The 243,218-nt window shown below is 39.6% G+C and overlaps 4 protein-coding genes and 1 long non-coding RNA gene across 9 annotated transcripts; 2 read left to right on the top strand and 3 right to left on the bottom strand.

Moving 5' to 3' along the window:
* The first annotated feature begins 6,331 nt into the window (after positions 1 to 6,331).
* On the top strand, positions 6,332 to 16,993 carry LOC124285960. 4 transcript variants are annotated; one of them, XM_046722256.1, is made up of 10 exons: positions 6,332 to 6,487; positions 8,282 to 8,476; positions 9,329 to 9,468; positions 9,893 to 10,016; positions 11,742 to 11,891; positions 12,297 to 12,500; positions 14,198 to 14,332; positions 14,653 to 14,850; positions 15,479 to 15,548; positions 16,106 to 16,993. In XM_046722256.1, exons 1-10 carry the CDS (start codon positions 6,352 to 6,354, stop codon positions 16,917 to 16,919), a joined length of 2,166 nt encoding a protein of 721 aa, XP_046578212.1. In that variant the 5' UTR covers positions 6,332 to 6,351; the 3' UTR covers positions 16,920 to 16,993. The 4 variants fall into 4 exon arrangements, with proteins under 4 accessions (XP_046578212.1, XP_046578214.1, XP_046578213.1 ...); XM_046722258.1 differs by having other exon boundaries at positions 12,315 to 12,515; positions 14,201 to 14,332; XM_046722257.1 differs by having other exon boundaries at positions 11,760 to 11,891; positions 12,297 to 12,515; positions 14,201 to 14,332.
* A 30,518-nt stretch (positions 16,994 to 47,511) lies between these two features.
* LOC124285959 (transcription initiation factor IIA subunit 1-like) lies at positions 47,512 to 68,641 on the top strand. 2 transcript variants are annotated; one of them, XM_046722253.1, is made up of 10 exons: positions 47,512 to 47,639; positions 50,678 to 50,779; positions 51,920 to 52,019; positions 54,353 to 54,432; positions 56,674 to 56,700; positions 59,631 to 59,727; positions 63,355 to 63,539; positions 64,241 to 64,375; positions 65,581 to 65,670; positions 66,239 to 68,641. In XM_046722253.1, the coding sequence occupies exons 1-10, from the start codon at positions 47,619 to 47,621 to the stop codon at positions 66,344 to 66,346; spliced, it is 945 nt and encodes a 314-aa protein (XP_046578209.1). In that variant the 5' UTR covers positions 47,512 to 47,618; the 3' UTR covers positions 66,347 to 68,641. The 2 variants fall into 2 exon arrangements, with proteins under 2 accessions (XP_046578209.1, XP_046578210.1); XM_046722254.1 differs by lacking the exon at positions 56,674 to 56,700.
* A 10,806-nt stretch (positions 68,642 to 79,447) lies between these two features.
* LOC124285972 (thyrotropin receptor-like) lies at positions 79,448 to 83,977 on the bottom strand. Its single transcript, XM_046722278.1, is given in 3 exon segments — positions 79,448 to 81,446; positions 81,449 to 82,254; positions 83,909 to 83,977. Coding segments are annotated over 2 exon segments (2,187 nt in total). The 5' UTR covers positions 82,134 to 82,254; positions 83,909 to 83,977; the 3' UTR covers positions 79,448 to 79,944.
* Positions 83,978 to 84,282: 305 nt separating this feature from the next.
* LOC124285957 lies at positions 84,283 to 94,827 on the bottom strand. Its single transcript, XR_006900920.1, has 4 exons — positions 94,756 to 94,827; positions 92,612 to 92,701; positions 86,255 to 86,323; positions 84,283 to 84,351 (listed from the first exon to the last, which is right to left on the bottom strand). It is a non-coding gene; the product is annotated as an uncharacterized LOC124285957 (long non-coding RNA).
* Positions 94,828 to 95,497: 670 nt separating this feature from the next.
* Positions 95,498 to 187,195, bottom strand: LOC124285945 (slit homolog 2 protein-like). The gene is made up of 3 exons (XM_046722234.1): positions 186,942 to 187,195; positions 117,075 to 117,146; positions 95,498 to 95,576 (listed from the first exon to the last, which is right to left on the bottom strand). Exons 1-3 carry the CDS (start codon positions 187,094 to 187,096, stop codon positions 95,498 to 95,500), a joined length of 306 nt encoding a protein of 101 aa, XP_046578190.1. The 5' UTR covers positions 187,097 to 187,195.
* Positions 187,196 to 243,218: the final 56,023 nt, after the last annotated feature.

Below are 243,218 nucleotides of genomic sequence, written 5' to 3' on the forward strand. Positions count from 1 at the left end.
GTGACCACACGCCTGCTGTCGAACGCGCTTTGGTGTTAACGTTCATTTCGACTTTGGTACACACGCAGTTAGAGAACGAATCGTGATTCGTCACCGATCCACACTCGCCACCAGTTCCCTAGCGTTCATGCCTGAACGGCGTTGCTCCATCGAATACGTTGTCGTCGATGCAAACATCCCAATACAGGGACAAAGGCCCACCTACTGAAGCCATTCCTGATTGTTTGGCCCAATACCTCAGTGAAACCAGGCACACGTCCTGCAGTCTCTCGGTTCCATTGGCTTGTCGATGGCGCAGAGGAAAGATCCGTTATGTTGCAGGAGCGATGATTCTTGGCCTACCACATCTCAGGTTGGTTGGTTGATGTTTAACGCCGCTGTCAGCAATGTTCCCGACATTTATATTCAACAATATATGGCGGTGGTCTGTAAATAAATTGAGACTGGACCAGACAATCCAGTGATCAACAGCATGAACATTAGTCTACACAATTAGGATACAATGACATATGTCAACCAGGTCACCAAGCCTGACCACTCGATCCCGTTAATCGCTCTTACGACAAGCATGTGTTACTGAAGACCAATTCTAACCCGAATCTCCAAGGGTTCCCACTTCTGGTGAGATTGTTGCGAGTATACCTGTTCCTATGTGTGTCTCGACATTTCAAAACAAACAACACATGTAATCCAAAATGTTGACGCCTTGTAGTCATTTTCACTGCACATACCAACTCTTGGGGTTTTATCAGAAAATATCAGGACTTGCAAGTCCAGTAAGATTTTTCATTGCCATGACATTTTCGCGCAAGAAATTGCTACTACAGATACAAAAAGTTTGAGAATAGTCCAGTTGTACGGAATGTTTTTGAGATAAAGAAACAAATATTTTCAGTATTTTCTATACCTTTCTTTGTAAAAGCGTTTTATGTTTTTAAATTTTTATTCAGCCATGTTTGTAGCACCAGGGGTTGAATGCTATCATAAAAACACATTAGCCTGATTTAGACAGCAGGTCCCGTTACCGGATGAACACTACCTACATTAACAATACATTAAATATACTTTACTTCCTTGTTGCTGAGTCCCTCACGAAGCAACGACAGTCTCTTTAATACACAGGAGACCAGTTAAATCAGTGACTGATATCGTAGGTCTGCCGATACATTTATAGAATGTGCCAGTATGTAAGCAGTAGACTTGTACTTATTTGACTGGATAACATTGGATCATGTTGGTAAGGGTGAGTAAGTAGGATGTCAACAAGAGAAATGTGCCTCACACACTGAACTCATGTGGGGAATCGAAGGCGGGTCGTCAACGTGACGAGCTAACGCTTTAGCCCCAAGACGAACCACACCTCCAACACACTGACACAGCAAATGTTAAATAGAAAGTTTAAAAAAATAATCAAAATACTCTCGAAAGTACATGTAAAGAGAATTCTTCATTTATTATAATCATTTCTGCATATCAAATTCTCTTGGTCGGTTTTCGGAAGGAATCGATATTGATTTTTGTATGCATCCATACATGGTGTTCATTACACAAAGTGACATGCTACGAGGATCCATTGTGTAACCAGGCCCCTTTGTCTTTAGCACTTCAACTGCACTCTCCAGCTACTGTAACAGTAAGTTACTCAACCCTGCCGTGTCAGTTTCACTTCCTTGTTAGGGTCAACGTGTAGTCACAATCAGTACCCCCGACTCAAGGTAGTAATTAGCCAAAAGTGTCCTCGGTAAATTGTCAAAGTTTTCAACTCCTAAGAACTAAGGGATGAAATGAGACTCAACAGTAAAGTTTTAAGCTACAAACATTAATTTCACACATTCACTGATATCCTAACAGGGAGTGTGTAATGTAATGGAACACCATGAAAATCAGTAATTTCATGAAATCCTTGAAATTTTAGGGAATACATGAAATTTCCTTGGGGTCACAGGGATTTCATGAAATCACTGACTCTTTTAGGATTACGTGAAATCCCTGGTTTCACTACATTCCCTGTAACATATATATGCTCCTTCATCCTTATGCTGTTCATCACTTGGTTGATAACGGTGTTAGGACCTACACCAAAACGTCGCTCTCACAGCAATAAAGCAGTTGTTCATCCATATATTGTTATCCTTCCTAAAAGGTGAACACAGTCATCTCATGACATTCAGGAGTTTGAGGAGGATCAGTAAAACTTCCTCGGCAAGCTCGTCTGTTCACGAGAGGGTTGTATTCACGCTGGTATGTACGACAACATAGGTACAGAAAGAGACATTAAGGCATAACGTTGCATGTAAAGAAAGCTATAAGAACCGACTCGAACAGTCACATTAGTAGTCCTTTCATGTGTTTGGAGGACGGGCAATACGATGTCGTAAATGCAAGACAAACTGAGACCACACATGGAGATTATTATTATTATTATTATAGGATATTTATATAGCGCACATATCCCACGCACTAGTGCATGCTCATGGCGCTGGTATTTTTTCCCTCGATCATTGGATGTCAATCTCAACGGCACATCGCATTATCAATCTCAACTCCTGGGAAGTATACAACTCTTGCAGCCACTAGGCACACCGAGTTATTGTGGCTTTCTCATCTCCTGGTTAGGATTATACCAACATACCAGAAAATATTTGTTTACGATTAAAATATATCTTGTTGACTTCGACTTAGATCTTGATTGTAATGTTGCACATGTTAAATGAAGACAAGACGGAAGGAAACATTTAAAAGTATTCTAAAGGGACTTAGTGTATGCAGTGAAATGTTAAAATATTGAAAACCTAACCTAACCTCAAATATTATGCCATACAGCCAGTAATAATTCTGATAATATTATTCATTTACACGGGTTTCCAGAAAACAAATAGAAATTGTTTAGCTCTGTTTTTTTCTTTTACATTAGTAAATAAATCATATGAGCTTATTGTTTTGTCAGGAGGCATTTCATTTTCAAACAGCACAATGTATATTACCACTTCATGGTGTTACATGCGATTCATTTTGAGGCGACTTTCAAGTCCTAGGGATACAGTCCTGGCAATGTTTGTTTGTTTGTTGTTTAAAATCAGCAATATTCCAGTTACATGACGGCGGTCTGTAAATAATCGGGTCTGGACCAGACCACCCAGTGATCCACATAATATGATGATCGATCTACGCAATTGGGATACGATGACATGTGTTAACCAAGGCAGCGAGCCTGACTAGCCGATCCCGTTAGTCGCCTCTTATGACAAGCATGGGTTACTGAAGACCAATTCTATCCCGGATCTTCAACGTAACTTAACATACACATCTTTTATTACTTATACACATGTTAAGTACTTTCTACTATGGCACATTGCATACTGACGTTCATGCAAGCACTGAACCAAATGAAATATATTTTGTGCGGCTAGATGTTGATAATATAATCTTCTTTCTGGACAGAATTGTGTCGATTGTCTTTACACAATAGTGAGTGAGTGAGTTTAGTTTTACGCCGCACTCAGCAATATTCCAGCTATATGGCGGCGGTATGTAAATAATCGAGTCTGGACCAGACAATCCAGTGATCAACAGCATGAGGATCGATCTGCGCGATTGGGAACCGATGACATAATGTCAACCAAGTCAGTGAGCCTGACCACCCGATCCCGTTAGTCGCCTCTTACGACAAGCAAAGTCGCCTTTTGTGGCAAGCATGGGTTGCTGAAGACCTATTCTAGCCCGGATCTTCACGGGTCCTTTACACAATGGGTGGGGACAAGTGTGGTACTGGGTTCACTAGGTGAAAATCATTGACTGATCATCATATATGGACAGTAACGTTGTTACACAGAAGGACGTTTACACACGGCGACGTCTACACAGGGAACGTTTCCAGAGAGGGACGTTTACACAGAGGAACGTGTACACACAGAGGGACGTTTACACACAGAGGGACATTTGCATAGAGGAACGTTTACACAGGGGCGTTTACATTCAGATTGACGTTTGCACAGATGGACATTTACACACAGGGCCGTTTACACACAGAGGGACGGTTGCACAGAGGGACGTTTTCACAGAGGGACGTTTACACACAGAAGACGTTTCCACACAGAGCATCGTTTCCACAGAGGATCGTTTACATAAGGAACATTTACACATGGACGTTTACAGAAGGAACGTTTACACAGATGGACGTTTGCAGACAGGGACGTTTGCACACAGGGACACATACAGGGACGTTTACATACAGAGGACGTTTAAACACAGAGGACGTTTACACAAGGAACGTTTACACACAGAGGAACGTTTGCACAGAGGAACGTTTACGCATAGAGGATCGTTTGTTTACATAAGGAACGTTTACACACAGGGACGTTTGCAGACAGGGACGTTTGCAACGTTTACGAACGACAGGGGCGTTTACAGACAGGGACGTTTGCAGACAGAGATGTTTGCACAGAGGTATAAGATCGAGAAGTGTCATTGTTCCTGGTATATGTCACAGGAAAAGAAACTGCCGAGGCGATGATATACTGTGAGGTTAAAGGATCACTTCGTAATCACCATACAAATAAAGCGCCACTTTGATGAGACCAGTGTTTTAATATATTTGTATATAGCAAGTAATATAAGCGAGTTGGAAGCTATTTGCGAATTTTTATACTAAACAACAACGCAAAAAAATGTTTTGCTTGTGGGTGTGCTCGAAATCAGATTTTCGTGAATGTCCATAAATATTTTACAATGAAAGGATACAACGCCTGACTGAGTACTAGGTTTTGTTAACACTCTACCTTGAACACTCACATAGAAGGTCACACGCACTAATGAGAATGTTTGCACAACGATAACGACAAAACCCCACCACCACACCCTCATATGGAACATGAACCACCTCACTACTATTTGATATCAGGAAAAGGATATCATGTGTGTTTTAAAACAAAGGGAAGTATATTAAGTGGTGGAAGCAAACACCTCACATCATCCAGACTGACTGAATTCACCCAGACTAGATTCATACAGTTTACACATCGGGTTTATGGTTCAAATCTAAATGAACCCAATAAAAAGCACACACACACTGTCAGTCAATCCTTAAATTATGTCGTCAGATTCAGAGGATTTCTATTGTTTATGGAAAGGATGTTGTCGCTTTTCCGAAGAGAACATATACAAGTGATACAAATCCTATAAAGGGGCTGAATGAAATTCAGAAACAGAACCATATAAACTGAGATTACATATATTTTTATTTAGCAATATTAAATATACTCAAAAGATACTTTTGATACTTAAGTTGCTTTTAAAATACATAAAATGCACACTACACAACTGTTGTGGGGTATGTTAGACGTCTTATAAATTTACATTTACAAATGGTACAATGCCCGAGTTTAATGATACATTTTCACAATTCTCTTCCCTTTTTCCCCATTGGAAACCATTTCATTGGTTATACCCTGGCGTTGACGATTTGTGGTTAATGTACATCCTTGCTATCTATACATTCAGCCCTTTATCCCATATCTGCATTGTATATCCTGGCTGGAGATAAAAAGCTTGCTGGTGTTGAAAAGCGGAAGCCGACATGAGGCCTACTGTCACTCCAGTGTGTAATGCCATTATATTGACTTTGGGGCATTTTTAATTTGTGAACATAGTTAATTATACAATACAAGTGTTAATTGCAAACAATTTCTTCAGAGTCTGTTTCACGCTGCCTTCTTATCTTGTTTTCTTGGTTACCTTACTATTTCAATTTATAAGATACTGTAAAACTTTTCAAAGCTGGTACATGCTTGAAACCGTTGATAGGCATCGATGTAGGCATTGCTTAAGCAGTTGCCTTCTATGACCAATGGAATCGTTTTCAGTGCACTGATTACTCCCTATTGACGATTTATCTTTATGTCAAAATATATCTGTACGTTCAACATGTTGTTATTTTTCTTTATAATCACATCTACAGCTGGCATATAATATACGTTTAAGGCCTATAGCTACGTATAGAATCTGAACCAAATTATTGTATGACTTTGGACATCGACCAGTAACATATGAATCAAAATTGCTGAGTATATCAACTGCTTAGGTTGATGAGAATTGATTTAATGAACGTTGCCTATGAACCTGGTTTGGGGAAGAGAGATTTATGGGCTTAGTACATGGTGAATGTGGTTAATCGGACCCAATGCGAGAAAACAGAAGGAAAAAGTACATCAGGAAAAAACTTAAACATTCTTATCATGTGACAGAAAGACTGAAAGTGGATACGACTGGTTCTCTGACGTGCTGCTTTTGTTTATACGAGGTTGACAATACAGTGTATACAGGCTATGTTATGTACACACACAACCTCTCGTAATGTACTCCATTTACCTGCATGCTTCATGTGAATTTAACTTCCTGGCTGGTATAAACATGGCGTGCTGTACACACTGGGTGAGAGAGACGTCGATCGTGTTGTTTGTAGTTTGTTCTCTGCAGTCCGGATACACCAGTAAGTAACATGCTACATATTAATGTAATATTTGTGATATATCATTCGATAACCTACAGAAGTGACGCATTCATGATAATGTTCAGAGGTATGCTTGCCTCGTTGGGATTGTTTTGACATGACCGTTGAAAATCACGTTTTACACAACTTAATATCAGTTTTCGTGTCGCGCAAGACTATCTGTCTTTATTCCTCACAAAAATATAATTCCAATTAGATAATTATAATCCTGATGACCTAATGTGACAAATGTTTGAAAAATAAGCCGTGACATTTCAGTTGCATGGGTTAATGATAAATTCGGCATTCACCAAATCGAATTGTAACAAACTCATAACACAAAATTGATTCATTTTATGTTATTGCCTTAGACACTAGTTAAACAGAACCTATTTAACACAAGGAATGTATCATATTTCGTTTTCAAATGATATACTTTATATAGTACGTGGGGGCGATCTCAACTTCTTCATATTGGCCAAACCTTAAATGTACAACTTCTTTGAGTGGCATTTAGAATATGGTGTGATGAACACAGGGCATACTACTATGGAGTTACATCTTCAAGAAACTTGCTTGATAACAGTGGTGTTAACATCAACACCGAAACGTCGCATATATTGTAATAAGGAAGCTGTATATCCATAGAACTATCCACCTTGTTAAATGTACACAAATACCAGCAGTTCTCTTTTGTACAAAGATATAATCTGAGATATTATCTGTGATGGTTTAAATGGAGCTAAATAGCAGTTATATGTACCAACAAATACTAATCTTCTCCGGAGAATGCTAAAGTAAAAGTCAACTTCCGAGACCAAACAGCCCTAGGATATCTGCAGAAAACCATTCCAAATTATGTTGATGGGTCACTGAAAGTCTCTGTCTACACCAGATGTTCACGAAAGGGAAAGCATACAATTCTGTGCCAGCACTCTCACGCGTGTCAGTCAGTAATACACCATGAACAGGTCACAGGATATGGTAGTCTATTTCCTTTTAATGACTAAAAGTGGTATCATCACTTCTTTGTGGTGATTCATAAACACATTCTCTGTCATCGTATCGCATGGTAACAATCACTGGATTGTCTGGTCAGACTAGATTTGTTTACAAACAACATCATACAGCTGTTATACTGCTGAAACATATATATGCTCCTGATATAGTCACAATTGTACAATGGACTCTGCTTCCAGCAGAGATGACTTATGAATGTGGAAAGGGTTTTTGTCGTTTCTATCTACTATAACATTCCAAAATAGACGTTCTGTACATAGAGAACGTCTACAGGATCTAGCGTTTGAAGTCTGAATTAAACCATTTTGGTGCTATAAGCTACAATTATTGCTCAAAAGTGAATTGATCGAGGTTTCAATATTCAATACCTAAGCAAAGCTTTCCTCAAAGACGTTTATAACAAACATCTGGAGGACGTTTCCAAATTCGATGCATCAATGACCAAAATGATGTCCGATGCCGTAGTTTGACGAGTACAATAGGTTCCCTACATCTGGTGAACACTTGCCTTTGCATTTTGATCTAAATGCGTTCCTCCCAGAATATGGTACGCGAATCCTATGAACACCTTTCATCATTATTATTCTTTAGTGATAATGCACCTATGCTCACGATGTAGTCACAATTACAGTCATCTTTACTTTGGGTTGTGTGTTCTTTTCACATTCAGTCTCCTTATGAGTTATGGTTCTGAATTACGTCTGCTGTGTACATAAGTCTAAGACTGTACTTCATGATAGCTATGTAACAAACATAGTTTACATTACTTTGCAGCCACTCGTGAAAAGCATATCTACTTTAACAACAGCCAACTGAACTGGTGGGAAGCACGGGCCAACTGCCAGGCCAATGAAGGCGACCTGTTTGTTCCAGTGACAGAGCCCGAACCTTCCCGTATGCCCGGGACACGAAACCGGTACACATACTATTGGCTGGGGGCTATGAGGTATTCAACATGGACATGGACAGGTGAATGATACTGATGGCTAATCCGTCTATGATAGATCACATCTTGAGTGTATATCAATCGTATACAGTATCAATTGATGCACATGTTTAGTCAGTGTTTAAACATCCTCTCCGGTTTGGTGCCATTGTCATATGCAAATTACACAAGAACGATTTTAAGGGGTTTCCTTTATTTTCCTGGATCAATCAATCAATCAATCAAGTTTATTTCGTAACAAGGCCTTAGGCCCGCATTATGGCCAATACAAATAAGCATGTGTAATTATAAGATAGTGGCATTTGACAATCAGGTTTATGTGTATAAAAGAACGCAATGACAATGCTTCCTTAATGTAGAAAAGAACAATTTGTTAGTGTTGAAAACTTTGTACAGGAGGATAATGTACATTACATTCAAATAGGAAATGAAATTCATTTTTTTCTACAAAATTATCATTACAAATATTACATAGTCTTTGGTGCCTCGGAACTCCATCAAATCTACCGGTATTTTTATATATTGGAAGTGCACCGATTCGTAACATTGTTATTCGACGCCTCGCATCTTTAGATTTCAATAAGAGTTAAATATGGCTCAATGCAAAATACACTTTTGATACACGGGAATAGACATCAAAAAGCGATGAACATTTGTGCATTTCTGAAAATATGAATTGCTTCCTGACAATCACCAACTCTTACATGAAAATCTGGATCAAGTGTTTTAAGGAAGCACTAGACAGAGTTAATGACGTTAGAATCTAGGGGTAATTCATTTTAAGGGATGAATATGGAATTCCGGGAAACCATATCAACAATATCTGTTAAATTTCTAAGAGTTTATTCTATTATTATTGTTTGTGATTATTGTAGACGATGGCAATCCGTTGTACATAAACTCCGGGCTCAGTACCCTTCCTGCTGATCTAGAGAACGTCAGGACCTTTCCCGACAACTCCGTCAACAGATGTCACCGTTACTGTGGAAGCGATACTCATACACTGGGCTTGAGTGTAAGATTTATGTCAAAGATTGTGTTAATGTTATTCTTGATTCGAAAACTGTTCACAACTTTACTGAACCATAAGGCGGAAGTATTATTTCAGATTTCATTCACAGACATTGTATTCCGGCACTGTAACGCTAACTTACGGCAAACATTCGAAGTATGATGCATTCTGACACCTTACACCAGTTTTATTTTCTCAATGATGTTTGTTCAACATCAATACGGCTTGAGTGTAAGATTTTTTAAAAGCATATCCACATATGCCATTGTAAAAATTGATGTAAAGGCAGATTATTTACTTATTTTCGTGACTTTTAGTTAAAACACCATGACTTACATACAGTTTTAGAAGACAAGCGATGCAATACAGACATCGTACACTGCTGTTCGAAACTTGTTCAGCTTGTTCAATGTGTAATTGTTTGTAGAGAGACAGGTGTTTTTGTCTTCGTGACGACTATAAAGCTTCAGGTAACACATCAGGAGAACCGTGTCCAGGCAACCCAGACGAAGTGTGCGGGTACGCCGACCGATTGTCGGTATATAAATGTCGTATGTATTTCTGTTTTAATGTATTCAATCTTGTTAAATGATACGTATAATCTCATGAAATCAATTTTAGGGCAAGCATATTTTCTGTACGTTTCGTGTAATTTCATTAAGGTTATCACTAAAATTCATTTACGCCCAAGGTGTCATTTGTTTAAGGCTTTCTAAGGCAGATTCTTGGAGATATGTTTGATCACTGATCAAAATGATGTCCGATACAATTCCAAATAATACTCATGCCAATAATGGTTGTCACCCTCCTCCTCCCCACCCCAACCCCCACACCCCTCTCCAATTAAAAAATGGAAGGGTGACAACCGTATTGGCATGAGCATATTTCCTTAAACCATTTTATCCTGTGCTGATAATAATTGTGATAATCGTACAACGATATAATGTATGTTATACGTTCTGCAACAATGTTTCACCTGTTATACATTGCACCTGTAGGGTCAGTGAGGGGCATGAGGTGAGGTTAGGAGAAATTGGGTTTTACGTGTGCTTGAGAATATTTCGCTCATATGACGAGAGGGTCACGAGAAGATTGGTACTGTGTGTGCGATGATCATGCCCTGGATACTCTCTGTTAAGATCCGGTTAGAATCAGCAACCCATGCTTGTCGTAAGACGCGACCTACGGGTTCGTGTAGTCAGCCTCGCTGACTTGGTTGACACATTTGATCGGTTCCCAACTGCGCAGAGTTATGCTCATGCTGTTGATCACTGGATTGTATGGTCCAGACTCGATTATTTACAGACCGCCGCCATATAGCTGGAATATTGCTGAGTGCGGCGTAAAACTAAACTCACTCACTCTGTTATCCCCAGTTGGATTACTGTTGGGGAGAGGTGAATATTACCGCTATCATCTTCATTGCTATAATCACTGCTCTTGTATTATATTACCTCTGAATGTGTACTGCTTCACTGTTTTGTACTGCCATGGCAGTAAATTTGTATTGATGTGTGGGGCGGTGGGGTAGTCTAGTGGATTAAAGCGTTGGCTCGTCACGCCGAAGACCCGGATTCGAATCCCACATGGGTACAATGAGTGAAGCCCATTTCTCAGTGTGTGATATTGCTGGAATATTGCTAAAAGCGGCATAAAACCAAACTCAGTCAGTCAGTCAGTATTGATGTGTACATTTTGTGGTAACTTAATTCATTTTAGGGTGCAATTATTAATTACAGCAACATGTATTTGTTGTTTGTTCGTTTCAAACCAGATCTTTTCGACCATTCATTCCAGATTTACTTTCTAGTTTCAACTTGGGAATCAACATGTAACATAATTTGAAATCACTGATTGCCTAAAAATACCCCTATGAGTTACAGCAAGTAATCATCGACCAAAGTAGCAGTCTGGTTCAACTTTCTGTTACGGGTTGATTCCCAAGTTGAAACTAATGCTGTAGTTAATCTGAACTCCGTGTGAAACCAACCAACAACAAAGAAATGTGATGTAACAACATATTTCAAAGCTCTGTAAACGTATTACAGTGGCAGCACAAAATAGACGGACAAAACAAATTCAGAGAGCAGTGATTACAACAAAAAGAGACAGTGATGGTAGTGTTCACCTCTCCCCAAAAGTAATCCAACTTGCAAAATATGACTAAGCAGAGTATACAGGATGTAGTGATCATCACACTGGTCTTTTAGTAACTTGAGTTATGAGGCAAAAGCCAGTGAATATCATTGCTACATAGCTTACGTCTATTATTTCAGCTTTTGAAGACTCCACAGACTTTGTGTTCACACCGACAGGAAATGGACAATGTGGTTATGCAATAAAGAATAACGGCAAGTTTACCATTTCATTGGATGATGGGGACAGTTGTAAGACAACAGATAGAAGATATGCATGTTATGCAAAAGGTGAGTAAAGTTTAACTTAATTCAAAATACTTGAAACTGGCAATTTCAACAAAATGTAGGCCTATTCTCTACATGCACATGCTCTCACCATAAAAATAAGGTGATATTTGTCCAAGAGAACGTGGTCATTCTCAAATACACCTGCACAAAATCCCGTTCCCTTGGATACCGCCTTCCATGTCAGGTGGGCAGAGCGTCTGCCCTAAAACCGGAAGCTTTATTCTCTGCTGCGTCAAACCAAAATTCCTTAAAAGATAGTGTTTGTTGTTATCTTATCTTTCGTTTGGGTATGAAGGGGATACAAGAAGGACAGTAATATGCATCTGAGTGGGATAACCATGCTGAACTGAAATGTAGTTTCCGATTCACATTGTTATGATGTACATTGTTGAAGTGATATTTTAGGGATAACACGTGGATCAGATTACACCTGCAAAAATGGTGTGTGTGCTTCCACATATCGGCGGAAACGAACATGGACGGAAGCAAATGACACGTACGATTTGGTGAAACTTGAAAGTTCCATTGTGAAAGATCTACAGAAGACGATGCACGATGACTCGGAATATTGGATCGGTCTTGTTTATAGACCTACTATGAAGTGGATCATTGATGTACCATTTGGTGAATATTTATCGGTTGTTACAGATTCTTTATGTCAGTAGCTACTATTGTGCAAGTCAAAACATTGAATACACAACAGTCTCGTTTCCTGTTTAATGGGTCCCGCCCTATTGCGCAATTTAGTACAATAACCAGTCCAGAAGTTTGAGACCAATTCATTTAACTGGATACATAATTATTATTCAGTATTATTAGATACATCTAAGCACTTGTATATTGCAACACTACGGTCGTTCTAATCCTTGCAAACACGTCGTGGAGCGTGCTCTGTCGTACAGCGAGTTCTGACAAACAGAAACCTGGAAAATCGTGGAAATCTTAAAACGAGGCTCTCCCGCTAGAAATGTTTGGCGGTTGATATTATATCAATTACATTGTGCGTTACAGAACTACACTGAATAAGCGCAAAAAACACATAACAGGTGTAACCAGTGAGTCAGATGCTTTGTGAATAATTTTACGACCTCATCAAAGAGGGGCAGTCTATGACGTCTTAGTTAAGGTCATGCTGCCTACACCGCGCCATAAAATATAGAAATACGATGTTATTAAAGTTTAAAATTAAAATTCATTTGTAAAGACCATTTTCTTATGAAACAAGGAATTGGAATTCAGTGTAACCATAGTTGTTTTTTATGTCTATTTTCACTTTCACACGAGAAAATTTGGATCGGCTGAAAAGTAGGTCATTGTCTGAATAGGTTAATGAGACTCATGTTTCGGTTTGGAGGGAAAATGGAACAATAATAATAGGCAATACGAATTTTTTATGTCTGTTGCTGTCAACCTCGTGGTCTGTCCCAGCTACTTGCTGCTAGTTGAAAACGACCACGTGTAAAGGAAGCTACAGTGACATTGTAATCTAGTTTGGTGTAAACATTACTTGCAGACTTACATTCTTTGTTAAATGTCATTATTGGTATTACGGACGAAAGTTGAAATATGCTAATGTTCCAACTTTAAATAGCCGTTGGTAGTAGAGACCGTCTAATTACTCCAGTGAAAAGCTTATTTTCAAACAGCACAAGGTGGTGTTGGGGGGTCATCATCAGAACATTTAAGGAAGAATCTGGTTTCTGACTTTACAGTGAATTGTAATTTGTATCATGTCAGTTGAGAGGCTATTTGTGTACTGTGAACGCTCATCCCAAAGTCTTCTGTTATCTTGGACTGGCAAACGTTCGTTTAGAAGAATAGATAATCAGTTACACATACATATTTAAATCAGATATGTTTCTATGCTAAACCACGTCAGCATATGATAAAATTATGAAACTAAAATATCAGGCTGTGTTCGTTTTAATAATTTTAACATACCAACTCTCTAAGTGGCCCTTTATCGTCTCTTCTGTCTGAAATACATCGCTTTAGAGAATTTCAGACGCGAACAGTGCACGGCATTTTGCAATGTTAATGATGTAACTTTGTATTCCTGTGCTTTCGAAAGAAGAGTAGAAAATCGCGAATTCGAGACTGAGGTATGCTTTGAGGATTCTTTTAATTATCATAATAAAGTTCCATCGTAACAGATCTAGAGTAAACGATACTAAGATCTTAAGGCAGAATGTGACATTAGCACGCCTCAGTTAAGTATCCGTCGTTATCAATGTTATAACGTGTAAAGATGCATGTTTGGTGTCGTGAACTAAACACTATGTTTTTTGAATTATTGTTTCCATTTCCAGAACAGGAAGCAAGTGAATATGATGAGTACTCTTCATCAGAGCCCCAGTGCCTTGTAGTGTATTTCACAATATGGTACCAACAATTGTCATGGAAGCCATGTTCGTTTCTATACGCGTCCATATGTGAAGTAGGTGAGTATGTGTTACAAAAGAAAGCGATGTACACATGATGGAATCACAAACACCATGTGTGTGATGTTTTTTCTTCCTTTTTTATACTATAAGGAAATATCCGCTGTATTGGAGACATTGGTTCATTTAGGAAATAAGAGTAAACATTGTGTGGGATGATTCAGAGGTCAAATATAGCACAATATCTTTAATAAGTAACAACGGGAAATGACCCATGGACAAGCTTAAACTAATATATAGGGCTTAGATCATGTCAAGTCGTCAATTACATGTAAAGTAATATCATCACACAATTTTGGACTGATCTCTCATCAATCTAGTTGTACCCAAAACGTCAACAACAACCATGACACCACAACACTCATCATCACCAGCTGCAGCAACAACAGCATCGGAAACACCAACATACCAACCACCAGGAAATGTTCCTACATCCGAAAGCTACATGTCTACCTCTACCAATAACCCGGAAGTAGGACCGACTGAACCAGTCACAGCTTCAAACGGAACACAGACGGGTAGGTATTATTCCCTTTATACCCTGGTAGAAGTGATCAACATGTGGTTTTAGTCGATTTCATATGGCCATTATGAGTTTTACTATTATACTTATTTTCTCCAAGAAACTCTGAGAGTATTAGTATTACTTTCAAGGGCACGTGTAGCCCAGTCGTCTAGGGTGCAGCAATTCGGTGTGAAGAGTTGCGTCCCTTTGGACACGGCGGAAACCAATGGTGGTGGGTTCAAATCTAAATTCGCCACGAATACATTTCTAGGTTTGTCACCAAAATGGTTAATGTCTGAGACCTTCGAGCTTTTCCCCTCACAATACCATGCCGTGATATGAAACCTGCATCAATTCGGGCTTCCCGCCTTACAATCAGGCGGCGCCGTGATGTGACTAGAATAACCGTTCAATCCAACTCACTCACTATAACTAAACAAGTGACCATGCAATTTTCCAGTATACACGTACGCAGATCTTAACACTAACTTTGAAAACGTGGAAATTAGCCACGGTAGAATATTTCCATTGTTACTTAACATTCAATGTAGGATACCAGACAAACACGTAAGCTGCTTTGTGCAATAGCGTTAATAGGAGACGCCATATGATTTTGATGCACCATTCTTCCTTTTCTCCAGGTGTGTTCATAGGTCTAGGATGCGTTGTGCTTATGCTCGTCGGCATCATTGTAGTACTCCTGTTGATGAGGTGAGATATATCCAGTGTACTCAGAACAGTTGCTATGATACAAGTACTTACTATGCAAACTGTCTATAAGGTTTTGTGTCCATGTGTTTCTATATTATGCTTTGTGACTGTTGTCATAGTGCCTCATGCTTTGTTAGAAGCATAATGTGACATCCGTCTAACTGACAATGGTTTGCCAAGTTCTATTCAAATTTAATAACATCTGTTTACATCTGAAATGTTATGCAGGGCACAGATGAGTTTGAGGCACCGGAGTCACACAATGCTTTGAGAATATTTGCGTCTTAAGGCTAGCTTGAAACCTATGCTGGCTTTTTATCGGCTGTCCCGCTAATGACAACGCTATATACTTGCCCCTAGATATCAAACTCACTCGCTCCCTCAGAAAGAAACTTGACGTCTTGTATGATCTGGCTGATCCAGCAAATGCTTCTTACATTCTGCGAATGTGGCATTTTGGTATAGACGTATACATGCATTAATCAAGCAACATGTGTATATAGCAACTGATTAAGTCGTATTATAATGTTTACAGCATGCTATATTTTGTGTTTCAGACAAAATAAACTCTGTTTTAAGAGGAAAGACAAGGAACAGTCGATGCACTTTAACACGGCCACACAAAACACCACATATGATGTGGAGGTACCTACACAATCAAATACCTCTGCATACACTGACATCACACTAGCAGATATGACTGACGTCAAGCCAATGTCTTCCGCCGTTCCTATGGCAACAGTACGACCTAGAGTTCAAAACTACGACAATACCTTTCCATCTGATGGGGATGAGAATGATTACAATGTCCTATCACCGCCTGGAAAACATCATGCTCCAGTGACAGCCGGGAATCCGATCCACAACCTACCAGGGCCTGTCAGAGGGGACTACGACACAGCACAGGCGTGTGGCCAAGGGACTGGGTCTACTGGGCTGAACAACTCGGGATCGTCTGCTGCGAGGAGAAGTCCAAAGGCCCCTCAGGGAGACGATGACGTTGTCGGACAGCACGACCCTGGAGGAGCTGCTGAGGTGTATGACCATTTGAGGGATGGCGAGGGGGGTCATGCCACCCCACAGCAGGGAAAGACTCCAAAACAAGTGGATGACTCGTACAGTCACATTGGGAGGACCAACAAGGGATTTGATGACAACGCTTATGACGTTGCCAGTGCGAGGCAGACGGAGGACAGACGTGATGACACCTACAACCACACCGACTCTGTTGATGACAACCCAGGAGACACCAATGACTACTACAACACAAGGTCTCTCTTCAGAGACAACAACGAGAGCCTTGGTCGACAAGATGACATACCGGACAACACTGATGTTTACAGTGTTGCAAAGAGAATTTCCGATGCATGACTGTAATTATGACGTTATTCATAGTTCCTCAGTTTCGTAATGTTTGATTTGAAATTGAGTTTCATGTTTTAGTTTTAACAGTCAACATTTATTCATCAGGACTAAAAGTACAGTTGATCTTATATGGTTCCATGTCCGCTATATGTGGTAAACGTTCAACACATGCCGGAAACGGTTGAAGTGATTAATCAGAAATTCCATTTATAGGCTTACAGCGTAATAAGATTTGTTTTTTTCATTGCTTTAATACTAGAGTAAAAAACTGTTCTGAGAAAAATTGCAACACGGGATACAGTTCATGTATGAATGAAATCATGTTTATGATGTTATGTTTATCTATATCTTATTATTAATTTTAAATTGGGACCATACGTGTAGTGGACATTTTAACAAGCTTGAAATATGTTTGTTTATACATCTTATAGGAGATGTTTAGGTATCATCATGTCATTAACAGGGGCGGTGGGGTAGCCTAATGGTTTATGCGTCGGCTCGTCACGCCGAAGACCCGGGTTCGATTCCCTACATGGGCACAATGTGTTAAGCCCATTTCTGGTGTCCCCCCGCCGTGATATTGCTGGAAAATTGCTAAAAGCGGCGTAAAACTAAACTCAGTCAGTCAGTCATGTCATTAACCTAGCACTCTGTTGGAATAGCTGCTTTTACATCTTTGAAATGTGAAAATATATCAAACATGACCTTATGTGTTGCAGTCGTTAGGAATATCGCATGGATTAATTGCTGGAATGTATCGGATGACTAATAATGCCTCCGCCATCTTTATAATGCTCCTTTATAATGTTTATTTTTGTATTTTGTTCACTTTAAAACGTTTATAAATGTTTCCATTAGTGTACGATTGATACATCACTCTATAAGTATTCACATTTATCCTTTCTTTTATTTCTTTTATGGTAAGCACAGTGTCATTCATTGATATATAATATATTACTGCTTTGCTCTAGTATGTATTGTTGTACAGCCGTACATTCATAACTGGAAACTTCATCTTCTTCAGTACTTACTCTAGTACTTCCAGTGATATGTAGAAGTACTTGAATAAGTACTGAAGTAATATATACTCTTCAGAAAAAGAAACTTGACACTGACTTTCAAAATGTAATATAAAAACCTTGTTTGGAAAAAGGACATAAATCATAACTCAACCCTCGTTTTAGGATCCAAGCACACATTGTTGAAAATATCAATTGTGTCGCACAGCCAGTTACACGTACACAATAGAGTTAATGTCACAAGGGTACAGCAAATGTCAGTATCGGTTGTGAACACCACGTGCATGAATTAACGCTTGACACCGGCGACCAATAGATGCAATGAAGTTATCAATCAAGGAATGTGATCAAGGAATGTTCTGCCATTCATGCTGAAGTGCTGCAAGAAGCTCCGGAAGTGTTTGGGGTGGTGGATTACTTCTGCGCACACGTCGATCCAACACATCCCACAGATGCTCAATCGGGACCAAATCTGGTGACCGGGCTGGCCACGGTAATGTCTGGATGTTGTTCTGCTGTAGAAAGTCATGACAAACACGTGCAATATGCGGCCGAGCGTTGTCGTGCTCACCGTGAACGTTGACGTGAGGAAGAACGCAAGGCTGTAGGATTAGGTCTGTGTCCTTCCACCATGATGGATTCCGGCCCATACCATGACATTCCCGCCGCCAAATGGAACAACCTGCTGGACACAGTTGGGGGCGTAACGTTCACCCCGACGTTTGTAGACAATTGCGCGTCCATCACCACGTGCGAGTTGAAAACGTGACTCATCAGTGAACAGTACATTTCTCCACCTTGCACGTGCCCATCTGTTGACACCATTGCAGACGGTCTGCCAGATGACGTCAGGTCAATACATGGCGTTTAACTGGTCTCCGTGCAAAATGTCCGGCCTCCCTCAATCTGTTTGATCTGCAATTCTGCGTAGCCCAGGGATCTGCGTAGTTGTAGACGTCGCTGTCGTAGTGCTGTCTCGTAGGTGGCGCAGCCTGATGTATCGATCTTGTGCTGCAGTTGTCACTCTTGGTCTCCCTGACCTTGGTCTGTCGTCAACGCTGTTGGTATGGTTGTACCGGGTCCACAATGCAGAGATTGTCTGTCGGGATACGCGAAAGTGCCTGGCCACATCTTGCTGAGTTGTTCCAGCTTCCAAACTGCGAATGTTGTTACGTTGAGTTGTATTCAGTCTTGGCAATCTGTAATTGTGTCTACTACCGTTGTAAGGTCTGTATGAACACCCGTTGATGTGGCGTTTGATACTCCGTTAGCACGGATTCCTGCATGCATAAATTCAGGATCTTGTGCTGCACGCTTCTTATAGCCGGATGCGTTTGGTTGAATTGGTAAAATGGTTCCCCAAACTCTACGTTTCTGTGGTTTGGGCGTGTTTCTGTGAATTTTGGAAACATCAGCCTTATCTTTGCTTAATACAATTCCCTTTTTATTTAATGCTTATAGATATTATGAGGAAAGAGTTTTCATACCTATGTCAAGTTTCTTTTTTTGAAGAAAAAAGGCATTCTGTTTATATTTATCTATGTGATATATATATATATATATATATATATATATATATATATATATATATATATATATATATATATATATATATATATGTATACACACACACATACATACACATAGATAGATAGATAGATAGATAGATAGATAGATAGATAGATATAATTGATCTTACCTTCATGTAAAATACTTTAATTTCATTGGTCAATGACGCCAAACCGCCAAAATCACCGCCAAGAAGCTGTATCCCTTACAATCGTATGACGTACTTCATAATATGACGCTTGCAGTGCCCGGAGTTCGAAAACCGTACGATTAGCTGTTGTTAAGTTCACTATGTAGATATGTATTTCACCGACTTTCACTGCTTTATTTAAACTATTTTATACGTTGAATCGTTTGCACACTCAACTTGAACAGAATTAACCATTTTCATAGCATTTAAATTTTCTAAGCTTGTCAGAATATGTTTCACTGATTTTAAAATCCAATCGAGAGGCAGACGCCATTTCGCTTTACATGTCATATAGTCGGTAGCGATCTTCCCCAAAAAATTAAAAAGATTTGTTTGTACATTTTACATGGCGGTAAGATAAATACGTTGTTTGCTTCTCCCTCGGGTAATACGGCCTACCGGCTCGAGTGATACTGCTACAAAGAGACGTACTTAGGCCCCATTACCCTCAAGAGAAGCATACACCTCATAAATATATACTCGAGTAATTTATATAAGGAAGTATATATTTATACATAAAAAGTACCCGAATAAACACTGAAGTATTACTAAATTGGTGTGTAAATCGGAAATTGCTATAACCACCTTATTATCTTATCATTGTCAATTACATGTACTTCTAAAACGAGTATGGATCAGCCGTCACTGCGTTTATTCTACAGCCAGCCCGCAGTGGCATGTTACATTTTGGGAGTGGGTTGCGTGCCCAATAACAGGCCACAATAACCTGGAGATGTATATGTAATAAGTGTACAGAACTGTTAGGGGACTATGTAAAATAATTAGTAATTGTTTCTGTTTCAGGTTTGTTAAACCACAAACCGTTCGTACCCTCCTGTTTGTATTTTGTTGATGTATCAAACTGAACGAGATAACTCTCAATAGTTTATTCTTTTAGATTTATATATAAGTATGCATGTTAATCACGAATGCTTAATAAAACATATGTCACCATGTAATACATATTCATGTCATATATTTCTTCCCGCATCTTTCAGATTCGCAACATCGCCTACGTAGGCCTAGCTGTGTTGTCACGTGACAGCCCACCCGGCTCTCATGATAATACTGAATACTGAAGTGTGTTGACGTTGTGTCCCGGCCAAAACACCAACACTGTTCGTGAATACAAAGTCAGATTGACTCATGCATAACATGTAGAACCAAACATACTTGATGCAACACGTTGTATTTACCCACCTTTGTTTACTGGCCTAGTTTTAGGGGAATCTCACTTCCTTGTTGGCAATAACTCGTGTATGGAGTTACTTGGTGTACTCAGTGGTATGTCTGTGTACAACAGTAGATCTTGTGTCGTAAATGACAAGGCATGACAATCGAATTGTGCCGAGATGATCTAATAATGCTTGTGTTATATGATTGATCTACAAAATGGGATTTGGAATGCAGGCAATCCCAATGAAACTGTAATCTGTAATTTCAGATGTTTTAGTCCAAACTGATCTCACTAAACTGGGAACCTTTTTGTAGTTACAATTCTCTTGGGTTTAGATATGCGTGCCAGATTTGTCTCCCTTGTCCGTACAAAACTTTTAGCAATATTCCAGCAATAACATGGCGGGGAACACTAGAAATGGGCTTCACACTTTGTATATATACCTTGATGGCAGTTTTTAGCGTTACAGCCCCTGTTAACACAGGGTAATATTGTTCTGCCAGTCTCTAGGGAGGTTACATCTTTTGATGAACGTTGATTGGCTGTTTCAGAAAATATAAACAGCCAATCAACCCATATAGATATGGGGATTTCACACTTAGTGGGATTCCTTATAGAGAATGCTGTTTTCATTTTAGCGTTTTTTAGATCAAAAACTGATATGGTAATAAAAACAATAACCAACTCGTGACGGGGAATGACAGATTATCTTTCCCTCGTTAAAATAATTATGCAATTCTCTAAATATGTTCATTGATGACATTCAAATAGCAATGATCCCATGTGTTCGTAAAATACATGCAAAAGCAAGTCAATTATCCACCTAAACAACAACAAAACAGGGAAACTTATAGTAGACGTCAACACAGTGGTCCTGGTCGAATGCCTTATTTAATCACTCGATTTTTAGAAGATAGAAAATTTATATTTATCTGAAATATAGGATCAGGAAATGTAAATGCCACAGGGCAGTATTGTATGAGTGACAGTTTTCAGCATTAAATGCAACAGCCTTGCCAAAGTATTGGATGAAAATGTCGATGTTCCATTGTTTGTTGATGATTTCAGTGTATCATGCCGTGGTGCAAATACGAATACCATTGAGAGACAATTATATATTTAACAATATACATAAATGGTTCGAAAACGGTTTTAAGTTTTCCAAACCAAAACCTGCTGTATTCATTTTTGTAACAAACTACATGAAGATCCAGAACTGATTTTGAATAATACTCCACTACAAGTTGTCACAGAAGCGAAGTTTGGGGGATTTACCCTTATATACAAAATATCGTTTATACCTCATATTAAAAACCTTAAAGCTACATGTTTGAAAGCACTGGATATCGTGAAGGTGGTATCAAATGCCAAATGGGATGAAGATAAAGAAACACCTCTTCATATCTACAGAACTTTGATCAGTTCAAAACGTATGGTTGCTTCATTTACGGTTCAGCTCGCAAATCGTATCTACGAGAACTTGACACCATTCACCATCAGGGACTTCGGTTGTGTCTTGGAGCATTTGGGACCTCACCAACTGACTGACTGTATGTCGAGACAAATGAACTCTGTCTTAGTTTAAGACGAGTACAACTGGCACTACAATATACCACCAAACTTCGCTTCAATACATCCAGCATTTAGCAGCATATGCCATCCTCCATGTCAGCATTTATATGACAAAACAAACTAACCCAATTCCACCATTGGGCATTCGCATGCAGCCTCATATAACAAATGCCCATTGGAATCTTTCTGCTATTGCTAAATATAAAATATCCGCAATGCCACCATTGAAGTCTATTCAACCTGAGATCAATTTAGACTTGACAAAGCTAAAGACGTCTGAAACTAATCAACTGTATTACCGACAGGCACTTCATGAACTCAAGGATCAATACCCCTGTCATATCAGTATTTACACTGATGGATCAAGAGATGATGATTAGGTATCATCTGTAGGTGCTACTCATAATTACACCATGCCCTTACAACGGAGACCGAAACTGTTGATCTTCCTGATGAGTAAACGTCAAATCAGACAGTTGGAAGTACAGTGAACAGACAACTAGTAATATAAAATATTGCACCAAGTATTGTATAAATTCCTCGCAAAGAAATATAACACAACAAAACACAAGGTTATTGGAATTGTTGACACAACTATGATGGTGACATAATTCGGCTCGGTCACTTATAGTTTAGAAATGCTGCATGTCATAGCACACAGATTGTATAATAAAATAATGTGTAACAGGATGACTCATTCTCGACTGATTGTTGGCAGCGTTGTCAATTCACCGTTGTCCTATAGGATGATGTTAATGATAACATGACAATATCTGTATATCACCTCAACCATTTTATCAGTTTCGGGTTGTCATGGTGATCAAGACAATCAAGGTCTTTCAAATTCCGTAAGATCTTTCTTGTCTCCTTCAGGAAGATGAAAGTCTTTTACCACTGTTTCCTCCTCGAAATTGAAAATTGAACTGAGGGTGTCCAAACTGTCCCCACTTTGTTCACAGAAAGAAAACAGGGTACAGATTTTGCACATGTAGGCGTTTAAGAATCCGGGTATCTTCTGCCATTTTATTTCTTTCGTGAAGAGGTAGGATGGCTCGCACCGGCGGTTGACGACGTTGTAGCGGTAGTAGGTGAGGTGAGGCCGCACTTGCAGAACTCGAGGTGATCGTTTGCAATCTGAGGAGGAAATGCAAGGATATGCTGCAAGTGAAAAGGTTATTTCAGGATAGGATAGAGCACCAAGACCTGATGACAAATCGCTGACATGATTATACCAGCTATTTCAACGACTAGGCACCAGGAGCTGAGTGCGCGAACCTATTTGAACCACGGCCTACAAGTATGTGTTTACTAATTCCCTAATATGTGATCAGTGGGTTCAGGAAAACAAACACCTATCGTCTTTAATGTCATCAGGAAATGATGCATGGACACATTGTTGAATCATACATGAAAAGCAGATGCACAAGCTATTTATGTCAGCTGACATAAATAGCTTGTGCATCTGCTTGTGCATCTGCTTGACTCGAGGCCGACCTAATTTTTATTAAACATGTTTCGAGGTATATAAGACCTTTGGTCCAAGCCCTTGACGAGGTCTTACAGTTATTTCTCCCGAAATGTGCGTATGTGATTTCATTTGGATCTTTGCTTTTGACAAAAAAGCATGCACATTGCTAAGATGTGAGGCTAAAACAAAATCTGAGTGACAGCGTGACAGAGTAAACATAAATGTACGTGACACTGTGACATACAATGTTTACGGTCGACCTTTTCAAAAGATGGCTGAAACTGACTGCCCTAACGACGGCACCCAAGGAACACTTTAGGCCAGCATCATACGAACGGCGACCATCGTTTCCAGGCGTCAGACGCAAGCGGTTGTGTTGAGATTTGCCTGAACATTGTCCTATACTTCTTTATACATATTACATGTGCCCTACTTCATTTCTGTTCCCGCTGTACTTACATCAACATTTTGGTTTGGTTAGATGGGCGAAGAGAGAGAAGTCAGGGTTTAATAATATGGTTTTACCGTGTCATTGTGACCAGCTGGAGAAACATGGCGTTCTTATACATATACATGTAGTATATATCACAATTATGTCCTTCCCATGTTTATATATAGCTGTTAGCAAGAGATAATGCCCCGCGTTCGCACAGAGATGAGTGTATATCTTGCCCAAGGCATCCATGCAAAGTCGCCTCATTCAAGCCCCTTATAATAATATACTATTGAAACAGTACCTTCCAAAAAGAGACAGTTCTACGTATATTAAACACGGTGTCACGCCTACCTAGTGCTGGCTTCAATTGATTTGTGGAGTGGAAGATGTATGAGAATACACTCTTACTACATAAGAAGAGCAAGATTTATGGATGTCAACTTCTTTACTGTGAACAACACGACGTTTCGGAGTGTATGCTTGCTCCTTCGTCAGGTGAGTGATAAATACCATACACTCCGAAACGTCGTGTTATTGAAAATAACAAGTTGACAATGATCCATGAATCTTGCTTTCTTATGCATTCCACTTCTAAATGCCCTTCAAAGACTCACTCGTACTACAGTTCGGTGTAGAGATGCCCATAGTTCGACTAAAAGTGACTGGTAACCTGTTATATTGGGCTTGCCATCGTACATATGCATGTCAACCATGCTACAAATGCCAGCTTGCTGCACCATCGACAACAGCAATGAGTCGAGAGTTAATATGTATATTATACATCGTACTGATGACACTAGCTGATCGCAAAGGACAGCACATTGTAGCGCGTTTTAACCTCATGATTTTGACCATCACATAGCATGGCAACACAACACAACCATGTAATCATAATTTCAAACAATTTGGTCATAATGTCTTACATTATCATCATATGCCAAAGAGTGAGTGGGTGAGTTTGGGTTTACGTCGCTTTTAGCAATATTCCAACAATATCACGGCGGGGGGACACCAGAAATGGGTTTCACACATTGTACATGTGGGGAATCGAACCCGGGTTTTCGGCGTGACGAGCGAACGCTTTACCATATGGCAAAGAATATCAAAGGGGAATGAATAATGCCAGTCTCTTTACAATTCGAGTGAGTTTAGTTTTACGCCGCACTCAGCAATATTCCAGCTACATTGCGGCGGTCTGTAAATAATCGAGTCTGGACCAGACAATCCAGTGATCAACAGCATGAATATCAATCTGCGCAATTTGGAACCGATGACATGTGTCAACCAAGTCAGTGAGCCTGACCACCCAATCCCGTTAGTCGCCTTTTACGACAAGCATGGGTTACTGAAAATTAATATTCTCACCCGGACCTTCACGGGTCTCTTTACAATTCGAACTGTGTGTCCATTTTACAAATGACACATATGTATACCGAAAGCTAAATGTGAATGGCACAAAGAAATTTAACACGCTGAGAGGTCAGAAAATGATTTCAGTTTTAAACATAAATCTAGACGCTTTTGGTATTTGGTATAATGTATGAAGATTAAGTCAATACGACACAGACATACAATTAGCTCCATATATACAAACAAACTAAAATTACGACAGTTCACCTGGTGGGATGTTGACTTTGCCTGTAGGACAACAAGCATAGAGTTTCTCCTTCTCGCCCTCTATTCTCTTGCATCGTTTTCCTGCCGGACAGAACGAGTCCTGGAACAATACAAGGTCATATAGTAATGCAGGCTTAAATGAATGCATTTAACACAGTTATAGCTAACAGTTGTGTAATTAAACAAATTGTGGTACTGTTGCGATCGTTATGAGTGAGTGAGTGAGTGTAGTTTTACACCGCTTTAAGCAATATTCCAGCAATATAACTACGGGGGCCTAAGAAATGGGCTTCACACACTGTACCCATGTGGGGAATCGAACCCGGTTCTTTGGCATGACGAGCGAACGCTTTCACCACTGGGCTATCCCCATCGCCTGCGATGGTTATGGCTTGTGGTACTACTGTATGAAGCATAACAGTAGACGTGAAGGGCTGGCAGTGGACGCGAAGTAAATTTGTAGAGATACGGAAGGCAAGATAATGTAAAACTCCATATGGGGTAGATACCGTGTCCGGATGTAGGTGACTTACCATGCACGGTATGCTTACTCGACAGAAGCATACATCAGTTCTGACTGGACCTCGGCCGCACAGGTATCGACAGATGGCTTCCTTCTGGGCTTTCGGGGATCCAACTTCTCGAAGCATATCTGAGGATGGACGGCAGAAAGGTTGATACATTCGTTACTTGTGTCTTGTTTGACAAACAACAGTACAACAGAATCTGATGACTTATTCTCAAGCTCACATCGAGCCTTGTTTATGTATTTATTTATTTCAAACCGACCTAGTTGCAGGGATCTGTAAGGTGTGAGTCGACAGTGTTATGCATTTATAGAAGTCTAGTCGTTTTCTTACCCCTTGAAAAGAAGTTTGACGAAAGTAACCCATAGTTAAGCCGACCTTCTTCTGCAAACTGTTCTTTTTCTATCTACGGTAGAATACGTTATGTTATTTTGAAAAAGCTGACGGTAATGTTCACTTCGCTTGAAGATATCTTATATACTCTGTCTGAGAACAGAAGTAACGGAGATGTATTTTCAAAGGATTGTTATTTTAGTCAGCTACGTCCGGATTACAAAGCATTATTCTCAAGTTCTAGTCGGGGCTGTTATTTTCGTCCGTAATCCGTAATTGAGAGAGTCCCGATTATAAGCAAGCTTTAATAATAACTTAAGAACAATTTTACCGGGACTCAGCGAGTAGTCCGGATTTGACAGATTCCACTGTAACAATCTAGTCTTAACAACATCTTGTCACTGACAATATGAGCAACATCGTCATCGGGGTGAGGAGGCGTGCATGAAACAAGTCATCGAAACTCTTACGACAACCATAAGTCCTTTGAAGGGCATTTAGAATTGGAATGCATAAGAAAAGCAAGATTTTTAGATGTCAACTTCTTTATTGAGAATAACACGACGTGTCGGAGTGTATGCTACCTCCAGATGAATGAGGAAGCATGCACTCCGAAACGTCGTGTTATTCACAATAAAGAAGTTGACATCTAAAAATCTTGCCTTTCTTAACCATAAGTCCTGATGAGCTATTCCAAGCAGAAATCCATACTGCGTGACCTGTGCTTCATGAAACACTGTATGGACTGAATTCAGTCTTTACTGACTTCTTGTCAACCGTCCGTTTATACCAGAAGCGTTCACTCTACAAGACTCTGTTTCATATCACGTTTCACCCCCTTGGATGAACTTTAAAGGATCATCGTACGCTCTGCTTCTAATATTATACGCTTGAAACATTGATCGTTCGTGTAAACCAAATATTTGTTTTTGTAACACACTCACTGAGACTATCTAAATTGGGTGTCTACATACTTTGGCCTCTGTTTATGACGTAATGAGAAATTCCTTTGTAATCAGATATCGCGTTCAGATGCAACACCCTAGTTTTGGCAATTTGTCTGTGTTTACCAATATTGGCGTTGGCACGGGGAGCGTGTTTGCAATGTTTTTGTCTGGTTGTGAACATTAAGACATTGAAGAAATTATAACTAACGTGTAACATTTCTTTGACATGATTAGTATCAAGTTAATCGCATACATGTCTGTACCTTCATCTATCTTCAATATACCGTGAACGTCCGAATCACATCCGACCAACGTTACCAGCACGAGGACGCCCGCGAGGTACACCATGGCGTCCATCTGAAACATTGTCAACACATCAGTTACTTGACTTAAACTAATACATGGAAAACATAATTGACAGTAGTTGTTGTTGTTGTTGGTGGTAGTAGTAGTAGTAGTAGTAGTAGTAGTAGTAGTAGTAGTAGTAGTAGTAGTAGTAGTAGTACCTCCATATGTCTCTACTGTTGTATGCCTCACTATTTCAACTGCACATTCGCAAGCGTATTTTTGTTCAGACGTTGTTATTTCAACGTTAAGAGTTGTACAATTTCATATCCCAATATTAAATTATGTTGCCCTTAAAATTATCCACTTTCTTTGGTAAAACTGTCAATGTTGGGCCTATGAATAGAGAAATATTTACAAATATGACTAATCTCGTTCTTGTAAGATTTCAGAACTGCTCGTACCACCTTTCCATCCCCTTGGACAGATAGATCCATTTCTTGAACTCCATCAAACAACCTCAGTCCCACGACATAGATTCTAATCTAAGCGTTACGCTTCAGTGACCACGGTTACGGTTACTGGGTTAACAAGAACATAACCTATATATAATAGAATGGTCCTGTGTCAGATATACTGCTTTGTAGAACACGGTCTCATTACTTAATCACTCTATGTCGCTGAACAGGTTCATAAGATTTTAAACAGATTTCTCTTCATCTGAGGAACGTCAGTCTTAGACATAGTTATGATAATGAGTGACAGTGGAAGGGTAATACGATTCTAGACACTTGTCAGATACATACATTAATGGTCACAAAACGATCTATGCCCTGCGGTTCAGCAATCCTTCTCTGACAACACCGCTGATGTCAAATCTCAAAGCTGTGTAATTGACATCTTTATATATATTAAAACATTTGCGAAAGTAACTTCTAGAGAACTTTACAGGTATGTACATTGTGCATATGCGGGTTACTAACATGATGTGTCGTCATAAAAGTTGTCTTTTATGATTCATTTGTCACTAAACCTGATAAATATAAGCGTCTAAACCCTGTCCATATTCATATCAAATAAATGTGCTCAATATCGTTTGTTTGCGTTATATAATTAAATGGGCGGCGGGGTAGTCCAGTGGTTAAAGCGTTAGCTCGTCACGCCGAAGACCCGGGTTCATTCCCCACATAGATACGATGTGTGAAGCCCATTTCCGGTGTCCCCGCCGTGATATTGCTGAAATATATCTAAAGCGGCGTAAAACCATACTCACTCAATATATATTTAAAAGCATGGAGAATCGGTCATACAAAATGCTAGTGTGTGAAATAGAAAACCTTTCTCACAGGGTTAAACATTTGAATCAAATTAGATGAAAACAAAAACGAAAACAGATGATAATGTTCAATCTTGAAACTCACTCCTGTAATAGAAGAATAGGGCTGCCTCTATGCGTGACAGGATGGCTAATATGTGTTAGGTCTGTCAGCATGAGCCCGTGGTGTTGGGCGTCACTACAGGTAACGCCACTGCTCTGTGTCCCCTAAAGCTAACACGCTAAAACTGGCCCAGTTTAATGAAATAAGTACATGCTATGTAGCCGAGACTGGGATATAGGAAAACGAGGCAAGTGACTTTCAAATTTTACTCTCAAAAAATGAGTACCCGGTAGGAAAAGGTGGTAAAGAGACTGTAAATCTCAAGAGGAACCATCGACATTCGAGTGCATGGCTTCTGAATTGAGCGTCGCTTTGTAAATTTAAGATTACTACTACTACTACTACGACTACTACTACTACTACTACTACTACTACTACTGCTGCTGCTGCTGCTACTAGTAGTACTAGTATTATTATTATTACTACTACTACTACTACTACTACTGATACTACTGTTGCTATTATTGCTGATTCTACTATAACTTTGAAAGGTTATAGAAGATCCGGGTTAGAATTGATCTTTAGTAACCCATGCTTGCCGTAAGAGGCGACTAAAGGGATCGGGTGGTCAGGCTCGCTGACTTGGTTGACACGTCGTATCCCATTTACGTAGATCGATACTAATGCTTCACTGGGTTTTCTGGTCCAGACTCGATTATTTACAGACCATATAACTGGACTATTGCTGGGTGCGGTGTAAATTTAAACTCACACACCAACTTGAAAGATATAGTCTGACTACGTCAGGGTCCACTGTACGACCTAGAGGCATGTGTCTCACTATCAAATAGTTATGATATCAGGTAGGGCTGCGCAATATAACCGGTTCAGACATAAAAACGATACGTATTGCAATACGCTGATCGAAAACCGGTTTTTTGACTTGCATTCGGAAAACTTCGTCACACTCGGAAATCTTCGGATATGTCCTTGTTTTATTTGTGCCAAATATATTATTCATATTTTTATTTTATCATGATTAAAAGTTGTTATTAAAGCTTAATCAAGCCTAGTAATTTTGTTGTGTTTTTGCTCTATAAATAATAAATTACCTCGATTATAAGTAGTTTTTTGTTTCAAAGTACTTCATGCAATATATTGCAATACATATCGCAATACATGCTTTCGCATCGCAATATATCGCAATATGAAAATTCTCTGCAATACCCACCCCTAATGTCAGGTGTTCACTAACAGGTGAACGTATCCTGATCCACCATATGCAAATAGATATATAGTGCAAGTTAGAACATGGACATGATTTTGGCCAATTGTGTCTACCACAAACGCTTTACTGAGGCTTTGTGTGCTGTTTGCCTGATCAAGCTAGTTTAGTGCAGGAGTTGTATACGGCTGATATCTTCGTAGAAAGAGCGTGCTTGAATACACTTTAAACGTTCTGAAATATAGAAACCGAATGCTGGATCTGGGGGGAAATGTCTAGTTTTGGGGGTCTTGAAGTCTTCCCGCTTGTCAAATATGAGAGTATACTTTAGACATGAGCAAACGGTTCGGTTTGCGTTTTTAATAATGTGATAGTTCTATTGATTAAATCCCCATATGAAGCGGGCAAGTGGCTGCGTGATGACAGTGTCAGGATTTCTAGTTAATGGTTGCTGGCACTAACAGAGTTTCTCAAGACCCTTTGTTTTACCCTCATTACACGGAATAGTTACACGCCCTGATGTTTCCTATAAACACTCTAATGTAAGTCTCGCAAATAGGTTGTGTCACAGTTTGTAAAGATACCACAGAAAGCTTTTATCGCTTGGTTCTCTCACAAACATCTGGCGTATGCAGCATACTTATATTGTACCTTTGTGTAAAGAACAAAGTCATTGCAACGAGTAAATTTAGTTTTACGCCGCTTTAGCAATATTCCAACAATATCACAACAGAGGATACCAGAAATAGGCTTCACACATTGAACCCATGTGGGGAATCGAACCCGGGTGGTCGGCGTGACGAGCCAACGTTTCAACCACTAGGCTACTCCACCGCCCCACAAGTGATTACAGAAATCCAGAAACGTCCATAGCACTAATTCTATCTGCCCACCAATCATGTGTCTGCTTCAGATGCCATTGACCAACCATCGATGAGTATGGTTTAACTTATTTCCCATGATCTAACTCACAGCCCGCAGTAGCGCAACAATCATGTGTCTGCTTCCGGTGCCACTGACCTATCATCGATGAGTATGGTTTAACTTATTTCCCATGATCTAACTCACAGCCCGCAGTAGCCCAACAATCATGTGTCTGCTTCCGATGCCATTGACCTATCATCGATGAGCATGGTTTAACTTATTTCCCATGATCTAACCCGTGATAAAAACCAGTGTAAATGTTGAAGTTTATTGTATTTTAGACCTCCGGCCCACATACAGAGTATACAATATACAGTAACTAATATATACAATATTTTTCAGTGGATTATTTCTTAAGCTTGTTGCATGTTTTAAATATAATAACAGGTGTAAAATGCGGGTATCTTTTCTACAAGTCATAAAAGAAGAGAATGCAACATCTGGTGGTTTACTTTGGCACTATTTAGTGTATACAGAATTCTTAGCTTATTAAGAGTATGACATGTAGAAACAAAGTGGATTTCATTCTCTGTACCTCTTTCACATAACATACAAATCCTTTCATATTTATCAATCCCTAGTTTTCTACCTTTATGGATCATTTATCCTGACAAACCCAATCTAACAACTAAATCACGTACCTTTCCAGACGTTAACAGCTAGTATGAAAAGGTATTTTTCGGTTTCTAGAAGACTTTTAAACGATCTGTACGATTCAAATCGTGTCCATTCGTTTAAATCCGAATGCCAATTTTGAAAATATATTTATTGCGCGTTCCCTGAATTCGTTTACAAATATACGAACATTTCCAACTGTCTGGGCCAACCAGACAATGCCATCACCGTATGAGAATAAAAGGTTCCGAACGTATGAAGCCCATGTTACCAAGCATGTGTCCTCTTCAGATGCCATTGACCAATCATCGGTGAGCATGGTTTAACTTATTTCCCATGATATAACCCGTGATACACCAGTGTAAATATTGACTTACATCATTAAGTAGGGCAAAGTGGTTGTTTGGATTGACAAAGCATGAGCTTATTCTACAGCAGCCAACGTGCCGCGAAGAGAGGATTCACCCTTCATCCTACTGATCCATCAATGTCAGTTTGTTAAAACAAAGCATTCATTAAACTTTCACTTGGAATACGTGGCTCATCATCGAATGTCAGTCCGTGGATTTATCAAAAAACAAAAACATGAGAGCACGCGCCAGCTTCGTATAGGTTAAAAGCTAAATTTGCTACTTTGGCGAAAGCAACGATTCGCAACCACGATCTTAGGCTTCTCTAATCCTAAAGGGAAGCTGCAGCTCCGACCCGATTCTCCATATACAACTTTAGAATACAGGCACTGTATTGACATTTTATGCTACCAACATGTCCCGTTGAGTACGTAAATGTGCCCGTTGCTTAAGAGAATGCTGCAAACAAACTTTTAAGACTACTCCTTCAGTAGGCTTTGGATTATATCTAGACTGATAATCATTTTCAAATATGTTTTTATTATTTACTCAAAAGTTAAACAGTCTAACAAAACCACTGAGCCAGTTATATCGAATCGTTTTTCAAAAATGCGTTGGGTGGCTAATCTGTTTTTAACAGCATTGGTTTGCCTCTATGTCTCGTCATAAGCCAATTTCAATTGAGCTCATTGAATTCGAACCAAGTCGCAAACTGGCCACCTGCGGAGCGAGTCACTATTCGCCATTTGAAAAAAGAGACAGCACCTGAAATCCCTGAAATTCCTATTCAAGTTAATTAGTATTTCCTTGACTCAAGCAGATCATGCAAGAAATGTTTTTTGAATGCTCTGATTCCGACTTAGTTCTCTAGCCATTCTTTGTGTCAGTGAAAGATTGGTTTAACGCCGCTTTCAACAGGATTTGTGTTGTTTGACAGCTCCTCAGCTATGGGTTAAAAACTCTAACTGGTGCGGGCTTGCGAAGATTGCTACGTTGGGCAAAGCCACGATTCGGAAACACGATCTTGGGTTTCTGGAATCCTAAAGGGAAGCTGCACCTCAGACCCAATTCCCCATCTATAGGGATTCATTTTATTACTTTTTCTGTCCCGTTTATGTTGTGCATTCCGAATATGATGAACAAAGAGCGTAAAAGAGCGTGACATTTCTGTCCTTCAAGCATCCAACCCGCAGGTATTGCATGCAGCTCCAGTCTTTGGTGTCCACATTTCACTATATCTAAGGAGACATCGAGCTTGTTCACTCTGCAGATTTTTCTCAGAGTACCATGCCACTGAAAAGTTGTTTGACCAAGGTTACAACATTCAAGGCCTCAGTAACTTTCCAAAATGTTTATGATAGCCATGTTGAAGATATTTCCAAAAATGATGTCCGATGCCATTCCCTATTTGTTCCTTTTTTCAGATGAACTATTGATTTTCTTTGGCATTGAAGTGCAAGATACGTTCACCTTGTTGTGATCTTCTGGTATGATCTTTTTTGGATAAATTCATGTCCTTGATGTAATCTTAATATTTTTCGATATTTTCTGAACAGGGAAAGGGTTCTATTAGCTGCATGAAACATTCTCCATAGCAGATGACCATCCAACGTATGTATGACCTTGGAATTACACACAAAATATCCCCATGCTTTGTAGGATGGAGCCATCACAGGAAGATGACCACATAATGGACTAGTACCACGTATGAATGACATTATTATGAATTACATAATATGCCATTAATTTGTTACATGAAGCAAGCATTTAAAGCAAGCTTTCACCTTACAAATAATGCAGCTGTTAATTCGGAAATGGACACCCACCTTTGCAGCTATCGTTGTGGACATTCTCCCTCGATGGACTGACATGGATACTCTGCGATAGATTGACAGTTACCGTCGAGAAATATCTAATAAAGAATCACGCATTGACTATCTGACGCCTACCATATGACATGTATTAATGTATCACCAAAACAAATGCTTTGGGTGATCTCGTTAGAAAAATCACAGTGCATCAATCACCCAGCTCACTGATTTATAGCGGAGAGAAATACATGCGATAGTTATGGGATTCTTATGTTAATGGACCGGAACACATTGTCATTTACACATTTTTGTATGACAGCGTGAGACACAAAGTAGAGTATCTGCGCTTGTTTGCAATACAAGGGATTATCGTGCTTCAAGATTAGTGGGTAAAGTCACCGTAAAGAGAAACTGTACGGCATTTTAGTATATATATACTCCTCACAAAAAGTTAAGCAACAAGTATTTTTTTCCACATATTTTCTTCATGGGTATATGAAGTTATTACTTGGCATATAAGCCATGCAGGAGAACCCTTTACGATTGATGAACTTAAAGCATTTCCCATATTGTTTTTCTGATAACATTGTGAGCACCGCCTGAACGCAACCACCCTCAAAACTCACATGCAAAATGCATGGAAAACATGTGCTATACACGTCGCACATGCGTTCTGATTGCGTTAAAACTGCCAGCAACGACAAATTGTTGACAGTAACATTTGAGAAATGGCTAGGCGTCACTTGACACCAATTGAAGTTGCTCAAATTGTTGGAATGGTGCAGGGGGGGGTCAGACCCAGAGTGCTGTTGCCAACCATTTCAATGTTCATCGAAGCGTCATCTCCAGAGCGATCACTCGTCACCAACAGACCGGATTGATGACTGAGAGACCACGCTCAGGTCGTCCAAGGGTGACAACTCCCAGAGAGGACCGATACTTGGCCACCCTAGCCCGGCGGAACAGGTTCACCACAGCCAGATCTCTCCACAATGACCTCCAGAGAGTTGCTGGGAACAGAATCTCCACACAGACAGTGAGGAACAGACTCCATGCTGAAGGTCTCAGGTCCCGAAGACCAGTGCAACGTATCCCACTGCCTGCACACCATCGTCAACAGAGACTGAATTGGGCTAACCAACGACGTAACTGGAGAGTCAATCGCTGGCGTAATGTTCTCTTCACAGATGAGTCAAGATTCTGTCTGGACTTCAATGATGGTAGGGCTCGTGTGTGGAGAAACCGTAACGAACGATACGCCAACTGTACGATTGCTGAACATGATCAGTATGGAGGTGGGAGTTTGATGATCTGGGCAGGAATCCAAGTTGGACGACGAACTGATCTTGTGGTCATCAGACGAGGTACCATGACAGGTGTGAGGTACCGAGACGAAATTGTCACACCTGTGATCATTCCGTGGGCTCAGCAAGCAGGTCCTAACTTCATCTTCATGGATGACAATGCCCGTCCACATCGAGCAAGAGTTGTCACTGATGTTCTTCAGACCAACAACATCACCCATATGGACTGGCCTGCAAGGTCTCCTGACCTGAATCCTATTGAACATGCTTGGGACATCCTCGGAAGGCGTGTGTACGGCCTCCACGTTCGTCCTCAGACTCTGGATCAGCTTGAACAGGCATTGCGGAGAGAATGGCAGAACATTCCACAACAGACTCTAGACAGACTCATCTGGTCAATGCCTAGACGTCTTGAAGCGTGTATTCAGGTCAATGGTGGCCATACACGTTATTAAACTTTGGATCAGTGCTCAAAACTGACAGTAAAAGTGTTTTCAGACATTTTCATACCCTGATGCAACACATTTTGCACGGCTTTTCAGTGACACTGTTTTTGATGATTTGCAAGTCAGTTATTGTTCAATGAATTTTGATTTCTTTGTTGGAAAAGTGTGTGGATATGCTTTATCTTTGTTATGTTTGATTCAGTTGTAATGATCATGAGTAAAGGCATATGTACTGACCAAAAATACACTTGTTGCTTAATTTTTGTGAGGAGTATATATATGATATCAGCAGTATTTCAGCCCTCAGTTGTGAGAATTGCTTTTTCACGAGAGCTGAGGGGAGGAAACATTCGGAAACTGTGCATGTCACTCAGGCCGCCATAAAGAGTGAGTGAGTTTACTTTTACGCCGCATGTAATACTATTCCATCAAAAGACTGGGAAAGAAACTGGCACAATCAATCAGAACCATTTTAGCACTGGCTATTAGAATGCAATTTCTTAATAATCCTGGCAATCACATTCCAAAATATTATATCCAGCTGAAATCCTACCTCTACCATTTTCTGAGGTGAAATGTACACAATAAGCATTCTTCAGAATGACTATTTCATATTTCCGCCACGAGTCAGAGAATTCTATCCCTTTCATCTCCAGACAAGCAGCAAACATAAATAATATCAGTGTTTGTGCTTGGGCGCAAGCCTTTGACGTCATATTAAGTAGCATGGTCGCAGTCATGGCGATAGCTGTTCTCACTCATTCCTGACATTATTGAGATGGAAGTAGAAATTAATGTGAGACCCAGAAACAGTAATTGCGCAGTACATGTACCCAGGGTAAGATTTGTAGTACACTGGACACAGTGACTTACCTGTACTCTTGGGGGGACACGACGTCACAACGTTCATCAATATCTGTTGTCTCCTAGATGATGTATATGTTACCAGTGTGAGGCTTATAGTACACATCACTGGACACAGTGACTTACCTGTACTGGTGGTTGGGTCCCATACTGCCTACAGTTCCAAACTGCCTACATCCAAAACTGACCAAAAAATATTGCAGGCAGCGTGGGAAATGATTTTTTTGCCCCGTAGAATAATGGATCAGCCCAATTATCAATGAAGCAGGGATGTGTCGTGTGGGGTAAGGTAGTAGTAGTTATTTGCTTTATTTAATGTCGCACGCACAACTAAGGTATTTCGGCGACGGGGTAGTACACTTATTAAGAAATGAGGGGAACAAAAAATAGAAATTTTGAAAGAGTAGTGTTACTACCCAAAAAAAGAATTCCCTCAACAACTGAATATTAAGGGAAATTTGAATCGAATTAAAAGGTAAAAAGAAATATGAAATAGGTAGAGAGTATTAGAGATTTTGAATTTAATATAGATGTGGTGTAGTAAATGGTTATTGTTATTGTATTTTTAACCAACCCATGTTTAAAAACATATTTATTAAGTGAATAATGATAAATATAAAAAGGTAAAAAATGAACTTGATAAAAAGAGAGAACTGATTTAAAAGTTAAAAGTACATATATACATATTTATAACAATTTTTAAAATGGTAAAAAGGTGCTATCAGATAGCACATTGTTTTGGTACTATCACATAGCACATTGTTTTGTTGCTAGATTGTTTGGTATAATATTGTATGAATGAGATATGTAGTGAGTGGTTTAATTAATTTGGAATTTGTTAGAATGTGCTTGAAATCAGAAGAGTACTACTGGTTTTAGTATCTACATATCCCAAAGAAGCGTTAAGCAATCCTATAATCTCCCGGGCAAACTCCACTATCTTCACAGCAGAACTCGCAGCCATAGTTCAGGCCTTCCAACAACATCTGACCAAACAAACACTACCATCTGCATTTTACGGATTCCTTAAGCTCCATACAGGCTCTCATAAATCACTCTACAACGAAAGACCATAAGATCTAATATATAACATATACAGGAGAATACTATACCACCAAAACAAAATATTCAAATACATTTTATCTGGGTCCCGTCACATATCAGAGTCCATGGCAACGAAATGGACATCCTTGTCAGTTGTGCGTAATTGTGAAACCAGTAAAACCAGTAAAAGACTGTAAAACTTTTTCATGATATATAAATAATCTCGCCCGAGTTTCTTTTGATATCAAATATATCACCACGAGTTGATAAAGTAACAAATATCCGAGGCTTACCGAGGATATTGTTACTTTCATCAACGAAATTCACTCATCAAAATTCACTCTTCATTAGTTTTCAATGAAAAATGTACATCTCTGAACACAGTACTGCCATTAGATTTGCAGTGCAGCAATACCATTACATTGTGACGTCAACAAGTTCATGACGTCATAGCATTGTCAGGGCATTGTACAAAATCTACTGTCAAAACGATATCTCCTAGGAGATATCGTCTGATCTCACACAAGCGATATCTACTGTGGAACACAGTTTTGGATGATAAATCCATGTCTCCATGTAAAGACGGAGAATTCTCAGAATGAATAAACCAACCAACACTTGTCATTTTTTAAACTTCTGTAGGCAGAGTGGGAAGACACCATGGAACAGGTCAGTTCATTAACCAAGTAACTGGTCAAGTTCATTTTAGCAGGGGTAGAACATGTCAGATCGGTGTATTCACTTCCTGATCACTGGACCCTATCATGTTGTTTCAACCTGTAGGCAGTTTGGAACTGTAGGCAGTATGAGAATACACCGTACTGGTAAGGTGACACGACGTCACAACGTTCATCAATATCTGTTGTCTCCTAGATGATGTATATGTTACCAGTGTAAGGCATGTAAACCCTTCTAAGAAATAAACGCATAGGCCAAAGAAAGGGAAATGTATCAAACGCATTTAAGTGTACTTTAGTCGATTAAGCTTGAACATCCATGAAGGAAATTCGACACACGGATGAACATATGCATTGTTGTCATTGTCTGCATTAATTCAGTTCACTCACTGTACATGTGTGAACACAAGAGGGCGTTCATGTCAGTACCTAGTAACAACACCTCTTGCCGGCCGTCACTGCTCGATACTGCCTTGGAAGGAATTGCAAAAGTCGTCGGATATTTGCTTGGGGAATTCTTAGCCATTCCTCTTGCAAAGCGTTGGCAAGTTCTGCAAGTGTCTGAGGACGATGGTGACGTTTGCGGACGCGTCGATCAATGTCGCCCTATAGATGCTCGATCGGGTTCAGATCAGGCGATATGGAAGGCAAGGGAAGGACACTGACGTTTGCATTGGCGAGATAGGCACCTGTTACACGAGCAATGTGGGGTCGAGAGTTGCAGCAGTTTCCTCGGGCGGTTGAAGAGTTGGAGGAGGTGAAGTCGCGGGGTTTGGTCGGCGTAGCGATTTGCTGTAAGATTTTCTTGAACCACTCCTAGCTCTGATCTACCCGTGTAGAACAAGTACCCCCACACCATGACGCTACCTACACCATATCTGTCCACCTGTCGATCGTTCGTGTGGACGTCGATAGACACGTTGTCTCCCATCCGGCCGTTGCAAGAGGAAACGCGATTCATCGCTGAACCAAACGCGTCGCGAGTTCTCCAGGTTCCATGCCTGCACCCTGTTGCACCATTAGACACGTCGTTGTCGGTGTAGTCGTGTCAGTCGTGTCAATACCACGACATGATTAACGGGATTCAAACATAGGAATTGTCTAAATGACGATTGCTGTCAAACTTTATCAAAATGAATCGCTCAAAACGCCTGTTCGTTTCTCTGTTTTTAAAGAGTGTAGTACACATCACTCGACACAGTGACTTACCTGTACTCTTGAGGTGACACAACGTCATCAATATCTGTTATCTCCCACTTGATTTTGGGGACCAGCCATTATGAAACACGTAATTGAGCCCAACAGTTTGAGACATGGCATGCTTCCGATAGACTATCTAGAAGCTAGTGACACGTACGCTTAATCTATGGCGAAACAATACTGGGTTTCTAATTCTGAATTGCTTTTATGCCTATATGTTTGTATGCTTTGTTTGTTGTTTATCACCACTTTGATCTATATTCCAGTTATATGGCGGCAGTCTCTAAATATTCGGCACTGGACCAGCCAATCAAGAGATTGACATCATGAACATCGATCAACGCAATTGGGATACGATGACATTCATCAACCAAGACAGCAAGTCTGGCCACGCGATCCCGTTACGACAAGCATGGGTCACTAACAATCAATTCTAGATTAAAGATGTTAGGGTTCATAACTTTTACCATGCCGGTGCCCGTGCCTTGCCACCTGTTGTTTATTTGTTCGTTCGTTGTTTAACGCCGCAGTTACCCGGTATATGCTGGCGGACTGGACCAGATAATCCAGTGATCAATATCATGAACATCGATCTACGCTATTAGGATACGATGACATGGTGTCAACCAAGTCAGTGAGCTTGACCACCCGATCCCGTTAGTTAAATCTGTAAACGCTCAGTTTCTGAAGGAAAGGCTCCCTAAATGATCGCAGCTTCGCTGGCATTAGTCAGCATGTCTGAAAGGTGAATCAGAAACAGTGGTCGGAGTTGCTGCGGGTAACTGATTCTTAAATGATTGTCTGCGGGAAACAGTCATGTGTTGTTCAGTGACAGCAGAAAGACGTAGTCATTTCCGGCACGCTAACTTTGAGGGCGATCAAATGTATGCTCCGAAACTGACACTGGCGTTCGGTTAACCTCGTGAGATCACCTGCACTATTCCATCGAGCTGAGATTTATGTATGCCCTTTAGGGTGCGTGGAGGCTCAGCGCGTGTTAATTTCAAAAGGACAGAAAGGCCTGATCAGACATACAGAGCCCAGGGCATATTACATGGGCAATAAATGATTATGTACATTAATATATTTTCATTTGGATATAATCATCTTAGCATTTGTCTTAAAGAAATGGTAGTATGAGTACAGTTGAAATATTGCTTAAATAAAACCGCAACCATGGCAAATTATTACAATAACAAAAAGTAAGAAGTCCCTTGATTTAATACCCTTACACATTTTGTTGTAGTCTGCCATTCAGACCAAGAAACAAATATATCCACCCTTGCAATAATAAAGAATGTCTCTTGGCTCCTTTTTATTATATATTATTTAGTTAATTTAAGACCTATTATGTTCATTTCAGAGAGAATTTTGTTTATAACTAACCTGCTACTTTGTTCGATGAATTATTGCCAGGGTAGATTCGATGAACTTTATGTGACGGTTTAATTACCAGACAGACTTATATTTTGTCGTCACATGGTACCCTCGTGGATACAAGAGCAGTGAGTGAGTGAGTTTAGTTTTACGCCGCTCTCAGCAATATTCCAGCTATATGGATAATCGAGTCTGGATCAGACAATCCAGTGATCAACAGCATGAGCATCGATCTACCCAATTGGGAACCGATGACATGTGTCAACCAAGTCAGCGAGTCTGATCACCCGATCCCGTTAGTCGTCTCTTCCGACAAGCATGGGTTACTGAAGATCAATTGTAACCCGGATCTTCACGGGTAGAGCAGTGAACGAATTAAATAGGTTTATTCAAACAGTACAATATCCAGTCTAGGCCAGCCTGGAGTGTATGTTGATATTGTCACCCTTTTCCTTAGTCCTTGTGGTGTGATAATGTATCGGAAAAAGAAAGTACACATTTAGAAAATTGCACTTGACTAAATCATTCAAAACATTAGGACGCTGAAAACCTGAATGAGTGAGTGATGCACCCATGTGGAGAATCGAAATCAGGCCTTCGGCGAACGCTTCAACCACTAGACTACCCAACCGCTTCCTGCAAACTTGAAGTCCGAAACAGATTTATAATATCCGTATGAAATACACCATCAAGAATAGCACCATCTTTTTATTCCATCTTCTCCAGCTTCAGACATGGGTGCATACTTTCCACAGGGGTTCAAATCACTGTTTGGACAAAAAAAATACATATATAAAAATCTAGATTTTTGCAAACGTATGTTGTTTTTATATGTTATGAGTAACTTATATTTCAAATTTGAACGAAATCGGGGGTTTTAGGTGGGCCAGGTTATGTGGATGCGTGAGCCTCATCGTCGACACCCTCATCGACGTCTTCTTGCCGTTGTTGAGTCATCTCAATGTCACGTCCACGAGCATCATCGTCGACACCACTCATCGACGTCTTCTTGCCGTTGTTGAGTCATCTCAATGTCACGTCCACGAGCATCATCGTCGACACCCTCATCGACGTCTTCTTGCCGTTGTTGAGTCATCTCAATGTCACGTCCACGAGCATCATCGTCGACACCCTCGTCGACGTCTTCTTGCCGTTGTTGAGTCATCTCAATGTCACGTCCACGAGCATCATCGTCGACACCCTCATCTACGTCTTCTTGCCGTTGTTGAGTCATCTCAATGTCACGTCCACGAGCATCATCGTCGACACCCTCATCGACGTCTTCTTGCCGTTGTTGAGTCATCTCAATGTCACGTCCACGAGCATCATCGTCGACACCCTCGTCGACGTCTTCTTGCCGTTGTTGAGTCATCTCAATGTCACGTCCACGAGCATCATCGTCGACACCCTCATCGACGTCTTCTTGCCGTTGTTGAGTCATCTCAATGTCACGTCCACGAGCATCATCGTCGACACCCTCGTCGACGTCTTCTTGCCGTTGTTGAGTCATCTCAATGTCACTTCCACTTCCGGGAGATGCCCACCACGGGGGCAGGCTATCCTTCCTCTTTAGGACTTAATATCATACCTACACCCGCTCTTGCAATGGACAGCACAATCTGGACAAAAACCCACTTGATAAAAGTTTGACACTTCTGAATATTAAATTCACTGCACTAATAATGTTAACAATGTTGAAGTAATATAATCCGAAAAGGATACTTGATAAAAATTAAACACAAACTTAGTGTTAAATTATTTTTGCAATTATCTTCCATAATTTAAAGCTGTGCTTAGTGTTTTTACAACATTTCCGTTTTACTGTTTTCAACTTTCACAGTTTACTTCGTATGTTAATTATTTTTGCTTTTACATGTACTTACCCTCTATTTCGCCTGTCATTGACGTCATCATCATCATCATCATTGACGCCATCTCGGGCAAGATGATCAGGGAAGAAAAGTAAACATTTAATAATTATGCAGCTAATTCATTAAAATTATTTACAATTAAATATACTATGGATTCTTATTTCGGTTACTTTCACGTTGATATACCATTTCCTCATCAGTATCATTATCTATAGGAACTTTAACACATTGTTTATCTGAATTACTATTTCGTTTTCTGGTGTGTGACGTTATAGTTTTAATTTCATCCATTTTCTAAAGTAAATAACGCTGCTGGTGTGAACGTCAACATTATCAGTACTATAAGAAGAAGTGACATTACTAGACGTAATAGCAGTAGGTATAGGGCGGGTATCTGTAGCAGAGATGACAGTTGTAGTGATTGCATTCGTAGAAAGAAAAAAACTGTAGCAGGAGTAGTTGTTGTAACAGAGCAAGGAATCATATTAGGCAAGTACGATGGTGTCCTATGACCGGGGATAGCAATGTACGTAGCGCCGTGAGCAAGCAATGTGCCTGATATGAGCGCCATATAAGCTGACTATTACTATTACTATTAAGGAGGGTACTTGCGGAAGTACTAACTGCAACAAAAGTGAAAGTTCTGCTAGCAGTTGTAGTAGGTACTGTGGTAGTTGTGGTAGCAGTAGTACTAGTTGTGGTTGCAGGAGTAGTTGTGGTAGCAGGGGTAGTATTAGAAGAAGAATTATTAATAGTGGAAGAATTGGTAATTCTTACAGGTGTTGACAATGGAGTTGTGTGAATGAAATTTGAACAGAAATGAATGAAAGTGAAAAGAAAAACTAAAATATTTTAAAAAAAGAATAACTATAAAGAAAACTAGTAAAATATTTAAGACAGAAACAAAGACGAAAAGTAAACTTCAACATGAAACAAACGAGTGAAGTGGTGACGTATTTAGTAGAAGAAGCGAACGTAAAATATCACTGACCCCCAATGCCTGTATGGTTAAATAAGGGAGAATAGAAGCCGTAGATTATCCCTGTTTCAGCGAAGAAAACAAATCTGCATCAATGACAGTATGATCCTCTCGCCCACGGATCACAATTAGGACGACTGTGGGATTAGGTTGACCATGAACGTGTGTAAGAGTTTCCCCACCGTTGGGTAAACATGTCAACACAGAGTTCGAACACTTACTGAGGTCAGCGCTCACGAGCCCACAAAAAAGAACACAATACCAACGTTGATCATTGTTCTAGAAAAATACTCGCTCTCTCTTTATTTCTATTTAGATCATAAAGATATATTGATTGATCTTTCGATTTTAGCCAATCAAAATAGAACACACTCACGTAAAACTACGCACGTAATAGGAAAACCAAGTTCTATGGATAATCAACTTCGTTGTTGCAATGAGTGCGACGTTTCGGTGTAGGTACTAACGCCGTTATCAAGCAAGCATCACCGGTTGGTTCAAAGTGGTAAAATATAGTACATAGGTTTTACAAAACACATACACGCACGTGAGCACACACACACGCGCGCGCGCGCACACACACACACCTCTGCCGAAAATTTGGACTTGTAGTAGAGACTCGAGAGTACAGCAAGTTGTATAATTACTGTTGTGTTAAGAAAATACAACCATGAAAATAATGATTGAAAGAAAACAACTATAATTCCTATTCTACGAATCGATCATCATTTGAATATGAACATATGTAACATTTCATGAAGAGTGAAGTGCGATCAATGAGGCATGTAGGATTGTTAGCCATTCACTGCATTATTTTGGTTTGTTCCCGGGATGCCGGCATGTTACGGTTACTTAGGTGGAGGACGACCCCCGGCATTCAACTGCATTACGATTATTTCGATGACGTTCTGCTCCTGTCTCAGTAAGTCGACGAACTTGAACAGGTTGGGGAGACTTGCAGCACGCTTGTTGAAACTGGAGTGCCAGCCTTCCACGTGGTTAGTTAGGAGCAGGGGCGGATACAGCTTTTGAGAAAGGAGGGCTGCACACTATTGAGAAAGTTGGGGTGGACACTTCATTTTCACGAGAGTTTCAATGGTCATTAAATAAACTTTCAGGACAAAAGGGGGGTGGGGGGCGCATCTATGAGGAGATGCCCCCCATAATCCCCCATTGTCTTCCAATTAGCATGCTTCACTGCTTTGCCTACCATTCCGAGAAGACGCCATTGTTTTAGCTACCTTTGGCATTGTATGTAGGGCTTATGGATATGGGATGTGGGCTTTGGGCTTTTGTTTTATCTAATTACTGCATTGTTTTACCTAGTTTGCCATTGTCTGCACTGACGGATGAACTTTTATACCATGATTGTCGTAAGGGGCGACTAACGGGATCGGGAGGTCAGGCTCGCTGACTTGGTTGACACATGTCATCGGTTCCCAATTGTGTAGATCGATGCTCATGCCGTTGATCAATGGATTGTGTAGTCCAGACCGCCGCCACATAGCTGGAAACAACAACCGAGGTAAATGCTAGCGATTTGGCCCTTCACTCCGAGTGTGTGGGTTCGAATCCCGGATTGGTACTTTACTGAGATAGTTAAATCCGAAATATAACACGTAATATAGCCAAAAGGCATATTCAAAGAATAATATTTGAAGAATAACATGTGACTTCGGGTATCTGATGCATGTTCCAATCATGCCACCAAAGGCCCACCATTACTCTTTAAAACAGAAAGTGTCGAACCCTGCGGAAGGACCATTAACTTCCATGTCATGTTACAGTATATACAATACACAAAGCACGTAGTTCGTAACATGGGAAATAACAGCTTCTGTATATCTATTCTACCATGACTTCAGTAAATACTGGATTGCGATTGGTCAATTAAAGTCATTCAGAGGTATATAATTACGTTATATACCTCTGATTTTCCAACACAGTATGTATCTTTTTTAAAATCCCAATAAAGCGGTTATGGTAGAACGGAGATACACATACTGTGTTGGAAAATCAGAGGTATATAACAAGATTATATACCTCTGAATGCGCGTTCGGTTTTAAATCAAATTTAGAGCTATTATAATTTCGTTATATACCTCTGGTTTTCCAGCAAAGTATGTTTATCTCCTAACTATAAATATGTACAACTAACAATTTGTCGTGGTTAGTGAGGCTGAAGGGGTCGTTGTCGGCACGGGTACTACAGATATGTACCCCAGGTTCGTTTCTGTATACGTAATAAGAATACAGAAACGTACCCTGGGACGATTCCATTCCCATTGTCATACTGTTGTATTAGATACATTTGATTATATACATATGTAAGTAATGGGGGCGGTGGGGTAGCCTAATAGTTAAAGCGTTGGCTCGTCACGCCGAAGACCCGGGTTCGAATCCCCACATGGGCACAATGTGTTAAGCCCATTTCTGGTGTCCCCCGCCGTGATGTTGCTGGAATATTGCTAAAAGCGGCGTAAAACCAAACTCAGTCAGTCATTCAGGGTAAGTAAAGAGAAAGCACAGCGATGGATATGAATATCACTCAGAATCAGTTGAACGGGAACAACTACATACGGTTTCCGTTTTGGATTGCGGAATATGGACTCGTCCGCCTTTTAGGGTACCGGCTACGTTTCTGTACTTTAACTTTGTTTAGGGTACATATCTGTATACAGAAACGTACCTAGGGTACGTATCTGTAGTACCCGTGCCGACAACGACCCCTTCAACGTTAGTGAGGTTGTGTGCTACTTATTTTAATTAATTTAAGATGAAGTCAAAAAGAGTTGGTAAGATTCTCTTATCTGTTTCTTATGCCTGATCAGCTCAAGTTGATAACAGAATGAAACAGTGATGTAACAAGCAAGTTCCGTCATGAGAAAGTGTTATGACGTCACAATGCCGTAACAGATTGAAGTCACCCAATCAAACAGCTCCACGGAAATTATATCGATTATGATGAAGTCGGTTATTCCCTTATCTTAACAAATACTAGTATACAATCAATAACAACATTTTGTAACACCACGTGTTTTGAAAAAAACCCACGGAACATGACAGTCGTTCCATAAAATCAGTGATTCGGACAATTATTTGTGTAATAATCATCCAACCTCTCGTTTTATAGTCTTTGCGCTTTAAATTACCGCAAAAGTCGCTAAAATCCATATTTAAATATGATTTTTCTTTCACGCCAATGTTTGATATTGCGATCAATGTTGTAATACTCAAACAACGCGGTCAGGCTTTACCACGTGGGTGTCACATGTCTTTGTTTACTTCTCGCGTTGTCTCATATCATCTCGCGTGATTTGAGCATTGCCTCGACATAATATCATTTTGAGCAATTGCTAGACCCCCCTCTAGAGACAGTGGGTTTATTATCGAGTATAAAAGTGAGGCTGTGGCAGATTTCGCTGGCTTCCTCGGAGCCCACTTGCCTCTCAAATCTGTGCTGTTAGAAACATTTATCCAATATTTTCTTTCATACAGCATGGCTACATCGAGTTCAGTGGTGAGTTTAGTTGTTGGGGGAGGTAATATATTTTATTTGTTTGCAATTGAATGTACAGATGAAATTTTCCTATCTGAAAGCACGAGAGAGCTGGATTTCCCGGGACGGCTCAAGATGTCGGGCGAACATGACCCAAGTATTCGGAAAATATGTTTCATTCAATTCAACCGTACTAATGAAATATAGTCAAACCCACGTATGCTTGTTTCACAGTATTTAATGGAGACCGCGGTGATACGTTTGATTTAGAAAACAGATTTTGATACCGCAATAAATCGGTGTCGCAAGGCCATAAAAGCCAAAATGACTGATTTCTGAAACATGGTTTGACTAAGTTAGTATTCACGAAGTGTATGTTTAAACACCGTTCAGGCAGTACAGTGATTTGTTTGGGTAGGTAGTATACTCTATAGCTTTGATATTCCTGGCTGATACCAAGTAGAGCAAGTCGTGTCTATATTCACGTGCGACAGGTGCACGAACCTGGCCAATCGTAGTCAACAATACTGCACTACAGCTGATCATATCACAAAGGAAATATGGTTTTTAAAACCATTGAGGTTGAGTTGGTCACAAGCTGTTTTGTGTTTTAAAAAAACCCAAATAACAACTGGGTACCAATTGTCTATTTACCAATAAAGATAATCAAATAAACAAAGCCAACAGAACATGTGCATTTAAATTCTCATTTGTTTTGTTTTTGAAAAAAAAGCTTTGGAAGGGCTAGCTGTAGCCACATTTGTTCGAGGCGAGTATAAATCTTGAGCGACTAGTTTTTTTCCTGAATCAAGTTATTTTGATATGTTTACATAAAGCACTAGAAATGTGCCGTGGACAGTGTGAGTTTGAGCAATGGTGTCGCTCGCTGTTTTACTCCCCATTTTATTAATGACAGTATGTGAATTTGTAAATCTTCTAATCTTCGTTCCTTTGATGGTTGTTCTCTAAACACTGAACAAGAAACCTCCCTTTCCAAATCTAATGAACATTTCACTAGTATGTAACATCATGTCCCCAGGCATTGTGATATGGCGGAAATATTGCAGATGTACAGTTAAATATTAACTCACTCACTCATGTCACTGGCTATATTGATGAAAACTCTTCATTAAAAAAAAATAAGTAGCTGTTGAACTAGATCATATTGGAAGAAAAACAAACATTCTGTGTGAGGTCAGTAACATGTGAAATGGTGTTGTGGCACGTTCTTGAAAGGGAGCATGGCCTCGTATCAGCCTCTAAAGATAAAGTCAGAATGGCCCCACAACAAAAAATCAAAATGACAAAGGTCACTTTTTTGTGAGAATTATTAATTACAGTATATATAGGGGCGGTGGGGTAGCCTTTATACTCGTCACTCCAAACCAGTGTTCAATTCCCCAAATGGGTACAATGTGTGAAGCCCATTCTTGGTGTCCCATACTGTGTTATTGTTGGAATATTGCTAAAAGCGGCGTAAAATTAAACTCATTCACACAACGTGAAGACTTCCTGTGTAAAGCAGAACAGATGTCCGCTAAGTTCCACACTGAGTACTGGCTCAAGGTCCATCAAATGAGATTCCCCACATGGGTACAACGTTTGAAGCCCATTTCTGGTGTCTCCCATCGTGATATTGCTGGAATATTGCTAAAAGTGGTGTAAAACCATACTCACTCACTCCATTAAATGAACATGGGGGTGATAATGAATCATGTTGTAGTCAAAGGGAGATCCATCAAGCAGTCACATATCTGTAGTCCTGATGGGCTTAACTCTTGGGATATTACAGAGTGCAAATTCTAATTTATCTAGTTTGCTCAGCACAAAATAAAATTTATTAAATATATACTGGATAAAAACATGTTTCATTTTATTCAAAAGACCTCCACATGGGTACAATATGTGAAACCCAATTCTGGTGTCCTCCACCGTGATATTGTTGGAATGATGCTAAAAGCAGCATTAAACCCTAATCACTCACTCACTCCCTCAAGAATGTCAGAACATCGGTGATATATTCTTTGTAGGATGTGTGTTTGATCATTATTGCACTCGGACTGATTTGTGGCTGGTAGGACAAAAACAAGACCCACATGCAAAAAGAATCGTGACTGAGGATCAAAGAAACTCCCATTCAAAATATTTGGTGAACTAATGTCCACCTGGAAAGATTTCTGCCCATGACGCCCATTTTTTTATCATTTTATGCCTAAGAATAGATGGGTTTTTTATGAAAAGCCTAACCCAAACCCAAACCCTAAACCCTCAAAATAATAAAGAGAATACATTTCAAGCAGGGGTTACAGGTGGAACTCCTACCCTCAACCCTATCTGCATGTGCACAGATACGTGGGGTGGGTGGGTGTTATTCATTTTCCATTATATTTACGGATCAAAAACAGTCATGAAAACTTGTTTCTTTTTGTATTTGCACAGTCAAAATTACATCATCAAATGGAATGTGTAAACCTTTTTGCTTTTCTGTGTATGACTACCGATGAACATAATTGATTGTGACAAATATGACGATCTGTTGCAGTACAATCAAACTCGGAGGTTGAATGTTTGTTGAAAGCCAATAGTGATCTTCTGTTCAATATTCGACTCTTGTCCCATTCATCATGATTGCACGGGACCAGCCATAAATTTATGTGACTTTTATTAGGTTAAATTTTGAATGATGGGTACAGATATGGAAACTACTACAAACTGAGCAGGGCATGCAACAATTCCTTGTCATAATATTTTGACTGTAGTATATATTGGTAAATGGTGTTACTGACACCAACTGTACATGCAAATCTAATCTGCATGTTAAGAGTTATTATACTGTATGGTCATGCGCCATCAGTTCACAGTCATATATAAAGGGGAGATTATCACTGTTTCCATCAATTTTTATAGGAAACCTAACTTGTGAATGAATTTTAGTGTAATTTTTAGGTTAAACAATACAAATAATGATGAAATGTTAGACCCAGTGCCCTGGAACATATACATTTACAAAACATAAACTGGTACATCGGTAGTCCTAACCCCTGCTGTTTTTATTGCAGAGCCAGCTCTATAAAACTGTAGTAGAAGATGTAATCACCAATGTAAAGGAAGCCTTCCTCGACGAGGGAGTAGATGAACAGGTGCTCACAGAGTTAAGACAGGTGAGTCTCCGTTCCACACAGCTGTGTATAAAGTACCTGTAATTATGGGTCATTTCATAGATTGGGGGTGGGGTAGCCTAGTTGTTATAGCGTGGTGGTTAGATCTGGGTTCGATTCTCCACATGGGTTCAATGTGTGGAGTCCATTTCTTGTGTCCTCTGCTGTGATATTGCTGGAATATTGCTAAAAGCAGCATAAAACTAAACTCACTTGTGGATTAGTTGGTCAAAGTCTAGGGATGCCTCGATACATCGATGCATCAATAGTTTTTCTAAGACGATATAATTATCCATACATTCAAAACTGTATCGATATTTAGTTTTGAAAGTTATCGGTTTAAATATGTTTATGTATCGTTTACATTTTGCAATTGTATCATGTTTTTTGATGTTGTGAGAGTTATAAATGATTATTTTTCATGCACAAAGATGGGAAATTAGAACTTTTTAATCTGTGAGAATAAATAATGTTGATCTTTTCATGGACAATTATAAAATATGAAATATTAATGTTCAAAATGTAACTAAATTTACGCAATAAAGCTGCGAAAATAGGTATCATAATACATATTGAATCGTGACATGGGTATCGTGATACGTATCAATTCATGAAACTTACATATTATGACATCCCTATCAAAGTCAGATTTGGTTGATTGCTCGTAATCTTGCCTGGACAATGTACATTGTAGGTCGTTGCTCATGTCAATTTCTGTAGCAGTATCGGGGCGGTGGGGTAGCCTAGTGGTTAAGGCGTTGCTCGTCATGCCGAAGACCTGGTTCGATTCCCCACATGGGTACAATGTGTTAAGCCCATTTCTGTTGTTCCCCGCCGTAATATTGCTGGAATATTGCTAAAAGCGGCATAAAAACAAACTCAATCGCTCACTGTAGAAGTATTGTTTATCTGCAGACATTGTGTAGCTGGAAGTGCAGTGTGGTAGGCTTGAGGTTAAAGCTTATCAGTTACATTTCTGATGTAAAACTATACCCAGTCGTACAGCTGAAATATATTGTGGACCGTGACATTGAAAAACAAGAATCACAAAGATGTTTTTAAATTGACAATAAAAAAGCTGATTTCCTGTGAACCAAGATAAACCAACCCTTTAAAACTTTCTCTGATCCTGTTCTGCTACAGCTATGGGACACCAAGTTGACATCCTCCAAGGCTCTAGATGCACAGACTGCAGACCAAGACATGCTTCCAAAAATATATGTACCACATCAGCAGCCACAAGGTAAGCAAAGTATAATGGAACAGGGGGCAGTATGCCAAACTGTTGTAAAGATTGGTTCTTCAGAAAAAAAAAAGTTCAGTTCTTCTGAAAAATGGTGGGGGACTTGGTTAGCTAATGCTCAGCAATTTGATCATCAATTGAATTCCTGATACCAAGGTTCCCCAGTTTGCTGGAACCATATCATGGGTTTCATTAAAGCAGTATATGTCCCACAATGACATCAAGTTGATGTGCCATGATATGACCAAATTACTACTCAACCTAAGATTGTCCACAGAAATAGTTGTGAAATTTATTTAGATACTGGAATTGTCTTCTTTTTCTTTATGTTGACATAAGCATATACTATTAAATCAGCATGATCAGGCACTTAATCGCCAGCAGTTAAAAGCCATGCCATTTTATACTTGTCAGAGGGGTACACAAAGTACGTAAACCTAGACTACTCGTATTAAGACTTGTCATTTCAGTGGAGGCGACGGCACCGGCCCTCGCATATTTGCGAGGATTAAAGATTTTTAAATATATGTAAAAATTTGAGATGACCTCTGACTCGAAATGCTTCACAGTACAATACATCATGACAAGACCAGACACTCCGATGCACCCCACCCGACGTCTGTGCTCGATCACTACACTACCATCGCATGCAATCGATTAATACTTAATGTAAACATAATCATGGATGATTGGCCTATCAAGCACCACTCATGACACCTGCCAATTCTTTTTGTTATTTCTGCAAGTCGATTGAAACGCAATTTTGACTTTCAACTCAACAATCTTGACACAAATGGATGACGATATGTCCGCACTAAACGGGGTGTGTGGTCGAAGCAAGCCCTCTGGTTGGTTGATGCTTGTTAAGGAGACATTTAAAATTAATGCTTTCTTTTGAGAAGCCATTGCTGGAAAAACAGCTCTTAATTTCCAAGTCAAGCAGTAATTGAAAGAAGAACTCCCGCAAATTTATGTAGAAAGTGCAGATTTACAAGCGTTGACCATCCAGAGGGTTTGCTTCGACCACACCCCTGTAGTATGCGGACAGTTCATCATCCATTTGTGTCAAGATCGTTTAGTTGGGAGTCAAAATCGTGTTTCAATGGACTTTAACAAAGAATTTGTATGTTTAGCTCAAAAGCGGACCGATGAATTGCAATCTAACTCAAAACTAATAAACATATAATACTCAATGAAAGCTGATCATTTCAAAATATCAGACCACTTTGTGTCAAGATTATGTCCTAAAATTAAAAAGTTGTTTGACAAACTATCATTAAAATATTGATACAGTTCACTATTTGTTTCGAGGAGGAGTGCAGAGAAAGGACAGCCAGGTGTTAGAAACAATGCACAAGTGCCGACAAAGTTATTGACATTAACCTGTGCTGCTGTCTCCATCCTTTCTCGCACACCGGAGTTGGTCTGCACTCCTCCCTCGTAACATTATGATTTAATGATAGTTTGTTAAACAACTTTTTATTTTTAGGACATAAATTCTGCAAACACCTCTAGAGTTGGTCTGACATTTTTCATTATGATCGTATTTTATGTTTATGAGTTTTTTAGAGATCCTTTAATAAACAGACTAGGTGTCATGAGAGGTGTTCGATAGACCAATCATCCATGATTATGTTTACATTAAGTATTAATCGATTGCATGTGATGGTAGCGTAGCCATCGACAAACAGTTGGGTGGGGTGCTTCGAAGTGTCCGGCCTTGTCATGATGTATTGTACTGTGAAGCATTTCGAGTTAGGGGTCATCTCGAATTTTTATATATATTTTTTTAATCTTTGATCCTCGCAAAGACACAAGGGCCTGTGGGCCACAATGGCTCAGATCGCTGACTTTGCAGTGTGTTGGTGATAATGTGCCTGACTCTGAAAGTGTGAGTTTGAATCTCACATGGGACTCAGCCTAAAAAAGGATTAGAATCTGTTCTTTACTGAGAAAGGTTAATGCCAAATATAATTTATCATCGAAAACTGGCTCCCACAGTAGATATCGCTTGTGTGAGATCAAGCGATATCTACATTGTAGATATCGCAACAAGTGAGCTGTCATAATGCTACTACATCATCAGTTAATAGCCTCACAATGCTTTGACATCACAAAGAACACAGCTGACAATGCTATTACATCACAAAGCTGATAACATCACAATGCTATGATGTCATAAAGCTGATGTCACAATGCTATGGCCTCACTGACTGTAGCTATGGTAACTGTATATGTATATTTCAGTAATGTTGACTGTAGCTATGGTAACTGTCCATGTATATTTCAGTAATGGTGACTGTAGCTATGGTAAGTGTCCATGTATATTTCAGTAATGGTGACTGGCACGACGGCGGTGCCACAGGCCATCCCGGTCCCTATCCAGATAGCAGCAGGAACAGGACAGGACATGGTGAGTTGGCGTTAACTTCTTCCTAGTCCAGCTCAGAGAGACCACTCATGTAATGTCTATTTACACTGTAACCCTTGTAGATTTGTGAAATATGACAGGTTTCTTGTGGTCGCTTCACTTTGCCATACAGGTGTCCGGTGCCGATATTAACAAATATGCTGGTATTATATCTGCAATATAACTGATAACATAATCGGTCGTAGATAAACTGGAAGAAAAGAAATACAGGGTTCCATGTTATTGGTTATTAGATAACTACACACACTGGTCAATTTTGAAAAATAAATTGAACCCAGCACAAAAGGTTCCTGTTATCCAGTATTTAGTATCCTGATTGATTGATTATAGTACCTGTGGTATTACGGGTCATGTGACATGTTCCACGCCTAGAAATCATTTTGTATGTGCTGTCTGGTTGAACATGCCTCAGACTGATGAAGTGTATGATTGTGTTAAACAGCTGCTTGCTTGTCGTCCAGCTTTGTCTGTTCCATACCCATTCTGTCTAGCTTTAATACATTTGTGCTTGTTGTGTATTCTGTGCTCATGCAATATCCTGCTATTGAATAATAAAATATACCCCTTTCAGCTAATACAATATACAGCCAAGTTGGAAATCCATTGGTGGCTATATATTGCTACATGTTGTGGATGATATGAATATCACAACAAGACCAATCACACTATTGATGCTTACTGCTGGGACCTCACTGTACCAGTACATTTACTCTCTTACATCAATATGTTTCTTTAGTTACGACAGTTTAGTTCAGATATAAATGTATACTACCCAAAAGAGGTTAAACAACACCTAACTGTAGTTACTGTCATGGCCATGACCATAACTTAAGTCATATGAAGAGTTTTGATGTTCTTTTACTCTTTTGAGTAGTATACTGTAAAATAATGGACCCAGTTGTTGATGTTCTGTAATTTGCTGTGCAGAGTTGCCTCCCATTGAGCATTTCAAAAGTCAATGATTGTGAGTTTGAATCCTTTTTAGGTTTGAGAGCATCATGTCTGTGCCTTTGCCATAATGTTATTTTATGTGCTTTTCTTAGTTGAGCTTATTAGCCCTAACATAATTGTAATGGATGAAGGCTTCATGTTGTGGCTGTGATCAGTCTCATATGGACAAGTGTTTCACACAATCAGAACATCATATATCAAGAAGCATGGATGTTCTACTTCTGAAGCCCATGGTTTAACACTTTGTATACACCAAGTGCATGACACACAGGATTCCATTAAGGATCAGAGGCCGTAGCCCAATAGCGACTGGCTAGATATTCAGGCCAGTGTGATAATTACAGTTTTAGTTTGTAAACATGCCAAATATCTTTACTAACTTGGCCTGTAAAAGTGTTAAAGGTTGTATTACTTAGTTTCACATTATAAACATTGAATTAAATGTTAAGAATTAACAAAATATGTCTTTAAAAATCACTGAAAACATGCTTTTCATATTTCTCTTATGTTTCTGTTTGCCTGTCACAGGCATCATGTTTAATGGTGAGATGAAGTGGAAGTGAGTTAAAAGTCACTTACATAGACATTACCTAGTTATACAGAGATGCCAACCTCTACGATTTTATCGTAGTCACTACGAATTTTAGCCTCAAACTACTCCAATATGATTGCACTAGAAATTCTACGAAATTTGAAGAAAATTCATTAGAGTTCGGATATGTAGACAAAAACATATATTTTTGTCGATTAAATAAATTTTCACAAAAAATAGACAAGAAGAAATGTAATACTGATAATGTGGAAATCTGCTGTTGGAGGTATGTGAAATCTGCTGTTGGAGGTGTGTGAAATTAAAGCTTCGCTCTTCGTTAGTCTCGTTTTCTTTTTCAGAATCCATCATGATTTAGTATTTAGTTGACTACTACTTTTATGGTCAAACTACAAATTTTGATCCTTGAAACTACTATTTGCAACACTTTGGGGTTGGCATCTCTGGTTATAATGCCCCTTGAACTTATGAATTACTTCTCAGCCTGATGGATCAGTGTGCAATCAGAATATTGTATCCTCCTCATCCTGGGGAGTATAAACCCAACTTGTCTGGGAGGTCCTTGGTAATTGCATTCACTGCCTTTTACCGGGTGCCTTTCATTTTAGTTGAACAAAGTATTGAACAAAGTAACTTTGAGACGCTACATTTAAAGCCTAGTACCATGCTGGTGTGTTACCATAGGATTGATAAAGATGCATTCAGCCTTTGTTATGTTGCAGCTAAAGAGAATTTCGATTAGACCCCAAGTGAGTTTCAGTTTGACCTGCTCCCCTTTCTTCAACTGCACAGAACTCTCCACTAATCAGTGCACCAGGCTGATCAAAGAAACTTATGAAAATATAATGTGAACATGAAAAGCATCCTCTTCTTTTGAATGAACTGCATGTGGTCAGGGTATATTTCATCTTTAGAGCTGATGAGGTACCGACAAACTGATAGAGAGGGGTTGGTGCCCAAGAGAAAATAATATTCTCTGGATCGCAAGGGGAAAATGTTCAGATTCCCTAATACTCCTTCAGAGTATGCTGATAGATATTTCCCACACAACACCACCCCATGCACTCCAGGAACTTTAAAGGGACCAGTCATTGTATCAAATTGTCAACTTTGACTTTTCCCCCACATTTTGTAAGTTTGGTAGCCATCTTGGATTTAGCCTCGTTCTGAGTTTTAGCTACCAAACCGACATGGCCATCATACCTTTTTGATATGTGGAGTCCATAACCACTTACAAAAAAATAAGTGTTTGATCACTAAGAGTGGTACTGAAGAAATTGTCTGGCCCATGGCTTAGTAAATGAATTGACTGCCCTTAAGATTGTGTGATAGTGGGATCGTTTTGTTCTTAGTTGTTAGCTTGGATATATTTATTTTGAAGATATCTTGACCGCCCTGCGTACCCTGGAGATGATTACATCCATGCACTGGATTTCCCAATACCAGCAGTTCATGATTCTGAGAATGATGCTTTTGGTTCTTTAGAATTTTGTATTCATATGTTTCTTGTAGAGGCTGACTTCTTTCTTTTTCTTTCACTCTCCCAAACCATTAATGAATTTGAGGGCCAGTAGTATTTAACAATGTTTTGAGTTTACATTAATAAATATTGTATGAGCTAACCGTTCACACTGAAAACACTGTCATCTTTGACAGATGTACTGATGATTCATGCATGGTTTTGTCTAACATGTGGTCTTACAGCTATCTTTCATTTTCTTTACACTCCGACTGCTTTGCAACCAGATAGCCGAAATATCTGCCACTATGAGGCTATGGACGTTTTTTCCGTAATCAATATACAGGGTTTTACGCGATACAGAAATGTAAGTCAAGTATGCACAAATGTTTAAATGGACACCGAAAACAATGTATTGCATCCTGGGAGACAAGAAAAATAGAGGTCCTGTAATCAAAGAAATTAAAGCTACACCATTTAGAGGGTCCTCATATTTCAAGCAAGGATTCTTGAAATTAGTGATTGGAAGTCCTCGGAAGCCCTAGTTAGGTAGGTTATGGTGGAACCTGAATATACAGAGATAAGGAAATGATAACTTGTTGAACTGTGTGCAAAGAATTTTACAAATACATGGCAGGTGAGGTCCAGAGCCTCCAAACTATACTACTTTGTCCTGTGTAATATTTTGGTGTCTGTACTCTTCTCAGTAGATCTAACTTCAGAAATGGAAATGGTACTTTTCCTTTTGCCTGACGCACTTTGCTTTAATTTAAAGTTGTTATCCTGAAGACCTTTCAGCTTGAATGTTAGCATAGTCCTTTGGATCTATCTGGATGTGAAAGCAGAACAGCATTCATTTTTGTGTGTATCTGTGGTCATCCATTAAAACTGGTGAACAGAGACTGAATTTTAGATGTTTGCAAGACTATACACTTGCACCTGAATCTGACTATTAAGATGCACCATTGGATATTGACTTTAAATCATTTTCTTCAATTTCAGTTTGTGTCCACATGAATTAGTCTGGTGGTGGGTTAGCTAAAGGTTAAATCGTTCACTTGTCACATCAATGATGGGGTTTGATTCCCCACATGGGTACAATGGGTGGAGCCTTTTTCTGGTGTCCCCCACCCTGTTATTGCTGAAATATTGCTAAAACTGGCATAAATCTGAACTCACACACCTGTGAAGGTCTTGGTTAGAATGTACCTTCAGTAACCCATGCTTGTCGTAAGAGGTGACTAACGGGATCAGGTGGTCAGGCTCGCTGGCTTGGTTGACACATGTCATCGGTGCGGCGTAAAACTCAACTCACTCACTCGCTCACTGTGTGCCTGTAGATTGTGTTACCATTGTATTTGTGTGACTGTAGTTGGCTTTGTGTGAGCATTGCGTCCCTGTGTTGTCGTAGAATGTGTTATTATTGAGTCCTAGTGTAACCTTGGTAACAGTAGTTGTTGGCACCAGGTCCCTGTTATATAGTAGATTGTGACTCTGTTCCATTCCACAGTACAGTCAAATCCCGATGAGTCGAATGCCGGTGTCTCGAATATTATGCATAACTCGAAGTACCTGTCGGTCCCGACCATTCCCTGTTATAGTTGTCATCATTTGAATACTGGTTACACGAATTTGTCTCATAAATACACACGATGACTCGAGAAGGAAATTTGGTCCCATGAGATTCAAACAACAGCAATCTTGTATACATAAGCCAAAGTCAGTCAATGAGAAGTTGATTGGTGTAGCAAACTGATCCAATTAACAAACCAGCGTGGCTCACACCTTTCCAAAATTGACGGGTGAGTGCAAGAGGCAGATTGTGCTAATCAGACTGGAACTGATAAGGTGCCCCTATTAGTGATAGGGAAATCATTAGGTAAACAAATGCTTAGGTGGAGGAATTAGGACTGGATGATCTTTTTTCTACCCTCATAGACATACCTATGTCTCGAATACATCGAAAAGTCGAATGTATTACTTGGTCCCCAGCGATTCGACTCATCGGGATTGGACTGTACTTTATATTCAATCTTTATGGATCAGCAGTTAGTATTCATTCCCAGTGTCTTTGTAATTTGTGTTGCCAACATCTAACCCTGACTTGTGTTATAGATCTTCTTTACAGCATCTTCGTTGTTCAAGGTCAAGGTAGCCGTGATGTGATACACTGTGAGCGGTACTACCAGTGGCTAATCCAACTTCATGTTGTGTTCCCAGGGTGCAGCAGCTACAGCTACCATGGCTCTGCCGCAGGGTCTGTTCCATCACCAACTAGCAGCTCTCAACTCAGCTGGAAACACCATCCTACATACAGGTAAACAGCTCAACAACACTGTGCAGAGCTCAGAAACTTCTTTGAACCAGGGCTGGTAATGAACTGTTGAACAGAGTTATGCAGTTGGCAAGAAAACTATGGTTTGTTATTCCCCGCACTCACACTGGTTGTGCAGACAGTTTATTTCATGGTTAGAATTGGTCATCAGCAACCCATGCTTGTCGTAAGAGGTGACGTGAGGTGAAATGGGGTTTTACGTCGTACTTGAGAATATTTCGCTCATATGACGACGTGCATGCGTGTGGATGTGTATGTGCGGCTGCTTGTACTAGTCCAGACTTAAGCTGGTTTTATAGTGCTAGCCCACTGAGATACCATGCCGCAGTGAAGCATGAATACCCCACTCAGACACATTATACTGACTCCGAGCCGACCAAGTCCTTGTTGTACCCATTAATGCCGAGCGTCAGGCAGGGACCAACAAGTACCATATTTTAACGTCTTGTGGTATGACGCGGTCGGGATCGAACCCGCGACCTTCCGCTCTCTGGGCGGACGCTCTAACCACTACACCACGGAACTCATGCTTGCCAACTAATGGGATCGGATTGTCAGACTCACTGATTTTGTTGACTTGATATTGTATCCCAATTAGATTGAGGCTCATGCTCTTCATCACTGGATTGTCAGGTCCAGACACGATTATTTAGACCATAATATCGCTGGAATATTGCTGAGAGCAACGTTAAACAATAAACAAAGTTTTTCATGGTTACATTCATTCTGTGAATAAGGTGATGTGGAGTAACCTAGTGGTTAAACAATAAACCGGGTTTGATTACCCCATGGGCACAATGTGTGAAGCCCATTTCTGGTGTTCCCTGCCGTGATGTTGCTGGAATATTGCTAAAAGCGGCGTAAAACCAAACTCAGTCAGTCAATCTGTGAATAAGGTGAGACTCTGGTATTGGGGTATTTGCAACATTAGCCCATATCACCACATCTACTTGTTTGGCAGGGTCTTGTGCAGTGATGACTTGTGGGAGCGGTGGGGTAGCCTAATGGCTCGTCACGCCAAAGACCTAGGTTCGAATCCCCACATGGGCACAAAGTGTGAAGCCCATTTCTGGTGTCCCCCGCCGTGATGTTGCTGAAATATTGCTAAAAGCGGCGTAAAACCAAAACTCAGTCAGTCAGTCAGTGATGACTTGTGACATGTCAGATGGGAGCATTTCACCAATTCATATGATTAGACTTTTCTCATATTCTCAAACAGACTTGCTTATTTGGCTTATTCGTGCCGAGAAGACTATGGGCGATTATTTTGTGATATATATTTAAAATATATGCTGCCATGACTATGACAACGAGGATCTAATTTTTGAATTGTTTGTGAAAATATTACTGTTATAACTTGGGCATGTTTAGGAAAGATGTCTGCCCGTACCCCACGTTTTTTTATTATCATTCTATGCCTAAGAATAAGTTTTTTAATAAAATGCCTATCCCTAACCCTAACACTAACCCAAAATCTAACCTAAACCCAAACCCCTTGAAATAATCCTAATGAATAGAATACATTTCAAGCAGGGGTTACAGGCGGAACTCTTGCCCATGTTTATTTTTTATTATTATTTTTTTATTCCACTTTTTTTTTTGTACAGCAAATCATATATGTCATAATATGTCATTTAACATATGTTTCATTGAAAACAAACTGCTAATGGCAACTGGACCAATGTCATATATCGAGAAACAAAGTTTCATTGAAAAGGGTATTTGAATAGAATGGTTCAAGCAAAATGCTTATGGCAACTGGACCAATGTCATATATCAAGAAACAAAGTTTCATCGAAAAGGGTAATTGAATAGAATGGTTCAAACAAACAGCTTATGGCAACTGGACCAAAATTTAACAAATTTGTTGTAATGACAGTTTGAGTAAGCTATTGCTTTTGTAATGTTATTGTAATTTGTTAACTCCCTCTCGATCGAAGCAAAGGAAAGTTTTCCTCGTTTGAGATAAACTTTGAAAATTGGGTTATTTATTACGAGACAGATTACGTTTAACGGGTCATTTCATTTTGAAGGTAAAGCCCAACAGAGTTGTTTCTTTAGTAAACTGTATATTGATTTCCGCCTTGCTGTTTATCCAGTTTGGACTTCAATCCAGACTGAGTTCACAATTTCACAATTCCATAAAACATGACTAATATCTGCTATGAACTTATCAGAAGTTGTACAAACAGGACAGTTTAAGTATCCAATCTTAAATAAATATTTTCCAACTGGAAGGATTCGGTTAATAATTCTTTATTGAAACCACCGTAATTGAACACTATCAATTGATCGAAAACGAATTTCATTAATATTCCTCCATTCCATATCTGTATATTGTTTTTCTATATCTTCCTCCCATTGTTGATTGGCTGAAGTCTTCTGAAACTTGGATCCTAATAAAACATTATATTTGAATTAACAACAAAATGTATACTTTAATATGTATTTTGCAAATGGCGACCGGGCAGGATTATCACTTCTTGTTTGTGGATTTATTGCGTGTAAATAGGTACGTACGAAACTTAATAATGACTAAGGGCAAAATATTTTTTGAAATAACAACAAAATGTATACTTTTATATGTATTTTATTTATCATGTATAAGAAAGTGGCTGTAATCGTCGTAAACATCCACTGCTGTACCGCTAACCTGTAAGATCGTCCTGCCCGGGCACTGACGACCTGAAAAATACTTTCAAGAAATTATATCTCATAGATAAGACGACCCCCTTCTAGAGACTGCTTTTTTTTCCCCTCAAAATTCGGCTTATCTACGGTAATATACGGTAGTAATATTTTGAGCCCTTTTGGCTATTCAGGAGCAAACGAATATTAAATGGTAACACTGGTGCTGTTAATGGGTCAGTATCATCAGAATCAAGCTCATTTAAATATTCATTCAAGACATTTTTTACCCTGTAAAAAGTTAAATAATTACAGGAGATATTGTACTTATTTTTTAAATAGAGGTATGAAAGAATTTGGCAATCCTGATCTATCAAATCGTTGATATATTTTACTCCGGCTTCATCCCATTGTTTAATAAATATACATATTTTATCAATCTTAACATTATCATTATACCATATAAACTGTGAGTATGCATCCTTTTGTGTTTTCTAATGTTTGTTCAGGAATAGAGCCCAGGATGATAAAACATATCCCCAGAAGGGATTTCTTATGTTGTTAATGATATTATCTCTTATATAGATTGCATCCATTTCTAAAATATTACTAGAAACTAACGGGATCAGGTGGTCAGGCTTGCTGACTTGGTTGACACATGTCATCGGTTCCCAATTGCGCAGATTGATGTTCATGCTGTTGATCACTACAATGCCTGGTCCAGACTCAATTATTTACAGACCGCTGCCATATAGCTGGAATATTGCTGAGTGCAGCGTAAAACTAAACTAACTCACTGTGGTGTCCCCCTGCTGTGATATTGCAGGAATATTGCTAAAGACAGCGTAAAAGTTATATATCGCATACACTGTATTACTGTCCAGAAATTACCACACAAATGTATTCAAGTATATCGATTAACAAGCATTACAGAACTTCATGATAATTTCACTATGTGGCACGTTTCGTGTTGTATCCTAGGTAACGGGCAGTACATCCAGGTGTTATCGCAGCATCTCCAGCAGGCTCCTCAAGCCACAGCCATCACCACGATCCCCCATCAAACCATAATTCAGAGTGGGCAAATGCAAGGCCAGGTCCCAGGAATGACCAACATACAGAATGTTCAGATTGCGCCAGGACAGCAGATACGAGCACAGAATCCAGTAAGTTGTCATCGCTACTGCTTGTGTACAGGTTCGTCTTGCCTATTTCAAGACTACTTAACATATCCAATGTATGACCATGGGACGGTAGGTGCCAGAAACATAAGAGAAGTGGTAAAAAAGAACTGTAATTTTTGTAACAACCAGTTAGGGACAGTGGGGTGGTTAAAGCGTTCGCTCGTCCCGCTGAAGACCCGGGTTCGATTCCCCACGTAGGTACAATGTGTGAAGACCATTTCTGGTGTTCTCCGCCCGGATATTGCTTGAATATTGCTAAAAGCGGCGTAAAACTTAACTCACTCACTCACTGTAACAGCCAGTTAACTACCTGTGTTTCCTTAATCAGCAGATGTTCATATGTTTTATGGTCACCATTGTCAATAATTTTATTTTCAGTGACCAAATTGATTCCCTCTTTATATTTACCTAATATTCTGACTATCAAAAGTATTTTCTAAACTCAATTACCCATCAGGGAGAAAACGCGTGAACAGCTGATTATAATGTTGTCTGTCTTTTCGCAGCAAGTGCACATATTCTTCCTCTCTATGTATGAAATATTGTCTGGCATTCAGTCCGTGAATACCATTGAACTTGGTCAAGCCTTGTGATGATTTATTATAGTGGAGCAGACTTCATGATGATGTGGCTGTGTCTAGAAGTAGAACCAAGACATTATGCCAAATACATGTGTATTTCAGAATGGCCAGGGGATGGTTCAACTGGACGGTGCTGGTGACACAAGTTCGTCTGAAGATGATGAATACAACGATGATGACGACAATGATGACAATGATGATGAAAACAATGAAGAGGAAGAGCAGGGGGAGGAAGAGGTATGTTGTCACTCGACCATCAGGTAGTTAAGGAAGTGCTTCTATCTTTTCTTTGACCTAGCTGCATGACCTACTTATTTCATATCAGAGTTGCATCCCTTGGGCACCTACTTGATATCAGAGTTGCATCCCTTGGGCACCTACTTACTTGATATCAGAGTTGCATCCCTTGTGCACCTACTTACTTGATATCAGAGTTGCATCCCTTGGGCACATACTTACTTGATATAAGAGTTGCATCCCTTGGGCACATACTTACTTGATATCAGACAAGTGCGTAGCAAGCCTATTTTTTCGTGTAACCCGATAGGTTGCAAGCTTTAAATGTAGATAGTATTGAGGGCTTGCCCAACCTTTTAGCAAAAATCATGTGTAAGCCCGGACTTTTTTCTATAACGTTAGCTACGCCCCTGTCAGAGTTGCATCCCTTGGGCACACCAAATATCTGTAATAGTGAGTTGGAATCTTCATTTGTTTGGATTATGTTACTAGGTTTATCAGCTTGATACCAATCTCTTTGATGTCTCCAAAGTTGTAAATATTTGACAGCTGCATCACTTCTGGCTTACCTCCCTTGAGCATACCAGGATCCTTTGATAGTAAATTATCACACAGATTTCACCGTTTCATTGTTTATCAAAGAGATAACTATAATTTTAGAATATTTACTGAACACATAAGACCTGAAACATTGTTGAGGTTTCTCACACATCAAGCTTTTCAAGCTCATTGCAATGATGTGACTAAACTGTTGTTCAAAGCAGTGTTAAAACATACTTATTGCTCCCCAACTCACTTTCCATGTCTTGGCCATATACCTGGCTTGGCATGAGACCTGACAGCTTTTGTTGTGTTGTTGATGTTTCTGTCCAACTGCGACCGCCTCCGTGGTGTAGTGGTTAGAGCGTCCGCCCGGAGAGCGGAAGGTAGCTGGTTCGATCCCTGACCGCGTCATACCAAAAGACGTTAAAATATGGTACGGCATTAATGAGGACTCGAGTCAGTATAATGTGTCTGAGTGGGGTATTCATGCTTCGATGCGGCATGGTATCTCAGGGGGCTAGCACTATAAAACCAGCTTAAGTCTGGGCTAGTACAAGCAGCCGCACATACACATACACACGCATACACGTCATATGAGCGAAATATTCTCAAGCACGACATTAAACCCAATTTCACCTCACCTCACCTCTGTCCAACTGCAGGAACCATTGAACTCTGAAGATGACGTGAGTGAGCAGGACCCAGACGAGTTGTTTGATACAGACAATGTGGTTGTCTGTCAGTATGACAAGGTAAGTCAGCATAAAAATGCTATTTTAGTAAGGCCAGGGGCCATGGGGTAGCCTAGTGGTTAAAGTGTTCGCTCGTCACGCCGAAAGCCCAGGTTCGATTCTCCACATGGGTACAGTGTGTGAAGCCCATTTCTGGTGTCCCCTGCCATGATGTTGCTGGAATATTGCTAAAAGCATTATAGAACCTGTTGAGTCGCCTCTTACGACAAGCATGGGTTGCTGAAGACAAATTCTAACCCTGATCTTCACAGGTTATTGGTCATTGAAATATCCCTATGACATATCTATATATTTTTTCCAGATATTACCGATTGAGCATACATGGGGTAGACACCTGTTGAATCCTGTAATGAATCAGGGCGGTGGGATAGCCTAGTGGTTTGAGTGGTCGCTTGTCATGCCAAAGACTCGGGTTCGATTCCCCACATGGGTACAATGTGTGAAACCCATTTCTGGTGTCCCCTGCTGGAATTGCTGGAATATTGCTAAAGGGGTGGAAAACTAACTCACTCACTCACTATATTGAATCCTTCTGCCGTTTAGTTTCCATATTTCTTGTCTGTTCCAGATAAACCGCAACAAAAACAAGTGGAAGTTTCATTTAAAGGATGGCATAATGAATCTCAATGGTCGTGACTTTGTGTTCCAAAAGGCAACAGGTGATGCTGAGTGGTAGTGAGAGCCTGTGATTCCTCATCTGTACAGTGACTGTATATACAGTGTACATATCATAACCCTCACTCAGATTGGAAGTCAGTGGCTGGTGGGAGGTTGTCCGGATCTGCAATATTTCTACATGTGTTTTTGGGCCTTAAATGACACCGTGAGCTGATGTATTGACTTTACGGGACCTCATTCATTGAGTTCTGTCCCCCAGTGCTATGATCACAGCACAGATTTGATGTGATGTTACAATTAATGATTGAAGAAATATTCCGTTTGTAATGATTTTATGCCTTGATACAAACACTGATATTTTTGTACGGTGGAGTCGCCATGAGACCATGTTGGTGGTTCATTACAGGATGATGTACATACATACCGATGTTCCTGTAATTTAACTTCATGCTTAATGACATAATGATAAAACATACCTGTATCGGTGACCATGACATTGAGGTCCCAGGGTCAAGTAGGTCCCCAGTACACCAAGGTTGGTACCATTTGGGAAGAGTTGTTCCAAGAGTAGGACCCTGGAGATCCATGTCCGTGTCGTCCATGCACAGATTAGGTTCCCAAGGAATCCTCCTTTCATAGGATCCTGGGAAAGTGGAAGCCCCAGTAGACCAAGCTTTAGTACCATTTGGGGAAAGTAGGACTGGATTACTGTGTACTTGTCCATGAGCAGAATAGGTCCCTAGGGTAAAGCCTGGGGTAACTCAGTGAGAGTCAAATTGCTGTGTTGATGGTTGTGTGTCATCCAAGCTTCACAGTGTGGATGAGTGCCCTTGCAATTGACCACTGATTGCTCTGGGACAAAGTCTGTTATTTTATTTTATTTTACGATGAGTATGTATATATTTCAGAAAAAGGCTTTATGTTTTGAAGGTTTTTGAAGTAGCCAAAGGCTAAATTCAATGCATTTGATCAATTATTTTTAAAGATTGTCTTTTTCTTTTTCTTTTTTGGTAGTGTCAGCATATGTTTTTCTAATCCTTAAACTTGAATTGGCAGTGCAAATTAGTATTGATTTAAGAAAGAATAGGAAATGTTGCCTAATATGCAGTCATCAATATAGTTTTGGAAGTGTGGCATTACACATCACTCTCTCACTCTGATATGTGTTCCTTCAGTCAGATTCAAGCCTTTCACTGTACTTCTATTCTTTCAATGGGCAGACTCCATGCATGAAATCCATATTCATTTTCGGCATGTTTCCTGGTAGCTGATCTGGTGTTGTCACGATAAAAAACTAGTCCATATTATTTCCACATGGCCTGGATATCCATACTGGTGTTGTATGTTCAGCCATATGTTTGTGTGCATCGCAATGACATGTATAGTAATGACAGCATTGAACATGACTAATGTTGGTTGTCAATATCTGCAAACCTCCCTTCCATTGTACAGTAGGGACGGTGGGGTAGCCTAGTGGTTAAAGTGTTGGCTCGTCACGGCGAAGACCCGGGTTCGAATCCCCACATGGGTACAATGTGTGAAGCCCATTTCTGGTGTCCCCCGCCGTGATGTTGCTGGAATATTGCTAAAAGCAGCGTAAAACCAAACTCAGTCAGACAGTCCATTGTACAGTAGTCACATGGTAGGTCCATTGATCATGGGTCAGAATCATTCTTAGTGTGTGAGCATGGTTATTAAATCAAATTATCTGTTACATCAGAAAGGGGTTTACGGTATGACTGAACATTTGAAACCGTTATGGTTTAAATCAAAATGGTAAATGATGGGTTTGTTTGTACATAGTAAAGGTTGGGGAATGTATATTGTATTGATTTTATTTAATGAAAAGTGTCGGGAGATGAGCGTTGTCATGATCCCTTTCAGTTTGTTGTTGAATGCGTCCCTGAAGTTGTTGCACCTCGTGCAGTTTCAGGAGAGATTGTCCAAAGATGGCCATTTGTATAAAAGTTACGTGAATGTTTATGATCTGTTCGATCGCGATGAATGTATGTTGTCTATACTATGTAAATCATTCAAAATATTGCTTCTATTGTAAAGGTTCAGTGCGGTAGCCTAGTTGTTAAAGTGTTGGCTTCTCACGCTGAAGACCCAGGTTTGATTCCCCACATGGGTACAATGTGTGAAGCCCATTTCTGGTGTTACTCACTATTATTGTAAAGGCTTGTACATTAGGTATAACATCCAGATGCAGACAGTATTGTTTCTGTCAATGTTCCAAACAGGGATTGACAAGTTATTTGCATAAAAATACTACATTCTGTGAGAAGACCCTTTTTACTAGTCTCAAGCGAACTGACTATCGACCTTGCTGGTGATTAAAATTTTATCTGTTCATCTCTTCATTTTTTTAGAATCCTTGTTTTGGTTCCAAAACTGACCTTCACAAACTTGTTACTAGCTTGTTTGATGGGGAGAAACAGTCTAGTGACTTGTCACCTATCTGCTTAGGCATAATTCTTAGGTGCAGCATGTATGGTTTACTTGCTCCAGAACTGAACTCAAGCTGATCAGCATAGTTGTTGTTGCTATGTTGGAGGGAAAGGGCAGTCTGTGATGACTTGTCACTAGCACAAACATCATCCTATGATTGCAGCATGAATAGTTTACTTGCTCCAGAACTGAACTCAACGTGATCAAATGGATTGAGTTGAAGATGTTGGTTGCTTTATGATTTGCAGACCTCAACCCCTTTCAATAGGCAACCCGTAATCTATACCATCCGTGGAAAATGGCTGTTGTTTGAGCATCACAGCATTCTCTCGTAGTGATGTGGAGATCTAGGTTCTAATACGATCCTTTCATTGCAACAGCAAAACTGTAAGATCTTGTGACCTACATTACTTTGGATTATGCCAATATGCATGATATTACTGAGTCAGCACTAACCAGTCAGTCACAACATGACAGCAATGGCCTGCAGGAAGGGAATGGATGTGTAAGTCAGCCTATTGGGCACTGAAACAATTACTGGAAATTTGACAAGTTGTGAAAAAAGACTTTGCTGGGATACAGTGACAAAAAGTGGTCAGGAATGAAGCTTAGTTATGGCTTGTATTTTAGAAAACAGTGGAGGTCATCAGGCGTTATGGTTGTTTCTTGGTTTATCAGCACTGTCTCCATGCCAGTGAGTTTCAGTGTATGAAGACCTGCATTAATTTCGGTTTGTCAGGTCCAAGTTACTACTGAGTAGGTCTGCAGGTGTTGAAAAGCTTGTCATCTTTCATGTAGAGCCTGTTCCAAACCAACGCTACAACTTTGTTAAACACTTCCTATTATGGAAATTATGATTTTTTCAGAATATGATCATTGTGATGAACGGGGCCCAGAATGCTACATATGTTAGGTTCACACAGGTATTTTCATTAGAGAGGGGTGACCTAGCAGTTAAAGTGTTCGCTTGTTATGTTGAAGACTTGGGTACAATGTGTGAAGCCCATTAATGGTGTTCCCCAGCCTATAATATTGCTAAAAGTGGAGTAAAAGTGTTCTCGCTGACTCTCAATAGAAGTGTAGGTGTACATTGTCATCTGATGTAAATATTCATGATGTACATTACAGTCTGAACTTTTGTATGCATGCATGGCTCAGGCAATGTATATCACATGATATTCTTTGCTCTTGTAAATGTCTTCATTGCATTCATATTCTCAGATGTTTTTCGTCAGGGCGATGGTTTGTGTTTCTGCCTTTTGAATACCCACTTGATACTTTCCGGGTCATGACAAGCGTGTTCTCTTGGATGGCGATGTTGACGTTCATAGTTTCATTGAGGATGAGGAAGTGTAGGCTGCTTTTGCTTGATTCATCAACACACTTAACTCGTTAACATGAGTCAACTCGTATTGCTCTTTGTGACATAGTTTGGTAATATTTTTCTGTGAAGTCAAGGTACAATGTGTGAAGCCAATTTTGGTGTCCCCAGTCGTGATGTTGCTGGAATATTGCTAAAAGCGGCATAAAACAGTATTCACTCACTCACCCTGTGAAGTCAGTCCTTATTGACCAGGGTAACCTGCATAGTTCACCACAGACAAAGCTTGGCTCCAGTTTTCTACAGTAGTGCCTGAGACTTTACAAGTTTGACAATCAGAAATCATTTTATAAACCTGTCATTAACCTTCTGATAAACAAAGATATATTCAGTCAAAATATGAACAACTTGATGTTTCTTTTGGATGTGTGTTAGATTTTCAGGATCTCAAGTTAACTGTGTTGAATGTATGCCAGGCAGGGATTCATCCGTGGGTTAAGTCCATCTCACCCACAGGTCAGTCCATGCTAATGGGATGGTAGAAACTTATCAGGATGTTGAAAACAAAAGTTACTCCTCTTTTGGTCTAAGATTGGCATCTCCACGTCCGATCATACAAGATACTGCTGTGGAAATTTGTGAAAACATTGTGATTTTTAATTAGGAGGAATGAAGTTTTCTGAGTGGATGGATGTTTCATCTGAGATAGTAGGGGAAGTAATCCTGACTTACCTCCCTTGCATGTCTGTATGCAAGGGTTTTGCATCTGACATGATCCTAGTTGACAATGGGTGACTACAGAAAACCTATACCATATAGTATGCCATATGGTATTCCTTCCTTTTTATGACTGTGCAGTGTCTCTTTTCCCCAATGAGAGCAATTGATAACAAACCCTATTCATTATAAGCATTTATAGTTAAAGTGAATGTTTTTTATGCAGGGTTTTGTTACTGACACATTGGTCACACATACCTTGACAAAAGGGAAAAACCCTAGGAAGGCATAATATCAAAAACCAGAATGTATGACACATGGTAAAGGAATGTCTTCAGATCTAAGAAGTGGGTGTTTTTATGGGTATGCTCTTATCTTGAAATAAGAGCCCTTTCATAATAATGCAAGTTTTTCCTTTTTCTTGTTTCGTAAGTATATTTGAAGCTTATGCAATTACTTCCATATCCGGTTCATCAAATGTTTCTGCTGGCAAAAGAAATGTCAATGGAGGCAAGAAATGTAACATAATATGTGACTTGGTAATGTCTGCCTTGGGGACATTGTGTTTGTATAGGTTTCAAGGTCATACTTGCTATAAGATGCAACATTCGATTATTTACAGCTCGGTCATATAGCATGAAGATTGCTGAATGGTATTGACATGAAATATTCTGTTGAAAACTTAGACAGCTGGGAGTCATTGCACAGCTGATCTTGGCAGAAAGTTAGTTATTATACCCTGACTTGGAGTCCACAACAGTTCATAGTCCATCTTGATGTATTTTAATATTGCTGATAACATTCAGCTACAATGTAGTATGATATTATTGACTATTTGCCATGTGTTGTGTAACAATGCTTACTACAGGCTATGTTAACAACTGATACTGCCCACTTCAATGTTACACACTGATAACATTGTCATATTGTCCACTACAAACAGCACTGCAGGAGCTGTTAAGTGCCTGCATCAGTGATATAGATGTATAATGTGTACATTACTATTACTATCTACATGCTGCTCTGATGTAATGTGAAATAAATGACTGTATACCATGGTGAGGCAGTGTAATATTACTGACTTCAGCATTACTCACTATCACGTTCATTGGACTAGTCTTTTAGTTGCAAACTGGACACTCTCTTTGTTGCCTTAGGAGCTATGAAGGGTATATACCATTGCGATAATGGTAAGTTAAAGCAATTGTTTCCATGGATTGTGTCTTTGTCATACAACAACTAAAAACTGCCTATCAAACAACTGAACTTGTCTTAGCAACCTGAGATTTCCTTTGACAGTCATTTTTGACATGGCTATGGTTAAACAGCGATTGCAAGGGAAGTAGATTATTACTCGCCCATGAAAGATACTGCAGTGTAATATTTTACGGCAATATTACACTAGTGTAATACAGCTAGACATATGAGGTCATAATGGTTTACAGTTATTAAATCTCAATGCTAATACCTCTATCACAGTGGTATTAGACCTTGCTTGACACATGAAAGGCTGTGGGTCATCACACTGTAGGCAGTTTCTATCAATTTATGTTGGAGAGTAATAAACAGGGCCCGTTTCACAAAGCTATTGTAGTGCTACTACTGGTACCTCCTATACTGTAACAGAGACTTATGACGGTCTAAGTGCTATGATAGCTTTGTGAAAAGGGCCCAGAATACTAACCTCGCTTGCTGAAATACCATTTGTATTTAACTGGTGAAAGATTTCATATCAAAGGAGCGAAATACCAAATAATTAACTTCGTTTAATAAAATGGTATTACACCTGTAGTATCCTCTATGTATGACAGGTGTGGCAGTGTATAAAACAAGTTAAGGAACACCAGATACTTTCATATGTATGTTGTTCATCTGTCATGCCATGGCCGAACAATTACAGTAATATGAAACAATCAGGTGTTCCTAGACTATGTTGAGTAGTATCTTATGGAAATATTTCTGGAAATATGTCCAGATAAAGTAAAATTGCTGTTACCTCAAAGAAGATAATTGAAATAATAATTTTGACAGATTTTGTCTGGTTCGAATGGTTTTTAGAATAGTCCACATTAGTCCAGGTTATTTATCTGAGCATGTGTCTCAGTTTATTTCTAAGTCATTCATTATCATTTTGTCTATATCATCAATACACTTCATTTAATACCTCCCTGAAGAACCCAAACTGGATGTTGTAAAGTATTTATATGAAATTAAATATGATTTATAAGAACTGTTTCCTGTTCTGTTTTTGAAGCCTGATGTTTTTTCGAATGATGCTCATATATTGATTCAAACTAGCCCGCAATTCAGATATCAAGGGGCGGTGTGGTAGCCTAGTGGTTAAAGCGTTGGCTCGTCACGCAGAAGACCCGGGTTCGAATCCCCACATGGGTACATTTTGTGAAGCCTATTTGTGGTGTCCCCCGCCGTGATGTTGCTGGGGTATTGCTAAAAGCAGCGTAAAACCAAACTCACTCAGTCAGATATCAGAGTTGGACCTCCCGATACCAGGGACAAATGAACATTGATTTAATGAAGATGGGTGTCATAAAGTCCCGTATAGAGGGATTATGTTATTTGAGTGTCTCGTGGCCTAGTTGGGGCTTTGGCCAAAAATGTGTGTTTATGCGGAACTATGGTCTGCAAAAACGTGTCTGATACTGAGTATAATTATCTCTGGGTTGTCTGGTCCAGACACATTTATTCATACAGGCCAAGTGATATGATTTGAACAGTAGTGAGAGTGAGTTCAGTTTACGCCGCACTCGGCAATATTCTATATAGCGGCGGTCTGTCACCAGACAATCCAGTGATCAACAGCATGCGCATCGAACCACGCAACTGGGAAACGATAACGTGTCAACCAAGTCAGGTAGCCTGACCACCCGATCCCGTTAGTCGCCTCTTACGACAAGAATGGATTACTGAAGATCAATTCTAACCCGGATCTTCAGGGTTCCGCCCCTTACGACAAGCATGGGTTACTGAAGAACAAATCTAAACCGGATATTCACGGGTCCGCCCCTTACGACAAGCATGGGTTACAGAAGACCAATTCTAACCCGGATCTTCACGGGTTGGAACAGTAGTGAGTGCCGGGAACTGTCATGACAACAATGCCCGGTGTGCGGAATGTGATACGGACACTCGGATTAAAATATATACTTTATTCAGAGATTCAAATACAGTGTAGCAGAACATGACATCTAGAGCATGAACCTAAGTACTCCGAAAAAGGTAACATCAATGGATTAAGATACGCCATTAAAGACGACGGAGACAAAACATTCATCTCAAGCTTACTTTTCTCAATTCTATCTTGGTTCAAGTTTTAAATCTTCGTTCCGCGCTGCTTAACCAGTTTCAACTCATAGTGTAAGCCTTTCTTGTGGCAAATACGAACTCATTTGTACTGTAATAAATCACACTGGTGATTTGAAGGCATTCGTCTCTCTTGCGGGGCGGTGGGGTAGCCCAGGGGTTAAAGAGTTGGCTCGTCACGCCGAAGGCCCGTGTTTGATTACCCCACATGGGCACAATGTGTGGAGCCCATTCCTGGTGTCGTGCTAGAATATTGCTACAAACGGCGTAAAACCCAATTTACCCACTCGTCTCTCGGGCAATAATTATTGTGATTTTGTATACAGACGTTCCTGCAACATCATACACAGGATCATGATATACTTACATTATACCTCACTCAGGCTATATCTCCTATAAGGCCATGGTATAAATGGTCACAAGCAAACAAAGAATTTTCCGTTTTGACTGCTGTAGTTGAACTTAGTTGAACATGAATTTCTTACAGTTAATAAGATATTCAAGTTAGTCACAATGTGATACTGTCAAATTATTGTGACACTAGGTGCGGGGTTTGCATCCCAATTATTACGGCTTCTTTGCAATTCATTCGATTCTGTCCCCAAGCAAATGTCAAAATTGAACAATCATATTAAATGTGAAATAACGTTAGCATAGAAAAAATACTTAGTGCCATAGACTGCTGCTCACATTCTGAAATTTTCAGATCCACAAGAAGTACTTTCTCTAATGTATGGACCCTGGCATCTGAGAATTGCTGCTGACAACCAGATTCGTTATGTCTTTCCTTGTTATAGATCTGACAGTTACCTTCGACCGAGTCGATAGGGGCGGTGAGGTAGCCTAGTGGTTAAAGCGTTCGCTCGTCACGCCGAAGGCCCGGGTTCGATTCCCCACATGGGTACAACTTGTGAAGCCCATTTCTGGTGTCCTCCGCCGTGACATTGCTGGAATATTGCTAAAAACGGCGTAAAACCATACTCAATCAGCCAGCCAGTCAATCGAGTCGATAATTTACTGTTTGACAAATTGTACATCAGAACAAAATGAAGAAACGAATATATTCTACAAGTTCTCAACACAAAAAAACATTCAGCATGGAACGTCATCTTAAGATGGAGAAAATATGATGGCCCCATTTTGCGAAAAACTAATCATATTACACCAAGACATATAATGCAATATCGAGCTGCAATACTTATTTCTCATATATAACAAAATAGTCAATCCAAATGCAGCAATGGTACATCATATAACTTGACCCGAGAAGGTCATGTTAGAACAGGCCTTCGGCAATACATAGAACTGTTGTAAATGGTGGCTAAAGAGATCAGTGTTTGTGGTAGCTGGCTTAGCTGGTGCATGCTCCGTGGATAAATGATCGTGATGTTAATGTCCGGTCCAGACTCGATTATTTACAGACTACCGTCATATAATTTGAATATTACTGGCTACGGCGCTACCTGTTCTTCAAGTTGAACCTTTAGACCATGTCCCATTTTCTACATTGTAATAACAAGCCGACGAATCAACTGACCAGAGAATATCCATGTAAAGGTCTATCACCTTTGGAAAAACAGTCTCTGAGGAAATCTAAAAACCAGGCCAGTTCTTGTGCAAGTACTTAAACGTCCGAAAGTGCATGACGATCAATGGTCCTTGCAAAACCGAAAAGCTCTATTGAAAGTATCCATCATGTAAAGTTTCAATTATCCTGGTAATTTACTTTGAAATTCCAAGAAGAATAGATTGAAAGGTCTATCAATTATTTTAAAAAAAAAAAAGTAACTTAAAGTAACGAAACCTAGCTCTTATGCGATGGTGTTTTCTTAAATAGTAATGTGTTCATACGTTTGGAACATGTTTTGTTAAAGCCAAAGATGAATGCTAACTTGATAACCTTAACATGCTGATAATGCTTAGAGGTATTATGTTTCACACTGTTTCGGCCATGCAACCATGAACTATAGATTAAATTTCAAAACTGAAGGCCTGTTTCACCTCTCCACTATTCCAGCTGATTGCACGTATAGTTTCTGAATAACTAAACTATCGACTTCATACGGTCGCTGCGTCAAGCTGTGTGAAAAGTCACATTATGTATTGCACGGAGTTCTGATTAACTGCGCTTAGGGGCATACCAGCATCGGGTGTGTCCTTGTCACTGGGGCGGATCTGAAACTAAAGTTGTCCAGATGAACACCGACCTGTTTTAACAACCGGCCATCGTGTTCTTTATGAGCACAAACCTTCGCAGGGTATGTCCTTCAGTGATACTCCCACAACTGTTAACGTCATCCATACACATTACAATTGTGATAATGTCCCGTATCTGGGCAACACTAACAGTTATTAAAGTTTTAAAGGGTTTTGAACAACTTATAAGGTGGGGGAACATTGATCGGTTTCCCATCCCGGCGTTTTGGAAACCCATATCTTCGCCTGACTTTGCCCGTCTACTATAACTGGCTAACGACATTTCTATGATGTATCGATCTCATTTATGGTTGGTTCAGAAAGATGTTTCGTAGTTTCACGAAGCTATTGTTCCTGCTGTGATACAGATTTGTAGATCTGTATGTGGTCAAGATGTAAACATTGCAATAAAAAGAGAAACACGTTAATAAAAATACAATCTTGACGATGCAGTGCTGTAGGCGGAACGTATCGCCGTTTAAACCACATGAAAATGAGCTTTAAAACAGCAAACTTCAATGATGTGTCTGCGTTCAAACAACAATTCTAACATGCCATTCTTTATTCACAAGATTAATAAAACCTTACTTTATTTTACTGTAATACCGTGGCTTTAGTGTTATCAAATAGCAAATCATACTGATAAAGTTACCATCCAAGCAACAACACAATGATAATGGCGTCATCGCGCTTTGTAATAGTAATGTAAAAAATAAAGTGTGAACAAATAATCACTCAGTTATAAAATATGATAGTAACGTTAATTTGGCAATGTTTTTTCTTGATTGGTTGAATGAAGCGTGTTTTACCATTTGCCTTAATGCTAATATTTTTGTCATTAAAGAACGTACCGTACAAATAAAACATTATTACACGAAGTTCAATACCTCGGGATAGAAGCTGCACCTCCCAGCTCATAAAACAGCTAAGCAACTACAGCAGTCGTGTCTACTCCATAAACATGGCCATGACGTACAAACTATATCAGCACAATGCATTTGTAAAACGGAATGTCGAACCAACACTATGATGAAAATATTGAACATAAAATCCACAAAACATCATCAGATATTATCACAGAAATGTTGTAAATTTTTAGTCGAATAAGGTGGGGTGATAGCCCACTGGTTAAAGCATTTGCTCATCACGCCAAAGGCCCGGGTTCGCTCACTACAAATATTGTGTGTAGTCCATTTCCGGTGTGCCCCGCCGCGATGTTGCGGGCTGCTGATGAAAGCGGCTTAAAACTAGCCACTCACTCACCCTTTCGAGTCCTTAAATGAGCATCACAATGTAAAGGACTCTTCAATAACACTCATTAACGATGATAACAATTAAACAATACCAATGCCACGGATGGATGGCGACATGGGAATGTAACACTGTATGAATGCATGAATATACAATAAGCTAATAAATATCTTCAGTCAGGGAATAACTATGTCAGTGGAATATGTCATTGCCAACAGCTGTCAGTCTCAAAATGTGGATGTTTGATTATTTTGAGTTCAATGTGCAGTAATCACGGTTTTAACTCACCCCAAAATCTAACAAAATACCTTTACCGATCTAATCTAATTACAATACCACGATGCTTATCTTGACTCAAATTATTTACGTGATTAACAGGTGCTTGATTTGTCACCTCCATGTGATCGACCCTGGACTGCCTTTTGCTTGAATCTGTGTCATTGTCAGAGTAGGATTCATCCAATTCATGCCAACTCATGAATGTACAGAAGAAAATACACTTCGAGGGACGCGTCGGGGACGTCTGGAATAGCCAATGGACCGGGCCAAAATTCCAATGAAGGTCGGTTACATGCTTAATCTGGTACTTCTTGGCGCACAAAAACGAACAGAGCCAGCTACCGATTGTAGCTCAGATTAAGATTCATCCCCTGAAAGGTAACGGTACTGTGCGTCCTACTGGATTTAGGTAATTTCGTTGTCAGTAATATCCCACGTGGCCCACGTGAATGTATAGGGGCAGCAAGACTATTTATTACCTGGATAAACAGGCCCACCGACATTTAACTGAGACATATAGAAAGAAAAGTAGAAACTGAAAAACTGTCTACTCCGCCCAACACACACACACACACACACACACACACACCTCATCCATTTACCGCCTGGACTACCAGCTTAATGGAAATAGACGGTAAGAACGTTCTCGACATGCCATTCCAGAAGACCTTCAAGCTATACTTTTTTATTGAATAATTTACCTTAGCGACCATTTACATACTTTAAGAGATCACTTTTTTGCAACATATTTATATTTCGACAAAACGTCAAGTGATTTTGGAAAAAATAAGCCAATCAAGGAATTAAAAAGTGCCAAATGTTAACTTCATAAAAAGCAACGTGTAATGAACCAATGACCTTGCAGTCTTTTTGAGAATATCATTTTTTGTCTTGTCGACACAGTCATGTATTTTTGCAGATAATGGAGTTAAATGGTATACGATATGGCCTGTTGTCAGCCAGTGTTTCGTGATAAATCCAAATTCATCATGATTCAGACACACCAATATTGACTTTGCGTACGTAGTATACTCAGTGACGTCCATCCGTAATTAATCTTTGCTACAAGACGACAATGCTCCCCTCGCGGGAATCCATCGCAATAAATTTAGGAGGTTAAAGTGGATCTCTTGTTTCATATAAAATACGCGCGTAATGATATTCGCTGGTAACGTCATGCTGCTGCACGTGCGCTTCGTTCAGTGGTTTCACTACTACAAATGAAATATATATCAACTGACATCAAAATGCTGCCAGCGCTGACAATTCATTTCGAAGACGGCTAGAAATAGCAAAAGAGACTTTCTTTTCTCAGAAGATGAAACAAATGTGGTATTTTAGAAATTGATATATACATCCTACAGCGTCTATGCGTTTTTTTCTAAAAGTGATTATTGTCGAGGTATCTATATTACGCAAACAAAATAGGGTGGTATACTATTCTTCACATGGAACGCGATCGTACTACTTTATTATACGAAGAAGCATAGAACTCGGGATGCTTGGTTCTAACGTTACGTTTCATTTTCATGCCAAGTAGTTAAGGATACGTGCATGTTAAAAGAAGACTGTTATTTCAGATTAATACTATTTGGGAACCAGCAAGCTTAAAATAACGAGAAATTATTTTCAAATTGACTTTTAATCTGGAGAATTGAGTTCTTAAATCATATTCACAACTGAAGAAGAATGGTTTTGTTTTCACAAAGTACATATGTATTACTGTAATGTAATACTGACATGAAGTCTTGACACCCATGTAGAAGTAGGGGAGTTCCAAGCACTACTCTAAACCTACAATAATATGGTCGAACACTACCAGAAGGGTAATGTAATGTTTCCTCACAAAATGAAAAATATTTTCATGAGGTTTGTTTGAAAAGCAGTCTGTGAACGGTACCTGACCGAAAACAAATCGGAAAAAAGCAATCACTTTACCGCATTTGAAGTTAAGGACAATTAGATTTATCTTTGGTGTCTGTCCAAAGATATAATTGCAACATAAATCTGAACTCGACATCACTTGACTAGAGCATTTACCATGCCGTTACTGAGTGTGACGTAAAACGACTTCTACGACATCTAACACCCAAGCTGCTCAGTGAAGGGCGGGAGACCGATCACAACAATGACTGTCTTAGGTCAGCTTCTGTCTGATCCTCATCACTCACATATTCGTCCTCTTCAACGTGGGGACTATGTTCTAGCTTATTGCTCCGCCGACAGTTTTCAGAGTTTTGTCTATTGTAGAGAGAGTTCTGGTCAGCTTCGACTTTTTGCCAGATTAATTTATTCTTATCTTCTAAACTTGAAGGTCGTTTCTCACTACAATACAATTTGATAGCTTCTCCATCGGAACTATCTTGTCGGGCGTAAGACGAATCACTCAGGAAAGATGTCTCTGTATTACTACTCAAATTTGTGTCCAGACTTGACTGTTTGTCACATGACATTCTACCACTGCGACGTCTGGCGTCGCGTTGATTGGCCGGATAAAGAATTACATATTCGCTTGCGCTTCTGACACGTTTTTCTCCTTGATCATCATCATCTACGAATTCAGTGTACACTTCTGGAACGTCCATGTTGAAATCCTGGACTTCAAAATCGTCAAGAATTTGGGTTGTCTCGGGAACGGTGCTGAGTTTCCTCTCTTTAGTCTTATCTCCAGGCGAAAGTAACACTGGAGAACTGTAATTATTGGGACTCACCCCTCCAGACGAGATAGGAGACACCTTGGGCGTAATCACAGGTGTTGTAACAGGCGTACTCTGCGGCGTGGCTTTGGGCGTACTTCCGTTTAGAGACATCTTCGATCCTTTGTGACTCTGTGTTAGATGAGACAACATTGACATGCTGGAAGGATGTTGGACGTTATGAAGGACCAGACCGTTATTCTTCGACTGAGACATAGACCTGCTCATATAAGTACCTTTGTATCTGTTAGCACGTTCAGTACATATGCCGTACCTGGCCAACAGAATGAACACATCTTTTCTGAATTGTTTGGTTAGAATTACATACAAGAACGGATTAGCACAAGAATTGAGAGGGTAGAAGAACACGAGTAATATTTTTGAATTAGTAATGTCAATCAGGGGAAATCCCGCTCCCGCAGTTAATCCAAAGAAGGCTATTGGTGCCCAACAAGCGAAATTTGTAAACACAAGCAAGGACATCCTCTTGGCAATCGTAGCGTCATTGCTTCGCGCTGCAGAGTCACTGTCTTTAACCTTGAAGTACATGCTGACGTAACACCCACAAATAACAATAAAGGCCGTTCCATTGAGAAGCAGGATGGAGAAGATGTAGCCCTTGTCCAGAACTCCTTCCACCTGCATTGGGAGGCAAATACTGACGGTGCCGTAGCTGCTGACGCCTATGAGAGGAAGGGAAGCCATTATGACAGCATACAGCCACCCGCATACCATCAGGCAGGACGCTTGTCTTAGTCGTAGTCTCTTTGTGAGGTGGATGGCATAGCTGATGGCGTACCATCTCTCCATAGTGATCACCATTAGGACGAACACCGACAACTCGCTTGAAAACACGGTGAGGAATCCTGCCACTTGACATCCCCCGTCGTTCTGCCAGTACACCGCGTGGTTGAAGTACTCCCCAAAGAGTGCGCGTCTATCGAGGCAAGGAGGAGGAGGTAGAGCCCCATGATGAAGTCAGCAAATGATAAGTTACACATGAGGAACTTCGGGACGGTCATCTTGCTCCTGCCAGTAATTATCACTATTATCACAATGACATTCCCGCACAGCGTTGCTAAGAGAACAAACCAAACAAACACTCGCAACCATTCATATCCCATGACATCTTCGCACGGGTTCAGGGCATTAGGCTGGGGTGTACATAAAACCTTCCTGTAATTGATGGACACATTCCCACACTGGACCTCTTTGAGAATAGTTTCATTTTCAGGGAGAGTCACATTAACATAATATCCTATTTTTATAGGCATGGTTTTCTTCGTAGTTCTTGACGCTGCCGTTGACCCTTCAGGCAACCTAAAAGACCCGAAACCGGAATCATCGGGTATATCGTCACTAATGTCCTCTATACTTCCCCAAAAGCCATCACTTGTCGCGTATCTTTTGCTTCTCATAGCTGCTCCGGGTTCGTGCGGGATCTGAGAAGAGGAACTGGGTGGCCAGGCTGGAGTTGAGGAAGGTGTCATGGAACATTCCTTCTTGAGTTTCTCCTGGAACTCCTTTACTCTCCTCCACAGCTCCGGATCCTGCTTCTCTGGGTGCTGGAAGGCACAGCAGTGATGGGCGTAGTACAGTCTGGCCACCTTCATACTGGAAAATGTAAGAACTGGAGGAAACGCCTTCAGTGTGGGCGTGTCCTCCACGTTGATCTCCTCGATGTTCTCTAGCCCCTCCGTCGGCAGGTTGGTAATACTCGTTTTTGAAAGGTTCCTGTAAATATGAGGTTGTCATAGTTATTACATTTTCAGGTGTCAGATACAGATGTTTGTAACTGTACCTTGTGTTTCTAGATTATCTTTTACTAATTTCATGCCCGCCGCAAAATAGCTGGAATATTGCTGAGTGCGGCGTAAAACTCAACTCACTCACTCACTCGCTCACTAATTTTATGCAAATAACTAAAGGCAGTCTCATTGAAATGAGGTTTATTTCTGGGGACATTCCATTCCAGGTAACATCATTACGACCTTTCGTAGACTTTGACCGACCGAATATCGACTTAGATTCTAAAACCTGAATAAAATAACATTCTTGAAGGTCTGGCAGACAGCCGAAAATGAATGACAGTACTTCCGGGTGGGAAAAGTCTCTTCCGTTTCGAGTGTTGATCCCACTGACGCTAGAGAGACTATCATTTTAACTGAATCAGTCATACAGCCCGTAAATACCGTTCGGAATACGTCGCCGACCATTTCGAGTTTGCGTAATTACAGAATACACCCCGTGTGTCATTTGCTTGCTCTGCGACGCTCTGATCGATCCAATGAAAGATCGTTTTGATGTCTTCAGTCATTTGTCTAGGGTCTCGAGAAGAGATTCTATTGAGATTCAACTAAACACAACATGTGTAAAATAGCACATTTTAAGTAGCTCGAAGGTCTGAATTTTTTCTATTATTTCAGATATCTACTTTTTAAACATTTGAAAATAAGGAACAATTATTTATATATCTAAATAAATCGGGATAATCTAAATAAGACAGTTATTCCTTGTCGTTGACATACTGACGCTCCAGTTAGACAACAGTTAGATGGCCATATTTTGAAACTCAGAACTGTAAGCCGCATGTTTCACATCATCTGGGGTTTTTTTTAAAGAAAAGATCAGTACAAGCCCTAATGAGTTGTGGTTCTTTTTCAACAAGCGAGTTTTATTCTTCTTTCTTGTGTTTCAAAAAAACTACTTTTACGAAGAACGATTGCCATTTCACGTGAGTGACTGTAGTTTAGTATGATAAATATTCTTATATTTTTAGCCTTGTTTTAAGTGAATAATTACAATTGACAAACACTTCTGACATTTTCTAAAAGAAAATGATCTACACCAGACATAAAACAATCACTGAATTGTTCTTCTATGGAACCTTTGCGACCTGGGTATCGTCAATCTGAGAAAACGTCCACTGTGTCTTCTATATTTTAAATTCATTCTCACTTTGCCCTTTAAATAAGGATTCTTGTATACATTCCAGTGTTTGAGACGAAGATGTGTGATTATACATCTTGCATGAACCACTTTACAAACGTCAAATTTTTGTTATCAGATATACATTCACACATGTGAACCCCCACCCCCCCCGAAATTAATAGTTTAGAACTGATTATATAAAGCAGTTGATATCAAATGTCAGCTGCTATGACTCACAAACCTTTTGTACGACGGAAGTTGCGTTGGAGAATAATGTTTTCTGTTAGTAGGTTGTCTCTGTACCCCGTTGAAGAGGATGCAGGCTACAGACCGAGTCCTTTATGACTGCGTGGTATAACAGCATCGACCCACTTAGTTCGAAATATGGACAATTTAGTAAGAACTTGAATGAGAAATATGTGTTTATGCACGTTGTATTATTATAGAAAATACTTACACTGAGACCAGGTCTCTGATGCCAATGAAAGCTTTCTCCCCAAGGAATGACAAGTGCGGATTGTTTGTAAACTCCCTATAAAGCAATAAAGAAAAATACAAAATATATAACAAAATTTGGATATTTACCATTAAAACCTTAAGAACACACACACACGCACGCACGCACGCACGCAAGCACGCAAGCACGCACGCACACACACACACACTGAATGTTTTGTTTTACGTTTTCCATTTAAACGTTATGAACGTCTTGCTATGCTGCTGTATATTCCCTCAGCTATGGGTGATATAGATTTTTTCATGGTATCATGACAGTAGTACACAAGGGACTCTATGTCCAAATATTAACTTATACCACCCCTAGGGGACTTACAGTTTTGCTATCTGAGCTCCAGAAAAGCATTATCTTCAACTGTTTCAAGCTCGTTGTTTTCAAGTCGACTGAAAAGAATGAAGAGTGGTATTAATATGCTAAATATAATCATGACAATCGTGACAACGTCTTGCGCAAGAACGTGTGTGTTTGCAGAGAGAGCTATAGGCCATTGTGATATGTAGATGGACCTGTAATGCAGGATTTGCTCCCCTTTTCAGACACCCGGTGTCGTGACTATATGGGGCGGTGGGGTAACCTAGTGGTTGAGGCGTGGGTTAGATTCCCCACTTTATGTGAACCCCCTTTCTGTTGTCCTCTGCCGTGATATTGCTTTAATATTGCTAAAAACGCGTAAAACCATACTCACTCACTCACGTGACTATATGAATTGATTAATTCATTTGTCATCATTAATTATATTTCACTCTTACGTCCAATGGAAACTACCATGTCGGTTAATCGAGACTGATTAATTTCTGGCGTTGGCGTTGTGTATTGATTCGATACCAAATATCCGTGAACATAAGGTATCTTAAGTTGAAGTAATATGCTAAAATGAATAACTGAAAAGCATCTAGAGCAGTGACTTATTCTTGTTTGTCCTAAAGAGTTTGCTTCACTCCTGATTTGATAAAGGTCATATCATGCAGCATATCGAGGAATCACGTTGGATCTGAGATGAACATCACTGTATTGATGCAAGTTTAGGAACAACTGTGTGTGCCGCAGCTTCATTGGTTCAAATAATGTTGTTATATGGGATTCAAAGGACAACCGTCCGATGACAACACCGAGACTTTGCATGTAATTTGCATGTGCTTGTCAACAGAACTGCCGTGGATGACACACGTTAGAACTGCAGGTGTCTTTAACTGATTAAGTTTCGGCGCCTGGAGATCGGAAGTTGAGCAATTTGTGATTAGCTTTCATATTGCTTGTCCAAGAAATACTCGGTTGGGTCGATAGCTGATTGGATGAAACATTTGTTGTGTTGAGCATCAATACTTTTCTTGTTTGGTATTTTATCCCAAATTTAAATAACATAATTTAGTGTTCAGTTCTTTGCCTACAATGAGGTCATGAAGGAAGCATCTATTCAAACACATCATAGTATTCCAGAATGGCATGTTATATTTCTTACGGCTGGGCATGTGCGTTTAGACCGCTTTTCACACGATTCCAGTTTTTGTCACTCCGCGTTAACGTAATGTGAGAAGGAAGGGTATTTGGACGTTTACTAATTTTGCGAAAGCAACGAGCATGGTGTGAAAATACCTGTAGAAATAATCGGGACCAATCTGGTTTTCAAATCCAACAACAGGTTTCAAGCATGCAGTACTGGACATCGGGTTTGTGTGAATACAGAGCGATTTTGGAACACTTTGATAACGTTTCGTTTTGATAATATGGATATATGCTTATCTCAAAAAGCAAGACCTGCCGGGAAAACAGTTTTAAGTCCATAGAATGTCATTAGGTATAGCCTAAAAAGAAATATACGTAATAATATATAAAATCACAAACCTGTATACAATTATTCAGGTAAATCTTATAAATATTGTCCGAAATAGGCACATATGTACGATATAAGCAGGGAGTGCGTGAGTGAGGTGAGTGTAAGGCCTCTTCGAACAGTATTTCATTTTTTTCACGACGTCCCAGCTTAATGGGCGACAAAAGGCCCGAGGTGGTGCAGATCTCAGACGCTCCTCACTTTGTGAAACACACGGTGTGGTGCTAACAAACCTCGAAACATAACGGGGACGAACCGAGATTCGAACCCCCGTTCATAGGTGTCTGGCGCGCAGAGCAAGTTACGCAAATTGCGCCTGCACAGTCCCTCAGACGGATCACCCGTGGCCTAGTAGGGAACAAAAGATTTTTTAACATGTTGCCATGTAGCCTGTAGACCAGACCATGTAGCCTATAGACATATATCACTGCCACAGAGAAGATAAACATACTTACAGAACGTACGACTTGACGTTGGAAAAGCTGCGTGTTGGTATTGACTTTATTCTGTTGGTTGATAGATCTCTGAAACAGAACAAGATATAGTATCACTAGACCTATGTGTCTTTATAACAGACTTGTCTGTCAGAGAGACCACCCATCATTAATGTTAACCTTTTCAACAGCTCCATCGTGATTCCATGCAACTACATACGAGATAGCGTCGATGTCCAAAAGGATATTGTGCCATACGTTCCTATCGTAGCGCTGCGACTGTCGTCCTTCCTATACTGCCCAGGGCCTAGATTTTCGAAGCTCTCTTAGCGCTAAGATAGTCGTAAGTTAATGTTAATGTATTGCACTTACGACTATCTTAGCGCTAAGAGACCCTTCGAAAATCTAGGCCCTGTAACATAGACTTACGACAGTCGTAGCGCTACGATAGCTCTGTGAAACGGGGTCCTGAATTTTTCCAGGTGAACAGTTGTCTAGCCTTTGCATATGTTTATGATGGGTGTCAGGGGTGGGGCCGAACAGACACCTTTTCGCGAACATGAAAACATGCTCTATCATCGTATCTCATTGTGTCAATCACTGGAGTGTCTGGTCCAAACTCGATTGTTTACTGTCCGCGTCGTACAGCTGTAATACTGCTGAATACGGAGTAAAAAAACACATACTAATGATGTAGTAAGAACTGTACAATCAATTTACCATATAATAATAACATTAGACATGTTTTTCTTTCTTTTCTTGTTGCCTGTTTTCTTTACTGGACTGCAGTTTTGTAGACTAGGGGCATGCCAAGTGTTCATATCGAATGCCAGAGCGTGACCATAATCAGAATAGCAACATTCCAACAACATCAGGGGCGCACGCGTGGGAAATGGGGAATCGAACGCGGGCATTACTCGTGACGAGCCAACGCTCTAACCTCTAAGCTGCTCCACCTTACCCATAATCATTATGCTATACTTATGTTTAACTTTTCATGAAATAAACACTTTAGTGAGTTTCTTTTAACTGAATCGAGTGTCAGCATCGAAGCCAACCCACAAATAGACTTACTTGCGCATTGGCACGTGGTAAGAGGGTGTGTCTCTTCTGCAAATGGTTATTTAAGTGTTGTTTCTTGCCTGTATACATAGTTACAAGTTTTCGTGCTACACTAGGCATTAGTCAAACAACTGGATTGATCAACAACTTTGTCGACGTCATCATAGATTAAATCAATACTTCTTTCGAGGTTGCAATGGGAATGGGATGCTGTTTCGTGTTTCGGGGAGAAGCAGTCGGGACGAAACAGGTGTCGCGTGTACATTGAACTCTGCCCACACTTGCATCTTACTGCACTGAAGTGAGTGAGTGAGTTTAGTTTTACGTCCCACTCAGCAATATTCCAGCTATATGGCGGTCTGTAAATAATCGAGTCTGGACCAGACAATCCAGTGATCAACAGCATGAGCATCGATGTGCTCAATTGGGAACCGATGACATGTGTCAACCAAGTCAGCGAGCCTGACCACCCGATCCCGTTAGTCGCCTCGACAAGCATAGTCGCCTTTTGTGGCAAGCATGGGTTGCTGAAGACCTACTGCACTGAGTCTACTGCACTGAAGCCACCTGTAGGTTATCACATCCCGGAGCAGCGATACACAGATTGCTTATGTTCAAAACTATAAGTAAAGAGCGTTCTCATGCGATCACATCGCAGAAAATCAATACCGATTTAAGCAGTAAAAAGAGCAAGACGCTAATGTCAAACCATTTCGGAACAAAAATATTTTAAAGTGTCACGTATGAAACTGCTTTAGTTACTTTATGGCATATATGGGCCACCTAAGATGTTAATTAAAAAGGGAAACGAATCAGTGTGACAATCAGAAGTATAACATTTGCGTCACTGTCGTCTGAATGTTTTTTATAACACACAGCCTTGATCTGAACGGGATATATGAACTGTTATCGTTCCACGGTGTGAAGTGCGTTTATCCTGTCGTATATCCTGGTAAATATGTTAACAATGGATACAGACATAAATAATTGAATGGGATTTCATGGGGATTATCTTCCCCAGCCAAGCTTTTGTACGGTACGTTGTAATGACTTCTCCGGGATCACTGTGAAGTGATAACTTCCTGTTTCTAAATTAATACGCACAACGCATTCAAACTCAAGTCTGGGAGTGATACTTTGCGAAACAAGTCAGAGGCTGTCATTAACTTTGCGTAGTTTACTGCAGATTTTCATAAAAAATATTGATAAACAAGACACGATAAGGCCCTTGATGAGCACACTCGCTTCCATTTAGATCGGTGAACATATATGTATGATATCGTTATTACCTTTTGAGACCAACTAGACGTTTAATTGTGGTATATTGACTTCCGATTTAAGTATGTTTTTAGGGATAAACTAGACTCTCTCGAATCTACCATTTATGTGACACTTATCTCTGAACGGATAGCACACTGACGCAAATGAAGATCAAGTGGTCACGAAATGTGATCTGCTTGACACTGTGTATTGGTCTTCGAAGGAAGACCATCTGTTTTATTTGAAATGTGATCCGGATGACACAATATTCTCCTTAGAAAGAGGACCGTCTGCTTTATTTAAAGCGTGATCTGGTTGACACTGTATTCTCCTTAGAAGGAGGACCGTCTGTTATATTTAAAGCGTGATCTGGTTGACACTGTATTCTCCTTAGAAGGCGAACCATTTGTTTTATTTAAATTGTGATCTGGTTGACACTGTATTGTTTATTGAAGGTGGACCATCTTTCTTATTTAAAGCGTGATCTGGTTGACACTGTATTGTTCTTCGAAGGCGGACCATCTTTCTTATTTAAAGCGTGATCTGGTTGACACTGTATTGCTCTTCGAAGGCGGACCATCGTTCTTATTTAAAGCGTGATCTGGTTGACACTGTATTCTCCTTAGAAGGCGGACTATTTGTTTTAATTAAAGTGTGATCCGGTTGACACTGTATTGTTTATTGAAGGTGGACCATCTTTCTTATTTAAAGCGTGATCCGGTTGACACTGTATTGTTCTTCGAAGGTGGACCATCTTTCTTATTTAAAGCGTGATCTGGTTGACACTGTATTGTTCTTCGAAGGCGGACCATCTTTCTTATTTAAAGCGTGATCTGGTTGACACTGTATTCTCCTTAGAAGGCGGACTATTTGTTTTATTTAAAGTGTGATCTGGTTGACACTGTATTGTTTATTGAAGGTGGACCATCTTTCTTATTTAAAGCGTGATCCGGTTGACACTGTATTGTTCTTCGAAGGTGGACCATCTTTCTTATTTAAAGCGTGATCTGGTTAACACTGTATTGTTCTTCGAAGGCAGACGATCTTTCTTATTTAAAGCGTGATCTGGTTGACACTGTATTGCTCTTCGAAGGCGGACAATCTTCCCTGTTTAAAGTGTGATCTGGTTGACACTGTATTGCTCTTCGAAGGCGGACCATCTTCCTTATTTAAAGCGTGATCTGGTTGACACTGTATCGTTTTTCGAAGGCCGACCATCTTCCCTATTTAAAGCGTGATCTGGTTGACACTGTATCGTTCTTCGAAGGCGGACCATCTTTCTTATTGAAAGCGTGATCTGGTTGACACTGTATTGTTCTTCGAAGGCGGACCATCTTCCTTATTTAAAGCGTGATCTGGTTGACATTGTATTGTTCTTCGAAGGCGGACCATCTGTTTTATTTAACTGCCAAGGCACTGTTCATATCCAGCATCAGTAAAAGTAAATTCAAAGGCGTAGTCCTTGGTTACCGACACAGGCGTTTGAGGCAGTTGCAAGACCTCATATCAGTGATTCATATCCCGCCTTGAAGATTCTGAAAGACTTGGCTTGACTTTCAATGAGTCATCGCTGCTTTCAACGTTAATTTGCCTTCACTGCCCTGTGGAATCTGTTTCTGTGGATATATGACACTGGTTGTACTCTGGCGTTGACGATTAATATTTAAAGGAAAGGAGAAAGTTCCATGGGATGCTTGACTTCCTCCATGTTTACGGTTTATCCTTTCAATCGAAAAATGGACAGTCATAGGAAGTGAGTGAGTGAGTTTGGTTTTACGCCGCTTTTAGCAATATTTGAGCACTATCACGGCGGAGGACACCAGAAATGGGCTTCACACATTGTACCCATGTGGGGAATCGAACCAAGGTCATCGGCGTGACGAGCTAACGCTTTAACCACTATGCTACCCCACCACCCCCAGTCACAGGAAGACGGACCGTACTCCGAGCTAAACTATGGGCGTTTTCTACTTAAACAACATTAAACTGAGACTACAGTTCTCGACCTAAATCGCCCACCTCTGTACAACGAAGTTAAGGTTTTATATTATGTCCTAAAATACTAATCTAAACCTCCCTCGGAGAGCGGAAGGTCGCGGGTTCGATCCCCGACCGCGTCATACCAAAAGACGTTAAAATATGGTACTTGTTTGTCCCTGCCTGGCGCTCGGCATTAATGGGTACAACAAGGACTGGTCGGCTCGGAGTCAGTATAATGTGTCTGAGTGGGGTATTCATGCTTCACTGCGGCATGGTATCTCAGTGGGCTAGCATTATAAAACCAGCTTAAGTCTGGGCTAGTACAGGCAGCGCACATACACATACACACGCATGCACGTCGACAGCAAATATTCTCAAGCACGATGTAAAACCCAATTTCACCTCACCTCACCTCACCTCTAAACCTCCCTCTCAAAATGACAGTCAGATATGAATGAAGTTTGCTATTTTTTCAGTAAAAGTGTTGCCTCTGTCACGCTCCATAAATGTCTTTTGTTACAAGTAAAGAAATTCCTTTTGGAGTTAAATTGGTGCACCGTTCTATCCCAGCCTCAAATTGATTTGCTCATATCCTTGATTTCAATACGATCACGCGTCATGAGTACATATCTTGGCAGTGTAAATTCATAAACAACCAAAGTGACTGTCATTTGTGAATTTGCTGTCTTTCTACCCATCGCGCCTCGACATATCTTATCTGGATTGTAACGTAATAGATTTGGGTGTCAACGGTTGTCTAACAGTATTTCAAAGAAAGTTCACATGTGTCAGCAAATGACTTTGTGTGAAGGGACTTTGTGGAGAACTGTTTTCCTTTTCACCTATAAAGTCTTGACAATGCAGTCAGCCTCAAAAGAAGTGCTCCGTGGGGACTGAGGGCTGTATTAATGCAAAGCAGCCTGTGATTTGCGCGAGGGGCGATTTATATGGATCGGGTCGACTAATATGGACCGGGTGGTCAGACTTTGGGACTTGCTGATTACGTATCATTGTACTCCAACCACGTGGGACTTTGCTCACTCGATAATTTACTGGTGGCTATGACAAAGCTGAGAAAAAGTAAAGAATAGGATGTTCAACCATATTCACTCCCAAATTACTTGAACACAACTGTATCATGACCATGGGGCCTTGTGCTTTCCCTCTAACGTTCTTGCGATGCGGGATTGAAAATCTCCTTTCCCCCATTGTCGTTCGAAGTGTACTGAATTTTACCAATGTCACTATGAACACGGAAATAGCACGGTAATTCTTACCTATTTGCGGAGTAGATGGTAGTTTACCTCTGATTAAGTAACACCTGTACATTTAAAACGGTGCTTTTTGATATCACATTTTGGTAAATTAAGACACAGATGATTACAAATGGTCCAGAATTACCATGAACGAAATTGGCATCATTGGTTCGCCATTGTCGTATAACGCATACGTCACTGATTCCACTCTCTTTGACAGGCGCATTTACTGTGCTTTATCTGCAACCAGGATGTAATTGGCACGAACGGGCTATAAACATCGGAAACAGCGAAAATGATAGAAAACGTCATTTGCCCAATATGTCACGCGTCTTTGATGTCTCTGAAGCCAGACACTTACATCAGGTATATAACAAACGTAATGATCGCTGACTGGACTGGACGTAAAGTAATTATTTGTCCCCTAAATAATCCTACTTACTGGCATCCTCTATAACCAGACTGTGCCAGATAACATTACCGCGATATTTATACCATCTAGACACTATATGTCTTCAGAAGACCAGGATGACATGTTTATTGCTTTGTCCAAAAAGAGGTACTTTTGAGAACTTTCATCGCAAGAATGTCAATGTTCGGCCATAGTTAACTTGGATGTTTAATACAAAAGAATGTGTAATTATTACTGGTGTTATATGTAATATGTAATATGTTGACGTTTCCTACATGTTACAGTTGTATTATTGGTGAGTATAGTTTGACGGTGCCTTTAGGACGGTGCAAGATGAAAGACACTAAAAATGGTTTACCATGTTTTGCCCATGATTTGATTCGAACAGAATCCCGAATCCATACTTACATCTCATACATTGTTCCGTTGGAATCTTTGGAACTTGTGTTGAATCTGGAAAAGTCAGGAACTTCCTGCAAGCCGCTTTTCATTATTTTACTGAAATATAAAAAAGACGTATTCTGTGACATTATCTTACAATATAAATGGATACACCTGCAAGAAACAGAACTGCCACATGTACACCAGAGAGGGCGAGAACAGCAATACATAAGAATTGTTCAAAGGGAACGATAGTTATTTCGGTTTTTCTAGTTTTCATCACGGGATAAGGAACACGTTAACCACAAATGAAAACTCTAATGTATCATCACGGTGCTTAATTCAACGTAAATAGATTAAGTAACTTCTTATTTTAAGAACGGACGAACTCCGAGGAGAAATTGCTGTAGTTAATCTCTGAAAGTCGATTCTTCAAAGAGATATTTATGATCTATCACATAAAACTGCCAGCTCCATAAAAACTCCAATGACTGAGGAGATCGGTATGTGGTGTTAAGTGAATAAACCAACTCATCTAGCCCACAACAAGGTAAAAGTCGACATGTGATACAGTCCACAGTCTACTGACAAACGGGAAAGCCTCATCCAAAACACGTGTACCGTAATTACCATGTGAGAAGATCACGCCAATATGCAAATGTTGTCACTTGTGTTTGTTTGGTGGTTGTTTAACAGCGCCGCACTCTGCAATGTTCCAGCTATATGGCGGCGGTCTGTATATATTCGAATCTGGACCAGACTATCCAGTGATCAACAGCATGCGCATCGATCTACGCAATTGGGAGTGAGTGAGTTTAGTTTTACGCCGCACTCAGCAATATTCCAGCTACATGAAGGCGGTCTGTAAATAATCTGTAATGTAAATAACCACCCGTTCCCATTAGTCGCCTCTTACGACAAGCATGGGTTACTGAAGATAAATTCTAACCCAGATCTTCACGATACCCAGCAGGAATTACGTCATTACTTTAACTACCGCTGGTTATACGCAATACTAGCCAATATGAAAAGATTCTCAGCAATGATATAGCTTGAGACAATGGTTCATGATCATTACACTAAGTATGGTAGGAAGTACGTGTCGCACAGTTTGACAACCCTAATTTCAACTTCCTGGAAATCGTCTCCTATAGTCTCCGTTGATAATACCACCACAGCAAATTGAAACAAACAAACATATAGTTTGTCATGTTTATAATTTGAGATTCAGACCAATTTCTTTCAAATAACTTACGCTAAGATGTCCGTTCACACGGGAAAGCGGATCTTTCAGAATTACTGCTTGATAGTGTGAATTCCTTGCAAATTGCTAAATTCCCACCGGTAAGCATAATATGATTGATGGTAAACTTTACTTCACCTGGGACACACTTACGAGGCTCGACCTCCTTTTTTCAAGGTGATATTAGCGAGGCACCCAGCTGTGGCCAACACGACAAGTGACCTCGTCATGTCATGACTGACAACCCAAGTAGGCATGAGCAAATGTTGGTTTCAGTTCACGAAGTTCAATACTTCCTGTCTGGTGCCCCACCGTTTTTCTAATATACCAGGAATGACGTGTGATGACTGGTTTGAAAGCAATGTACTGGATTAGCTGTTGACACATCGTTCTGTCAAGAGCTACTTTAGCTGGAGCATCGGCTTTTGTGTTACATGCTATGCCTACTTGATTTGGTAAACAGCAAAAGAGAATGTCGCACTGGCGAGTAGAAAATACTGTTGTAAAATTGTTCATTGTACATTGTCGAGGATTATTGGAATTCGGTATCTTTGACTTGAAACAGATGAGCTACAACCTGAAGAAATCATTATATTATTTTATATAACATTATTCTCTTTTGGTAAGTATATCCCAACGCGTGTAACATTACGAAATACATGTACAAACAATAGGTTCGAAATATAGTCTGAATTATATAGATATAAAAGATACACAAGTGATTCTCGCGATGTTCCGAATGCATGAGACAGCGTCTCACGCTTTCTTATATGTAAGGTGAGTTTATCCTGTTTACCTGAATGAACCTTTGTTAAAAATCAAGATCGAGTACTGAATGGGCGCATTTTTTACACTACTGACACACATTTTAAAATGTCCTCCACATATAAATATGGAGGAAAATGCAAATAATCAAGGTTATACTCACAGAGTGTTTAATTCTTTGAAAGCCCCAAGGACGCCTTTGTTGATTCTGTGTAATTTTTCACAGTCGATTATCCATCTAAAATATACAACATATTTCAAGCTTTAAGTGTGGCTGGTGATGCATAAACATTACAGTCCGTTTGATACAAAATGATACCGATGAATTGCAATCTAACACAAAAACAAATAGACGTACAATAATCAAACCAACGCAGAGTGCAATAAAAACAACAGACCAACTCTAGAAAAAAATTGCATAAGCTTTGTCACAAAAATAAAACAGTTGTTTAAGAAACTGTCATCATTTATTTGTGCGTTTTCCAAGTTTGGTACAAGGGCGCATTAGCAACTAAAGGAACAGCGCGAAAAATTCAACTTAAACACCTTAAATGTTACATGTTTAACCATGTGTAGTTTCCCACCTCATACGAATGGCCTTGTGGTATGAGTGGACTGCTCGCTGGTTCAAATCTTAGGTAGCACCGATTATGATACGTTGATTGGCTGCCCCATGTAGCGTGGTAATGAGTTTCATAGCGAATTTAATTTCGAATTATGAATTGCTCATGTTGCAACGTTCCTAGATAACCTAGGCGCGATGGGGTAGCCTAGTGGTTAAAGCATTCGTTCGTCACGCGGAAGACCCGGGTTCGATTCCCTACATGGGTGCAATGTGTGAAGTCCATTTCTAGTGCCCCCTCACTCACTCATTACAAGTGATTATTTTCATCAAAGGAATGTACTCACAATATTCTCAATTCCGACATTCCTTTGAAAGCTCCTGGTGTAATCGTCTCCAACTCAGTGAAGTTCCGTATATGGCTGCAATTAAAAGAGACAGTTTGGTTTCAAGACATTAAACAGTGCCAAAAGGATCCTAACATTCACGATCCATAAAGAAAACAGTATCGAAGCAACTCAATACTCAGTAATGTTAAAATATAAATAGATGAAAGCGGCTCGTAAACGCACCTGGACATAATACGACATACAATTATTTAACCTGAAACTAGATACCAGAATAATATTATGCTTTCAGTTATGGCGACATTTTTTACGTGAAAACCTTCCAAACATTCAGTTGGTTGTTGTCAAAGATAAAGAATTATTGCATCCTCGGTGGATATAGGTTATATATGCTCGGTGTCGCTATGTATAACAGGCTATTAATGAACATTCTCTAAACACTAGGCTACCCCAGCGCCCTACAGAAGAATGTGTTGTGGCCTGACTGTAGCAGGAACACTGTGGTAACAGTTTAAAGGAATGGAGCCTGGTCAATCTGTAAGTGAGTGAGTTTAGTTTTACGCCGCACTCAGCAATATTCCAGCTACATGGCGGCGGTCTGTAAATAATCAAGTAAATCAAAACATTGATTACACAACAGTCTCGTTTCCTGCTGACTGGGTTCCATCCCTTAGTACCACAAGCATTGTCACTAAGGTGACATAATACCCCGCCGCAAATTATCAAATCAAACTTATAAAGTAATGAAAGTTTAAGTTAAATGTCAACAAAAACATGACCAACCTCTCTTGATATCTTGCTCTTTAGGTGTTCAAACACACACATATTTTCAAGACTGACTTTGACCTTGATATAAATGTCATAGTGTATGAAATATGCAAAAATAGTACTAAAGAAATTGCTTATTGAAAAACATTTAAGGGAAGTCTTGAAAGTCTGAAGAAAATCCAGTGAACCGTTTTTGAAATATCTTGCTGACAATTCAGGTTAACATGCTGAAATCTTCAAAGTGTCGCTGTGACCTTGAAAATTAAATGAAGGTCACCAAAATCAACTGGGCCCCGCGCCTTCCCTAGATAAAGCTTGGTGTTGAATATGAAGAAAATCCAGTGAATGGTTCTTGAGGTATCTCGCTGACAAGCATAACATGCAGGTTAATATGCTGAAATCTTCAAAGTGTCTCTGTGACCTTGAAAATTAAGTGAAGGTCACCCAAATCAACTGGGCCCCGCGCCTTCCCTAGATAAAGCTTGGTGTTGAATATGAAGAAAATCCAATTAACGGTTCTTGAGATAGCTTAACATGCAGGTTTACATGCTGAAGTGTCGCCATGACCTTGAAAATTATGTGAAGGTCACCAAAATCGACTGGGCTATGCGCCTTCCCTAGATAAACCTTTTTTTTTTATTGAATATGAAGAAAATCCAGTGAACCGTTAGAGATAGCTTAACAAGCAGGTAAAACGTGAAAGTCCCCATGTGACCTTGAAATGAAGGTCAAGGTCACCAAACCTGACTTGGACCTTTCTTATACTGTGATGAAGCTAGGTACCAAATATGAAAAGAATCTAGAGAACAGTTCTTAAGATATTCCAATTCGTACGGACGGACGTACGTACGGATGTACGGACGGACGGAGCCTAATACTATATCCCCCGCTTCGCGCTAAACGCGCGGTGGGGGATAATAACCACTCCAGAATTTTGAGACCAACTCATTCAACTGGATATATAAATATTAATCAGTATTATTTGATACATTTAATCACTTGTATTTTGCAACACTACGTTCCTTCTAACCCTACAAAGACGTCGTGCAGCGTGCTCTGTCGTACAGCGTGCTCTGACAAAAGGAAATATGAAAATCGTGGAAATCTCAAAACGAGCCTCGGCCGCTAGAAAGGTTTGGCGGTCTGGTACGGACTTAATATTATATCAATCACATTGTGCGTTACAAACAATACACTGAATAAGCACAAAGAACACATAACAGGTGTAACCAGTGAGCCAGATGAATTGTGAATCATTTTACGACCTCATCAAACAGAGACAGTCTGTGATGTCTTAATTAAGGTCATGGTGCCTAATCCTCGTCATAAAATATAGAAATACGATTTTTTTTCACTTTCACACGAGAAAATTCGGATCGGCTGAAAAGTAGGTCTTTGTCTGAATTGGTTCATGAGTCTCAAGTTTCTGTTTGCTGAACCAGACAATCCAGTGATCAACAGCATGAGCATCGATCTACGCAATTGGGATACGATGACATGTGTCAACCAAGCCAGCGAGCCTGACCACCGGATCCCATTAGTCGCCTCGCAATCAATTCTAACCCGGATCATCACGGGTCTGGGGATTGCGTTGTGGACATGAAGTGGGGATTGTCTAGTGTCCGGAATATTGCAGAATGTGATATTGTTGTGGTCAAAATATTAGAGTTGCATTAGTCAATAGGGTTGAAATAGGAGTCAATGTAAGGAAACTTCGGTTATAACGAACTTAAACGGACCACTAAGTTTATTTCGTTGTAACCGTATACTTCGTTATAAGCATTTCGACTAAAATATATAACAAGTGTCTGCGGCCACAGTTCATTACATCCATCAGTTCGTTGAAAGCGTGTTCGTTATAAACCGAGTTTACCGTACCTTGAATGTTACACAGCTCATAGGGGCGTGTCACGCTTAGAAACAGCGTTAGAAAGACAGATAGCTATATAGACCCTACCCTAGTACTTTTATATAGTACTAGGGTAGGGTCTATATACCTATATGTCTTTCTAACGCTGTTTCTAAGCGTGACACGCCCCTGTGACACAGCTACTGAGCACATTTCCATTCCTCAGATTTCTCATTCTGTTGGTCGATATTTCTAACATGACAAGAAGACAAACTTTGCTGTTTGCTACATTAGGTATAGGAAGAATGTAAAGCTGAAAACATACCATAAATGGCATAGTATGCAAGGGAACATTACGAACGCTACTGAAACTAATGGATCTAATTTTAGCCACAGACGCTGATGAACATGTTACATCTGCCGATCTGTGTGTCACCTTGCTGCAGACAGAGAATCTTTCTGATGAGTAGAGAGCTAAGTCAAACTGCCCAGGCTCAGACAACTTGCATTACATTGCATGGCGACCTGGCATTTCTAAATAATTAAAAACAACCATTAGTGATAATTATAACCTTCAAACGTAATAGGAGAATAAGGCAACCAGGGATAACATTGTTTTAGTTAATTATCTTCTTTTTCAAAATATCTTTTCGAAATATTTAACCTTAGATTAAATGTCAGAGGTCGTTTTGTTGTCTGAAGTAAGTGGGCATGAGATACTGATTTATATTCTATTTACCATTAGGATAACCTGATCTTGTGTAATCACTTTCAGATAGTTGCACGTTTTTTTTGGGCCATTTTCAGTACTGTTTGGTCTAATCCATTGTGCATGACGTCACAAACAGACTACATTATTATCTGAACAATAAGCCTCCTTCCGTAGAGTTTATCTGAAGTGTCAACATTACAGACATGTATTTTTTTAATATTCTAGCGTGATATATAGAAAACCGTGTTGAAGCTCGGATATTACGAAATAACACCATTCATTCTCTCTGTAGCCCGTAAGTCCTCGAAGCTGGCTCTTCCCTAAATCTACAATGCGACGAGACGCGTTGAAGTAACCTCACGTTCGATATTATTGCGTGTATATTCAATCACAACGTCATGCTCATTTGTATAAGAGTGACAAATGGGAAAGCATGACGGGTCGTAGACGTTGGAATGGTCGTTACGACGACGTATGCGTTTAAATTGTGAATGCTAGATCATTTCACACATTATTCCATGTGATGTCAAAATATTCAAATAAGTCAATACGAAAGATTCATTTTCTATCACTTTTTACTTATCATATTAAAAAGACTCATAACACAATTGAATGGGTTTTTAAACATAAATATTGAATCCATTCGTATCGCCTTCATTCCACAAACGGTCCCTATGGTATAAAGCTTTAGCATCATCAATTAGGTGGACAAACAAATATATTTTCGGAATTGGACTAGTCATGAGCGACATTTTGAAACTTTCTGTCTTCTCTGAACAGTCGCGTGCAAATACTTAGATAAATGAAAGCCTGGGGGCATTCCAGCTGCTATGGATTGTTTAAACCCTTGATGACGATTGTTAAACAGCTAGCAACCAGTGGATATCAAACAGTCGGAAATTAACTGACATAATGCCTGAACATTAAGACATTAATAAGAATTATCTAAAGGAAAATCATTAGCATTAATAATTGCTTCTGGATGTAAAGACGAGAAATGTGAGGGCATTGTTTACGCACGTTTGGATTGCCCTTTATAAACGAGGGCATATTGGATTTTATTAATGCCAGGCACACACTAATAAAATGTCATTATTCAATCTGTCAGGACGAATATTAGTATTTATTAATATGTAACCACAGATAGACTTCATGGAAGTGAATTACGATATTAAAACACCCACACGACTGTGATTGATCAGTCCCTGAAACATGCATGCATACTTTCAGCGTCATCGCCCTAAGTTACAGAGCAAAATATGACTGCAACCCAAAGAATTCATTCTTAGAGTGTTTAGTTTAAGAGCGCATTACAACCCTCATTATAAAAAATGTAATGGAAAATAAGATCACACAACTAATCAATAAATAATCTGGTGGATGTGTACACACCCGCTATTAAAAAGCGAATAGTCTATTTATATTGAAAAGTTTTGTATTTACTTATTGGTACACTTCTCATTTGAAGGCCTGTGTAATACATATTTCCGTACCTTCCTTGTCCATACTCCATTATAGTCATCAATCGTTATTCCCGTGCGGTGTCCCTGCTCAGGCTTAAACATTCTAACGGAGCATCAATTTCATTTATTGACATAAATGTGTCAACCCCGAGGCAAAATGTTGTTTTTAAATATTTAATCATTCCCCCGAGCTTCCAAAGAAAATTGCTTTCGAAAGCAATTTCAAGTCAACGATACCTTCGACACTGAGTTATAACTACCTCGATGCTGTGTGGTAAGTTGCCTTCGTGTTTTGTAATGTATCATTCCTTCAATGAGTAACGTGTTCAGCTAAATCGAGGCTGTCAGTAACGGCTTTCATGTTGTATACTACAGGACGACAACAACCTCGTTCCATTTTATCGTTCTCTTTCCATGTCATTTTTTCCTTTGTGCTCTGATGTCCACATAGGTCGTTCAGCTTAAATAATGGAGTTTGTGAGTGAGTGAGTGAGTGAGTGAGTGAGTTTAGTTTACGCCGCACTCAGCAATATTCCAGCTATATGGCGGCGGTCTGTAAATAAACGAGTCTGGACCAGACAATCCAATAATCAACAGCATGAGCACCGATCCAAGCAGTTGGGATACGATGACACGTGTCAACCAAGTCAGCGAGCATGCCCACCCGATCCCGTTAGTCGCCTCTTGCGACAAGCATGGGTTACTGAAGATCAATATTCTAACCCGGACCTTCACGGGTAATGGAGTTTGCATAAGAAATAGCGATATATGGGTGTGTTGATTTGCTTAAGATAGGGATATTTAATATATATCTACAGAGTGTCTTTAAACACAAGGGCAACTCCTACCAGGACAATTGAGTGAGTGAGTGAGTTTGGTTTTACGCCGCTTTTAGCAATATTCCAGCAATATCACGGCGGGGGACACCAGAAATGGGCTTAACACATTGTACCCATGTGGGGAATCGAACCCGGGTCTTCGGCGTGACGAGCGAACGCCTTAACCACTAGGCTACCCCGTCGCCCCACCAGGACAATTGAACCATGAAGATCCGCTTTAACAGATTTGACTTTCAGCAACGTATGCTTGTTGTAAGAGGCGACTCTCGGGATCGGGTGGTCAGGCTCGCGGACTTGGTTGACACATGTCATCGTATCCCAAATGCGTTGATCGATGCTCTTGTTCTTGATCACAGAAACGCCTGGTTTAGACTCGATCATCTACAGACCGCCGTCATATAGCTGGAATTCTGCTTTAAACAACAAACAAAACCAACATACCTTGGTCAATTGCCAACCTGAATAATTAGCACCCATTAACTGTCTCTATAGAAACTGGTTATTATCAACCTAGACGCAAATATCGATACCATCTTTCTATTCATAGTTTCTTATGTACTTGAAAACAAGAGAAATTCACTACAATATTATTATCCGGAAAATGATGTATATTCAATTATTATGACCCTCTTTATTAAGAGTTATATGATATATCCTTCGTGTCTGACGTGGTTAATGTGCAATATGATTGCCGTTTTTCATCGCTGTTTCACCTTTTATGACTGGTTATTCCCTGGCGGTTACGATTTATAGTTACTTTAACTGGGTCCACGTTTCAGCTGGTGGGTAGAAATCCTCAAATCCCCAGTTTTATCATAAACTGAGAAGCATACATCAATTACTGACTGACTGACTGAGTTTAGTTTTACGCCGCTTTTAGCAATATTCCAGCAATATCACGGCGGGGGACACCAGAAATGGGCTTAACACATTGTGCCCATGTGGGGAATCGAACCCGGGTCTTCGGCGTGACGAGCCAACGCTTTAACCACTAGGCTACCCCACCGCCCCATACATCAATTACACTAACACAGCTACAAAAGAGTGAGTGAGTTTAGTTTTACGCCGCACTCAGCAATATTCAAGCGGCGGTCTGTAAAGCAAAAATGAAGTTTCTCTACTTTTTTAAAAAGAGTATATATGACGGATAAAGTAATTGGATAAGGACAAACATTTATGGATGAACAACTTCTTCATTCAGGTGATGCGACGTATCGTTATATATATATACAGTATATAATTAACAAATTATGATTAGAAGTAATTCTAGATGTAATCCCTTGTCATTTCATTGTTACTGAACTTCTCAATTATCTCCTTGTTGTTTTTCTTAATTATATACTGTATACATATATAACCCTGTGTTCGACCTGATTCATACCTGCTTGACAACGATACAAGAATCTGTATCGAAACGTGACATCACCTGTATAAAGAAGTTGTTCATCCAGAAAAATATGTCCTTATCTGACTCTCCAACTTCTTAAAATGACACACAAAGAAGACAAGTAATTGCTATATTTTTTTAACGAACCCCCAAAGTCTTGAAGATGTTATCACAATAAAACCACTTGCACACAAGGGAGACACGTTTGACAGGTACGTATGCTAAGTCTAAATGTCAGATAAAGAACTCTCCGTAATCATGTCATTGAACATTGTCTGGGGGGCTATTACCTACCGTTAGATGTGCGATCCGTTACCAACTTCGCAATACACAGACCGGCAATCGTTCACTGATCTACCGACTATTCAGACATAATAGATCGTTATACGAGCCATACTGTGTTTTGTGGTAACACATCGAGTCCAGATTTTGACGAAATTCCGAAGAGAGCTCCCAAACCGAGAGACGCTGTCGACTTTCTAAAGTGTAATAACCCAAATTCAAAACGTCTCATTGTCTTGGCGATCCATAGAACGTGTTGGCCAAAATGGTAATGGGGAATATAGGCATGGATTATTTAATATCAGTGATCAGATCACCCGTGAAGATTCGGGTTAGAATTGTTCTTCAGCAACCCATGCTTGTCGTAAAAGGCGATTAACGGAATCGGATGGTCAGGCTCACTGACTTGGTCGACACCTGTCATCGTATCCCAGTTGCGTAGATTCGTGCTCGTGCTGTTGATCACTGGATTGTCGGGTCCAAGCTCTATTATTTACAGACCGCCAACAGTGTCTGTTCGTTGCCTTGCGTTGCTCTCAGTAATATTCCTGCCCTACTACGGTAGGTGGTAAAAATTAATCACACAATCCAGTGAGCAGTACCATAGGCATGAGTACGGTACCACGCTGTCAACCAAGTCAGTCAACAAGCTCCCGCCCACCCGATCCATAAGTGAGTGAGTGAGTGAGTTTTTAGCAATATTCCAGCAATATCACGCCGGGGGACACCAGAAATGGGCTTCACACATTTTGCCCATGTGGGGAATCGAATCGGGGTTTTCGGCGTGACGAGCCAACGCTTTAACCACTAAGCTACCCTACCGCCCCTGATCTATAAGTGCCACTGCATCAAGAGATGAAAACTCTCTATAAAGATCGGATTAAGGGATAACATCGCTCGCGCGTCATTTTGAGACGTAAAGTGTCACAGTTAAAGTAGAGTCCTTTGAATGTCGGGCATGGCATTTCTGGAATTAACTGGCCAGACCTTTGATGGTGAGCCTTGACTAAAACGCCCATCTATATGCATACTGAGACTAACTGATTACAGAGCACCTGCAGCCTCAAGACATCTGCTTGGAATTGGGGTGCCATATCAAAATCATCGCGTAATCACTCATTGATCATGATTATTCAATAAGTTGGTTATCTCTACTGCTAATGACTTCTCTGGGTGTACTTGTTTTCCGCAACTCAAAACCATTTGACCTCATGTTGTCATAAGAGTGAGTGAGTTTTTTTACACTGCTTTTAGCAATATTCCAGCAATATTATATAACAAGAGTATATACCTCTGAATGACTTTAATTAACCAATCACAATCCAGTATTTACTGAAGTCATGGTAGAATTCCTGTTACTCTCTGGTATAGTCTAGTTCTTCACGATCGGACTAACACCTGGTACTCAACATCCATGAATGTGATTACACAATACATGTACACGTAAATAAATTGGTATAAGCGGTGAACATTTGAAAACCAAAATAATATCAATTCTTGATTTTACAATCCGACCAGGAGGTAGGTGAGGGTGTTTTAAGAACTAATTGGGTCAGTCGCTTGACCTATTCAGTGTATTTGCTGCCACCACTCAATTATTCCCTAAATACGCATCATTAAGAAGTTTGTTCACGAATAAGCCGATTATTGCATAAAGGTCAATGTGCTACTTAATGTAGAGTTTTCTCTCTACGCTTTGAGATAAAGGACGTATCTAACAGCGATCTTTAACCATCAACTCAAAAGAAATCAGTTTAGTATAAATAGTTACACCAAGGCCGAAGGATCGCTTGTCAAGAGAGTTACCTCCTGGGAAATGGGCTTGATACGAGAAATCTGAATGATTAGTTTAAAAGTATGTGCATTCTTTTGATGTAGTTTCAAGATAAAACGATTAGCGTGCGCCCCGTTCAGTCTTCCTGAACAAGAGCACCTCCTCAAGTCAATCTCATTTTAAATCGATGACTTGTAATACAGAATAGAAGGCCTTTGAAACTGTAATAAACCAAGAAGATTAATCAGGGCCTTTGGATGCCACATTCAAATGCTAAAATGCCATTAGAGATTTGTTTTAGAAGGACTGCAACATAAATTCAGTGATTTATGTTAGCACTGAATGTAATAATTTTCTAATCAAAGCCACGTATTGCTAATCAGTTGACTATTTTGTCCACAATACTAGAAAATATACCGAAGGTATGAAACATGAAGTATACGTGTAACAGCGACATGATTTATTAATTGGGATGTGCAGAAATAACTTCATAACGAAAATGACATTTCTTTGTTCATTTTAATCAATATGGTAATGGTGTCGTGTGTTATTAGATGCGTATTTACTTATGAAACTTAATTTTATCATGTAAGTTTAATTGTCGGAAGAACACTTGAGTGAGTGAGTGAGTTTAGTTTTACGCCGCTTGTTGCAATATTCCAGCAATATCACGGCGGAGGACACCAGAAATGGGCCTCACACAGTGTACCCATGTGGTGAACCGAACCCGGGTCTTCGGCGTGACGAACGAACGCTTTAATCGCTAGACTACCCCACTGCGCCTGGAAGAACACATGGATTCTGAAATTATTTGTCCGAAAGGGAATTTCGTAGCAGAGGCAATAAACTGTTCCTTTCCAAGGAAAGAAATCCATTCCGGTTTGACTTCTAATTTAAAATGAGAAAATAGGGCTCAGTCTGGACAATTAAACCAGCGAAACGACCTCTCAGTCACACTCGTGTATAATACGAAGGCTCCTTGATCAAGCCGAGACATAACCGAATCGTGATACTTCTTCAAATACGATTCGAACAAAAGAACCAACGACAGATCCTTGATAAGGCATTAAAGTGCCATGTTTGAGATGTTTAACTGAAGCAATATCACTTATATGCTAAGTTGGAACGACATTAATAGCTGAATGTGAAATCGCTTGAACTACTTTTTAAGACAGTCATTTCGAATTACCAAAAGAAATGCGCGTATTTGAAAATAAAACTAATTCATTCCGGATAACATTTTTATCAGAATATTTTTGTTACAACTGTCGGATTTCTCGAGATTTGAGAAAATACTTTCGCGCTAATGTTAAAAAACAACCGACAAAAATTGCAACTTTTCATGAGTGCGAAGATCTGGCACTGGACTGGTATGCCATTGGGAAAGGTTTTCTTAAATATACTCTCCTCAGAACAAACTACTGATATGACAGTTGCCATTGCTAATCTGTTGTCCAGGTATCGATTAGATAAACTGTTATCCTCAAGACTGTCTAAATACATGTATAATACTGCGGTTCGGACAGCCTTGGTGGTTCTCTTGGGACTGGAGACAGTTGAATTCCTTGGGCCTTGTGACAAGGAGAGACGCGAGTGGAGTTGTTCAAAGTGAGCGCATCGTGACCTTGACAATACACGAAGCCACTGATCATCCCATCTTCAGGTTAGGCTTAATTGTCTACGTGATGCCAACGTCTTCGTCAATGACGTCCTTGGTCCAACACGTGCTCAGATAAGCTGAGACCATACAATCACTCGAGATCCTGCAGGACTACAGGATATTTTGTTCGCTGACGTTTTTCAGAATTGCTCTACTGACTATTACACCTTAGCACGTTCAAAGTTAAAACAGGGTGTTATAAAGAATAGCTTCGGCGTTAGATATGGAGCAGGATGGATTGCCTGTGTTGGTTCATTAATCTGAGGGATATGTGATGCTTTACAACGATGGAATAAGACCAGACACTGGGTAAATTGGTAGCAGGAGTAATTATTTTGCAATTCGCTGTATCCCCAACGTGGACCCAGGCTGGGTGAACTGCCGGTAGAGTTAATGTACTAAATCTTAAAAGTGGTTAAAAGGTGAAAGGGGTAGTTGGTCTGATGAGAAGAGACGTTTTAACGGGAAATATTAAACTAATGGGACGAGTGGGCGAACTGGGCTTAAGGCCGTTAAGCTCAATATAATTCAGTTATAACAATGCGTATCACCTTTTACACGTGAGTAAAGCTGAAAATGTTCGGGTGGTATTGTACGCGACAAGGGACATCTGGGTTTCGAACCCACGAACAAGGGATTTGCAGTGCATTAGGTCACTGGGGCAACTAGTGCCCTGTTATGATAGAAAGAATTTTACTGAGACCCGTCTTTAATTCATGTGTGTATGGTGCTTTGTATGAAAGGGTTCAAAAGATTTACCTTGAAAAATACGTCAGTTAGGTAGATTTTCAGAGATCCATTCACGTACTATTCACAGCTATTTTAACCTTTACACATAAAGGAATTCGTTTCTGAGGAAAGTGAAGACTGGGTATTCTTTTACACAGACGTTCTTAGTTTAATTAAAGTGGGTCGGTGTTTCTGCTGGGCGACTGAAGTGTCCGCGATTCATCATAAGGTACCTTTCACGATTTATGGCTAGGGGGTATTGATGTGGATGTTTATGGAGAAGCATGTACAAGGCGAAATGACACTACCCCCACCCCAAATTAATGAACAAAGTAAGTGACCCACCCTCCTTGTCATGTACAAAATCAATGAAGACAATGAACTAGCCATAAATTATGAACGGTCCCTAAGCTCAGAAGCAGGTTCATTTCTCTGTGCTGAGTCAGCTACGAAAGGAATGCTTGGTGGTCCGAGACATATATAATTACTGACCCCTACTGTGTTTTAACACAAATGTGTTTTCAAAACGTTTTTCTATACTTATAACCATCTGAATCTCTGCACTACTACACAGCAGTCGTAATTCAAAATTATCCAACTGGATTTTCCGGGGTTTTTGACTTACATAATCCGTGGAATTTTTCATAATGTCGCATATTTAATCAGAAATACAAAATATTCTAATTCATTTATATCTTTGCCGTGTAGAAGTAATTGGATGAATCAGTGATTACCGATGATAGGGGATTGGAATCCGGTTTGTGTGCACATACATGAAGATTAACCCAGCAATGGGTGAGTATGGTTTTACACTTTTAGCAATATTTCAGTAATATGACGGTGTGGGATATCTGCAATGGACGTAACGCACTGTACCCATTTGGGTAATCGAACCAGAGTATTCAGCGTGACGAGCACTCGTTGTGAAGCTACTCCATCGCCCCACGTCCTTAGCAACCTTTGCCGGATGTAAAAGGATAGGTTGGTCACGGGCACGGTCGGTTCCTTACAATATTGATCACTGGCTTGTCTGGTCCATCGATTATTCACGGGGAACATTTACAGTGCGGAGAGACACAACAAACTATTCATAAACTAGAAGGTAACATGCATGCAAAACGCTGGGTTTGCATTTTTGGATATTTACTGAGATAGGTGTGGCCCGGTTCAGTATAAGCGACAAAACCCTTTAAGTCATGAATATAAGCGACCAAATAGGTTCCACATTGGGATGAAATCTCTACCCAAAGCACTGTAGGGTAAGCACCACCTTATAGTGAGGAAACCAGGGCCTAGATTTTCGAAGCTCTCTTAGCGCTAAGATAGTCGTAAGTGCCATGCATTAACTTACGACTATCTCAGCGCTAAGAGAGCTTAACAAAACTGGTCCCAGGGACTAGATTTTCGAAGCTCTCTTAGCGCTAAGATAGTCGTAAGTTAATGTTAATGTATGGCACTTACGACTATCTTAGCGCTAAGGGAGCTTCGAAAATCTAGGCCCAGGTGTTTTAGGTCAGCGTAGCCCGTCCCACCGGTGGCATCAGTCACCAACACATGCAAAGCCAAGTCACCATAGTTTCCACACGAAGGCCTTACAATGGACCCACGAATGACACATTCTGTTCTGGTTCTTGTATGTGTACAGGGCAGGACAAGGTAAGGACGCTCTACAGCGTCAACGACAGACCAGGACAGGTGTATCTAGGCTCACACACTGGGGTATATGAGCGTGACGGACAAGGAGCTCAGACAGATATAAGACCTGTACACCGTAAACCGTTAACCCCGAGGTTATGGCCGAACCTTACATTCAGTGCCTCCAGGATTGATCGTAGTGTGATGCACATTATGGATACGATCCTTCTGCAAATAGTCACTTTCTGTTGAAAAGGCTAATGGACGTGTGATAGTGGACAGACTTGCGACTGAGCAACACAAGTAGGTTGATTTGGAGGAGTTGTCTCACCACCAGACCATAGTGTTTCGACTACTTGTCGGCAAGGGATGTTCCAACTTTGTCATGCTCAATAGAACACTGATTAGTGATCAATTGGACGTCCCTATGGCCCAGCGGTGGAGTTCATCGACAGGTGCATTACTGAAAGAATGGTGTTGTAACCTTTATGCCAGACATGCGAAATGTCACCATCAGACAGCGAGTGTCTGTGTGATCTGTCTGCAATGTGGGACGGTGGGGTAGCCCGGTGGTTAAAGCGTCCGCCGGTCACGGTGAAGACCCGGGTTCCATTCCCCACATGGGTACAATGTGTGAAGCCTGTTGTGATATTGCTGGAATATTGCTATAAGCGGCGTAAACCCATACTCACTCACTCACTGTGTGCGATGTCCTCTCGATAACGATGCAGAAACACATTTCAATTTCAAATCAAATATAGTTTTTCAATTCAAGTATGATATATAACATAAATGTGAACTTGCAGACGAATCATCTGTTGTAAAGATCAGCTTCTCTACGTCAGTATTTGTGAGTGAGTGCATATTGCCTAATGCAGCGTCAGCAATTTTGAAGCCAGACAATTTGCAGTGTGACAGATACACGGCCAGACCAGACTCCTTCGAGGAGTGAGACAGTGGGAGAAAGGCAAGACGCCACTGTCCCCATTCTGGCTATATCTCAGCGACCAGTTTGGAGTAGCCAAACAACGGTCCAAGTCGTCGCGACACGATGACACACAATCTTGTAAGTGAAGGACGATCCTTTTCGTCGCCCCTTACAAGCGTAGAGAACTCTATGCTAAATCTCCACAGTAATCTCCACGGGACAACGAAGAGGACTGACTTTCCCTATTACACATGTACAGACCCTGGACTCTAATGTATGGTTAAACTGTAGTGACGGAACCTTTCGTTCTACTTATGAGCAGCATTTCACTTTTCCATGAGATCGTAGGTTCGATTCCTGATTCGCCCCGATCGTGTTTTTTTATAGGTTCGTAAAACCTATACCGTGGATTGTGAACCAAAGTGATGACTATCTGAGACCTGCATGATTTCAGGCTTCCTCTTTCCGTAAATTGGCATGCTGTGAAATAACTGGAATACTTTTAAAGAGATGGGAAAATCTATCTCATTCACTCCTCCGTGAAGTGACGCGATGAGTAGCAATGCGAACATTTGCTCACATTCAGCAAACATTCCCACGTGTAAAGATATACCCAAGTACTTTCTGCTTATTTTATTTGAACAATTTCAGCTTTAGAATGTTCTTCGTATATTTAATCTCTAAGTTTTGTAGTTACCAAAAACATAAACGCAACAGAACATCGTCTAAGGTCGACGTTTCACAAAAGATTTTGTGTTTAACTGGAATCTGAAATCACCATGTGTTGCTTCACATTAAATGAATATGTTGAGCTTCCAGAACGTTAATATTATTCAAAGATTTCTTATGGTTATGGAAATGACTTACCTTCTTAGATGATACGTACACAAAGTAAAATAAATACTTTCATAAAAATGTTAATTTCGTTCCGGAAATGAATGCCAAACTGTTTCTTGAGAAACACTAACCTTTATTAAAAAATAACATTCGCTATCGGGAGAAAAAACAACAAATAGATCCGCTCTATTCTGTCGTGTTTCGGTTTTGTGTTAGCCGAATTTCCGACGATTGTGACAACACCATTACAGACAGGATACGATACCACAAGTTGCCTTAAAAATAATTGAAACAGTGCCAACCTAATTGAATGATACTGGTGCTCAGTTAATTTCGTCTTTTTTATCATTCTGTTTGCTGAGGATCACCACAGATAATGCGTCAAATAGGGTGGCATCTTGTGAAACTACCAAAGATCATATTGGTTGAAGACACGTTTAATGAACAATAATCCCGTTGTCATGTGCCCCACAAAGCCCACGGACAGCGCGCAACCAATGATCAGATCACCCGTCACAATGAGAATATCGGACCATGAAATTCAAACGTTATACAACATGTATTTCCAAAAACATACTCATTGCCAAAACGAAACGCAGCTCTACCGATCGGTAAGAGGCGACTAACGGGATTTGGTGGTCAGGCTCGCTGACTTGGTTGACACATGTCATCGTATCCCAAATGCGTAGATCGATGCTCATGATGTTGATCACTGGATTGTCTGGTCTTGACTCGATTATTTACAGACCGCCGCCATATAGCTGGAATATTGCTGAGTGCGGCGTAAAATTAAACTCACTCATCCACCCCTAATCATGATTGAGACCCCTCCAAAGTGGTCATATTCGCTACTTTTGAATCCTGAAACATTTCTCCTTGCCTACGCTCCACTCGAGCACAACGATATGTGACATTCAGACAGTATGAGTAAAAAAGTACTGGAGCCAAGTCCTGGCCTGTCTAATTTTCGTTACCTTTAACCCAATTCCAAACATCGGGTCAGTGGGATGCAACTGCATGCCCTCCGTGACAGGAGACCAGCCTAACTGTGACAATTACGCACTGACTGAGAATAAACGTTAACACCACTAGCGGTCCGCAGGTTATTTCTGAGTGTGGTTGCATAGATTAAGTGATGAATATTGCTGCAAACAGTCGAAACCTGTCTTCTCGCTGCGTGGTGGAACGCTGTCGACCACCTGCACCTAATCCACACGACTGGTATCGATTCCAGTCCCTGTTGATCACACGTTGGCTGAACAAAAGACGTTTGCAATGTGATGATGTGTTGATTCAAGCATTATTATGCATCTACCTAATACTTCGGTTATCTAGCGACGTCTTTGTCGCTGATGAGGCATAAGTGCAATCACTTGTTGTCATACTCAGAAGCAAACGTTGTTGTGCTCTACAGATGATACTGATATGCATCGATTCTACCAGGATACATCCAAACACACGTTTTCAGGCACGTCGCCCCCATGACTACATGCATCTATCCATTTGTCATGAGACCGAGGTCCTATAGATGTTACCCATTCACTGTGTACCGTTAAGGTTAAGTCTTTGATTCTTTGCAAAGTGTATATTTGAGCATTTTTTCCAACAACCGCTGACTACTGATAACAAAGTGTCAGGCTCAGTGATGAATAGCTGCTAGATATGTCTGATCTTTTAGTTTTCTTCCGCCAAGAAAAATGCGGCACTTTCTGAAACGTTCCTCGTGTGATTATGTTCCATCAAATATTTTTATGATACATAAAGAAATAACTCAAATTGGTAGGTGTCAATTAAAACATGGGACAAAACCCTTCCACTTTCACAAATATATCGCCATTAAAAACAGAATCGACTGTGCTATTCCAAACATGGTATGAACATATGTTAATGAATCAACAAGTGATGATAGGTGGTCCCGAAAAATGCAGCGAATCCATCTCCACCGGCGTGGACGGTAACAAACACATGCAAGTCAGTTATTATCATGAAAAAAAAAACCCGAGTTCATGGTGTTAAGCTTAGTCGATCTACCGGAAGTTTAGTTTTGCTTTTGTCAATCCGAACGGACATTTCGATTCATTTCGTAAAGAGTGAGTGAGTGAGTGAGTTCGGTTTTACGCCGCTTTTAGCAATGTTCCAGCAATATCACGGCGGGGGACACCGGAAATGGGCTTCACAGAATGTATCCATGTGGGGACTCAAACCCGGGTCTTCGGCGTGACGAGCTTTAACCACTAGGCTATCCCACAGCAAATTAGTGCGTAAGGAAGGAAGACCAGGAAGCAGAGGAGCACAGATAGTGTCCTTAAAGATCCCTACGACTGGCCTATAGTTTATACACGGTAAGTTTGTTAATGTTACCAATGAAAATGTCTTTTCATGTGTTTCTTCGTAAACTGACATTTGCTTACATTTTTGCGAATTGTTCCGAACATCCGCAGATGTGCATAATTAATCTTGGTCACAACGTTCAGTAACAAATGCCCCATGAACCACGAAATTAACTTCTTACGTTTGTCGTGTGGGATAAAGCCGTACAAAATCAAATCCATACCCATTCACGTGTCAGTGGGAATAGTCACTTCACAAAAAAATAAGGTAATAAAATCATGGGTTCAAAGGTAACTAAAAAACAAAACAGTGCTGAAAGTGACAGAAAGCATATGTGTGTAATACTCTTTATAATTCTCCTTGTATGCACTGTCGACATATATGTAATATGTATACATGTGCCTTTAACATTCGTTATCCTCTGCAGAATAATATTCTTATCATTTCAGTTGAAGGCCGAAACGCGGAGAGAAATTACTACGACCGTCGATATTGATCATTATTTATTTTACAGAAATAATAAGGCACAAGAAAGCAATTCGGTGATCCCCCACTTTTGGGGTTTGCGATGGCTCTGCGAAAACAACGGAACAATGTTCAAAGACTGTTTTTGTGTTCAAACTTATTAGCGTAGTTGACGGTGTGCCTTAAAGCATAGTTATGATCATCCCCTTCTGTTTATACCTCGCCAGCCCAAGGTTATACAATAATTGTCGCTACTGTCATATGGTAATTGAAGACACAAGATGCTAATTGAAGGCACACCGGTGGGGATTTTGGGTAAGTATGTAGGTCTCCAGCACCTTGACGTAAAAGGCGACTAAGTAAGGTTCGGTGACTTGGATGATTGGGTGCTGTTGTGTCCCAAGTCACCAGCTTGTCTGGTCAAGACTCAATTATTTCGCTGACTTTGAACTGGAATATTGCTCAGTGCCGCGTAAGAAATAAATCTATTTGAAAGTTATTCTTGTGTGAAGAAATTGCAGGACTATGTAAATAACGTTGACAGATGAAAGAATGGACATGTTTGGAATTGCAAAGATTTGTTGTTATCCTGGCATCTAAAGAAAAATACCTAGGAAGACAAAAAATATTTTTGTGAAAGGTTCACAATGCACTGTCAAGGTAAATGGGGACGCACAAGTGTCCATTTCTTCAAAACTAATGACAGATTTCACAATGCACTTAGTCCAATGTTATTTGTCACTATATACGCAGCAATAGATTTTAAGGCCATCAAACTTTCACTGAATAGGCGTCTTTTCTTCATTCATTTGCTGAATGTGAAACTTAACCGTTAATGGGTTGTTTCGAATGAAATCTAAATGCCGTTTTCCTTCAGGATTCAAAGATTTTGACAATTTGATCAAAGCTTCGAAAAAACGCATCTCATACAATCACAGCAATGTTTTCGTCAACATTCCAACATGACCCCGCAAATGGTGCTTTTAAGGTAAATCCCTATTCTTTTACTGTGAAAGTCCAGTGTGATAGGATGAAAAATGCTCATTAAATAATGTATTTTAAGTGCATCGACCTAGAAAATAGATCAAAAGAGGATAAGGAAAATCGGCAAATTTGCAAATCGCATATAAAATGAATAAAGGAATTTCTTTTTTAAAAATAATAATCGAGACATGTTTCTGCTCATAAATGAATGAAGGCATTAAAGACTCAAACACATTTACCAGGTACCATTGGCATTCAGTAATACATTAAATGTTTCATTAATGTCAAAAACTGAAATACGCATGCTTATCAAGGTCTTTTCATATTATTTTCTTTTATATGTTTTTGACAAGTTGACATTCACATTCACATTTCAAAAGTGAAAAAACCCCAACACGTCTACAGAAATGTCATTTGTAAACCAGGGTTTAAAGGAATATGATTGGTAAGGATACCGGCAAAGTATCATCATGTTTAGGTTCATTACTGGCGAGATCGTCCATGTATATGTTATTTATCTGAACTTATAACCCATAAACATCAATAGTATCCATGTTCAATGTGCAAGAACGTCACGACTCGGATAAGTCTAAACGTTATATGGCTTCAAAGAGGCGACGGTGGATGTTTTGTTTCTCATGTGTCTATTAGAGGTCTTTGATATGCCGGTAATAACCAAGAGGAATGAAGGAACCACATGTCGCGTCTTGTGATTCGTTTGTGATCGTTAGTCTGCAAAAGACACTCTCATCTGCTCAAGGGTATCACAAAAATTCATCGTAAAGCCACAGAAATCCAGAAAACTCGGGCCGTTTTATGACATTGAATACAATATAACGCTCAACGCTAAATTGGGTTATTAACCCCATTGTTATTATATATATCACAGTGATATCACATGGCTATTTATCTCATCGGTATCCTACCATTGTCTTTTAGCAGAGATTTCTTATGAAAAGAGTTTTGTCACTTATAAACTGACGGCGAAAAGAAACTTTACCATAGCTTTAAGTCAGTTAAACAACACGAAAGCAAGATGCATGAATGGAAAAGATAAAACCTCAACGAAATCAACAATTAAAATGGCTGTCTCACAGCAACCGATATTTGCTCGACAGTTTCCCAAAATGGGGCGGGGTAGCAAAAACAGGCTTTCAACGTAATGGACAATGGGCTCACACATCTAAAGTCGTTAACGTTCAATGGCACGTCACATTAATAGCGTCTACATTTGCTACAAAACATGCAAACAATCAGAAACACAGAAAAGGTAAGTCGTCTGATGATTTCACGTGAGATACGTCGCCATTCTTCTTGGAGAGCCTGAATCAGTTCTTGTTGGCAGGACGTGTTCGCTGTCGAAAACAACGATTCATCACATATCCGAGGTGTTCTAAGGAGGAGGTCGGTGGGGTAGCCTAGTGGTTAAAGCGTCCGCTCGTCACGCCGAATACCCGGGTTCGAATCCCCACACGGGTACAATGTGTAAAGCCCATTTCTGGTGTCCCCCGCCGTGATATTGCTGGAATATTGCTGAAAGCGGTGTAAAACCAAACTCACTCACTCACTCACTCTAAGGAGGACATGTCTGGGGAGCGTGCAGGTCACGCCAACACCTTGACATTGTTGGCTGCAAGGAAGGTCTGTACAATTCCGGCCTTTGATAGGTCTGGCGTTGTCATGTTGATAAACGACACCACGTGGCAGCTTTTGTAGAAATGGTGGGATAATTGGACGAAGAAAGCCATCCATGTAACGTTGAGCTGTGGAATTTCCGTTTTCAGTGGTTTTCTCTCCTGCCCACAAATTCTTTCCCATTCCATAACATCCCACCCAAAATAGATACGACTTCTGAAAGTAGCATGCCTCCGTTCATACTCCCCACAGGCAATAAATAAGATGTCTTCATCAGCTGTGAACAGACAGAAGAAGACGATCCTCTGCCAGTCACGTCGCTGCCATCGGCGTATAGTCCGGTGCCATCTCAATCTCTGACAACGATGTTGCATTGTCAATAACTGTCTTCTGTAAGCCATAAATACTTGAGAATCGAGTGGAGTTGTTTTTATGAAGGCGAGTGTCTTACAAGCCGCCCGTATCATGTATATACTACGTACCCTACGTGACGTGCACGTGCAGCGTCCGTTGCCTCAGTGTCGCGTGTTTTTGTTTTGTTCGCATATTCCACGACAAATGCCCCCAAACCGTTCCGTGTATCACTTTCTGTATAGAGCATTTCCGTGTTTGGACGATGTGTTTTGTATAGTAGTTTCAATTTGTATGGGTTTTTGGTTTTATGTGTGTGTAATTTCATTTTTAAAGTGGTAAAGTTTGTTTTGGACGTCAGTGTATTTAGAGATAACATAGACATGTAAATCTGCTCATGCCCCTGAGGTTTAGATGCAATTCAGTTTGAACCGGCAGACTAATTCCCGATTGACCCAAAAATATTTTGTGATGATTATAAATGAGTACTTCAAATATATCCCAAATGTGCGTGTGTGTTTTAAACAATAAGTTTTGGTTTGACAGCCTGCCGTTGCCACTACTGCCGCACGTGGAAAAAGGCACTGGACCTGGCACAATGTGACTTGTACCAGTGCTCCCTACTCCATTAAAGTTTGACCATTCAATTTCCATGAAAACAGGTATCGTACTTTACAAGGGGAAATATGGTATATTCATGTCTCCAAACACAATCTTACGTCGTTTTTCCAAATATATTGTCTTGATGTAAAATGTCATCATCAAGGTATGTTATCTAAAAATATATGATAAACGAAATGAGTTACAATGTTTTCGTGTGAAAGGAGATGCTATTTCTCCTGCCTCACTTAGAAAAGGAAATGAGAGCTGAGTTTCCAAGGTTTATAAAAAACGAGCCCATAGCAATACATCTAACTTCTGCGTGCAGTTCCCTATATACTTACAGTTCTCGTATTTTCTTGTATCTCTCAAATGCTCGCGCCGGAATGAATCCAATCCTTGTGTTGCTTAGGTGTCTGTGGAATATGAAAACATAAAACATTATCCTCGGCATACAGATTAAATGCACTGATTGAAATACTACACAATAACAAAACCTGTAATATTCTCAAGATTTCTATATAACGATATTGCATATCTTAAGTCTTCATTAAGTCATTAAGATTCTTTGTTTACTGTTAAAAATGCAATCAGTCTCTATAGCGCACCTGCAACTTTCCACATCAGTAATAAGTAAAGCAATTTGAACAATTGATCTAGAAAATGTATATAAATAATCTTTTATGACAAGTCAAATATTACCAGTAAACTGTCGGGTGAATATATTACAAACAATCACATTTTTTATCATGTGTATGATAATCATGTGCACAAGATCCGTTTTTCGACAGTTTACAAAATTATTTCATCTAATATAAACTGAATTCCAATATGTCTGCTACCACGACATTTTATCGTACTGAACAGTATCTATTGACATTTCAAATCCATCGTCCAATCTGAGCTGTCGGGTCCAATGAGATGTGAAGTCACAATGATTGTATAGAATAATAGCTTTTCTAAAGTGGTGAAGGAACATTGCATTTTTGAGATATAAAAGAATAGATAAGTTGTCTTTTTAAAACTTTATGCTTTAGAAATATCATAAGTAAAACAATTATAAAACCCCGGAGTCATTCAAATACATTTTAGTAAAGATAGTCCACTTGATAAATACATTGAAATGTCTATATCCAAACAGCTGCTGGAACCTAGCCATGATAATTGTCAAATTACATTACTTTACATTTATTTCTGGTTCAGGCAATTTAACTAAGACACCTCGCCTATTCTTCGTGGAATTCATTGTAGTTATTAGAGAGCAATTTGTTCTTGTGATTGATGATTTGATGCAAAATGCAATCTTGGTCTCTTGGAGATGTTTTACGTTTTGGCACGCTTCTCTCTGGCAAAGACAGATAGACTTACAGTTCGCAGATGATCTAGATACCAAGCTGAAACTTACTTCAGCCATAATATTGCGTCAATATTTGTTAAAAAAGAGAAATATCCCATCTCTTCTTCACGACAAAATGGTTTCGACAGTTTATCATTTCGGATCATACATCGTTATCAGGAAACGTGCGTCTTATCACCTTTGATGACAAGGTTAAACGGAGGACCGCTCTAACACGAACGTCAAGCTTCACCACGCGAATGTCCTGTCATGGCCATCGCGTTAAATAAACATTGTAATCATTCATACACTGAAGTGGTTTAGGGACTAACACACCGCGTCGATAAATATTTATTCTCTCGTTAAAAGAAATAGCATTGAACTTATGCAATGACATGAATATGTTGGAATCGTTGTTCATCTGATTTCTAACGATTTTTGCAGAACCGCAGGAAATATGAAAAACTCTCGAACATCCATATGGATTTTTATGTCTTTGATGTGATTGAAAGAGATGCGTTAGTATGTCAGTGGTCAATTGTACAACTCTATCAAACAATCACATGCATGCATACACACACGCACGCACGCACATACATACAGACACACATAAATACATACATACATGCATACATACATACATACATACATACATACATACATACATACATACATACATACATTCCTGTGAATATAGCTAAAGGAGAACGCACATTCCGTTTATGCATTAGGATTATGCAGTTATTATTCAGTTTCATTGTCGATTAAACAAAATACACAATCAGCTATTTTTTCTGATCAAAAAGTGATGACCAACTTGGTCACAAAACCAAGTGATTGATATTGTAAACAACGATCGATGTTAACGGTGTCAGATTTCACGCAATCAACATTGAGCCAGAACACCCGATCGTTTTTGTAATCTCCAGAGCCCAACATAGATTGCATAGATCATCCCTGTGGGGTTGATGACGTGTTCATCTGTGTATAGCTGGCAAAGAGTGAGTGAGTGAGTGAATTGGGTTTTACGCCGCTTTCCAGCAATATCACGGCGGGGAACACCAGAAATGGGCTTCACACATTGTACCCATATGGGGAATCGAACCCGGGTCTTCAGAGTGACGAGCCAACGCTTTAACCACTAGGCTACCCACCGCCCCAGCTGGCAAAGAACGTAAATGTCTTTCATAATCACCGTGGTAGACATCATCAGAAAATATGCGTCAACTGGATTTAAGATATGACACAAAGAGGAAAGGTTCATGGAACAAGTAAAAGTGGGACACCCTTACGTAACTCAACTACGAGCTACAACGAACCGTAACAACATCACACAATTAAAGTTTTCAGCAGCGCTTTAAAGAAACGCTTCATTTTTGTGCAAGAACGTGCAATTACTAGGTCAAATGAAAGCTCACGTGAGATCACCAACGTAATCAGTTTAGGTTATTTCCTAAGACTTGTTTTCCGTGCCGACTATGGTAACAGAGCAGGACGCTGACTGAAATGGGAGGCGAATAAGCCAGCAGTATACCGCTGCCCATCCGAAATGAATGGCCTCTGAAGTTAATTCGCTGCTTTATGCACAATCATTTGATCGCGAAATTGGATCACACTGCGAGCAAATAGAAATTCTGAGAAATATCAGCGGACACACGCGACAGACATGTAAAATCACCCAGTCGTAGCACTTGCCTACGCTAAGAAAAATCGTTTAATGTCTTCATAAAATGCCACATTGGCATTCTTACCGACATACCCATAAGACGCTCAACGAATTTGCGTTTATGTGTTTTACTTATTAAATCAACTGCCAGTGAAGATCCGGGTTAGAATGAGCCTTCAGTAACCCATTCTTGTCGTAAGAGGCGACTAACGGGATCGGGTGGTCAGGCTCGCTGACTTGGTTGACACATGTCATCGTATTCCAACAGCGTAGAACGATGCTCATGATGTTGATCACTGGATTGTCTGATCCAGACTCGGTTATTTACAGAGAGCCCCCATATAGCTGGAATATTGCTGAGTGCGGCGTTAAACAACAACCCAACCAAAATTAAATCAACGCATTGCTTCACTGAAAACTTTAATGGTGAATGTAATGAACCAATTATACAACACAGAAGTGATGGAAAACATATTACACGTTAAACATCATTACATTTCTTATTTCGGTGATTTATTCGTAACTACGGTTCATTATTCCAACACCAAACATGTGCTCTCTTTTGTCATAGTCAGACCGACCGTATATCATATGCCGAACCACTTTTAAAACTCTCACCAACGACTTAGCCCTACTTGACATCAAACAACTAATTATGCTACAACACAAACCAAATGCTTCCTTCTGCAAAGGCGTCTCCACATCTTCCTTGCCAGCACAGTACACGTGCAAAAGCTATGCACATGTAAGCATCAAAATCCTTTCCACATCAATGAGAAACCTCTAATGACAACAAAGATGATAGTTCAATTCCGACTATATTAGGAGCATGTGTTTATGAATCACTATGAAATAGTGATGATACCAGGTACTCACAAAGGTGGGCGTAAAACAATTGAAAACAATTGGGGAGCGAACCTTGTTAGAACAACTTCAGAACAAGAGTCATTTCTTTTAAATCCTGATGACTGACTGACTGAGTTTGGTTTTACGCCGCTTTTAGCAATATTCCAGCAATATCACGGCGGGGGACACTCATTGTACCCATGTGGGGATTCGAACCCGGGTCTTCGGCGTGACGAGCCAACGCTCTACTCTAACCACTAGACTACCCCACCGCCCAAATCCTGATGAAGAGATCATGCTCTATTGATCCTCAAAAGTTGCGAAATGTAAACACTAAAGGCTGGATCTGTTGAAATATTGCTCGACATGAAGGGAAAGTTGACTATTGGAGGGTTGAAGTCATCCCTCATGCCTAAAAACCTCTTGGAGATGTTTTTTGCCACTCTTTGCCAATCTATATTCATAGATCTAAATATGAAACACGTAAAGCAGTCTCACTGGTCTCCTTAATTTCAAGCTCGAGTTTTTATTACATATTCATATCTACCCACGACAATAGCTATGCGAAGCACGATACGAACATAGGACTCCTAAACCGTTGAACATTACTTGATGGGGCCCTTGTCCACAAATAAGCCCTAACGCATCGACGATTGTAAGTCAAAATAAGGTATGGGAGTTACGATCGCTATGCGAAACTTGGCCCAGTTTAATGTAGTGGCAAGCTGGTGCATTTTGATGATGTAGGGTTATGTGTTGGACTCTGCAGAACTCTAAAACCGTGGGACATTCTTCTTAAAACTTGCTGTACCAATCAGTCTAATGGTGACCTGTTGTCTATAGATGATTCTGATGTCAAGATACCATACTACAAAGATATAAGCCAGCAATGAGTCACAAGTTGGGTATAAGTAGCCATTTCTGTTTTACACCAGATCGGAGAAGTCGTCTCAAAATAATGTTATTAAAACCAAAACTCTCAACAAACACAACTGGGCACACATTTAACTACGGTGTTTAATAAAAGGTCAGTTCTAAAGCTCTATTAACATATCTGGGATTCATACGGCGCGGGGGATTGGAAAAATATATTTTCTCTGTAAAATAATCTGCGCTGTATACCGAGACGATACCCGAGAAACATTACCTTTTATGTTCTATGCCTTATATTTATATTTTTGGGTAGTGGTGAGGATCCCAACATAACAAATATTTTATACTCTCCAATAATACATATGACGATATACTATGTTAATAACGAATCCTATATCTAACCTAAAGGTGGGGTGAAATTGGGTTTAACGTCGTGCTTGAGAATATTTCGCTCATATGACGACGTGCATGCGTGTGTATGTGTATGTGCGGCTGCTTGTACTAGCCCAGACTGAAGCTGGTTTTACAGTACTAGCCCACTGAGATACCATGCCGCAGTGAAGCATGAATACCCCACTCAGACACATATACTCCGAGCCGACCAGTCCTTGTTGTACCCTTTAATGCCGAGCGCCAGGCAGGGACCAACAAGTACCATATTTTAACGTCTTTTGGTATGACGCGGTCGGGGATCGAAACCGCGACCTTCCGCTCTCCGGGCGGACGCTCTAACCACTACACCACGGAGGCGGCCTCTAACCTAAAGAGCGTTATGAGTTATAACATAGATCTGACCCTTAAGTAGGTATTTGGTGACATGAGTTTACAGTGCTTCAATGCTTTTAGACTTATAAAGAGTGAATGACTGAGTGAGTATTCCAGAAATATCACGGTGGAGACTTATGAAGAAGTGATATAACGTTGTTCGCGTCAGTGGTAGAGTGAACCTACCCTTAAGCAATGACCCTTGAAGATCCGGGTTAGAATTGATCTTCAGCAACCCATAGAACGATGCTCATGATGTTGATCACTAGATTGTCTGGTCCAGACTCGATTATTTACAGACCGCCGCCTTATAGCTGGAAAATTGCTGAGTGCGGCGTAAAACTAAACTCACTCACTCACCTTAAGCAATGGCCACATGAAGGAACACTGTTGCGTATCCCATATTTTCACAGAATTCTATTCAAACTGGGTTTACTGAGTAGCATTTTGGATGTACAAACATGTAAAACTTTTAATGCGGTTGGTTTCATTCAATCAACTCACTAACACGCCTGTTCTCTTACAGTATTTTATATTCAGGAAGTGATTTTTTTATATATTTAAACAACAAGCTGCGACACCCTTCACCTATCGTTTTCATTAATTTGGATTAGAATTAATGTCTCCAGACCTTACCTCGATCAAGGTAAATATGTTTCCGGTTCAGGTTAAAGTGAACTAAATGGTGAAGAGGATCACTACAGTCTTTTATCGTGGATGCGCACAACTGGGAATGTAACATTTAAACTACGCTTTTTCGAACATTAATCTACGCACAGGAAAATTGCAGGTTCCATGCTTGACAACCTGTTATTAGAAAAGGAGTTGGTTTTCTGATCGAACGGTCGAGATCACCATGATCACTGCCTGGAGGTTATACGATAAGATACGATAAGGTTACAATAATGTGGGAACAATAAAGACCGGTATTCTCGGTAACTGCCGAGGAGAAACCAACATGGTAAATAGTAAAAGTTTAACCAGCATGCATAAACATTCCATTTAGACTGGACTTGCAATTGATTTCATCCCCACAGGGTTCTTTATCGGTTTCAGTTTAGTCATAATCGGATTATTCGAATGGCTCGATTCGACAATTTTAACCACTATTTTTATCCCATTTCCGAACAATGGAATCTGTTTCGACAGAGAGGTCGACTGGGGCTGCAGTGTATCAAGGGATCATGTGATTGTCCTCTTGCAAAAGAAGGAAAACTGTAGTGTATACATTTATAACATTGACATTTAGAGCTCAGGGACCAACTTTAACCAAATCAAAAACAGAAGGTTTAACAAAGACTTGGATGGCTTGTTTTTTCCCAACAATGATCGACATTGGTCGTCAATCATGAGGCCACGATGAAGAAATAACTGACATGGATTTCAACTTTCATTGCACCGTTTCGGAAAAGATGCCTGCGTGTATGTATATAATACAGCTTTCTTCACATTAATAAGCACTTTGCAAGACAATAGAGGCGACAAAACCTTTTCCAAAGCCACAAACAATATCCTGCCGGTAGCGAGGTCGCCTGCACTATTGACTTTATCATGAGGATGTGCTTAGGAGTTACGGTGAAATAGTGGAGATACCATGTATTATCCGAATAAGTGAGCGTATGCTGCCCCAGTGTTCTCGCAAGTCACAAACACTTACACAGGCAAGGCAATTGTCCAGTTGAAAAAACAACAACATGGAACAATATGGTAGTAGTCAAAATAGGGTATTGCGTCGCACATCATTATGATACGTCACATTTGCAAATACACACTACCTTCCCAGGTAACACCTCTTGAAAACATTAAAAATACTGAGGCTTTGAATGCTGTTACCTTGATAAACTACTTTTGAGGAAGAGTAGTATGACGCTCAAGGAAATATTTGTAGAAGGAGCATGTTCGACTGCACCTCAAAAGCCGTGTAATTTAGTAAACCAGCGACTGGAGCTGTCCGATTATTGCTTGACATAACGAACAATTTGACATTTGGGAAGTGGCATCGATCCATTTGTATTCATGTAAAGAGTCATTTGCTCTGTCTGAATCTGTAAGCACATATCTCCTTTATTTGTAATTCTATTTCTATTTCTAGATTTAGTTCAGGTGGGTAACCGAGAGGAAGCGAAGAGGCTCCCTGATGGTTATTGGTCGATACCAGATCATGGACGTACCTGAAGCTCAACTTGTGGGTCAAATTACCTTTGTTTTGACTTTACCAGTTCGAGCAGAATTTCCTTTTCCTGTGCAGAAACATATTTTCGAAAAGGACAGGAACTTTGGCGCCTATGGGTATGCCTACTTTTTGCATAAATGACTTAATTATACATGGATGTTACCTATGAGGAAGTCCAGCATTTAACACATTGTTTCTAAAGTAAGTTTCAGATGTCAGATGTAATCAACCAATCAGAATGGCATGCTAGACATGGTTGTCACTTACAGATACCTGAGCTGAAGTGAACTTAATGCTCCCTAGACTACAAGTCAAGGGTTGACAGAGGTCAATCTATACAGAAACACGGCGGCTTTATGTGAAATTGTCACTTAAAAGCATTTAACAAGAATGTAGAGAAAATTGATCATTTCTTCATCGTACGTTTATCTTTACATTGCTACAAGAGGTCGATAACGTTTATTCAAGTCTTGTGGTTTCGGAGCATACGTTCTTAAACTACATAAAACAAAAGAGATTTGTGAACCATTTAACAAAACTTAATGTTCATTGTCTAAATGTGCATTTCATTTATGGAGAAGTTGAACTAAATTATGACCTAAACCGTCAGATGAACCCAGAATGTTGCATTCATTTCCGAATGGTTTAAAAGGTACCACAAGCTTCGATTATTCAATTCCCATATGGGTAACTCATTTAAAAAGAGGTTCCCCGTCTGTCAGTCCTGAAATTGTCAGTTTATCGCCCTCCAGGATCGTGATGACGGATTTGATATTGGGATCGTAACGTGACTTCGGTCAGTGAATCTGTCTACACACGATACATGCTCCTATGGTGCGTATGATGAGGAATTCACTCTATATACGTTTTCGTATTAATCCGCTAAATATTTTGGGAAGGCACGCAATGCATCGGTTTTGCCGGCAGTCATGAAGAATCTGTATATAGCCAGACGGAAATATTCACCAGGTGGACGGTGACAATCGATCCGTGATCAGTTAAGAACAGTAATGGTTTGACCATAAAATCTGAAATGTTCTTGATATTCTGAATGAAGTCAGAATGAAGAACTTATGTACTATTTCAGGTCAATAAGTAGTGATACTGTGATAAAACTGAACTGGTATAATATATAACCTTTATCGTGAGGATATTCGTAACATAATTATTTACTAGCAAAATAACAAAATAATAACCTGAAATGTACTTATTATTACAAAGCGGAATTTCAAAGCAGCTGATCCGATTTAGTCATGTTGTGTTGTCGTTTAAAGGAAGGGTACATTTTATTGTCTTCTCGCAAATTTACAGCAAAGCTCTTTGTGATTTACAACTTGCATTTTTCACTTGTCTGGGTACAAGCGAACAAGTTTCAGTGCGGCAAAGGTTCATGTGTAAGATATGTTATATTTTGGATTACACTTTATTAGTTCAGATTCTAGTACTTTTGTTGGTTTGAGTCCCACTCGGGATTCGAACCCATACCCTCAGAGTCAGGCACCTAATCGCCAGCACACAAAGTCAGCCGCCTCACCCGCTCAGCCATAATATTTAGCCGCCTAACCCGCTCATACATATTTCTCCTTGCCCCAGTTAAAATCAGACGTATATGCTAATTTGCGGTTTGTTATCCACACATTCATATTATACACCAGCTGAAATAATAATGTACAAATCACACTGAAGAAATCGGAAAGTTTTTTGGTCCAATCAACCCACTTTTGCCCTTGGACATGTTAATTCTAACAGTCCTTGAGCTTATTTCATGCCACAAGCTACTGTTGGCATCTTCCAGACCCGGAATTAACATGCCTTCACTAATAGAGCTAGCGCCATTGGCGTTAGGCCGTGAATCTTCATAACCCTCGCATTGTCTTTCAGGGTCTGGTACTTGACATTTGCCTGTTCACCAAGGCAGCTTCGGCTGCATATTTTCATGCCAATCTTCACATCTACACTGAGGCCTCGTGTAGTTTGGCCCAATGGCGCTGCTGATTAGAACCGAATTGGTTAATTTTTGTTCTGACTAACTCGTTCGAGATCTTCCTCGTTCGGCGCAATGGGAACAAATCAGTGGTCACTGCGCTAATTGGCAAACACGGCCTGCGTGGTCTTGGGAACCGTCTATAAAGGCTACGGTCCGTAGGTTTAGTAGTTAAGACCGAATAACTCTGTCATCACGTCAAAGCATCTAGACCCCAATCCTAGACAATGGGATTCGGCTCCGATCACGGCCCTATTATGCCGTAATGGTAGGACAGAGCAGGCTCTCAACGATGGCCATTCCATACATTCTGTGCTTAAATCTGACGTAATGCATAATGTCTTCAGAATGAGCCTAACGCATATGTTGTCCTTTTAGCAAAGAACATGTAAATAGTATTACTCATGATAATATGCAAAAACATGAAAGTAGGTTGATTTCTAGTACGTATTTTGTTTCTTATATTTCAACTGACCCATATTAACAGTGTACGATTTCAGAATTACGGTTTACTACATCAGCACTAACATGTGATTACCTGTTGCATGAGGCAATATATGAAGCAGGAACATAGCATGTAGTGCTGTCACACAAACATCATGTAGTGTTGTCACACAAACACCATGTAGTGCTGTCACACCAACACCATGTAGTGCTGTCACACCAACACCATGTAGTGCTGTCACACAAACATCATGTAGTGCTGTCACACAAACATCATGTAGTGCTGTCACACCAACATCATGTAGTGTTGTCACACCAACACCATGTAGTGCTGTCACACCAACACCAACATCATGTAGTGCTGTCACACCAACACCATGTAGTGTTGTCACACAAACATCATGTAGTGCTGTCACACCAACATCATGTAGTGCTGTCACACAAACACCATGTAGTGCTGTCACACCAACACCATGTAGTGCTGTCACACCAACATCATGTAGTGCTGTCACACACACCAGTAGTGTAGTGCTGTCACACCAACACCATGTAGTGTTCTCACACCAAGACCATGTAGTGTTGTCACACCAACATCATGTAGTGTTCTCACACCAAGACCATGTAGTGCTGTCACACCAACACCATGCAGTGCTGTCACACCAACACCATGTAGTGCTGTCACACCAACATCATGTAGTGTTGTCACACCAACACCATGTAGTGTTGTCACACCAACATCATGTAGTGTTGTCACACCAACACCATGTAGTGCTGTCACACCAACATCATGTAGTGCTGTCACACCAACACCATGCAGTGCTGTCACACCAACACCATGCAGTGTTGTCACGCCAACATCATGTAGTGCTGTCACACAAACACCATGTAGTGCTGTCACACCAACATCATGTAGTGCTGTCACACCAACACCATGTAGTGCTGTCACACCAACATCATGTAGTGTTGTCACACCAACACCATGCAGTGCTGTCACACCAACACCATGTAGTGCTGTCACACCAACACCATGTAGTGTTGTCACACCAACACCATGTAGTGCTGTCACACCAACACCATGTAGTGCTGTCACACACCAACACCATGTAGTGCTGTCACACCAACATCATGTAGTGTTCTGTCACACCAACACCATGTAGTGTTGTCACACCAACACCATGTAGTGTTGTCACACCAACACCATGTAGTGCTGTCACACCAACACCATGTAGTGTTGTCACACCAACACCATGTAGTGCTGTCACACCAACACCATGCAGTGCTGTCACACCAACATCATGCAGTGCTGTCACACCAACATCATGCAGTGCTGTCACACCCAACATCATGTAGTGCTGTCACACCAACACCATGTAGTGCTGTCACACCAACACCATGTAGTGCTGTCACACCAACACCATGTAGTGCTGTGTTGTCATGTAGTGTTGTCACACCAACACCATGTAGTGCTGTCACACCAACACAATGCAGTGCTGTCACACCAACATCATGTAGTGCTGTCACACCAACATCATGTAGTGCTGTCACACCAACATCATGTAGTGCTGTCACACCAACATCATGTAGTGCTGTCACACCAACATCATGTAGTGCTGTCACACCAACACCATGTAGTGCTGTCACACCAACACCATGTAGTGTTGTCACACCAACACCATGTAGTGCTGTCACACCAACACCATGCAGTGCTGTCACACCAACACCATGCAGTGCTGTCACACCAACACCATGTAGTGTTGTCACACCAACATCATGTAGTGCTGTCACACCAACACCATGTAGTGCTGTCACACCAACATCATGCAGTGCTGTCACACCAACATCATGTAGTGCTGTCACACCAACACCATGTAGTGCTGTCACACCAACATCATGTAGTGCTGTCACACACCAACACCATGTAGTGCTGTCACACACAACACCATGTAGTGCTGTCACACCAACATCATGTCACACCAACACCATGCAGTGCTGTCACACCAACACCATGTAGTGCTGTCACACCAACACCATGTAGTGCTGTCACACCAACACCATGCAGTGCTGTCACACCAACACCATGCAGTGCTGTCACACCAACACCATGCAGTGTTGTCACACCAACATCATGTAGTGCTGTCACACCAACATCATGTAGTGCTGTCACACCAACACCATGCAGTGCTGTCACACCAACACCATGCAGTGCTGTCACACCAACACCATGTAGTGCTGTCACACCAACACCATGCAGTGCTGTCACACCAACACCATGTAGTGCTGTCACACCAACACCATGTAGTGCTGTCACACCAACACCATGTAGTGTTGTCACACCAACATCATGCAGTGCTGTCACACCAACACCATGTAGTGCTGTCACACCAACATCATGCAGTGCTGTCACACCAACATCATGCAGTGTGCTGTCACACCAACATCATGCAGTGTTGTCACACCAACACCATGCAGTGCTGTCACACCAACATCATGTAGTGCTGTCACACCAACACCATGTAGTGCTGTCATCATGTAGTGCTGTCACACCAACACCATGCAGTGCTGTCACACCAACACCATGTAGTGCTGTCACACCAACACCATGTAGTGCTGTCACACCAACACCATGTAGTGCTGTCACACCAACACCATGCAGTGCTGTCACACCAACACCATGCAGTGCTGTCACACCAACACCATGCAGTGCTGTCACACCAACACCATGTAGTGCTGTCACACCAACATCATGCAGTGCTGTCACACCAACACCATGCAGTGCTGTCACACCAACATCATGTAGTGCTGTCACACCAACATCATGTAGTGTTGTCACACCAACATCATGTAGTGCTGTCACACCAACACCATGCAGTGTTGTCACACCAACATCATGTAGTGCTGTCACACCAACATCATGCAGTGCTGTCACACCAACATCATGCAGTGCTGTCACACCAACATCATGCAGTGTTGTCACACCAACATCATGTAGTGCTGTCACACCAACATCATGCAGTGCTGTCACACCAACACCATGCAGTGCTGTCACACCAACACCATGTAGTGCTGTCACACCAACATCATGTAGTGCTGTCACACCAACACCATGTAGTGCTGTCACACCAACACCATGTAGTGCTGTCACACCAAAGTGTTGTCACAGCACACCATGCAGTGCTGTCACACCAACACCATGCAGTGCTGTCACACCAACATCATGCAGTGCTGTCACACCAACATCATGCAGTGCTGTCACACCAACACCATGCAGTGCTGTCACACCAACACCATGCAGTGCTGTCACAATCAAATGTCACAATCAATGTTGGTGTTTCCAGCTCGTGTAATAAATGTATATACTTGAATGCGTACTTTGGCTTGTACTGAATGTGGCAGATGAACATTCTCTCCAAATCCTTTCATCAAACACTGCATCCTTTGTGAGCATCCAGGCAGCATACATGCTTGTTTCCTATATGCTATCCGTGGCTAACTATATACCGTAAGTCATAAAATCAATGCGAGTGACCCTTGTTCGCATTAACAAAGTGATGAATTATTATCTATACATGCCGGAAATAATGAAACCATCTTCAGTGTCTTCAGTTTGTTTACACAGGATTATGACGCAGTAACTGTAGTCGCCATCTACGTATTATATATATGGTGCTGTCTTTGTCCATTTTACATTATAAATATAATCTTGGCGTTGTTGTGTTATATTTACGCGTTACAAAAGGTTAGGCTATTCGCATTTCTTTCTCGACACATTCAAGCATAAGGTTGGCAATTACAATGGGCTAGGGCCACGGGTGGACATTAACAATAGTACAACAATAGTATCTGATGTATTGTTCCTTTCGTAAAATAAAAGAACTACACAAAATATATCACCTGAGACAAACCGTGAAATGCCCTCCTCACGTGCATTGTCACGTACGGCGTTGGTGAGACAATTCGTAAAGTTGTCAGTGCCAAATGAAATTTCCCGGCTTCATTGGCACATTTGAACACACGGTTTACCCTAGAGATAAAATGTACTGCTATAATTGGTACACATGGCGAACACTTTGAGAAAACTTGGTGCCAAGTTATAGTGATCCATTCACACGGTGGTCACAACTATTTAGCCTTTCCAGTCCAATAGAATATATTTCGGCGGATAATCGAAACTTATTGTTCCCAGGCATTTGTATATTATGTTTATACAATGTCTAGTTATTATTACGGCACTATTGACACGCATTATGACATTCACCCATTTCTCATACCCGTCTTTGACGAGTTGAGCTGATTACAGACTTTGTCACTGATACGGTTTCTTAAAAAGTGACAAATTCAAATATTTTCTACTTATCGTAACGATGATCTAAGATAATTTAACACCTATTTGTCGTAGGTATTATGTTGAAGTTTGCATACTTATTTGTCCATATCTTTAACTACATACCTTCTTCTTTATTCACGCTCATGTTTATGTGATTTACACGTCTATTGTCCATGTGCGTGTGAAGGATGGTCCGCTTTAGCATGTCTTTAATCTGTCCATAGATACTTATTTTACAATTGCGAGAATAGTAAGTATAGCCAGTACAACACATGTCATCATGTCCTCTGCAAATTCGTAACTAGTACGTAAATAATCAGTATAACGCATTTCATCATGTCCTTTGCAAATTCGTAGCTAGTACGTAAAGCCATAGACAACACATTTCATCATGTCTTTTGCGAATTCGTAACTAGTACGTATAATCAGTGTAACGCATTTCATCATGTCCTTTGCAAATTCGTAGCTAGTACGTAAAGCCATAGACAACACATTTCATCATGTCTTTTGCGAATTCGTAACTAGTACGTATAATCAGTATAACGCATTTCATCATGTCCTTTGCGAATTTGTAACTAGTAGTACATCAGTCCTGAGACGGATTGAAAGGAGTGAGAAATTATTTCTATGGAAGAAACTCTGCATAACTCATTTATTCTTGATCGATTTGGCTATCACGCTCGCTTCTAGAGGCCAGTGGTAATGGTGCGAAGAATGGACATGTGCTTTGAGACTTGGTCCTGTGATAGCTCTTGTCATGTTCAGTTCACAAGCGGTTTTGTCTCAGTCTGGCTAAGTGTCAAGTGCAGCAGAATGGGAAACAGTGGAATGCAAATTATCTTTTCCTCCAACTCATTTAAAGTCTTGAAATCCAACACATCATTTACGATTTGAAATCCAAGCACTTTTGGAAGCACACAGGCGTAATGAACAACAAACCGTATCAAGTTGCACTACAGCATGAATGTGAGGCAGATCAGGGCATGTCAACATCATAGCACTATCGGTAAAACGTACATGAAACATTGAATCTGTCCTTGTGTGTTTGGAAAGTGTAATCCCAAATGTAACATATGCCTCATTTGTGCACTTCTAAAATGCACCGTGTTCTCAAGAAATGGTTGTTCCTTGGTGACGTACTTAATACGGGTATCATAGGTGATGACACATGCATCATGTCAATGAACACCTCACAATGAAGACGCCATAACGGAACATGGAGATAAACTTTTGCATTGTTCGCACGGTAAGGTGTAAATTTTCAAGTGTGTACTGTCGGCAGATTAGCGGAATTGTACAACGAAATGTTTAAGGATATCTAACGATTATGGAAAGCATTTTGTGGAATCTGAAATCAGTAGCAAGGACGTATGTTTGAGAAACAGAACATGCAATCGTCTGAAACAAAAGCAGTACAATATAGTATGTTCGTGTGATATAACACATAACACGCCGCTCAAGATGGAATATGACGTGTATGCAAGAATTGACATGCTTATGTCAATGCTGGACGGTTTTTGGAGACCGGTTTGTGATTCCAAAAACAACCTACCTAAACATACTCAGTCGTATATATCCCATTATCTTTTGACACAGTGTCTTCCTTCAAAAAGGAATGTCTTGGTACCAAAGGTTCATATCTTTCGTGCAGTTCGTGTCAGTCCATTAACTTATATAGATGTAGACATTTTATAGCTTGGCAAACAAGTACATTTCCATTATACGGGGAGATATGGAGCGACACCTTAAAAACAAGAAGGTACATTGCTTATGTTTTTATGGACGATCGGTGAGCTCTCAAGAAAACATTGTGTAATTTGATTTACGGATCTGTCAATCTGACTGCAGCCTGAGCCTCGGAGAATCTGCTGTCGATCTTCGGAGTCGTCGAGTCTAATTACTCGGGACAGCTGGCTGTTTCTTTTGGTTGTAGCTCCGGTGGTGCTAAGCTCAGGCCATTTTGAACTTGGAAAAACTGTATTATCATTGGCTAATCGAATTCCGGAAGGGATCACACTGTGACATCCGAGTGATGCTGAGGATGCCTTGTACAAAATGAAAGATTTCTGGAAGACATCAACAAATAGCACTAGTTGAGAAGCAAGTAGTGCCCTATAATCCCAACAAAACAATTGATTTTTTTTTACGTCACTACACACATGCACATGCATACGCTCACACGCAAATATAACCATACACGCACACAACACGGGAGTTACTTTGGACACATGTAGGACTCATGCCCATGCGTGTGTTCCTTATATCCATCCTTAACATGTGATAACGTACGGAGGCGGTGATAGCATGTTGTCCTTGGTTCTTGTATTGTAAGTGGTAATCATGGGATCTTTTACATTATGAAGAAACGAACCTGATGTCCCTGCTACAAAGTAATGATGATGTCTGGTACCCACAGCTTTACTGCAAAGCCTGGTTTAACTTAGACTTGCACAAGTCTCTAAGGTAAAAATATATAGTTTAATTTCTAAAAAAATAATAAATAACAGACTGTCCCCTTATCTAGACTTGCCTCTTTAAAGGACAGAATTACTATACATCCATGGGCGCAGCATTCCCTACAGCCTTGGAGCAAGGTTACCTTTCATTGTCCACAATGAGGTATTCATAAGACGGGTGTCCAGTGTATACCCACACACTGGGTATTCTGACACTGGTACAAAATTTCTTCACACAAGTCAAAACATTGATTACATATCAGTCTACAATATAACGACATTAAAAACTTTAATATCTTACAGCGTTCATATTAATTCCAATAAAATTTTATAATCCACGAGATGCTTGCAGTGTGACAGAAAATGCTGCTCGTGCCTAGCGAACACACATCAGATTTGACGGGAATATATTTATCATTTCAAGAAAGAGGGTTTATGCAATTACGCATACAAACGCCAGATCCAGTTTTAATACATTGAATCAATTATATAGATAACAATGAGGACATATTGATTCTTCTACGGGGTACACGGTGTCACAGAATATTGACACAGTACATTTGATACAGTATGAACGCTTAGAAACTTAGAAACTCTAGATTATTCAACTATGCTGAGAAAAGAGTGATCTATAGAATATTTCTTATGCTTAGTTGAATCTGTTGCGCTATGTGCAGCATAATGTGCCCAAAAGACCACAGTTTAAACCAATGTGTTTTTCGTTTATGTTAGGCACGGTGTGCTAGAAATAATTGAGATTTTTAGGAATATGTTTAATTGGATTTCTAGTATAAACAACCTTGACCAGCTATCAAGTGCTTGGTTTCATTCAAGAGAGACAACTCCGTTAATCCCTTTTCATTAGTTTGTGAAGAGTTATCCCCCTGTGTTTACTTGCTAGCAGATGATATTTCCAGTGATCCTCAATATGGATGATTTAGAGAAGAGGAAGTTGATTTTAGAGTATTATAACAAGGACATCAGATCAGCTAAAGTGATTTCAAGTTGAACAGGCATTTACGTTAAGTTTATTACAATTTGCGTTTTTATTACAATTTACGTCGTAACAGGCATCCCTTTGTCCACTGTTTATCGTGTTTTGAAAAATGGAAATGAGCACCAGGGAGGCGCTGGTAGGCCCAGAAAATTGACTGTCGGTGACAGGAAGCGGCTTGGTATTCTTGTTTCTAAAAACAAACGAAGGAGTTAAGAAAACTTAAGGCTGGATATGATTGGCATGGGTTGGCAGAAAAGTCGAGGAATTCCATCACCGATCATGAAACCTGAACAAAAGGAGCGAAGGTTGAACTGGTGCTTACAGCATAGAAATTTTAACTGGGACAATGTGATTTTCTTAGATGAAAGTTCTGTGTGGCTGTTTCCTAATACACTGAAATTCTGGACCAAACAAACTGAAAAACCTTTGTATCAGCGCCCAAAGTACAGTTCGAAATTTAACGTGTGGGGTGGCATATCTGTGTTAGGGCAACGCCCCTCTGTGTATTTGAAGGGAATATGAACAGTGAGCGGTACACAGATATTCTCGAGGGACATTTACTTCCATCTGCTCACGTGTTCTATGGAAATTTGTGGATTTTCCAGCAGGACAACGACCCAAAACATCGTTCAAAGCATTCACAGGCCTGCTTTCGGACCCAAAATATGACATTATTAGATTGGTCAAGCTATAGCCCTGACCTAAATCCAATAGAAAATGTTTGGGGACTTATGAAGGAAAGTGTCAATAAGAAAAATCTCACAAATATTGCTGAAATGAAAGAAGAGGTGTTCCGATATTGGGACAGCAAGGACCACGACTTTCTAACTTCTTTGATCAGTAGTATGCACACACACACACACACACACACACACACACACACACACACACACACACACACACACACACACACACACACACACACACACACACACACACACACACACACACACACACACACACACACCGCATTGAAGCCTGCATTGCTGCCCATGGTGACTTGACAAAATACTAACTGTTCACCTGTCTTTGAATCTGGAGTTATGTTCTGCTAATATTCACATTTAATACGTGAGTAATGAGTGAACAAAATATAAAAAGTTACAATCTTTAAATTCTCAATAATTTCTGGTTGTACTGTATAGAGCATTGTCTTTTTGCCATGAAAATATCATCTTCGGTTTTAAAGATAAAAACAATAATCCACTTAATGTGGTAATTGTACTTGTGAAATATTCATTGTATAAAATAAGCCTAAAAACATAAGGCTAATTTTATATTTTTTTCTAAAGCTACAAAATATATAGCATTTTCAAATGCAAACCCAGCAAATATATATGCATTTTGGTCTTCCTTCCTGCACATTGTGATATATAGAGTATTCTGTAATGTTTGACACAAGCTGAAACTACAGATTATTCTACATAAGGCACTATCTGACCAACATAACTTCCTTGTCGTTGGACCCTGTGTGATCTTTGGGACAGTCCTCTAAGCCGAACTCAACAATTTTTACCATACGAGTGGCACTTTGTGAAAGTATTTATATATAAGGCAATGTTATGAATGCAGTGACTCTACCGACACTTTCTATGTGACATTTTGAAACAGTTCGCGAAATATCTCATAGCAACGCTGAATTGTGCTGCACATTTAGGGGTTTAAAAATATGTATCAATTGAGAAGATGCATTCTAAGCCTGTGAAACGTTTTAAGGACAGAAATATCAATTCCGGATTGTATGGTTTTAGGAGAATGTGGTAGATATCCGTCATTATCCGATGCATATTGATGTCTATTTCCATTGCATAAAGTACTGAATAAATTTTAGAAATATAGCCTTACCACAGAATTCTCAAATGCATGCTGTTTATATAGCAGCAAGTCATCTATTGTTTAATCAGAAATCAGATTTCATTTGCTTTCAATTCTAGCAAGGAAGTGTTTCTTTCTTGAGATTGTAGAACTTCAATCAAATCCCTTGAATTTTCGAGAATTCACATTGTATTAATTCCGTATTTCCCAAACACTTTCTCTAAATATAAAGAAAGTCCCCTTGAATTATTAAGAATGATGGTTAATCTTTGCGATAGGGATTTTGTGGTACATTTGCTGGACCCAGCGGTATATCTATCTTTGTAAGGATTTGTATGGAGCATTGGAATCCAGTACGGAATTAGGTTTCAGAGTCAAACCAAATGATGGCAGTACTGATGCATGGTTTGGGCCGATTCCTTTCGTCAGTTTACACTCTGGCCTTATAAACAAGCTTTCCTTCACTTTGATAAGCCGTATGCAAGTGATAAACCTTCTTTTCCATATATATAGACTCCATTGAACGAAGAAATACGTTTAGACGACAGTACTCTAACTATATGAGTTATCTTAGTGTATCAAGCACAAAAACGCGAATCCTTAACCTCGTTTAGTATCACCATAAGAAATGTTTGCTCAGCCAAATGAAAGATATTTCGCTCCAAACCTATTAAGGCCTAGACTTCGCTCTTGAAGTCAGTGTTTGTCCTCTGATCAAAGATCATAGGGTTAACGTTCCATGATATTGCACAAGGCACTCTCTAACATTTCTGATGTTTTACAGCAGGCATCCACACGGCTTTCTGTGTAGTCTGTGTGCATATATAACAGCCCCGCAAATTGGACATGGGTATGCTGTAAGTGAATGTAAACAGTGCACACGAACGTGGTTTGTCGAAATTGGGTGCTTGGCAAACACGGGAAGTAAGTTTTGACATCTCGTCCATTTGATATTCAGAGTCAGATAATTGGAACTAAAAGGCTACATTTTATTTACTATTTTTAATTCACATGTATTAAAAAAATATCAGTGGAAATTCCACAAGATGCATTTTATATCAGAGGCAATAAATCAACAATAAAATGGTAGAGAAAAATACTAAAATATGATCAAACTCAAACAAGAATTGCAAGAGCGATCAACAGGTGTCCGTGTACATAGCGTGCTCCACCCAAGTATCTTGATATTTTTTTCTGACCCTTTCTCTCTAGAAACATCACTGAAACTGAAGAAACTGATACTTGTTTTTTCCTTATTATGCTGAATAATAAATTTAGTTTGGTTTGACAGGAAAATATACGATACTAACTGGGTGAGTTTCTATATTATTACCCAATATATCTGGAAAAAGTCGCCATGGGTAAAATTGAAAATGTTTTGGATATTATGCGAACTAATTTATACATACAATTTGACAGATAAGTACAGTTGTGTGTATGAAGTGACCGCTGAACCAAAGCCCGTTGATGTTAGAACATTCAAGGTTTTGGTACAGTTTTCAAATAGTTTACGGTGAACATGCGGGTAACATTGTCAAACTTGACCTGTCCTGTTCCCTATGTCATTTTTTGCATGGGTTTGTGGCAGGTGCCATCAGTGACATCATAGTGCCTATTGTGACAACATTACAAACATATATACGTTTTGGTTAATAGACTCTCGGGTCAATCAACCAATCCGAGGAAGTTTGGCTCAGGTCATTAAATTCCCCTTCTTTTTTGTCAACTCTGAGTTTATGAAAGCAAACAGATATGATGTACGTGTCATGAAGCGTACATCATACCTGTTCCACTCCTAATCTGGATCGTCACGATATGGCTGAAATATTGCCGATGTGACGTTAAATATTAACTCACTCACTCACCTAATCTGGAAAAGGGCTCCAGACTATGGGAGAAAGCAGGGAACATGACCATCTATCGCACTTGGTCACATATTAAACTATGGACATTTGACAGACGAATAAAGCAACGCAAGACCACTTGCTAATTAGTCTTGCTTAATCCCTGTTACCCAATGCTAAACATAGACAGTTGTACTGTGCTATTGCAATTTTCAAGAAGACCCAGCCGGAGAGCAATTAGTTGCTTAGTGGGTCTCAGCGTTACAGGTATCAGAGCCGCCAGTGACTTGGCCTCCGTGTTACGTGCTCTTCTGTGTACGTGCTCCTCAGACATGCAGGTACTACTTCTTCCTATGAGGCGCGTGATAAGACGGGTGCTCAAGATTCAAGATGGTCCTGCTTGATAATAGATGCTTACACGCAAACGCGGAACTGGGATCATACCGTTACGTTGAGCTCAAGGAATAGTTTGGTGAATGTAATCGTTTGGAAACTGTGATTTGCTTGTTTTAATAACACTACCTGTTTCGAATGTGAATACTTGTCAGTGGGGGTGGTGGGGTAGCCTGGTGGTTAAAGCGTTCGCTCGTCACGCCGAAGACCCGGGTTCGATTCCCCACATGGGTACAATGTGTGAAGCCCATTTCTGGTATCCCCCGCCGTGATATGGCTGGAATATTGCTAAAAGCGGCGTAAAACTAAACTCACTCAAATGTCAGTGTGGTAATGTCGTACTGCGTCAAATAAGGCCTAAACCTGATTATAAACATATGAACGAGTGAATCAGTTTGGTTTTAAGCTGCTTTGAACAAAATTTCATTTCATTTCATCACGTACCGTCAGATTTATGTGGGTGAAGAGGCCAGAAGAGTTGGACGTTTGAAACTCACCTGGTCAAATTACCAGGGCTATAACGGGATGCAAATCCGCAGCCACATGGAACTAACATATGCGTGTAAGGGGCGTAACTCTGCACAGTAAATTGTGACGTCTTTGACCTTGTGCGCCCTTCAATATATGCAACCCGAAGATGAAACCCACTTCGTGTAGGAAAGCATTATTTATGAATGCAGAGGCGTACGTTGTGGTTAATGACACATTTAGTATTCTGAAACCCTTGAGGTAATTAAGATATATATTTGATCTAAAATGTTCGTGTGATGTGGCGTTAACATTGGACACTCTAATTATGGGCGTTCACACTGCGTCAAGTATAGGGAATGCCTAACTACGATGTATGAACAGAAAGTTTCAATGGTGATTTCGGGTCCACTGAGTGAACGTGGTCAGCGATGTTGTTTAACGCCAAAGACAGCAAGTCACTGAGCTCTCTATGTAATGTTTGCCAAGCCAGGCAAAGCAATGACTGACAGTGATAGATAGCTGTAATCGAAGCTGTCTTGACACCACCATACATCAGCGAGGGCACAGGGAAACTGACAAATAGATTATAATAGTTTAGACATTTTTCTTCTGCTGATACCCGTGAAGATCCGTGAAGATCTTCAGCAACACATGTTTGTCGTAAGAGGCGGCTAACGAATCGGGTGGTCAGACTTGCTGACTTGGTTGACACATGTAATCGTATCCCAACTGCGTAGATCGATACTCATGATGTTGATCACTGGATTGTCTGGTCCAGACTCGATTATTTACAGACCATCGCCATTTAGCTTGAATATTGTCGAGTGCGACAAACAAACAAACAAACTTCAGCTGACATTGTGCGACAAGTATAAAAACATAGCTACTATTCTTGTTACCGTGGATCTCAACAAGAAGGACGCTGAGCTCCGCCGACTTTACATAACAAGAATCCCTTTAGTATCAAATTTACATGTTTTTCATGAAAGTACGGTGTCGCAAAATAATTACACTATCTATCAGATAACACGGTCGGTATCAAATGAGATGTTAATTAAGACTTGCAGCTGGTGTATCTTCCAGTCTGTAAAATTTCATTAACCTCACACGCATGTAGTAAAACATGTCCAATGTTCTTTCATTTTCAGTATAAAATAACAAAGGAACACTTCTAACTAAAACCTTGGTGAACCTTCGATAACTCGTTTCCCCAAATACGTCAGGGCTATGAAGAATTCAAGATGTTTTTCCACGATTTTCAAGAGTCTCCATACATGAATTCAATATTTCCGTTCACATATAACGAGGATAGAAATGCTAGAGATCGAAAGAAGTGTGATATGCCCGGTGCTGTCTTGTTGTACAAGGTCGGCGAGGTAATTACACAGCAGTAAAGAGGGGGACCATCTGCTGCCATGTCACAGAATCTAAAACACGTGGTAAAAGAACGATTTTAACGAGGGTGCTCCATCTCTCGGCATTGGTAACTATCACATATCTACACGAGAGGAGAAACAATCAGAAGATGCAACCTTCAAGTGATAAATACATGATTACCATCTTCTATTGTGGGAGTTCGGTAACCGAATTATACTTCAAGTTTCATCATTGTGTTACGATGTATACACACCGGTTTAAAGATTTATGTCCGGTTTATTGTATTCTGTAAGTAAACATTTCTATAGCATTAAGTTATGATATTAAATGTGTAAGGTGCCGACATCAAACTACGCATGAAAGATTTATGCGGCAAAAATACCAAACTAATTTAATATTTTGGTGAGTTTGTTGCCTACAGAATAATTCTCACATGTCCATAAGTCATTTCTGCATAATACGCTAAACCGATCTTGATACATAAGGGCTTTGATGTGTTTACTATTTGGCTTGAAGACTCCAGCTTATTTGTTCTGTGGTTCACATCCCTGACCTGGTGTTATAACATACGCGCACCTTATTACTGAGTCAGTCAGCCAGTATCTAGGTTTATTCGATCACACGGTAATGTACGTCATAGTTGTTTGACGTCATTTTCAATTATGACCCTACAGCATTGTCCTTAAATAGAACAGAATTTTGGGTCAGCGTGTGGCAAAGTGGAATAACATGACCATTAGCATGGATATGGAACATACTTGCTAATAGTATTATTACTGATTAGTTTGTTAGGGCACTGTGAACAGATTAGCATGACCAGCAAAGCTTATATTTCTGAGTGCCAGGCATCTCGCATATAGAAATTGTGACACGTTTTTTCGAAGTGAATACGACGTGAATGCAGAATCTATTATATTATAGCCGATCAACACAAAAAGCTACACGAAGGGTCCTGAATGCTTCCATTTGCCATTTCACCATCAGAATTAATATTAAACAAAACATTAATACAACTTACGTCTGTAGAGCTTAGTTTCAGTGAATAACGTACAAAGGTGTACACGGCTGGATGAAACAAATGTAGCACCAAATCTCTGTGTGATACATTACAATAATGGTTAAGACAGTCAAGCATGTTTTATTCGTACAAAGTATTTGAGACAAGGGGAATTAATACCACAAGGATCTCATGTCATCCAAGTCAGCGAGCCTGACCACCCGACCCCGTTAGTCGCCTCTAACTACAAGCATGGTTTACTGAAGACCAATTGTAACCCGGATCTTCACGGGTGATCTTCACGGTGTAAAACTAATTTCCACAAGAATGTTGCCTTCAGCTTTCAAAAAGTCACAATTCTCTCTAGACTGAGCATTACTAATTCCAGCAGCTCAAGCCTTCATAACATCTGAGGTTAGGCATGCCACCATACATCGATACATCGATGCATCGATAGTTTTCTAAGACGATACATTTATCGATACATTCAAAACTGTATCGATATTTAGTTTTGAAAGTATCGGTTTAAATATGTTTATGTATCGTTTACATTTTGCAATTGTGTCATGTTTTTTTTGATGTTATGAGAGTTATAAATCATTATTTTTCATACACAAAGATGGGAAATTAGAACTCTTTAATCTCTGAGAATAAAAAATGTTGATCTTTCCATGGAGAATTATATAAAATGAAATATTAATGTTCAAAATGTATGAAGTGGAACACTTTTTATGGATAGACAACTTCTTTGTTGCAGTAGTAGTTGCGACGTTTCGGTGTAGATCCTGACACCGTTATCATCATTTGCTTGATAACGGTGTTAGGATCTACACCGAAACGTCGCAACTACTACTGCAACAAAGAAGTTGTCTATCCATAAAAAGTGTTCAACTTTATCATACCAGCTTCTAAATGCCACTTAAGGAAGTTCAAAATGTAACTTAATTAACACAACAATGCCGCGAAAATAGGTATCGTGATACGTATCGAATCGTGACATGGATATCGTGATACGTATCGATCCATGAAACTTATGTTTCGTGAGATCCCTATCTGAGGTACTATCGAGCACCATCTTTCCGTTTCAAAGAGCGTTATCATAATCAGGGTTATAAATTTCCAGACCTCAGTAAAGGTTTCAAATGGTTTAATCGAAGACATATAGAAGATATTTCCAAATGTCACATACCAGTGATAACAATAATGCCCAGCTCAAGTGTGACTGTCACAATTTGTTCCCCTGTTTAGTTGAAGCAATGGCGTGTGTATGCTTGTGTTTAGATGAATGTCACCAATGCGACAGGACGTGCTCTATTCGGAAAGAAGTGTGTCGCATCTGTACTACACGGTACATCGAAACTGGTGTCAAGCGATACAGTCCCACGTACATGATCCTAATATCGTTGTAAAATGGCGGGACCAAAATGTTATGCCGGTTTTGACAATGTGCCGGATTAGACAGGTGCCGGTGTTGACAGGTTCCACTGTACTGTTAAACCCACGTAAACACATGTTTAGTAACAATGTGTAACTATCAAAACAAGAACATATCAACATCATAACATATTGGATATGATTCTATCCATAATATAAGACTTCTTGTTACTGAAGCTTGACCTATTTGCGTCAGTAGTTAATACCCCATCATTATCACAACTCTGTCCACCTTATTGGCAAATAACATCTGTTGATTAACACTGACCAAAAACTGTGATCTGTTTTCCAGCTTCTCGTTTTTTACGACCATGAAGAGCAGTGATCTCTTTGTCAAGAAGATACAAGTGACAAATTCGTGGGGACACGGTAATTCCGCTGAAGCCAAAATGCAGCTCTGACACAAAACCTTCTCAGTTGGCAGGAAATGCATTTCGTTTTCAAAAGACAGCCTTGTCCCCGGAAGCACCGGTTGCATGCTGGGAATATCATGGATGACAATTCAAGGTCCTTCATTAGAAAACATGGATGATTCTTTGAACGTTTGAATACTAGTATATCAGTTTAGTAGAATCTACACTTCTTCTTATATCATTGTTACCGTTATAAATACTACAGGTTGCGGAACATTTACATAGTTAAAAGTATAGTCACCTTTGAACCATTTTTAACTGAACGGGTCGTGGGTATGTTGGTGTGTTTAGGGAAGAAGGAGTTGATTAAAACCAACTCATTTCTGTTCCTAACTGAGATTAAACTGTTTGGGCATTATAAGAAAGAACATGAGTAAATTGCAATCGCTACATATCTTGCGCTCATGACAAATGTGCCATAGGGTTAAACCGAAACAGAATCAACGACTTATTAGCATGACAGACATGTATGTCATGGCGATTTTTGCATAGTTGTTGAGTGAATGAATCTCACGGCTGGGGACACCAGAAATGGGCTTTACACATTGTACTCATGTGGGGAATCGAACCCAGGTATTTGGCGTGACGAGCAAACGCTCTTAGTACTAGGCTACCCCACCGCCCCTAATACATTGTTGAGTTAGATAATTTCCAATGTAACAACTGTCATATCTAAACGGTTGTAGTGAAGTCATGTTTCTGGCGGATGGATATCAGCCAGGACTTCAATGGCCATTCTGAAACGAGCGTTTAAACAAATAAAACTGACGCAGCGACAAGTTATAGCGTACAATAACGAGGATTTCAATACCATGTGTGTTAACATGGTTACAGTTGAGGAAATCGCTCGAATCTGTTGATTCCGATTGTGAAATCAACTTGTCCCTTTGTGGATTGTTTTTGCTACTTCTAGAGTCAGCAGGCTATCATGATTTCTCCGCGTTATTATCGAATAGTGTTTACATTCACTTCAACCAGAATTGTACAACAATAAGAATTCGATTTCACCTACAGACTTTGTGTCGCTCAGTCGATAATACTTGGACTGGAAAAAGTACCCTGATGAATTATGCATTTGTTATTGGTTATCATTGGTTATGTATGCAGGACAGTTATTTTGAACATATCAAAATGTAACAGTTAAGCCTATTTTGCGTATTTTCTAAGTGAATTTCCGACCACTAACACTTTAATAATTTACTTTAAAACACGTGAAAAAAGGTGTTTTTTCGGTTTTTCTATCATGGTGTCAGGAATCACAAGATCACTTAATAAAAGCAGATGACTCAAAGTAATCAGTAGCGGTATCACTTGCAGAAAAGGTCAGTCTATGTCTCCAAAGAACTCATTGATGTTAGACACTGTTTGATTCGATTACACAGGTTTGTCTCTTCTGTAATTACTTCTGGTATTTAATCAAGCACAAGTTATCGTTGTTCAACCATGAGAATATGGTTGGTATTCCACACAGTCTTCTTGTTCGTTCCATTTATCTGTAATGAAGTGTTCACCTTGATCACTTCGAAAACACCAAAACAAAGTAAGAATCAAAGCAGAGAAAACTGTGCTTTGGGTTTTTTAAAGGTTTTTCTTGATTTTTCTGTTATCAGATGACAGTACTCGTGCTTTAAGTACCATGTTGACGTGAAAACAGTTTAATATATTCCTCTATCTTTACAGATTTTTTTATTTTGTTTTCTCATATCTTAGGGGCGGTGGGGTAGCCTAGTGGTTAAAGCGTTCGCTCGCCAGAGGAGACCCGGATTCGATTCCCCACATAGGTACAATATGTGAAGCCCATTTCTGGTGTCCCCGCCGTGATATTGCTGGAATATTGCTAAAAGCGGCGTAAAACCATATTCAGTCAGTCACATATTGTATATAAATGCAACATATTTTGATTATTTTATCACCTTGTTCAGTCACTACATGAGGTTCCGTTCTAAAGTAGCATAAACAGTTACTTTTATAACATGTAACACTGAGAGAGACCGCTCCACTACATTATCCGCCATGTTTCGTTTTGAATGAAAGCACCGGAAGTGGAACGAAGAAAACTAAGGGAATCTTTTCATGTGATTGAAAATTGAAAGCACTGTCGACAAATTTGGTTATGTGTGAGGAAGATTCATTTCCTAAACAGTCTGTTGTATTCAATCAACCAACCATCCAACCCACCAATACTGCTTTCTTTCTCCGAATATGAATATTTTTTCATCAGTGCCTTTTACCTTTAACGGTGACATTACGACGAATGTATATCTAGATATTTCATATACAATCGACCAATCAAAACATAGAATTAAACTCTGATTTGGTTAAAAATCGAAATTCATGTTTGGTTAAGTCTGAATTATTCATGTGGAATGCCTCGAGGAAAGTTTGAACTTTTATGAACTTTTAAGGATTAGATTCTGCGTAGCATCCAATATCAATCATTTGATTTTTAAAATGGAGATTCTAACACGACTGTCCTTTCATATAAAATATATTAATAGGAGCCTATGAAAGTTTTGAATTCCGATGTTTTCCTTTAAATAAAATGAAAAGTTTCCTTGTTTGTATTGAGTGTTATGATTATTATAAAACTGTTAATGACTTGTATATATCAGATATATACTGTAAAAAGTGCACCTACTACACGTGTATAATACATACACTGTCTATGAAACGTGTTTACTATTTCAAGACATCGTATCAAAATCAACATCCAAGTTATCAACACACCCATACAGTATTCCTGCTTAATCGTCATTCTACTTCACAGACAAGCTCTATAATAAATTCACGTGAGTGGCGTTGCCTTAGTGTTATAACAAGCTCTTATTGTCGCCCCCTTCCGGTTGCGAGCGGTCTGCAATACTCCTGTATCCCCGAAGCACGCACTAGGCATGTCTAAGGTATCCACGCCATGTGTATTGGTCTGGTCAAGACGCTATTCACAAAGTCGCCTCTACACTCAAGACAAAATGAGCGGAAATTCCTGAAATGCCTCAGACAAAATTATGACTAGCTGAATAGGATAACGCCACATTCTGCAGGCCCGTCGCAACGAAACAATTACAGATACGAGAACTGCGAGCGCTTGTGAGAGCAGGAGTGACGACATAGGGCAGATATTCGACAATGCTTCTGTGACAGTCCGTCCGTCTGTGCACGTATGCGTCCGTGGACGACTGTGATAATGTGTGTCGTTGTATGAAGTGCGAGTGTATGGTTTTACGCCGAATTATGCAATGTTCCAGCAATATCCAGCGGGGGACATCAAAAATGGGCTTTTACTCATATGGGGCATCGAACCCGGGTCTTCGGCGTGACTAGCGAACACTTTAAGCACTAGACTACCCAACCGCCCCGTTGTATGAAAGTGTTCGAAACCTTGTTCGAGTGTTTGTGGTCGCAAACATCTTTAACTTTAACTAGATGGTAGTCCCCATGTACGCTTTAGGTGCGTGTGCATTCCAGTTTCATAGGTATAACATTTTTTAGTTTCATAGTTAAACTGTCGGTATAAATCAGGGTTTTACATGACGCACGATTCCTGCGTATTTGACGCAACAATTTTGTAAACGATTCTCAAAATATTATCATACGAGTCAAGCTTGACACAAGTTTTATGGGTGGCCCTCACAATTCAGTTCAATAAAATCGATTTGATAAGCAAACACGAAAAAATTGTGTCCAGGGACACGGATGCCCCCGCTGACATTCATAAGACATATAAAGATTAAGAATTGAGCAAAATTCACGAACAAGTTCAATAAACATCTATGCAACTATGAGATGCATACCTTTCGAGTCCCAGTGAAACACATGTATAAGCTAAATCAATTCTGTTGAGCAGTTTTTGTGGAGAAGTGGATAGACTTAATCCCTTATTTCACTATCATCACTATCAAGAGAAATTCAACAAAATTTATCTAAGTTCAAATGACTCTAAACATACACAAAACTATAAAATACAAAAACAATATGAGATGCACACCTTTAGAGTCTCTATAATAGACATATGTAAGCTAAATGAGTTTTGTGTAGTGTTTTTTGAGGAGAAGTGGATAAAGTACATCCCCTGTTGTATTGGACGAACTGGATGAATAGAACAAAACTAAACTAAGTTCAAACATCTGTAGAAGTGACAAAATTAAGAAATTGGATGAACAAGGTATGAGATGCACACCTTTAGAGTTCCAATGAAACACACGTAGAAGCTCAATCAATTCTGTTGAGCAGCTTTTGTGGAGAAGTGGATAGACTTCACCCCCTACAACACTATATTCAGAGAGAAATTCAACAAAATTTATCTAAGTTCAAACGGCATTAAAATTGGAAAAATAAATAAAATACAAAATCAAAATATGAGATGCACGCCTTTAGAGTCCCTATAAAGCACATGTGTAATCTAAATGAATCCCATAAAGTAGTTTTTGAGGAGAAGTGGATAACGTACACCCCCTGTTGGATGGAACGAACACTGGCTGAATAGAACAAAATTCAACTAAGTTCAAACATCTGTAAAAGTGACAAAATTAAGAAATTGCATACAAAATTATGAAATGCACACCTTTAGGGTCCCTACAAAAGACATGTAGAAGATCATTCAATTCTGTTGAGCAGTTTTGGTGGGGAAGTAGATAGACTTCATCCCCTATTACACTATCATCACAGAGAAATTCAGCAAAATGTACCTAAGTTCAAATGTCTCTAAACTTACAAAAAAAACCAATAAAATAAAAAAACAAAATATGAGATGCACACCATTAGAGTACCAAGAAAGCCCATGTATAAGTTCATCGAATTCCACAGAGCGGTTATGATGGAGAAGTGGATAGAATACATTCCCTGTTTCGTACGGACGGACACCGAGGGTAACCCTATATGCCCCCCAGCCATATATGGCGGGGGCATAAAAATGATATTGTTCGATGATAGTTTGACTATTACAGGGCTGTCAGATTGTTCCAGAGAACTCAGAGGAGAGAGTAATCCTGGCTGTTTGAATTCAACAATGCTAGCGCTGTAGTGTGATTTGGTGGTTTGACATACACAGTTACATACTGAGAATGATTAACACAAAGAAATATTAAAATTTTCATGACTCCCAAATATTGAAAATGACTCCCAATAATAAATATTGTGAGTCACCGTGACTCCCATTTTTAAAAGTCTGTGTAAAACCCTGATAAAGAAAGTCTACACCAATGTTTGATGATGGCTAATAATAAAACAAACAATGATTATTCCATGGTGATGTATCTGATACAGGTTTCATACTTTTGTTTTTGAACAGTTCGCAAGTTTTCGGTGGCAGCATGGTAACGTTTTAAAAAACGTTTCTTGGCCAAATATATTTGTCAGGTGCACTTTCTTTTTCTGAACATTTTAAAACTATGTTCGGCTCGTATCTATCTGTATGTGAATGGTACAACTTTAACTATCATTATCAAAGCTACCTTCTTACCACTGGGACTTATAGTGAATAATATTATTTTAAAAAATCATTTATATAAAAATGGATCAGATTTTAAAAAAATAATATATTATTCGCTCAATTATCAGATCAAATTTAAAAGACTATTCGCTTGGTGTAGACAGTCTTCAGATGAAAAGGGAAAACATATTCCTCGCCTGTATCTAGCTGTTATGCGCCGGGTCTGATGTTCTCCCATTACATTAATAAAACATGGAGCTGATTTATATACTTCAATAGCACGTCTGGTCTATTACATTTGTTGAGGTGTGATACGCCTCCTTATCACACCGCGTGTACATCGGACGTGTTAATCCGGCACTAAGCAAATTGATAGGAAATGGATCTCTTCACAATAGATCTACAGCAGCGCTGTTACATAAAGCTGGTACTGTAGGCGAGAAACCTAAGCCGTGAAAATTATGCAATGTTGAGCCCAATATCTACACAACACAGAGAGCTGCTGTACGGGGAAATTAAGTCTTGAAACGTTCTTGTATCATACGGCAAATGGATGGTAACGGCTTCTAAAAAATTTTTTTTACTCGACCAATTGATATATTTTCCATCTTGAGGTGTAACACTAAAATTATGACTTACCGAGTCCAGTGTTTACCGTAGCTCGAGAGAAATACATAATCTTTTGATACGTAAAAATATAGCTTACATTAATGATATCCCCGTTGTTCATCTTTGATACGACTTCAAAATGAAGTCCATCGTATGAACAATCACAAATGCATTAGCTATTCAGCATACACCTTCATAACATTCACCGCTAAATGTTATCCGATTGTCTTTTCACAGTTATTTTCAAGTCACAACTTTTAATTGTTTCCACCCACCTTAAACAACTTCTGGAGACAACAAATTGCTGACAAATTTCGTGCCATGCGAGTTACAGCCATAATTACACACCCTCAAGTGGTGGCTAGTGCTGTGCATGCACGGAATTAGAGGTTTGAGATAAATGTTGGGACTGACGTCCACGTTCCACATTAATCACCCTTCCAAGAACTGATTAATAATCTAAATTGCACTAACAAATCAACAGCTGATAACACATCCAAAGCTTCCTAATGGCATAAGGACAGTTGAGGGAGTCAACTCTGCTTTCTGGATCGCTGGATCCCTGGCTTAGATCCATGCCTCTCTTTATGACACTTCCTTCTGTTCGTGATTATCGACAAGAAAGGTGCTTGCCGGAAATATCCACACCCAGATAAAACCTCCTTAATAGATACCATGAAATGAACCCATATATTCCTGCCTTGTAAGACAATCAAAATATTGTCAGGAAGACACAAATATAAAGCTTGGAGCAAAAATCAAATCGTATATATTCCAGTTTATCTATTTATGTGGTTGCGCTGATCGTAATATCCCGATTATTCATAACTAGAATTTCTGCCTGTAAATAGACACCGCTGCAGCTGAATCAGCTGCCAATGTGTGTGAGTGATCAGGAAATCCTGGGGCATGTCATCCAAGTCATGTCTTCACGATATGAAACTGAGATAAATTCCATTGAATGCGTAGTAATCATCTGTATCGAGTGAGTTTAGTTTTACGCCGCACTCAGCAGTATTCCAGCTATATGGCGGCGGTCTGTAAATAATCGAGTCTGGACCAGACAATCCAGTGATCAACAGCATGAGCATCGATCTACGCAACTGGGAACCGATGACATGTGTCAACCAAGTCAGCGAGCCTGACCACCCGATCCCGTTAGTCGCCTCTTACGACAGGCATGGGTTACTGAAGGCCAATATTCTAACCCGGATCTTCACGGGTATCATCTGTATCGAAAGCAAACAAGTTAATAAAGAAAAGTACGTCATACATATGTATGTATTTCATATCAGAACTCAGTTTCAGTGAAAATACGTGTCTGTATACTTTCTGTTTGTTAAGATTCCCATCATACAGCTGAAATATGTCACAAATTGCCCATGAACAAGAAAAATATGTTTTACACAATAGGCTTAATGGCATATTTGATTTAATTAAGAAACGGACATATAGCTTGATAAAAACAACATCTTCAGTGCATTCTGCGCAAAACATGTTTAAATCAATTACTTCGACGAAATGGCCGATTCCAGTTTCACTGTAAGACATGTTTATATCCGCTGCTTCTTCCAGTGGAGAACAGTAATATATGTAATTGGAACACTGGCTACGAGCGTCACTGAGGGGCATGAGTGAGTGAGTGAGTATGGTTTAACGCCGCTTTTAGCAATATTCCAGCAATATCACGGCGGGGGACACCAGAAATGGGCTTCACACATTGTACCCATGTAGGGAATCGAACCCGAGTCTTCAGCGTGACGAGCTAACGCTTTAACCACTAAGCTACTATTTCATGAGGGATATGGTCGAACATGTACTCTGTAAGTTAACATTTGACACACAGAAAAACCTCTCATTGATGAGGAGACCATTGATGAGATATATACAAAAGTTAAGTACATCAATAGCAACAACTACTATAAGTATAAAAGAACGAACAATAGATAACCACTCCTTCTGACAGTCAGCTAAACCCAAGGCGTTTATTCGACGACGCCATGTAGCCTGCTCCTCGAAATACATGAATAGGCCTACACAAAGTGACTGTTCGTTCCTGGAATGTAAACGAGACGACATATCTTGTTAATGAACCTTTCCGTGGGAAGATATGTACACTCGTTAGCCATTACCGCCATTTTATGTTATTTACACCAATAATGAGTGAGTTTAGGTTTACGCCGCTTTTAGCAATCTTCCACCATATAACGGCGGGGGACACCAGAAATGGGCTTCACACATTGTACTCATGTGAAGAATCGAACTCGGGTCTTCGGCGTGACGAGTGAACGCTTTAACCACTAGGCTACCCCACCTCCCCCAACTAATGAGTAGCCTCTAGTCGATTTACTTTCGTTCCAGGACTAATAACAAATCAATAAGGTCCATTGTTTGTCTTTCTGTTCAAAACAGAGATCATTGTTTGACAATATACAAAAAACTTTGATAGATATAATGTTTATATATTCAGCATATTCTTCGAAATGGAAATAATGTTATGCAACTTTCACAGCATATTACATCCATTATTTCTGGTGAATGTAGGCCTGTCACCGCAGATAGAGAGCGGTTCAACTATTTCTTTGCTCTTACAAGATCACAGGCTGCGTTGTCGTCTAATAATTACATTGGAACGGACATGCAATTCGTCTTATATAACAGAACACACTTCTGTGAAAATGACATATAATCCATCTCAATTTCAAAACACCGAAATAAGCTCATTCCTGATCTGAATATCTTTAACAATGCTGATTTCGCGTCCACACCAAATATTAAATAGAATGTGAAAGTTGTCTCTGACAGTATAAAACTCGCTAATAAATATTTAGACAGGCATTTACCGCTTCGACCAACGAACCTAACTGGCTGATGTTTGTCACACTTCCATTCGGTTGTAAATAATTCAGATGCATAATCCAACACAAAATCAAGGGTGTCCTCTCCACCTGACTATGTTTTCGTGTGTAGGATAACATTGCTGCATTGAAGGACGGACGTGTCAGAAAGGTGGGTTTCCTACGAGTCGTGTCCTTTAAATAGGATTACCGAACGGGTCTGCTGTCTGCGGGGGTCAAAACGCTATGGACACTTTGGATAGAAATAATGTAATTTGGAGATTTTCACGATCCTCCAAGGTATCGTTTGAGACACCAGATGTTTACTCTGTGTTTCGAGAAGGAAGTTGGTTATTTTCATGATTTATATATAAACGTCTCCCGTTCTGACGGCATGACGTCGGCATACATTATATATCAACTGACAAATCCAGCACAATTTCAGCTCCAACAATTTCCAAACAGCTTAATAGAGATGGCATTAGCAGTAAGCATATCATAGCTTGTTTATCATGAAAGCTAGTTTATTGAAGTGCATGCATGTTCGCAGTTGATATTCTCTGAGTGGGGAATAACGTCCTTTATACGATACCCTCGGGGACAGTTATGGTTAACGTGGCGTCCACCATAGACTAAGCGGCATGCAGTTCATGGTCAAGTCAGTACGCTCTCAGCTAAATTGGTGGAAGGTACATCCATACATTTATACTACCCAAGAGAATGTACAACAATCAGGAGCTGTGATTACATTTTACATCTTCTTTGCCTGGTAAATTTGCTTTGTTGATTTTACAGCACCAAATCACTTATCATTCCAAAGACTGGCTGTTAACCGTTTGCACACAAAGTGACCACAAAATACCCAGTGTTGAAAACGACATACAGTTAATAATTCATTAGTAAAACCAAATTCAATAACTGTTGGTTTAAATCCCACATTCGCCCTGATTGAGATGCTTTGTCCTCGGTATGTCGATGCCAAGATTCACTAAAGTGTTAGAAGAGTGATACCAACCATACATACAGTAACACATCTATCGTCCGAGGTTCCTGGCAATGTTTAATAAATGACAGAACATGCCATCTGAAGTTTACGGACAAAACTATGTTAAATGTTAGACATTCTCTTCTTTGAGAGGCTTTTAGAAGTTGGGGCAGTAAGGAAGGATAACAATATATGGATGAACAACTTCTTTATTGCTGTGAGAGCGACGTTTCGGTGTAGGTTCTAACGCCGTTAGATAGGTTCTAACACTTGTTGATAACGGTGTTAGAACCTACACCGAAACGACGCTCTCAGCAATAAAGAAGTTGTTCATCCATATATTGTTAACCTTCGTTAGACATTCTCATTGATAACATGTATGAACAATTAATGGGTAAGACATTTAAATACCGTAGCTATTCCAAAGGACACACACAGTGCTCACTTTCTTGCTGATAGGAATCTTTATGCATTTGAATCGGAATTTTCTGATCGCTCTGACAAAGTCCAAAGAGGGTAATTGACAGAGACATTTAACTGAAGCTTCAGGCATAGCGACAATTTGGTATCGTTCAATAACGGCAATAATAATATATGCGAGAGAAACAATAAAAAGAGGATAGCACTGTGGTGATGAAAACTGGAAAATAGTAAAGGAACGCTTGAATTTTCACGTGATCCTTTATTTGTTTCCCTCAGTATATGATACCTTTAAGTACATCTAGTCTGTTACATATTTGGATATATGCATAAAGATCCATGGTGACACAACACCGTCCACACGACTGGACGTCAAGTGGGAGTATTTACACTTTCCAGTAGTCAGCTTTCCATAGATGTCAAGCAGCATTCTACAGCTCCAGCCTATGGTGTTTACATTTCAAACCTTTGAGATACCGAATGTGTTCTTTCGTTCAAGGTTAGACCCGTGAAGATCCGGGTTAGAATTGATCTCCAGCAACCCATACTTGTCGTAAGAGGCGACTTACGGGATCTTGTGGACAGGCTCGGTGACTTTGTTGACACATGTCATCGTTTCCGACTGTGTAGATCGATGCTCATGCTGTTGTATGATCACTGGATTGTCTGGTCCAGACTCGATTATTTACAGACCGCCGCCATATAGCTTGAATATTGCTGAGTGCGGCGTTAAACTACAACCAAACCAAACCAAACCAAATCGTTCAAGATTACAACATTCAAGACCTCAGCATCAGCCTCAACCTTACAGAAGGTTATATGGAAGACATATGGAGTACATTTCCAAATTTGACCCATCAGTACAAAATAATGTCTGATGCAATTTTCCATTCTGATTTTTACCATATGTTCCCATCGGTTCCCATATGTTTCTAACGTGAGCCACCGGTGGGACAGGTTACCCTACATTGTTCGAGAACACCTTGTGCCTTCATTATTTGAGCGTGATTTATATAAACATTGCATGATATACTCGGAATCGTACACAGGATTGGACTTTTAGAAGAACCTTCTCAGTTAGGGTTTTGTCGCTTATCTTACACCTACATACTATATCTCCTCGCTAAACATTAGTAAGGCAACAGCTACCATTAATACTTGTACTGGACGTACTGCAATGATCTTCCTTTCCGACAGTCATTTCCGATTTGCCTGTACATTGCAGCATTTTACTGGATGTTTGATCCGTATATATATGAATTGAGAGTCATAAATAAACATGAACCCAGTATGTCCCTCTTCGAATAGCAAATGTGTGACGGTACCGCGACATATTCCAACTCCCCGACGGCAAACACGCACATTGTCTGAACTGAGGTGACGTATCTATCTATCATCTACTACGACTATTACATCCAAAGTAGGGTCGCCGTAGCATGATGGTGTCAGATTGTCAAGGGAGTCCCCACTGCAACCTTACCAGCTCGCGTCCAGCTCACGCCAGAGAAAGCTTCCTCGCACTCGTTAGTAATATTCCTTTGGCGAGTCTGAAAGTGAGAGCAGCACTCACGGGACTGCAAACTTGGCTTCCATTACCTAGGTGTTAGCTGTTTGTAACACGTAAAACGCCAAACATGCAGGGAAGGACAGATTATGCTGACGTAATATTAAGATAATTTGAAGTGAAAGCAATAATAACAAAATGAAAATCCTAAATCTTCATCAAGGAGTTTCAACAATTTATACGTGGCAAGGAAGATTATATAGTACCGTTGCTTCAAAATTTGCATCAAAAGCAATGATAATGATCCAAGTAATATCGGTTTAAAAAATGTCGCAATCACCGGTTTATGCCTGCTACCTTTGACGACTATTTTAGCAGGTGCTTGTCTGGCGTCGAAATTCTATCAATCGGTTCTGTTGTTGGCCACATATTAATGCATGCGCATATACTCTTTGTCTTAGGAGATAAACATGTTATACTGTCTGACTTGCCAGTCGTATTGAACAACTGGCCCCGGAAATTGTATCAACGTAAATGTTAACGTGTCCGCGTGTGGAATACTCAATATTTGTCGTGTATCCGATGAAACATTATGTTATGACACTGAGCCATGTTCCTCTGAATCTGGTTAGCAGACAGCGGAGACAAGTCAGTGAGGTTGTTACAGTCAACACTGATGAACAAAACAAACTATAATGATTGTTTCCTATATTTGTGACTGGGTAAAAACACAAATATCAAGAAAAATTATTCCCACGAAGTGAGAAGTCTCTTCTCAGTAACCTTCTTTTCATCAGTCCACTGGTTTTGCATTTTGCATGTTATGATAATTGTCACTGCAACAGTGAAATGCGCATTATACCCGATTGCTCAAACCAGAGAGTGTCACTAGAGTGATAAGCATTCAGGTTTCCTACCATTCCAGCTTGTGACGTGTAACATCAATAAATCATTTACGAAGTAGTTTCTGTAATATTTAATCAAACTGCACAATCAATAGTGTTTAGTTTGCATAGCATTGTGCCTTTTGAGGATGTACGTTTCAATCGATCAATCGAAACGCAAGTCTGATAAAAAGCAATGTCTTAATATGTTCTTCCGACCTACGACTCAGGTCATGTCATTTACTCATAAAACAACGTGTTTGACACAACGGTGCACAAAAAGCGAGATCTCTTAATGGTAGTGTCATTGAGAAAACGGCTTAAACCTGGGCTGTCGTAAGCGTTGGTCCTCCTCAAGCAATGTGCCATGAAGAACTGCGTGCGGTGCTATATTTGAGATGTATTACTTTTATGCGTTTTCAATCCAATTAGACACTTTGATTTGTTGCATTAATAATTTTTTCCAATAATCTCATCAACGCCAATGGTATCATATAAGCTGGTTTTACATTTTACGCAATGCAAAACTGACACGAATAGATCTGTTTAACGACTCGTGAATTAGTTGTATTAAAAGATATGACGTCAACATGAACGCTAGATGACAACCAGTCTAGATGATCCGGCAAAACATATTCCACTGGGCGTGAAAAGCAAAGTAGGTGAAATATTATGACATTGAAATTATATGAATGGATCACAGAAGCTCAGCGATGAAACCAGATGTTCGCAAAACGGGCAAGCATGTCCTGCCCTTTTGGGTAGCGTCCGCCATTCACTCAATTTGCATGACAAAATAAGTGTTTGTAAAATGCAAAATAACATAACATTCTATTAAAAGAAACATAATTCTAAAATTTGTCCGCAATAATTACAGAATGCCTTTGAAGGTGTTGACGTTGACCTCAGACTTGGAATCAGAGAAGCTTCACACCTTGTTCTTATGTTCGAAATAATACCAACTTTTGAGTCACGATAAGCAAAAACAGCTGCAACTGGACATGTCTTAATGTAATTCCAATTCTATTCAGCTTCATACCAGTCTATATCTTATGAAGCAACAGATCGTACAATACAGTATAGTTACGACTACGAAATCGCAACATTCACAATTCCCAATTTCCGTCAGAACCTCTCCATGATGCCTTAGGACCATTACGTGACATGACTGCAACTGCGGTATCTGTCGTCCGACTTACAGGACATGAGGCAGGGAATGTTGATACACCAGTGCGTGGTGGACGAAATTCAATTACTGGTCATTTATAGCAGGATAACAACTAGATACATCCATTTCCTCCAGGCTCAAACAGGCAGTGTGATGTAATCTGTACGAACAAGCTCTGAACAAACAGCCCGGCACAGCTCTGAAGTCTACTGGATTCGTTGTTTGTAAAAACACATGCACATGCAAAAAAGAGTGAGTTAGTTTACTAACAATTAGTGTTTCCTCTAGAGCGTTTTAGAAGGGCGCTGCGCCCTGCCCTTTTTTCTGGCGCCCTGCCCTTTACTTGTGACCTTTTTAACGTGTCCTCGTACTTGCGTAATTTTCCGGATTTTAATATCACCGCGACTTTCCTCCCCTGGCCGGAGTGGCGAATGTTGTTTTCATAACAATTATCAAATGCGTATTTAGAGACAGCCGCCATATAGCTGGAATATTGTGACAATATTCCAGCTATATGGCGGCGGTCTCCAAATAATCGAGCCTGGACCAGACAATCCAGGGATGCCATGATGCCAAATGGGATGCCATGACATGTGTCAACCAAGTCAGCGAGCCTGACCACCCGATCCCGTTAGTCGCCTCTTACGACAAGCATGGGTTGCTGAAGATCAATTCTAACCCGGATCTTCACGGGTGCAAAAAAAGGCAATGATACATATATGAACACAATATATACACAGACGAAACTGACGTCGATTTCTTTGTTAGCTTGCAAGAAAAAATGAAATCAAAGTGTCAGAGATGTCAGGAATATTTTTAAAAGTAAAATATTTTCAAAAGTAAAATAGGTCTAACTGTCGGGTGTTGCACTATTTGTGTGAAAATCCAAATGGATAACACCAGACCTACAGAGCTGTGGTAAATCTACCAAAGCATTCCACATGCAAATTTCAAAACTGTACAGTTGATACAGAGTTCAAACAAAAGGTATAATGACGACATATATTGTTGGATTCTGCTGGTAAGCAGCTAACAGACCCTGGCGACCAAATTAAAATGGAAAATGAAAAATGGCTCATACATAATATAACCTGGGTCCAAGGTTTACTCCATACTTGAATAGTGAGGACTATTCACTGACACTCGTGCTGTCTGGAGTAAGAATTTAACGAACGAACTAGCTTCAAGGATATACATATTTGAGAGATATTTGTCCAGAGAATGACCATGAATCTGCCAGAGACCTCAAAGATCAAATGGTATCAGAATTCAGTATTTGATTACTTCTCCTCGCAGTTTGATATATTGTCATCTTATGTATTAAAGACAGTATTGCTTCAGTGGATATGATATATATGGCGGTGGTGGATATATTTAATAACCCATCCCTGTCGGAGACCGAGATGGCGTTCCTGTCACAGCATGGGAAAATATATCAATGTGAAGAAATGGTGTCGGTTACAGTCATTCCTAAGACAGCCATAAACGTAATATTGTTGTCAGTCAGGACATGCAGAGGGACCTATATTCTAGATAGCTATTTTATATACACAAGGTTTAGAAAATGCCTGAATGTTTTATATGGTGTTAAATTACTTTGACAAAGAAGGTACATTATCTGCTGTTTGTCATGTGAGACCCGTGAAGATCCGGGATAGAAGTGGTTTTGAACAACCCATGCTTGTCATAAGAGGCGACTAATGGGAATGGCTGGTCAGGGTCGCTGACTTGATTGATGCAAGTAATCGTATCTCAACTATCTAGATCAGTGCTCATGATGTCAATCACTGGGTTATCTGGTCGAGATTATTTGCAGGCTGCCGTGATATAGTTGAAATATTGCCCAGAGCAGCATAAAACAACAAAGAAAGAACTGGTGATGTGTGGCCGATTCGTTGATGAACGTATTCGAAACAAATATGACCTGGGAAGGCTTGAAAATAAAGGAGGGTCAAGAGTTTTTTGAAATGATCTCTAAATGATTATCACAAATATTACCAAATACTATCTTCATGAAAATTTAGCTGTGGCATGAACTAGGGATTGTAAGTACTTTATGCATAATCAGTACCTAAAGTGAGAGTTCCAGGGTGCAGAAAGAAAGTATGATAATCGTGTTAGAATATACATTGTACTTCTAAGACAGAATTGCATCGATTAGTGTCCCACCATTGGTATTTGAAACAGTCAATGTCAGAGAATATCTGCCGAAATACTTCCATAGTCCGTAAAAGTGAGTGAGTATAGTTTTACGCCGCTTTTAGCAATATTCCAGCAATATCACGGCGGGGGACACCAGAAATGGGCTTCACACATTGTACCCATGTGGGGAATCGAACCCGGGTCTTCAGCGTGACGAGCCAAAGTTTTAACCGCTAGGCTACTCCACCGCCCCCGTAAAAGTAAAAATAGTGGCACCGTCAGTTATATGGGTTTCAATGAGAAAGTAAGTGACAGTGAGTAAAGGGTGAAATCTCTAGGTAAAGGTCACACCATAGGGTGGCATCGTGCATCAGGTTGACAATGTGTCATATGTCGTAAATTCCTCTGAACCCATGATCACGTTGGGCCGCGATTTTGCGATATTCTCGCATTGATATTAAAAATATCCCATTACATTTACTGAAAATCCCATTGTGTTAGGCATAGGGGGGATTTTATCCCTTTAACCTTTTTTACCCAGGGTGATCCCTGTGAACGTCGTCCATAAATCTTCTGGAATGACTAAACAAGACCTCTGATGGTGAACCCTTGCTTGAAAGTTTAGAGAGGTGTCTAGAGTACTTACGCAACTGATAGTTGCTGTGAGCTTGAGCTGATGGTATATTGCTCGAGAGGAAAATCGAAATCATCTTATTGTACGGCTTGGTACTCCGGCTGCTATCAATTGGAAATTCCATGCGTAGATTAGGTAATGGAATACTAAAATGGTCGATGAATGAATTTCCATTCCATGTAAGGCATTATAATCACAGACGTTTTAATATACCAAAAATTGGTTGTCACTCATTTTATATGTATTCATATGCGTCAGATTAACGTTTTCAGTAAGTTCAATCGCTCCTGAAGGAAATGCTTTCAAACTGACACTGAGAAGGAAATAATATATGGAAAAAATATCCCCAGAGTCTTCAAAGGCATTTAGAAGTTGGTGTAGTAATACAAGACAAATCTTATAGATAACAACTTCTTTATCTGTTTACCACGGCATTTCTGTGCTGTTTCTTGTCCCATCTTCAGGTGGAAAGAATTTTGACAAGGACGTGTGTGTGTGTGTGTGTGTGTGTGTGTGTGTGTGCGCGCGCAAGTGAGAGAAAGAGAATGTGTGTGTGTGTGTGCGCGCGTGCGTGTGTGCGTGCGTGCGTGTGTGTGAGTGAGAGAAAGAGAAAGAGACAAAATAGTATTTTCGTAAAGACAGGCTACATACAGTCCTGCGTGCATCGGTTGTGGTCTGACGAATCTACATTACATGGCCATATTAACATTTAGCCTTACTTACAAATACTTACGCTGTAGACACATCGGAATTGCATTTATAACATCATTCTTGACCTTTTCATCTAGGCCTATAATGCCAAAGTGACTGTCTAAGTGGGTTAGGTTAAAGTAACAGGTTACCGAAATAGTCTTAATTTATCACAGGCACCAGATTTTCAACACAATCATCGCAACCTATTATTGGATCATAATAAAGTTATGCCACTCTTCGTTAACAAAAACGCCAATTTTGAAGGACAATTCCTATCTTTATAAATGTCAGCAAGAAGAACCAACAGTAAGAATTATATTTGATAGCCCTAGGTACATGTGTATTGATTACTTGAATAGCCACCACAACACATTGAGGAAACATCCATCCCCGTGTTGCTAATACATGTTTTGATTCAATAAACAAGTAAAAGAGATTCTGTGAGCGTGCTCGATAGTTCTCGTGACATTAAATATTGGTTCCAAGGGTGTATGATTCGTGCCAAGCATCTCATACATGTTTGATTCAGAGATGTAAGGGGAAATCATGAGGATCTGTTGATTCCGGAAGTTGAGTTTTTTCTACTTCCGTTATCAACGGATTTGGGTCATTCTTCTCATTTAACTCGCTGTATTTTTGCCTAATGACCTATAGTTGCATCTGTCTCATACGCATGTTCAGATAGATCAGAGAATCCGTGGCCCAGAATAAACTGCAAGATCAAAAACGTGGAGTCATCAAAATGGATGAAAGGTTTCTGATTAGAAACTGGATCTACGTTGATCGTCACGTTCAGTTAAAGGTCAAATAATCTCAGAGGTTTTTTAAAAATTTCTTTTAAATAAAATCCCCCTTCGAGTGTCAGGTACAGGAACACAATCTCTGTCAGCTGTAATATAGTGGTCGCTGTAAATCTATCTTCAGAACACCACCTCCGTGTTGTAGTGGTTAGAGCGTCCGCCCGGAGAGCGGAAGGTCGCGGGTTCGATCCCCCACCGCGTCATACCAAACGACGTTAAAATATGGTACTTGTTGGTCCCTGCCTAGACTAACAACTAGTCTCTGAAATGAACATATTTTACTGAAAAAAGTTCAAAGTAAAAAAAAAAATATATAATGAAAAGAGCCCTGAGACTTTCTTCATTTTCCTGCAGCTGAGGAAATCTAGACTTGCCACATTTTCTAGACTTGTGTGGGCTTTCTTGGATATATTTGCTTCAGGGTCTGTACGACAGACTAGTCCCTGCCTGGCGCTCGGCATTAATGGGTACAACAAGGACTGGTCGCCTCGAAGTCAGTATAATGTGTCTGAGTGGGGAATTCATGCTTCACTGATAGGTCAGAGAATCCGTGGCCCAGAATAAACTGCAAGATCAAAAAGTGGAGTCATCAAAATGGATGAAAGGTTTCTGATTAAAAACTGGATCTACGTTGATCGTTACGTTCAGTTAAAGGTCTAATAATCTCAGAGGGTTTTTTAATTTCTTTCAATAAATCCCCCTTCGAGTGTCAGGTACAGGAACACAATCTCTGTCAGCTGTAATATAGTGGTCGCTGTAAATCTATCTTCAGAACACCGCCTCCGTGTTGTAGTGGTTAGAGCGTCCGCCCGGAGAGCGGAAGGTCGCGGGTTCGATCCCCCACCGCGTCATACCAAACGACGTTAAAATATGGTACTTGTTGGTCCCTGCCTAGACTAACTACTAGTCTCTGAAATGAACATATTTTACTGAAAAAAGTTCATAGTAAAAAATATATATATAATGAAAAGGAGCCCTGAGACTTTCTTCATTTTCCTGATGCTGAGGAAATCTAGACTTGACAAATTTTCTAGACTTGTGTGGGCTTTCTTGGATATATTTGCTTCAGGGTCTGTACGACAGACTAGTCCCTGCCTGGCGCTCGGCATTAATGGGTACAACAAGGACTGGTCGGCTCGGAGTCAGTATAATGTGTCTGAGTGGGGTATTCATGCTTCACTGCGGCATGGTATCTCAGTGGGCTAGCACTAGAAAACCAGCTTCAGTCTGGGCTAGTACAAGCCGCCGCACATACACATACACACGCATGCACGTCGTCATATGAGCGAAATATTCTCAAGCACGACGTAAAACCCAATTTCACCTCACCTATATGCAGAACGTCAACGTCAACGCAGGTGGTTGTGAGCGATGGTATGTCTCCGGAATAATCATTGTTAACACTATCAACTGAACGTCTGAATAAAATTACATGAAAAACACTGACAGCATTTGTGTTATTTTGGGTCACCTCCATAACATTGAATCAATCCAAGATGGTGGGCATAGTTTGTAGCTTCGTATGTAACAGACTACATTACGTCGTATATGGAACATTAATGTTCGTGGCCCATGGTGGATTGTGGAGAAACCTAGAAGGCCCGGGTTCGATTCTCCACCTGGGTTCAATGGGTGAAACCCATGTCTGACGATATTGCTGAAATAGTGCTAAAATCTGCGTGAAAGCATACTCACTAGCTCACACACTCACTAGTGGTGCCTGGCTTTCGTTATATGCAATTTCAAACAAAACCATACTTCCTTTTAAATGTATTCATCCTTCAATTCTGCAAACATTATTTTGATTCTTCACTTTGATTTGGATAGAAATAACTAACGACAGGTGCTTTGTTCTGTCGTCTAGATTATGAAGAACAATAATCGCAATACTCAATACATTTACGGAAATGGGTCGAATATACTAGATCCGAATAGGATTTTACACTGTAGATATACCTTCCCTTGGCGCCTGTAACAGCCCACACCACTATTAGAGCCAACTGAAGTCGCTTGAGTTAATGTGGTGCATTTATTCCTTCGAGCGTTTACAACACCGACATTGTTGATGGTTAATCGGTTTAACGTCCCTTTCCCGGGTCGAACTTACGGAAGATCTGAGACGATGTACACTCTTGGAATGGTATTCATTGTTGTGTGATCAATGGTAGAACACAAACGGGATTCAACGTCCGTAGTAGTGTAATTAAGCCCGTTTGTCCAATATTTTCAAAGTCTTGCTGATCCCAAAATCTATGACACCAATGATGATCGAAATCACTGCACAAATATCTCTTCATCTAAAAGCGACGAAGTAGATGCTAAGCAATGTTCTTGGCACCGATCAATTAGCCTTCAGAATGTTAACTTTGGTAAAGTAGAAAGGTATGAAATATAGCATAGAATTACATCTAAGGGTGTCCTACCATTGCAAATTCTAACCGTCAGTGTCATGATAAATATTTCAGTAGGGCGTAAAAGTCAAAATAGTGATTAACATTGAACAACAACGAACATGAATGGACCCCGCTGCACGTTGTGTATAGGTTTAGGATCAATAAATATACGTTAGTTGGGTAAAACACTTTTTATAACGATATAACACGGGTTTGTATGGAATCCTAGAAGGGACATTGTAGCGTCGTCGCCCTTTCAAAAACAAGCAAAAAGTGGCAAAATTAACCTAAGTGCGACAAGGCGACAATGCCCTTTCTAGGATTCCTTAGGTTTGCCATATAACGTTAGAGAGCTGACAGAATGTAATAATGAACGCAATGGCTGTACAGTGACCTCGGCACAACGCTAAACTAATAAATCCCTTAAACAATTAAATTGTTGTATCATGTTGTTCAAGGTGGTAATGTTGGACACTTCTCTCAAGCACATCATAGCTCAGCACCTACGTCGCTGGCTGTATTTTGGGGAAGCCTGCAGATCTGACTTTGTTAAATCATTCCAAATGACACTGCATATGAACATCCGCGGGCGTAATCATTTGGTGCACCTGGGCCGGGTCATGTTCGAACTGAGGAGAGTGTCTGTTGAATTAAAGTCCCCCTTTTTTCAGGCTTCTCACTGCCTCATGGCAACTTGACTTGGAAAACGTCGAGATAGATTATGAATTGCTACAATAGAGCCTTGTCTACTTGGCATATCGTTTAACACAAAGCCAAACTATGGGTCCGGTGAAGGGCTTGTTTACGTGAAAATCCAAAATCGACTGTCCGTCTCGAACTACGGATTACTCGATGTCTTCTCATGGATATTTTGTCCCAATCAGAAACCATCTGTACATTTGTAAGAGTGGTCTTATGTCTTTTTTCGGTTAACATAAACATAAAATAGGCTTCTTTAGTCAATCAAATGCCACGAAATCACTGACAATGTATTCGCCTGCACAGGGGCGTGTCACGCTTAGAAACAGCGTTAGAAAGACATATAGGTATATAGACCCTACCCTAGCATTATATAAAAGGATCCTTTTATATAGTACTAGGGTAGGGTCTATATACCTATATGTCTTTCTAACGCTGTTTCTAAGCGTGACACGCCCCTGTGTTCGCCTGCATGTCTACTGTGTTAGAAATAATCACGATGCCTAGATTTTCCATTGGTGACCCTTGCTAACACGTCAGAATGGTTTCTTGATGAACATCTACATGGGGAGTAGCTATACACGTTACTCACAAAATTTTAATTATTTCGAACAGGATGGTGGGTCTCATCACGCCTTGCCGCTAATACCTACAGACACGCTAAAGTCTGTCATTACATGCAGTAAAGGGCAAACAACAAACTACGATGGGTTGTACGTGCGATAACGGCGTATATCACAACTACGAATATCATCATTGTAAGAATATCGCACCGGCGGCAAATAAAGTCGCCGGTGTACGTGTCAAAGGTGTAGAAAATGATTCCGATTGTCGGGAAGCTTGTTTGGAGACGGAAATCTCACGATACAGTTTTCTCAACTCAACACAGAGTCAAACAGAGCTGTCTTAAAAACATTATCGTTAGCTAGGAATTACCACCGTAATCATTGTACTTATCATCGCACAAAATACGCAATCCTTGAATCATATGGCCCTCTACCTCGAACTAATATATGTAAGCAAAACTATGCTAACTGTCCACGGAAAAAATAACGCCAATAGTATATTCGAGGATTTACGGTGCTTAGAAGTTAGCTTCAGCTGACAATGAGTGTCTAAAAATAACCCATTTCGATCCACTGATTTACGATTACCCACCTGAACTAAAAAAATAAAAGGCGAAACCACCTCATCTGGTTCATATTTATACCTATGCGCAGTGATTAAAAGTGACACAACAACATCAACAAGTGAAGAGGGATGACTTCAACTTTCCAGGAGTCCACGTTTCCTTTCCTGCATTTCCAGCCGCCCCCAGACCGTCAACACTTTAAAACGTTTGAGGCACCCTCGATTATTCACTGTCTACAGAGATCTCAAAAGAGTGTCAAATAACTTTTACTCAAAGGTGGGTTTTTTTAAACACCGTTACAACAGTCACTGCCTTAGAGGGTTTTGTGGTACAGGTGTGAAGGAATTTACACATTCCAGGTCAGTGATTAAAATGATGTTTAAATCCCTATTATAATTTCTATCACATATTGCCGTGCTTTGTCAGGCGAACAATTGACTGTCCTTTGCATGTGTTTGTGACGCATGCCACAGGCGGGACAGGATTCGCTCACCTTTTCACTAACATCAAAGGCTACGAATATGGTTTCGTGGCTAATGTTTAGTTTTACAAATGTGGTCTACTTTTATCTCATTGATAAACAAGTGTCATGAGCAAATAACCTGCATATCTCAGTTAAAACACAGGGATGTCATTTACTAATACTAAGACGTTCACACAGACTTCAATGTCTCACGAACAGAGCTAGTCAATAAAAGGAATTATAACATACCAGCTCACGAAACGGTTCCCAGCCAATCGACTACATGTACTTCTGTTTGCCAAAGCGTCCAGCCATTTGGCGTGTATACATCATCGCTCTTTGTGTTCTGGTCAAGTCGAGAGAGGCTGCTTTAAGGTTTCGCACAGGCAGTTCCTGGGGGAATGTGATGCTATCTGCGAAGCGTAGTTTCATTGGAATTCTCATGGAACCCATACCGATCCTTCAAGCGGTCTATTTCAACTGGATTGATGTTGCAAACCTCTGTTTTACGTTTACTCAATATTTACGAAAAGGCAGTCAAAGGTGTGCAGTTGACGATTTTCCAACTTCACACTTACTGTATACTGTAGTGTATCAAGGGAATATATACTGCATGAGGTCATCACAATCAGAAAGGTCTTCCTTGAGGACTTCAAATGTTGAACAGACTGCTGTTGTACAAAGCGATCTTAGCGCTAAGGTGACCGTAACTCTCTTACCTTAGCATAGACTTACGGTAGTCTTGGCGCTAAGTTTGTTTTGTACAACGGCATACAAGGAAGACGTTTCCGGTCAGCTGAAGACAGCATATTCATGTTTAGATGAACGGCTATGAGTGATATATGACTTCTTGTTCTTCATACATGTTAAGTTAATGACAATAACAAAAACAAATTGTTATAAAAAAAACGGCGGACATTACGGCGCCATGATATTTCAACATCTTACACTGTTTTTGTATTCATTGCTCTCAGTTGATATAATTCTGTAGTTTGTTATGCGTGCACAAATACATGAAAATACACTATGTTCTTTACCTACCTACCCTAAAATGTATTTATAAGACACAACAACAGGAATATTTACATTAACGAATAAGATACATTCTTCACGTTACATCTGGCTTAGACAACACATGATGTACATAACAAAATGTCAGGACAGGTAAAACCGTGTATTTCATGAGGACATCACACTTCAAAACGATTCACCGAACAATTGATCCAATACTTTTACAGCGAGACAGTATGTTTTAATGCCGCTTTTAGAAATATTTCAGCAATATCACGGCGGGGGACACAAGAAGTGGGCTGCACACTTTGCACCCATGTTGGGAATCAAACCTGGGTGTTCGGCGTGATGAGCGAACGCATTAACCACTAGACTACCCACTGTCCCATTACTTTTACAGATGAACCACAGTACTGCCAGTTTGGAGCTATGTTGACTGTGTTAGACTTCAAAGTCCGAGAGTCGAATATTTGTATAACAAATATATTTATATGTTCGCGAATTCTCCTTCACGTGAAGCGAGGAATACAACTAAATCCAGATATGGAAATGCCATTTTATATCTACTTAAAAGAGATGTTCTGAATCTTCTGAGGTTCCATTTTGTGATTCAAAAACCACTTGTTAATTGGCTTAATCCTTAAGTCTCCTTTGCGAATCGCATAAATGGACCTTGTAATTGTTAACATCTTAGTCAGACATTTAGTCAGAGTTGATGTGTCAATGAAACTATGTTTTAAAGTAGAATACCATGGACTGCACATTACACAAGATTACAGATAATCTCAAGTAATCCAGAAGGAACACATGTAAATGATTTCGCTTCCCTGATGGACGACTGATACTAGCTGCGCGATGCGTATAATTTGACTTGCACTTTCTCAGTATGGATGCCTTAAGCTCGTAACTCCAAAAGTAACGCTGCTATGTCGATGTTTTTTAATCCTCCAATCTTCCTAAGTGTCACAGACCTATTACGTTTAACCCTTCGAAAGGACTATTCTTCGTATTCGTCGTTGACGTAGAGGCGTGCTCAAACGCAATTTCAGGAAGTGCCTCACGTCGCGCCCAATTCCCTGTCTTTATAAAGAAATGGCAACGATCATTCCCCATGTTGTATACCTGCGTCATACATCATGCCTTACCATGCAACACCAATTGGTAGAGTTCACTGACATGAGTAAACGTATACCTGACAAAAAAAATTCTGATAAGAGTGAGTGAGTTTATTTTACGCCGTTTTTATGTGGGCAATTGAACGCTTTAACCACTAGGCTACCCCACGACCCGTTAAAAGCAAGAACCCATGGAACGATTGAACTTTATCACACGACTATGCTTTCCTTTCTAAGCCATTATGTGTTTACCAAAAATACTCGAATTTTCAAAATATGACGATCACACATGCCTTACCTTGCAACACCAATTGATAGAGTTCAATGACATGAGTAAATGTATACCTGACAAATATTTTTCCACAGTAATAGGAATCTGTGGAAACCAAGAACCCATTGAACGATTGAACTTTATCATAAGACTATGCTATTCTTCCTAAGTCATTTGTGTGTTAACCAAAAATACTCGAATTTTCAAAATATGACGATCACACATGCCTTAATTATAATGCACATTAACAAGTGATCGATGTTAGAATAAGTCTCGGCAACGTATCCATGACAACTAATGGAATTGTGTGGTCAGGTGCGCTAACTTAGTTCATGAATGACATCGTATTCATATTGTGTTTATTGGTGCTCAAGATGTCAGTCACTGAAATAGTTCTGGTCCTCTCTCAATAATTTACAGACGTCACCCATAAAGCTTAGGCATTGCTGCGGTGTGTGTTAAACGAAGAACAAACAGTACGAATCAAGTCCGTAATGTCAGCACCAAGGCAGCATTGCTTGACAGGTAATTTCAAAGTAATATGCATGCATGGTGTTGGGCGTTTTTGCATTAAATGTTAAAGTATGCGTGTGTCAAATTTACAGTCTGCTCAAAGTAGGTCGACAGCAAAATGTAAATATACGGGTAACAAGAAAGGACCTTCTTTACCACGTCAAGAATACATCGTTAATAGATGTATGCAGCAGTCGACGTAGTAGTAGTGGTGGTGGTGGTGATGGTGGTAGTAGTAGGAGTAGTAGAGATTGTTACAGCTAAGAATATGTGTGGTATTATATTTACACCATTATCTATATGGCTTTAGGGGGGTACTGACGATGATTCGTACGGTCATTGCGTCTACAGTATCTCCCTTGTCTTCTTGTTTGGTAAGGATTTGAACCATTGAACCTGTTGTATTCTTCTGTATGTCCAACCAAATGCCAGTGTTCTGCCCTTGTAGAAAAGATCAGGCTTGACATATTGGTTCTTATGCTCCGGTGAATTCCCATCCCTGTATTGCCTTAAATTTCTGGTTTTGTTTTCACCTCAGTCGGTGGTGTGGTGTCTGAAGAGGGAATTTTCAATTTGCAAATTCAATTCGGTTCGATAATATCTGCCGACGGACATGTCAGTTGTACCTTCGGGTCTGCTTTGCTTAAAGATCCTAGCTGCCGCTGTTGTGTTTTGAATGTGTGATGGATAAGCTTTCCTTACATATACATTGTACATCAACTGTTTTATAAATGTACACAATTCTTATGTTTAAAAAAGTAAATGAGGGGACAGTCTCAGAGGTTATTTTACAGATATTTATGGATATAAATCGTCAAGATATACGTGTTTTGCTACATAATAACGAAATAATTGTGTATCTGAAAACCAACAATATTACTGCAGCCGGTTATTTAACGTTTGTTAGTTGTTTCACAAAATGAATTCAAGGTAATGGCTTTATTACCCTTTATCGGTACTGTGCTGTTGGAGAGTAATCTCGCCACTCTATCACAACGGTTACCATGGGAAATCAAGTATAGTTCATGTTATTTGGAAACCCCGATGCTTTGCGAGGGACACATTAGTGTCCTATGATAGGGCACAGGCGAGCATCATTTATGTTAGGATCGCCATATTGCACAATAAGTTGGGAAATTGTAACCTTCAGAGACACTCGATGTTTGTATAATCAAATGTACCTCCTGGTAACGGAGGAAGCGATTATAACATAGCCTGTTCTGGATCTTTGGGAATAACGAGAGCTAATATCTTTTCGACTGTTTTGACAATTTCATTAGATCGTTCTTATGCATTTGTCAACTAAACTCCGTTTCGAAATCCGTACGTATTAAAACTAATAATTCTTTAGCTTGTTAAATGACAGGGAATGTGATGAAGTGGTGAATGAGTTGTGATGATCGAACCTCATAGTAGCTACAGTCAAGTCTCGTTAATCCGACATCGTCCGTTGCACAGCAAAATGTCGGATTACCGAGGATGTCAGATTATCGAATTCTGAGTACAGATCACGTTCACAGTCAAAAACAGAACAATCATGATTCATATTAAATGTGTGTGTGTAATTAGTGTTGGGAATCGACCTTTAGAATTTAAATCACACCTTGTACTTTAATGAATGAGAAAACTTTACTTTCGACGAAATGCATAGTGCTGTAGCTGCTGTAGTTCATGAGAAAACGTCACTTCCGGCGGAAACCTGTTCACATTTACAGAAATCGCGACTTGTATCTACAGTGATGCCTGTGTATATTGCTATCAGATAGTCTCGGTGGTAGGAAATCTGGAACTAGACGGAATGACTTTTTAAAGAACTGTTTCAGATTTTTTTTAAATACGAATTACAATTTTATGAACTTGTTTAGACACTCGCTTTTACCAATTATCCATAGACATCGCTGGCTATAATATGTTCCCAGGGCGGTTTGGTTGTCGTGAAAAATTGTTAATGTAGGATTTGGGTAGACTTCCTACCCTAATGCGACCACCGCTGGTATGTCTGGTATGGTATAACAGCTTACGGGCTGAAGTCACATCGCTGGCTTTCGTCTGACAGATACATTCAGTGTGTTTAAGTACACGTGATTATTTCTATACGGAATACATCAGAAAGAGCATTATTAGATCGGGCTAGGCAATTCGTGAATAATCATTTGAAATTTCTGTACCACGCATTCCTATTTCCCGTGGTACGTTTTTCTTTCGAGTGAACAGGAGACTTGCATCTGTCTGTGTTTGTTACCAGTGTCACCGGTAGGGCAGATTACGTTCTGGGTTTCCAGAACACCTAGCATTGTCACTATTTCATAGCGATTCCTAAACACGTGTTCTTACAGGTCTCACCTTTCAAATGCCTCTTTTTGCAGAAATTCCTTACGATAAAGAATTGTTACGATTCCGAATATTTTATGAGCATTTTTATAGAGTTTTTTGTGGATGCAAATACAAAACACAATTCTCAAGTTCTGTGTAACATTTCACAACGCTTGTCCAGCGATAAGTAAATAATACTTTTAGCCTGTACCGAAATATAGAAGGTGGGAAGGATATGGACCCATTCTGGAAATGAATGTCGGATTTTCAAGTTGTAATAATGGTAAAGTCATAAATTGTCATACATGTTTAAATAATTGACAGCTAGCTTTATTTCTTACAATTACACATTTATTTACATCTTGTTACAACAAAACAAGTCCCGAGTACCCAAATCATACTTCCGAAAGAAACAGTTGAAAATATAAAAATATTAATATGACGTCACTTCTCGGTTTTTCTTGGTTAAAATGACAAATTATCTATCAACATCATTCGTGTTCTATTAGTTAATCAGCGACAATTGGTGTTGACAAAAGTCAACAGAAACCCGTGACAGGTCCACGATATTGTTAACTACTTGAGACGTTATGGATCCATGGCTATAACACAGCCATATATAACGTCTCAAGTAGATACGGAACAGGGAAACGAAAATTTAGACGTTCCTCGACGCAGGATTATCAGGAACGTGTATTTTTCACTCTTGATTCCACTAATGCCACCGTTTTCGATTGTTGCTAGAATTACAACGTGTCGTATTTCAGGGAGAATGTTGGCAGTGGGATTAAGACTGAAATGACGTCTTCTATGGCATTACGCGTACGCAGTGAAAAGGGCTTAAAATATCACACCTCGAACTCTGTTATATCCGACCGCTTGCCGCAAATCGCAATAATTGTTTTCATAACAAAATATTTTGCTTGTGGTAACGTAAGACTGTTTACGAATACTTTTTTCTTCAATGAAAAATCGTTGCCTTCTGGAGAACTCCTACACACAACGTTCAGTAATGATTTACTGACAGCGTCAAATGTAACTGTGATGACGTTTTTTGTCCGGTTTTCACGACCCTTTCCAAACCCTTTTGTGGAACTATATGAGAATATCAAGAGAATGGCACGATGGCGTGCTTTTAACATCATATAATCGATCAGAGCACCTCAAGGGATCCCGACTCAACTCGCGACTCTGTCATGAGGTTACAATTCAGCCAAATTTACTCGCAGAGTGATTCCATCCCGAAAATTCATTTGGTCCCTCCTCCCCAGGTAACTGAGACCTGCGACCATTTCGCCATACTCAGCAAATAGGCAGTGGTAGCACAAAGGCCATAATGAAGATTTCACGTTCTCGCTCAATATGATCAATGAATTCATCTCTAAATTTTTTAAACAATTTCACAATATACTAATGCACCAAGGGTTTTCGTTATTACATTAAGGATATCCAAACAGTTACATGACGAAGATGCACATCCTGATGCTTTTGTTACCGTGTGAACATTTCATATGGAAAGCTTGGCTGTAGCTATAACGTGGTAACAGTGCGAATAAATGTTTTAAGTATATTGCAGTTATGGTCGCTGCCTCAACAATACATATAGCCTCTACATCTCAGTCCATGTGTTATTTATTGGTCGTCAGTCCATTGTTACCCGTCATATATGTTCTAGTATAATAAGGAATAGCACCATATTCATTATAGTTCACTCGGCCGTTAAAAGCAAATGTTAGCAAAACAATTGGAAGCTGACAGGCGAGAGGAACCTATTAAGCCACCACATTGCGGTTAACACAAAACTGAACAAAGCAGCACGCAGGCGCCCCAATGCTGGAGTGAACCAAGCCTATTTTGCCCTACTCTGTTATGACAGGAAGGCATTTCAGATATTTTACTTTAATTACGTTAAATTTGGCCTGTTCATAATCAAATTCACATAGAATTCTGATGTTCGGTCTGTTCTTCGTGAAGGTGATTTCAGATGAATAGACTGTTACAGTTAAGCTTCTTTGAGAGGCATTTGAACGGTGTTAGAACCTACACCGTCGCTCTCACAGCAATAAAGTTGTTCATCCATATATTGTTATCCTCCTTCCTTACTGTTACAGTTCGTATCAACACACTTGTCTCATACATCAAAATACAAAGTTAATAAGCTGAACATATTTTAGAACCAGCTGAAGAGTTATTAAGATATGTTAGCAATTGATCTTTTTAGCTAAACAGCTTTCAATTTCAGAGCACAGCATTACAGATGACACCCAAAAACGTCCTTGTCTAATTTCGATAGTGAGTTGAGAAAGGAAGCAGTTGTTAGGTAGTTGAGAGTTGTAGGCAATTGTGAGTAGTAGGCACTTAAGAGTTGTTAGTTGTAGGCAGATGAGAGGCGTAAGCAGTGGTGAGCTACACATGACACCACATAACCTCCTTGTCTAATTTCGATAGTGAGTTGAGAAAGGAAGCAGTTGCGAGTGGTAGGTAGTTGAGAGCTGTAGGCAGTTGTGAGTAGTAGGCACTAAAGGTGAGGTGAGGTGAAATTTGGTTTTACGTCGTGCTTGAGAATATTTCGCTCATATGAAGACGTGCATGCATGTGTTTGTGTATGTGCGGCTGCTTGTACTAGCCCAGACTTAAGCTGGTTTCATAGTGCTAGCCCACTAAGATACCATGCCGCAGTGAAGAGGCACTAAAGAGTACTAGTTGTTAGTTGTAGGCAGATGAGAGGAGTAGGCACTTGAGAGTTGTAGGCAGTTAAGTGGAGAAGGCAGTGGTGAATGGTAGCTGTCAATGAAAGTATATCTGGTTTCTACAACAGAAACCATATATTAATTGTTTCACCACACTCGGCAATTTCCCGTCTATATGACCGTGATCTGTAAATAATTGAGTTTGAACCACACAATCCAGTGATTGACAACATGAGCATCTATCTACGCAACAGGTCTACCATTACAAGGACAAGCCAAGACAGCAACACTGACCAACCTATCAAGTTCGTCACCAATGGGTTAATGAGAAAAGGTCTAATCGACTAGTAACTTAACCAAATTAAACATATGTGACAGTTTCGTAATGTTTACAATGAGGGTTTGCAGTGCACATATGCCTCCGGGTTCTAACTGGGCTTATTACTACTCAACAAATGAAGATGTTCTGGTGCCGCTGTTTTCTAGAAGTGTATCGTTGGAGAGGATCACAGCACACGGACTTTCAGTAATGTCGTTCAATTACCGTCTACTGCAGTCTGATAAACAGTGTTAATTTCTTTCACTTCCCGATTACCAAAACCAAACAAAGGCCGACCTACTCACATTAACCGTTGATTGTCTGACAATTTAGACGCCCTGTACTGGTATAGAAACAAAGTAAGCACCATCAATGATACTGCACTTAGAGTGGTCCACGAAAACAATTAACATGATTGAGTGTGGGCAGCTGTTTCACGCCCCTTTAAGCAATGTTCCAGCAATAGGGTAGGGAATACCAGAAATGGGGTCTGCTAGTGGTTAAAGCATTCGCTCGAAGGCCCGGGTTCAATCCCCCACACAAGCACAATTTGGGAAACCCATTTCTGGTGTTTCCCATACGGATACCGGCGTAGAACTCACTCACTCAGTGACTCTTGAAATGAGCTTCAAGAACTTGACCCTTGTATTTACTGGTACCCGGGTCTCTGGCATGACAAATGTAAGCTAATACCACTAGGCGACTCCACATTCCACAGACAGTTCGCGACCGCCTCCGTGGTGTAGTGGTTAGAGCGTCCGCCCGGAGAGTGGAAGGTCGCGGGTTCGATCCCCCACCGCGTCATACCAAAAGACGTTAAAATATGGTACTTGTTGGTCCCTGCCTGGCGCTCGGCATTAATGGGTACAACAAGGACTGTTCGGCTTGGAGTCAGTATAATGTGTGTGAGTGGGGTATTCATGCTTCACTGCGGCATGGTATCTCAGTGGGCTAGCACTAGAAAATCAGCTTCAGTGTGGGCTAGTACAAGCAGCCGCACACACACATACACACGCATGCACGTCGTCATATGAGCGAAATATTCTCAATCACGACGTTAAACCCAATTTCACCTCACCTCACCTCACAGACAGTTCGCATGTTAAGTATGGTGTGCCCACATGTCAAAGGCTTCAAACGGAAATGTTTAAACACAAGTTCTCATAGATCTATAATATATTATTACTAACATGCTGACTGACAGTACCTGTCAGCCATAAATCGCTGAATCATAATGCTTAAAATTCCCTATTTTTCGAGAACACCTGGCATCACCACTATTTGATATTGATTCCTCAACATGCTCATGACGTCCACGCGACTCCGCTTTCAAAGATTTTTTTATGATTATGGAATGAATTTGGCCCCTCATATTTATGTGATGTTCTTGGCGATTTAATTAATATAAATCAACTCGATCCGCGACGGTAACCCTGGCTTGAATAACAGGTGTGGCGTTGTAAACTTCATTGAACCACAAAGCGAAAAAGACATAACGCTGCATTACGTCGTCCTTCGGTTATAAAATAACACAGGTGCGAGTCCACTGTTGCTAATGTGTAAGTACGGTTCTAATGTAGTGGTTGTCACTTAAAAATATGGTAAATGATAAATGTTTTAGTGGTGCCTGTACAACACCTGGGTATAAGGTAACTCTTGGCGGTTGGCATACATCAGATGGAAGCATTAGTTGTTGGTAGTAACTAAAAGTACAGCGCAGGTGCCCGTTATGTGATCGATGGTGGTTCGAAAGACCGACGCAATCAGGCTTTTATTTCGGAAACCGCTTTATAATCTGCTGGGACAGATGCTTATAAGTCATTTATTTTTTAATACAAATGTTTCCAGAATGAACAATAAACAAACTGCGTTCCATGTGAAATATTCAATTATTGTTTTAGTTAGAGTGAGTGAGTGAGTTGACGTTTACGCAACCTTTAGCATTATTCCAGCAATATCACGGCGGGGGGACACCAGAAATGGAGATTTGCTTCACAATACCAATGGACTTTACGTGTCTTCAGGCTTAATATAATCAATATACGGCGGGGACACCTTCGGCGTAACGAGCGAACGCTTTAACCAATGGGCTACTCCACCGCCCTTGTTATAGTTAAAAGCCAACATTTTCAGAATAACCAAAACTCTTTGTATACAGTGGTATGTCGCTATGAATCTTTAATAGGAAATCGTAATAGGAAACAGTTGAGGCGGTTTCAATGGTCCCTTATATATCCAGATATTGATGTACCTTAAGCTAAAGTTAACTTCCAGATTTGGAGCATACATTATGACTGACTGACTGACTGAGTTTGGTTTTACGCCGCTTTTACGCTTTTAGCAATATTCCAGCAATATCACGGCGGGGGACACCAGAAATGGGCATACATTATGACTTACATGTATGTGCATAAAGAAACATGAAGGGGCGCACAGTACGTGTCCATGGGATCCCTACCTTTTACCTAAATATCCTACCCTAAAATTTCACATATAGATATTATCAATGAGGATTCCAAAGATGAAATATGAGGTGTTTTGACAGATGTGAATTTTTTTCTGAGATTGCAAACATTCAAGGTACTTAGCTTTTAGAATCCACGTGGTATCAGCTCCACTTAGTTATAAACTTATGTGAATAAAGTAAACCCTTCCTTAATTGTGTTGATCCTTACTACTGTTATTCTATATGAATGGTGGTACACTTTGATAAATCCAGCAATATCTCTCTCTTGTTTATGGAGATTTGGAATCAATACCAAAGAGGACTTTACGTGTCTTCAGGCTTAATAGTCAAGTTAAAAGATCATCGTGCTGGTGCATGGCTTCGTCAGTTTACACTCTGTCCTTATAACAAGCCTTCTTTCACGATGATTGGCCGTATGTAAGAAATAAATCTTCCTTTCTATAACATAGACACCATTGGAGTCGAGAAATATGTTTAGGCGACAGTCCTCTAACTATATGGGTGTATCAATCACTAAAACGAAAATAATTCACCTCGTTTAGTGTCACCATAAGGAACGTTTGCTCAGCCAAAAAAAATGTCTTCCACAGTTAACACACTAGATCATACGTGGAATTATTGGATATGTTAGTCATACCAGATCATTTTTAAAATCATGTTTATAAAATAATTACTGTAGTGATACGGCATTGTCAGTTGGAACAACTACAAACCAGCCAGCCAGACTATGAGCAATATCCGAACAAAGGATATATAAACCATAAAACTGCAGAAAGAATACCCTCATGTTGTTTTTTATTGCAACGTGAAGAAAATAATGCTGAATGTTTTCAAGTAAAGTTTCAGCAAGGCTGGACATTTTCATTATCTCTCAACGACTTTCCGTCGACATCCTTACAAATTTCACGAAATTGTCCGATCTGAAAGCTCTGACTTCATGCATATGCCTATGGACAGCAACGTATGGAATAACATAAACAACGACACGGACCCATATTACGTCGAGACGCCATGTCCCACACTGCAGGAAGAAGCCCTGGAACAACGTCTCTGATTCGAAGTCTGCCAGGTCTATTAGTTCACCAATTAAATTACTGGAAAAACGACATCACCGAACTGCGTCCTTAACATTTATATACAACGTAGGAGAGTGCGTGACCATGGTGGGTATCACTGCAGGATTGAGTGAGTGAGTTATGTTTTACGCCGCACTCAGCAATATTCCAGCTATATGGCGGCGGTCATTGAGTCTGGGCCAGACAATCCAGTGATCAATTGGTATACGATGACATATGTCAACCAAGTCAGCAAGCCTAACCATCCGATCTCGTCAGTCGCCTCTAACGACAAGCATGGGTTACTGAACACCAATTCTAATCCGGATCTTCACGGGTACTCACTGCATGTGGATACATGTGTACACCTTCTGTACAGCGAAAACGGCACTTAAGGTACTTTAGTGGCCCTTTACTGGACGATTACCGATTTCTAACTGGTTAATTTATAAAGTCTTACTTGACAAGGGCATGAGGACAACGTCTCTATTAGGTAAAGAAGCTATCCATAGATCATGTCTACTGTGTCATCTGTCAACTTCAAGAAACAATTCAAACAATAGTTACGCGTGCCCAATGAACCTGTGCGTTTACTAAAACTCTTCCTGTAGCGACAAATAAGGTTCAGATTATTTTCACTGACTTTAATACTCGATGGCTGAGTACATGGTGTTGGGTTACTCCCTTGGTAATATTCACAGTCTGTTTGTGCTGACTGCGTCCCTGTAGCGTGTTGATGAGGCGCAAGGAAGGGAGACTATTTGTGTTGGGCGAAAAAAAATCGGCTAAGTCTCATAACCTTTTCAAACATGTACACAAAGAACTTAGTTAAGCACCCCTGACATATCTCACGATTGAATGAGCCCTGATCTTAACCCCTTGGAGCATATCTGGGACATGATTGGTCGTCGTATGCAACAAAGGGATCCTCCTGGACAGATCCTGGCCCAATTGGATGCTACTTTACACGAGGAATGGCGTAGACTGCCCTTTCAGAGGATCAGGAGGTTGGCGGGGGTATGAGGAGGAGAGTGCTGGCCATACAGTCACATGGAGGTTACACTCGGTATTGGCCTTGAATCGTGTAAGACGCAAAATGACATTTTGAATGTTCACATTCACCAATAAATTTAAAATTAAACATTCCATGGCCATACTTGTACAGACGTGGTTTTGTGTGAAAATGTGTGGGTTTTTTTGTAAATGAGCAATTATCATTATAAAATCAACATGGATTCCAATCATTTTGTCGTTTTTATGAGTCAAAGGATCATACGGGTCAGACAAAAAGAATGTCTATCGTGGTCATGTTTTATGTACGTGTTGAAAACCTACCTTTGCAAAAAATACAGGTGTGCTTAATTACGTTCTTTGTGTATATATTGTATAAAACAGCGTCTCATAACCTTTTCAAACATATATACTACTTGGTTAATGTTGGGCATGAAATGTCCTGTTATAGTTGTCATTAGGAAGTGAAACTCATTTCATTCTCAAAGAACTATGAATATGATATACCTGAGGAGAAATTAGCACATTCTATAAACACAACGAACTCACCCTAACAACCACAGGGGCTTGTAACGCTAAAAACTGCCATCAAGGCATATACTGTTACTGACGGGGTCTTAGTACTATATAAAAGGATCCTTTTATATAGTACTAAGACCCCGTGTTGTAATGTTACAACAGCCAGGAATATATGATTTCCTATCACGAACAACCTTCAAACTTAACAAGGTGACCATCTCACTCACCAAATTTAGGGCTTCGTATGTTTAAACTTTTGGGAGAATATTGTGTAACCTTTTCCTAATTTTTATCAAAAATGGCTGCCTGGCGGCCATGTTGAAACCCCCAATGTTGCTGCCGTGTAGAACCAAAGTAAACACGCAAAAGTATGAGCTGCATCCATCAAGATTTAGCAACCCAGATGTTTAACATTTTTTGGATGACGACGGACAGATTAAAACTTCAAAAGTGCAGACCGATGAATATTTCATGTCCAAGTATATAATGGTGCTTAATTTTAACCGGTTTACATAACAGAACTAAATTTGTGATCGGAACGTCCAATCGCAGTTGACAGGACCTTGCAGTTGACTTAGAAAAGAAAATGTGTAACTTTGATTGAAAGTGATACATCATGTTAAGCAAGCTTTCAAATAGAAATACTGACAGAATGCACTAACTGCTTTCAGATTCTATCAGACTAAATACATTGAAGTTCCCGTTGTCTGGAAAAGTGACTGGTGTGTTCTTATGAATAATAGACGCGCTCCACAGCTGTACATGCAAACTCAATAAAGTCTTCTGTATACTAGGGTAACGCTTGAAGTAACCACTTGATATTCGAGTTATATACCCTAACAAGATGGGAGGTGGGGTAGCCTAGTGGTTAAAGCGTTTGCTCGTTACGCTGAAGACCCTGGTTCGATTCCCCATATGGGCACAATGTGTGACCATTTCTGGTGTCCCCCGCCCTAATATTGCTGGAATATTGCTAAAATCGGCGTAAAACTAAACTAACTCACCTAGCAACTATTTCATCCCCAGATTCAAGAGGTTGTTACAAGACGGCAATGGTCAGGTAGGGAATTATACACCGGCTGGTGTTCACGAACTGTTGAGTTCTACTTGCAACCTTGTTGTCGTGGGTTCGAATCCAGGTTCGCCCGGTAATTCCACAATAACTTCTCGGGAAAGAGAATATTCCAAGATACTAGACTACAGTAGCCTCTCCTGTCTTTTTGAGGCCATTATTTTCAAAGTTGACAAGCATTTAGAATCCTTTTCACCTTGTAAAAACTTGTTTTTGAGTTCTGGCAGTTAACACAGATTTAAGAGTGACGTTGAGATATCGATATAAAGCTGTCCAGTTTAAAGTCCTAACTGCCTCAGTGATTTTTAATTACTCGAATCAATCAGTACAACAACAAAGGGAGTGTCGTCAGCACAGCCGTCATCTAATGCATGCCGAAATAGAAATGTGTTTCGGATTTGTTCGGGGGCGAGTTGTCTTATGTGCCGCAATTCGCTATGCAGAGTTGCGTCCTTCGTCATGTCAGAAACGTGTTATCGTGGGTTATCGTTTAGTTTAGTGGTTAAAGCGTTCGCTCGTCACGCCAAAGAACCGGATTTGATTCCCCACATGGGTACAATGTGTGAAGCCCATTTCTGGTGTCCCCAGCAGTGATATTGCTGAAAATATTGCTAAACTAAAACTAAACTCACTCATACCTTAGAAGACATCTGGTACGAATATACACTCAAACACCGTTGTAACGGATGTATGGGTACCTCGAAGTAAAACCTTGTACCCTGCCTGTTCTTAATTTAGTTACCGTTTTCGGTTGAGTCGAACATAGGATAACATGAAGTAGGCCTATTCACACAGGTCCATCAACACCGACACAATGAGCGAATTTGAGCGAATGAATGCTGTCTAAATTCAAACGTTATCGCGGCTTTTGCAGATAAATCAGTCTGGACCAGCCAAGCAAGTATTCTAAAACAATAGCAATTATCAGCGTAATCGAACACGATCTGTTAAGTAAAAATCAACAACGGGGATCTATTATCACATTGATCCCCAAGGGATGAAGCTTAATTGTCAATACCGTAATTTAGAGGACCACCAAAGCCACACTGCATCCATTCATGATTCACCAGCGAAATTGTTGTCACTTCAAAATTGCTCCGAACAGAGCCCTTACGTAAACTGACGTTGCAACCTACGCTTTATAAACGTGTATAAGAAACATATGACGGTATTATGACGTCACCATGCTCGTATATCCATCTTGATTGTTTCATCTGGTGGAAACTCACTTGGGAAAACACACAACCTCCCCAGCCCAAATGCCATGTAATCAGAATGATGTGCCACGGACGCGCAGAAGGTCATATGCATCGATTTCTCTGCTTATCATATTTAGTAGATTTGCTGCTGAAAGACCACATCAAAGTACCATTTGTCGAGGTGGTCTTGCCCGCCATAAACCTTATCCCCAATCAGTGCAATCAGGTATCTGGGTGGGAGCATTCCCTTACAGTCGATTGGACAACAGCAACAGCGCGTTTATGCTTATGTACTTACACTTAACAACGTGTGATCGGTGTACCTAACAATGAGATGAAATGAAATATAGCTTCACAAACAAAATGCCTTGTTCGCCAAGAGCTGCATATAATTCGGACGCATAATCACGACGGTGCCCGATTGTGCCATAAAATGGATTCTACTTAACACGACGCTGTCATATGGAGATGTTCGCATGAATTGAAACCTGACCACCAATCTTCAAAGGGGCTGTGTATATGTATCATTAAGGTTGAATGTGGTTAATGTGTGTACACTGTAATTATTGTTTTAAAGAAACAGTGTATCATTACAGTCAGTACGCGGCTATTGCCCTGTCAAAAGCAAGGACATGATCACAGCATATTCAATGATGAGATTGGGACGGTGAGGTAGTCCAGTGGTTAAAGCGTTCGCTCGTCACGCCGAAGACCACTATACCAATATAGGGAATCGAACCAGGATCTTCGGTGTGACGAGCGAACGCTTTAACCACTAGGCTACCCCACCGCCCCCTGTTGATAAACAATCCGACCCTGACCACCTGATCGAAATAGTCACGGCGGTGGGGTAGCGGATGGTTAAAACATCATCTCGTCCCACTGAAGGCACGGGTTCGATTCCACACGTTTACAAAATGTGAGAAGCGCGTTATTTCTGGTGTCGTGACTCATTGTCTGCTTCAGTAGTGCTAAAAGCGGCTTAAATCTCAACTCACCTATTCCAATTAGTTTCCACTCACAACAAAATATAACCCGTGAAGGTCCGGGTTAGAATATTGGTCTTCAGTAACCCATGCTTGTTGTAAGAGGCGAATAACGAGATCGGATGGTCAGGCTCGCTGACTTGGTTGACACATGTCATCGGTTCCCAATTGCGCAGATCGATGCTCATGCTGTTGATCACTGGATTGTCTGGGTCAGACTCGATTTTTACAGACTGCCGCCATATAGCTGGAATATTGCTGAGTGCGGCGTAAAGCTAAACTACCTCACTCACTCACAACAAAATATAGATAATCTGTGACCAAGTCCAGCCTATGTCAAAACACACTAACAATTCATAAAACAATCATTAATAAAGGAAAAGAAGTATAATACTCTTTTTCTTACAGTAGCGTACTATTCGGGGAAAATACCTAAAGCAAACTAGTTCACGTTCACAATCTCTTCTGAATGTCAAATACTGGTATTGATACTGATTTGGAAAAATCTCGATTTTTTGTTGTTCATCAACAGCTCGCGTAACATTTCGGTAACAACATAGAGCACCCAAATTATTCGAATGACGTATTAAACTATGCGTTCCAACCGTGCATTTGTTTTGAAGCAAAGTATTTCTTTAAAAAAAGCATGGAAGTATTTATTTGACCCTTATTACAAAGGTTTGTTCGATTCCCCACATGGGTACAATGTGTGAAGCCCATCTCTGGTGTCCCCCACCGTGATATTGCTGGAATATTGCGAACAGTGGCGTAAAACCATACTCACTCACTCACAAAAGTTTGTATGTCAGTGGATACATATGTTCCGCTGGTTGCGAGTTCGAATCTTAGAGTCTCATCGACTTTAAGTGTTGTTGGTATGTTAGAGTCACATGTACCTTTGCATTTCAGTTTCACGACAACGGTACGTTATTCGAACTGCGTCGCCTTGGACGTGTTCCTAAAAGTAAAGGGCGGTGTGATTCCCCAAATGGGTACAATGTGTGAAGACCATTTTGGGTGTCCACCGCCGTGATATTGTTGGAATATTGCTTAAAGCGGCGTAAAACAACACTCACTCACCCCGTAAAGTAAAATTGGTGCGTGAATGTTAATAGAGCTCTTGCAGCCTGCAGATTCAAACGCCTACTTACTCGCTCCTATACCGATAGAAAGTTGTAAAATACAATCACGACAGTGACAAATCGTTTTAAGACATCCAACGTCATATACTACCATAAAGAAGTATTTAAAGTATGGGAGAATCGGGGGTCGATATAATCCCCTCACAATACAGTACGCTTCCAATACAACCAGGGGTGGGGTGGGGTAGCCTAGTGGTTAAAGCGTTCGCTCGTCACGCCGGAGGCACGGATTCGATTCCCCACATGGGTACATTGTATGAAACCCATTTCTGGTGTAACCCGCAGTGATATTGCTGGAATATTGCTAAAAGCGGCGTAAAGCCCAACTCACTCCTTACTCACTCACTCGAAGACATCAATTCTCGGCAAAGGTAGGCTTGCCCTTTTACAAGAAAATGTATTTAACCCTCTACCAAAAGATGCTTTTTCACATAGGAAGTGCTCGCCACTGGTGTGGATTGGTCTGGATCATCCCTATGCATGTATCCACAAACAAGTGTGTTTTCAACAGTTACGTTGACAGACGTTATATATGAACGCTGGCAAGCGTTGATTCTGAAGCCTACTTAAAACGCGTTTCTACAGGAGTAACAGCTGGCACTCCTCATCGTAATCATAGATACTGTTATGGCCTAACACATCATGTATGTGTTGCTTTGGACGGATATAGTGTTGAATTTATATATATAGAGATATATATTTTTCAAAGATATTTTCATTCACAAGTAACATACACAGCAATTAGACGTCACCGTCAAAACGGTCGCACCGAAGACCTGAATCCATAATAAGAAAGCCCATTTTATTTGTTTTATTTTTCTTGCCTTTGATCGTTGACAGGTTTTTATAATTTACCATTGTAAACTTACCATTTATAATTTACCATTTGTATAACAATCAATTGTTCTCGTCACGATATGGCTGAAATATTGCCGATGTGCCGATAAATTGTAACGCATTCACTCTTGCCTTTGATACAAGTGCGCCAGCTTATTGACATCACCCTTGTAAGTATTACTGGGATTGCGAACGGGAATATTGCTAAAACTGGTGTCAAGCTCAACTCACTCACGAACACGACGCTGTATGCTGTGCCCCTGTGCCTCATCACAAAGCGACAATAAGTCTGAATGAAACCTGATATTCAGTGATCCATTCATAGTGAGTGAGTGAGAATGATTTTTTGCCGCTTTTAACAATATTCAAGCACGGCGGGGAACACCAGAAATGGGCTTCACACATTGTACACATGTGGGGAATCGAACCCGGGTCTTCAGCGTGACGAGCGGACGCTTTCAATAACCATTAGGGATCCATTCATAGAACTTCAGTAACTACACGTATTTTGCCTTCTACGCCTAGTGAAATCTCTTTCCACGGATAATTACCAGGCTATTCTCTGGCATTGACGTGTAACGTTTATATATAGGCCTATATATATAATATAATATAATTTTATAATATTCTTTATCTGTCCATACATCCATAACCCCAATGAAACGTATAAACCTTTAAAGGCAAAACGTTGTGAATATGGATATATATCCTCCCAAATGAATGACGTGGCTGCATGAGTTAATGAGTGAGTGAGTGAGCTTAGTTTTACGCCGCACTCAGCAATATTCCAGCTATATGGTGGCGGTCTGTAAATAATCGAGTCTGGACCAGACAATACACTGATCAACAGCATGAGCATCGACCTGCGCAATTGGGAACAGATGACATGTGTCAACCAAGCCAGCGAGCCTGACCGCCCGATCCCGTCAGTCGCCTCTTACGACAAGCATGGGTTACTGAAGGTTCATTCTAACCCGGACCGCATGAGTTAATGAAAATATATACTGCATGTTGAATGATTATGTTCACCCTCCTCTTCAGATTAATAAGAACCTAAACTTTAGAAGACAGGTGTATACAGGTGTTGTTGTTTTTTTACCTGTACGGGAGTCTACTTATTGGCTCCACAGCGTTCCTTTCCTTAGGCGCTGTTCACATTTGATGGCAAAATTGTAAGGATTTCTTCGCCCACTGAGATTAAATATTTTATTCAAACAAATCGCTGATATGTAATAGGTCACACTGGGTGTTATAAATCGAGATATCGCACGGATTAAGTACACCCCAAGTTAATCAATAACACATACTATACAGCAGAATGATCAGTAGGAAAGATAACGATTAAAGTATTGATTAATCCCCAATGTTTCAAACATTTATCTTCAATACTGAGATCTGTGTTCGTCAACATGACGTAGTTTCGTTTACAAACATATGAAATCGGTCACACTCTCAGGTTCAGTGGGTATATGCTCGGGATATCACAGGGTGGACAGTGTTGGTCGTATCCAACTAAACTATAACCGGCAAATTCCGTATACACCACTGTGTGAGGCTGGCTAAACATATAGGAAACGGTTACTCGATGGTGATGTAGATCAATGTAAGGTGGCTAAACATAGGAAACGGTTACTCGATGGTGATGTCGATCTGCTTGATACAACGTTGGTTGTATCCAACTAAACTACCCGGCAAATTAAGCATATACCAATGTTTGAGGGTTCTGTAAAATAATACAATCTGGAAATGGTAACACGATGGTGATGTAGATCTACTATATACGGGGATCAAAACTTGTGTTTTTTGGACCATCAGTGTTCACAAAGCTCTCGTAAGCCTAAGATCTCGTAACTTTTCTCGTAGCATCCGTACCTCCTATATTGTATCATTGACTTACGATAGTCGTAGCGCTACGAGGGATTTGCAAAATGGGCCCAGGCTCTTTTCAGTAAAGTAACGTTTTGGTAACATTTGTAATGTTTCAGTCAAATCCAGTTTTGAATGTCTACATTCTTTTGCCTGACAGCTCAGTAAGCAGTTCGTTACGGACAAGTTGTTTATGTGAAATGGCTGGTTCCTCTTGACTTTTAATAGTCTCGGACAAACAGGCTAGTGCCCGCGCCAATCCCTTGAGCATATTAACACAGAGTCGATTCAAATCTTGCTCTCATCATGAATGGTAACATCGGGGTGTAATTATCAGTGAAATAGCCCTAGAGCATCAATGTGAGGGATACACCCACAGCACAAAGTATTCTGCAACGTAATTACCAAGAGAAAAATGCTACTTACAGTTTCGTGATGTTGACTGATAAGTTGTTAGGAATTTCCGTAATATTCTCCCCTTTGCAAGTGACACTTTCCGCATTATCAGCCACTAGCCAACAAAATGTTTCCTCTGCAATGCTCAGTCTCAGCAGTTCAAACAGAAGAAACAGGCCCAACATGATGATATTCACGCCTCCTCTGTAATTACCACCAAACAGTAACTTTCATTATCTTCCTGCCATGTACAGTTCTAAGGATTTATACCACAGATGATAGAATGAAATATCCCATTCATAAACGGGGGTTTTCCATCGGCGAGCAGCTCGAGACTGACTGTGGTACGACTCTTGAGGACTCACTTCATACTGTTCAACCCCTGGAAGAAAAATGGATTCGTTCAAGAATGATCCGTTTCTGGCTTTCGACAATGACAGTTGTAGATCCACGACAGAAGTAGGTATTAACAGATTAATGGCTTGTCGGTGCTTTTCATGTGATTAATTTCACCAAAATATGGTTTGACGTGTGAATCTTACACAGACAAATCCAAACAGACAATTTCGGCAAAAGTTTTGATTTGTTGTATTATTGTAATACAATGTAATAAAACTAGCAATATGACATGACATATAACATATATCCTCACCTTAGACAGATACGAAATATTTAACCATGGACGTTTATTCCATCCCGATTTCCACACAAACCGCGAATGAGGGATTTGTGACCATTCAAACGATAGGACTGGCTCGTGTCACGCTAAGAGTGAATGAATGTCGTCTGCTAGAGAATGTATGCCGGGTCACATGACCGATACCGATGCTACGCATGCGTAGGACTTATTACTATAAACTTCCGGATGCAGAGAAATTGAAAGAATACCTGATGCTGTAAATTTTGTCTGGCTACCTTTGTCGGTCGATGTTGACACAAAATGAATTACTATGTGACATGTGTTATTTTGGTTTATTTTCTCCAAATATTAGTGCATTTTGTGCAGGGACATGCTCGTTTTGTTTGTCCACGACCACAAAGCCCGCGATCTGACATTTATGAACAGGTAGGTTGTGCACATGTATGATGCATGCGTATTGTTAAAATTGATCATTTATAAATGAAAACTCGTATGAAATTAGCATGTGCTGTAATTATACTTCTGTTGATGTGTTATTAAAATAATCTGCTTATCACATCAGCAATTTGGAGTGATAATATTTAATGATTAAACGTCGTGCATTAATATATAAATAATAAAGAATATAAGCGGTATAGCCTATGTATGCGATAAAAGCGTCATTTGTACATTTATCTTGTCCTTTTTGTCTTCGGTTTCAAGGGTAATATTATGTTGAAAATTTATGTTTCAAAAATGTAAAAAAGTAAAAATAATACGCAGAGCCTTCTATTATGATGTGTTTACTCAGCATCATTATTGAAAGATCCCCCATGTATAAAGGGTGTCAAACATTATCATATGCCTCCAACCATCTAAAGGTGTGAGTAGGTTGATAATGTGATAAACAACTGAAGACGGTTCATTCCTGTGTCTCAGAAATTGGGTACTGTTATGAAATGGGGAAAGTGGGCAAAATGATCTAAACAGACCTAGTGTTGTAACCCATGTGTGTGCAATGAATTACTGATTACAGGTAACAGTCATTATAGGTGTAGAATGGGTATAGGGGTGCATGACCAGGTGGTCCAGTTGTGGCAGGTGCCACAGTTTGCAGTGCAGAGTTATTTCCCTTTGGCAAATTCCTTCGCCAAGAATAGGATACGTGGTTTGTGAGGTGAGGTGAGGTGAAATTGGGTTTAACGTTGTGCTTGAGAATATTTCGCTCATATGGCGACGTGCATGCGTGTGTATGTGTATGTGCGGCTGCTTGTACTAGCCCAGACTGAAGCTGGTTTTACAGTACTAGCCCACTGAGATACCATGCCGCAGTGAAGCATGAATACCCCACTCAGACACATTATACTGACTCCGAGCCGGCCAGTCCTTGTTGTACCCATTAATGCCGAGCGCCAGGCAGGGACCAACAAGTACCATATTTTAACGTCTTTTAGTATGACGCGGTCGGGGATCGAACCCGCGACCTTCCGCTCTCGGGCGGACGCTCTAACCACTACACCACGGAGGCCAATCCAAAAGAAAATGTAACTTGTCGGTCACGTGGTTTGTGAAGTCCCAGCCTGAATATCAGGTTTCACAAAGTGTAAAACTCCGAAGACCACTTTAACATCAGACATCATGGTAATGTGACACACACTGATTTAACTGAAGTACTGTTCATTGTAGCATTTGCAATGACTCTCTCACCCAAATCTATAGACATAGCCAGTTTGGACACAAGAAGATTTGGGTTAAAATTGGTCTTCAGCAACCCATGCTTTTGAAAAGATGGGACTAACTGGATAAGGTGGTCAGGCTCTATGACATGTTTGATCATGTCATCGTATCCTAACTGTGTAGATCAATGCTCATGACGTCAGTCACTGGATTGTCTGGTCCAGACTCAATTATTTACAGGCTGCCATCATATGGCTGGAATATTGCTCAGACAGTATTAAACAACAAACAAAATTGGCCAGTTTGGGTTTAGTCATTTGAACATATGTTTACCAGGCATGATATATATTATTGTCAATCTGACAGTAGTGTATTCCTTTATTGCACAGATAATGTGTAACTTTGAAACATAATTTTCTCTGTCAAAGTCAGATTTATATGATAAGGTGCAGGGCTCCAGATAATTTTCAGTATCAGGAGATGCATTACTCCTTATTTTTAATTATAGGAGTACTGGAAAAACTTTTAGAGTACTGAATTGAATTTAATGGAGTATGTGATCTTGTGTTTTGTTTCTATGCACCATGACATTGCTACTATTGTGTAAACAGGTAAAAAACAATAAAACAATACTTTTTAAGATAAATACTTCTGTAAATGATTCTACGACCATACACCACTGCTGTGGTGCGTATCTGCTACTGTTTCTATATTATTTCCTACCGTATCGTGCATATTTTTTATCCATACATACACCGATACGGCCCTTGTCTGGAGCCCTGAGGTGCATCGGTTGGTCAGTTAACAAGGTTAATGATTACCCAGTGTATGCAGAGACATTGTATTTGCTGGACAAGAATCACATCTTAGTCCGTCTCCTAGACTTCAGACAATATATTCCGGAAGGACACCAAATCAGTTTTAGATTGCTTTAGGTCATGAAACTATTCTAGGTTCCTTTAAGATTTTATATATTTTTTGTTTGTAGATATACATTGTTTTGATAAGTTAATATTTCTGGTACTAAATGTCAGCCTAACAACACCTATACCAAATGTGAATACCATATAACCTTGACTGGAAATATGAACCAATGAAATAAGAACAAATTGTGATAACATTTGTTGGAAAATGAGTGAGTGAGTGAGCATTGCCTGACGCTACTTTTAGCAATATTCCAGCTATATCAAAATTATCATGGTGGGGGACACCTGAAATGGGCTTCACATATTGTGACCTTGTTGGGAATCGAACCCGGATCTTTGGTGTGATGTGTGAACGCTTTAACCACTAGGCTACCACTAGCCAGTTCTGTCAGTTGCCAATGCTGTTATCATCAAGCAGACATCCAGCTGTATCACACATGTTATTAAAAGTAAACCACCTTTTATGAAAATTGTCTTGTTTCCATATCCTAGTGCGTCTAAATACAGTTCAAAATGTTCAAGTGAGGTTATAGCATGGTAGTTATCTAATATATGAGCTACAATCTGGAGCATGATGTTAGACCCCATTTCCCCTGATCTCTAAACTTTGATTTCAGCAATGTCATCCAAATTTTAAACATGGCTGTCATGTTGGCCATATTGAAAACATTCTATGAGCTGTCCTAGCCTGTCAACTGGGCCTGTCATTATCTGATGTTCACCAGATGTCCAACCATCCATTTAAAAGCACTGAACATAAAAACTCCTTCTAGCTTACAGAGTATCTCATTGTCAAGTTTTGATTTGTTGTATTATTGTAATACAATGTAATAAAACTAGCAATATGACATGACATATAACATATATCCTCACCTTAGACAGATACGAAATATTTAACCATGGACGTTTATTCCATCCCGATTTCCACACAAACCGCGAATGAGGGATTTGTGACCATTCAAACGATAGGACTGGCTCGTGTCACGCTAAGAGTGAATGAATGTCGTCTGCTAGAGAATGTATGCCGGGTCACATGACCGATACCGATGCTACGCATGCGTAGGACTTATTACTATAAACTTCCGGATGCAGAGAAATTGAAAGAATACCTGATGCTGTAAATTTTGTCTGGCTACCTTTGTCGGTCGATGTTGACACAAAATGAATTACTATGTGACATGTGTTATTTTGGTTTATTTTCTCCAAATATTAGTGCATTTTGTGCAGGGACATGCTCTCGTTTTGTTTGTCCACGACCACAAAGCCCGCGATCTGACATTTATGAACAGGTAGGTTGTGCACATGTATGATGCATGCGTATTGTTAAAGTTGATCATTTATAAATGAAAACTCGTATGAAATTAGCATGTGCTGTAATTATACTTCTGTTGATGTGTTATTAAAATAATCTGCTTATCACATCAGCAATTTGGAGTGATAATATTTAATGATTAAACGTCGTGCATTAATATATAAATAATAAAGAATATAAGCGGTATAGCCTATGTATGCGATAAAAGCGTCATTTGTACATTTATCTTGTCCTTTTTGTCTTCGGTTTCAAGGGTAATATTATGTTGAAAATTTATGTTTCAAAAATGTAAAAAAGTAAAAATAATACGCAGAGCCTTCTATTATGATGTGTTTACTCAGCATCATTATTGAAAGATCCCCCATGTATAAAGGGTGTCAAACATTATCATATGCCTCCAACCATCTAAAGGTGTGAGTAGGTTGATAATGTGATAAACAACTGAAGACGGTTCATTCCTGTGTCTCAGAAATTGGGTACTGTTATGAAATGGGGAAAGTGGGCAAAATGATCTAAACAGACCTAGTGTTGTAACCCATGTGTGTGCAATGAATTACTGATTACAGGTAACAGTCATTATAGGTGTAGAATGGGTATAGGGGTGCATGACCAGGTGGTCCAGTTGTGGCAGGTGCCACAGTTTGCAGTGCAGAGTTATTTCCCTTTGGCAAATTCCTTCGCCAAGAATAGGATACGTGGTTTGTGAGGTGAGGTGAGGTGAAATTGGGTTTAACGTTGTGCTTGAGAATATTTCGCTCATATGGCGACGTGCATGCGTGTGTATGTGTATGTGCGGCTGCTTGTACTAGCCCAGACTGAAGCTGGTTTTACAGTACTAGCCCACTGAGATACCATGCCGCAGTGAAGCATGAATACCCCACTCAGACACATTATACTGACTCGAGCGCCAGTCCTTGTTGTACCCATTAATGCCGAAGCCAGGCAGGGACCAACAAGCACCATATTTTAACGCTCTTTTAGTATGACGCTGTCGGGGATCGAACCCGCGACCTTCCGGCTTCTGGTAGGGACGCTCTAACCACTACACCACGGAGGCCAATCCAAAAGAAAATGTAACTTGTCGGTCACGTGGTTTGTGAAGTCCCAGCCTGAATATCAGGTTTCACAAAGTGTAAAACTCCGAAGACCACTTTAACATCAGACATCATGGTAATGTGACACACACTGATTTAACTGAAGTACTGTTCATTGTAGCATTTGCAATGACTCTCTCACCCAAATCTATAGACATAGCCAGTTTGGACACAAGAAGATTTGGGTTAAAATTGGTCTTCAGCAACCCATGCTTTTGAAAAGATGGGACTAACTGGATAAGGTGGTCAGGCTCTATGACATGTTTGATCATGTCATCGTATCCTAACTGTGTAGATCAATGCTCATGATGTCAGTCACTGGATTGTCTGGTCCAGACTCAATTATTTACAGGCTGCCATCATATGGCTGGAATATTGCTCAGACAGTATTAAACAACAAACAAAATTGGCCAGTTTGGGTTTAGTCATTTGAACATATGTTTACCAGGCATGATATATATTATTGTCAATCTGACAGTAGTGTATTCCTTTATTGCACAGATAATGTGTAACTTTGAAACATAATTTTTCTCTGTCAAAGTCAGATTTATATGATAAGGTGCAGGGCTCCAGATAATTTTTCAGTATCAGGAGTACGTACTCCTTATTTTTTAATTATAGGAGTACTGGAAAAACTTTTAGAGTACTGAATTGAATTTAATGGAGTATGTGATCTTGTGTTTTGTTTCTATGCACCATGACATTGCTACTATTGTGTAAACAGGTAAAAAACAATAAAACAATACTTTTTAAGATAAATACTTCTGTAAATGATTCTACGACCATACACCACTGCTGTGGTGCGTATCTGCTACTGTTTCTATATTATTTCCTACCGTATCGTGCATATTTTTTATCCATACATACACCGATACGGCCCTTGTCTGGAGCCCTGAGGTGCATCGGTTGGTCAGTTAACAAGGTTAATGATTACCCAGTGTATGCAGAGACATTGTATTTGCTGGACAAGAATCACATCTTAGTCCGTCTCCTAGACTTCAGACAATATATTCCGAAAGGACACCAAATCAGTTTTAGATTGCTTTAGGTCATGAAACTATTCTAGGTTCCTTTAAGATTTTATATATTTTTTGTTTGTAGATATACATTGTTTTGATAAGTTAATATTTCTGGTACTAAATGTCAGCCTAACAACACCTATACCAAATGTGAATACCATATAACCTTGACTGGAAATATGAACCAATGAAATAAGAACAAATTGTGATAACATTTGTTGGAAAATGAGTGAGTGAGTGAGCATTGCTTGACGCTACTTTTAGCAATATTCCAGCTATATCAAAATTATCATGGTGGGGGACACCTGAAATGGGCTTCACACATTGTGACCTTGTTGGGAATCGAACCCGGATCTTTGGTGTGATGTGTGAACGCTTTAACCACTAGGCTACCACTAGCCAGTTCTGTCAGTTGCCAATGCTGTTATCATCAAGCAGACATCCAGCTGTATCACACATGTTATTAAAAGTAAACCACCTTTTATGAAAATTGTCTTGTTTCCATATCCTAGTGCGTCTAAATACAGTTCAAAATGTTCAAGTGAGGTTATAGCATGGTAGTTATCTAATATATGAGCTACAATCTGGAGCATGATGTTAGACCCCATTTCCCCTGATCTCTAAACTTTGATTTCAGCAATGTCATCCAAATTTTAAACATGGCTGTCATGTTGGCCATATTGAAAACATTCTATGAGCTGTCCTAGCCTGTCAACTGGGCCTGTCATTATCTGATGTTCACCAGATGTCCAACCATCCATTTAAAAGCACTGAACATAAAAACTCCTTCTAGCTTACAGAGTATCTCATTGTCATAATTCTACAATGCCTTCATGTCTCTGGCTATTTCATGCACCTGTCGTTTTGAAAAAATGAAAAGTAGCAATCACCACAGTAAATTTAGTAAGTGATATCAGCTTTTTGTCCATGTTACAGGAAAAAGTTTAAAGAAAAGTTTTAACAAAAACTGGTTTGTAAAAAAGGTAATTTTTAACCCATGGTAACTGAACATCAAGTTACAATTTGTGCTGTAGATTAACTGATAGATAATTATATTACTGAAAGTGTCCCTGTGTGTATCCGTTTCAAACACCCAGACATTAATTGATTCATCAGCCTTAGCTGGAAATATCATTCCAGCTCTCTTTTTTATATGTTCTATGCACGAAAATGCAATTTTCCAGTTACAATGGCTACTTGGATTGCAGAAGAAAGGTTACGCTTCAGACAATGTTTATTGCTCACGCTTTTTTCTCGTAACTATTATGAAATGTGAATAAGAACTTGGTTGTAATGTGGACAAAAACACGTCTGTAAAGTTGGTAGGATCAGCACAAGTTATATAGGATTATTCCTTGGTTATCAGGGGGTGGTGGGGTAGCCTAGTAGTTGAAGTGTTCGCTTGTCACACAGAAGACCTTGGTTTGATTCCTCACAATTGGTGAAGCCCATTTCTGGTGTTCCCCATTGTGATACTGCTTGAATATTGCTAATAGTGGTGGAAAACCTTACTTGCTCTCTCACTCACTCATTCCTTGGATATCATCCAGTTTGTGTGTCTTAACTGAATGCATAGTATCAACACCCATCATTGTTAGGATCAACACCTGTTTTTCAGAATCTACACCTGATTGTTAGGATTAATACCTGATTGTTAGGATGTAAACCTGATTGTTAGGATCAATACCTGATTGTTAGGATCAATACCTGATTGTTGGGGTCAACTGCTGATTGTTAGGATCAATACCTGATTGTTAGGATCAACACCTGATTATTAGGATTAACACCTGAATATCAGGATTAACACCTGATTGTAAGGATCAACACCTGATTGATCATCATGTATTTAGGATCAACACATAATTGTTTGGATCATCAGCTGTCTTAGGATCATCAGCTGTCTTAGGATCACCACCTGATTGTTAGGACCGGTTCCTGAGTATTGGATCAATACGTGATTATTAGAATCAACATTTGATTGTAGGTCTACACTTGATCGTTCGTATGAACACCAAATCATTCATGAACACACAGCATACTGCTGATACACATCTACATATGTCGTGATGCATACTGTACGTATGTTACTTGTTAGCAGCTTGTTACCGGCTATCTTTCCTCATCAGACTGACCAGCTGTGATAGATCTAGTGGAGCACTCTGGGGGCGGTGGGGTAGCCTAGTGGTTAAAGCGTTGGCTTGTCATGCGAAGATCCGGGTTCAATTCACCACATAGGCACAATTGTGTGAAGCCCATTTCAGATTTCCCCTGCCGTGATATTTCTGGAATATTGCTAAAAGCAGCGTAAAACCTTACTCACTCACTTATAATTTCAAATTGTGCTAATGTAGACTTTGCTAACATGCTGAAAATATGTATGATTTGGAAAAAAGTAGTACATGTATTACCAAACATATTGTCATGCTTATACTGGTAATACTGCATGTCTGTTGCTCACAATTGTGTGAAGACCATTTTAGGTGTCCCCTGCCGTGATATTGCTGGAATATTGCTAAAAGCAGCGTGAAGCAATACTCACTCACTCCCTCCCTCCCTCCCTCTCTCACTCACTCACAATGCACTCACTTACTCACTCACTCACTCACTCACTGCACTCTGTGTTTCAGTGGCCTACGAAGCAGTTAGACGGACCGTGTGGACTGGGCGACGTTATTGACTTTGAAACAGAGTATACAGAGGTGGAGCCTGGCCCCTTCACAGTTGTCTTTGAAGAAACAGTGTTCACTAAAGGTAACTTCAAAATAGAAATGTGTGATAATTTATTGTGAATCCTTTCCAAGCTGTTGTGTGTGTCTTTCATTTCAAATCCTGTTTGTTTCCGGAAGGGTCGGGACAAGTGAAGACAAAATTATGTATTATAAATATGATATTAAAAAAAATCGAATAAATTAATTCAATGTTGCATTAAATCGACTCTCGTGCCCTCTGTCCGAACATTATTTCAAGCGAACTCCATAGAGTTATGTTCCTTGGAGCGCTCTTTACGAATATCATATGCACAACTTGTGATTGAAACCAGTTTGGCAAACACTGACAACACCATGTGCAACGGTTTTAGATCATTCTATGTATGTCAACTGTTCTCTGTTTGGAAGCTGTTCACCTCGAAGTTTCAATTATCGATTTCAGGCAAGTCATAAGGGATAATAAGTGCATATGCCCCAATACATATAATAAAGGCCAAAATATTGTCGAAAATATTTGACATTGTGCCTTTAAATAAAAAGACAAAACACACAAAAAATATGATCCTCTTTCAAAAGACAAAGTATATGAATTAGAGTTACCTCCCCTTAGTGAGCTTTAGTCATCCGTAACGAACTTGAGTTTTGCTAAGTGCTCAAGTTCTTATTGGAGCCCAAATTTATTTAATCATATCTTTATTATGGCTGTTGAACAAGAAGAACAGCTCAACACACATTAGCATGTACTGTGTGTCAGTGAAAAGATGATAATAAGGACAGTTCTATGGCACTGAACTCCATGACACATGGGCATGCTCAAAGATGAACAATTGTAAGTGATTAGGAAACGAATGGGAATTAGGCCAGATTTAGGAAGGAGCACATCTGAGGTGAAGGGCAAGGGAGTAGCACAGCAGCAGTGTTTGAAGGATCTGGTACTGGCGCTGAAACGGTTACCCGGGTACTAGAGTACAAGGCAGGTAGGAGCACTACACAAGTAGTAAAATATTACTTGAGTACTCGTCCAAGAAGAAATATCTCCCCTTTTACTCAATGTTTAGTCGTGTGGGTCCAAACATGGCAGAGCAATCACGAGTTGTATTTAAACTTGTGTGGTTTATTTATACCAGTAGATCATGCAATTACTGGGTGGTCGGGTAGCCTAGTGGTTAAAGTGTTCACTCGTTACGCCGAAGACCCGAATTCGATTACTCACATGTGTACAATGTGTGAAGCCCATTTTTGGTGTCCACCGCCGTGATATTGCTGGAATATTGCTAAAAGCGGTGTAAAACTAAACTCACTCACTCACTCACTCACTCACTCACTCACTCACTCATGCAATTACTGATCAGTTTTAGAATAAATCACAACATAGCAATTACTGATCAGTGTTGATTACAACAGGAGACGTGGTTCATTGTTTATTTCGTATTCAATGGGCTTCAGATATAAGGTACGCATAACACAAGAACAATTGAGTTGTCAGATGGGATCATTATGTTTTAAAAGAACACACCTCAATAGCCTGAAATTTGTACCTGAAACAAAGACGTAATTACTGTTCAAAACACGAGAAAAACGCATTTCAGAGCTTCTAATTTACAAAATTATTGGGGGTGGGGGTGGGTGGGGTGTGGGCATCTCGGCTCACCCGCTTTGCAGTCTCGAGGATGAGTACTCAAGTACTCGCGAGTAGTTAAAGGCGAGTACTCGAGTACTTTCGATTACTACCCATTTCAACCCTATCTGTCACCAAATGTCTTCAAAGTGTAGGGAGGTAAAGAGAGCAGGACTTTGGCAGCTATTTATTAGAGACTATGAGAAAACTGTGATGGTATTTTGGTTTGCTGGTAGATACCACCACTTTAGAGGGTTGATGCTGCGTGATCATTGGCCACCTAAAACCCAAAGACTTTAAACAATGGTGCTTGTTGCTACCCTGCCTGGCGCTAGGCATTAAGGAGATAAACCAGGATCTGGTCAGTACACAGTCAGTATACTGTGTGGGGTATCCATGTTATAAGTACCGTATTAGGCTAGCATGTTACAACCAAGTAAGTAAGTCCAGGCTAGCACAAGTGCACACCCACACTCATGCATGTTGCTCTATAAGTTCAATGTTCTTGAATGGGACTACCTCCTGGTGATTGCTGCAGTGGCCTTGTTTCATCTAAACTATTGAATGTTTTACAGCATGAAATTTCATTGATTGAGAACTGTGTCATTTTAATTACAGGATTTGCTCTGTAAATGTAAAATATACATAATCAACACTAAGGTTATACGGACCCTCACGAACATGGTAAGTGGAAGTTGTACGTGCATGGAATGAGGTGAAATAAGAATTTCACGGATGTCACTGTAATCTAGCAGTCCATGGATAATGAGGCGGTAATCAGTTTTGTGATTGTTGATAATATGTGAAATTGGTGCTATCGCGTTTGGAGTGAAAAACGTACCCTCACCAACATGGTATGCGGAAGTTGTACGCACATGGAAGGGGGTAAAATAAACAAGCCAGTTTGTTGACATGTGATCGTCCAACTACAATACACATGATATTTAGTGAAACAAACTATATTATCCATTTTCTGTCAATTACACTTCATCTCAAGGCATGAGTAGACACAATATGATTGTGAATTCTTTGATTAATGCGGATCGAAGTTGTAATTATCGGTAACTGCCAGTTTGCTGCGATTAGGATCCCATTGCGGGTGGTCGCTTTATGTACGAAACATACCATTTTGACACTGATTTTAAGGGTCAAGTTAGGGGGTCGGCTGATCCATGGGCTTATCTACGGTGATATACGGTAACTGAAACTGGGATGAAACTTGTTTCTCTCACTTCCAGATGGCCTCATATTTGCTCATGATACATATCCCCCATTCAAAATGGACCCTTCTCCCTTGTTTGGTTGTAAAAATTGTGAAAATCAATCTGTTATTTTAACTAAGCATGACAACAATTGGATTACCTGTGTTAGTGATTTGTTAGTTGATGCAGTCATCTTGGAACAACTGTTTCACGATTTCAGGTGTCATCATACATCTGGATATCAAAATATCAGTGACCGCCTCCGTGGTGTAGTGGTTAGAGCGTCCGCCCAGAGAGCGGAAGGTCGCGGGTTCGATCCCCGACCGCGTCATACCAAAAGACGTTAAAATATGGTACTTGTTGGTCCCTGCCTGGCGCTCGGCATTAATGGGTACAATAAGGACTGGTCGGCTCGGAGTCAGTATAATGTGTCTAAGTGGGATATTCATGCTTCACTGCGACATGGTGGGCTAGCACTATAAAACCAGCTCAGTGGGCTAGCACTATAAAACCAGCTTAAGTCTGGGCTAGTACAAGCAGCCGCACATACACATACACTCGCATGCACGTCGTCATATGAGCGAAATATTCTCAAGCACGGCGTTAAACCCAATTTCACCTCACCTCACCTAAAAATATCAGTATACATTTATTATAATTTTTGTTGTCATAAAGTTTTGAATATCAGTAATACAGTAATCATTGTCTGGCCCAGAAATATTGACCTATATTACAGTCACCATTTTAAGGACAATGTGAAGGCATCAAGAGTTCAATGCTTATTCATCTATTGTAACATATTTACCATCAAATTTCAGACTTGCATGGGTAATTGAACTACTTTATAACTATTCACAAATTAATAAATATTATTAACAGAAATGTCAGTACCCTATAACACTTGAGTCAGCTTTTCATTCAGTGACACGCCGATCTGCATGAATATCTTGATCATGTTGGTATGACTATTAAAATTGTATATTTGATACTTCCATCATTTGACATTATCACGGTTATCACATGATACTATGATCATTGTCTGGGACCTGTGAAGATAGGTTAGAATTGGTCTTCAGCGAGACCATGCTTATGAGAGGTGACTAACGGGATTGAGTGGTCAGGCTCTCTCGATTATTTACAGACTGAAACCCACTTCACCCCACCCTCACCAGCCATACAGCTGGAATATTGTTTAGTGCCCGCGTGGTGTTACAAAACAAGCAAGCAAAACCATCATTATCTGTATACATCCATACTGGAGGATCACTGAAAATATCGCCTGCTAACGGCAAGTGAAATTCAAAGCATACAGCAAACACTAATATTCTTAAATTCTCAATACCTCATGTATATGAAAGGTCAATAAAATGTCTTTGTCACTTAAATCAATTCCATTCTGCTTGCTGTATAAGAGCCACATGCTGATCACAGAGACCTTTAGGGGAAATCTGATTATATGCTTATGAACACGAGATTAGAAACTTCTTTTTACAGACAAAAATTTAGTAACTCTATGTCAAGTTTGTCCAATCATCAGAAATCATTTAGCATCACTATCAACTATAGTTTGGCATGAAATGCATGTGGACCCGTTTTTTTGTAAATATCTCTTCATCCAATGACCCAATCGATCTCAAACTGTGCAAGTGGATGTTTTGTCAGACAACCTAATCACATTGTAAATCACCGATTTTATGCATTTGTATTAAAGAATCTGTCTATGTAACTGTCAACAAAATAAACAGCAGAACGCAAACTGCTTGCAGAGGGAGGGAGCCAATGACCTGTAACAGCGGCAGTGTTGGGTCATAAAGGTAAATGCACGTGCAGTTCATGATAGTTACCTGTGCACTGCACAGTGATAGACCGTTTGGATCATTCACATTGACTACATCTAGCTGTCATCATGAAAGCTTATTCAGATGATGCTAAACATTTAATTAGAAATGTGTTTAAATTTTTTTAAAAAGAGAGCAAACGTAGCAAACCGATTTATCAGGTGTCGGATTACATGAAACGTACAAGAACATCGTGCTACAAATTGTGAAAAATAAACCAACAACCAATAAACAAAACCTTGTACAAAAAGGTAGGCATCCAAAGTTAGATTCTTTTGACATCAGGGTCATCAGAGATGTCATTCGACGGCTTTTTGTTAGAAATGAACACCTCTTCTATCACTGTGCGGTGCACAGGTAACTATCATAAACTGCACGTGCATTTACCTTTATGACCCAACACTGCCGCTGTTACAGGTCATTGGCTCCCTCCCTCTGCAAGCAGTTTGCGTTCTGTTGTTTATTTTGTTGACAGTTACATAGACAGATTCTTTAATACAAATGCATAAAATCGGTGATTTACAATGTGATTAGGTTGTCTGACAAAACATCCACTTGCACAGTTTGAGATCGATTGGGTCATTGGATGAAGAGATATTTACAAAAAAACGGGTCCACATGCATTTCATGCCAAACTATAGAAATCAATTGTGAGCATCCAGTTAGAATGAAATCAGAATGTGTGTGAAATATGACTGTGAAATATCTCTGTTATCATTATCTCATTGTTTTCTATAAGTGTTACATCACTGAATGAGATAGCATTCCTGTACCAATAGGGCTCTTGTTTGTTGTAAAGAGGTAAACTATTCCAGTGTTTCATATAATCCTCTTTCATGTGGACTCATGAGTTTAGTAAGAACTATTTGATGAAAATTTCAAAGTGAGACCCTTTTCAATTCTCCACCTTTCACTCACAGAACACTTAAGGAATGCCCTTGAGTTTTGTTCAAGGTTGTCTCGCTTTTGTGTTCCATATCGCTGGCAATGATGTCAAGTCAGAAAGGTGACATGTTAAAATGAACAATGATGTCTGTCCACGTAGGTCATGTTCCACAGACTCCCCTGATGTATGTTTATATCTTTCATGACATGAGTACTTTAAAATGTCTGGTGTTTGTCCTGCAGGGAATCCATGATAAACTTCTCATGTTGTATTAGGACGGAATGTGCCACAGAGACCGTCTTTGGAGTATATCTTTATTTGTCGATTGGATATCCCTTCTTCGTGAAATATAAAGCTTGCGGCAATGGGAGATTAGAGATTATGAAAATGGCATTGATTTTACCTGCCTAGTGTTGCCAATATGGTGTAAGTTAATATACATGAGCAGTGTCACCTGGAATAAGTGAAGGGTAATGAGTGAATTCCTTAAGTTCTTCATGAGACTGGCATGTTTTAACATGATGCAAGACTTCTAGACCAAGAGAATACGACACTAGATACACAAGGTATTGATTTGACTCCAAGTTACATGCATGATAGTTACCTTTTTGCCAAGAGTAAAAAATTGAACTAGTTGAAGAAAGACATTTTCTCATTCATGTATTTGCTTTAGGGATATACATGTTAAAAAAAATTCAGTTAGCTTTTTGTTTTTAAAACAGTTTTTGAAAAGTGCACATAACCTTCAGATGAAGGTAGGTATAGGTCTTGTCCTTGGTGATTCCAAGCCCCACTGAACAAGGCATGTGTTTTCTCAAACCAGATTGAAATCATATTAACCGATGTTCAATAAATAGCAACAAGGGTGAGACTTTAAATATTTAAAGTGTTTCTGGAATGTTGGCCATTTTTTGTCAGCTATTTGATACTAGAAATACATTGCCTGTATGCCCACCCATCGATGGTTCCATAACTATTGTTGGGGATATACAGGGGTTTACCTTGACTCACAAAAATGGGGATCCCGGGACCCATAATTATTAGTTTTAAGGGTACTTGCAGGCAATACGATGGTCTTGTGACATAGCGATGTGGGGAACTGTATGTTTTGATCATTTCTTTAGAGCCTGGACTGAATCATTGATAATCTGGACTGAAGGTTGAAATGATGTACGTAACTGCTCTGAAAGAAACAACCAAACACTTAGCAAAGTCATAGATATGTTGTGGGTAAAGTGAATTATATTGTGCTTCCCTTTGGAGGCAGTGAATTTTGTTTTCTACGTCCATTCTCTACATTTGTGCGCACCGGACGCACATTTGCGAGTCGCCTAAAAACCTGGATATATATCCAGAACCTCTTCATGGATTTGGACGGTGGGTAGCCTAGTGGTTAAAATGTTCACTTATCATTCTGAATACCCAGGTCCGAGTACATGAGTACAATGTGAAAACCATTTCCGATGCGCAGAGTCTTAACAAAATTCAGATGCGGCTCCACCAATTTAAAAATAGTTTCGTAAAGAAGATCTAAAGACAATGACATCAGTGTAGCTATGTGCGATTATTGTAAAAATGTACCAGAAGATGAGTACCATGTGTTAATGAAATGTCCTTTATATGCAGCGGTAAGAACTCACTACATACCAAGTATCTATATTATGAACCCAAATAAACAAAAATTTGTACATCTTCTAAATACTAAGAACCATAACATCATACTCCGTCTAGCAATTTTTGTAAACAAAATCATGTACATGCGCTCTGTAAAAATTTAATCTAAGTTGACATTTTGTACTATTGGCCTCATGGCCACATTTATGAAATAAACTTGTCTGTCTGTCTGTCTGTCCATTTCCGATGTTCCCTGCCATGATATAGCTGGAATATTGCTAAAAGCAGAAAAAGGGCATACTCATTCAGTCTTCATGGATTTTGTTCCTATTTACTGCCCAGCGGTCACAGAACAACATGTATTGATAGTAATAGTGTTGCCTTAATTTTCAAGGTCATGGGAACATTTGACCAATTTGGTGTTTGGTGATATCTCCAGAATCTTTTCATGATATTTGGTTCGAATTTGTATACACCTTTTCAAGCATTGGACCCTTTTTCAAAAGGTTTTGAATCAAGGTCAGGATTCATTTGGTGTGAAAAACATGGCTATGTCTTTGTCAGTTTCTGAGGCGGGATGACCTCCATAGGCATGAAACAACTGCATTTATGTCAATGTCTTATCTGGTAATTGTGCAGTGGAGTTGGATCATATATTCTCTTGCAAAGATTATTAACATTAGAGGATATCCAACAAAGGTCAAGGTTACAGGATAGAAAAAGCTCAATATTTTGTTAATGCTTACACTTTATATAATGGTATCAAACCATTTATCATTAAACTGAGTACATACCCTCTCAAGGACAGGGTCCTTTATTTAAATATATTTTGTCCAAGGTGAAGGTTCAAGTTTTAATAAGATAAGGTCATTGACAGGTTTTGAGATTTTGTTACCTTTGCAGGCATGAAATTTATGGTTTCATCTTTTGCACTTTTGCTTGCACAATCCTTGAACTTGTTGGATCATATGAAGCTGTCTATATTCAAGGTCAGTGTCTGGAAGCTGTGTTTTCTGAGTTGAAGTACATCGCTTGTTATTATTTGGGGATCTTTGTGGAAATGTTGTAGTAGCAGGCATTTACAGTTGCTCCATAAATTTTCATCTCAAATTTATTCCATCCAATTTGTAGCAGGTGACAAGGTTGTGTCATTGAAATGCATTGTGATGTGTAATGTTATCCAAAACCTTCTAAGAATTTTTGTAAAAGGTGTATATAATGTAAACATTTCCATAATGTTTCCACTGTTCTTGAGGAAAGTTTACTGGACTGAAGCCAACAGAATAATTAGTGTCAAGCCCTGGAACCTTAGATACCAACTCCTAATATGATAGTCAATGCATTTGCAGACTAGTAATCAATAGTCCATGCTGTAAGCAATACTTCTGAGGAACCAGTTGAGAATCATCAGGATTTTACCACTGTTTAATGGACAAGGACTATTCCCACATGTATAAATATTGACAAAGGATGCAAATAATATGCAGTGTGAATCCCTTGGTCCCAAGCAGACATTGTTGCTTGAATCTATTTCTATTTCTCTCCTTCTGTTGTAGCTCTCATGTAGATTTTAATGGACACTGCTGTTGAGATTTTAAAATGCAAGGCTTCCAACGTATAAACGTATGCCAAGGACTCGCAAATTCTTTTGTCCCCACATAACTGTGATACAAAATTAAACATCATAAAATGTACTTTACAATTAAACAGTTATTAGAAAAAGGATATAACAAAAATGTGTTTTGGGGGGAGAGTGGTGATGATCATAAACCATTAATATATGCTTCGCATGTGTATAATCATGATAATTATTCCTCAGATTTATAACAATACGTGACCCTTGAAGGTCCGGGTTAGAATATTGATCTTCAGTAACCCATGTTTGTCATAAGAGGTGACTAACGGGATTGGGTTGTCAGGCTCGCCGACTTAGTGGACACATGTCATCGGTTCCAAGTTGTGCAGATCAATGCTCATGCTGTTGATCACTGGATTGTCTGGTCCAGACTCAATTATTCACAGACCGCTGCCATATAGCTGGAATATTGCTGGGAGCGGCGTAAAACTAAACTCACTCACTCACACTAACAATACCTGTTGAGTAGTGGACAGTAGTTCCAATATGAAACAGTATGTGTGAGTAAGTAGGGTTTCACGCCGCTTTTAGCAATATTCCAGCAATATCACGGCAGAGGACATCAGAAATGAGCTTCACACATTTTACCCATGTTGGGAATCGAACCCAGGTCTTGACAGCATGACGAGCAAGAGCTCTTACCACTAGTCCCCACCGCCCCGAAACAGTATGAAATCCAATTATGTACAAAGAGGGCTGTTTCTGTAAATGCTGAAACAAGTGTTAAGTGGTTCTTTACCTGAGTCCCAATCCTTGATGTATAAGTGAAGCATTAAACTGCACTGGTCCCCCCTCCTTCCCTTCCTCTCTCCCCTTCCCTCCCTTCCTCTCTTCCCCTCCCTCCCTTCATCTCTGTAACCAGCTGCCGGCTGTATGTGGCCATTCACTCAATAGCGTACATCCACTGCGGACCACTTTCATCACTCCACTTAACAGGTTTAAAATAACATATTTGTTAGGCCTTGAACATGTTAAAGAAAACATGCTGTTGTTCCAATTACCTTATCCTAACCTCATTTGTGGTGCCTTTTTTATCCTTTTTTTGTCAGTAACATAGAAAAGGACCTCTTTCACACATTTCAGGGTTTTGTTGGTGTTTTTTGGTGTAATTGGTTGTTGAGCTGTCTGTCAGATTTTGCAACATGTCCAAGCAAGTTTTCATGCTCTTAATGTCTCAGCAATACATGAATGAAACCGAGGGGCAAGATACGCTCACCTTTCGCAAGCATCTGTTATAAGTAATCTTTCTAAAGGATTGGAATTGTGCGACCAAATCTGCTCTCAGCACAGATTTCTTATGAATTCTGAAAGAGTTTATTTGATTCAAATATTGTTTTCTGTTGACACATAGTGAGCACCCAACAATTCAAATCTCAGTAACTTTGGGTTGTCAACTATGTATTGCTTGTTTTTGAATTTGAAACACTTCATTGATATCTGTATGTCCAGTTATGCTAATGTCGGCTGTTAAATTAAAGATTACATAATTATCACTGTCACCTTTCTTTCATTTTGGACACAAATGCCCAAACTGTCCATGGCACCAGATTGTGCAATCTGGGTTAGAATTGGTCTTCAGCAAGATGGAAGAGGCAACTATCAGGATCAGGTGATCAGGCTCGCTTACTTGGTTGACACATGTCATAGTGTCCGAAATGCGTAAATCAATGCTCATGGTGCTGATCATAGGATTGCCTGGTTCATTTTTGTTATTGACTGCCGCTATGTAGATGGAATATTGCTGAGTGCGGGTTTTAAACAACAAACAAAAACAATCAGTAACAGCCTCTCCTTGGAATGTGTAATAAATCTCAGAATTACCTGATATCATACTTGTCTGGGGGAAAGGGTAACCCATTTGTCCAAGGTGCCACATTTGCAGATTTGCATTCCTTGACCACGTCAGAAACATACTGTGACGAAATCAAATCCCATTTTGCTCAGATTATGTTTTTCGATTAGTCAGGCCCCCATGTTCATGGGTTTCACCAAAATTGTTCCTTCTGGAATGAATGTCCAAGAGGTTCAAGGCACCAGAGTGTCCAGTGCTTGATTGTGTTCTTGTAATGATGGTGAATGATAGTTAATGGCGAATTAACTGATAATCACCTGATTATCAATATCATCCTTCAGCTCTTAGTATCAGGCAAGTGGGTTCACCAAAAAGACAAAGGTTGGCAACCATCAGCAACTGAGACTTTCTTTCATTGTTCGTTTAACAGAAAAACTTGGGCGTGTGACAGTTTAATTTGCAGACAGCATGTCACTCGGAATCGCCAGAAAACTCTTAATGCTAAAATAGAAATGACATAGACTGAAAAATGTATTAAAAAACTAAAATTCTTTTATGTCTTCTGTCAAAATGTCAAATGATGATTGTTCTAGTTCTTATACAGCATGTTTTATCAAATTAAACATGCCTCTCAGATCCAAGATGGTTGCAGTATTGAACTTATTCAGGTCTTATCTTGTTAATAAGAATAGTAAAAATCATTGGCTTAACCAGATAGGCCAACAAAGGTTGTGAAAAATGGTATGGTAGTACTGTGAAAGAAAATAGTTTTATACTTTTCACATTTTTCAAAAAAAATAAAATTCGTTTACTTACCACAATGTCTCTCACTATAAACAATATCGAGGTAGCCTAGTGGTTAAAGCAGTTGTGTGTCAGGCAGAAGACCCAAGTTTGATTCCCCACATTGGTTTGATATCTGAAGCCTGTTTCTGGTGTCCTTTGCTATGAGTTTGCTGGATTTTGCTAAATGCGTAGTTAATCCACACTTAAGTGAAATTTCAAAGGCTTCTTAACAATTTCTTATTTTTAACTTGAAACGTGTTGTCTTACACTGATAAGGCTGCACTTGCTCTGTTGAATGCACAGGAGCCACAGGTAGTTAATGATATACAACTTGAGATCTCCCATTGCGCAAGAAACACCTGTCTGTCGTATTCATTTTGACTCCTTATCCATACCAGGTAAGTGATGAATGTGGAACTTTGAGCACACACAATGTTAAATTTGACATTTGAATGTAGATGTTTTTTATGTAACAAAATCTAAATATTCTGTGAAAAATGATTCGGGCATAATGTTCATGCCGCAAATGGACAGATATATTTTTATTTGTCTGTGTGGATTGTTAGCAAATATATAGAAGAGCAGGAAACTTGCATAGTTAATTACAATTTGAAAGGTCTGTAAATGTTGTAGTTTCATAATATCTAAGTATTTCCTTACTATAGTAATAATTTTGGTTTTACATTTTTTCTGAAAACTGCAAATTTTGTAACTATAATTACCGTTATTCTTCTGCTTTCTTTCAAACAATACTAGTATGTGTTCACTACTAAACTCCGCTCTGCCTTCTGAATGATTCCCAAACCAATCTGAAGGTTTTGTCCATATATCAGCAGCATTGTGACAATTACAAAATACATGAGTGATTGTTTCTGATGGTTTATTACATATTACCAATTTAGAAAAATAACTGTTCTTGCTTAAAATATTATGTATAACTTTAAGATGAAACCTACTTACTTCAGTTACACCTTTTTGCCATAAGGAAGTTTATCCACTCTGTTTCTTTAAACTGTTTTTCAAGCAGTCTTCTTATTTACTGTACATACATTTTAATATTATAGAGTTTAACAGAACTCCATGAAATATCTTTCTTTTTCCTTGTTTTAATATGATATATTATCATACAATGGATAGTGTTCTCGGCAGGATAAAGCCAACGGATATTTTCGGTATCCGTTGGGGTCATATACGGATATCGATGCAAATTAGAGAGGTCATATGCAAATTTTAGGGACTACTTTCAGAGTGTAAACAAACATGGCGTCAATGGTCGGCGGTCGTGTCTGGATTGACGGCCTTGGTTACGGTACTGTCAGTGCTTTGATCCCAGAAAATTCATGTCTGGTTATGATAGATGGAGTAGATTACAAAGCGAAGATAGAAATTCATAGGTTTACGAAGATACCAACATCGACCGCCTGTCAGTGTTAGCGAGAGAACGGCACTAGGAACCCAGATGCACAATGTCACGAGAACATTAAAGTGTATTTGTTGTTCAAAAGGTTAACTCAAGGTTTCTGAAGTTCCATGCGAGTTTGTTGTTATTTTTCAAACGTAAGCTAAGATTTGTTGACAACAATACGTACTTTAACATAACAACTGACGGGAACTAGATGACGTAACGCAGTCAAATGAGTGATCAGTAGAAAATTGCGTCACCGAGCTTGTGACGTCAAGTATTACTACGCACATATTTGTGACGTCATAGATATGTGGACACATTCCACGAAGTTTAGTTTCATGATTTGTGGCAAATGAAATCGCATTTTTTTAAATTATCAAGTAAGAATGACATTGTATGATAAAAAGGTTATCTCGACACTCGTGTGTTTTGGGATGGGTAATATCCTGCATCATGAATAAACACTATGTATTTAGCTCGCCAAGGCCCGCTAAATACAATGTTTATTCCTAATTCAGGATATTAACCATCCCAAAACACACTTGCGTGATAGCCTATATTTATTGTCCTAAGTATAGTCCTTCAGCAAACTTAAGTGACAAAAATATATTGCTTGACTAAACTTAAACACTTAAGTAATAGTCGGCTCTTCTAATGTAGGGGCATTGGGGTACCGGTAGTCTAGTGGTGAAAACGTTAGCTCATAGCGCCGATGACCTGGGTTCATTTCCCCATATGGGTACAATGTGCGAAGCCCATTTCTGGTGTCCCCTGCTGTGATATTTTTGGAATATTGCTAAATGCAGCGTAAAACTAAACTCACTCAAGCACTCACTCTTCTTGTCTAATGTGTTTTAATGTAAAGGCTATTGTGACACTGAAAATATATTACTGTATTGTAATGAGTGTTAAAAGACTATTATCTTGTTACACGTTCAAGAGATTCATATTTCATTATTGATCATCAACATTATTTTTAACAGGTAATAGAATCTGTACTTTACTGAGAAAGTGTAATCCCAAATGTAACATGTTAAATTTGACCACATTCTAAATGGCATTATGTATTCATTATCAGAATATACTAAACGTAAACGTTGTAAGCATTGAGTTCACAATATATTTCAAGACCATTAGATATCAGCTTGCAAACACCAAGTATCTCAAGGGGCAAATAAACTGTACACAGATAAGGACCTTCAAAACAATGGCTTCCATAGTCACAAGAAATTTCTGCTTAAAGCAGAGTCCATTGTGTGATTCTGTGGTGTGTGGTCCTGTGCACAAAGCTCAGGTCACAAATCGGTGAAGTCAAGCAACGTCGAGCTCAGAGAGTCCTAAATGGATGGGTGACCGTGTTTGGCAGCTTGACTCCTGAGAGTTTCTAGGACTTCAGTCCTGCCCAACAACGAAGCACATGTGATACATGTGGTCTCACCTTAGGCAAGTGAGTTTGTTCAAAATTGCCACTGTTCACCCAGCAGGAAATGGGTACCCGGTGGAAAAAGTCATGTGACTATAACCTTCTACCACCTAACAGCTTGGGTTATCTGGGGTAATAATGTGCAATGCTTTGATTGTTAGTGCTATGAGCATACCTGGTGTGGAATTTGGTGCTATATAAATTGACACATTATTATTATTATTATTATGACAATTTCCTAAGCTGCGTAATGTTCAGTTATCTTACAGCACACAATGAACAACCAATGTCTTTATACACACGAAATAGAAAGGCATATATGCATTTTCATGAAAATAGAAAATGCCCTTTTATTGAGGTTTGCAGTATAAATAGATTTGTTATATTTATTTCTTACTTTCATCATTCTAACTATGCTATAGAATACTGCGCCCCTGTTTTTGCTTTCTTTCAGTTAACATCACTAACATTTATACGGTCAGTGGTATGGAATATGACTCACCCAAAATAGTTTATGAGAAAAGTTTATGAAACTTCCAAGTGTCAAGTGACTATGATTCTGACATGTGAAATGTCAATAAGTGATTTTGAACAGGTACATGCCATTTATTTACACCTTTGTTGTCCCTCATTTTGGTACCTGTATTATTGGACACAGCATGGACTGGCATCCATTGTTTCAAATATGTGTGAAGTATGTGGGTTTTCTTCGTCCTGTGTTGGTGGTGGGGTAGCCTAGTGGTTAAAGCGTTTCTCTCGTCATGCCGAAGAACTGGGTTCGATTCCCTACATGGCTATAATATGTGAAGTCCATTTCTGGTGGCCCCCACCATAATATTGCTGGGAAAGTGGCGTAAAACTAAACTCACTCACACACTCACTCTTTGTCATGCGAAACCTTTACAAGCATGTATGCCTGCTATGTATGCTCTCGTTGTCTCTCATTTGACAGAGCTCCATCAACAGACACAGTGCACATGTATACATGTAGTAGGGCTGCAATGAATAAACTAGGAGGTGAATTATGATGCATACATGTATCACGAATGTTGGGTAACAAATATGAATATTAGGTAATGAATATGATAACAAGTCAGCAGTTGATGTGTTATTCAATAAATTCAGAAAAAACAATAACAAAATAATTTCTTGACATGTTCTGACCACATTGACAGTGTTAATTTGTCATGGCAATGACCGACTGCCTCCGTGGTGTAGTGGTTAGAGCGTCCGCCCGGAGAGTGGACGGTCGCGGGTTCGATCCCCGACCGCGTCATACCAAAAGACGTTAAAATATGGTACTTGTTGGTCCCTGCCTGGCGCTCGGCATTAGTTGGGGTACAACAAGGACTGGTCGGCTCGGAGTCAGTATAATGTGTCTGAGTGGGGTATTCATGCTTCACTGCGGCATGGTATCTCAGTGGGCTAGCACTATAAAACCAGCTTCAGTCTGGACTAGTACAAGCAGCCGCACATACACATACACGCGCATGCACGTCGTCATATGAGCGAAATGTTCTCAAGTACGACGTTGAAACCCAATTTCACCTCATCTCCCCTCATGGCAATGACCAGTGACCACATTACTGACAAATCAAATCAAAACATCAGTGTGTTGGCTATTGTCCTGACTGGTTAGGATGTATTACATTTTGCACATCTTGTTTTGATAAATAACATCATGCATATCCGATTCTTGTGAAATTGAATTCGTGAATAGATACAGTTTGATTCGCCAAATAGTTAGGATGTCATTGATCAAAATGGACAGCATGCTTCAAGGGATCCATATGTCCTGGTACTGTTAATAGATTTTTATCCCCCGGCATATAATGCTGGGGGATATAGTCAACGCCTCGTCCGTCTGTCCATGTGTAATCCTTTAGCTTCCGGAGCATACCTCAAAAACCGTTCTATATGTCAAACAGAACCTAATATGGTGCCTAAGTTATGCTGTTTACAGATTTTTGGCATTTTTATTTTTCTCGATTTCCATGGAAATAATTTGGACTTAGTCTCAGAAGGGAGGTGTGGGCTTCGTTTCCAGAGCACAACTAAAAAACATTGAATATTTTTCAACCGAAATTGGTAAATATGTGAAACAGAACCTAAAGTGATGCCTTTTGCTATTTGCAGAATATTGGCATTTTTATTTTTCTCGGTTTCCATGGAAACAATTCGGACTTACTCTAAAAAAATATCAAGCTGGACTTTAAGTAAGTGTCAGATAATTTGTTCTTTCAAATTTGTGGGGGCTTGGGAGATTTATCATCTTCTGATGACTCTTGTTTTAGATTTCCTATGATTCAAGTACTGTAGGAGGATACCTCAAAAGCCCAGGACCCCTTAATTTCTAACAGATAAATGATCATGTAAATGATCGTGTTGTCGGTACTACTGGTCAAGATGTTTCACGGGGTCGCTCTCCTGTCCCCCATGTCAAAGGCCTGGAAAACAAGGACAGTGGGTAATAACAACACCACTCCCCTGCTCCCTTATTATGACTACAACATACTGGAGAGCAGTGACCAGTCGAATTGCATACTTGTTGCACTCAACTCCCTGGGGAGAATCCAGATTAATGATACCAGTGAGTGGAAGTTGGGATTGGGCATTCTGTTGCTGATTGCTGCAAAACATTGATACCCATTGTAAGAGTGTTTTTCTGGTAATTTAGGCGAGTACATTCCCGTGGGGTGACTTCAGTGCCTGAGTTTTGTGACACATGAACTCCAATCTGTACGAGTATTCCCAAGAGGGGGGCTGTTATTGTACATGCTGTAGACAAACCTGCGGGACTGCTTCATGTGTGGGAGTCTGTGCCTGCTAGGAAACGACTGCACTCTATAGTAATGACAATAATTATTATGTCCGATTGATTCTGAATGAGACCTGCTTTGACATGGGATTAATGTACTCTGATATTGATTATCTGTATGGATTTCAAGTAGGTACTTCGCAGAAGTAACATTAAATGGTAATTCATCTAAAATTTGTGCCAATAAATTTTGTGAATTTGTTAACAAGTTTTTGTTTCAAAATGGCTAGACATGCACGGATTGATTGACATGTTCTAAGCCTTACATTATGTACATTGAAGGAACTGCCTAATGTACGAGTGAAACCATGCTCACTGAGTGAAACCATGCCACTCAAAGAAGTTTAACAGTCTATGACAAGTCAGCTAAACAAGTAGGGGTATTGAACATTTTGAACATTAGAAATAAGACTGGCTTAGTGTTCTCACTCTCAGACAGTGGTGTGCTTCTACATGTGTTGGAGCGTTAGAATTGTTCCAAGTGATCTGTGCTTGTTAGAGGTGACACTGTGGATGAGATCGTCAGATTTAGTAACTTGTTTCATTGCATGTACATGTGTATTTGTGCAGGTGGATCGTTGCCCATTTGCAGTGGGCAATGGCTTGTCTTTTGTATGGCATTATTTTGCAATAATTATGCGTAAGTTGCTATATATATCACAATATATTATATGTGTTCTTTCATCTATATAGTGAATCTCACCCAAGTGTCTTCTGATATCAAATATATTGCTGAGGATATTTTTACTTTAATCAACAAGTGTTGAAATATTTGATATCAGAAGACACGAGGAGGAGACTTTATTACCCAAAACCATTCTTCATGAGTTATCAGTAAAAATGAATTTATCTGAACACATAACTGCCATTAAGCTTCTTGAGCAGTGATCCCAGTGAGGTCGTAGCATTGTGACGTCATCAACTCATCGAACCCCCTGAGCACCCCCACCCTCCTATGCCCCCCTCTGGATCAGCCAATGCTGGAACGTTACTGAATGCAACATAGCATGTTGTCTAGAAAGAGATTAACCTTCGAGACAACCACGGGTATTATTTCAATAAAAGTGAAGGGTTTTGACACACAACAGGAGACATCTGCAATGAATAATGACGCAAACAATGAAATCATTGAGAACGTTGATGTTTTTTTAAATAGCTTGCTTTGTCGAGTAATAGGTCCTCTAAGAGCCAATACCTTTGACCGGCTCTTTACTCACAAATTGAGTGATAAGTCGGCTGTTGTCAGTGTTTCTTGTAGTTTTTCCAAGATTCTGTGCAAGACCATAAACCAGGGAAAACTGCAAGAACTTGCTAAGCCCTGTCAATTAATCTCACTGATATCTCATTGAAACCTGTGCAGGATCACATCCCCACTTTAGAACGCAGTGTAAACCTCCTTCAGCAGATTTTAGAGTCATGTGACAAATTATTCATTCACACTAACGTATTCAAAATGTTGCTGTGTAAGCTGATTATCAAAATCATCAGTGTTACATTCCTGAATATTCATTAATAACCATGATTAAAGAGTTTGCAAATAATATACGAGATATAAGGAAATCATTGTGTGCATGGTGTAGCAGTAGATTAAGGTCGATTTTAAAAACGTTTTACCCTATTTCTGCTTGACTGCCATGTCTGCATGCTGTACGTGTCACCTGATTAAATCAGTCACTGGGATTGGTAGTTGAGAGTGTAAGTTGTAATATCTCTTCTTGATGAATGCTTTACTAACACTATAAATAGGCCTAATAACAGGGCATGAAGCATATACCTCACGCCACAAATCACTTCATTTCTATACTGCAAACAATGCTTTTCACCCTTTTTCTTGTCAGTCAACTGAAAGAGTTACCTCGATGCTCTTGAGAGCAGAAATCCAATTATTTCACTTTGTAGCGAATGAGTGAAAGTGAGCAAAAATTGTTAAATGCAGCATCAGCAATTTTGCAGCTATTCACGGCTCATTGTAGCACTGCTAATCATATCTCACAGAAACAAGACGTGCTATAACCATGGCAACTTTGTATGTGTGTACTAAATAGGACAAAATACACCATTTCAGGAAACACATTTTAAAAATAAGAACAGGTTTTAGAAATATTTACACATTTTCAAAAAAAAGGTGAATAAAAATATTTTTGATGTCTTCATAATTGGCATGAGTGGCCATGTTGTGTCCCTAGCTTGGTTCCTATGGTGTTCCAGAAACCCATATCTGTCAGCTTAAATCCCATCTTTTCAAAGATTATTTTGAATGTTTGTCAGGTCGATAGCTTTGGATTTGGGCTTCAAAATACTGTGAAACTTCTTAGAACTTCATCACCTGGGTGACCCGTGAAGGTCCGGGTTAGAATTGATCTTCAGCAACCCATGCTTGTCGTAAGAGGCGACTAACAGGATCAGGTGGTCGGGATCACTGACTTGGTTGACACATGTCATCGTATCCCAATTGCGTAGATCAATGTTCATGCTGTGGATCCCTGGATAGTCTGGTCCATACTCGATTATATACAGACCGCAGCCATATAGCTGGAATATTGCTGAGTGTGGCGTAAAATTAAACTCGATCACTCACTTATCACCTGGGTCTGTTTTCCACCTTCATGTTGACACGAGACAATAGGATAGTCTAGGGGTTAAAGTGTTCGCTTTTTTTTTTGTCATGCCTAAGGCAATTCACCTATCTGCGAAGCCCATTTCTGGTGTCCTCCACTGTAATGTTGCTGGAATATTGCTAAAAGCGTTGTAAAACCATACTCACTCACTCACGAGATCGTGTTGACGCATTGTGATGTAACTGAAACACTGTTTTTACTAATTCAGTTTATCGGATACTTCCATCAAACTATCATTATTGGTTGTGTGTTTGCTTGTTATGAGTGAGTGAGTGAGTCAGTGAGTTGGGTTTTACGCCGCTTTTAGCAATTTTCAAGCAACATCATGGTGGGGGACACCAGAAATGGGCTTCACACATTGTACCCATCTGGGGAATCGAACCCAGGTCTTTGCCGAGACGAGCTTGTTATGAACCAGACGCACTGCATTGGTATGACTGCACAATTTCGCAAATAGTTCCAGACCCTTCTCAATGATTAATTCATGTATTTTCAGATTCACCTTTCCGCATCAGCTTGCACGAGTTCGGAAAGAAAAACACTAGTTCTGATGATGAGCAGTCTTGTGTACTCCTGGACCAGATTCCCCACAACAACAAGGCCACTGTCACAGACCACTGCAAGGTATCATCAGTCTCAGCATTTATTAAAAGTTAAAAATTGAATTTGAATATTTTAAATTCATGAATCAGCAATTAGAAAGTAAGATACTTCATGGATAAGAACTTCTGCATTAAATATGATGCGACGTTTCGGTACAGATTCAAGCCGTTGTCAAGCATGAGTCACTCTTGCAAGCGTTGGCTCGTCACGCTGAAGACCCGGGTTCGAATCCCCACATGGGTACAATGAGTGAAGCCCATTTCTGAGGTCCCCCGCCGTGATATTGCTGGAATATTGCTAAAAGCGGCGTAAAACCAAACTCAGTCAGTCCATAATATATCTTACCATCTTATTACTCACCAACTTCTAAAATGCCAATCAAAAGGATCCTGAATCAGCTTTTTGTCAGGCAATGTTTAAACTCTGGAAAAGTTTTAGGCAAGTTTTCATAGTTAGGATTTAGTAGCAGTACTGGTTGACCTCAATTACAGTGTGTGACTTGTTTTGTGCACTTTGAACGGCCATGCTGTGTGTGCGATGGGAGACTGACACAGACCATGGTCTGCCTCAACACACATCGCATTTCCAGCCATTCAAATAATTATCTTCCATTTCTGTGCGATAACTGATCCTAAAATTGGACAAATTAGTTTTGTAGTGAACGTCAGCGCATGACACGCTTCGGTTTTCAAACTACCTTATATGGCTGCTGTGTCTGATGGAATTGATTGTTCAACAGCTTCTTGAGCTATCTGATTTCCTGTTAGTACTGTATTTGTAACACGGATGATTAAAACCCTCGGCAATTAGCTGGCTCGATTTCTTTTCCCTGCTGTATAACCTCATCATACCCCTATACTTTGTAATTAGGAAACTCCCGCCTGGCGACCTATTGTTTTACAAGCAATTTCCGTTCCAGTTATTAATAAACCTTCTTTGGAATCTGCATTTCGACCTGAAGGAGAAATGTCAGGAAGAATTATTGTAAATGACATACATGTTGCCAGATGCATTGCATGAAATATTGTCATCTTGTCATATATGTCACGGTTTCAGATTGATTTGTCTCACTGGATTATGGCCATATGCTCATTATTACACCAGTAGATATTAAGCTGTATTTGTAGAGGGATGGAGGTAGTACTACTTAAGTCTGAAAGCCTAGGTACAAACCCGGGTATAATGTATGAGACCGAACTTGGGTATTTCCTGGGATGAAATCATTGGAATTTCTCCTTTTCTTTTTCTTTCTCTCTCTCTCTCTCTCTCTCTTCTCCCCCTCTCTCCCTCCCTCCCATTCGCACGCTCGCTCACTCACTCACTCACTCACTCACTCACTCACTTGTAGTGATAATTTTAACTGTTATCATTTGTGGTGTTAATATGGTCCCCACAAGGCTAGTAAAGGTAATTGCTCATCAGAAATGCAGAAAATGCATTCGATTTACTTGATGAATGCATTATTCTGAACACAATTAAATAAGCAGATAAGGTTGTCAAAATGGAATTCAAACATGCTGCATCTGTCTGTTAAATGGCCCTAAAGGTGACATGGTTAAGCACTCCGAAGGTGTTGCAGCACACACAAAAGAACAAGTTATTTCTCTTCACAGTTTAAGGTTTCTGTTTGGTTTTGTTTTTGTACCGTGTTTCTACATAGCAATCAATACAGTGCTGTTTTATTTCTAGGCAAATGACTACCCAGTTGGCCATTGTGATAGAAGCAAGTACTCCATCACAGTCAAGATTCCTGACATTCAGTGCGAGAAATGTTTCCTGCGACTTGCGTTTACAGTTATAGACAAAGAACGTAAGTTCCTCTGAGGACCTGTGTCACATTTCCTTTGCTCCAATTTTTTCCCATCAGTTACAAGTAAGTTTGAGTGTACTGCACAAGGACTTTTCATATACAGTCCTTCAGGGCTCCAGATAATCTTTCAACATCAGGAGTACGTACTCCTTATTTTTTAAATATAGGAATACTGGAAAAACCTTTAGAGTACTGAATTGAATTTAATGGAGTATGTGATCTTGTGTTTCATTTCATATATGCACCACAACATTGCTACTATTGTGTAAACAGGTAAAAAACAATAAAACAATACTTTTTTCAGATAAACACGTCTGTAAATGATTCTAAGACCATACACCACTGCTGTGGTGCGTATCTGCTACTGTTTCTAAATTATTTCCTACCGTATCGTGCATATTTTTTTATCCGTACATACGTCGATACGGCCCGTATCTGGAGCCCTGGTCCTTGTTCAGTCTACCCGTATTCAAGAACTATTGTAATACTATTTGAATGGGATTTCTAGTGCTTGTGCACTTTGGATAGTATTGAAATGGTATGTAGTTTGTACTTGGAAACTTCTTGAATAGTACTCAGCTATTACCTTGATAATGTTGATTGTCACCCGCTGCAACGCGGAACGGGGGATTATGTATTCAGCAGCGTACATACGTACATACGTCCCAATTCTTGGTAACACAATACCTCATGAACTGTTGTACCCAATGTCTTCCAATTTGGTGACAGCCTACATTGGGGGATTACATAGACACCAGTTGATTTGGGTGACCATGACCTTATTTTCAAGGTCACTATGACACTTTGACCACTTTTCAAACTCTTGTTAACATGATATCTTATGCACTGTTGTACCCAATGTCTTCCAATTTGGTGACACATGTACGTACGTCCCAAATCTTGTTAACACAATATCTCATGAACTGTTGTACCCAATGTCTTCCAATTTGGTGACAGCCTACATTGGGGGATCACACAGACTCCAGTTGATTTGGGTGACCGTGACCTTATCTTCAAGGTCCCTGTGACACTTTGATCTCTTTTCAACTTATGTAAACGTGATAAACCTCATAAAATGTTGCACCCAATTTTAGCCTCCGAACTAAGGAATATTATGCCATTTCTTACAAATTTGATGTCAGGAATCAACATAACAGGTATCAGGGTAGGGTCAGGTAATAGCAGGTGGAGTTACCCAGGTAGGAAATTTAGACCCGTTCAAGCCCTAACACACACTGACACTGACAGTGGATATGTGCATCTGCATCTATACATTCATATCTACAATATTCCTGAAATATCTTCAGCGTTAGGAGAAGATTCAGAGAGGTGACCATTACTATAAACTACATCACACAAAAGGTAATCATCTATGTTGCCAAAATAATAGAATATTATATACATAGTACTTCAATAATTCACAGAAAATGGATGAATAGAATGTGGAGAGAGTACTTGAATAGTACATAGATTTTACATGAATAGTACATTGTATTACTTAAATAGTACAATAGTACATTGTATTACTTGAATAGTACATTGACAAAGTACTTGAATAGTACATGGTATTACTTGAATAGTACATTGAGAGAGTATTTGAATAGTACATTGAGAGAGTATTTGAATAGTACATTGAGAGAGTATTTGAATAGTACATTGAGAGAGTACTTGAATAGTACATTGTATTACTTGAATAGTACATGAGAGAATACTTCAATAGTACATTAAGATATTGCTTGGATAGTACATTGAGAAAGTACTTGAATAGTACATTGAGAGAGTATTTGAATAGTACATTGAGAGAGTATTTGAATAGTACATTGAGAGAGTACTTGAATAGTACATTGTATTACTTGAATAGTACATGAGAGAATACTTCAATAGTACATTAAGATATTGCTTGGATAGTACATTGAGAAAGTACTTGAATAGTACATTGTATTACTTGAATAGTACATGAGAGAATACTTCAATAGTACATTAAGATATTGCTTGGATAGTACATTGAGAGAGTATTTGAATAGTACATTGAGAGAGTATTTGAATAGTACATTGTATTACTTGAATAGTACATGAGAGAATACTTCAATACTACATTAAGATATTGCTTGGATAGTACATTGAGAAAGTACTTGAATAGTACATTGTATTACTTGAATAGTACATGAGAGAATACTTCAATAGTACATTAAGATATTGCTTGAATAGTACATTGAGAGAGTATTTGAATAGTACATTGAGAGAGTATTTGAATAGTACATTGAGAGAGTACTTGAATAGTACATTGTATTACTTGAATAGTACATGAGAGAATACTTCAATAGTACATTAAGATATTGCTTGGATAGTACATTGAGAAAGTACTTGAATGGTACATAAGTTTACATGAATAGTACATTGAAATATTACTTGAATTGTGCATTGAGAGAGTAATTCAATAGTACATTGAAATATTACTTGAATTGTGCATTGAGAGAGTAATTCAATAGTACATTGAAATATTACTTGAATTGTGCATTGAGAGAGTAATTCAATAGTACATTGAGATATTACTTGGATAGTACGTAGGTGGTACTTGAATAGATCGTGAGTATTACCTGGATATCTGTTTACTATCCATGCTATAATTGGACATTATTAAGGAAGTAGATGATATATTGCATGTAGTTGAGATGTTATGGATGTTAATATCCAGATCAGACAAACGCTTGATGATGTCATTGGTTTGTCTGTCCAGTGCTGATCCTAACCTTCATTCTGAGGGCATGCTTTTGTGGCATTTTCACAACAATGTCTGAAGATGTTTTCCTTGGGTAGTGTAAATTACCTTTGGTAAAAAGTATTTCTGAAAAAAGATTCTCACTTTCTTCGATACTGAAAGCTTCAGATGTATCAGCACACTTGCAATATGAGAGAATAGAATTTAATTGCCTTCTTAATCTCTGAAAGCATGCTTTAAATGTTTTAGACACATAATGTTTAATAGGCTCATTGAACAATGCAATCTAAAATGTACATTAAAACTATGACATGTCAGAAATCTGAATTTTGAAATTTGTGTAAACTTTATAAATCAACTGTATATAATATAATTATTTTATATTAACAATCTAACATTTCACTAGTCTAGATGAGGAGTCATTTCCTGTGCTGGTTTCACAGGTTTCCTGCAGCTAAGAAACATTCTTGGCACCATAACTTTATTGCACTTAACGTGCCAAATGTAAAAAGTAATGAATATACAGTTTTTAGAAGAAAATTTTATGAGAAAATGTACATCAGAGGCAAATTCCAAGATGTTCGCAGCTGATCAAGATATCTGAAAACAGTCAGACACCATTCATGTCTGAAGTACAGACACATTCTCTGCAACGATTCAGAAGGAAATGTCTTCCCTACAAATTAGCTCTGACCATGTTCGATCCAATATGGCTGCCATATCTCAAAACTTTTGACATGACACCAAGAACAGAACTTGTTCTCAACTCGATAGCAGTATCAGAACCAGCTTCTTCAAGTCTCTTAGGTGACAACTTTCCACTGGGAAAAATCGTAAAGAAGTCTTGGAGAAGATTTTGAAGACTACTTTGGCAAAGAATTACTAGTCAATATGGATGCCATCGAAGACACATCTCAGCATTTTTGTGAGATTACTTAGCACCATGGTTCATAGAAACGAAATAGGGAAAGTGTAGAAGTGTTTGAGCTTATAGTAATGTTTCGGCACATTTTGACAAGTAGTGAGAAATATGATGTAAAACATATCCAAAACATTCAATCCAATATGGCTGCCAAACGGTTTATTTTGAAAAATGGGACATCCACACGAAATTGTTCAGAATCTGATTTCACAACAAAGGCATTCATACCATGGAAGATATATGCACACGCTGAAGCCTCATAAACTTTAATTCTCTGGAAATAAACAACATAAAATACACCTTTTTAGGCTATAATTGTATGTTGTTAGACATCAGACATGGGGTAATTGTAATTTGTAATTGTAATTGAATGTAATTAATTACAAAAATCTATGTAATTGCATGTAATTTGTAATTGAATGTTTAAAATGTAATTTGTAATTGTAATTTAATTAATTAAAATCTCAATGTAATTGATTTTTTCAATTACTTTTTCAATTACATCAAATTACATCTCACTTTTTTATTTTGGTGGTCATCAGGCAACCCTTGCAATTATATTCTATACAATAATGAGGACAAAGCAGTGTTTTTCAATAAGATGCTTGTTGTCGGTATATACTCTAGGAGGTGTTAAGTTTTGAAAGAGATTTGAATGTCTAGGCCTTTGTAACTATCACCATCTGCACATTTGTGAAACAAAGGGAATCAGTAACGCATGACTGAATGTAGGTTGGTATTTGAGGAAATGGGGGATTAACAGTACTATTAGTCAAGTTCCTATAAAAATGGCCTCTTTGTTTATTTCTCATAGGATAGGATATTCAAAATCTTACTGAACTGTAGTCCTTTCTTTATAATCATGAAAGGTAATAAGCCATAAATCCAAGTTGACAAATCCTTTAGTATGTTAATGTGGATTATGTCAGATAGAGAGACAGGCTGATTATATATTGTAATGTAGGCCTGTAATGATGTCATGATACAGTATACCTAAGGTAACAGTGGTGGACAAAGTGTTTTTTGCAACAAGAGATGATAGAGGTGTGTATTTGATAATAAGCCCAAAGAAATATGCAAAATACAAATTTGATCAAATAGTGTACATTGTAGATATAATCTAATTTTGCATTTCACTTTTTGATGACAAAAATATGAATTGGATTTAGTGACCAATGAATTGGATTTAGTGATTAAAGGAATACAAAAATATATTTGTTCTGTTTTTTTAACAAAGTAATTTGTAATTGTAATTAATTACATTGTTAATGTAATTGTAATGTAATTAATTACATTTTAATTTAAGGTGTAATTGTATTTGTAATTGTAATTGAGGAAAATCAAAGTAATTGTAATTTAATTAATTACATTTCAAAGTAATTGAACCCATGTCTGTTAGACATAATGAAAAGAGGGAGAACATAATCAAGTCCACTAAAATTCATATGACTGAGGACCCGACCATACCCAACTACTTTAAAACCTTCAAACGGCTCTAGGATTTTTTATGATAAATTTATTGCATTGGAAAACGTACCTATTTGTCTGTTCAAAATGGTGACATCATATGACGAACAGCATTTGATGGAATGAAATATTTCTGCAATATTGGAGATACCAAACTGCTAGATTTCCAATGTATACACTGACTGACTGAGTTTAGTTTTACGCCGCTTTTAGCAATATTCCAGCAATATCACGGCGGGGGACACCAGAAATGGGCTTCACACATTGTGCCCATGTGGGGAATCGAACCCGGGTCTTCGGCGTGACAAGGCAACGCTTTAACCACTAGGCTACCCCACCGCCCCTCCAATGTATACAACTTTTAACAACTAATATTATTCGGACTGTTCCTGATTTTGAGTTACTTTGCAGTTTACTATTTTCATTTGTGGACAAACAAACTGTAAATAAATATGAAAAAACCCCAAAAATAACAACAACAAAATGTCAGTAGAAATAGATTAAAAACAGCGTGAACATAAAGAAATATGATATATCCTCGTGTTGTTGACATTGTACACTTTGGTTCATTAAACTCAGAAGAGTGAAGGTGAGCAATATTAAAAACTTGACATTAGTTTTGGATTACAATAGCTTTTTTATTTCTGGGTTTAAGTAAGTCCCCGAAGCTGGGTCCAGCCTTCAGAAATTCACACTAATCTGATTGCCCGAGACTAGTTCTGTGTTGAGGACAATCATCTGGCATCTCTCAAACACCAATTCAAATTGAAACTCTGAAGGAATTATTAAAGCAATAATGGAGTCTTGAAAATGAAATGAAAGCCATTTTGAAAGTATGTTTTGGGCTAGTATTTTCTGTATGTTAGTACCCGGTACCATTTTGCAATTTGATGCGCAGCAAGTATGTAGTTTTCCAAATAGCATACTGTTTTGGGGGCATATATTATCTTCAGCTACAAATTTTAGGCTTCATGTACTCCCAATTTCCTGATGATACTGCTTTTTCTGCGAAAACCACTAGGCCTTTGAAGCTGAAACATTGTATGAGAGAGTGAATGAATTTAATTTTACACCACTATTAGCAATATTCCAATAAGATCGGGGAGGGGGGGACACCAGAAATGAACTTCAGACATTGTACCCATGTGGGAATCAAATCTTGGTCTTCAGCGTGACGAGCGAAAACTTGAACCACTAGGCTACCCCACCGCCCAAAAAACATTGTATGAAGGATCCAAACTATGGTCACTATATCTCACTAAAGAGTCCTCAGAGAGAATTATATTGAAACATTAAACATGGATGCATTGGTGACAATTACTGAGGATCTTAAGTGGGTGTGAATGTGCCATTTGTTTCCAGAATGTATTGAAACTTACCAAAGTTGTATATTGTAATGGGACCTAATATGAATATTCCATTTTTTGCAACATTGTGCATTTTTACCTTGATTCAACATTGACAGCATAATAGTTGATGTCATCAAAATGAATCTTTTGTCAATGGCACACATGTCATCGTATCCCAGTAGCGTTAATCGATACTCATGATGTTATTCACCGGATTTTCTGGTCCAGACTCGATTATTTACAGACTTCATATAGCTGAAATATTGCCGAGTGCTGCTAAAACTAAACTCACTCACTCACTTTAACTGTGAACCTATAGCACTTCAGAGAATGGTCTGTTTCTTGTAACAAACAACTTACAAGTGTGACCCTGTCCTTTGCATCCAAAAGAGCTTTGACCTTTTGGCAAGCTTTTAAATATTTCATCATCTGAGTTTTTTTTAACTTATGAAGGAGTTCCAAGTTTGTTCACCCCTATTTGCACTCACCAGAGTTGTCCTAAACTATGTGAAAAACTTTTTCCCTACAATATTTTGGTCCTATTTTCTTCTATGCTCTCTCGATATGTGAACGAAAACAATATTGTTATTAAGTGTCATCCAATTATTGCTGTATAAGTCAGGTGAGCTGAAGAGCATAGTGGCTTATTTTGTACTGTTGATCTTTTGATTAAATCGGGACCCCATTACTCACATACTGTTTGGTATGTTGTCCTCATTATGATGTAAAGAAAGTACAGAAATAAATGGTGTTTGAGTCTCCAGAATTGTTCCATGAAGTGTTCGCTCATCATGCTGAAGATCAAGGTTCAATTCCCCACATGGGAACAATGTGTGAAGCCCATTTCTGGTGTCACAACCAGACAATTGGCGTAAAACCAGACTCGCTGAAGTAGGTAATACCATTAAAGATCCAGGTTAGAATTGATCTTCAGCAGCCCATGCTTGTGGTAAGAGGACAAACTTGATTGGATGGTCAGGCTTGCTGACTAGGCTGTAGACTAATGCGTAGTCTCTGAATATATATAATTTTGATAATAACAAACAAACCCATTTATATTGAAAAGGAGCCCTAGAAGGACCAGAGCCTGAACCTGATGAAATCTAGACTTGCTTTATTTAGGGCTTTAGCACTGCAGAGAGGGCTTGGCAGTAGGGAATGTGGTTCAGGGACTGTGAGACAGGCTAACTAAGGCTGTATCATATCCCAATTACCTAGATCGATGCTTGTGATGTCAATCACTGGATTTCCTCTTCCAGACATGATTATTTACAGACTGATGTCATATACAGTGGAAGCCCTCTAACACGGCACTCGTTGGGACCAGCACAAAATGCCGGTATAGAGGGCATGCCGGTTTAGAGAGCGGTTTATGATCATAAATTAGCTTCTACCAGGACCAAATTCTAGTGCCAATATTGAGAGCATGCCAGATTGGAGGGCTGCTGATTTAGAGGGCTTCCACTGTAGCTGGATTTTTGCTTAATATGGATGCAAACAAACAAACATAGACATTGTGCAGATTCAGCATACATTTTACATGTTAGCAATAAATATTTATTACCCGTGAAGGTCCGGGTTAGAATATTAATCTTCAGTAACCAATGTTTGTCGTAAAAGGCGACTAACGGGATCGGGTGGTCAGGCTCGCTGACTTGGTTGACACTTGTCATCGGTTCCCTATTGTGCAGATCGATGTTCATGCTGTTGATCACTGGATTGTCTGGTCCAGACTCGATTATTTACAGACTTCCGCCATATAGCTGGAATATTGCTGAGTGCAGCGTAAAACTAAACTCACTCACTCACTCACTAAATGTTTATAATAAATTTCCATTTAAGAGCTACCCAACAATGGATTCAGGGTATGCGGTAATACCTGTGTTACTTGATTCCCTGCCAGCATGCTGTTTGCTGTGGTATAAATAAATCATTGCACACAACTGAATATCTGTGAAACCAAAATTTGAGATGCAAGAAAACTATTTAATGTACTTGACATTTTGTAACACTGGTAATTCTGTGACATTTGTTGAGATACAGATAAGATATATAATAATGCTGGAAACGAGTGTTGGAAAGGCCACAAAAGCCAATTCATATGTCTGGGAACACAAAGTTAATGGTGACACTCCACTACAAATCTCCAATATCAGGGATATGTGATATCTTGAATGCTTCACTTTTTTCTGGAACAGTATTTTTAACTTGTATACAAATGCCAAGCACTTTTTCATAATGCTTGAGAAATGATGCACAAAAAGCTATAGTATTTATGATAAACATTAATCTTTTATTTTTGCACACATTACCAAACCCAATGCCTTGGAAGTCGAAGTAAGACTGATTTATCTTGCCATCGTAAAATTAGATATACATCTCAGAGCTATGACTTGTGTTCTCAGCACAATTGCAATTCACTATTCAGAGTCATCTCCCTTAGCAGTGTCAGGATACACTTGATTTCAATTTGATGTGAGGTGAAATGGGGTTTAACGTTGTTCTTAAGAATATCTTGTTCATATGACGATGTGCAGGTGTGTATATGTGTGGCTTCTGGTTCTAGCCCTGGTATTATTTTGCTAGCCCATTGAGCTCACTGACCTGCTCACCTCAGGTTTTCCTCCCCTCACCTGCATCACCTCAGATTTTCCTCCCCTGACCTGCACCACCTCAGATTTTCCTCCCCTCACCTGCACCACCTCAGATTTTCCTTCCCCACTTGCACCACCTCATTTTCCTCCCCTGTACCACCTCAGATTTTCCTCCCCTGACCTGCATCACCTCAGGTTTTCCTCCCCTGACCTTCATCACCTCAGATTTTCCTCCCCTCACCTGCACCACCTCAGATTTTCCTCCCCTGACCTGCATCACCTCAGGTTTTCCTCCCCTGACCTGCATCACCTCAGGTATTTCTCCCCTGACCTTCATCACCTCAGATTTTCCTCCCCTCACCTGCATCACCTCAGATTTTCCTCCCCTCACCTGCATCACCTCAGATTTTCCTCCCCTGACCTGCACCACCTCAGATTTTCCTCCCCTGACCTGCACCACCTCAGGTTTTCCTCCCCTGACCTGCATCACCTCAGGTATTTCTCCCCTGACCTTCATCACCTCAGATTTTCCTCCCCTGACCTGCACCACCTCAGATTTTCCTCCCCTGACCTACACCACCTCAGATTTTCCTCCCCTCACCTGCACCACCTCAGATTTTCCTCCCCTCACCTGCATCACCTCAGATTTTCCTCCCCTCACCTGCATCACCTCAGATTTTCCTCCCCTCACCTGCACCACCTCAGATTTTCCTCCCCTCACCTGCACCACCTCAGATTTTCCTCCCCTGACCTGCATCACCTCAGGTTTTCCTCCCCTGACCTGCATCACCTCAGGTATTTCTCCCCTGACCTGCATCACCTCAGGTCTTCTTCCCCTGACCTGCATCACCTCAGGTTTTCCTCCCCTGAACTGCATCACCTCATGTTTTCCTCCCCTGACCTGCATCACCTCATGTTTTCCTCCCCTGACCTGCATCACCTCATGTTTTCCTCCCCTGACCTACACCACCTAATGTTTTTCTCCCCTGACCTGCATCACCTCATGTTTTCCTCCCCTGACCTGCATCACCTCATGTTTTCCTCCCCTGACCTGCATCACCTCATGTTTTCCTCCCCTGACCTGCATCACCTCATGTTTTCCTCCCCTGAACTGCATCACCTCATGTTCTCCTCCCCTGACCTTCATCACCTCATGTTTTCCTCCCCTGAACTGCATCACCTCATGTTTCCTCCCCTGACCTGCATCACCTCATGTTTTCCTCCCCTGACCTGCAACACCTCAGGTTTTCCTCCCCTGACCTGCATCACCTCATGTTTTCTTCCCCTGACCTGCAACACCTCAGGTTTTCCTCCCCTGACCTGCATCACCTCAGGTTTTCCTCCCCTGACCTGCATCACCTCAGGTTTTCCTCCCCTGACCTGCATCACCTCAGGTTTTCCTCCCCTGACCTGCATCACCTCAGGTTTTCTTCCCCTGACCTGCATCACCTCAGGTCTTCTTCCCCTGACCTGCTTCGTCTCAGTCTCCTCTAAGGTTGAGTACTTCACTGGTCAGAGGTTTATGATTGCTGGTTCAACTAAAACTTGTCCACAATGTTTCTAGGTTTGTCAGCACCATGTACGTGCTTGTGGGTTTCACCAAAGTGGTAAGTGACCGCAATCGCATCAGACTTGCGTCCCACAGTTAGCTAATTCACCATGATGGAGCTGGAATACTGTTTAATGTTGCAATGTTGTGTTTCACCCATCTCATCCACATTTGCCTTACGCTAAAGACCCGGGTTCGATTCCCCACATGGGTACAATATGTGAAACCCATTTCTGGTGTCCCCCACCGTTATATTGCTGGAATATTGCTTAAAGCTGCATAAAACCATACTCAATCACTCACTCACATTTGCCTCCTATATCTTTGCACCTGTAGTTACCATCAATCCAATCAACCTTCAGATGGCTGGGCTTCAGAAGGTATTTCTCCATCCTGGCCAAGTGGGTTACTCTGAGAGTGTTGGTTCAAATCCGGGATGGGAAAAGTACTAGAATCTGTACTTTACTGACAAAGTGTAATCCGAAATATAACATATGTTGACTTCTCCATCCCTGTATGGGAACGATCTCATTTATACCCCTGTACCCATATTTGGATGTACCCATAAGGCCTGACTGATTGAGATGTACTGGATATGATATGGGTACATTGTTCATGGTAACCTAATCACCAGGGTTACTGCTGCTGAAATGGTCGTTGTCAGCTCGGTACTTCAGATGTGTACCCAAGGTACGTTTCTGTATACAGAAATATATCATCATCCTTTATTACGTATATATGGACATGAGGCCAACAGTACAACATGTGTAAAACATTATGGTAAGGACATGCATATACAGAAACATACCTTAGCCCAAATCAGCATACAGAAACGTACACTAGAACGAGTCCATTCTGCATTGTGCCTTTTTCTTGATTGGAACTGTCATACTGTTGTATAGATGCATTTGATTGCGTTATATAAGAAATGAGCATACTCGTAACTAATATTTCGTGATGCACAACACCACCCGCAATCAGTTGAACAGGAACAAGTACATATTGTTTCAGTTTTGGTTTGTGGAAAGTGGACTCATCTGCCGTTTAGGGTACTGGGTACGTTTCTGTATTTTGACTTAGTGTACAGAAATGTACCTTTGGTACACTTCTGTAGTACCTGTGCTGACAATGACCCCTTCAGTGTGAATGCTGATGCAGTCACTGTGCCTATGTCAGTATACTGGTAGCTGCAATATTGATGGGGTAAAACAGACAGACACAAGACTTGTCTGAGCCTCTTATTTATATCAGGCTCTGTAATATGTAAGGTACTGCTTTTCATCTTATGAAGTAGCCATTTTGTTCCGTGGTTGACATTTTCCAGGATTAGCACAGTTCTGTTGCAGACCATTTGTTATGTTGCCTTAAAGTGCTTAGGTATCCATTTCACATGATTGAATGATATCCATATTGGAACAGACTAATATGGTTATAAATGCAACAGTTACCATATCAAAAACACCATCAGTGTAAGTATGATATATGTGATTACCTGTGTCTACATTTGTAAATAGAACAGATTTTCTTTCAGGAGATAGACAATGTGTATTCAATTTTGTGGTATTAGTCAGAAATTTGATAGTTTAATTTTGAAAGAAAATGAAACCACAAGTGTGACCGCGATGGCAAGTGCTGTTATCTGTCGTCACGGAGTCTGCAAGTAGGTTCTTATTAAAAGTACAGAAGAAACCTGGAGACAGAATGATATTGAAAAACATCTGTTAACTTTTATTTCTCATAGAAAGGATTCAGAAAGGATTTCAAGACAATTTTCAGTTCTTTTTAAGCAAAAAGAAAATCCTAACATGAAAACTCTTAAATACTTTCTTGGAAACATCAAGGTCCAGGAAGCTGAAACTTGGATATAATTTATAAATTGATTTGTTAAATGCCCATTTTAACTTATCAAGTAAAAGTTCAAACTTTGAAAATCTGTTAAAGTTATATTTTCTGAAGCCATGGAGCTGAATCTGTATAAGACAATAACTGGTTGGGGTTTGTTCATGGCATTTAACCAAATTTATTATTTTAAAATTGAAAATATATTCGTAAATTGTGGATAAAATATAGCACTATTTTCTAATCCATGTTCTTGAACCTGCAGAGGAGAGCTGGTTTCCCAATTTCGCTCATGTACCCAAACAATGCATATCCTAAAGTGACTGAAACTTTGTCTTACACTAACACATAAAAGTGAAAAGGATTGTGTTCATATTCAGAAAGAAACATTAGCTTGGCAACTTGTTTCATGTCCATGGTGTTTTATTGTTGTCATTGGTCAATATATTGAGGACCCACCCAAGCACAAAATTGTAAAGATATTAGATATTAGATATTAAGTTAACAGTGATGGTAACAGCAGACTTCCTGCACTGTGATGTAACTGAGTTATTCTACACAGGGGCATTTTATGTTCGATGGGGTCAGGATAAGATAATGCTGTTTTACAAGTTGAATAGCAAACTTTTAGACCACGATCCTTCAAGTTTTCCTGGCGGTTGCCAAATCATGATCTCTAAATGTTCAGACTATTATGACACTGAACAGACAGTGTAATTATTGAGTCCACGTAATTGAATTAAAAAGGGACAGGCCATTTGTCTACTTGTCTCTTTGTGTCGAAACTCATGCTCTGAAATCTATGGAAGAAACGTGAGATTGTAATGAGGCCTTGGCATGAGCATGTGGTCTGACTTTCATGCACTTGCAACAGGGCAGACAATGAAGTGGCTGTGTCTACTTGGGAGTGAGTGAGTGAGTTCAGTTTTATGCCACTTTTAGCAATATTCCAACATTGTCATAGTGGGGACACCAGAGATGGGCTTCATGCATTGCATTGATGTGGAGAATTGAACCTGGGTCTTTGGTGTGACGAGCAAACGCTTTAACCTGTCTTGACCAGGCAATCCAGTGAGCATCACGAGCATCAATCTAGCGTTTTGGATATCATGACATGACAAGTCTGACCACCCAATCCTGTTAGCCAACTCTAACAACAAGTATGGGTTGCTGAAGACCAATTCTAACCCAGATATTCGGAGGTCTCTTCTGATATAGGCAACACTGTTTGTTGTGGAAGCCTTAGTTTTTTAACATGAACCAAATTGTATGACAGATGGATATGCTGTTGACATAGGGAGATGATATTTTGAATTTGACACTTTGCCGACTGTAAAAATGATGAATGAATGAATGATAAGTGATTTGTATATCGCCTGGTTTCCAGATTAAACATCACTGCTCAAAAGCGCTTGTTGAAGTGAGCAGAAAAGAGATAAGTCTTCAGATAAGTTAGAAAAGAGTCTTTTGTTGGACATTTTCTGATTTCCGGTGGCAGAGCATTCCAAAGTTTTGGAGCTGCAAAGAATAGAGCCACTTCACCCATCTTTGTTTTAGTTTTGGGAACTTGAAGTAGCTTATCAATGGGTGATCTTAAAACTCTTGTGGGTTGGTAGCGATGTAACATGTCCTTGATATACGTTGGGGAGTTTTTATCATTTAGTGCTGAATATGTGATAGAAAGAGTCTTGAAAGTGATGCGGTGGTAATAAGCATCATCTTCATGAGGAACATGCACTGAAACTATTTGAAAGTATATGACTACATGGTTTAGCAAACATTTATCCCAAGAAACCTTCATGATGGTCTGTCAGTGCTGATTTGTAACCTTACAGTTCATCACACTTTTCCCCAATAATTGGATTTGGAGGTACGGCACTCAATCCTTCCGATTTGAATTTCGAATGTCATGGAATGTCTAAAACCTACAGGTGGTTAGAGCGTCCGCCCGGAGAACGGAAGGTCGCGGGTTCGATCACCGACCGCGTCATACCAAAAGACGTTAAACTATGGTACTTGTTGGTCCCTGCCTGGCGCTCGGCATTAATGGGTACGACAAGGACTGGTTGGCTCGGAGTCAGTATAATGTGTCTGAGTGGGGTATTCTTGCTTCACTGCGGCATGGTATCTCAGTGGACTAGCACTATAAAACCAGCTCAAGTCTGGGCTAGTACAAGCAGCCCCACTTACACATACACACGCATGCACATCGTCATATGAGCGAAATATTCTCAAGCACGACGTTAAACCCAATTTCACCTCACCTCACCTAAAACCTACAGGCTTAATTAAAGCAATGTTTTAGTTACAACTCATAAATGGTTACATACTGAGGTTGAACATTATCCTTGTCTGAGGTTGAACATTCTGAGGTTTCTTCAAAAATAACTTCTTAAAGCTGAAAAGGATAAAATTCATTCTAAGCATTCTACTGCCCCTAAAATAACCCAATAGAATCAAACAATATAAGATAATAAATGTATTTTCACACCAAGAAGAAAACAGATCTCATAGCGAAACTGTCTTAGAAAACTTTCTATCAACGTTAGCTGGACATTGGTTCTGGGATTGGTATTGAAATACTGTTCAATGACTAATACTGGTGCCTCAACATTTCACTTTGAAGCATAGATTTAGTTCTCTCCCATTCACTCGTTACGCCGAAGACCCGGGTTCGATTCCCCACATGGGTACAATATGTGAAGCCAATTTCTGGTGTCCCCCGCCGTGATGTTGCTGGAATATTGCTAATAGCGGCGTAAAACCAAATTTAGTCAGTCCTCTCCCATTCGCTCGTTACGCTGAAGACCCGGGTTCGATTCCCCTCATGGGTACAATGTGTGAAGCCCATTTCTGGTGTCCCCTGCCGTGATATTGCTGGAATGTTGCTAAAAGCAGCATAAAATCAAACTCACTCATTCACCTATTAGTTCCTCTCCATTTTCAGTCAGGAGTGTGTCTTCATCAAGATTAGAATTTAGAAAAGTTTGTTCAACCAATAACTAATAAAGTATTAGTCAAAATCTTTTCACATTTGCAAAGCAGCTTCTCCGTCTAATGGATTTTCTATTTGCATGTCTTGGACTTTAAAAAAAAAAACTAAGGAAAATTTTGTTCGACCAGTACCTTGAACACATTTGAAATGATTGTTTTCAAATTTTGGGATGACTCTCCACATCTGTAGGAAGATTACAGTGCAGTGTAAAGTTATATTTTGATATTATTAATTTATCAAGAATTACATCACATCACAAATTACATCTCTAGAACTCAGGGAAAAATCCCACATCAAATTTGTTCAACCAATAACTTTACAATCATTTAATGGATGTTTTTCAGATTTGGGTAAGAGCTTTTCATTTATAGGAAAGGTGCCATACAAAGTTTGATACAATTTTGTATTTTTGTCAAGAATAATCACTAGTAATTGTTAAACAGCTAAAGTTTGAAGTCATGGCCGGGCTGATATTAGTAAGCCACATGTTTTAGCCTGGTGTTTTGTATAGAAATAGGTGCTCAACACATCACTGCAAGTCAGCATACATATTGTCCTTGTTGCTGATTGTCAACATGCAATTTCTGTGCACTTGTTTCAGTTTCAAAATAATCAGTTTTCCAAATCAAAATTGACATGGCTGTACAAATAGTGAATACATTATTATTCCAGGAGTCAGACCTTCAACATATACATCGTAAATTCTGCTGCCTAATGGACAATCCTTTGAGACATAATCTAAATGAGTGAATAATATGAATATTGAAATGTGACATGTTACATGCCTTTAGGGTGATTGAGACCCAAAGCTTGTTATAAAATGTTCTACCAAAACATTTTGTGCTATACCACATGCGAACAAGCAATTCTGAGGTTACCAGATCTGGTTTCTGCAGAAATAGCACCATGTTGTTGATGTACAGATGGGTAATGGGAAATGGCAAAACGTAATTAGTCCTTACCATTATCAGTAAACAACCTAAGAAGTGTTTACACCCCGAGTAAAACTGCGCAGGGCCTCCATGTAAGTTGCTACTAATTGATTTGCACTGTGATATATGATGTTCATATCATGGAACTCAGTTGGGCCAATTGTGTTGGGGATGGGGCTCTTGAACTGAGATAGTAATGCTTTATAAGCGAAAGACTAATCTGTTGCAAAAACAAGCCTACCGATTTTCATAAGATGAAAGGAAACCATTATTGTTTTAATTTACTTTTTTAAATTACCAATAATAAATATCAAAGACGAAATGAATGCATTCTTTTATCATTATTTTTTAACTTATTCATGTAATTCTGGTTATAGCTTATCATAAACGTTATGGAGTTTACGTTTCCAAAGTCTAATTTATTTGTGGTGACCAGGGGATCAAGATAAAGCATTTATGTAATTGCATTATCTAAAAATGGTTAATGTCTTGTCATCAACTTAAAGAAGTTGCAGTCTAAATGTGGAACAGAATTAATCAAGGAATTGGGTTGAGAAACATGGGTCCAAAATAACTTCTTCGCTATCAAGGTACATATCAGTCAGTAAACAATGGTTTAGCCGTAGACATGCTTTCGTTACTGTGATAGAACAGGAATAAAAGAGTAATTCAATTAACTGTAGTTGCAGACGTTTACACAATTGTGAATTTCATGAAGACTGGCTTGCTTTTTCTGATGAATAATTTCACTTTATTGACTCATTATCAATGCAGGGCATGGGTGGCCCCATTATGTGAGGCATCTTTGGCACGTCTTTGCAAACCTTTGATCATGAGTTTGAGTCCAAGTTCACCCTGATTATTTTACTAGGTTTATAAACACCATCGTGGGTTTCAACTAAAATTGTTTCCTTGTTGTTACCACTCAACTCAGCAATATTCCAGCTTTATGATATCGGGCTATAAATAAATCGAGTCGGGACCAGACAAACCTTTGACTGACAACATGACCATCAATCTATGCAATGTACAAATGATCACATGCATCAACCATGGCCTCCTTTCACGAAGCACTAAGGTGATCGTAAGTCACTAAGGTAAACTTAGTGCAATGTTAAAGAATGAGTTACGGTTAACCTTAGTAAAGGTTGCTTCGTGAAAGGAGCCCCAGGTCAGCAAGCCTGACCACGCACCTTGTTAGTCTCTTGCTATAAGCATGGATTCCCGAAGACCGATTTTAACTCGTATCTTCATGGGTAAAACGACTAATATGTGTATCACTTCAGGTTTTCCCCCACAGCAAGCTGACCTGATGTTATGTAACTGAAATACTAAGCAACATTAAACCTAACTCACTCACTTATTACCATGATGAAAATTAAGATTATGTAAGATTCTGATTTTTTGTGTTCTGAGGCATTATTGGCTCAACTTGTGACAGACCAGTAGAGCCAATACAGTGACGACATCTGTCAAGCATCGTCCACCAGACAATTCACTTTTCCAAGAGCATGTTGACATTTTTGGTACTGGTATTTGAAGGGTAACACCAGCAAATAATGGATTTTAGCTCACATTGGCAATAAATTTCAGTTAATTTATGTCATAACCTATTTGTATGTCCTTAATTCTCTTCTGAACTGACAAGGCTAAAATTTAATCTTTACACATATTCAAACATTTAATGACAACAAAGCTTTTGTTCAAATGATTCTGATCTGTGCTGTACTTGGCATGCTTAGGCTGGTAAGCTGAAACAAGGCTATTCCCACCTGTGATAATGCTGATGTTTTGTGGGAAATGGATATTGGGATTGAGGGTGTGTGTGAGTGTTATGCTGTTTATGCTGCTTTTAGTATTATTCCGGCAATATCACAATGGGGGACATCAGAAATGGGTTTCATACATTGTACCCATGTGGGGAATCGAACCCAGGTCGTGAACACTTTAACCACTCGGCTACGCCACTGCCCCGATATTTGATTGGATGCCCCTTGTCACTTTTTTTTCCATTGTTTCCAGAGCATAGCTCAAAGACTCCCATTTAGTCTTCAAAACCTGAAAGATATCTGTCTAGTTATGAACTGGTGCCTATTGCTAATTTGAAATTTTCAAGTATTTTTTTCTGGCTTCCATGACAAATTTTTTGTTTGAGGCTGGAATCAGGTTAAGGTTTGTTTACAGATCATAACTAAAATACCGTTTGAAATTTCTCGATTAAACACATCACAACCATGACACAGATAACAGTCTGGCCATGTTGGATGATGTTGGTTTTCATGACAACAAATTCCATTCAGTAACCTTTTTACGAACCTTATTTCACTTATCAATCAAGTAATCTACTGTAGGCTTTTAAATTTTGGATTTTTTATAAAGAAAAAAATCGTGATTGAGCTGAAACGAACAAAATAGACCCTGGGGTATTGAATGATAGCCACTGCTCCCAGTAATGTTCCCCTGAGAGTACATCATTATACTGTGATGGCTAAACTATCAGTTCTACAGCAGTGTATTAAACAGGCTTTGATTCAATGTCATTGTCTCTTTTGAAAAAACTTAAAGCATATTTAGTGATCATGGGCTTCAGTCTTACTGAATGTTCAGCAAAAGCTATATCATTGGCAAGGAGTTGTTCTAACACTTCAGTGGCATTGATTCTTTTGTTAAGTATTTAAAAGAAAACCTAGGGTTGAAATGTTTGCCTTCTTTTAAAAAAAAAATGTTTAGGAAGATATTGGTTATATTAGGTGGGTAAAGGACATCAAGATGTCTTTGTAACTAAGCCTATTTAGATGGTGATATAGGACATCATTTCCTACACTATTTGGAGTCAGTTTTCCCAATTGTTCTAAAGCTATACTTGTTTCAGCCTAGCTGCTATATAATGCCATTGCAAGTTTATCCAGTTTGTCGCCGTGATGTTGCTGGAATATTGCTAAAAGCGGCGTAAAACCAAACTCAGTCAGTCAGTATCCAGTTTGTGGGGCGGTGGGGTAGTCTAGTGGTTAAAGCGTTTGCTCGTCACGCCGAAGACCCGGGTTCGAATCCCCACATGGGTACAATGAGTGAAGCCCATTTCTGGTTTCCCCCGGCGTGATATTGCTGGAATATTGCTAAAAGCGGCGTAAAACCAAACTCAGTCAGTCAGTTATCCAGTTTGTTTTCTCCTCAGAAACCACTGAAACAAAGCAGCTGAAACTTCACACATTTGGCCACCAATGATGACACCCATATTTGTTCAAAAGGTTAAATAATGATTTCCAATATGGCCGCCATGACAGTCATCTTTAATATTGTCTGTACAGCCATCATTAGGCTATTGTTATTAAAATATGTTGAAAGTTTGTATTATTTTCATTTAGTGGTTGGATATATCACTTTTTGCATATGTTTGTGGCTATCTCTGTTGACATTTTACTGGTGACTTCATATCCTGGTGAGCAACAGTGACGATATGGAAGCTGGTATTTTTATTTGAAGATATATGTTATTAATGATAATTAGAGGAAGGTGTTCATAATTTGTCCAAAGCAGTTGGATTCAATCAGACGACTGATTTGAAAAGTTGATTCTCAGCCTTTTGTCAGTGACTGCTGAATGGAATGTTTTGTCACATGAATGGGATTGCATAAAGCGATAAAGGCTTCATGCCAAGTTAGTATTTAACAGTGATCTCTGTTCCTCTTTGTTTCAAGTTGTCCAATGTTGATAAATGGTATGAATAGACTCAATATGTAATCATTGTAATAGTAATGTCAGATTTTACGTCACTTTTGAAACATGAATGGAAATCAAATTATTTCAGAACTTTTCTGCATCACTGAAATATTATGAATTATTATTCAAAAAGTAAATATATAACAGAAATCTTTTTCTATTTAAACTCCCAATTTTAAACGTTTCAACAACAAATGAATTACTTCTTTAAAATCAGAAAATTTCTCTCAGTACTCCCAACCAACCTGGACATTTGGAATGGGACTTAGACATTCTATGCCTCCAGTAAAGCATTTAAATTGGTTTATGGTAGACATGTGAAAACTATATCCACATTTGACACATCAGTGACGAATGTCTTGTCTGATGCCAGGGCTCCAGATAATTTTTCAACATGAGGAGTACGTACTCCGTATTTTTAAATATAGGAGTACTGGAAAAACTTAAGAGTACATTTGGAGTACTGAATGGAATTTAATGGAGTATGTGATCTTGTGTTTCATTTCCTATATGCACCACAGCATTGCTACTCTTTTGTAAACAGGTATAAAACAATACTTTTTTCAGATAAATACGTCTCTAAATGATTCTAAGACCGTACACCATTGCTGTGCTGCATATCTGCTACTGTTTCTAAATTATATCCTACCGTATCGTGCATATTTTTTATCCGTACATACACCCATACAAGCCCTTATCTGGAGCCCTGTGATGCAATTCCTGTTTTGACTTGTACCATATGTTCCAAAGTTTTATCAAACAAACAACTGGCCTGCCTTTGCATGTGTTTGTGATGTGTGCCACCAGTGGGGCAGGATATATTCACCATATTCACCAAACATTTGGAGTTATAACCAACTGATAGTGATTAATAAACACATACCGTATATGACCGACTATAAGTCGGATCCGACTATAAGTCGGGCCCCTTTCTCAACCCTCTAAATTCTTGCCAAAACCATGTAACTCAAGTATAAGTCGGCCCCTTTCCCCGTACGAATCGGTATCGCCGCCTCAATCTTCACGCTCGGAAACGATGTTTAATGCGAAAATATATGCATGAATCATTTTTGTCACAGGTATATGCGTCCTGCTTCCGGTGTAAACATTGCCAGTTGAGTTCGCAGGGCTGGCAGATTCACACACCTGACCTCAGGATTTTTTGGGGTAGATTAATGAACTCAAGTATAAGTCGGGTCTGATTTTTTACCTTCATTTTCTGGTATCAAATTTCCGACTTATAGTCGGTCATATACGGTACTGATGATACTGTTATAATCATGCAAAGCTTATTAGCAGCGATTTGTTAATGAATAAGGAAAGGATTTTGTTTCTTCAGTTTTATAGATTCATATGCAAAGAAAGATAGGGGAATGTTAAATTTTAAGATTTGCAGGAAATGTGGAAATATGTTTGTGTGGATTATTGAACATATTCTTGTATGTGATGTAACTGACGTTTCATTGAGAGAGTGCCCTGTTGTGTACATCTTTGCATGTATAATGAAATTTGCTTTTGAGTTATGGGATAAACCATATAATATGTAATGGTGCAACGTTTGACCTTTCACCCTGGTAGTGTTTGACCTTCACATATATACCTGTTGATCTGTAATAACTTCATGTTTGGGCTTATCTACAACTGGTTTAAGTTGAAAGTTAAATCTAGTATTGACAGTATACTACATGTACCGTGGATTCTTTACAGCACATTAGAGTGTAATGATACAGAGAGGCCACGTTACAATATGTATCTCAATAATATGGTGCGATATGATTCGTATCCTGATGCAGTACTTTTATATCATACATTCATATTCCCACCCTTTTTGCAGGGGAATCTCAAACCTGAATAATTTGTTTTCAAATTTCAGGTAGCAAAGATGGGATATTGTTGGGATCATATAAAGTAGGAGGAAGTACTAGAGAATCTGCATAAACTGGGTTGGTCAGCTGGAACTGTACTAGTTGTGTTATCAAAACTAAACCACTAAATCCGAATCTAATATTTGTTTTAATTTACCTTTTTTACCTTTACAATATCTTGCATTCCTAACTTTCTGTTACATTAAACCTCTGTTAAACAATCTAACACCCAAATGGTTACCACAAGCTGACAATCTCAAAGCACGCTGCCTTATCAACGTATCGAAACGAACTAACTACAATTTCACTTCGAACCCCACATGTGGCGAAAACACATGCTTTTAGCATGCTCAAGCTTTCCGCGAAGTAAGTTGTTGTCAGGTGTGTTTTCGCGAACTGTTCGTATGTACACAAACTGAAACCTAATAACCTGTCTGGTTAACAGTGGTGAATAAATCAGTACAATGAATGAACAATACATTTGTGTGGACAATCCTTTTGTCCATAGGTCTTGAACAGTTTCTGTTATTATTCACAGTTAGAGCTGGTGATTGTTCACAAGAGTTGTAAATAGATATATAGTATTGTGATCCTCATATTGCAATACAATACTGTATTGCCGTTACATTCATCTCTACAGTGCATATAACTTTCTTGCTGAAACTTATAATATCAATATGTAATCGGGGAGGTCATCTGCTGCTTGATTTCCAAATGGTCCATCTTTCTTGAGAGACAGTGTGGGGCATCAAATACAAAGGAGGCAATGAAGAGCTTTCCATGCATTGCAAACACTTTCATGGTATCACAGTGTCATAAAAGATGTGACAACATTTGGACATTGTTTTGATGCCTTCAGGTAAATCTTCCCAAGTTAACTTTGTTATACCAATGCATAAGAACTTTCGGATTAACTTGACATACAAAGTTAGGCTGGTATCATTATTAATTCCATATTTTGTTATCAGAATGAATGAATTAACATTCAATGCTATGAAGTGGACAGAAAACTTCAGGGATTGAAGGAGACTATACAGTGTATACTTTTACCTCTTTTGCACCTGTGGGGGGGGTGGGGTAGCCTAATGGTTAAAGCGTTGGCTCGTCACGCCGAAGACCTGGGTTCAAATCCCCACATGTTGCTGGAATATTGCTAAAAGCGGCGTAAAACCAAATTCAGTCAGTCAGGCAGTCTTTTGCACCTGTGAGACCCGGGTTAGAATTGATCTTCAGTAACCCATACTTGCCGTAAGAGGCGACTAATGGAATTGGGTGGTCAGGCTCGCAGACTGTGTTGACACATGTCATCGGTTCCCAATTGCATAGAGCAGTGCTCATGCTGTTGATCACTGGATTGTCTGGTTCAGATTCGATTATTTACAGACCACCGTCATATAGCTGGAGTATTGCTGAGTGCGGCGTTAAACAACAAACCAACCAAACCTCTTTTGCTGTTGAAACATCTACGTTATGACTGCAGACTGTTCACCAGGTGTCATTACTGATTTTCAGTGATTTGTTCATATAAGTTTCAGCACTATTTTTTATTTTTCAATTTTTACACCCAATGGAATCCGTTATTAAAGATATCAAGACTACTTTACATCAAGCATTGAGATTTGATATTTACTCGTTAGGATGAGAAAGCCACAATAACTCGGTGCGCCTAGTGGCTGCAAGAGTTGTATACTCCCCAGGGAGTTGAGATTGATAATGCGATGTGCCGTTGAGATTGACATAATAATAATAATAATAGCAAATGGTTGTTACTTTCAGCATTCCTACAACTGATTATTACACTTAAGCTTAATCTAGCTCATATACATATACATATACATATACATATACATGTATCTATACTGTTAAACTGATTACCAGTGATTTAATATTTATCACAAATCGTTTTTACTTTTTTCATCCGACAATTGATTATTACACTAAAGCTTGATCTAGTTCATATATTAAACTGATTACTGATATCCTAAATCAGTATCTGTCTATCCAGACGCCTCTTGGGTCCAGCGGTGTAGGTGACATAGATTTGTTTTGGCAGGTTGCCTTTTGTTTTGTAGCATTAGATGGTAACAGACAGAGAGTTCCTCCGCTGTAATGCAAACGACACAGAATTATATTTTTTCATGAGCTGTGTATCTAGATTTATTTTGGTCATATGTCAATGTCTGTGCATGGATGGTTTTGTAACATTTAACAAGTTACAAGTCTTCCTTCGGGCTAGAACTGTGCGATTTAAAGGATAGGGCATATATTGATTTTACTGATGAGAAAAGACCAAACTTTAACATTTATTTTTGTGTGATAATGGTGTGCAGTAGATCATGTGAGCTTGTAAGTCAGTGTAGCATGTGTAAATTAGACTGAGATGTGTTTGATTCAGGAGTTTCATGCAGCACAAAGAGATGCAGGTATTAAAGTCTCCTTGGTATATTTTTCAGTGCTGAATATTTGAAATTTTAATGTACTGACCATTGAGGTCATTTCGCGTTTAAATAATAACCCATGAAGGTCCCTGCTAGAATCGATCTTCAGTAACCCATGCTTGTCGTAAGAGGCAACTAACGGGATCAGGTGGTCAGGCTCGCTGACTTGGTTGACACACAGCATCGTTTCCCAATTGTGTAGATCGATGCTCATACTGTTGATCACTGGATTGTCTGGTCTGGTCGATTTTTTACAGACCGCTGCCATATAGCTGGAATATTGCTGAATCGGCGTAAAACTAAACCCACTCACTCACTCATTTAGATAATGATCTATAATAGTGCTTTTGTTTTCTATGCTGAATAAAATCATTACATTGCCTTAAACTGGTGCCAGATCAGTCATATTGGTTCTCAACCATGGCACCATCACAGAATGTCCTGTTTTCGTTCTCTGTGTACAACTCTCTTGCCAACAATGTCCATGAAGGATAGTTGGTCCGTCTTAGCTGCT

Source organism: Haliotis rubra, unplaced genomic scaffold, assembly GCF_003918875.1.
Source record: "Haliotis rubra isolate DU_JTF1 unplaced genomic scaffold, ASM391887v1 Scf371, whole genome shotgun sequence".
In the NCBI taxonomy this organism is placed as follows: domain Eukaryota; kingdom Metazoa; phylum Mollusca; class Gastropoda; order Lepetellida; family Haliotidae; genus Haliotis; species Haliotis rubra.

Bases quoted from the DNA above. Each gene is read 5' to 3' on its own strand.
- LOC124285960 (XM_046722255.1), top strand. From the start codon at position 6,352: ATGTACTCCATTTACCTGCATGCTTCATGTGAATTTAACTTCCTGGCT. The intron at 10,017-11,741 runs GTATGTATTTCT...CTATTATTTCAG, and splicing joins ATTGTCGGTATATAAATGTC to CTTTTGAAGACTCCACAGAC. The intron at 12,516-14,200 runs GTGAATATTTAT...TTCCATTTCCAG, and splicing joins GATCATTGATGTACCATTTG to AACAGGAAGCAAGTGAATAT.
- LOC124285959 (XM_046722253.1), top strand. From the start codon at position 47,619: ATGGCTACATCGAGTTCAGTG. The intron at 52,020-54,352 runs GTAAGCAAAGTA...TGTATATTTCAG, and splicing joins ACCACATCAGCAGCCACAAG to TAATGGTGACTGGCACGACG. The intron at 63,540-64,240 runs GTAAGTTGTCAT...TGTGTATTTCAG, and splicing joins AGATACGAGCACAGAATCCA to AATGGCCAGGGGATGGTTCA.
- LOC124285945 (XM_046722234.1), bottom strand. From the start codon at position 187,096: ATGTTGGGCCTGTTTCTTCTGTTTGAACTGCTGAGACTGAGCATTGCA. The intron at 117,147-186,941 runs GTAAGTAGCATT...CATATTCCACAG, and splicing joins TCAGTCAACATCACGAAACT to ACACCTAAGCAACACAAGGA. The intron at 95,577-117,074 runs GTAAGTATATAG...TTTTAATTGCAG, and splicing joins TACAAGAAAATACGAGAACT to CCATATACGGAACTTCACTG.